Genomic DNA, 238,476 nt, shown 5'->3' with positions numbered 1-238,476 from the left:
CCGTTCCCCCCCCGACCTCGCTAGGGACACCTCTTACCCCTTCATCCCATAGCCATCAGCTTCGCACACACCCATGTTGCTGATGGCATGATGTTCTCTTTCCCAGGGTGGAACAAACTCTCACCCACCCCTCCTCACCTACTCCCAGTGCCCTGCCTGTCCCACAGGGCAATCTGAAGCCTGGCCAAAACCAGCATGGCCCCTCACATCCCCAAAGTCGTGCTGACTTGCCTGGGCCTCCAGCCCATTACTCTTGTCCCATCCTCTATGCTCTGGCATCACTACTGTCACCTCTTTCTTCTTCCTCCTCAGGAGGCACTACACTGCTTTGCACGGCCACGGTCCCCTTTCCAACTCATTACATTCAGCAGCACCACGCTTGCACACACACCCCCCGACAACCCAGCGAAAATAGGTGGAAGGCCACCACTGCTGCTGACAACCCTGCACCTTCCCTGAGGCCTGAACACATCCCTCTGCAAGTCACCACAGATCATACCACATCAATGGCCAAAATAGTGATGTCACTTGGCACCAAATCCCAAAAATACTGACAAGGCACTAAGCTCACTCAAAGAACAGGCATGCCACCAACCACTTGGGTTTAGACCTGACCTACTTCCACCCAGCTCTCACAGAGGACTTGCACATCCTGCACCAGTCACCTACCGGAGGCACCAGCTGGACAGACCAGTCTAGTGGGGAGCAGGGTGGGGGCTGAGGGCTGCTGGTACCAGTTCTGGGTAGGTGACACTCCTGATGCGTTCCTTGCTGCACTTCACTGGTTGCCCAGGCAGCAACCCTGTCCCTTCACTCCCCCTCCCGCCCCCGAATCACTCACACCATAGTACCCGAGGCTACGGGGGCAGCTACAGACCTGGCACACCTTGTCACACCTCACGTGGGCGTCTGTGTTGCACTCACCAAGCACTGGAGGCTCAGGCCATTTCTGAGCCACTTCTCTGGGCACAGAGCAGGGAGCGGCAGTTTCTCACCCCAGCACTGGCTCTCCATCATCTCACCTACTCCTACAGAGGACTCCCTGTGGCTCACTTATGGTCCAGAACAAGCACTCATCCTCTGTCCAGCCTGCAAAGCACCTCAGGGAAAGGGATGGAGCCAGTGAAGGGGGGGGAACACGACAAAACAAACAAAAAAAAACCCCACCCAACCAAAACATACCATCTACACACATACATAAGTGTCAAACGCCCTTTAGTGGTAGACAGAGGTGCTGCTGGCCGAGCAGCCCGGCCCCACGTACAGAGTCGCACTGTGCTGTTGCCCAGAGTACCTGGCCCTTCACCGGATATGCACCATCTCCTCCAGGAAGGGGGTTTTCATGCAGCCTGTGCAGAGCTGATCCATCCAGAGCGGAGCCTCATGCTGCAGAGGGGTGCGCCGGGGGTAGAAAGTGAAATTCACGTCATAGTTCAGCAGGCAGCTGATAGAGGCCATGTAGATATCAGAGAACCGCACTAGGCGGCGAGAAAAGTACGTGGGGTTGTGGAAGGTGCGGAAGATGCTTCCAAACTGGGGATTGAACAGGTTCTTCGTCAGTGACCTGAGAGGAAAGAGATGGTGCTCTAGATAAGAGGCCAGGGTCCCACATTCCTTCTCCAATCCCTTAGCCCTGCGCCATCCCACTCCCAAAAGACATTCTACGATCACCTCGAGTACCTTCCCACTTAGGCTGCGATACAGACCAGCCCCTATGCAGTGAAAGTGTGATGAATATTCACCGCACTCTTACTCTTCCTTGTCACCATACCTGTAATGGGCAGGGAGTCATCCCCAGTGCCAGGAGCTGCAGTGACCCCCCCCCCAGCACAGGGTCACACACACACACACCCCCCCCCCCACCCCCTTCCAGCTTCAAACCCACCCAACCTCCCAAGCCGCAGGGCTGCACTGCTGCATCTCCTCCCAGATGAGGGGCACCAGGGACAACGACAGGCCAACAACTGCAGCACCACTGTCCTGAAACCAGGTTACAAAACAGACCCAATGTAGGCCTGGAAGCCCCCAAGAGACTTCACGGGTGAGGAGGCCAATGCTCACCTGATCTCCTGCCGCTCTTTCATCCACTCCAGCAATACTTGCTTCGATTCTGCATCCTGATACATCTGCAAAGCCAACAGCAGCAAGCACCACATTGCATCAGTCCTGTAGTCCACACCTCAGCTCCCCCCCACTTTCCACTGTAACTCACAAATCCACGAGTCCACCACACCAGGACAATGAGATATTTTTGAGAACGTAAGCAAAATGGTACGTCCCCCAATTCCCACACTAAGCCCAAAACGCAGACACCGAAGGCAGCGTATTACCCTTCCTGCTCAGACAGGCGCTGTTTACCTGCATTCTCTCTAGCAGCCCTGTCAGAGCCTGCTGCCAGGTCAGGGAGTGCATGTACTGCTCTGTGTTTATGATCCGAATCTCCGTCTCCAGTTCAGGAACAATGGCTCCAGTCCTCCAGCCGTGACGCAGCATGAGGTCCTAGAGGTCGGGGTGAAAAAAACCAACCAAGAATTCAACATAAAGACTGAAAGCCAAACACAACCCTGTTTCCTAGAAGAGTGGTCTGTTCCCATTACAGGTTCTCAGGGGACCTTGGATGCCTGTCTCCTGGCCCCCAGCTGTGTGAAGCACCTGGAAACATTGACTTCACACAAACTGCGCTCAGGTTCACAGACCAGCAGAGGAGCCCTTTCTCCACTGCGTGATTCTGCCTGACAGCAGAGTGGGGGACGCTTATGTGTCCTATGTGTGCCCCGAAAGCTGCAGCCTGCAGAGCACCCAGCGCAGCATACCAGAAACCTGAGCTCCCCAAGCAGGGCCTTGCCTTATGCTCTAACACAGCTGCAACCACAACAGTCAGACAGACTTGCTCCCACCTCACTGGAGAGCAAAGACCTTTTCACTCACCGCAAGATCGCTGTACAGATGGTCGCCAAAGTAGAGCACTTTGGACCCACGCCAGCCTGTCAGCCTCAGAAAATCAAAGAGATTACCCTGCAGAGCAGAGAGAGAAACATGGTTACAGGCCAAATGCCTCCATCCTCACCACATGCAGATGTGAGCACTCTCACGAGATGTCGACCTGCTCGCTCCCCCACCATCCAAATCCAGAGGTTTTTGTCCTTCCCCATTTTATTTCACTTTCTTCCCACATGATAGCCCCCCCTGTACACCCTTCAGCTTTTCTTAGGCTACCAAAAGAGGCAGAAACTCTTCCAAACTCAATAGATAATTCAGGGGAAGTTCTGTGGTCTAGGGCATAGCAAGTCAAGAGGACTACACAGACTAAAAAAGGCAACAAAAAGAGGCAGTTTAGAGGGCAAAAGTGAAAGACACCTAAATTAGAAAAGCCTGAGCGATGGACAGAAAGAACCCCAGGTGTTCTTGGTTTAGAAGTTGTTGGGCTCGGGTGATAATGATTTTGCCTCACAGAGTGCATCAGAGGTGAGGTGAGCACCATCATGCAAGGCTTTTGGAGTCAGGAGCACTTGAGGCTGTTCTCACATCACTGACCACCATCCCAACCCAAAAAAAAAGATTAACACCACCCACGCGTTCACAGAAATTGCTTAACCAAGCCAAAAAGCCAGGCAGCTTGGGCAGATTCACAGCTAAGTAAAACAAACCAAACCCCAAAGCACCAGCTAAAGCACAGCACAGAGCAGCTTTCAAGTCTTTCCAAACATCTGTCTGCACACAGAGGAGACTTCAGGGACCTCCCTGCCATCTCCATGCAAGTTTTCCACATGAGTCACAATGGAAACAAAACCCACTTGGAAAGGAAAAGGCCCCATCAACACCAGCAGACCAGACCGTGCCAGCACAAGCCATCAATGCAAACCTGCACTCGGCAGCGATCTCTCCAGCCAGTCTCCAGTGCCAGGAAAGAGCTAGCATGCCTACCCAACAGCACCGGCCCGGGCAGAAAACCCCCAAACACAAGCCAGCTCCCACAAAAGCCTGCAGCCTGTGTGTGGCCACTGGCAGCATGCTGTATGCACTGAAAAGGATGCCCAGAACCAGGGTGCCAGCCCTCCCATTGCTACAGTATCACCAGAGCTGTGCAGACTTCCCTCAACTGCATGGAAACATGGCCAGGAGGCCTCTGCATTTCTTGGACATGACATTGCTGCTGCTTGCTTGAGGGTGGCTGAGGAAGCCACTGGCAGAACAGGAAAATGGAACACAGCCTTGGGAAGAGGATGATCCTTTTGCTGTGCTCTGGTCACCTCAAAAAGCAGTGGACCTGACAACCAGGAAACTTGTGCTTGGACTTCCACTGAGCCACAGACCTGTTATGTGGCCTCCAGGAGCCAGGTGTCCCCCTCCTCGCCCCCTGAGATCACAGACTAGGGGAGGAATGGGAGTACATACATGACACAAACAGAAAACACCACATCTATCAGAAAGGAGGGACTAGAGAGCCATCACTTGAACGTCCCCGTCCTCAGTGCAATACATGGACCCCTGAGGTCCCATTTGTAGGAGATACCCACAGCACAACCACCATACAGCTGTGCTTCAGGAGGCAGCAACAAGTCAGCTCAGAGGCCTCTAGCGATGTCACCAGCACAGCAAGGTCCACGGCCACTACCACTTGCCAGAAAAAAGCATATTGTGGCACCCCAAGAAACCAAAAATTATGGGGACAAGGTGGACTACAACCAGGATACACACTCTGTCACATCCCAAGAACCACAGTTAGGCAACAACCTTGATGCAGTCGGATGAACATCCTGGTGGGGGAGGACTGGAAAGGACCCCAAAATCCCACCCATCCCTCCTTCCTCCCTCAGCTTTTCCATTCCCCAGTGCACTATTCATTTAGGTGAGCAACCTGTGGCCACAGGAGGTGGATGGTCAAGAGCAGGGTTTAATTCAGCAATAAACCCTGTGCCTGAGGTGCATCTTTTCTTCTGAGGGAGCTGCTAACCCACGGGGAGAGAGACTCTGCATGAGCTCTACTTGTGTGTTCCCAACCCCTAGCTCTTGGCAGGGGATGGGGACACTTTTGACAGACCCACCGGCCAGGCCAGAGGCTTCCCAACAGCAATACTCAAGGACATGACCTACTTTTCTATCACAGGTCAGGTCCCAGCTACTTGACCGCAATCTCACTAACAGCTTCTTCCCGTGGGATTGGACAGCTCACATAATCAAGAACAAACTGTCCTAAAGCTAGAGGCAACTTGTTCTCAGGGGACAGACCAGCTGCAAGGAGAACACCCCAAGGCAGCAAGTTCACCAGAGTAACAGCCTGGTCAGATATGCTTCTCCTTCAGGAAGGGGAGAGAGACGGAAGCCAGGCTTTGTACCCTATCTGATCACCCTTGTTTCTCTATTCCCTCCTCCACAAGTCCACTTTTTCCAACCTTATGGAGGATGATTTGGAGCGAGTTGTGGAAGATCTCTGCATACACATCAGATTGCAGAGAGCTCTGCCTTCTTACCCTGAACTACCACACTCTTGGGACCCCGTCCAGGACAAGAGTTTCAGGACCAGGACATCAGAAGACGTGTAAATTGTATGAGGTTCAACAAGGCTCAGTGCCGGGTCCTGCACTTGGGTCACAACAACAACCCCAGGCAACACTACAGGCTTGGGGCAGAGTGGCTGGAAAGCTGCCCAGTGGAAAAGGACCTGGGGGCGTTATTGACAGCTGGCTGAACATGAGCCAGCAGTGTGCCCAGGTGGCCAAGAAGGCCAACAGCATCCTGGCTTGTATCAGAAATAGTGTGACCAGCAGGACTCGGGCAGTGATTGTCCCCCTGTACTCAGCACTGGTGAGGCCGCACCTCAAGTACCGAGTTCAGTTTTGGGCCCCTCACTACAAGAAAGACATTGAGGTGCTGTAGTGTGTCCAAAGAACGGCAACGAAGCTGGTGAAGGGTGTAGAGCACAAGTCTGATGAGGAGCAGCTGAGGGAACTGGGGTTGTTTAGCCTGGAGAAAAGGAGGCTGAGGGGAAACCTTATCATTCTCTACAGCTACCTGAAAGGAGGTTGTAGCCAGTGAGTGTGGGTCTCTTCTCCCAATTAACAAGCGGTAGGACAAGAGGAAATGGCCTGAAGTTGCACCAGGGGGGGTTTAGATTGGATATTAGGAAAAAATTCTTCACCAAAAGGGTTGCCAAGCACTGGAATGGGCTCCCCAGGGAAGTGGTCGAGTCACCCTCCCTGGAGGTATTTACAACACGCATAGATGTAGTGCTAGTATGGTTTAGTGGTGGATTTGGCAGTGCTAGGTTAACAGTTGGACTCAATGATCTTAAAGGTCTTTTCCAACCAAAATGATTCTATGATTCTAAGAGCCAGGGAAAAACTGCATTATCGGCCACACTGGACAATGTCAGAACAGAGCTCCTAGGGTGAAGGTTTCATTGTACACTGGGGCAGGGGGCATTCACTGACCCCTGCTACACGTGAAGAGGATGTTTCCCTACTACCCCTCCTCACACAAACAGGGCAGCAACAGGGAAAAACATCCTGGCAGAGATAACCCAGCACAGGCCCTCCTGGGCAGAAAGGCAAGCACCCAAAACCTTAACTTAACTGGCCCTGCTCTGCCTTTTCTCCCCTTGTCTCTGTCCCTCCATCTCTAATGCAAAGCCCCGTTGAGCTGGGTGGCATACATCACTCCTGTCACACACCTTTCTGCAGCGTGACCTACACGAAGCTGGGTAAGAAACTGTTTCAGAGCTGCAGACAAAAAGTTTTCCTACCAGGCAGCTCTGTTATACCTTATTTCAGCTCTGCCTCCTGCAACTGCAAAAAGCTGTGATTGCCAGGAGAGTAGTCTTTTCTACATCTGGCTCAAAGCGTCTCTCACCATTCTCAGAGGTCAGTTTATCGCATGCTGACAGGCAACACAGGCCTTGGCAGGGCTTTCTGACAGAGGAAAAAACCCTTTATTCAAATGCTTACATCCCAGCAGAAGCTGAAAGACTTTTCAGAGGCATGCAAATCGCAAGGCTACTGCTCCACAACATGCTGAAAGCATTCAGAGAGGGGGCCTGTGTCCTGCTGGGCTAGCAAGAGCTGTCTGCATGTGGGCAGAGGGCATGTCTTGCTGCCACCAGCCAGCGCAGCCACAGAGCCTAGAGTGTGTCTTCTTACAACTGCCCTCTATCTATCAGGCGTTTTTTTCAAGGACTTCCATTTTTTACTTTTCAAACATCCACAAGTGACCTATAGAAGAACCCATCATTTTCCCCGACCCTGACTAAGCAGATTTTCCTGTTTTCCAGTGACTTCCAGAACTGCAGGTGTCTTACAAGTCCCCACCATTTCAGACTCTGGCTTCATGCCCCTTATGCACCTGTTCACTTTACCTCTTTGTAGATCTTTCCTTTCTCCAGCTGGTTTATTTTGTCCCACTGCAGTGAGCCTTTATCATCCAGTTTTCGAAAAGGTCTGGAAAAAAAGGGGGGAAACGTCAACTTCTTTTGATTTTTGGCGATTGTTACCCAGCAACCACAACATTTGAATCAGAAAACCTGTTTACCTATGTAACAACTAATAAAAGCTCTACGTGAGAAGTGACCTTCTGGGCCTTCTGCTTTATTTTCTCAGGGGAAGAAAAAGTGCAAGAGGGAAATATCTTTTCAAAACGCTTCCATTGACTGTAACCATTTCATGCCAATACCCCTAACAACTCTTCTTGCTTTTCAGATACAGAGAAGAGGGAAAAAAAATAAAGACTCCCTCTGGAATGCTAAGGCCAAGAATGCTTTGCCATGAAACACTTTGTGTCCTGTTCGAGTCTGGCTATGCCCCAGCCCAACAGAGACCATGGAATGTCTTAATAGGATAAAACAGTCTGCAGAGTGGATGGAAAGCAGTCTCCGTGTTGATCTCGGCAGCTGACCCGAGCTGGCTCCTGTTCCTGAGGGTTTGCCTGGTTACCTTCCACTTGGACAGAAGAAGCAAAACAAGGCTTAAATTACTTGACTCCCATGAACATTCATGCTCGATGGGAACATTGCTCCCTCTTGGGACAGGAGCTGCAAACTGTGAACTCTGGGATCAAAAGCCCTGGTGCAAACAGAGCACAATCTCATCCAGAAGTACTGTCTGATCCTGAGCTGCCACAGGGCAGAAGGAATCCAGCCTCCTACCATGAACTCTACAGCCCACCTGGGCAAGGGGCTCCTCAACCATGAATGGTCTCCAGCGCACACCTGCATTTTCCCTCAGAGAAAACACTCCACAGTTCTCTACAGCTCACTATCAGGAGGTTCCCCTTATAAAGCCATTTTGTAGGCTTACTTCTGTTTATGCTAGTGGCCTGGGAAATGGGGGAAGAAAATACTTAAAGAGGAAAGAACAGACCTCTCCCTCAAGGGCAGTCATTCCTGGTCAGTCGTAAGTTGAGGCAACAAAGCAGACACAAGTTCCCAAAGCAAATAATCCAAAGAGCAAAGTGAGGACAGCAGCTTGCCTATCAACTAGTCCCTTGGCAGCTCCTAAACGACCACAAAACCCAGCCGCCACGTACAAAGGCTTCCAGAGCTGCCAATTACCAAACAGCATGTATCCAGTAACTAAAGGGGGAAAAAAAACAAAACCAAAACCAAAACAAACAAAAAAACCCCCAAACCACACAGATATTTGCTGTGGGGAACAGGAAAAGGAAAGATTTTGGCACACACTCAAGTCCTGGAGCCAAGAAATGGCCAGTTCTCATACACACCATTCTCCTCTTTTCTTTCTAAATATTTAAGTACATTATTACCACTAAAAATCTAAGTTAAGTCCAGACCATGACAAAACTAATGTGGCTTAATGCAGCCAATTTAGAAAAATGCTTTCTGCTTGGCACTACCCATTCTATCCACTTATTCCCAGACAGGTCAGTTTTCATCTCCTCAGAGAATACGTGAGAGGGCAGCAGCAGGCTGGATGCCTACTGGACCTAGATTATGCTTAGAAAACCACTACTCTTTTGGCAGGTAAAAGGAGCCATTTACGCCAGGGAAGGGGGCCCAAAACCTGAGGCCCACAGGCAGCAGTGCAGTATTGCCCCAGGACACGTACTTCCGCCGATCAGTGAAGAAATTTGGCTTGCCGGCTTGCACAATGACCAAGTCGAATAAGTCCCGCCAGTTCTTGCCAACCATGTGTTTCATTCCTTTGTCCCTAAGGGCAAAGGAACAGAAAAGTTAACAGATCCAGTATTCTTTTTCACCCAACACTGCATTTTTACAACAGTCTGTCCTAAATTTACTCTCAGTAACAGAGAAGAAAGCCCCAAGGCTGTCTCATTGCATGAAGTATTGATGTAGCACTTTGACTGTTTCAAGCTGTCTCAACCTTTCTCCTGTATCGTGGAAAGTCCAGAGAAGTCTGTGATGCGGCAAAAGCTGCTAGAGGTAATCTGAAGTGGCCACTCTGTAACGCTGTGGCCAGCCACAGCATCATATCTTCTTCAAAAAGTGAGAGTCAATGATGTAGAGAGCTGTGGGGTGCAACATTCACCACAACTGGTTCCCAGAGAGCAGTCTCATGACTATTGCCACAAAAGCCTCTAGCATACAACTTTCAGATGCTCACAGGAGAGACCACACTGCACAGCTTTTGCTGTGCCATGGTGACCCATCGATGTGCAATAACGGTACTCACACAAAGCTAAAGGGACTGTTTGTAATGAGGAAGAGTTTCTTCTTGTGGTTCACCAGTCGGTTTAGCACAGCATAGATTTCATCCCCGTGCAGAATATACTGTTCTATATCGGAATAAAACAGACATCATCAATCAAAAATTTTGGCATAAGTCATGACCACATTTCTTTATAAACAAAACCAAACCTAGTCCCTAGACCATGGGGTTGCAAAAGGCCAGAATTAGATCCACCTCAGGCAGGCAGGCAGTGAACCACCATGGCAACAAAACGGCCTTCCTCATCCTCATCCATCTCATCTAAAGGGAAGAGAAAGACTGAGGAACTGAAAAGGCTGGCGAAAAAGAGGGTTGATACCAAACTGTCACAATGGACAGGCACAGCCACTCCAGGCCATGTTGCTACCAGGACCTTTCTTTCCCCAGAATGACCAGGAAGCCCTTCCAGGTGGTGCCTTTGCATGTTCACATCATGCCAAGGCCCATCAGCTCTCGCTTACAAGCTGAAGGAAAACAGAAACACGAGCAATGAGGTAGCTGTTTCCTCCATTAAAACAGATCCTCCACCTGACCCTAAATACCACTTGGTTTTTAATGCCACTCTACCCCTCAGCTGCCTTTAGGCATGCCACAATCATTTCATTAAGTTCTTTGTCCTCCTCACTCCTGTGACAGCATGTAGGGCCTACACAGTCATCACAGAACATGACACATCAAAATGGATTTGGCACCAGAGCTCCATTTAACTCACCCAGATCTTTTTCAATCCATTCGTACATCACTCCTTTCACATGTACATCTCTAATAGCATCCTAAAGAAAAGGACAGGGAGAAAAGGTTCAGTTTTACATATGGCATTCCCATTTCCCAGCGAGCAAACCTACTGCCACCACTGAGGACCAATACAGTAATGACACATCCTCTCTTCTTGCTGAATGAACAAAAGCTACATTAATGCTAAGCAGATGACCTTGTACAGCCAGGCTCACCAACATACCAAGAAGAACACCATGGTGGCTAGGTCAACTGATGCACAATAAGGCGAAGAACCTCAAAAACGCCCCATGAAAGCACAACTTCCTTCCTGCTCCTGGAAACTAGCATATGTTAACACACTTTTACCCAAGGCAATCAAAACCATTTACTGCCCCAAAACTGCCACTAGCTGGCTTTTCTTCCTCCCTGTGTCTGTAGAAGCTCTGCCAAACATGACTCAAAGGATGGGAGCGTGGCCGAGGTGAACAGCAGCAGAGGTGAACATCTGTGATTCCAAAATGCTCCTCACAAGCCAAGGAGGGCTACAGCTCCTAGCCCTGGATGGCCAGTGGGCACAGGCAGAGCAGAAGCTTCCACTGGGAGGGTAAGGGATTTTTGCCAAAATAGAGCTGCCCGGGATGCAAGTTAAAAGAGTTATTGTGAAGGGCATCCAAATATCCTCTATTTTCCAGGCCAGAGGCCAAGATGCAAGACATTTTTCGACACACCCAACTGAGATTCTTCCCAAGTCTCCATCCAGTGAGATATGCCAGATACACAAAACCATTTCCAGAGGAGCAACACATTTTGCAGTGTATGCACATGCAAATGCTTGTTTTAATGGTACTGCTTTCATCCCTGACAGTTTAGAGAGGTAAACATGCCTTTCCCCAGGATCCTCAAATCCCTGTGACACTTCGTGAGCTCCTTCGGGAGTTGCCCTTTCACACTGGATTCCCACTCTCGCCACTGACATTGCTCCAGTGACACTTGCACACAACACCACACAGTCACCTGGTCTCACGGCAGTGCTGGCGAAACCAGCTCATCACCCCAAAAATCATTTCCTTCCAAGCGGAGAGAGAACCAGAATTTACAACTTAGGTGGGAGACAATGAAGGCGGCGGCTTTACCTCTTCAAAACAGAGTTTCAGGGGTCTCTTTCTACCATGTGGATTTGAACGGTAAAAAGGCAGAGGTCACATCTCATTCACCAAGAGACTGCCTTATTGGAAAGAAACGGATCAAAAAGCAAGAGGACTAACAAGAAAACAACTTTCTCTTGACCAGCACTGGCACTAAAAGCAGGCAACACTTTGGATTTGTGTCAAAATTACCTTTGCACAGCAGAAAGAGATTCCAGTGTGCTCCTTCCTTAAAACCCTGCCCCCCAAAAAGAAAAAAAAATAGAAGAAAAAAAAAAAAAGAAGAACTATAAGGTTCCTGCAGGTAAAATCTTGGTAGCCTGGGAAGGTGTCAAACAGGGCTCAGAAACTCCTCCAAAGGAAAGCAGGGTAAACTGTAGTTCTTACTCTCAAATACAAAGCCACCAAACTGGTGTGATGGGACTACTCGATTTACATGTCAGCTTCAACCCTTATCATTGCCTCAGGGTCTGCCCTTTTGACTCAGTGCACTGTCTCTAGCACTCAACCTGCTTCCAAACAGACAGATTACCGCTAAGAATTACAGAAGAGTGTCAGGTTTAGACATGTCTTAACTCACTGTGAGCCTGCATTGTAATAACAGTTGGGGCTATGCGAGTCCTCTCGGACACCTGTCTGTGTAGGCACAGAAGGATCTCTGGGCTCACGTCCACAAACCATTGCTTTACACTTGCACTCCGATACTGCAAAGCGATAACTTTTGCTAAAAAATTTGTTTATCCTCATTGTACAGCAAAAAGCAAGAATTCTTCTGGTGACAGCACAGGACAGTCCCCAACTTTTCAGTATAGATTTCAGGCATTGGCACAGATTTTCTGTTGGAGGTCTCTTCTCTGCCTACCTCTGTCACTCCTCAGGAATGACCACATCCCTCAGCAAAGGATGCAAAGACAAATGCCAGGATGAGCACTCAAGAGTTTTGGGCCTTGAGCACACCATTTGCCCTGTATTGAGTAGGTATTAGGCTGTGGCAACCACCCACCTGCTCTCAAGATTTCAATTAGGAACGCATCCATTTTGACCTCAAAAGAAGGTTCAGAAGACACTCTTGACAAAGGCCTCGGGAGTCAAGTGTATCCCCTTTTTCCCACCCCAAGAGCGAAAACAACTACAACAACTAACACTCTAGAAATATGTTAAGGTTTGTGGGAAACTGGCTGGTAAGCTCTTATCGAGCACTAACAGAAGGTCAGAACGTAAGCTGTAATCCTTGGCTGCAGCAAAGCTGACAGCATGGATCCTTATCACAAAAGCAGCACCACAGATGCAGAGCTCCATTTCGCTGACAAGAAGACTGAACAGCGTATGTATGGGCTGCTAGCAGTGGATGAGCATAAGATTCCCACAAGGTACAAATCAAAAACCCCTCTCCATGGAAAAAGGCATGTGATAAGGCTTGGCTATCAAGGAAGATGGATCATCTGTCAACACAAGTCACCAAGAGCAGCAATCTCAAGCACTTACATCTTGCCTACAACATTAACTAAGAAGTCAAACAGTACCCCCTAACAACGCTGATGATCCAATGCAGCCTTTTCAAATGTCAGGAGTGAAGCTGGAGGGCACAGTTAGCACCTTGGAGTAACTGGCTCTTGAATGTTAGTCACCCACTGGAAAGCACCCCGAAAGGATCAGACTACTCTGTAGCTGCAAAGGGAAGGGGTGGACTCTCAGAGCAGGCAAGGGCAGGTGTTTCACAACAATCGTTCTATAAGGCAAACTGTTTGGTACACCGTCAGACCGAGCCTCTTTGAAAAATGAAATATTAACAAGAAAACAGAGCTTAAAAGTCTGCAGAACCAGAAAACATTTACACAAGCTTTGTGACATATTTCCCATGGAAGGGCCTTCAACCTAACCAGCCTGGGCACTTCTGCAAGAGATAACGTACAGCAACACCAACTCTGTAGTACAGACGGAAACCTAACATGTTCTGAAAAACACAGCTTTGAATATTCCCTAGTGATGCTTTAACCTAAAGGGGCGACAACACTGTCATATTAGGCTACTCACTGACAGCCCCTTAAGTTTGGGTAGTGCAGAAGTCACTGGTGCTAACAAGCCTAAGAGCTCACAATTCTGATGTGGTATGAGCTATGGGGCAGTTGACATTTTACTTACGGATATATCCTTGTAAAGATGCACCTGGTCAAACTCAATACCATGAGTTATGAAGTAGTCAATGACTGAAGAGAGCAGCGTCATTTCAGGAAGAGAAAAAATGTCCATAAACTGCTTAAGTGATGGACCCTGGAAAGCAAATAATGAAAGAGACACATTAAACAAAAAATACTTGGGGGGGGGGGGGGGGGGGGGGGGGGGGGGAATTAAAGCCAACAAACAAACTCATATGACCCAGTACTATCTGGAATACATTTCAGGCTAACAAAAAGAAAGGCTAATGTGGAAAGTCCCAGCCACTCAGCAAGTAGCCCTCTCTTTTCAATCAAACCACTAACGTAATGCATTAACACTTGACAAGAGAGAGGTTTCTCCTTCACAGAAATCATTAAACAAAGCCAGCATCATTAACACCATGGGGTGAAGGTGGAGGAAGTGGGGAGTCATTCCTAGACACTAACTTTTATTTCAACCCCATGCCCTCTGCTTCCCACCCGGCCTCTTGGCATTACCACAGGTGCCAAGAGACAACGATGGCCCTTGCTGGAGGTGCCCCATTGCTCGTCTAAACCAGGCTGTGACATTGGACACATGGGTACCACAGCAGCTCTAACCACATCGCAGAGAGGTTTCACACAGCAATGCAAGAATCACTCCAACAAGCAGTTTGTCAATGCCTGCCTGTCCTTGACTTGCTACAGAAAACCCAGAGTGGGCACAAAGAAGAAGAAAAATACCTTTGGCCCACCCAGCAGTCAAGTGAAAAGGGACAATTAAATTCTGCCCAAGGAATAACTCAGCTTGCATTAGGCAAGGTTGCAATTCTTCCTTACATTTGCTATTTTTGTTGCCGATCAATCACAAACCTATCAGCAGGTCGACAGCCAACTTTGGCTCCAGAGAGGCCTTCCAATAAAATAAAGCTTGTTTATTCAGTATGTACCACCTGTGCAGAGGACTATGGTGAGTCTCACTAGCAAGCTGAACCTGAAATCAGTTTTTCCATCTTTCATCGCTGAAGTGTCAGATCAGCCAAGGGAACCATTACTAAGGTCTTGTACACGAAAAGCAATTTGGGACGTACACGGACCTCTCCACGAACCCAGTCACCAGAGATGTCCTGGCAATCCAGTCGCATCATGCCTGTGCATGTGAGCTTTGAGCAATCCATGACTGACCATTGCAAAGTTGCAACTCCCTAGGGTAATACTGGTCCACATCAGAAGGCATTTATTATAGCTATGTGACAGACAGACATGAAAGCAGCATCTTAAAGATCACAGAAGTTACACATGGTGGAAGCTGACAGAGGGCACGTGCGGCCTAATGGCAAACGTGTCCCACTGTCACATCAAGATGTAACAACAGTAATATCTCCAATACCTCCCATTTAGTCTGGTCTTATAAGAGTAGAACAAGAGACTAGCACTGTGTTTGCAGCACTATCTAAAGGCAATATTGGGACAACACAAATTAGGGTCAAGAAAGAAGACCCAAAAGGGCAAAGGAATATCAAACAGCATTTTGCCTGAGGTCTGTTACCAAAAAATGCTTGTGATTAAAAGCTATGTTGGTATGCTGAGGGTTATACAATTTCTATCCATCCAGCACAGGACAATTTGACCTACAGCAGAACAGAACACAAATAACACCCTCTGGTTTGGGCCATAAAACGTATGTGGTGGTGCTGCTTAGCGATACTTGCTGAATCCTTTCAATAGACTTTTGTCCATTTTGATGTGTGGTTGCTAAGGGAACTTTTCTCCCAGTAGCAAACCCAAAATTTCCTGAAAATATCTCCCACCTTTTGTTCCTGTTCAGGGCTTCTGGGAAAGAAGCAAGAGGGACACAGACAGGCAGTTCCCACTGAAATCACTAGCTATGGGATTTAGCAGAGGGTGGCAGAACAATGACCTGTCCCATCAAGACCTTAAACATAGAGGAGACAGTTAAATGTTCAATGTTAAGAGCAAAGACTTATCTTGTAGGTAGTCAACTTGATTTTATTTTTGTGCCTTATGCCATCATCCTACAAGACAAGTCCAGCCTCCCCTCCTCCCTAGTAGCCTCAACCTCATATTCACAAAAGTCAGGATGAAGACTGGAGCACAGTTTTACAAAGAATGCTACATATGCTTTTTCTACAACACGCATAAGTTCCCCACCTTCAGTAAAGGCCAGCACTAGTCCTGCCAGCAAAAGCCACACTAGTTGCATTGTCTAACCTTGGGCAAGATCTGTGCCTACCTACTGCAGGTGTTGGGATGCCAGTAGCTGTCCACACACTCTTGCCAACAGAGGATCAAGAAAACCCTTAAGAGACAGTATTTACACACTTCACCTACATCAGTCTCATTTGTCTTATGCCTTGTTGCCTGGAATCACTGACCTGGCAGACTTGCCTATTACCCATACAGGTAGCAACATCAGCACGGCAGACTAAGGAATACAAGATCAAAGATCCCTGCTAAAGCCACACTCCACACCAATTGCACTGCACCTCCTCACACCAGCAGTCATCTTAACCCAGATGCCTTCCCACTAACGTGTTCGTGGCACAGGCTGAGCAGACATTGCTGGGTGCAAATGTAATTAGTTGTATATACTTTTGTTCTCTTTGGAATCCATCTATTAGTTTATGGATTTCATTACATTATTAGGAGAGGAGATTCACCTCTTCGGAAAGAATAAGCTGCTATCCCTACCTCTGTGGTCAATGTTATACCAAGTTTTTCAACACTAACTACAGGAAAGAAGACAACCCCTGGTACGTACAAAGCAGCACAGAAAGGCACCTTGGCATGAGCACCTGGTCCTACAAAAACCCACAGCTCGAAACAGATTTCATGTTTACAATTATTTAAAAAGAAAGGTGAAATCATCTCAAGCTTGCCTGGAGTGAGGAGAGTTGCACAGCAAGAGGCTAATCGAGTGCAGTTTATAGACAGATATCAAATTCTAAACAGAAACATCCTATTTCAAAGCTGGAAACAAGACTGAGCCATAAACAGAGCAATACTTATCCAGAAAGCAACCACTCAGATTAATTGTTCCCAAGAGAGAGAAAGAAATTAAAAAACAACCATGCTGGAGACTTCACACAGCAGATTCAGAGAGGTATTACCAGAGGAAGCCTGCCCTTCTCCTTCCAGCTTCCCCTAAGGCAAGTGAACTAATAAAAGGCAAGAAACAAAGTAGTTCTGGGTGAAAGGGATGTGAACTGCCCCGCTTGTCCACTGCACCACACTAGACACTGGAGGAAGAAAAATCTCTCCTTTCTCTAGTTCAGGCAACCAAAGGATTTCTACAGCTCCTATGGATGGAATTTCAGTACTTTACCGTAACAGTAAGCTTTTCTGCCTAAGAAACACCCCCAACACTCATGGATGGCAGTCCTAAGAATAGCATCCACCGAGTAGGTCTGAAGAGGTGTGGAGGGGGGATCCCATTCATTAAGAAAAAAACTCCTACCCAAAACCAAAGAGAGAAAGGGATTGCAAGCACCCTGCTGCTGCTACACACACATACCCCCTCCCACACAACTCACTGCAAACACCGTCACTGCAGGCTACCCTGGTAGCTTGGGAGCTACATTTGGCCAAGGAACAAGCAGGAAACATCTCCCTATCAGTCTCCAGAGCCATTCAGCTCCAGGCCAATAGCCCTGGTGTTTAGGAATTCTTCGCAAATGGCTTTCACATGCTAAACTGCTAAATAACCTCTGGGGCAAATTCCCACTAGAACAAAAACACACACTGCAGCTCACTAGGGATTGAGCCTTTTGGAGTCCAAGGGAGGCTGGAGTCATTTACGTGCTCATACAATTCACTCTCTTTTCCTAGCTGTTCAAAGAGCTGCTGCATCATAGCAGTAAAGGGCTTACAGTACCTTGCCATAGAAGTCACTCATCTGGTACAGGGGGATGTGCTGCGTACCACCGTAGAGTTCGATTACCTCTTCGTCAGGCACTGGTTTGAGCCCTCTAGACACAAAATAACAGAAATAGTTTGTCAATAATCACTAGTCTGCACAGAGTTACAAACTGCAGAGAAAGAGAAGGTGGGACAAACAGGTTCCTTTCGAAAACTCACAAATTTCTCTTGCACAAAAGAGCTAGCCAGAGAGACTGACAGCTCCATGGTTTCTTAAGATTCACATAAAATCTTTCAGGAGACATTCTTCAGATACCTTGTTTGCTCCTTCAAGTTAATTGAGGGGCTTTATCCACATTCCAGCAGAGAGTTCAGAGGCTTCTCTCTCTATGCTGTCAATCTGCTGATGGGACTGCTGGAGTAAACCGGCCCCTCGACCTGACTTTGGCAGCACTGGGTAACTGTAGGTTTGAAGAGGTTGTTTCTACGAGGTGTATCACCATTAAATGCAAAGGTGTAAGAAAAGAGCTTTCTGAAAATGGGATTTCCTTCCTATTCAGTTTACCTAAGCAAAACAAGTTCTTCACTAAGACCATTCAATAGAGATAGCTGTTTGTCCCCAAAACATCATAATCACAGGTGAGCTGTACCTTTAGTGAACATGAGGTTATCTGACTGCTGCCTCTTGCACAATTTTTGATGGCTGTTAACTCAAGCAGTCAGCAACTTTCCCTTTCTCCTTTCCTATTCAATCATGGAACAGCCTCTGAGAAGTCAAAAGTTGTTGCAGTTGTGCTCAAAAGCAAAGGACAGTTTAGGAAAAGGACACTTAAAGAAGCATAGTTACAAATGGATAATAGGGAAAAAAGTTTAAATGTGTTTTAGCTAAAAATCTCTTGAGGAAGCTGAAGTGAAATACAGGGTAGTACCAACCCCTCCTTCCCAATCCCCCAAAAGCTAGCATTCAAAGAAGCCAATTCTCTCTGATTATGAAACTCCCTTCTTAATATTCTTAGAGTGTTTACTGTAACTGAAGCTTAACAGCAAAAGGGCAGAGTTCAAGAAAAGAAAACATTGGTTTCCATGCTCAGGAAATACAACACAGATTTACAGGAGTTTTGCTACCAATATCTATGAATTACTACTTCTTACACATCAAGCCCACTCCACTTTGGGGCAAGTCTCCAGTCTCACAACTTTTTGGAGAAAAGTTTGCTCTGCACTGTTTCAGCCACTTATTCCAAAGCACACTCAGCTCTCCTTGGAAAACAAGAGAAGAGAAGGAAAAATAGAACAACCTTGGCCTTAAGGCCCTGATTCTGATGCATCATTTCTTTATTGACGTCTGTACTGCTTTAAGATTTTATTTGCACATCCAAACCACTCTCCTCTTAGCTTTGTGACAAGGCACAGCAGACCACTGCTGGGATATACAGGCCTGTCTTCTCCAGGCAAGAGCGTATGTGGGCCACACACAGAGGAGTCCTTTCCTAGTTGCACTGTTTGCTCACTGACATTAGCCCAGATATGCTGTAGCTGCAACTCAGACATCGTGCAGGGTACGTGACCAGATGCATCATTAACCATTACACAAAGCTCCAGGTCTTTCCACCCACACTTGGCTTGAAATGCTTGAGAAAAATAACTCCCTGCAATTATATGCCAGGTAAGCCCTCGAAGCAAGTGCAAACAGGATAAGCCAGATGCGACTGTGCTCTGCTCAGAAAAAAAAAAAAAAAACCCAACAAAAAACCCAAACCAAAAACCACCCAATATGCCATGAACATATAGTCAGGTTTAGTAATCCACCTTTGCATATATGGGCATTTAGAAAATAATTTTCAGAACTGACTGACCTATATGCCGTCCCCAGCTGGACATAATGGAAAGCATCGATCTTCATCAGAAGACTCTGTGATAAGGGATAAATATTTACTGTTAGAATTGGGTAGGTTTGCACTGAAACCTTATTTAAGTTTCAATTTCCACAGAAATTATATTTAGAAAATAAAATTCAATATAAACATCCCACATCTACGTATTTTAGGCTGCACTTATTCCCCAGGCACTTTTAAACACACTTATTCATACAGTGACTTTTTATCGGCCTCTATGGCAAAAAGATCATCTTTCTATGAGCTGAAACACCACTGTCTGTTATGCTCCAGAGTTTGTGGACAGGGATGCAGTTGAAAAACAAAGAGAACAATGTTTCTGTGCCTCAGTCAGTCTCTTCTTATCTCCCTTCCAAAAGCACACACATTCCAAAGGAGCTTTGTGTGCACAAGAGATCTCTTTCTCCTCACGTTTATCTTAAGCAGAACTAAGTGGGCAAGTTTTGGTTTAGAGCGCAGCTTTGCTCAGTTGTTTTCTCTACACAAGAGCTCTCCCCTCCACCACTTCTCCCTCTCCCCAACAGACATATAAGCAAAGATGTTCACAAGCACACCAGACTGGTAACATCAGAGCTTTCTTTGCATTTTTTTGTACCAGACTCCTCTATTCATGCGTCATCCCTTCTCCTCCATCCATCATTCTGAAGCCATAACACAAGTTCTCAGGGCATGGAAAGTAGCCTCACACTAAACCTGCATTGCTTTGCAACTTGAGTGAGGACACAGCATCAAATTATTTGTGCTGTTTCTACCACAGTGCAAGGTAATTGATTCCTTGAGCATTCACAACCTTCAGGTACCTTCTTTTATCAGGATACCATATCAGTGCAGCTTGTTACACTGTGGGCAGACTTCCCACTAATTTGTGAGGAGTGTAGACAAACATGCTGAAAGACTTAGACAGGCACTACCCAGTTTTTCATGTGTTTTGCAAACTCTGATCCTGAGAAAAGAGAGTTCTCACCTTCTACTCAAAGGGCGCTTCACTTGGCTAGGCTAGTCACTTCTGTGTTGCTCTGATGTATCAGCCAGAGATTTAAACAGAGAAAGAAACTTCAGTTTCTCACAGATCTACTTCCTACTTTGTAAAGTCAGAGGCATGAGTGGTCTGCTGCCATGCTGTCACGGCAGTTAGGACAAAAGACACAGGAAAACTCTATATTGTTTTTTCCTCATTCTCTTTTGTTGACACTGATGGAGAACAGCACACACACTCCAGCCTGTACTGCCTGCTTCCCTGAATTTGCTCAAAGCTCAACATAAGAAAAGCTACTACAGTGAAGCAACTTTCTCTGCTGTGCTTCCACCTGACTGCCCGGCTGCATCACAGCAGCATTACACCACTGGGCATCAGGCTTTCAGGGAATCCTTCCAAAATACTGAAAAGGGTTAAAGCTAATGCTTGCACTTTGCTTGCCTGTGCTTCTAAGAAGCATGCATCTCAAGTAGCTTGGATCTTTTTCCAAGCAGTCCTATTATTCGGGGTGGGGGGCGGGGAAGGCTTCCTAAAGCATTCTCTGACAAGTCATTTCTATTATTAGAGTAAGACATAATGCCTCTGCTCCTGGCAAGTACTTGTAGATGCAAGATTGAGGTTTGTTTAAATTTCCTGAAAGACAGAAACGATCATGCAAACAAGACGAGTTTTCTATTAATTAGCTTGTCAAATTAATTGACTTTTAAATTGACAAGGCTGTTTACCAGAGGTCTTTGCTAGAATGTCCCATTCTGCTAGAGGCTATGTGAACACAAAAGACATCTTTCCCTTGGAAAGTTTATAAGCAGGAAGAACCCAGGCAGTGAAAAGCACAGCCACCCGGACTATGTATTTCACTGATCGTTTGGTGATCGATGTTATTGTAAGCAATGACAAAGTATTTCCACTAAAAACAGAATGGAAGAGAAGACAGAGCCCAGGAGACTGAACTTTGTACAGCTTACCTTTTGTACATCATAGTGAAGTCCACGTATGGCAAACCCTGGAATGTAGTCATACTTCGCAAGCCCTTCTGGATACTGGGAAGACAGACAGTGACATGGTTAGAGGCATAAGCATTGGGTTATCAACAAAATTATTTCACCTGTTGAGCTGGCTTAGCCCTGCCTGTGTCTCACCCCAGGCATAAACTGACCAAGGAACAGGTGCACTTAATTTTGCCCCTTCAACAAAGAAAGCAGATGAATGGAGAAAGACATAAATGATCAGGATCCCCAAAATTAGTTTCTCTCATGTAAAGGACATTAGTGAAAATGTAACAGATTCACTCAGGCAGTGAGGACACTTCTAGTAAGCTCCATTCAATCCATGTATTTGGTACAGCAATGGCACTGCAGAGCCCCTCTAAAAAGAGAGACATGACAAGAAGAAAATGCACAGGCTAGTCACCTATTGCAAACAGGGTGTCTGTTACTGGACACACTATACAGCCTCATCCACACTGACTTGCACATGTCAAGTCCTGTACAGCTTCAGTGGTGGCTCACGGTTCGTGTTTATCCACCATGTGTACCTCGAACCAGCAATTCTGTAGGCATTATTTCCATGGTTATGTAAAACAGACCAGACCTTTCTAGACTAAGGTTCCTCTTCCATATTTATAAAACTTCAGGAATGTAGAGCATGGTAAATTGTCTCAAAGGGAATTAATTCCACACAGATACAAAACTTTCTGCAATCAACGATTGTGAAACATGAAATTTATCTCAATAAAACAAGTAAATGACACATGCACACAATGAGGCATTTTGCAAGCAAGTCTGGGGCGTTGCAAAGACAGCAGTAAGCTTAGTTGAGTGGAAATTCTTAGCACATCATTACCTTGAATTGTTCTATTAGGATGTCTCTGGCAGTGTTGAAAATCATAGAGTGTAGTAAATTCGAATACTGAGCTAATGTGTAATCATAGTCAAAGCCATATATCTCAACATCTCCCAGGCTGATCTCGTTGTTAGCGTAGATAGCGGCTGGGTTGAGGAGATTGCAGACTCCTGGTGGGAGGAGATCTAAGAGAAGGGAAAGGGGAGAGGTTAGAGAAACTGAGAGGATCACCGAAATTTCAACTTTTCATTGTGGACCTGACAGCAGCTGGAAGTACCACACAGCAGCAGCAGAGGAGCGCAGTGCTGCTGTCAAAAGCTGCTGCCGTTAACCCACTTAAATAATCCTCCCCATGAAAAAACACACTGCGAAACCTCTGGCTGTGTTTGGTGATGGTGCTAACCACTTTCAGAATAAGACTGACCTTTTGTGTCAGTACACAGGTCTCTGGCCTACATAAAGCAAAGCAGACCAGAGATTTTGAAGTGTCAAATTTCTAGCTCACAGCAGCTGCATTTTCAGTAGGCTCACCAATGTGAAAGGTAGCTGTAATGTATCATCAGAAAAACATGCACCCCTCACTTAAAACTTGAGCAAGACAAACAGGCTAAGTCTCCTCTTTGAGAAACTTCAAAGATTACCTCAAATTAGAAATTTTGAGGTTTGCCTTTTGGCATTTTTTGTTTCTCACAGAAGCAGCCAGACTTCACAGAACAATCCTGCAGGTACCAATAGGGCTTATTATTATTATTACTAATCAGCAGGATAAAACAAGGTTTTGTACAAACACCAGCAAAATGTAAAAAAAAAAAACCCAACACATTAAGCTCTGCTCTTGGCACAAGTAATGCAGATAGCAACTAGTTATCTGCTTTCCTCTGATAAACAGCTGTGGAAACAGCTCAGTCCTTGAGTGTGGGTTGTCACTTCAAAACGGTCACTGTTCAAGATTATTGTGAATAACACTTGGCTCCCCAGACCACTGGGAAAACGGGGGTTAAGTGACCTAGCAGCTGAACTACCTGTATATCCTTTTTCAGAGCTAGTCTAGAGAGCCTTAGCTGCACTACAATGGGAGAGACAGGAACAGACCCTCCCCGGGCTTCCCGCTCCAGAGAGCTGTCCATTGCAAGATGAGAAAGAGCAGTAAAAATAGTTCCCCGTAGTAGGTTGCCTAGTCACATCCACACTGGGGGACAGAGAGGGGAAGGAGACATTTCCTCCCCCCTCAAAGACGGGTAATTTTCTCTTTGAATGATAGGAAAAGTGCAGACATTTTCCAGATCCTACACAGCATCAGTGGGTAGGATTTTTTTTGTCCCTTCCTACCTTTACTTTTGGCTTTTAGCAAGAACCCCTGTGCCGGTTCTTTAGTGCTTCCTTGCTATAAAACCAAGTTTCATTTGAATCTAGAACAAAAAAAATATTATTAGAAAGAGATACCAGCCAATAAAGACTTTATTTGGAATGATTACACAATTTAGGTAAAAGTCCGAAGCACATTTGCGAGCAGTAATCCAAAGAGGTGACCAAAGAAATAGAGGTGTCAGATATATCATAATACTTGTATTTCAGGGGACAGAAGCATTACAAAACATACCAACCCCCTCTCTGAGCTCACTTTCCTTTGGCCTTCAAATGCAATTCACCAGATCAACTAGAAAAGAAAGCAGTATTTTAAGGCAGGAGGGCTGACTTACTGGCTACACAGCAAGAACAAGAGCCTTCTTTCAGTGACTGCTGGTGGCAAAGTTCCTGGAAGATGCTGATGAGAGTGGACACAATCAGAGTACTTTCCACTGGGATTTTAAGAGATGGGAAATGTAAATAGGATTCAGATGATCATAACTTTCATCCTCTCATCATAAATGCTCTCTGCACCATAAACAAACAGAGCTCCGCTTCCTGTCCTCACCTCCAGATAACTTGTGGGAAGATCTTCTTCTAAGCATACACTGGGATTTGCAGGGTGTTATGTTTCTTCCTCACCAGGAAAATGACACAACTCTAATCACATCACAGTGCAAATATGCAGTGCTTTCCTCTCCTAATGAAAGCACTTTTTTTAGGGCAAATGCACCCCACTTGTTGCTACCATATCCCTACAGAGAGGTCACTCTTCCAACATTCACCATTTGCTAACAGATTTTTCACAACACATTTTGATAGTCTGAGAGCAGCACAAAATACCATTGCCCAAACTCCGTCTCTCCTTTCACAGAAGACACGAGACCCATCTAGATTCAACGACATACTGCAAAAATACAATAGGAAAAGCTAAGGGAGCGGTATGATTCTGTAAAAGGGTAGTCTGAGATTCGCCAAGCGCATGAAGCAAGTCTTATCTGTGATCAGAAGCATGAGGAGTAACTGTGCCACAGTATATGAAGTATATTTAGACTGAATGAAGTCATACTCCTCTGTGCCAGCCTCAAATGTGCAGAGCCTCTCTGCTCTTCTCTGACAGCCTCCTGCCGAGCTCATTTTACCCCACTCAGACATTTTGTCACTAACACAGCATGTTCTCTCTTACCTCATAAAGACTGAAGAAATATGCATATGCTAGCCAAAATGCTTTGTCACCATTGCCTTACACATCACGTGTTTCCTACGCACACTTTTTGGAGCACCGCAAATCTCCTTGCTGTCTTTCCTATCACACGTCATCATCACCAAACCAAACTTGCAGCAGCTTGTTGACAGCTTGCTTCTTCCACGCTGTCATCCTCGATCTTAAATTTACAGTGTTTTTAAAGTCACTGATCTTCTAGAGAGAAGGAAAAAGCTCTGGGTTTCAGTCCAGAGACTCATGCTGCACGTTTGGTCAGTGTAAATGTCCATTTGCAGCATCCTCCTCAACAGAGCGGTCGGTGTCAGTCTCCTTTTTATGCTCACAGCCCCATCACAGGTTCAAACTGCATCAGGAAAGACAAGTTGGGAGCACACGCAAGATCGGTTTAAATACAAGAGCCCAAACATGCCTGGCTTACTGAGCCAGCTTTCAAGAAGTTTGGGGTTTGGGTTGGTTGGTTTGCTTTGCTTTTTTGTGGGTTTTTTTGTTTTGTTTTCAGGGTGGTTTTTTTTTTTTTTTTTTTTTAAGATAACACCTGGGTGGCTACAAATTGTGAGTGCTTAATTAAATCCTGAGCTGCAGACTTGGGCACTGCTGCTCTGCTGACATTCAGCACGTAATCTGCCAGGGCTCTTTCCCTCAGTTTGCATGGCAATCATGGAGTCAAAACAGACAACACCACCCTCTAGAAGCCCATGAAGATGCCATTTTTCAAGAATGATAGCTTTTGCTTGTCCCCTGTCAAGACACTGAAACAGATTGCTAGACAGATATGATAAATTACAGCAAGAAAAAAAAAAAACCACCAAAAACCACAAAACCCCACCCAAACCAAAATGAAAACCAGTTTTGGTTATTTTAAAAGAATGATAGTCCCAACTACTCTTTCCATCTGGGTCCTAACTGGAAAGGGAGACAATATCACAGTTAGTCACTGTCTACTCAGCGCTTCACCCAGGAAGTATGATCTAAGGGAGATCTGGTGTGCGTACATCTGAGGACAGTGAGGGAAAAACAGCTCTTGCAATAGATACAAACCCCTGGAATCTGCACACTTGCACAATTTGCTCCGGTTTGCAACTCTGACAGTTTTAAGGGAAGTGTCTGCATATCCACGATACATGATGAAACTCAGACAAAGACAGACCACAAGAAAGCATGTTTGATTTTATGCATTTTTTACACTTGGGTGTAAATGCAAGGTAAACACACAACATCTTAATTTTACTACTATGAGGCCCTGAACAGCTGCTTAAATTGGAATGTCTTCATGACAGTACAAGTGCCTCTTCCCAGGCAATAGCCCACATTGTTAGAAAGCAATAACACTCAATCCCCAGCAGGACAGCAGAGATGGAAACAAAAGCAGGTAATTAACTGTGAGCAATGGTTAGAGATGCCAAGACACCATATGGCCCCTTCTGATGTGAAAAACGCTCTGGTCAGGAGGTGCCAAGTACATCCCGTGCTGCTCTGAGCTCCCGGGGGTACCAACAGCATCATGCAGGAAACACTCCTTTTCTCTCAGCCTCAGATCCAGCATGTTAGTGAAGAATAATACATAAAAAGGCAACTCACACCCCTCTCTCACACGCTTTGTACTCCCAGAGGTCCAACACAGCAGACATCTGCACTAATTTCTTTGTAATATTAGCGAGGAAAAGAACGATATTGATATGCCAATGCAATCATGACACAGGGGTGTTGTCTTCTCTCCCATTTCCAAATACAATGGGCACATGTTGCTGACTGTAGCTTGCATTATTTAGAGGCAAAGGTATCTCCTGATCCACACAAACTAAAAAGAGCAAGGACTACCTCTGAGCTACACCCTCAGTGTTATCAATGCCTAACCAAGTTCTTGCTATCTGCAAACTTGTCCCTATTCTCAGTAGTTCTCACATTTAACCACACTCAAGCTTGTCAAGCAGAGGCACGAAGTTAACAGTTATTCTAAAGCTTCCTTAGGAAAGCTGAGTTACTGTAGCCACGATTACAAGTTTGAAAGACCTAGGAAAAAACACACTTGCTTACAGCCAAATCCTCACTCACTTGGCCAGTTCCATTGAGTTTCAGGATTGGATGTTTCCTAGAGTGCAAGACCTCAGACATTCCTTACTGAGAGACTGTATCAGCTTTCCTTGACACTTCAGATGCCAGCAAACCAGAATGCAGCAAGTCTTGCTCAACACCACCCCTCTGACAAATGCAATTATACTTTTCCTTTTCGCAGCGAAAAAAACAACACAGAAAATGGAAGCAGTGTTCTCAAATTCTTACAGGTAATGAAATTCGGTCCCAAGAGTCAAAAGTTCCAAAAGGTAGGAGAGAATAATGAAGAGAATGGCTTCTCTTGAGCTAACTCTAAGGGGAGATTTTACCTCAGAAGCACCTTTTGTGTAGCTATGTTGTGCTGTCATTTGTATCACCACACTCAAGCCTGGCAGAATACAGATGTGTGTTGTTTCTACAAAGTTGAGAACCTCCAATGCCTGGGTTCTGACCACCAAGCCCATACCACCACTGATCTTTACTGCATACAAGCTGTCATCCTGCACATCCTGCCCTGTCCAACTCAGCATGTATCACTGGAATCCCCTCTGTGCAAAACTGCGACATCGCTCCATAAATCAGGTCCTAAGCAAGAGCTGGTTTGAAAACACATAATTCTCCTGGCAAAACAAAAACCTGTTTTCAAAACCAATAGCAACAACTGACAATATAGAACAAAGAACTTCACAAAGGTGGAGTTTCAGAGAAGGAAGGAGAAGGTGGCACAACAGGAGTCTTCTCAAACTCAATGCCAATGAGTACTGAGACATGACAATGTTTTCAAATCCATAACCCAACCAGAGACATTCACTTTTACATTAGAGTTAGAAATCAAGAACAAAGGAACAAACTGATGCCACATTTTGCACGACTCAGTTTAGTCGTCAAAGCAACAATTAAAACCAATTGGAATCCTCTCTATTTATGTCTCTTCTTGACAAGACTTGAGTAACAACACAGTCTTGAAATTTTGGTCTGGGGAGCTATTCTTTAAACAAATGGGGGCCACCTTATTTAACATGTCTAATAGCTTTGTAAAGAGTCTGCTCTGTAACACATGGGCTACTTCACCCAACTTCGTTTTGCATTTAGTCCTGCTGATTAGTTCTCCACCTCAAGTGATAACTGTATCTCTTGCATCCCAACAAAGTGTAACTACATGAATACAAACTTCACAATCTATCACATAGTAAAGTGTGCATTTTCCCAAGGGACCACGACATAGCCATTAACACATCTGCATTCACGGTTTCAATACCACTATGGAAAAGAAAAAAAAAAGTCTTTGAGGATATTAAGGTCCAAACACCATTACAAGTCTTGCGAGCTGGAATTTCTTTCAAGCAGTGGGGCTAAAACCACAAGTCACTCCTAGAGCAGAAACTTAACATGAAGCTACCGTCCTCTATCAGCACCTTGTACTACCTTCAGCAGCTCAGGCAAAGGAGCTCACATCCTGCAAAAGCTGGGATGCAGCAGGCTGAGCACCCAACGGATCAGCGGCCAACTCCTTTACATTTGCGCATCACAAAGGATGTTAGATTTTATGTCAAATCTCATATACTGGAAGGTGGGCGAGGAAGGAATGACAGAAATTGCCAATCTCAGAACAGTAAGACGGTTCTTCCAGGTGGCTGGCTGCCTTCCTTCTCCGAGCCCTTAGTTAAACGAAAGCAAACGGAGAGCTATTTAACAGCAGACACAAAGTCACACTTCCTAGTGCAAGCACTCTACAGTGCCTACCTTCAACATTCCAAGAATCAAGAAACCAGCAAGAAAAACCTCCCGGGCCTTATGCCACAAAAGGTATTCTTTCACACTTTTAGGAAAGTTTAATACAGTGGAGATCTGCTGCTGCCAAAAAGACCACAATCCTGTTTTACGCATGGACAGATTTGGTGAACGGTGTGAGTTTTCTCCTCCCTTAGCAAGATGTCAATGTACCTGACAGAGCCAGGTAACTTCTTGGCCAGAGGAGCAAAACCACGCACGCACACACCCACGAGTAAAAGGTGTTTCGCATCTGTAACACAAACTAAGCTCAAGATCAGGAGACATCCTAGTAGCTTTAACATCAGTCTTCTCCACGCTCACCCTTGTGCCAACAGCGAGTTACAAGTTGGAGCTGGGACTCCTCACCACTTCAGTCAACATCGTTGTCTATTTGTCCTAGTTTAACCACACTTCCATATGCCAACCAGTGGCAAGTTAGAGAAAAATGCAACAAGCCCATCATTTAGACCATTCACCACAACGATATCCATGTTAGGGAGGCCAGTTGTGAAGAACCGGACACGTTCTATGTGTCCTGAAATGCTGAGACCAGCCGAGGGATGTTCACAGAAGGAAGCCCACGATGAGGAGAGGAAGATGAAGGACAGATTTCAATAGAAATAAAACCGTCCCAGAGAGCCCCAGGGCGATGGAGACGTGCAGATGGCATCGTCGGGGAGAAGGCTTCTAACCCCGGCAGCTGCAGAGCAATGGGCACATCCCCAGTTCTGCAGCACTGCGAAAGGCACCAAGATGCAAAGAGAGGAAAAAAAGGAGAAAAAAAAATGAAAAAGAAAAAGCCCAATCCCGGCAGGACGTGGCAGTCCCAGCGCCCGGAGGCGGCCCTTACCGTAGACCAGCTTTTTCATCTCGTGGTACCTGGCCCACAAATAGGTCTTGGTGTCGGCTCCCTCGGCCGGGAGCGGCTGGCTGCTCGCGGCGGGGCCGGGATCGGCTCCGCGCCGGGCTCTGCCGGGGGCCGCCGGGTGGTGGTCCCTGGGCTGCCCGTGGCCGCCGTCCCCGGGGCACTGGCTGGCTTTGGGGCGGCAGCTCTGGCAGGAGACGGCCACGGCGAGGAGCCGGGGGGCCGCGCCGCTGCCCCTCCTCAGCACCGACATGCCCAGCGCCGCCATCGTCCGGCCGGACGCTGCAGCCTCGGGGCAGCCCGCACACGGCCGGGACTGGCTCCGCTCCGCTCCCGGTCGCCCCGGCCCGCGGCGGCACCCGCCGGGCGACCAATCCCCGCCGCGCGGTGCGAGGGGGGCCGGGCCGCGCCGAGCCGCCGCCACGCCTCGCCCCGAGGGGGCCGGCGCTCAGCGGCCGCCGCAGAGAAGCGCTGAGGGCGGCGGGGGCCCGGGCGGGCTCTGCTTGCCGCGCTCCGGCCCCTGAGGCGGGGACAGCGGCGGGGGGGGGAGGGCAGTGGGGGAAGGGGGGGGTGGCCGTCCCTCACCTCAGCCCCGCCTTCGCTCCCGCCTTCGGCCCCGCCCCGCCCAATCAGACGAGGCGAACCGCCCGGGGCCGGGGTCACGTGGGTGTGGACCACGTCCTTCCGTTCGGCCGCTTCCAGGGCCCGGGAGCCTGCGTTGGAGGTGAGGGGCGCGCGGCACGCGGTCGTGCGCCAGGCGCCGCGCTGATTGGCTGCGCGCGCCCGCCGGGCTGGGGAGGGGGCGGAGGAGGGGGCCGAGGGACCGCCATGGCCGCTGAGGGGAGGCTGGGCCCAGGCTTGGGCCCGGGCCGCTCGCTGCTCGCCCCTCCGCCAGCCAAACCGGGGAGGTGGGGGACTGCGGCCCCGCGCCTGGGTCTCTCCCACGGCGGGCGTGGAGGGCTTAGCCTCCCGGCGGCAGCCCCGCGTAGGCGGTGGGGGGCCGTTGTACGCCTCGTTCCGCCTCTCACACGCCTCCCCCCCGTTTTCTTCTTTATACGTGAACTGCTGCAGGCGCCCATCCCGCCCCGGCCATGCTGGTGAGCAAGAGGATGAAGCGCCTCTTGCAGCTGGTGCCTGGGAAGCAGCGCTTCGGCGTTTACAGGTTCCTGCCCTTCTTCTTCCTCCTCGGGGGAGCGATGGAGTGGTTCATGATTAACGTCCGCATTGGCAAGGAGACCTTTTGTAAGTGGGGGCCGCGCCGCAGCGGCTGATCCCCGGCGGGGGGGGACGCAGCCCCCGCTGAGTCACCGCTGCCCCCCCCAGCACCCCAGCGGCCCCGGAGCAGCCCCCGCTCCGGCCCGGTACCGTGTGCCACGGCACCTGCTGGTGGTGAACACAAGGGAGGCGGTTCCCCCTAACGAGAAGTTGGCAGGGTCTGATGGTGCGGTGCGCGCCCGGAGAGCGTTAAAGATCATCAGCGAGGCAAGCGCTGCTCTCCTTAGTGCAGGATGTGGCGCTCCAGATTCTGCCTCCCTAGCAGAAGACACTGGGCAAAACAGCCCCCCCCCCCCCCCCCCAAAGGCTTTAGAATATTAATTAGATTTTTTTACATTGAAAAAGATCACCGCGGTTTTCAGAATTTAGGTGTGGGTTCATCTGAAATGTGACTTTTTTGATTGAAAAAATATGAAAATGAGCCATGAGAACTTAACTAATGGCACTTAATTTCTAGAAGTTAAAGCATTTAGTTTTAATGTGGCATTCTTCTGTTTAAGAAACCTTGCTAGAAAATTTTGTGTACTTCAGAAAAAGGATCAGCTCTAATATATATGAACATTTCATTTTCATGGGAAATCGAGTTGAGTCTCCTGCAGAATAAAACAGCTTGATACAATTTCCATAGTTGACAAACTCACTGCAAACAAAATTGCTTCTTTGCTCACTTCTGAAGGACTGGGTTTGTGGTGATTTTTCAGTTTAATATTTCTGAGGCATACCTATATAGTAATAAAGTCAGGTTAGAAACTAAAGCACAACATCTGTATAGCAGCTGTTATTTCAGTTTCAGCCTTGTTTTCCTGAAACAAAAAAGCTACACCTAAATGATACTTCAGTAATAATAATTGTGCAGTTTAGCCTTATTACTGCTCCATAATCCGTGCAAAGTGACAATACACAAGATGGATAACCTCTCTTTTTTTTTGTCAGTGAGAGATTTTATTTGGTGATGGATATTTAGGGGTGATCAGGGTGAGGGGAGGCAGGAAGAATGACTAGGAAGACTATGAAGGTGGGTATATTCCTGTGGCTTTTTTAGTTTAGAAAAAAACAACCAACCCTAAAAATACTGAAGCCATGCTGGCAGTTCTCAAGCATTGACTTTGTGCCCATAATTTCATTTCCCTTTGGCTTCAGCTAGTTTGGGCATTTGTATTTTTAATTACCCTCATGGGAAAGTAGACGAGAAATGACTGTATCACACTGGAAATTTAGTTTTCCTATAAAAACACTTCATCAGGACTGATGGGAATAACTTTAGCTTGGATGGGAGGGAGAACATGAGCTATTTTTAAGTGGTAATAACAATTTGTGTTGGCTTGAATTTTCAGTTGCCTGTTAGTCAGTGTCTGCAAGAAAAAATTGAGATGACAGGCTTCATAGGTTTAATACTATCTTGCACTTGGAAGGCGCTAATATAAAAAATTTTTTTCTGGCAGATGACGTTTACCGTAGGAAACGATCTGAAAGACAGTACGAGGCAAGGATGGAAAAAAATTAATTTTAGCTGAAACGTTTCAAGGGGAAGGTCCTGAATGCTTCGACTGTATTAATACCAAAGAAGCATTACTGCCACGTTGATGGTAGGGGAAGATTTTGTCTCTGTAAGATGAACTGTAATCCACAAGTTTGTGTAGTACACTCTCAGATGGTTTTGGCGGTTTTATTTTTCTTCCATTTACTTCATATCTTTAATATTTTGTATTTGAGCCAAATACAATAGTGAAAAGTTCATTGTGTTTAGGCCTCTGCCACTTATTTAATGTTTTAGTACTTTTAAATAAACTAAACTGAGTACACAGATTCTGGCTGCAGCTTTTCTTTGCTTGATGGGACACTGTTCTTGTGACAAGACCAACAAAAGTGATACATATTGTATACATAATATCTCAGCACAATGGAAATAATTTTTAGTTAGTTTCCTTTGCACCGATAGAAACTGCTCTGGCATCTGATTTGTTTTCTTTCCAATGCGGCATAACTTTAACTAGATAAAAAGAGGACAGACTTACTGCTCAGTGTTTACTCAGCTCACACTGTTTGGAAAGTCATCCGTGCATTCAGGCTCCACTGCCTACTTGTGCTGTAATACCCGTTGTTGCTACTTTACAATGAATTGAGCTGAGGGATTTGTGGGAAAAGTCTGATGCATTTACCTGGTAACAGGCACAAGTTGAGAGGAATGTGCAATAGCAGACCCTATGCAGTGGGGTAACTGGTGTGGTACTATCAGTGAGGACTGGATATTAATGTCATTGTTTTGTTGGTATGTGTATATGCTGAGGGTTCCACAAAGGAGCCAATTCTTCCACAGAAGTAACTTTTCACCAACTAAAAAGAGACACTGGCTGTTTTGAAGGCGTTGCAGTGCAGGTACTCGACTTGCAAGCAGAGGGTAACAGCTGTACTCTGTGTTGTGTCTTCCAAGAACTTGATCTGGAGGACGAGTTGTGTTTTCAGGAATAAAAAAAATCAACAGAGAATTAAAGATGTGACCATGCCATTGCCTGTTTTGACTGGACAGCAAATGAATTATGTGGGGAAAACCTTTATTTCAGAAGTAATAAGAACCTAGATTTTGACTTTGGTTCCAAGGCAGAGCCCAAGTTCCAAAACTCATGCAGAAGCTTCTTTTTGCAGTCATAGATCATTGTGTTGAAGTACATCCTGACTGTAGCAATACGTTAAAAAATACAGCATTAATAAAAAGCCAGATTTTGAAAACTGGCAAGCTTTAGCTCCATCTGCCTTTACTTGTTGAGCCTTTTGGAACTCTCTCCTGCCAATGCTTGTTGAAGTTTGAATTAAGTTTTTCAATATTTTTATTTTTTTAAGAAGGAGCCCTGTGCCCTAGTTATTTCTCAGTACTTGGGAGCCTGATGTGAAAACTTCCTGTGGCTTCCCTTAGCACTCCTAGAATAGTAGCAGAGTGTTTCACAGACATCAGTGAGTCAAGGTCCGATTTTTCACTTCAGAGCTCTTATTTTGCATTACTGTTACCCATTTGCAGCTGAGAGCACCAGGCATGTCTGGAAGGTAATTTAGGTGTCGCCAGCTAGGTCAACAGAAAGTGAGACAGGCTGCAGTCACTCAGAAGCTTGGTGTCAGGGAGTTCTGCATCTCTGGTCTTTGTGACCAGTGCAGGAATTAAATCCTTCTCTGAGTTGGCATCATGCTATTTCAGGCAACACAAATCTGTTACAACAGAAGACAAAGCTTGGCGTTTAGAAATCTGAACTGAATTCTTGATTCCGCAACATGTTTGTTAGTGCTGATCCTTCTGCATTCTTCGATTGTGCCAGTCTCTCACTAGCGCTGGAAGTAAGAGTTGCTGGAAGGCCCCAGTGCCCAGCCCCTTCCAGCACCAGGCACACTTGGAGATTTAGCATCAATTTTACTGTACACCCAGTCTTCAACAGCCAAGGTCTTCATTTGGTTTCTCAGCTTTAACCCTGCTGACTCCCAGTTCTATGATTTCTGCCTTCCCCAGCAATCTCCCATCTTCCTTCTGGCTCGCATCTCCCCATTTCCTTCCTGTCCTCCAGCTTCCCTCCCACCCATCTGCTGTGGCAGTGCGCAACAGGGAGGAAGCGAGAACTCTCCTTGGGCTTGGAGCTCATGCCAGCACTGGGAATGCACCGCTGCTTCTGTTACGCACTGCGGGAACAAGCCAGGAACACAGCTTTCAGTTTAAGTGCTGCTGAGCCCCTGCCAGTTCTGGGGTTGAGTGTGTCCATTCTTTCTTCAGGGAGGTCAGCTGGTGTCAGCCCAGAATGCAGTTCAGCATCTAAGAACAGCGGCCTCGTGCGTTCACTTTGCAGCAGCCACAGCAGGAGAATTAGCAATGCATTTCTGCTGAAAGCGTTCCAAATTATAGAAGTCAGGTCAATATAGAGATCAAGCATGGGCAAAGCTGCAGCACTAAATAGTCACCTGCAAACAAACGGTGATACTTAGGTATGAGCAATGCTGCTCACCACCCCACTATTAGAGAGGGGACAGTTTCACCACTGATTCAGAATGATTTTGTACAAAGAACGGGATCGTTTCCCTGCTCTTGTGCACCCAAGGGTGCTGCCTGCTGAAAGACCTGTGGCAAGCCAGGGAAGTACTGAAGAGACATTCTGGTGAAGGAAGCGTGTGTGTATGCCCAGCCTGTACTCCTTCCTTGCACAGGGGTTTAGCAGAGTTTTGTCCCAGCTTTTCAAGGGCAGGAAAAGGAAAAAAATAGTTACCTGTTATGTACTGGTGAACTCTTACCTCAAGCAAAACTTTTACTATCTTCAGTGGAGTCGAGCTTTCACTTTGGACTTCATACAGAGATACCAAACTGTACCTGCGCTCTGGTTACAGCCAGCCTCAGATACTTCCAAGAAAGGTGCTAAAACTTACAACAGGCACCAGTGGGATGATTGGTCCCAAGGAATTTCCTGAAGTTGTCACTGGATGTTGGTGCTTGGCACAAAGCGTGAAGATTAATTACAGTCCTCCCCAAAAATCATCCAATGGAAACTGAATTTGGACACTCCCTGCAGAGCACAGCTACACAGACTTCATGAAGGACCGACCATCCTTCACCATTCTTGTCTGAGGCTGAGCCACACCAGTTACTTGTGCTGCCATGTAATTCAGTGCGTTCTCCTCCGCTGCTTTTCCCATCTCTCCTGCTGCCTCCTTTAACAGATGACAATCTGCACGGCCAGACTTCTGCACTGGATTTCTGATCCCTCTTGGCACAGGAAGGACCAACCGTAGGAGACCACCGTGTCTCCGAGGCCTGACCGAGACTGGGAATCTCTTTATCCAGGATCACCAGATCCTACTGCACTGCAGCAGCTGTTGTGTCGTTTCTTTGTAGGATGGACGAAATAGACTTGCTAGAAAATGCAGTCAGCAAAAGGAATATGAGGTTTATTTTATTAATCAGAAAATTTCACATATATCAACGAATCAGATCCCATTTCTTGATGTTCAGAGTACCCAGCCATTTTGAAGCACCGCTCCAAATTGGCTCTCATTTGCAGCCGAGAGGGGGCTACGTACATCTATGGATGATCTTCAGTATCTCCAACTGAGCAAACACAATGTGGAGGATGATTAGAATTAGTCTCCTCTGCGCAACTGCATCATCAGATTTTAGAAAGGTGGAAGTTCTGTAAAGCTGGCCGCCTGCATGAGAGGCAGCGTTTATCTCCTGGATTGGAGACACGAATGCATGTTAATTAAATATAATGCTATCTGTTCTGGTGGTTTAAATAGCTTTTTGTAAATTTTACGTCAGAGGCACCTTGAGACTTGGGAGGTTGCCATCACTTAATTTTACTTGCAGTTTGTGGTATTAAAGAAAATTTCTGTTCTGGTTTCTAACTTTATTGTTTAAAAGAGGCTTTTTCCATATTACTGTTCTAATTTCCTTTATTACACAGCTACATAAAAGAGTCCTGAACCAGGTTAGCTTCCAGTAGGAAATTAAGGCTTGCTGTTTATTTTCAAGGCAATTAATGTGGGGGCATCTGGGACTGACTGAATCTTATCATCCCCACTCAGCTTGCTCCGAATGTGTCACGTTTTTCAAGGTTTACTGTTCATGCTCCTTTTCAAGCTCAATTTTCAACCACATTTTTCAGCATCACTGTTCTTATCACCTACCAGGCATGTCTTGCAATACACAGGACAATATAAAAAGGATTCTTTACCCACACACAAGTGCGCACGTACCAAGGACTTGATAAAATCCAGATCAGCAACAGCCAAAATTACTTGAAATAAAATCCTATCAAAATTCTTGATGGGACACTCAAACCTGGTTAATCCAAAACACTTTGCAAACTATTTTTATTCAAATTAAAAAGACTCAGGTAAACAAAGTGATGGTACATACATGTTATACACCTGGTTAGCAGCTTAACCTTCAGGAGTACAAGATCTAATGAAAAGCCAAGCATGGATTAACCAGGTCCAAAAACATATGCTGAAGAAAAGTCACCAACATCAACGCTTTGAATTTTTACACAAACAGTAAATTTTCTCATGGAAGGGAAAGACTAAGGAAGAGAACAAATAATTATTAGTCATCTCCAAGTGGTTTATGAAAATACCGGTCCTACATTAATCTATTTTCCACTCTCACAGAAGCCAACCATTTCCCATACATACTTTTATTTTAATATGAAAGTTTTGTTTATGCCAGTACAATGAATGGCAGTGGAAAACAAATGAGGGGTTCAAACACCCACAAAGAGAGAGAAAAAGAGACAGACAGACATGTCTTTTTTTTTTTTTTTTTTTAACCAGAATCAGAAAACAGTTTCTTTTGCTGGTTTTGAATTCTAGACCGTAGCCATTATATCCTAAATTTTACTGCGATTGACTGAAATGCCTCCAATATAGAGAGACATGATTTTGAAATAAATAAACAAAGCTTAAAATAATTGATCAGGGCCAGCCCAGTGGCTTAGCGGTAGTGCTCTGCACTGCCTTGCGGGAGGACCCAGGTTATGTTTGCACTTCCAATCTCTTGCTCCTGGGCCGGAAAGAGCAGTGAAAGTAGGGCTTCAGCTGCTCGGGCAGGAGAGAGCCAGTGCTGCAAGTCTGCTCATCTCTGACCTTCAGATAAATTAAACATCTGAGTTATACAGGCTCCAAAGGGAGTCCCATCCAGTCCTCAAAAGAAAATAAATAAAACAATAACTTAACTAAAATCCATCCCAGGTTCTTTGGTGTAATTTTTGTTAATGCTGAGAAGTAGGAGAATCTGGTGGTCTATTAGTACAATCCATGATAGTTCCAAATACTCAAAAATGAGGATTTGCTGCCTGATTCGCTTCAACGTCCCATCTTTGTGGCTAAAAATTGCAAAGCCTATGGTAATTTAAACACATTTCAAGATGATACTGTATATATGGGGGGTGGTACAAGACTATTCAGTTTCTACTTTGTTAAATAAACTTGGTCATTTACAAAGGCCAGTAGAGAATTTCCGTACCATGGGTATGCTACTTGTAGAGTTCAAAATTGTAATTTTCTTATGTTGCTTAGCTCCATTTTCTTCACGCCCATTGCACATCTGACCTAAACTGTCCTTAAGTGCCTATTTGTAAGTACATGGTTTTCTGTGCAATGACTGGAGGATTGCAACAGGAGAGGGAGAGTAATTAGCCAGTAAAATTAAGTAACAGTTTATACTTGCACATGTCGCTTTCCCTCATCAATATTAATTACATCAGCGAAACAGAACCCAAGATATCCAGTACTTGAAGAAAAGTATTTAACCTTCTGCCAAATGTACTCAAATAAAAATGTTCTGTACGATTAGACTTTAAAAAACATTTCCACATGATGAATGTCTCCACTAGTAAGATGAAAGTGTATCAGTAAATCAGTTATTTTGGACTGAGCTGCAGTGACCATGTTCCTGCCAACATTTTTTTCAAATTAATATTGTTTTCCCAGTTACTTAATGCAATCCAGAAGTATTAATTCTTTTTCTAAAATTAAGTACACGGAAGGATTTACCTTTAAACAAATAGTTTTGCAGTCCAAAAGGTTGGTTAGTTACAAAGACAGGTAAGTCTTTAGCAGAAGGAAGTCACAACCTTGAAATTTGGCAAGAGTCTATACCTACCTTACTTAGCTAACAAAAAAACCAAAACAACAAAAAAAACCCCAAACCCTCTGAAGACTGCAATGCAAGAACTCTATCTCTCCAACGTACTAGGTATGCTGAACTTAGACACATCATACAGTAGTATTTTACTTTAAAGTGTCAAATTTCTCAAATTTTGCATTGCAAAACTTTCTTTAAGGTGAATCAATACACTTAAAGAAAGCATACAAAAATGCCTTACAATGCCCAGTCATTAACAGAATATGTGCGAATTTGAAAACATCACGGTACTTCGCTACCAAAACAACTCAACTTTCCATTTCCTCTAACTTACCTTCCGAGACCTCAACTGGTTCCAAGTTCTGCGCACCTTCCTCACATGCAGATGGAATTGCTTAGGGAGGAAGCTTCCCCTTCCCACTCCTCGGTGTTAGGGACATCACAGAACCCCCAAAGCAGGTCATGGTAGATGAAACATTTCACCTTCTAAGGGCATGCCAGCACGCGTATTCTGTTACTGATTTAGGATCACAATGGCCTTGGCTACACAGTTAAGTAGCTGGACAGGACTGGACAACATTAGTGGTCAAGACAGCCTTGTCCTGTCCGCACTAGCGCTTCCATGATTGCTGTGGCCCACTCAGCTGCCTTGGTATTGACTTGAAATGTCATTTTTCCCTAGCATCAATGCACATCTTACCTTCAGCTTCTGTTAAGAGATCCTCCCTGTTCACATCCAAGCGAGATTTCTGCTGGAAGTGGCTAGCACACACAAGCACATGTACACACATTCTTCTAAGATGTAAACTATGACTAATTTCACATTCCATTGTACCAATCTGTAAATACTTTGTTTTCTTTTTTCTTCTTTTATATAAAAACAATGGCATCAGATTCTCAGCAATAAAGTATAAGAAAGATGAATCCTTGACTACACTTAACCAATTATGAAATCGCCTTTCAAACAAAGGAAACATATGCAAAAATCCGTGTATTTGATAAAGTCAACTTAATATAACAAAAAGTGAAATATGCTTATTAAAAGTGTCCTTATATAAAAATGGTCTTGCAATGTACAGTAAAATGCAATACAAATTATTGTTGGTTATCTCTCCCCACCCAGTAACTAAAACAGCTATTGTTCCACAAAACTCCTTATATGCCGGTATCAAAGAAAGAAGCAATTATGTGACTAAACATTTTCTATGTTGTATGCCTGACGGATATTAAGGGTGTCTCGTAGCATCAAGTCTCGCAGACGCCATAATGCATCAGCCATTGTGGTATGAGCCCCTTTACTTTTCAACCAGTGTGAAGGGAGTCGACTCTCTTGTTCTTTTGATAGGTGGACATCTCGTCTTCGTGCTGGAAGGTCAAGAAACGGTCCAATTACCTACTGGCTTTGATATTCACCACAATTTTTCCAGAAAAAGGCAAATATAATTCTATAGTATAACTTTTACCCCTAATTCGTGAGCCCATGCAATTGATTCTTAGATTTATACATCAATGGAATTAACCTGCTGATAACACATATATTCCCAGTCTGTTGATTTGTTTTTAACAATTACTTGTGTGCGTGCATACATTTTATTAAGTAAGCAGCAGATTTATTTAGAATTATCCCTAAAAGCAAAAAATATTAATGGTTACAAAGAAGTGGGTTCTGTCTGGAAACATCCCACTCTGTATCAAAAGCCTTACCTGCAAGAGTCTGGTCCCACTTGCTGATACTATTTGATTCAGCACTAAGCCCCTCAATATATTTCAGATAGGCTTCAGAATGAAGAAGCCTCTGTGTCTTTGGTGGAGGGGAGACGAACATGGGAGTTGTGGGCTGCTGCATAACTGGCTGACTCGCTGGGCTCTGGCCGGGATACGGAGGGGGTGCCTGCTGTCCTGGCGGGCCAAGGATTCCTATCTGCAATGACAAAGCAATGGAGAGATCACATCTGGGGGAACTGCAGGGAAGCCGTTTCATATCTGTGCATCAGGTCACCCTCATACAATGGAGCTTCCTAACAGGTTATCAGCAAACACATAAGGAAATTTCACGGTAAGACACCCACTTCAGTCAGGGCTATCTGTTGGGGTCACCAAGATGTGAGGAAGTACAAACAAACCATATTCATGTTTAACAGACAACATTGCTCATATTTCTCATCTATGTAAACATATTCTGATTACTATCGCCATTTTTCCTCTCTCCTAGTAGCCTTAATTACTCCTTTTGTCTCCTTTTTATTTCATGTTTTCTCTTATTTGATCATAAACTATGTGGTCTGTGAAGTGCAGACTTTTATCTCTAAAACATCTAATCTAAACTGACACTGATCCTTGGGTGACTGGGATACTTCCACAGAATAAATGCTAATTGCAGGCACACAAAACAAAAAAATAGTAATAAAAAAATAAAAAAAATCACAGTTGCACAGAGGAATTCCTACCGTCATGATTAAGTAGCAGTACTGAGAACTCCTAGCACAGATATCCTGTGGTCTAGAATAACTCAAATGTCATGACGTATACACTTCACTACTTCCTCATTCAAATTCTGTTTTTCTTTACACTCTCTAGCCAAAATCACATTTCTCTTTATGATGCAAAAATAAATTTAGACAATAAAACTGGAAATATGCTGAACACTTCATCTGAGTGTTGGAACTCAGTCTCATCACTGAGAAGGAACATCTGATCATCGCTGTTACCCAGACTCACAAATTCTGAACTGCCAGTGAACATCTGCTTCGTCTGTTTGTGAAATACGGGAGCAAACAAAAGAGTTTTTGTCCACTCATCAACCGCTGAGAAAGTGGACAGCATCCTCTCTGCATCATCAAAGCATGCAAAACCTAAATTATCAGCAGTTTAACACTGTGTTGAAATGACTCGTCTTAGTTTAGTAGCAGAAAACCAAAACAAAACACTGTCTTGCTTACGCTGCAAAAGTTCTCCCACTGGGCAGAACCTAATTAGTCTAATAACAATTCAACCATGAAATACAGACATACACGCTGAGCGTAAGATACTAACTGGTTCTAAATACATCAGTGTACATTTGGTTTATGTTCTCCCTGGCAAAGGTGAAGTGCATCCCTACCTGTCTTAACTGAGATGTTCTTTAAATGCTAATTTAAATGCTAATTCAGAACCTTAGAGCCTCATAAATAATACAAAAAATGACTCACCTGCTGTCCAAAAGGACTTGCTCCGGGTGCTGGAGTGCCTACCATGGGGGTCACATTTTGGCCTATAACACCTATATTCCAAAATATAAAAGAATTAGTCTTATTTCAGAGCAGTGACAAATACCTTTTTGGTCTTCTATAGTAAAAATTTATACTTTGATATCATTGCTTGCAGTTATTTTAAGCAGATGTATGACATTCAAATATCCCCTTCTCCCCCAATAAAAAAAACCAAACACTTTAGAAGTTTCTGAATGAAAAAAAAAAAAAAAAAAAAAGCGCCATCATGACAACTACCAAACATTGATATGTAGCCTGTTAATTTAATTAAAGAAATGCAAAGTGAATAATTTTTGGTTTCCAGGTTTTTTTCATGTGGCGTAGTGACTGCCTGACTAAATCTTTCCATTTATAATATACACCTTTGGCTTGACAGGATCTTCCTGGAATCATTTAAGAAAGGAAATGCTGATTTGCTTTAGCAACACTGAACATTTCCTCGTGTTCAGTTTTATAAAATACATTCACAGCAGGAGGAAATCCAAGCCATTGCACAAATTATGTTAGATCTCACTAATATAAAACCCAACTTGCAGGTTAACCTTAAATAGTCTTATATATGAGACCCATGAACATTTGAAGCAAATTTAAAAAAAAATAAAAAGAAAGACTGCTAGTTTTTCTCAAACATATTAAGAGGCTTTTCCCTATTGCACAGAGTGCAGTATGTAACACCCGTGTCAGTCTTACATACAAAAATTTACAAATCTAAATGAGAGTCATGCAGTTCCTGATATTTTACATACAGATGCTTCAGTCTGAAAAAATGAGTTACACATGCTGCTGCTTTTCTTTCTGTTTACGCCACTTCTTGTATTCATTTATTGGAAAAGCTGCAACCTAACTACACTACTCCTGAGGGTTTAATTTGCATGCAGATTTCTCTATCAGTGATGAAAAGATGTGTGTCTGCATTTTGCACACTAAAGCATATTTCAAAGGCATTTTCCATTTGATGACAGCCCTCATTATAAAGGCATCTGTACTAACAGCAAGTCAGGAGTTGGGAAAAACATTGATAATCCAAGTTGTGGAATATGGCATGGATTTTTTTTTTTTTTTTTTTTTGTACAAAGCGAAGAGGTCTGGAGGAGGGCACCCTCACCTTTCCAGCACTAGAGCATGGCTTCACCCTCAGCCCACCCAGCCCAATTTAGCACCACTTTACCTGTGGTCCTCCATTCCCAGGTGTTTTTTTTTTTCCCCTAATCCATATCCTCTCAGTTTTCAACACCATACACACAGCCCACTTCTCCAGTGGGAAAATTCTTCAAATAAATGCATTGTCCTGGATTCACCTCCAAAACATTTGTACGTTGCTGATGTGTGCTAAATGTCACCGCCTTGGTGAGTTGGGGACAGGCTCACACACACACACACAGCTGTTTTCCTACTCCCTCTACGTGACATTATGGTGAATCTTACACATCAGTGAAGCTGCAAGCTGCACACCTAATACTGATGGATTTTTAAAAAACCCAAGCAAACACCACCAAAAAACCCCAAAACCCAACCCAAAACAATTTAGATACAGATAAAAGTCTTAAAAGAGCTTCTGATAAACACAGTTGCAAGTGCGGTAGGGGGAAGCAAATGAGACCACTGTTGTCCACAGCTTGTTTAACTGCTGAACATATGGGATGCACATCTTTTAAATAGGCACATGAGTTATCTGAGGTAAAAATTGAAAGAATCAGCAGAAAACAGGATGAGACAGCAGATGAACATTTTTCCCCATAACAGGGACATGGTAATGGCATTAACACTGGAAAAACATTTATGATTCATTCAGCCTCACTTTTCATCAAAAGTGTGGCAAAATTAGCAAACATGTAGTAGATATGCTCTCAAATTTGGCCACAATTCAAAATTTGGCCACAATAGTATACCAAGTTCACCTTATCCCCAAACGTTTCCAGTTACTGTTCTATCAATAAAGTTTAATTTGAACACTGTTTTACAATAACACGTCAGTGCCCCAGTGGCCATGGGGTCTTCCGTGACCAGGTTCATTTCAGTGCAGTCTATTTATAAACATTAACATAGCAAAAAAAAGTTTGGTAAAGAATGAGAGCAATAAATTTCATTTATATGCCCACTTTACATAAGGAAAGGAGGAGTGGAAGAATGCTGTTGAAATGCCGTAAGGATATAATAGGCTGATTTCAGCTTTCCAGACCTCTGATAAAGTCAAGCACATCTGTCAAGGTCTCTTGGCTGGAGCAAAGCTACTGCTGGAGCAGCATCACGTTTCTCCAGGAACCCTTCCCTGATGGTTTACTGAACGTGCTGTTCTGCAAACATTTTGCATCTACCTGGTATATTCAGCAGTGCATTGTGTGCGCTGCAGCTAAACAAACCTGCAATGTTCAGAAACAAAAGCTATGACCAAAACAAGCTGCAGGTAATTCCTTTAACAACTGGTTAAACAGCAAGTACATGAAAATGAAATAAGGAGCGAATGAGGATGACATTCTTACCGGGTGGTGGGATGCCTGGGATGCCTGGCATACCTGGCGGAAGTTGGTGGGGTGGGGGCACCCCTGGGTGAAGTGGCTGCATGCTGCCCATGCTAACAATGCCATCAACTGGGCCCTGCAAAGGTGGCAGCACCGCTGGATAGCCACTTATCATGCCTTGAAGGACACAACAAATTTCAAACATGCATCAATAACATGCAATATGATCTACACAGTAAGACATGCACTATCCACAGACAAATAAAAAAAAGAAAAAAGCACCTTTAGTACAGCAAGACGATACTACAATTAGTATCTTGCAAAAATGAACAAAACTTAAAAATAAAAAAAGTTATAAATATGAATCACTATACTTTTGATGAATTAGTATTTAGTGTATTCGTATGTTTCTCATGGGGCAATAAATGCTGAATATTCAGGTATGTTAACACAAGGAATAAATTCAGCCACAATTAAATGTTACTAACACAAGCAATTTTAACACAGCTTAAAGCTCTGCCATCTGCATACAGATTACAAACACTAACTACACAAGCTCCACGTACAGCCCTGCTATGGGGGCTAGCTTGGACATCAAACCCAATATACATTTTTCTGCAGTTCATATGCAAAATTAACACACAAAAGCTCTAGAACATTAGCATACTTTAATGGCAGTGACAGGGGTGACTTTATTAAACCATCTCCAGTATAAACTAAGGAAGTAATTCAAATTTTAAACTTGACAGCACTGAATGTGCTGAGCTGCAGTGACTTACACTCACGGCACTAGACTGAAGTAAAAGGACGTACAAGGAGCACTTGCAGTCCCTCACAGAATTTCACTATCAATGTTTTTAAGGTGTCTTTATAGAAAAATCAATGATACCACGAAGATGGTATCAAGCTGCTGCTCATAACTTTCATTTTCTGCATGTGAGGGAAGATAATTTAGAGTTTTTTCTGGTTTTAGCTCAGCTTTGTTGCTATCCATGAGGTGAACCTACACAATATAACTGCACTGTGTTTATTAGGTCCTGGAACATAACTTGCTTGTCCCTCACCTGCTTTCTAGTTTATTTTAATTTAAATGGATGCGTTGTCAGGTAACCAAGGAAAGGCGTTGGAAAGACAATGAAAAGATGACAGAGGACAGAAGCAGGTCTGGAGAGATGAGGTAAATTAGAAACCCCAGCAATTTTGCATTTCTAATAGTCTGCTCCAAGAAACCACCACCTGAGTCTTTGCCACCCTCCCAGTAACTCATAGAAGAAATTTTCATAGAACAGTTACTTCTAGAGTAAGACTGGCCAAAACCTCACAGCAGCTCTGGCTGAGAACAAAGCTGTCATGAGCTCAGGATTGAAAGACTGAGTAGCTCCAAAATACAAGCTAAATTTGTTGCTTCCTCAGGAAGAGTTACAAAGGTGAGAAACCTGTAATTCCAAAAGCTTTCCATGGAGCAAACAACGACAAAATAAAGAACTGATCTCCCTCAAACCTTTGCTGTCCACAGGACACCTAGATTGGCAGTTATAGAAGTTGTTTTAGGTACCTATTTCAAATATCTGGAAGCTCATCTGCACCTCTTTATTAACATAGTGAAATCCATATTTCTAATGGTAAAAGAAGAAAACCAACAAAAACATCCCTAGAATAAAAGGTTTTCACTGTAGCAACTGACTGGTACTTCCAGTGCACCCTGAGCTGCAATCACATCCTCAATGCATTTACATACACTTCTGAAGCTTTAAAACAAACAAAAGAAAACAAAAAAAACCTCCAATGAAACAAACCCACATTTATCAATCATGAAAGCTCATTTATCAATCATGAAAGCTCATTTCTACATTTCCATCACCAAACAACTGGCTGGATTAATAAAGTTGTTGTCAAATCTCCATGAGAAATCAGTTCTTGTAGCTCATCACAAGGATCTAAGTGCAGCCACTTTCATAGCCTATGTATGAGTTAGCACTTTGATTTTAAACCAGTAAACATGGGCAAACTATTTCCAGCTCCCACAGATGTAATTTATGAGGTCTTTCAAATTACTTGTTCTCTCAATTTTTACTGTAACAATGTAAGATTAAATAAACTTTCATAATGCCTAAATTTACAAGAAACTACAGCACTACCCACTAAGAGAAATGCATCTCAGAAGGTATCCAGACTTCTTGGACCCGTGGGCCATAAAGAAGTTCTCTGAACTTCTGTGATGGAGAAGTCCTCTGAACTAGAGAAAAGCAATCAAATGATGGAGGAGGATGTGAAAGAGGTCTTAACAGAATAAGATACTTCTAAGCAAGACTCGTGGAAACAAAAAGATGAAAGACTGTGTTTTTCAAATGGGCCACAAAAATAGGAAGATTTTAAAAAGATCCACTTGAACATTCACTCTAAGGAAGTATTTCACAATACCAAAGTGAAGAGACTTGAATGTCTAACTGCTTGAATAAGATGATGGTCTTAAATACAGCTTTGCTTTTGAGGAGGCTGCCGCAGGAAGTTAGCGTGTGTAGTTTGCAGAATGCACATTTTTGGAAGTCTTAAGAAAGTGTTAGTAATAAGTATTACTGCCCATCAACACCTACCTCCAAAAATTGGAAAGGTGACTCAATGCCAAAAAACCAAGAACCAAACCAAGAAAACACAACCACAAGAGGATGATGTTTCTACATATACTAGATTGAAGTAGGCTACTCACAAAAAAGATCAGCACTGGAGAACTTGGGGTTTGTTTTTTCTTACTATATGCACAGATATGTGTACACACAAACAGGCACCAACTGCAAATAGTTCAGAGGAAAATTATCCAGAACAAAGTGGGGAAAAAACAAACAAGCAAAAAAAAGCAACTCAGCGTAAACAAATGCTTTGTATCTAGAGATCATGAACCAAATAAGGAATGTGCCTTCAGTTTAAACATTCATGCAACCTATTTACTGAAAAGGGATTTCAAGACCATGATGAAAAACACTTCAGGCTGTCAGCTGTAAATATTGCCAGAGCCTGAGAGACGGGAAAGAAAAAGAAAAATGGCAAAAGAATAAATGGAATAATTGGAATGCATTAAGGGAAAGTTAAAAAAACCCACCAAACAACCCCAAAACAAAAATCCTCCAAATACTCATTTTTACCTACTTGACACTATTTTGACCTTGACTGAAGTAACCTAATTATTTTAATTAGAAATGGGGGAAGGAAAACAACCTATCAGGTCATTCCTAATTAATTTTCTCACCGATGTATGGCTGACTCCCATACAAGAATCTCCAGTAGACTACATTGTCTTCAGATCTGATCCTGAAAATACTCCGAGCATACTCCCTATGAACTCAAGTCAGATTACAACTGATAAAGAGCACAACACCCAGCAACAGAGACCTTGTGGAAGAGTTCTCCAAGCTCAGTTCTATTCTGAAAATCACCTGATAAAACCGGCAATGTTGGCATTTTGTATTTGTTTCTGCAATGGCTCTAGATCCTAGTCTGCTCCGCTTACTAGCATCTAATCAGCAATTCTGTAACACTTTTGCATGGATTTAAAATCTGGATTCTGTTTGCCTCTCACCTTCCTGACAATAAACAAAAATAATTAATTAGCCTCCTACTTTACCATTTCCACTGACGCTGCATGCACTAGGAGAGTATTTAGCTCACTCCCCTCCTGCCGTAGCAGGCTAAACACGAACTCTGCAAAGTAGAGTGAATAAACACGACTGCACACAAACAGAACAGGACTACTGCACAAGGAGAACCCTTCTTCCCTGCATTTGCAACAGGCTACTCACTACTGGAGCAAGTAATGTGGGACTATCAGGCTACCGCTGCACTTACGTATACTCATTATGAAGAAAGACTGAAGAGGTTGAGCTTTTTCTTCCGTAAGAACAAAGTGACCCAAGAGAGTGTTCAGAGTTATGAAGGGGGTTGATATAGTGGATGAGGAAAAAATGGTCATAGCTCCTACGTTTTACCTGCAACGGGTGTCAACTGCTGATTGAGCATTCCCATTGGTGTTGGTGGCGGCACCACCCCCATAAGAGCCCCGACAGGAGTGCCTGCCCGGGGGGAGGAATTCTGCTGCTGTGCTGCTCGCTCTCTCTCCTGCTGCTCAGCAACTTTAGCTGCCCGCTCTGTAAAAGTATTTTAGATTTTCAGTTCTGTTTTGTAACCCAGAATTTCAAAATATTATCTGTTCATTAAAAAGGACTAGTCAAACACTGGCATAGTTTAGTCAAATATAAAGTAGAACAGATGAATCTTTTTATACAGCATATGATTTGATTTCATGTGGCTGCAGCTAAGACTTTTAGAGAACCTTTCATGAAAAATATTCCACAAAGTTTTATCTTTTTTCTAAAAAAAAATAAATTAAAATAAATAATAAAATAAAAATTTAAAAAGTCAGAGAACAAATTTGATAATAACACCAGTGTTACCAACATGAAGCAGCAGTCCAACACTAGGCTCGGTCCGCACTAGGAAAACATGGCAAAATGTTCCCTCTTTTGACACCACTGGCTCAGTTAAACCAGTTATAGCCAAGGCCAGCAGCTCTCACACAGACCCGCTACCAGCTGCGGCGGGGATTTTTAAGCACCATGTCTATCAGACGTGCCCTGAAGTAAGATGCAAACAGCACACCGCAGTGCCAGCCGGTGGCCCGGTTATTCTTGGGCTCCCCATATGTTTTACTACTGATGCAGCTGAAAAGCGGTGGCAAAGTTGGGAGCATTTGCAAAGTTTCCCTAGTGTAGATAGGTCCTTAGTGTTTGGAACATAACAAGCAGCAGTTCGATGAACCAAAAATATTTTTCTGCCTCTTTCTGTTGTTTTCCCCATTTTAGTCCCGTTTGAGCTTTTTTTTTTTTTTTTTTTGCTGAAGATGTCTAACTCACATTGTGCTGCTCACTGGAGGTCATGTGTGTCCTTTGTACGATGAATCTGGTCATTATCTCAACCAAGTGTCTCACTGTGACTGCAAGAACAAAAGATCTACTGCAGGGGAATCTGACCAGAGGACAATTTTATATTAAGGGCAAAGGGTCATGGGAAGAAGAAAGAAAGAAAAAAAAAAACCAAAAAAAAACCAAACCAAAACCCAAAATCCAAGCAAACAAAAAGAGGAGATATACCGAATGCCCACTCAAGGTGCTTTGGGGGCATGCAAGTTGCTCATTTGTTTACTCTGAACATTGTATCTGACTGACGCAATGAGGAACAACAAAGAATAAATGAATGCAGCATACATCTCCAGCAAATTTTAATAACTGAATGCAGAGCTAGAAGTTCTCTTGCAGTGGTGAAAGATGAAAACTGCTGCTAAAACAGCAATCAAGGTCCTCTGCCAAACAAAGGCTAAGAAGTTGTTCATCAAGGAGATTAAGTTAGGATCCTGCCAACGTTACTCGTTTTCTCTAGTATATGACTTCAAATGTCTATCATTCATCTCTGTAGGACCTATTTGTTGAGCTTCTAGCACTACTTCCGTACACTGAAAGACCAGTTTCATTTCCAGAGACATTTCCTTGCTTCTTTTCACTTCTCTCATTTCAGGAAGCGATGATGACACACAGAAATGCCTATATTTACTACAGGCAACTCATATGTGATTGAGCACAAAATACACAAGACATTTAAAGGTAGATCTTGAAGCAGAAAAATGAGAGAATCCTCTTCAGAGGACAGCAAGCATTTGGGGAAAAGATGAAGCAGCTGTTCTAACTCACCTACTTTGGGTCAGCTAAAAAAACCAAAAGGTCAGACAAAAACAAAGTTCTGGAGACACTCTGATGAATGAGGAATTACTGTTAAGTGTTCAGTTTTACCAGACTTCGGAGTGCGGAGAAGGACCTGATGTAGGACAGTACTGGAATTTTACCTAGTCTCTATCCATGTCGTGACTGCCATGGAACAGATGAAACAACACTGCCAAAGGGAACCGCAGCGGGTATCTAAAAGTTCAGCCTTGAGCATTCACCTTAATACTCAATACTAAACCCAAATTGGTTAGGCCAGGACTTGAGATCATTCTAACATCATTTCCAACACATCTCAAGAGACAGGAAAGAGATCTTCTGCTTTGAACAGAGCTTTTCCTTACAACAGGCCTTTGCCTCAATCCCGTGCACTATTTTATTTTATTTTGAGGAGTTTTCACAGTGCAGTTAGCCATGCAGGCACTTCCCATGCAGCCTATTCTTGTGCTCAACTATTGCTAAAAAACCAACTATTACCCTGCACATATACCAAATGACATTTTTGGTGGATCAAAATGGATCTAAAATGCAAACTACTTTTCACCAGAACACGGAAAGGCACTTTTTTCACTGAGCTGTCAAACCATGCCTGTTCCCTGGTGCACGTCCACACTAGACAGCATGTGAATGTCACAGTGGAAGGTGAGGAGTTTCTCTCCTTTCACACATGGTAAGTAACCACAGTTTGGATGCTTTGAGACCCCATCCCAACACCTCAAAACCAAACAAATGTAAGTCTAGTTCTGGGCAGCCACCAAGCCCAAGTTCACAAAAGCTTTGGAAAATTTTGAGTGAGAAAGAGGATTAAAATGGAAGCACTTAGGCAATCATTAACACAGTGGACAGACACTGTTGCTACTGTTACGTTACTGCTACGCCTTCCTGCAGAAGTGCAAGACGTCAAACTACTCTAAGATAGGAAGCAATGACATGCTAGCCATCCTGCTGCTTAACAATTAGGCTGTAAGGAGGGACCTGTCAATAAAAAGATACCATGCACACTTAGAAGGGTGTAAAAAGAAACTACAACAGGAAAAAAGTAAGGCCATAGTACTTTCACAAAGAGCAAGCATTACCATTTCCCCTCACAGCATTCGCAAAGAAAACTTGCACATAGGCGAGTGGTGCTATATTACTCTCCAGAATTGCAAAGAGGTACTACTGCAAATTTGGAAAAGACTGAGACAGCTCAGGGTGGAAAGTGATAGCATGCAAACTTATAGTTTGAACATCAAAGCTGCCTCTGAGTTATGAGTATGCAGAAAACCTACCAAATCTCATTTTTAAAAAGGCAAAGTTAACACTTAATTGGACAGTAACTTTCTAGGGTGTTGAAACTTTCCTATTCAAAGTAGCATGTTCTTCCAATAAAATTGCAACAGTTGCTTAAAAAAAAAGGGTTTTAAATCGGAAGTGTTGACACATTATTAACTAGAGTAGTAACTATGGATGTTAAGCCAATGTATTTGGCTTGGGTAAGGGCCTGCTGTTAAGGATCAATTGTATTTTATTTCAATCAAATAAAGTTGAAACACAATGACCAATATCAGTAGCAAAGAAAGAAAGAAAGAAAGAAAGAAAAAGAGAAAGGTCTAAAGTATCTCATGCCTATGAAATATTCCTAGGCTTACTTCAGGACATGAGATTTCTCAACAAAATCAGTTACAACAGTTGATTAATACAGAGACTGAACAATAGGTCATATTTACAGTATCATAACAGATTCTGTAACCTTGATTTTATTCTACCAAAGCTTTTTAGGACTCCAAGTACTGTTGGTCAAAGAACTTTTTCCCGCTCCACTGTAAGCCTTCTTACCTGCCGCTACAGCTCTGAAGAGCTTCTTGTCCAAAATTACCCCCAGTCCTCCTTTAAGGAAACTTTCACAAACCATTTTTCCAACTGACTTCCAGCCCAGGGACTTCATGCCCCTTTACTTCTAATTTGTCCCCATTTTCTTGGTCTTTGTTCATTTGGTTATTTGTGGCAAAGACATTTAAATTATCAGTTGTACACTACATAACTTAAACATGCTCTTTGCTCCTCTTCAGTCATCTCTCAATATGAGCTTCTCTTTAAGGTACGTCCAGAACACAAACATAAATATCTTCTTTTATTAAACCTGTCATCTGAATAACAGCAATGAACATGTTGAGAAAGAAAAAAAAGCAGAAAAGAGTTTAGCATCTTAGTTTTTATTTACCTTCATACTCTGCTTTCTTTGTTGCTTCCAAGTTCCTCCATTCAGTTCCTACAAGCCTGCTGAGCTCTCCAAAGGAGTAGTCTGGGTGCTGAGCTTTAATCACAGCTCTCATCTCGCTGCTAAATAAGATGTACCCACTCATGTTGATCTTCCTTTTTGATCCCTCCTTCTTGGTGCTGCCCTTAACAGACTTGGGAGTGGACTGTGAGAAAAAGCAGTTATGACCACAAGTGTACAAAAGAGAAGCTTCTTGACATACAAAATTCAAAGCTGTAAGAAATAGTATTTTTAAAATATTCCCGCATTTCTCTTGAATATATCTGCACAAGGACCATCCAACCTTACAGCCCCTAAAGAGAGACCGCATCCACTGATGCATGACAAGAGCATACACACGCACTTATGAAAGGTACACAGGAAAAAAAAAAAATTAAAAAAATTTCAATGTTCTGATGCCTTTCAACCCTTCCACACCTTTATAACTGAGGCTTCAAAAAATTCTCAGTAAGACAACACAGAATGCTTACTATTAGTTAAAATCATTCCAAACTGAACGAGAGGACTAAGAAAGGCTGAGTAGCAAATAAGTGACTATTTGGAAGGCCAGAAGAGGATTAAAGTAATTGTCTTATGTCACAGATTTCATCCATTATGCTGTTCAGAAATATTGCCAAGACAAGTTGAGTAAAGCATTTTATTTGCCATTGTGCATTTTAGGGAAATGCTTCCCCATTTCTTCCTGGGCCTTTGCAACCCCTACCCTCCCTGGCTCCATCTTCCACTCTTCTCATCCCTAAGTGCTTTCTATTTTGCCCGCCAGACTTCCCCTTCTCTCTAGTGTTCACCTCTCATTGCATAAAGTAGCCATTTCTCCCTGAAAAACCCAAAACCCAGTTTTGCTGATCACTATTTACCTGCATAACAGGTTCACATCTCATTCTCTATGTTGATGGGTAACAAAAATTCTGCTCCTTTGCTTTTCCTACCATGAATGCTCCTTGATGTTTCCAGTCATCAAAAAGTTTGACCTAGTCTGACAACCACTGAGATACCACAGCTGGAACCCCCTTTTTGAAGGCTCCTTCCACCTATATTTGTCACAGGAGACCATAATTCACCCATACTCTGATCAGTAAGGCCCACAAATGTATCATCACACCAAAATCCTCAAAAGGCCCTTCTCATATCCCAAACATTACAAAGTTCTCACATCTTGAAAAGTGTAATTGTTTCCAAATTCCTGGCAGGGGAAAAAAGGAAAGAAAAACATATGCAACTGTTGTCTTCCTGTCCTGAAATTCTGGCCACGTTACTAACTCCTTCTACTTGCCACTTCGACCCCACGGTTCAACACTCTTCTCTCAGCTAAAAACAAAGTTTCAGCAATACCAAGATGCTTAAAAAGTCTTGCTCATCAATTTAAGGCAGGCACTGGGTAAAACTGAGTCATACTGTGTGTTATTCCAAACTTCACCGTATTAATCTTCAGATGGCAATCCACCCTTAGTGTTTTCATTATGAACCTAAAGACATCGCTTGTCTTTTTCAGAGGAAGTCTTCTAGATTTGTCTCTAAGATGGAAGAATTGAAGAAAACTCTGTACAGGTTCTGGGATGACACACAGGGCACGTACAGCTCATCCTGACTTCTCAAGCAAGCCCACACTGGCAGATGGAGAGTTCTTAACTCAGAAACAGGAAAAATCTAATGATATATTTGGCGTCTCATACATCCGCACTTAGCTACAAGTTTATCAGGTGGTTTTACCTTTATAGTGCTTGCAACAGTTTCGGTAACAGTGATCTACTGTAAAAGCCTACCCATCAGTTTGGAAGGGCAAATAGGACTTTGAGAAACTGTAAAAATTCTGAATTCAGTTCTTTTACATCCCAATACAACCATTTCTAAATGAACAGATTCTTTTCCAGTGGAGTCAGTAACTGTATATTCAGTTTTATACATGCTAAGAGAAGAAATAAACCAGAACCCCCTTTTACGCCTTTTCTCAGCCATATTGCTCAAGCAAAAAATGAAGTTGCACATCTTTTTCTTTTTTAGGTTTGACTTGATTCACAGCAAACTGCAGCAGGAGAGCATCATCCACCTATTTGTCAAGCCCCACAATACCACCTATTCGCTTGTCTTGACTCCTTTTATCCTAAGGTGTAGTAAAAGCTTCTTTGTTATCAGGAGAAAAAAAAGTTTAAAAGTTCTGGGGTTTAATAGCTGTTAAATAAAATTCCATACGTTTAAGAGAACATGAAGCAAAACACATGCCTTTTACCTGGGAACTCTGTTTAAAAAGACACTTTTCACCAGGGACATAAATAGAACAGATTATTTGAAGAAGGTGGTTTATTTCTGTGCTGTATGTTAGTTATCTCTCCATCAGTTACATTGTGTTCTGAATGCCAGCTCAGGCACAACATGCTTTTTCTTTCCAAATCAGCAGTGTGAGGAATCTGCCAGGGCACTTGTATATCACCATTCACTTCTTAGCATGCACTGCTATTGATCCTTTTCAGTTTTCTTTATTTGGTTGGGGGGTTTGCGGGGTTTGGTGGGGGTTTTTTGTCTTTGTTACTTCAATTTCTAGACTTCAGTGTTCCCATCTGTCTAAAGGTATATACGCATGTGTTGGATATATCCACTGAGCCTGACTTCCCACCAGTTATCCTGAAAGCTCTGCAAGACTGTCCTGTTACAATTAAAAAAATAATACAACCTGGCTTTTAAAAGAGGTATTATATATTAGTATTTAAATAAAACTTCTCAAGGGAATCTGAGCATAACACAGCTATGTAGAAAGACAGAAAGCAAGAGAGATCAAAAGACAGTGAATGCTGCAGAGGGCAGTTTGAGGACATCTCTAACGACCAATGATCCCTATTGAAACTGCTTTCGGCAGCTGCCATGCTTAACAATGGTAATATTTTCATCTATAAAAAAGTTACTTTCCCCTTCCTGAAGTGTTACATTAGATGGTTAATGCTGGTAATAAGCTTTCTATTTGTAATACTCTGCAAAAGTTGTCATGCTAATCATGAAATTCAGCATGTTAAAACAAGAGCAGCAAGTCAACTTTGCGCAGGAAAATGCACGTGGTGGTCTGCCCACATGGCAGGAATCACAATCAAACCAAGCTAAAGCTTTCAATTTCATCAACTCTTTTTCATGACATCAAAGACAATTATTTCTATCCAGAGGTCACATCCATTCTTCAACTACCAACAAGGTTAGTCACTTCACCATCAATGTAGTGCAGCAGAAATCCCTATTGCTGGTTACAAAAGTGTCCGAAACTCCCTCCTGTTCCCAGCAGGTCATTCCCATTGCCTCTTTAATGCTGGCATTAGCTTGGATGAGGCAACGTGATGAGACAGATAAAGGGTTTAAACCAGTTACAAACTTTTTTGGTTAGGTTCATTTCCAGTGAAAGTAGTTCCTCACCCTGCTTCAATACTGAATTACATAAATACCAGGGCTTGAATAAGAAGCACAGCAAGAGGGGGAAGGGGATGAGAATTGCCCCATTTCAGCAGCAGCAATGACTCATGCCGCATTGAAGCGGTGTATAACCACCCACGATTCCTCATTTACTTCCCATCCATTTATCAGCAAATTAATACTAAAGCTTCCAGGACATCCAGGTCTTCTAACTCTTTTTAACAAGTTCTTATTTCCAAATAAGAATGGTAAGTCAGTATTAAAAAAGTTATTATTTTTTTCCTTTGAGGATGATACACAGTATTTTCTAAAAATGTAGCAAAACTGTAACATCCAAAATGCTAGATTTTTTTTTCAAAATTTAAGGAAAATCTTAAAAATGGACATTAGGTAAATTGAGAATTACAGTTAAACCTTTATACCCCAACTTTATATTTAATATAAGGACCTGATATTTCTGAATAAGTATTATAGAAAACCTACTAATTAGAAATAACAGTAACATATCGTACAAAAATGTACCCCAAATTTTCCTCAACTGAAGTATTTCCTTTAAAAATATTTTCATGGATTTAAATATTATTGCCTGGATATCACACTGGATATGCCAAAACTGTTCCACGTAATTTATTACACAGACTTGTAAACTGAAGTATAAATTTCTTCTGTGTGTACAATAAAATGTTACTGTTTGTTTATTTGGGTTGTGGAAAGAATGTGGAATATAAAGGTTTAAAGGTTTCTCAAGGAGGATCCTTACCTGTGGTGGAGTATAAGGCATTATATCCAATTCACTAGCTAACGGGGTCTGAAGCTGAGGCATAGAAGGTGTTTCAGTCATATCACCTTCCTCTTCTCCCATCTCTTCCATGTCCTCATCACCTCCTTCCAACTCAGCAAATTTCGCTTCCAGCTGCTGAATCTTCTTTTCCAGTAGCGGAGATGGTTCCTTCTGAGGAACGATGGGTTTTCTGAAAGGTGGAGGAGGAAGACAAAAAGCAGATAAGAATACACTCGTACTTTACATGAGATTGCATATATTTTTGAAGAGAAACCCAACTTTTCTTCCTTTATCATTGAACAACATGGAAACAATGGTGACTCAGGATGTGCCTGTGCTTCCTTTCAGAACACTGAGCAGAAATCATTCACTGTCTATGGCCAGTGTTTCATTTCAGTCACTTGAAGGATTTTTGGTTCTTAGTTTTTTATTTTTATGAGTTAGAAGGGGATTTCAAATCAGCAAATACTTCATTTCTGCAACAGAAGCAGTTACCAACACATCTTCCTTAGATTTTACATTTTACTTAAGTTAGAACTTCATATTTTTATTAATATCCATGTTCACCAACTGGAAAGCTATTTGTTACCCATAATGAGGACTTAAGTATTTTAATGACATCCAAGAGAATTTACCAATCTGATAATGTGATGACTTTTACTGAAGTAAGGAGAAGAAAAAGAAAACATCCACTGGTATTAAGATCATGAAAAGACTAATGTTATCTGGACTTCTTTTCAAAAGCATGATTAGTCGAAGTTCATCTTCTACAACTATGACTTTTATGTATGTACTGGGTCTGGCTGGGATGGAGTTAGCTTTCTGCATAGTAGCCTATACGGTGCTGTGATTTGGATTTGTGACCACAACAGTGTTAACAACACACCAATGTTGTAGTTAGTGCTGAACAGTGTTGGCACATTGTCAAGGCCTTTTCTTTTTCCCCACTCTGCCCCCCCAGCAAGGAGGCTGGGGTGGGCAAGAAGCTGACCCAAAATGACCAAAGGGATATTCCATATCATATGACACTGTGCTCAGCAGTAAAAGCTGGGGGAAAGGAGGAGGAAGTGGGGACGTTCAGGGTTATGGTGTTTGTCTTTCCAAGTAACCATTATGCATGCTGAGGCCCTGCTTTCCTGGAAATGGCTAAACATCTGCCTGCCGATGGAAAGCAGTGATTTAATGCCTTCTTTTGCTTTGTTTGCATGTGCAGCTTTGTTTCACTTATTAAACTGTTTTTATCTTGACTCGGGAGGTTTTTTTTCCTTTTGCTCTTTCAATTCTCTCCCCCATCCCACTGCGGGGAATGAGTGGCTGAGGGGGGCACTTAGCTGCCAAGCTGGCTCAGTCCACCACAACACAGAAGAGTGCTCACGTGACCCCCACATTCCCATCACATTTTTACCTAAAATAATATATTTCATCATCTACAACTTTTGCAGAGAGTGAAAACCTCTTCAGCCCTTTAAATTTCTTCATTTGTTTGTCACTTTCATTGTAGCGGCTCTCACAAAGAAAAACATCGTTTTCAGAGATTTCTGTTGGTCTGCAGGAGAGGGAAGTCTTTGAAGGACAGAACCGCACACTTTCCTGTGGGAAATGAAAGAACTGGGGAAGGCGGCAGCCACGCTTGCAGACACTTTACAAAAGCGTGGAAACTCAAGTTTTTGCCATTCTCATAAGTCTGTAAGATTCCTGGTATTTGGCACAAATATGGAAAATACACCAATTGATATCCCCATTAAATAACGCCACTCATGAGAAACCTATGCAAACTAAAAAAAAAAAACCAAACAAAAACAAAAAACCAAAAGCTGCATTAAAAGAACAAGAAAAACCTGCAAATAACAACACTCCAAGATCACTAGTCAGTTAACTATATTTAGAACAGCATCATAACTACAAAACAAAGTACATAGTCATCATCTTATGCAACAAACCAAATTTCAATCTCCTTCTGGACCAACTTTCCAGGTAACACATACTGGAATAATTACATTAATAAGCAAGAATAAAGGAGTTTTCTGTTCTCTGACTGCAGACAATGTTCACTTTGATATCAGACATGTAATCCTCTCATTGTAAGAAAGCTTTCTTATAGTGAAAATTCTCACTACAGGTCCCAAAGACAGGAATGCATATAGAAATGGGCTGAATAATCTCTCCTCCCCAACTCAATAAAAAAACAAACAAACAAAACCATTTGAAATCAAGCCTACACACAGCTATAAATCACTTTAGATTGTATAGGAAAAGAAAGAGAGTATCTATTGGATTTAAAGTTGTTAATAATTACCCAAAATGCAAGTCATTGGACAGGTCTCCTCCAAGTTACTCAAAAACACTTCCTTCTTGTAGAACATTTTAGTTGGTTCATGTTCAGTTTCTTCAGGATGTATAAAGATTGGACCAAAGAAATATGCAGCTCCATCTCGCACCCACATCTTTTCAATTCTGGAAAGAAAACCAAACCACCGACATAAATGAAAGGCCATCCCTCTTAAATGAGACAGCTGGATGCACTAGGCTGTTCAGGAAGACTGTCAGTAAAAAATGAGTACAGAAGAACAGACTGTTTTCAGCTGTACAACTGTATCACCTTTTATTAGTGGTTAAACTTCTACCTCAATCTATTAAGAGCTTGTAACATTTAGCTTGCTTCAGAAGATTTTCTTCTTCTCCATCCTCTTTTATACTTTTTGCAACAAGCCCATCTTTTATCCAACTTATTTTTAAAGACACAAACTGCAAATACAGAAGTTGCACCTACCTTCCAACCCGAGGTCGCACCAGCCCATGGGATTTTATAAAGACACAGTCCCCAACCTTAAGCCACATATCATTGTAGCAGAGCTGTTCGAAGTAATGGCAACCAGGTTCTCCATTAGACATTTCTACTGGAACATCTTCTTTGTCCTGCAGAAAAATATGCATTTAGAAACTTGTGGAAGAAGGAAGATCAAACACATAAATAAAAAGATGTCACGTGCAAGTAAAAGACTTTGCTCTATCCTTACGTTACCAACAGTAGGTAAACACTAAACAGACCTGTACATGGGAGTGAGAGGTCTTGAAATTTAAAAATGAAATAGCAAAGCCCAAGATACCCTCCATCTAGGCTGCAAGCCTTCCTCTTTCACAAAGCTGTAATTTTGCCAGAACAGTAATTTATAGCTGCTTTTTTATTCTACTGCTTCAAAGTTAGCTGGCCAAGCCAAGTCTTGTCAGCTTATTTTGATGGTTTGTTTTAAAGCACAGTAACATGTTGAAGAGGCAAGAATTGCATCTATGGGCCAAGTTAACATACATAGAAATGTAATGTTTCAACTCTCATACACAATAATATGAACACTCCACATATTACTTTCAAAGTCATACCATTTGCCCTATTTAATTTCTTACTGTTTAGTCAAAACTCACATTGTGCCTCATTTGACCTTGGATTTCAGAAAGCTAATGAAAACATAGGCTATCTGCCCAAGGTGTGGAAGGAAAAGACCGTACAAGTTTTCATTCTCTTGGTAGAAATAATTCCTTCTTTTGTCATGATGTGAATAAATACAACAATACACACTAAGTGTCTAATTAAAGCTGACAATGAGCGTGCTGGGTATTCTGTTCTGAGGTTCTGTTAGAGAACTCAAAGTAAAGTGCATTTATTTTATGACTCTAAGTTTATTTTTTTATGTCTCTAAGTTTATTTTAGATAAATTAAATGCAATTTATTTGAATACATTCATTTAAATTTATTTCTTTTACGACCCTGAATACAAATAAACCATTTTACCCAGTATGTTGGACAGAAATATTCTTAAGCATTTCAACAATAAACCACTCAGTTATCCACCATAAACAGGTCAGAAACAACATTATGTATTGCTTACTGCTGCCTAGCTACTGACTATTACACTGAAATACTACACAATAAAGCATTTCAGCATTGCCAGGAACTAAAATTAGACTTTTAGTTCTACTGATTCTTTAGGCTTAATGCAAGCTTTACAGTAAAAGTGTAATTTTCTTTTTTGAAGTGGTACAAAAAAACCCAACAAAACACCCAACCCCTTCACATGATCGCAAGAAAGCATTTGTAGAATAATCTAGCAAATATGTACACGGTTTATTTTCTGTTTAGTCTATTTCTATTATTTTTGTATTTATTTACAAATGTGTATAACATAATTTAAACCAAAGACTATATTTATTTATATTTTATTGTGTCTGGATGTTGTGAGACCAAATTCACAAGGGCTCACATTTTCATTCTTTATCTGTCAAACATAATTGATGTTCCACTTGTTATCTTACATACCTTTTCAAGATGAAGGATGCTTTCTCCCGCCTTACTGTCCTCCAATGTTTCTGTGTGTTTCTCCTCATCTACTTTGTCTGTATTAGCAAATACAGAAGCAACACGGACCACAGGCAGGGGTACATCTCGTGGGACAAATCTTACAGAGCTTACAGGCATAGTCCACAGTTTAATCTTTTTAAAAGATTTTGTCTTTGCTGAATAACGTGACTCACAGACATAGACATCCTCATCTCTGAAGTTTTCAGGACACAATTTAAAATATTCCTGCAGATTGAAGAAAAAAAGAGATTAAATATTTCAGCAACACACACACATGCCTCACAAACACACAATGAGCTCCCTCTCACGCTTCCTAGTTTTTTCTACATTTCTATCAGAAACACTTTTAGACTAATAAAGTCTTTCCGCTGAGTTCTTTTATGCCAGTTTGGCATCCAAGTTATATTAAAAATCAAAAGCAAACAAGTGGGGGGGCAGGAAATGTAAGCTCCATGCTCATTGCTATGTGACTGTGATACCCATTCACGTAGTCAGCAGCCATAGCACTTTGCTCCTTACAAACATGCTACCTTCAAAAAACTGGCTGAGATAGATATGCTGCAAACAAGACAAAAATCCTCAGCATGAGGATGACATGGAATCAAACTTGAGACAGAGATGAAAGGCTTCATCCTCTTACCAAGCCATTCAAGTCTCCCTTTCTACCAAACCTAAATCAACATACTTTGATAACTCCTCTAAGGAGTTATCTGCAATTTCTCTATTACATGGTCTGAAAAATCAGTTAGCTAATCATCTAATAAGCATATGATTCTACAAACCAACCAGCATTGGGAAACACACCGCTTGGATGAACTATGTATCTCTTGAAGCAAATGAAGAATACAAAGAGTACACAGGAGCAAGTCCTATTTTATTTAAGTATTAGTAGAATGTCTCTATGTTAGAATGCCTACAGCTCTTCAAGAAAATAGCAGAGAACATATTATTTGCTTAACGAATTAGTCTGAATAGCCCCTCACCTTGACAAACATGACCACACATTTGCCTAAAATTTTGCTAACAGGAACTTTATTGTAATAGTCACTTTTAAAAACTTCTTTCTCCAAGAATTTTCGTGTTGCAAGATGAAATGTTTCATTTGGGCGATAAAACCAACAGCCGTAGAGCCATTTCTCTCCTTTAAGGGGAAAAAAAAAGGAGAAAGAAAGAGAAAAAGATGTAAAATGGCATATTCTCTAGTAAGCAAGAAAAAACAACTGGATTGATTAATCAAGTAGCCATGTAGTCATTTATACTGAGAGTAAACTGTTTTAAAACAGGACAAGATTCCTGAACTGTTTCAGGTAGGGAAAACTATGTTGCTTAAAAAGCCTGCCAATTGTTTTTTCCCCAGTAAAACCTGGACTCAAAGTAAAGAAAGAATCTGTTCTTATTCATAAATCTTGACTTTCAGGCCTTGAAATGGCTTCAAAGTCTATACAACAATCACCTGATTATTTGAAGAACCTTGGACAACTGGTTTCAAGTTTTTTAAGAACTATTTCTTCCATGTCACGCTGTGGCAAATTCAAATGGTTAACAATGATTTATAAAGAAGTTACAAATATGTACTATTTTTCTAAATCAAACAAAATCTGTAATCTGCAGACTGAACCAGAATAAAAAGTGTTATTCACTTTCTTCATCACAGACAAACGAACATAAGAAAGGTACAACTGGCCAATGGTCCATCTACCCAGATACAATGCAAAGCTCTCTACCCCCTGTATTAAAAAGACAAACACTGTCACATGCTTTAATTTAATTTATTAGTGTCAATAAGTGCCCTCTAACTGTAGTACTGCTGGATTTGTTGAATAGTATTTCTGCATTCACCTTATCTACCCACTTCATGATTATGCAAACCTTAATTATATCCTGCCTTACATTTCTCCACTCCAAATTCAAGAGTCACAGTCCTTTTAATCTTTGTAACACATCCATTCCATCCCTTTAAAAAAAAGTGCAACCAAAATGGTTAATCCCACTATACCCCACTGTAGTTCTCAGCAACTGTAGTCTGCAGGATTGCTGAGAGTGCACCATGCTTGTCTGATACTCTTGTCATATCTCTAGCCTTCCTTACACTTAAGAGAAGTACCTGCTGCAAACAGAGGGCATCACTGATGATAAAAAACAAAATAGTACTTGTTATGGCTTGATTTGGCCTAGGAAATGCAAGATTCAGCTCAATTCTGAAATTTAACAAATGCAAGTTTTGAAATTGAGTTGTGAGTAGCATTTGCAGTTAAATGTGTCTGACTTTGGTTCAGATTTCTCAGCACAGAAAAACCCCATGTCTTCTCCTGCATCTAAATTACAAGGAGCCCATCCCATTTAGGAGAGCCTGTTCTCTGGGATGCTTACAATTTGAAGGTATACAGGCAGAAATGAAGAACAAAAAAGTGTGTGCTGATCCAAAAACTTTATATTTGTAATACTCTTTGGAACAAAGCAACTCAGAAACAAGAAAAATATTCAGCAGTCCACACATACTTCTGGAAACAAAATAAATAACGTACACACAGAAAAAGCTCAAATTTGAAGTTTTAAATAGTAGTAAGAAGTTTCACCATATTGTTTTCCTATAGCAAATACATTCTTACCAGCTGAATCTTCCCACAGCCTCTCAATGCAGACTATGTGAGGTTGCAAGTTGGCTTCAGCAGGCTCCACATACACATAATCTCCTACGTGGTACATGCTGTTCTTGAAGCTGCAATCCTGGCTGTAGGTCCGATGCAAGCTCGACAGCCCAGCTGATCCAGAAGAATCTTCACTCTTTTCAGCTTCTTATTTCAAGAAGGGAAAACCAGACGTTAGCAATGCCACATTTCCATGTTAGCAGAGATTCCTGATGTGAATGCCGTCACCCTTTGCTGAGTGCAGAAGTGCCACATGATATCTGATGCATCCCTCTGTCACTGGCTTCCAGCGTGAAGGAAGGGTTTAAGCGTGTTTTGTGCTGCTAGCCTTTCTGCTGCTGGTGCTGCTGAAGGTTGGGTTTCCCTTCTTCAGCTGAATTTTACTGAGTACTCCCAGTGAGTGAAAAGGAACTCAGTGACAGCACTGAGCTCAGAAGCCTTCAGAAAGGCATGTTTTGCTTTCTTTGGGGTTCTTTAGCTCTCAAAGGGAGATAGAAAAAGGGCATTACAGCTGTTGTCCCCTTATAATACTGAGTAGGCTTTACTCTGCTGACATTAGTGCTATGTGGGAAGATGAACCATGTTAGAAAGACAATTCAAGGACAAAGAGCTAACAGCTCTGCTCCCATCTGTGGGCAGGAGCAGTTAGAAAGCTTTACTCATTCATTCCTCTAGACATGCTCCACAAAAATTATATGGACAGTAACAGCCAGGAACTGTGAAACACAGCACACCTTCACAGTAGGTTTCTTGCCCTACAAAACAGTGCATTCTTCTTCACACTCACAGTTGCCAAGTAAGAAATGCAAAAGGCCTACTTAAATACCACTTCTTTAGCAATGTTAAAAGCATGATCATAGACAACACCACCAGCACACCAAGAAACCATTATTTGTCAAAAAGGAAATGACTAAAAAGCAATGACTGTTCCAATTGACCAAGTTTATTATCAGCAGAAAGCTATAGTAAAAAACTATTGTTTTCTTTTCTAATATCCTTGAAATAAGACTACTGGTACCCCAATGTGTTCCAATTAAAAAGAGTTTACATAAGGTTAGTATCTACCTACATCTCTTTCTTACAGCCATCTGGCATGGCTGATAAGCATCAAAATAAAATAAGTCTCTCATAACTTGAAAATACAAGACTCTTGGTAGACAACCAGACTATTAAGGTGCCTTCAGTAGGTGAAGCTGCAGCAACAGCAGAGCATATATCATATGCATAGGTATGTTTTTCAATTAATACATTTAAAATTTATGAAAAAAAGTAGCTACCTCTCTTCTCCTCCTCTCTTTTGAGCTTATCCTCCTCTATTTCTTTGGGCAGCTTTTCCTTCTTTTCCTTTTCTACATCATTGTGAAGATGCTTGGTGGTATAGCTGAGAGCAGGTGACAAAAGAATCTCTCCATTCTTACAAAGCTCATCTCGAATTTTAATAAAGAACTGCTGAAGTTCAACCGCATCCTCGTAAATCTCTGAATCAGTCCTGTACAAAAATACATACAACAGGGCAGAAACATAGTTTGTACAGAGTCAAACAGGGTCCTCAATACATACTCATCAATCGACACAACGATAAAACTAAAGCTTCACTCTACCAACAGATTTCTGTGCTCACTCACAACAAGCAGCAGCAGACACTGGCCAAGTCATGCTCCACCTGCTACTCTGCTGTCAGTTTTTATTATAGTTTACCTAAAACAGTATTTTTGCGTACACCAGTCCTGATAAATCAAAGCCCAGAAAAATCAAAGGTAACTGGTTGTGACCAAAACTACTTGCCACTGGACTTCCACAATCTATTAACTTCTGAAAACTTAAGTAATAACACTATTATTAACAAAACTGACTTAATTACCCATACTGCTGTTAGTAGATGTTTTAATATCATTTTTATGTCCTCTCCTTCGCAGTCAAGATCTCACTTGTATATACCAAGTACTCTACCTAATTCAAGTAAAACTCTGCAAAAAGTTGCAAGTGTTCATAGTTTTTGCATAATATTACCATAACTCATATAACTGTGATTGCTCCAAAAAAGTAATCCACTAGTCAAGCAGTTAATGAACAGCTCCTCCACTTCATTTTTTGAATTTGAAAATTAGCACAAACTTGGCTTCGCTTACCTGTTCATTCTCCTTGCCCTCTCCAGTACCTCAAACATATTCTCCTGAAACAAGTCCAATCTTCTATAGCGATTATTTTCAACGTTTTTTCGGATAATATCAAAAGTCAGAGGAGGTTTATTTGGGAAATTGGGATCAACAGCAGGAATCTCGGCTAAGGAGTCACTGTAGCATCTGCCCTCATCATCCTGGTGGCTCATAACAGATACAAAAAGGTTATGGATAAGTTCCTGAATTAGCAAGGTGACATTGGGCACATGAGAATCCTCATCTCCTTCTATTTCTCTCCGAGTTTCAAGCAAAACTTTATGCAGGACCAGGGCATCTTTATAAATCAAAGATTCTGGCTCGTTATATGTGCAAGCATTATTGAACATCATGACAAAGTCCTCTACCATGGAATCAATATCCTGGTATTTATTTGCCATCATATGACTTCTGATCTTTTCCATGTCAACGGGCTTTTTAATGGTAACATAATAGTCAGGAAGTTCAGACCGAGATGGCAGCCTCAAGAAGATGGCGCTCAGTCGCCTGCCTCGTTTATCCGTGTAATTCTTAACTGCTTCATACACCTCATTCAACTTCTGTTGCATTGGAGTCATGTATTTCGATTTTTTAGGAGAAATGCCACTTTTTCTACCTAAGCAGACAAAAAAAAAAAAGAGTCATTACAAAAACAGAGCTTGCACACCTCTTTGTCCATCTGCTTTCCATCAGAGAATTGCTTATTGAAGAACCACTTTATGGTATGAGCAGAAGACTCACAACAAGGAGCCCATTCCAAGTTGCAGCTTCTTTTATTTTTCATAATTGTATGAATTTATTTATTTTTTATGTTATTTTTGGCAAACACAGAATCATATGTTTCTGAGTGGTCGGGCTGGTGGAGGTCTCTTCCGACTTAGGTATGGAAAACATATTTTCCTACCTAATGTTATTAATAACTCTTCTAAACTCAGTTTGGTCTTTACTAGCCCTACATGAATTTCTCTCTACAGCCGTTAAAAATCCAGTCATCACAGGGTTTTTGCTATCACTAAAATTAAGCATACTAAATATTATTAGATTCCTTTGTGACAGGTTTATGCCAAATTACAGAGGATTATTACACGTAAAATGTAAAATAAGGCCTCCCATGGGACGATCAATCAGATCAGCTTTTTGATTAATTCAGGATCTCTGTTACTGTACTGCATAGTCTCTGCTTGTGAATTCTCTACCACCTGTACCGTACCTAAGAGCTGCACATTTTTATTTTCAAGAGGGTTGTGCGCAGTTATTTTCTTTAAGCCTTTTCTGTGCAAATTTATGCTTCTCAGTTTGCTAAGTTCTGAACACGTATTCAGGGGACATAAGATTTGAGTAGTAGCAAATCTAGTTTGTACAGGCAACAGCTCTAGGAACAGACATTGTTGGAAATTTCACTTCTGTGGTTTTCATGGCTTTCAAAAATTTTCCAAATAAAGCTCACATTTATCATTCTGTGGAAATCCCACACATTTGACCAGGGAAATTAAGAGCTTTACTCAGTTTGAGAAGCACCTTACTTGTAAGCAATCCCACTAGCACACATTAAGCGTGTTAATGAAGTGGTACTGAGCACAGAATGCAGCATCTAACATTTGGATAACACCACATGACTTAATGCCAGTCATTCCAACCATTCCCAAGTTTTGTTTCTTCATTCTAAGTTACTTTTCTTAGAAAATGCTATATGCAACAACTGAATTTTATTATATGCACATATCAACACATCATTGCTTCGTGAATTATATTTTCGAAATCTACTTTGCATGTCAGTGTAAACTTGCAGATCATGTCTCTATTCTAAAAGAAAGACCTGTTAATCTGTAGTGTCGAAACCAGGCATAGCAATGTACAAGGTTGCCTTACTTAGCTTTAGTTTAGGGGATGCAACATCATCATCTTCAGCTAGAGGTCCCAGTTCTTTCCTTTTTTCTTTAAGGATCTTTTCCAGCATATGGGCATCATTGTATACCTATTAATCAGTAAAGTAATTTAAAAAAACCAACCAAAACCACACTAGGTTTACTGTGTTTAGACTAGTTTAGAACTAGCCCCCAAGAAACATTTAAATGTTAGTTTGAAAAAGCCGAATGCAAAACCAAGTACTTGATTAAAAAGAAGGGCTTATTTCTCAAATCTACACCTTCAATAGACATACAGGTAAGCAGAACTGATGAACACTATCTCAATCAGAGAGAAATAAATCTTGAATAAATTATCCAATTAAGCTGCATTTCTATTCCAAAGACTGCAAAACAGTAAAGTGTAGTTTCATCAACTTCCTCATCAAACCTCATCTGCTAAGCAATGAAAGATCTCTTGAACTATTATGGTTCCATCAAGGCACACAGGACTACAACAGTCTTCCTGAGTCTTTAAATTCAACACCAGTGAACGCAACTTCATCATAAAGTCCTGTACAGTAGCTGATAAAGTTCCTCATTAGAAACAGCTGTAGGTTTCTTACCACCACTCTGTTCCACAACATCACGCTTGCACAATATAGCAACACCCTATAATGTATTTGTAAGGGAAAAGCATAATCCTTTCAGACTCCTTTTGTTCGATTAAACAAGTCAGGTCGTCTAGTCTGATCTCCCACACTCTCCACTTCCATGAAAACAAAGCTGGTTTCTCTCCAACTAAGACATCCCTTCTCAGAGGATAAGAGCTCCAAATCATGTGCTGATGATCGTTCACTGTGCAAATACCTTTATGTGATTAACTGAGGATGAATAATGAGAATTTAGTAACCAGCTGATTTTTTTTTTTTAAACATACTAGGAAATATTCCGCTGACATTCTTTGTAGTGGAGTAACAAGTTTAGCTAACAAGAAATAAGTCTAACCTTTGCAAAGGAGTGTGATGCATTTCATGTTTATACAACTACAGATGAAGACAGAATTTAAAACACCAGCAGATAGAAAAAGTCATATTTCCATTTTAGATCAATAAACAATTATCACAAACGATGTGAGTAACAGTCAAAGCTAAATCATCCTAACATAACTTATAAGTCTGCAAAGAAGCAGAGACGTAAGTGTGACTGCATAATCAAAACAATACCTGGGAGCCTTCCTCATTATAATGCCTTGCATTTCGGAACATGAGCTTCATGTCTTCAATCATAGCTTCTTCCCCTGCGTACTTATCATTGCGGATGTTGTGTTCTATCATTTTCAAGTCCATGGGCTCCAAGATAATTTTATAATAGTCTGGATAGTCCTTTTTGGATGGCTTAACCATAAACAGATCACAGAGCCGTCTGCCTGTGCCCGGTTCTCGAGCTTCCAGAACTGCATTGTATAAGATCTTCATTCGTTGCTTTCGTATATTCTTTTTACTGTTAGTTTAAGCAGAAGAACAAAAGAATAAATGTTAGGGGCTCTTTTCCTCACTTCCAACACTAATATTAAAATTACATTATCTTCTACCATGAGAAAACAACCACAACCACCTAAGCACACACACAAGTTCAACATTAAGGCACTAGAAACACAGGTCCATTTGCAAATAGTGACATCACATAACCAGCAGTCTGCTAAATAAACAAGAAACCAACTTTAAGATACGATTTTTCTCTCATTCACCTTGAGTTTAAGTGTTCTACAGAATAAAACAAAAAACTACTTTTCAAAAGTACAAAGGTCAAAAGGACCTCTAAGCACCTTCCAGCTGCAGAGAAAACAGATCAGTCAGGACTAAGCATCCGAATCCAAGATCTCCACATCTAGTGCAAACAGGGAAATACCCCTCAGCCAGTATGTTCACAACTACCTCTGCCAAATACAGAATATCAAAGACTTGAGTTGTTTATCTCAGTAATTCTGTATCTTCTTCAGTACCAGATACAAGAAAAATAAGGACATGAAGAATGTAGTAGAAAGAAGGGTCTGAATTGCTTAAGTATCTGTCAACCACACTCAAATGAAGTTACAAGTCAATAAAGCTCACCAAACCTGCAAACCCACGTACATGCTATCACCACATCCTACGTGTAGCTACTATGGTTGTCTCATCTGACAGCACAACCAAGACACAGCTTATTAGGAAAACAGTTATGCGTGGCTCCCTGTAAGCTACATGATCTACAAGCAAATCAAATAAGGGAGAGGAAAGCTTATGTTAATAATGTATAATCTCAGCTCAGATACTGTGGCACTCTTAGAAATGCACTCGATACAAAGCGCTTTTAAAACAGCTTCCAAATTGCAATCTCTGTAAGACTTATTCAGGTAGCTATAACTTTGACTGTATTATCTGTAAAGACAACAAAAACAACAAAAACTATCTTCATTTGCAGAATGTGCAAAACATCACTAGAAACCAAACTGCATCACAGATTTCCTCATCATCTGGATCTTTTCCTCCTACATTTAAAGTATACCTAATTCAGCATAGCCTCGTGCCTCAGATACCTTTTGCTCCTTGGTGAGATCAGCAAAATAATTAATGGAAATTGATGTCACAACAATATGTGAGAAAATTCAAAATGTATGTTCTATAGGTTACAAACTTTTTTCTGCATTATCTTCACTGCTGAAAACTGTTAGTGGTTCACATTAGCAGATGAGCAATGCCAGAACAGACAAACGCTTCCAAATTCCACATTTTAACATGTTTCCAAGTTTTAACATTTGGTTCAATGGAAGCAGGTAAAGCAAAACCAAAGCTGAAATAGTAGAAGGCCGGCCAACACTCAAGATTCAGGTCATGCATCTGATACATAAAAGGGGACATTCAAACAACTTTCTTCTGTGTCACTATTATTTTCCCAATGGGATGAATTTTGCCTGGGTTTTTAGTTTCTTTTTTCAGCACCATTTTGGAATTCCTCTCAGTGCTTCACTTCTATCAGCAGCATTTACAATCTTCTTGTACTTCCTATCATTCAGCAAATGAAACTGATAACAAGTATTGAACTGACAACATCAAAAGCCTTTTCAGATTATCTTCAGGCATGAAGAAAATAAAATCATTTTGATTTCCCTTACCTATGAACACAACATTTTCTATTTTACTGTTCTTGGGCAACAAGGCCTGGCAGATTTTTTCTTTTAAGCATTTCAGGTGATCAAAAGCAACATAAGGTTAAAAGGACACTGATGACAGTTTGACTTGCTTGATTAGGTTAGTAGTTCTCTCTGAATCTGAAGATCAAAAAAACAGCAATTTGCTCCTTCCTGATAATCATTTGGTACTGTGGTCTGTCTTACCATTGCGCTACTTTTCTTCTTCTTAGCATCTCTGCACTGTACCACCTCCTAAATCCATGTTAACGTTTTCTCTCTGCAGATTTTTTTATGAGTGTACATTGTTGCGCTTAATTCATTGCTCTTAAGTGACTCTTTGCTGATGCTCTATTTCATTCCCTTCCTCCCCCCACAACTGCTGTCACTTTGACAAAACAAAGAACTAAAAGAACAGGAAGCTGAAGGTCATAAGCAACACTAAAGAAAGATGCTGAATTACAGTTTTACACTGGCAGTTACTGCTATTGCAGGAATGTTATCAGAAGCTGGAACTTATTTCAAATGACACCATGAGGCAGACTAGAGAAACTATCACTTGGAGTGAAATATTTCACTAGTATTAATTACACAACAGCTATCGCTGAAGACTGCAAATTCAGAAGGGAAAGAGAAGTAGTCCTCTAACATTAATGATGAAAACTCCTCAAGCAGAGTTCAGGTCATGGAAAATGAAAATATTTATGCCAGGGGACTTCACCAAATAAAAATATTTGTAGAGTAATACTATAAACTTCCAAAAAAATAATTCAACTACAATTCAATTAAAAAAATAATTCAAGTGTTAGCTTCAATTATATTCTGAAATTGCTACCCAAACTACATAAATAGTCATATATTGGAGAAGTAGTAGAAAAGAAGCAGTAATTGCTAACAACCTGTGAAGGTAGGCAACACAGCAGGCTAAAAAAACAAATAAAAATCCAGAAATGAAAGAATTACCTAATTCAGTGCAACTACAGTTTCTATGCCACTTACTGAAGTTATGTTGACAACTGCCAACTAATAGTCCAAAAAAGGAAAATTAAATCAGCAAATAGTTTTGAATTAATTAAAGCCAACACTTAATAAAGTTTCAGAACTACAAATCCTTACACAAATGCTAAAAAACGTGCCTTAATTTTCTCATAAACAAATAAAAGATGTAGCAATGTCATGATGTGCAGGAACTACAGAAGTGCATACCTTTTCCTTTTTGAGCTTCCAGTATCAGATGTAGCAGAAGAAATCATACTGTCCCCATCCTCAATGTCATCTCTCCTAGCAAGCTCCTTCTTCTTTGCCTGAAAAAAGAATAAATCCCTGAAGCCAAACTCACTGCTGGACATTTCCAGAGCAATATTAAACATCAGAACAAATCAGATGCATGAAGAAAGATGCAACTACAGGTTTTGAGACTAAACCACCATCAAAATATTTCCTGTGATTTATTTAATTCAAGTTGGCTGACATAAAGTAGCAGTATAATTCTTTTTAACTGTCAGGAAAATTTTTGAGGAATGTATTTGGAAACAACATCATTTCAGCCTGCAGCAATTAGCTGGAACACTTCATGAAATTTGAAGTGTTTTAGCTCCCTCCAATTACCTGCAAACCCTAAAAAAAACCACCACAGCATCTATTTTCTCACAACTCAATTGGGTTAAGAGTCATAGTAAGGAACAAAACTGACCAAAAGAAATCATAGAAGGCAGTAGGTGTGCTGAAGAAAAATCACCCTATGGTTCCCTTCATTCCCATACTTCCCCATAAGCAAGAAAATACTACTGCCAACACAGGTCTAGTTAAAAATTATTTTGGAAAAAAGTATTCATTATGGAAATAAATTAACATGTGAAGTTATAGCCTTTTGATTGTTCTACTCCACATACCTGCATGACCTGCTGCATTTTCAGTACTCTCTTATAGATGGCAGAATTGGGAACGTTGTAGCGCTTGGCATTTTCAAACATCAAGTTCAGATCGGCCTCCAACTGATCCAAAGTTTCATACTCATGGTTCTTCAGTTTGGTTCTGCAAAAAAGTGGGGTATCTGATTGGTATTTCTCAAGTTACATGTTGCAAAACAGTTAACATCGTAATTCCCACGATAAATCAATATCCAAAGAGCTTTAATTACAGGAACACGTTTCCTTTTTCTGATGCCTACGTAGCAACTTCCAATTGTAATTATATTATGCAAACATATCTCCTCTTAAAGAATTATTTTAATAATTCTGAAAGCTGCCCTCTTGAAAGTTGTGCAGACTGAAGTCCTGTTTTCATACTCAGGTGAGATGTGGCACAAATGAGGCACAACCTGCTGAGACTACTCCAGGATGTCACAGCGGTGACCTGTAGGGCCTGGGTATGATGTCAATGCAACAGATTAGCTCTGCGCAGCCCTGAACACTGCCTTCCCTATACAACATCAATTCCACTCATCTTCATTGAGAACCGAAAGTGCCCAACACCCCTCATACTAATCCCCTCCATTTTTTTTACCTTCTCTTAAGACCACCTGGTATTTGATTGGTGCTACCCATAGTAGTGCACTTCACATGAAAACAGTTAGAAAAGGACTTAAAAAAAACAAAGGTCATTCTTCATATGCTAAACAGATGAATCAGTGCACTAGGTTTGCCAATAACTTAATGTGTTTTCTCATATTTCCTCATACAAGTGGTGAAAGTTCTAGCCAACTTTTTTAAACCTTCCAACACCTCATTAAATACAACAGAAAATAGTAATTTGCAGCAAAAACCAAACACAAACCCCATCACAATTTCAAAATGCAGTCATCCTCCTTCACACCTCCTTCCTGACCTGCTTGCCTGTCTCGTCTACCAGTAACACACCACCTTTTAACCTGCTCACCACCTTTAAGCCTAATCTGGTTTCCAGCACCTAGCCTGAACGTGAACTTGCCTAATGGAGCATAAGCACTACCAGAATACACCACAAAATAAATATAACATACCATAATATACTAACATCCTTTAGTCTCAAACCTTACCTGCCAATGTGACTTTACAGCTGAACCAGCAAACAAAAAGAAACAACGTTCAACTTGCAATAAGTAAGACTCTTCACTGGTCAGGCAAGGATGAGGAAGCCATGGTTGGATTAAACCTGGCACAGAGCCGCAACTGCTATAAAAACTACTCAGAAGTGCACATGTGTCTATAAAGCTGTCATGATGGAAACATATTTTGCAGGAAACATCCAACTAACTGCATGTTGCCAGGATGGCAGCTGCATGTGCCTTACTGAAATGTAGAGTATTTCTTTTTCATTTATTTCAGATCTGAAGAACTAGTATATCCTCAATGACTATGAGAAAAGCAAGATGTTTCGGACAAAAATCCTAAATGTAAGATGGGGAGAAAATTACTTGTTGCAGTTCTCATTTAAAACAAACCATTTTAGGTTCATGTGTCTTTTTAAAGATATCAGTATTTTGCAAACCTTTACGCATTATTTTTTAGATTATTTTTAATGTTTCCAACTGAAGCAACAGATAATAAAAAGTTTTTCTGTCAGCTTCACTCACTCTGCCATTCAAAAACAAAAAAAAGCCAGGTTACCAATATAATTTTCATTAGATTAGCAAAAAATACAAATAATAATAAGAAAAAACCAAACATACACTCCAAAAGCAAAAGAGTTTGGGCACCAATTAAATTGCCACAAAGAAAAGGCAAAGTCAGCCTCCATTTCTACCTTGTAAAACCCCAGTAACTATTATTTGTAAATATGTTAAAGAATACGTGACTGGTATTAAAAAAGTCAGAACCAAAATAAAAAGCCCACTAAATTCAGGATTATTTTGCCCTAAACCACTAGCATATGATGCATAGGCTCATAAATACTGAGGATGTAAACAATGAGTCTATTTGATGCTCTTGGTAACAAACAACACAGGCCACCTTACATCTTCACCAGCTAATCTGCACACTCTGGTACAGAAAGCAAAATCCATAAAGTAAAATGTATGTAATTAATTCTCGTAGTTCAACAACAACATTGCCAAGCCATTACAGGACTTCAGCACACAAACACTTGTTGGTGTTAGAAAAGCTAATAAGTCATTAGGAGAATACTGAAGAAAACATAGAACAGAAAGGCTTAAAAAACTTGCATCAAACAAAAACCAACTAATAAGCCCATATTTATCAAAAACATCAAAAGTGAGTTTTAATTTTTTCAAAACAGAATTATTTAAGAACATTCTAATTTGTCAAGGCACATAGGGTAATTAAGTATGTAAGCAAGCAGTAATTTCCTTGTTTACTGATACTATGTAGATGTTTATAAAATAGATTCAAACTTTCAAAGGATTAATAGAAAACAAAAATAATGTCTAAAGAAAATTTTGAATCTTAGAAAAAAGTACCCGAGTCAGCTAAACTACTTTAGAGATTAAGAACATAAAGAAATTTTAAAAGCAAGTCCTGTGTAGAAATCAATTAAGGAGCAGTACTGGAGAGAAATGCTGACCAACAGACTTTTTTCTCCCCTTGGATGTAGATGGCATCAGCATAATTTGTTTCCAAGTGACAACTCATATCAACAAATTTGCAGAATTAGGCTCCAACTAAGGATCTAATAAAGTGAAGACTACAACAGCTGCGTTAGATTAGAATATTAAATACTTAAGACAAATGTCTAAAATGTCTCAATGCTTTTTACTGATAAATGCAACTGCTAGAGGACAAGGAATCATGCTTCAGAAATTATAACCACCAAACTGGGATAAACTCCTTTCAAGATCTGCTCTGCAGTTCATCCGCTTGCAAGTAAGGAAGTCTGCATGCAACATTCCTGCTTTTCAACTCTTGGCTCAAACTTTGCTGAATATTAGTAGCATGTAGTTTATAAACATTCCTGTGCAACTCTGGCATGTTTGCTTTCTTCCAGAGAACTAACACAAGCTTTGAGAGACTGGGCAACAGGAAGAATAAAAACTGTAAAAGTTTCTAGTCTTCCAATTAATTTAATAAATTAGAAGTACAGAATTGCAAGTTTGTATTTTGATCACTGCTGCATGAGGTTTGGGTTCAGCTTTCTGAAAGAGTAACCCAAAGGACAACATCTAAACTGAAGTACCACTTCTTCAATTCAAATTTCTTCTCCTCACTATCATTTTGTACTACTCCTCTTTACTTGGAGATAGTCTGTACCCAACTTAAAACCACATTAATGTGAGTGTATATGGAGACAAGAAAAAATGAAAGCAATGCCCTGAAAGAATCACTGAAGGTCTAGGATTACACTGACTAAAAAACTCAACATCAACGACCATCCTCCTGAGATATTAAAGCCATTAGACAACTCTACATCCTTATCCCATGTAAGTTCAGAATCTATTAAATAACACTGTCAACATGATACTATAAATCAAATTTACCTATTAGTAACATATCTTGATCCTGCTCAATCAAATTCTGTATGTTTAGGCACCAGTTTTATCAAAAGGAAAAAGGGGGCATATGTCGTATCCTCTGAAGCAGAACAAATTCAAAGTAAGCTGCAGGCAGAACAAGCAAGGCAATAGTGTTTCCTAGGGAATAGATCCTGCCTGTGACAATTTTCTTTTTACAAAAAGAGAATTCTGAATTGGTCCTGTATGATTTCATGACATGGTAAAAGAAACTCATGACTCTTCATATCATCAGATCCCAAGCCACTTGACACTAACAAATTCAAGATTTGCTTTACCCTTCCTCCCAGAGACAAAGAGGTAGCTCACGCAGACCCCAGAACACCACTAATCACAGGCTTCATCTAAAGATATACCACTTATTCTGCATAGCCTTGGTATCCCACACTAGCTTCATCTGTGTGTACTTAGGCAGTGACCTACACACATTACAATGCAGCGGTCTAACCCTGAAGCACCAAAAAGCAGAAAGAACACATGAAGTTGCCAGTAGTCTTAAATACACCATTCTATATGCGCTGATTCTCTGCTCTCTCGTGACCCTGTAGAAACAAAATCTTTAAGCTGATGGAGAAGGTGAGGACCCCAGTAGCTCACAAATGAGGAAAAGCAGCTTAATTACATCTTATTCCTTTAAATCTTAACCTAGAGCCAGAAGACAAAAGGAGTCACTGTTCCTTTGTCTGGATCCGTTGTTTGGATGAGCTATCATCCAAATTACCTTAACAGAAAATAAAATCTTGCTTCTATCAGCATTTGTTTATCCAAAACAAAATAAGCAAGGTAATCAGTCCATCCGATTTTAAGAAAACATCCTACATTCACAGTTGAATTCATGAAAGGCCTGACAACAAAAGTAAAAATCAAGACTTAGCCCATATGGTTTGGAAAGATGGACAACTTCCAATCACACATACGAAGAATGAAAAATGCACAGGCATAAAAGTGATCCTTGTCTAGTCTGCAGATAACCTCCTACCTCTAGAAGGCACTTGTCAGCAAACAATAGGATAATTAAGTAAGAAGGTTATTCACAGAAGTACTTTGAACAGATTTAATTATACTCAAACTCAGCAGAACTCAAGTATTGTGCCATTTCTGGATTAATAGTATGAAATGCAGTTTCACAATAATTTTTTTTTTAAAAACCATCTCACCAATCTTGGAAGGAAAGAAATTTATAAACATCAATTTATTTTGTAAAGCAAGGCTAAAACTAATGAAATCTATGGCTCTATTCAACAGCAAGTCACTGCCAACATACTACCAACTAAACTTTATACACCAGAAACCAAGAGAAATTTCTATGAAGTGATTGGTGGTGATACAGTTGTACCCAAAAGCATGAGTAAAACTTAGAAGAATATCCTTTTAAACATAATGACCTTTGCAAAATGAGGAAAAATAGTTTAAAAGGTAGGTTACAGTTTCATAAGGCCACTAAGCCCAAAACAACACTGGCATGACATTTAATTTGGTCAAAATCAGAGTAGTAATTAAAAACCCATACAGTAAGCTGGCACTCAACTCCCTAAAAGGTCTTCTGGAAACTCATCGGCCCTTCTGAAAGAACTGAAGAACAGCGAGATACTCTCTCCATATAATCAAAAGATCCATCTTATTACTCACACACTATGCCTAAAAAATTCCAAGGAAAAAAAAAAATAAATTCAAACACATAGCTAAAACAGTTATCATTTAACTTCTTTTCTCTGGTTCTGAGATTGTGAAGTCCAGAGGCTAATTCAGCCTCTTTGGGGAAAAAACACTGAAAGCATGCAATAATGGCATTTGACAAATGCCCTATTGAGGAATGAAATAATTTTTTTTTATAAAGTACATCCAGAACCTTTTTTACTTGAACCTGTGATTTTTATAAAGGCCATACACACAATACACACCGAACGTACTTGCTAAGGTAGGAAAATTGGTTCTACCTACAGAACATTTTAAAACTGTACAACATTCAACAAGTATTAAATTATATTAAGTGAAAAAAGGAATGAAAGAACTGCTAAATCCCAGATAAAGTGAAAATTTACAAGGTATTCTAGATATGACAGAGACATTAATTTTCTCTGCAGAGAATATTTTCCCAATTGGCTTATTCACAAATGAAGCAAACTGTAATATAGTGACATATTATCTTTCCAAAGTAAATGTAATAATAAAATATTAATGTAAATTTTATTATTTTTTTAATTAAGAACTTAAATTTTTATTGGGCTTAAGCTGTTATTTAAAAAAAAAAAAAAATCTCTTAAACTATTCAGGCTTTAACCCAGACAGCAGTCTCCATTATTTCAAGATAAGGTCCACTCCTTTATTTGCCATGTTACTACAAGTAGTTAAATTATAAGGCAAAATATGCTTGACCAGATCATATTTACTGTAAGTTCAACTCAAATAATAATTAATCCAAAAGCAACAAGAGCCACTACAAATTTCATGGTTTCAGGAGAACCTCGACATATCCCAGTGCGGTGAAATGTAACATTTAGACTCCTGTGTTGCAGACAATAGTTCATAAGAAAAATGCATTTCAAATCCTCAAAATAGCAGACATCACACCAAGCCAACTGTGTTTTACAATAGATCTATGTACTTTTTTGAACTCAACTACAACCCCAGCTTCCTGGGGCACAAGACACTGGGACATGCCAATGAAAATACCTATTTCATTGCCTGTGCACCCACACCGCTCTCACCTGTGTATTAGGAGAGAACTGCTGCCAGGGAACTCCCTGGAGCACTCTGCAGAAAAGCTTGACCCACTTAACTTAGGGATCATACTTACTAACGCTGTAAAATTTAATAAGGAACACTTATAAGCATGCCAGGATCTAGCACTTACATACTGGGTAACTGAACACATTCTCCTGCGTTATTTCCCAACTATTCCTCTGGTCGATTTTAATTACAGAATGACTTTTCACCAGCAATGTTAAATTTGCAAAATAACCTCCACAGCATGCACTTTTACCACACCTGAAAGTCACAGCCTTCACAATGTCATGCCTTTCTTTTTAAATAGGGTGTTCTTGTTCTACAGCTCTGAGCTTTGTCCTGTTTGAGGTCCTGTCTCAACGTATGAATGCCTGGTGGGAGTGAATGAGGAGGGAGCCAGACTCATCTCAGCTGTGCCTACTGACTGGGCAAGAGGCAACGGGAACAAATTGAAACACATGAAATTTCATCTGAACACAAGAAAAAGAAAAGAAAAAAAAATTTATTTTTTTTTATTTTAAACTATGAGAGTGGTCAAACACCAGCACTGGTTACCCAGGGAGGTTGTGGAGTCTATTCAAAATGCAACTGGATACAGTCCTGGGCAACTGGCTCCGGGTGACCCTGCTATAGTCAGGCGTTGGACTGGTCTCCCTTCCAACCTCAGATATTCTGTGATTCTGTAAAGACCAAGGCAGAAGGAAACTAGCAGAAAACTAAAGCCATCAGAAGGATTACTTCTGACATCCAGGAACAGCTCGGGATCAGCACTCAGCTCAAATGGCTGAGGTTCATAATGCTCATAAACTGACTAAGATGCTGGAATAAGTATAACGTGCATCTCATTAAGACAAAACATACCCATACTCTCCCTCTAGAAATCGTACATTATTTTGTAAAGGATTTTCTTGCATTTAACACATGCAAACTCTTGAAACATATGACTAGCTGTAAAATCTGCAACGGCCACACATTTCACAGCTCACTCTGGCAGGATAGCCTAGGTACCCAGACACTGAAGCAAAACAGAGGAGATTGGAATGCCAGGCTTTACTCCAACACCTTCAACTTTTCACTAGGACAATTAACTTTTCTGTCCCCGTCTGTGAAAAGAAGATATGGTCTTTGTAGGTACATCTCAAAAAATACAAAACAAAATCAAAAAACCACGAAAAACCTCAACAACTTAAAAAAAACCCCAAACAACCAAGAACAACCACAAAACCCCCTCCACTCTTAATAAGCAGCAGTTTGGAATACCTAAAGACATATTTGCAGTATCAGTAAAACCATGCCAGCTTCAGTTTTCTCTAAAGCACATATGCATGACTTCAAGGTTTTTTCAGGTATAGTAAAAAGTGAAGATTATGTGGTAAGAACATTGAATTTCAGAATTTGCTAAAAGAAGTTGGACTATTATAAATACTGTACTTTAACTTGTGAGCTACAAACACTATTTCTAAAAAAGACTGTCTGTCCCTTTTTATTCTCTAAGCTCTCAGGCAATAAGTAATTGCTCATCATACATTTGCACATGATTTCTGTACTGCTCACATAGCCAGATGCAACCTGCCTACACTGTAAGGAAAGCAAAAAGTGCAGCTGCCTCTCTATCACAAATTATTTGTCCTATAACTGATATCATGTATATTTTCATTGGAAGGTGTCTCCCAATTAAATCTGTATATATGTAATTTGAGCCGATACTCTTTGGTACATTCAGACAAAAAGCTCCCTGACAACTGTCGACGATTTTTCTAAATTTCATCTTTTTTTTTTCTCCACATCAAGTACATTTTGTGCTTTATTTAAGACAAGACAGTTCCTTTGCCAAGCCAACAGCTGTACTAAGACATAAGAAAAAATGTTTTAAAGCCACTGATGGACAGATAACCAGGGTGTCAGCTCTGTACTTGTTCCACAGCACAGGCAAAACACCCTGACAGGTAAAGAAGAAAAAAAAAAAAAAAAAAGCAGCAGCTTTGTTACTTTCTGATTTAACAAAGACGTTGTTTATTCAATGATTATACCAAGTCTAAGAGATCATATTATGGTATAATGAAAATTTACAGAGCTATGTCTTAGAGCAGATGACAAAGACATGAACAGTGTTCAGGTCCAGTCCTCACTCACTCAAGCTGGAGGACCAGCACTCCTGCAGCGTAGCTCAGGCAGGGATTGGAGCCCCAAGGGCCACTGGGCAGGTGGCAAGGGCCACCCAAGGCTCGTCAGTGCCATTTAGGTCTATCAATGCACTCAGGACTCTGACACATATCCATCGTATTAGCTTATCTTGGACCGCTAAAGAAAGCTATTGCTCACTTCTTTTTACTCAGGTTTTTAATCCAACAACTGTGCTCTGCCAGCTGATACATCTTTCATGGCTCACAGATTTCTAAATGGCATACTGCTTTGGTACTTCAGTCCAGGCTAGCTACATCACGAATGAAAATAATTATTCTCCACAGTTATACTGTGACCTAGACAAAAGGAATGTAATTGCAATTATCTTTCTACAATTCACGTTACTGAAGATTATTAATTTAAAAAACATGGCAGTAAGAGATAACCAAGTCATCAGGGTCAAAGAAAGAGAATAATGGGGGGTTCTGAAAAAGCTTTCATCTCTGCTGCCCACTTGGCCTTCAGAATTATTGATGTGGTAACCCTTCAGGCAGATTACAAATGAAACTCCATGGAAAATAAACCCAATGGCGGTCATCTATAAAAGACAATCAAAAGACTGATGCAGACTGACTCGAAACAAGAAGCAACCAAATATAGAGGTAAGATGTATCAACAACTTGACCACAAGATAGGAGTCTGGAAATAAAAGAAACCCTTGAATAGTTTCCTGCCAGATGTAGTTTGCATTTTGTTTTCTTACCTGATCTGCTGCAATGAAATAGGTGCTTTAATTTGCTGATAATAATCAGGATACTTTTTCTTGGATGGCAAGTGGAAGAAGGGTTCAGATATGAGCTGGCCCTGATTATTTCGGCAACTTCTAACTGTGTCATAAAGCTGATAAAAAGGATTAGAAGTGTCCATGAAAGAAGTAATGCTCTCGGCTTCAGATTCTCCTTCTTCATAACGAGCAGCAGCTGCACAGAGAGAAAGGAAAAATGGGAAACTCAGCAGGACAACTCAGAGTGGGTTTTTTTGGTTGGCTTTTCAAATGGATAAAGATCTAAATCAGAAGAAAAGGCAGAATACTCAGTTGAGGGCGTTCAGCCCTGGCTGGCAGTCAGATTCATACCTCAGAAAAGAACATCACAAATATATCTTATGAGCCTCAAGCTGACCAAAAAAGCATGTTATCTACAGTATCGTAATCTCTTATCAGATGAGATTTAAGTTCTGTCATAGGTAATACTGCCTTGCCACCTACAAGGGCCAAGAAGTGTCCATATAGGAGACTACATAACAGGACTATTCAACCACACACTACCTATAAAACAGCTACATCCTCATTTACCCATCAAACTATTAATATGAGTACTTGTGATCAAAAAGGTGACTTCAAAACTTCTATAATCCTTTAGACCATATTACTCACAGCTCAATTAAAAAACTGTGATGTTTAGCAAAAAAAACCCTGACACTACAGCCTGAAGGTGCACCTCCAATGTATGCCGCAAAATGAAGGAAAAATAAGTATTTTAGAATTATTATATAATTAGCAAAAACATTTTATAATAAGTATTCACAAATTTTATGGCAAGCTTTCCTAGTTATATGAAGCATGTATTGTGCTTCAGGATTAGGATGAACGAAAGAAATGCTATGAAGAACTAACATTTACTGCAGATAAAATTAGGAGAAACATTACATGAGCAACAGAAACACAAAGGAATGAAAAAACTCTGGTAGTGGAAATATGGGATGAGAAGCAATAAATGGCCAACCTTTCCACATTTCTCAGTAACACAAACGGTATAATTTGTACCTTGCAGACAGGCATAACAGAAAATCTACGTGGTTTTGCACATATTAGAGTTAAATTATTCACCCTTTCCCCCCCTCTTATGAGTTACAGTTTGAAGGAAAGTTTGGCAGATGACACACTGGGTAATTCAGTTACACAAAAGACAGCTGTCTAACACTCACGCCAAGTTTCCAGCTGGCATTTTCATTATTGCTCGGTGGCGGCTGGCAATGTCTCAAGCTTTTTATCCAAGTTCAGTAAAGACATATTGAAATGATGACAACGTCAGGGGACACTCTGACTGCATAACAACACAGTACTATCATTCTACCTCTGCAGTGTGACATTGCGGATCTATATGAGTGTATGACGTATGAGATCTACCAGACAGGTTAGATGCAAGCTCAAACAAAAGCAGACCTCAGCAGATGTGCAAACACATTATGAAGACGTTCATTACTGACTCAGGGAAGTTACTCAAAATTATCCTATTTATGTATCTCTATGCCAATCAGCATCGCTTAATGGCCTAGCATCTACTACATAGTAACCGTCAAAGCAGGAGCTGGACAGAGTAACTCAGATCAAAACAAAAACTGGAGGTAGCACTGTGTTTTCCTGTACCTAACATATCAACCTGAACATGGAGATAAATGCTAACAGCTAAGAGAATGCTATCAGGTAAAGCGAGTTTCCAAAACAGATTACGCAGCAAAATACTGTCTTTGGTTTTGTTTACTGAACCAGTTCAGTTCTGAGTGCTCCATCAAAAAAAGTAAGAAACAGAACAGAAAAAACTGAAGAATGTGTTTTTATAAAAGAGAAAAAAAAAGAAACTATTCAGGTATATTGCTGTTCTCTGACATGTGGCAGCCAGCAACAAGCAGTTCAATACCCTAAATAAGAAATGTACTTTCTTTGTATTAAAAGTAGAACACAAGGCATTCCCTAAAATAAAAATCTAAGTAAATTAAACAGGCACTAAAAGGAAAGTGTTTACATAATATTGTAATACAGCTATAAACATTTTCATTGTGATGTGTACGTTCCTTAAAAGTGATGTGTCAAACATTATATATTCTTATGTATTCAGAAAATTATAGTGTTCTCCTAATACAAAACCCAATATCTTAAGAACTGAAGAAGAACGTATTATTCAGATCAGAAGATAGAAAAATCCCTATTTTGCTATACAACAAACAATCTAATGCAGCACTGTAGATTCTTTAATATGCAGTAGCACCAGGTCCCCTATCTCCACCAAGCACACACTGGCAGTGGAAGGTAACAGGCAGTTATTCCTCTTTCATGCAGCTGTTAGCACTACTACTGTTAGCAGATACGGGGGGGTGGGACGGATGGACATGACCTAATGTGGTAAACAATAACCACAAACTATATGCCATTTAACAGTCCCAAACAAAATGTATTTCCTGCTCTTTATTCTATACCACAGTGACCGTTTCCTAATGAAGGGACAGCTTCATAATGGAGTGATGTTAAATTGACTTCACTGCAAAAGGAGGAAGCCATCTAAGTTACAATGGGAACTGAGCTTTATTCTCAGATATAAATGCACGTATCAATACGTGTACTCTTACTCCAGAGAGAGGAGAGTATTTGAATGTATATGAAAAAAAATTAGTCTTTACTCAGTAAGTGATTTGCTTTAAACAAGCGTGGTCCCAAAGCACCTAGACAAGAATGAATGCTCAAAGTCTAACTGAAAACAGATGCTAGTAAAACCAAAAGGAACATCCACTCTTAAAACATTTAAAAATGTAATAATAATAAAATAGCTTTGTTTACAAAATTAAATACTTATAAGTAATACATAATGACCATCTATGCCTGCCTTTACAGATATAGAGCGAGGAGCAAGGGAACCACAGAAGCTGCTCATGTTCTAGTACATCTGAGCTGGAAATCTACAAGTTCCATCACACCATGACACCCTCTGAAACTGTGAGGATAAATTCCAAGTTGGAAACAGTTATTGTTCACTGCTTAGTCAACTGCTACAGTCAAAGAAACATACAAAGATTTTGTTCTCTTTATCAAGAAGGAGAAAGTTCTCTTCATGTTCAGTCATGCAGTCTAGTTCTCATTTATTTTAATGAGGGTTAGAGGAAGGAAAAAAGATGAGATACCAGAGCAACCAATAAAAACACCATCTGGTTTAAATGAAAATCCTTTTCATCCAGAGACAGAAAATCTTAAGGTGACAGAGGTCTGCCAAAAAAAGTGACATTGCCTCTTAGGTGAAGGCAGTAAAGGTAGGAGAGCTTCAACAGCAGTAAGGCAAAAATCTCAGATGTATACGAAAGGTGCCATGAAGGTAACAATAATATCCATAGTAAAGGTGGCACCTGAAAGTTGTTAAATCACTTCAAGAATTTAAATCATATAAAGATGTAAAAAGCTATGCATTTTTACAGAATTACAATTTGCAAAAACAGCAGCTAACAATACACTGAACCAAGCTAATAAATACTCCTCACACCTCCCAGAAAACAGCTGCTCTGAAGCAATAACTGAACTCCAGGCTAAACAGGAATAAAAATGGTTTTGCCTGCAGCAAGATCTAAAATGATCCAAAAATTCTACAGCACAGCCATCCACTGGAAAACAGTGGTGAGTGTAATTCAGTTACCAGGTGTGAAATGAATGCCTGAAAAATATATATTGAAGAGGATGCATCATTTCACATCAACACAGAAATAGTGTAAACAAAAAAGAAAACAATGGTATTTGTGCAAAAACATTTTGGAAGCCTGCTCCAAGATGAACGTAAGGAAGTTACTGAGAATGTAACTATCAAGACAGGCTTACTTAAAAGACAATCTATAACAATACTGAAATATCTGATATAATCCATGTATTACAGCATATATGCTTATAGTATAATGCTAAAGCATGCTTATTATGAAACTAAGGATGTTGTATGAAGGCATGCCTTTTTATGTGTTTTTGGTTTAACCTTCATGCAAAATTTCATGACTGCTAGGCTAGACTCCATGTTCCTAATTCAAATTCTAACATTTATCCATCCTTATACCTCATATAGATTATCTTTACCTTATAAAATAAAACCTGACAAGTACTTAGAAGACCAATGGCACAAAAGAGCAAGAGAGAACAAGCGAGTGTGAGACTTCACTTAAACAATTGCAGCACTGTAAATCTCTTTTACTGTAAGGAGCACCCAATGTATTCTCCAGTGTCTCCTCTTCTGTTTCATATTAGAAGGAATGAAAACAAGCAACAGTTTCCTAAAGCTAGGATAAGTACAGTTGTGTTGTGGTTGAACCCGGCAGGCAACTAAGACAACCACACAGCCATCCACTCACTATTTCCCCCTCCAGTGGGATGAGGGAGAGAATCAAAAAGAAAAAGGCTTGAGATAAAGACAGTTTAATAGGACAGAAAAGGAAGATAATAATAATAACAATGATAAGAGAATATACAAAACAAGTGATGTACAGCACAATTGCTCACTACCCAGAACCAACGCTCAGCTAGTTCCTGAGCCACGCTGTCTCCCGGTCAACTGCCCTGGTTATTTATATACTGAGTATGACGCGATACGGTATGGAATATCCCTTTGGCCAGTTTGGGTCAGCTGTCCTGGCCGTGTCCCCTCCCAGCTTCTTGGATGCCCCCCATCTTCTTGCTGGTAGGTTGCTATGAGAAGCTGAAAAGTCCTTGACTGCTTGGCAACAATTAAAACAGTGTGTTATCAACATTATTCTGGTCCTAAATCCAAAACACACACTACACCACCTGCTAGGAAGAAAATTAACTCTATCTCAGCCAAAACCAGGATGACTAGGAAATACACACACTAAATTCAAAATGTGCAAGCAAGTTTGGCCTACCCTATCTTACCAGCTGTACTTTTATAAATTTGTACTTAGAGGAAACAGGGATTGGATTTAACAGAATTCCATGCTGAGTTTGGAAACACTGCAGAATATTTTTGAAACAAACATATTTGAATCCATCAGGAGCTCTATGATTTTGCTTATTCCAAACATTTTAATTGAAGAAAATAAATAGAGAAAATGCATTTCAGTTCCTACCAGCCAAAGCTGCATCCTCATCACTTTCTGATCCATACTGTAATGCCATGGTTATTGCTGATAAACGATCCCCTTGGGCTGATCTTTTGTTGCTATAAAAGAGAAAAAGAAAAAAAATGTGCCAAATTTAAGAAAAAAAAAAAAGGGTTGTCATGTTAACCATTAACAGTCACCCATAGCGTGTATGTAAACAAGTGAAGCTCATGACAGTCACCAACATTATCAGGAATACGGACATGACTATGCAAGAAAAGACCGGAGTCCTTAACAAGAGAAACTGTTAACGATCCATGAGTCTGCCTCTATTTTAAGAGGTGGTCCCTCAAACTGAAAAACTGAACACACAGTCAGAAATCTAGAGCTCAAGCTATCTATCTTCTGTCCTATTTTGAATACTCGAGTATTTGAATTAGTGGGAGGAAAAGGGGATTATAACAAGTCCCTCTCAATTAATAACTTTGTTATTTGACACTTTTTATAGGGATTTGTCTACATGCAGGAATTCAGCACGCTGTAAGCTGTATATACTATCTTCTCTCATTCCCACGTTCAGCATTTTCAGCACAGAGTGCCTGTATTTGAAGCAGCTTCCTCTGCTTTCCAGGTGGAATAAATCAGTGTCCGCACTGGCTATGGTCTTACAAAGACTTCTCCAGCATCCCTCTCTTCCTCCCTATTGTCCCAAACCTGGGGCACAACATTCCATACCTACACTGTAGGCTACACCTGACAATCTCCGCTTTTCTACTACATCAGCTCTTTAAGCACCTCCAGCAATGGGCTCAGCCTTGCCCTGTGGGAGCAAAGTGAAGACTAGGAAAAAGCAGATGGGTTGCTTGAAATGACAGCAACTCTGTACAATTGCTCAATCCCTTAAAGACCCTTGCAGCTGGGTGTTAAACCAGGGTTTCAGAGTACACATACAGGGAATTAGCCAGGAGTAAGTACTGTTTCAAGACAGTAAGCCACAGACTGTAGACACGAGATCTGTGCTAGGTACCAAAATTCTCAACTGATGACTGAAAGAACAAACCAGAAAGCCTCCAGTAATCCAGTCTACTCTGCAAATTTGCTGTACATGCATCCCAGATGCAGTACTTTCTGTTTACAGGCTTCATTGGTTTCCACCATCCACCTCTTAATTATTTAGTCCTACTTATTATTTCTTTTCAGTCTCCAAGTATAATTTTTCTAGGTTTACAACACATTTTCATGTTATTTTTCACCTGCCTTATCTTGCAATGAAGCTTAACATATTGTTCTTCAGAACATTTCTAAGGAAATAATTGCATACAGAGTATTTCACAACAGGTGTTTTGAAGTGTTAAATATAAAATCAAACATGGAAGAGTGATTATGGCAAAGTAACTTATTAAATCAGACTTAATAGACATTTGATGGAAATATATTTGCATCTCAAAAGTATTTGCTAATGGTTTGGGTGGGTTTTGTTTGGGGTTTTATTTATTAGTTGAGAATACTCTTCAATATTGAATCATAGAATGGTTCTATGATTCAATATTGAAGAGTAATTTCAACTAAAAAAAACCCCACCCCACTAAAATTTTAAATTTTAGTATTTCCATATGATGAGGACCCAGCTTTTCCTCCAAGTCTATAATTTACTTACCGATAATATTTGTTAGAAGAATTTCTCTCATCACCAACACTGCCTTTACCTTGTGAGGAAGGACCTGTCAGCTTGGAAGTAGTCAAATTTGATGGAGTCCTTAAGGCAGAAGAGACAAGCCAAGAAAAGGGGAAAAAAAGAGGCCCACCTTAGACCCAAGAAAAGATGCAGCAAGGATAAAGCTTTTTACAGAATTACTTTGACAGATCAGCCAAAAAGTTCAGAGACAGGTATAAAATGTTTTAAAGCTATAGGTAATACTAAGATTAATTTAGTGGCCCAGCATTAATATATTTTTTTTTAATAAATTCAGAGGAAGGTAACATTTAGATTGAGGATTAATAGCTACACACGCAGCTCAGCCTACAATAGCAGTGAAAGCAGCCAACAAAATGTTCCTTAGCATCCAGATAAAGCTAATCATACAGATCCAATCGTGTTTTATCAGTACTTCACAAAATCACTGTCAAGTTGCTTAACAGTGCACATTGTCAAGCAACTTTATTTTGTCACTTTATTTGAGGGAGGACAGTTAAATGCACCAACAAAGAGCAATTTAATATGACAAAGGATACAATGAACTCTGCAATAGAAAAGCATGATTTTTGACACAGAGGCAACACGTCTGTAGAGCTTAGGTTAGTAGTGCTATGATGTATTTGAGCCTGATCCATCAATGACAAAGAAAACCACATGTAAATTCAGAAGAAAAATATAGTAAATTAAGTGAACTTATAGGGGGTATTTTACCAAAATTAGCAACAGGTACAGGAGACCCCCCTTTGAGACAAATAAGCAGTTAGGAATTTAAATTAAAAAAAAAATATGATTCTGTGATGCAGATTCAACAAAAAGAAACAAAAAAAGAATAATGGTTTGATAAAAAAAAGCAACCAGTGAAATGCAGAACAGCAGGTGTAAGGTTTGTTTTTCACGGTACTTCTCTCTCACTCTGATTTTTTTTTTTTTTTTTGCATTAAGCAAATTCATTATTGTAGCCTGCTTCAGGCATTATAATTTTTTTTTTTTTTTTTTTTACAAGTTAGAGAAACAAAGAAGGGAGCTGACATTCTGACATTCAGCTTACTTCAGGACTTGCAGGTCTATTGAGAACACAGTACATATGACAACATCTAGAATAAGGTGGTGAGAAGTGGAAATGGGTTGGCAGTGCAAGAGAGGAATTCAACTAACAAATATCAGTGTGATTTATCTGTCATCCCTTCTTATGCAAACATCTTTATTTTGAAGAAAAACAGTTAAGCCTCAAAATTAAACGTGACACACACTTGTGATATCCCAAGCTTCATCAATGGCCAACACAGTGAGAAAAAGAAAATAAAAATCACAATTTAAATAGAAAACCTCTATGCCTATACGTAATTCCGGTTACTGCAAAGCAAACACGTGTACATTCATTGCCTGCAGAATCAAGGTCTCCTTGCACTACACATACATTCAAGAAGGAAAATTATTAAAATATGTATCGGGAATTACTCCCTAACACTATTTCTGCTTTTATATTTTTATATGCTCCAACAATGATTCATCCAAACATGGGAAGTATGCTAACACTGAACAAATGAACCAGAAAAAACTCTACATAGGTTGAACGTCTCAAAGCCCCAAATAGTAAAAATCAATCCGGTAACTTCAATTTCTTTCCCATACAATAATCCTAGGCAATACTTTTAATACTGACACCATTTACACATTTTTCAGACAACAAGAAAATTTAAACTGCCTTTCAGTAAAGTAAGGGAGTGCCAGTGTTCTCAGTTGTACCATACAAACCTTTGCAGGGAACGACAGCAGTTATTTTCCAGTATCAAATACCAGTAAACAGCTCAAATACATAAGAGAGTCCACCTTGTTTGCTAACTCCTTGGATGACTTACAAGTTATTTTTTTAGATAAATGACATGGCTCATACTGGAAAATAATATCTAAACCTACTTTTGAGTGTTACTTACAAGTAAAAAGTTTATACAAGAATAAATCTAATTGCATTTCAGATAAGAAAATCTAAAATGACGGCATCACTTGTCTGTACACCATGGATTTTCAGAGGAAGAAAATGCTGCTTCCTAAATAAAATCACTCCATGAAACAGAGCTACCAACGATGTTTTATATCTTCCTATTCAAGACCAAATCTATGCTTTGCTAAATAATAGGTACAGATCTTCAGCTTCCTGTACCTCTTTTCATAGCTAGAAATTGGTTTTCATAAAGCAAAGCACAACACAGCACCTTATTGCTCACTATTCCTTTTGTTATTAACTTATAAATACATATGGTGGAAGTTGGCCATAGCTTAAGTTATAAAAGATCCACTGACGCTGTTTTTCATAATCAAGTACATCACAGAAATATTTCACCACAGAAGTATTCCAATAAATAGTTTCCTTCCAAAAACTATTTTACGATTCCTAACTTTTAAAACAACAATAAAGTGAGTTTTCAAGCAATTATTTCCCACTACATTCGCCACAGCAAAATTAAGGGAATGTCTATAGAGATTTGTATATAAGATTACAAAGAGAACTCTGTTTGCAGTACCTGATTCGGAGACTTGACTTGGCCAACTCACTGTGTTCAATTTCAGCTTTTTTCATATTAAATATTTTTTTAATCGCATTTGCATCCTGTCAATTAAAAGAATTTTTTTGTTTAATGTTGAAAGTGAAGAATGTTATATTCAGGTATATCCATCTATCTAAAAATCTAAAACAAAAATGAAGGGGTTTTTACATTTAGATAGAAAACAATTTTGCATCAGAAATGAAGCATAGAACAAAGTTTGCCTGAAATACACCCACAGTGTCCTGCAAAAACTGAATAGATTTTCTGTCATATCCTTTAAAAAAAAAAAAAAAATTAAGAAATCTACAATTTGCAAATATACAGGAATACCACTTTGAACTAAACAGGCAAATGAGTTTCTGTGACTTTGCAATCAAAAAGCTACTACCGTTACCGAGCTTTACAATGCTTGCTCTCTCTCTCATTCTACACCCGTGGACTCAATGCTCAGAGTAACAGTTCACAAAATAGAGATTACAAGTTTTGAGTAAGGGTACAAGTGTGAGTAATGTCGGTAAGAACTGAAACTACAATCCAAATAGAAGTGCAATTGGCAAAGTCCATGAACCACGTAATACCACTATACGTATACAAGGTGTCTCACTACAAAGCCCTTAAAAACCGAGCACGCAGAAGAATAATTTACCACTGAAATTCTCTTAGTTCCAGAATACATGGAAACAGCAATGTGATAATTTATACACAAAATGCTGGTCAACTAAGTATGAAAAAAATAGGAGGTGCATGGTCAGAAAAAATATGGCTAAATAGAAGAGGATCTTCAAAAACTATACAAAGGAGGCACGACTCCAGTTTTCAAGCTTCTGATGAAAACCATAAACAGTTCTGCAGTCTGGAAAGAGATAACAGCTGAGTACTACCACTATAACTTTAACCTGTAGTTTCAGTCATTTCAACTTCAATTACAACTACAGGGATCCTCCATTCCTCCAAGCAAGTTGTGTAACTCAGATCCTGAGATAAAATTTAATTGGAAAAAATCATATGCCTCAAGAAAAAAACCCAACACATTATGTACACTCCAATTATACTAAAAGCAATATAAAAAAGGAAAAGCCACTAATAGCTATTTTTTAAAAACAAACAAACAAACAATCTTTAGAGTCTTATGGAAAAAAATTCATTTAAGGATCAATCAGCACAGAAAGTAGCAAAGAGTATCCGAACTGAAATCAAACTATGAACAACTGAAACTAACCTTGAATACTTGTGATCCAGGCTCATTGTAGGTTTTGGCATTCTTTGCCAGAAGATCTATATCCTTGGCCATTGCATGAATGCTTTTATAGGTTCCATTCTATACAACAAAAACCAGAACTGGTTAAAGTGGCAATCTTCAGACAGCATAAGAGCTAAGTCAATAGTGAAAAGCAAAGGGAATTCATATAGAATAAATGGAACACTTATAGAAAAACAAGCACACAGTTATAAAGAGAACAGATAAGTATCTGAAAAAAAAAAGTCATCAAAACAGAAAGTAATAAACATAAGCGCTACATCATAGAATCATGGAATGGTTTGGGTTGGAAGGGACCTCAAAGATCATCTAGTTCCAACCCCCCTGCTGCGGGCAGGGGCACCCTCCACTAGACCATGTTGCCCAAAGCCTCATCCAACCTGGTCTTGAACACTTCCAGGGATGGGGCATCCACAGCCTCTCTGGGCAACCTGTTCCAGTACCTCATCACTCTTAACAGTAAAGAATTCTTTCTAACATCTAATCTAAATTGACCCTCCTTCAGCTTAAACCCATTACCCCTTGTCCTGTCACTACACTCCCTGATAAACAGTCCCTCACCATCTTTCCTGTAGGCTCCCTTCAGATACTGGTAAGCCGCAATTAGATCTTCCCGGAGCCGCCTTTTCTCCAGGCTGAACAATCCCAACTCTCTCAGCCTGTCCTCACAGGAGAGGTGCTCCAGCCCTCCGATCAGTTTACGTGGCCCTCCTCTGAACTCGCTCCAACAGCTCCATGTCTCTCCTGTACTGGGGCCCCCAGAGCTGGACGCAGTACCCCAGGTGGGGTCTCACAAGAGCGGAGTAGAGGGGCAGGATCAGCTCCCTCAACCTGCTGGTCGCACCTTTTTTGATGCAGCCCAGGACACAGTTGGCTTTCTGGGCTGCAAGCGCACACTGCCGGCTCATGTTGAGCTTCTCATCAATCAATACCCCCAAGTCCTTCTCCTCAGGGCTGCTTTCAATCCATTCCTCACCCAGCCTGTAGTCGTGCTTGGGATTGCGCTGACCCACGTGCAGGACCTTGCGCTTGGCCTTGCTGAACTTCGTGTGGTTCACATGGGCCCACCTCTCCAGCCTGTCAAGGTCCCTCCGGATGGCAATATCCTTATAGTGCTTACGAATGCTAACTAATGATGATACAAATGCTAATAATCATTATCTAGATTATCTTAATGTTGAAGGGTTCTGACAAAATGTTATTTTACCTTTATCCTCTAGTTCAATTAGTCTAGGTACTATCCCTCACTATTACACAAAATGCTAGAATAACAGAACAGTATTTCAAATTACTGGAGAAGTAAGATGAAAAATGCATCAGTACAAAACATCTATTTATAGCAACAGAACAGAAGTAGGTGATGATAATGCACGACCAAGCTGCAATACCTCAATGTTTTACATTAGCAGTACTTGCCAAGGAACTACTTTAAACCATTAAACATCAAGGAACCCAAGATATTCAGGCTCCATGCCAGCACACTACAGTTCACAATGCTTGATCTTCAACAAAGCTACTTCTGCAACATTAACCCGGGACAGAACATTAAATCAGTACAGCATTCAGATTTTTAAGTACCAAGGGGAAAACACATTGCCCTTCCTACCCCCATAAACTTTGACTTCTAACAATTCTAGAATGCTTACTGTTAAACAAGTATATACTATGACACATTAATATGCTCATACTGTACCTGTATCCTTTGGGCAATAGTTTTAAGATCTATAGGCTCCTTTATTATTGCATAATAATCTGGATATTGCTGGGAAACAAAAATAATTTACATATTACTATAAACAGTCACAAAGCTATTGTTCTAGTAGCTCATAAAATGAGCTATTAGATTAATTGCAGATAAGAACAGTGTAAGCTTCATAAACACAGCACTACGCTTCAATTTGGGCAAGCCAGATCATAAGGCAGATACAAGGAATTATAATTCCTCAATAAACTGACATAAAGGAACAGTTCTGTCTGAAAGCAAAACACATGGTGATGGTCTTCAGAGTATTTATTTTGCTGGTTAAACTTGTTACACCACACCCTTAAAGAGAACAGTGAAATCAGACATATTTAAAAAGATTAAAAACTCTGCACCAAAAAACCTCAAATAACTGAACTGGCAGAACAGGGCAAACCCCAATCTGAAATGAAGGGCTGGGAATGAGTGGGTAGGAGCAAAGAAGGGAGAGAAGCTCTAAAAGCAGCTGGAGCTTACCACTGATCAGAATGTAACAAAGAACTGCATCCTGAGCGTGCCCATCATAGTGTGTATCACCAGTTATACAAACATCCAGGTTTCCAACTTAGAACACAACCAATATTATTAAAATACCCACCACTTTAGAAGGAAGCTTCTGAAACAGTTCACTTATGAGGTGTCCTGACGGGTTTGTAGCAACAACTACAGCTTCAAGAAGCTGTTCAAGAATTTCCTTCAGGTAACCTGGAGATGACTAATATAAGAAATGAAATCACAAGAAGTTTTAATAGCTGCCATAGTGGAGTGCTTCAAGTTGCACGGAAATATATGAATTTACTTTTCAAAGAAAAAAAATCAGCTATTAAACAGGGATGCAACTTTTGAAAACAACACTGTTTATGCATTTAGGTAAAGCACACGCGAAAACTTTAATTTCACATTTACACTGTAGACTGTCAGACATACATTGCATATTGTTAGAATAGACTTGGTTGTCAACGTTAATGACAACATGCATCTCAACACCACGAAAACCAGACAAGCTCAAACTTCCTATCATCGTATCTGGCTTATAAAACACTCCAGGAACAGCTGCACTAACTGAATGGGACACACACTGGAAAATGATGTCATTAGACATGAAGCTTGCTTGCATCAAACCTCAATGTTGGCATGATATCAAGCACACATCATATTAGTTTCAACTAAACCAGAGCCACGTTTTACCTATATCAGAAAACCTCATAACTTTTTTTTTTTTGCTAGGCAAAAGTGAAACACACATATAATGCTGTGAAATTACTAACTAATAAACTTGTATAAGAAATACCTTTTGGGGCATAATTTAACTATGAAAAGACAATGCTTTTTCACATATGGAGGCCAATCTCCCTCAGTCAGCTGACACATACAGCCATGGCCTCATCCAGCTGCAGCTGTCATGCCCACACTTACTAATTCAGAATTTGCGCCTTGATTGTCATGTCCTTCCTCATCTTCATCTTCCTCCTCAGCATCACCTTTTTGAACAAATTCATTTTTTGTGCGCAAATACAACTCCCATAATTTGCAGGCAGCTTTATATTCAGGAGAATCGGGCTGCAAAAACAAATCCAACATTTTACTCAAAATTCAGATCCTTCTTATCAGTAAGAAATTTATAAATTATTAGTTGAAAGGTATTTAATGCATTAAATAAGTAATAGAAAACCTGGGAAATTCCCGATTCAGTCTTTTTTCAACAGAAATGTTAAGAATCACAATAAGCACTAGAAAAATATAACCTCTATCACTCCAAAGCATCTAAGTTTTTCGCAAAACTTAGCAATAAAATTACTTGGGTTGAGGCTTGGAAAAGCCTATTAGATGAATCTGGAGAAATCATTAAGTTTTGTTGCAGCATAACACTACTGACATTTAAAACAGACTAAATATCAGTATGCCAGAAATGTGATTTAAGCCAATACTGCTGCCACTGTGTGGCACTTGAAAATTAATTTCTACACAAGAAGAATGCCAATAAGTGTGCCAGTATCTCTGAAAGCACTGCAATGATTTACACTCTTCCATAACTCAGCATTAACTGTGAAATTCCAAAGAACTTGACAACATGCTACCACCTGAGTACATATCTAGGTATATTTTCTGGAAGAGACAGAAGCATTAGTCAGCAAATTAGGTTTTGTAAATACAGAGTTGGCAGACAAGCATGTGCCTATTAACATTACTACTTAAGAGCATCACCCAGAAAAAAGACTGCTTTTCCACTCTTACATGTTTTTCTTTCCCTTTCCTCTGTCACTTAACCTCTATTTCATGTATTCCTGCAGATGTCACCTTATTACTGCTGATTATACTCTTCTTACTCTCTCAACCTCTGACAGCTTGTAATTCAAATGAGAAACCCAAGAACTATTCTTAAGCTTAACTTATTAGGTTTAAATATTCTTAAGATGTGATACCAGGTGTTCATTATGAGGAACAGATTGAAAGGATGTTCTGCTCCACTAGTCTGCTTCCTTCTATATTATCGCAAGATGCTCAAAAATGTAAGACTCTAACAGAAATATTAAAAACCCAAAGGTTTCCATTCTAATCTAGCATTACCAATAAAACACCTGCTGCAATAAAGACCTCGACAATGAATCAGCTGTCCCTGTTTTACATGCGTCACTGGAAATGTGTGGGAAAGGTAAAAGATGAAAAAAGAAGAGGTTATGTTTGCATGCCATACCTCCAGCTCACAACTCCATATTTCTCTGGAATTGTCAACATTCTTTCATCCTAGAAAAATGGCTACCTATTTCTATTCTACATGCAAGGTTTTTACAATACAGCCATAATTTTGATCCACTGTTCTGTAGGCAAAGGCAGCACACGTTTCACAAAACTCCAATCATTCTTTCCTGCTATCAAGTCCGTCTCCCTCATGTAGAAACCATGAAAAAGCCAACATAAATGGGCGAGTGCCTTGCAAAGCTTCAGGAGTACACAATGAATGAGGAAATCTTTGTACTTCTTCTACTGTAACCAGAATGTGCAAATGCAATAACCCATATATCTGATTGTTTTTCAAAAAGCTACACACACTCACAAATGTAAACAAAATAAACATTGCTTTTCTGAATGTCATCTGGTTACATTGGTTGGGTTATTCAGAAAGCAGCCATTTGGATCATCAAAGATATACGAAAGGTACTATTAGCAGGGTTAGATTTGCTGTATCATCTCAGCCACTTCATACAATTTCACTGTTTTATATATTTAACATAGCCTTCCATTAAACAAAATTAAACCAGGTTTTTTCCCCACTTTACTTAGGGCAACTGCAATGAAAACCATTAACATCTAAAATAAAACACATACCCAGTTTGGGGGAATGGACATGGGGCTACATCATTGCACACACTCACAATCTATCATCATTGACCATGATAATCCATGTGCCTCCTTTTCATATTATTAAGTAGCCAATGGAAGAGAAAGATTCAACAATCCTGTTATTTATAAACTCTTCCTTTTGGGAATAAAAAACCAAAACCTTTTTCTGTTTCAAAATGTCACACAGAATGTGTTATAAAATGGGAAGGCTTTGACAGAAGAATAATTTTCTCAGTTTACATCTCTATTTTTGCTTTCTATCTCTTTTGGAAAACTACATGAAGACCCTTCCAATATTATTTTATAGTTTTCCACAGGAAAAATCGCTATAGTAGGACATCTTACAAAGATACGGTCAGCCTTACAGAAATATATGCAAATAACTGAAATGTGTGCGGTTCCCTTACCAATAATAAAGGCTAAATTGAAAAGATTTTTGGCCAAACCAAGGAAGAATTTGAACATCTCTACCACTTTTACAATGAATTTGAGTCTTTATATGCATTTTCCCCACCTTATAGTAAGCCTTCGCGTTGTTGAAGAGAAGCTGAAAATCAGCAGTCAGCACATTCACATCATCGTATTCCTCCATCTTTAGCTTTTGTTGGATTTTCATTAAATCGATTGGCTGAGAAACCACTTCATAATAATCTGGCTGATTTCTGTTGCAATGACAAAAACAGGTATTAGATTCCAAGCAGTAAAACCAAAACCACAGCACTAAAGTTTGTACATGTCTATGACTAAATAAAACAAAGAAACTTACAATGCATTTTTGTTACAGCTAAAAGATCTGGACAGTGGTCTATTAGTAGGCTTACTTTATTGCATGTTCTGTTATCCTCAGTTTTCTGAGTTTAAGATAAAATTCAGTCTCTTTATCTACTGCATTTTCAAGGGTCACTTCTATTAATCTTCCCAAGATATGCCCTTAATATTACGTTCCACCACTTATGCGGTACGTTTTATAGTCAAAGACATAGATGTTTTATGCAGGTGTCACAAGAAACATTTTAACTTAATTCAGCATATCCTTTTTTGACTGAAAAAGGGCATCAATGTTAGCACGTCCCATTGAATAATTACATCAAATACTCAGATCACACACTGGTGTGAAACTATGACAAATTTAGCTTAATTTTTTCACAGCTATTAATGCTGGAGTACTCCTCAATGTCCACTTACTCCCTGATTAAATCTCAGGTTCAAGGCTTAACAAGAACCATGGTCTTACCTTCGCTTCGGTGCCCTAATGAAAAGCTCACAAAGGAGCCTGCCCTGTTCATCTTTGTAATCTCTGATGGTGTTGTAAAGTTCATGGCATACAGCAATCTAAAATGCAAGAACAATAAAGTAATGAAAAAGGAGAAAAATTTAAGAAGGTAACAAATCAAAGCCTGCTTACAATGGAAAAGACAAGCTGCCAATCCACAGCGTGATCTAAAGCAGAAGTGTGAAGAAATTGGTGCATCTCATACGTTAGTATGACACCTGACAAGTATGCCAGGTAGTGCAGAATTTATTTTTTTTTAATTTAGATTAGCACTGAAAGAAAGCTCCCTAAGTAAAACACCCAAAATGTAAATTAATTCAGTACAATCCACTCCAAGCTATAGACCTCCAAAACAACAACAGGGGTTCTTCTGCCCTGTAATTAATTAAAATTAGACTACTAACTCAAAGGCATAACAGAGACATTACACACTTCAGCAATCACTGCCTGTGGTGTTCCCCACTTATATCTCTCTGCATTTGATATTCAGACACAGGTCTCAACTTCTTCACATTATGATTTCAGCTTCTTCTCCAACATCCTTCCATCTGCTAAAATCATCAGCAAAAAAAGAAAAGCAGCAAAAGGAAAATGGGAAAGAAAAAGATGAAACTGAGAGACAAGAACAAGCCATAGCTGAATGACATCCTAAACAAAGCTTAGCCAAGGCAGCAACAGATTCAGGGCCAGCGTATATGTGCTACGTATGATCATGCATTTTACAATCCAGCATTTCCCAGAGAGGGATACAGTACTGCCAAGAAAATAAGTTCTGCATAAGAAGGTACTAACAGGATCTACAGTTGGGAGATTGGAAAGTCTCCTCCTCTTTCTGCTTGGGCCTGGTATATTCGTGGAGTGGTGGCCGTCATCAAAGTCTCCTCCACTGACGCTGCTGGATGGAGAGGTAGCTCTTCGCCTCTTGGAACCCATGGAATCCAACTTCTTCTATAATGAAGAGACATGTTCTTAAACTCATGGCATAGCATCCAAACTCTCTGGTGAGAGCTAACTATGAAGCTAGCAATGCTTTAGGATGAGTCACATAGGTTTGTTATATAGTACAGTTCAGTTAAGCCATATATCTCATCAGCTTTGTGATAACTGGCAGGAATAAAGGGAAATCAAAATGGTTGTACAGTTTCATAGTCACTGATGACAGCAATGTCAGAAAGCCTAGGGCTCACAGGGATAAAGATGAATTTAGCAGCTCTTACTAGGATACATTCTTCAACTATCTACATTTTGATACCTCATCCCATTCATGATAACAAAGCCAGAACTGCCGTTTTAAAGACAAGAGCTGTACAGAGACAAGCACTCAATTCTGCTGTAAAAGTACATCATTCCATGTCAAATGAAAAAAAAAAACAAAAAACAAAAACCACACAACAAACAAAACAAAAACCCAAACAAACAAAACAACTCCGCAAAAAAAATCAAATTACAAACTAAAATTCAAATGGCTACTAAATACCTTGTCTTAGATTCAAGCCAAAAAAGGTCTGGACCATCATGCAACCTACCACTCCCACTTTATGTGTAGGATGAATGCCTCAATCATCAAGAAGCAGAAAAAGCTACCTCCTTTTTTGGCCATAGTTTTCCATTTATCAACACAAGCAGTGAGAAATGAATAACCACCATCCAACAACTGTGGTGATTTACGGAACAAGTTGTTGGCTCTTTCCCAACCTCCAGTGACAGCATCATAAAAATATCTTTATTTGTAGTTGTCTCGGAGGCTGAAGACAGAATAGATCCATCTATCCCAGCCTATACCCATTTTCCAAGCAAACCAAGGAATTTCTTCTAGGAAGCACTCAGTTGATTTACAAGGTATGGCAGCACAACATAACCGCATTAGAGCATTTATGTTAGAGACAGAATGAATTTCAAGCACACAAATGAGATGAATAAGGCAGGAATAATTAACAGGATAAAGAAAAGCAAAAGCCTAAGGCAGAGGAATGGAGAGAATGTTGCACATACAATCAATAATTTACCAGATTTACCAGAGTACAACCAGCACCTCGAAAAGCCAGTCTCCTCATAGTGTCTGATGGCCAAGTACAGATACTGGGAGAAGGTAACACTCTAAGAGTAGCAAATCAGCAATGGTGTTAGTACAGTGAAAGCTGGAAGACAAGAAAAAGGAAAGAGAGAGAGGAGAAAATTGAGGATAGATAATTAAAGAATAAAATCAAAGAATAAACTGAATAATTACAGTGACAGAGAAAAAAGCAAGAAACAGAAGGTAACTTTTTTTAGCCTAGAAGAAACTCTGCAAAGTAATTTTGTACACAGAATGCTAGACATTTCTGTCATTTTTACAGTAAAAACACATTTCCCTACGTTCCTGAATACATATTACAGATTTCACAGCCACTTGCAAGAGAATGATTCATCAAGCAGAGCAGGGAGTAAACATAAGCGGTATCTGACCTGAGAGTGAAAACCGGAAAGCAATAAAACTTACAAATGTGAAGTAATACAGTGCTTATAACAATAAGGAAATAATTTTTCAGGTCAAGAAACATTATTAATAGACTCACTAGAGATGATGTACCTCCATCAGTCTTCAGAGTGGATTTTTATCCTTGTAAGTAAGCAGCACTAAGTATCCACCCATACAGGTTCACCAAAGATATACCTGTTTCAATTTCTAAGCAGTCTCCAAGTCTGAGTTTTTCCAGAAATTCCATGCGAAATGTACAGAATAATTTTATGGTAAAATGATTGTTTCTACTTAATTCATACAAGTACTGTCTTCAATCAAACCCCAGAGAAATTGTTTGCCTGTTCAATATTCTGGACATTTTCACAACAAGCACATACAGAGAAACTCTGTGCTTTATTAGCAGGTAATTCTTCTCAGGAATGGACAACCAGCCTGTCACTTTTGGCACTGCCTCCAACTTTTATTTGAGAGCTACAGTATCAAACGGCTAACACCAGGCATGTGCCGATGTGGAGACTGCCAGAAAACACAAGTTCTTGGTTGTGAAAGAAAGGCAGGAGGGACTACTGCAATCAATAATTCTGGTTCATCTAGGAACCCAAAAGTAGACTCAGTCCAATCCTATTCTGACATAAAGATTTGGGGACCCCCAACCAGCACCTGCCTGCAAACTGCCTATAGGCTTCTCCACATCTGTTATCTGAGGCGCGTACGCTGAGGCTCTCCGTCATACGCAGATGCTGGTGTACACTTGTACGATCAAGACACCTGGCCGTTCTGTATGCAGCCTCCAAAAACACTTTTCTCCTCTAATAACCGAGAAAGGTGCAAAACACGTATCAGTCTGAACAACATCATGAACACTCAGAAAATCGCTTACGTAAAACTCCTACCAAATGTCAGGCTCCAAAACGCAAACTTCCCTCTAGATCCCCATGCTCATAAACACAGATAATCCCACCACGTGCAGAAATGTATTCTGTTTTACTTCAGAACACATCTCCTAGACTATCTTCTGCAACATAACTGCTAGCTCACAAGTCTCTCAACACCGCTACAAGCGAGCCATCTCCTGTGCAACAGGAGCTTGGGCATTATCTTAATAACTACTCACACCACCCATAAAAATGTCACATAACCATAGGAATCTCTATAAGAAACACTTTGGCCATTACTAATAGACATGTATACTAATATATATACACAACGGGTGGAAGACTGCCTCTCCTGAAAGCTGTACTAGACCGATGACCACCAGTATTGCTCAGCCTAACCTCATTAAATGAACAGGTTTTGGGTGCATTTGAGATACACGCGTAAAACAAGTCAATGAGGTTCTAGCACACATTTCATTTTCCACATCCAAGTAGAAAAAAGCTGAAAGCCGATAGATACCACTGAAAGTATTTTGCTGTTATCAGGATCTCCCACGTTTCAACAGAAATACTCACTAAATCATGGTAAATTTAGCAAACGGAACAAGGAGGGAAACACAGCCAGAATTTCCCCCGATCACCGATCACATTGAAACCAGCTACAACATAGGAAAAGGGGAACGGCAGCAACCAGACACGATAAAAGGACAGAGTTAGTGAAGAAGCAAGAGATGCAGCACATCGATCGCTTTATCGACACTGGGACAAGAAACAAAGGGGCAAAACACCTAGTGTCCCCAAGCCGTCCCGCAGGCGAGCCCCTGCCCGCACCCGGCTCGCACCCTGCCCGGTTTTGGAGCTGTTATTGTTGGCAGGAGAAGAAGGAGACAAAGAAAAACCACCTTTTCGGGCAACGGGTCAGGCCTGACAGGCCGATGTCCCCTCCCCGACCCGCACTGCCACCCACACCGGCCAGGACACGCTCCGGTCCGCGGGCCTCGCTTCGGAGGCCCCGGGAGCGGCCGCGCCGCCGCCGCCGGCCCCCGGCCACCCTCCCGCCGCTGTCACCGCTGTGAGCTCGGCCCGGTGACGGGACGGGGAGCCGGGGGCGGCGGGTGGGGACGGCACAGCGGGGAGGATACCGCGGAGAGGGCTGAGGGAGTCGGGACGCCGGTGAGGGACAGCGACACCGGGGGGGGGCCGCGGTAGGGCGGCCCGCGCCCAGGGCCAGGGCCGCCGCGGGAGGCGGGGACGGGGGAGGTGACAGGAGGAGGCGGAGGGGTTCGGCGTCCCCCGGGCCCGGCGCGGGGCCCGTCGTGGCGGAGCTGCTGCGCGGCCGGGCGGCGCTGCCTCCCCGCGGCGGCCACACAAAGGGAGACAGCGGCCTCCTGGCTTCGGCCCGCCGCCCCGCCTGCGCGACCCCGGCGCCGCGCCGCTCACCCAGCCGGCTCCGCTCCGCCTCCGACAGCCGCGGCCGAACTCGTCCGCCGCCGCCGCCCGCCCCGCCACCGCTGCTGCCGCCGTCGGTGCCGCCGCCGCTCCGTACCGCCGAGCCCGCCGCTGCCGCAAAGCCCGCCCGGCCGCCAAACGCGCCGAGCCCGCGCGACACCTCCGGCGAGGAAGGGCCGCTTCGCTTTACGGCAGCGCCCGCCGGCGGGAGGAGGAAGGAGCGCGGCCATCCGCCATCCACGTGGGGCCGCGGCCGAGCGCGGCCCGGCGGCGCCATGAAGCGGCCCAGTGAGCGGCGGGAGCGGGGACACCGGTGGCCGCGGGTGGGGGCGGGCCTCGGGCAATATCGCCGTCGAGCGCTTTGAGGCGAGGGAATGGCGGGGGCGGGCGGCGGCCCGGGACCGGGGGAATGGCGGCAGGCTGGGGCGGCGGGGGGGGGGGGGGGGGGGAAGGGTAGCGGCCGCCCGTGGCCGAGCGAACGGCGGCGGCCCGAGGCGGGGGAAACGGACACCCAGACTCGAGGGAACGGCGGCGGCGGGTGGCGATGGGAGCTGGGCCGCTTCCCCGGGCGCCCGTGGTCGGCGGGGCTGTCCCCGGGAGGCGGGTGAGCTGACGGCGCGGTGCCTTGCAGAGCTGAGGAAAGCCAGCAAGAGGCTGACCTGCCACAAGCGCTACAAGATCCAGAAGAAGGTGAGTGCCGGCCCCCGGCTGCCCCGCTTCTAATTAAAGCTCCACGCTAACTAGTTTAATACTAAAGGCGTTTTCGCTATATCATTACCGAAACACGTTGTACGTGTGAACGTGCGCAATAAGGACGTGACACTGGACGTTAAAGGAGTCTGGACTGTAGTGCGGAACTTGCTTTCCAGTTACCATTGGCCAAAGGATGATGTAGAAAGGAGCGGAGGTTTTTTACATCATTGCATTTTGCGTTGTTTTGGGCTGGTACGTTCAAGCGTACCTTTATCATGAGACATTATGCAATTGAAACACTTCAGTCTAAAGTCAGAAACGTACCAGTTTTTACTCTGTGTCTGCAAATAGGAGGGATGCATCCTTTTTTTTTTTTTGCCTTAGACTGAGAACACATTCTTGTTCCTGTTTTCAGATCAGAGAACACCACCGAAAAGTCAGGAAGGAGGCCAAAAAACGTGGACGCAAAAAGCCCAAGAAAGATCCTGGTGTTCCCAGTGCTGCCCCATTTAAGGAAGAGCTGCTGCGGGAAGCAGAGCAAAGAAAGCAGAGGGTAAATATGGTTTGTGGTAAAAAGGACAAGAACTGAGACCATTCCTATCTTCAAGGAAGCTGTGTGTGCACATGTCTGTGTCCTGAGGGGCAATCATGGTAGAATGCTGAAAGTTAAATCTTGGCATTATGTGATTATACAGGAAATAAGGATCCACTGTCTACAGCGTGGCATAATGGGACATGAGAGCAGCACCCTTATCAGCTGTAATGTGGATGCTGGACGGCCGTTATTTTGGGGTCTAGCTAATGGATGTATTGCCTCTGGTTTTGAGGCAATTGAAGGCACCAGTTTTATTTTCAGGGTAGGATGCAAAAAAAGTTCCCAATGGCAATTAGACAGCCATGACTTCTAACTAAGCTGTTTCAGGAACTTTGGTCAGAAATAAGTAAATGGGGTGAAAGAGTAGTCTTCCCTACCACCTTCAAATGTGTTTTATCTGGCTTGGGTTTTTGTTTGCCATCAGCTTGAAGAACTAAAACAAAAGCAGAAGCTCAACAGACAGAAAGAACATGAAAAGAAAAGGAAGCTTGAAGCTAAAAAGAATGCAGCCAAAATCAAGGAAAAAGCAGAAGGACAGGTAGGTGTCTGGTATGATTAGGATTCTTTTAGCCTATAGAAGCAATAAAAGTCATCCTGAAACTACATCTTAAGCCGTATGTTACGTTTTACATTTTCATACTGTATATGCACACAAGTATAATTCTCAGTTAAATCATTCCTTTTCATTTTTATTTGTATTCAGGAGTCCGCTGGCAAATCTAAAGCAAAGACTAACAAATTGCTGCATAAAAATTCAAAGAAATCATTCTGCAGGGAGCTAAAGAAGGTGAGATGCCTTGACTATTTTTATATAATTTGATGAGAGTCAGCAATGAGACCACTTGTTATTTACCTTTTTTTTGCATTACTGTGCAGCTGCTAGAGAGTATAAATGTTGTTTGTGATAAACTTCGACACTGAAGTAAGGGATTTTATGACAGAAACTGAGGGTTTCAGTCTTGTCTGGTGTGAGCTACCAGCACCTTGAGGCATTAGACATCTTGGGCCAATGTCAGTACATACCAAGCGATCAAAGAGCTCTTGTCATAATGAGGTACTAGAGTCTAAGGATTTCTTACCTTTGGAGGAAGAAGATGAAAATCACTTCAGTTTTCTGGTTTGCAGTTCAGAAGAAAGGGGCTCAGACAAGAACAGTTGTATGAAACCTCACCAATCGTTCTGTGAAATAGCCACAGCTATTCCAGAGTTGTCATCTGTCAAATGGTCTGTCATGTCTTATTTGAGAGTCTTCTCTCTTTTTTCTAACCTAGGTGATAGAGGCCTCAGATGTGGTTCTAGAGGTTTTAGATGCAAGAGATCCAATGGGCTGCCGGTGTCCTCAACTGGAGCAAGCTGTAACTTGCTCTGGAGGAGACAAAAAGCTACTGTTGGTTCTGAACAAAATTGGTAAGAAGCACAGGTTTTCTTGAAGCATTACTTGGCCACTGTGTGGTTCTGTGGTAGGTGAGCTATGAAGAAAATTTTAAAGGAATCTGAGATTCCATTGAAGACATAAGATCCAACTCTGAGCTCGCTGCCCTACTGAAGGGATCCCATTTCCTCCACCTTTTAGTCTAGTTTGCTAACACCACAGCCAGGTAAATGCACATTAGCTTCCTTTTCAGTAGCTTCTAAAGGCATTGGCCGGTTTCAGCCAAATTTGACGGAAGTTAAAGATCTTACCATTTTTAACATTTTTGTGAACATAGGTGAGTAGGCAGAGGCCACCATGCTGGTCCCCACTGAGGCAATGGTGAGTTAAGGATCAGCAAATCAATGCAATAGTTGGATTTGAAGTTTGGCTTTGGGAAGTATTTTCTCCCTTCCGTTGCTGCATGAAAGAATCCACACAAAAGCAGGTGAAACCAGCTAAAAAGGCTGGAAATGACTGAGTTACCAGCAGCGAAGTAAGAAGAAAATACCAAAAGCGACAGCAAGAGCAAAGGGAACTTGGTATTAGAGTAGCCTTTGCAGGGATGATGGGATAATCCTTCACAGAACATCACTCTAACCATACAGTCTCCTAGCAAGACCCCAGCATTAAAAAACCTGATTCAGGGACCAAAAAACGTAACTCTGGTATGCTCTGCTTGAGGCAGAAAATAAAGACTAAAGCTTGCAACACTGGGTGCCTTTGGGGAACATACCTGGTACTTTACTATTCAGCCAAACATTATTTATCATAAACATACTAAATGGACAAAATACAGCCTGGTTCCTGATTCCACATTAGATTTCCTCCACACAGTGACATTTAACATTCACAGGAGTGAAAGGACTGTGCTCTTTTTTCCAGATTTAGTGCCAAAGGATAACTTAGAGAAATGGTTGAATTATTTGAAGAAGGAGTTTCCAACGGTTGCTTTTAAATCAGCAACACTGATGAAGGACAGGACCATGGTAAGAGTACTGAAGGCCGTCTCATGACTAAGTCTTATGTGTTTGCAATCCTAGATGTTGAAACGTTGAGAAACAGGAACTCTAGTTCTTTAAAATTCCTTTTCCCCTTGTTTGATGATACTGCTGTGACTGATGGATGTGCCTTTGCACTTTGACTAAGCTTTGTAGTACAGTGGGGAAATTCTTGCTGTTGAAATACGTGTTGTTACTTGTGGCCAGGATGCTGGACTAGAGTAAAAGCAGGTCTTCACTCTAAGGACAGTGAGGGGAGGAAGATGAGGAATTGTTCCTCTTCTACATAGGATGGTTGCACCAGTTATACCTCAGGCGTTTTGTAGGTAAAGTGGTGCAGGCTGTACTATGCCATTCCTCCCGTGGCCATCAGTAAAGGTAGCACCTGACATGATTTCATGAAGCATATAAGGGGGTTAGCTCCCTGTGCCCTAGTCTCGACTCTTTGAAGATGCTCATTTGAGTTGTATTAATACATCATTAATACATAATGCTTCGCATGTCTTAACCCTGATAACAGCATAGTGAAATGGACCCTCCTGCGAAATGGTGCAGAAACTGCAACGCAGAGAGTAGGTTTTGAAATCCTTCAAAAAATTGAAGTCTCTTGAGTGAACTTGTGGATTTAAGGATTCTACCATCTGAACATAAATGGTTATTTTATGGTCGCACAACAAACCTGCAATACAGTCTGAACTGAAATCACAAGCCCTATACGTCAGTTCACATTCCTTTTTCTCTTAGTAGTTGATGGCCACCTTTTTTTACTGTCACTTAACTGATTAGCCAATTTCTTACTAAAACTAATTCCTTCTGTTCAGAAGAACACAGTAACATCATCTAATAGAGGACAGGAGTTGGCAACATTACAGTAGATAAATAAATCTAAGCATATGTATTTATCTTCCTAAATAGCTCCTGACCATGGGATTTCTTTATCTTTGAATCTTGTAGCAGGAACAGTTCACCAAAAGACGTGCACGTGTTGATTTATCAAGAACCACTGAATGTTTTGGAAGCAAATGCCTTTTGAAACTTCTTCAAGAGCACGGAAAGACTCTAAGCAAAGCCATTCAGGTTGGGGTAGTAGGTAAGTGTCAACTAACGTGACTTGCTAATGGGCTTTCTAGTCATTGTTCCTACTTTCACCTAAGACTCGCTATTGTAGTACTTTAGTTGACAGCGATGTGTGTTGCACTTACATGCACGTAGTGTACGTGATCTGTGGAAGGCACATTGTGTGATGCCTTAGCTGATTCACAAGCTTAGGAAACGAGAAGCAGGTTACGTACCATGTAGCTTGCACTGTCTTCCTCCTGCCTGGTAAGATTTGTGGTGTTACATTCACCATTTTTATTATCGGCGTGAGAAATGAGGATACAAACTTTGTCTTACTTCTGTAGTGAAGACTTCAGATCCAACTCTGATCTCACGCTGAAGAGGTACTTTACCAAAGGCACCTGGAAGAAGCAGTTTTGATGTGTTACATAAGCTGAGTTTTATTAGTTAACTTACAAGGATTTATGTGGCTTTCTTCAGGTTTCCCTAATGTGGGAAAGAGCAGCATAATCAACAGTCTTAAAGGAGTTCGTGCTTGCAATGTGGGCCTAGCAAGAGGCGTTACCAAGTAAGCTGAGTCTGATAACAGCTGTTCATTTCCCTGTTTGTTGTTGGGTTCTGGTTACCTTGTGTTTGTTGTTTGTGTACAATTTCCATCCATTAGGGGCAAAGTATGTCCCTGTGTGCAGTTTTAAATGTGCATTTCAATTTGCCAGGATGAAAGATGCTCATCTGTGTGATACAAGCTGTCATGAGGAAATACAGCGTCTAAGCATTCTTTTTGTACTTTTAGATTTCTGTCCTATGCAAAGCATATGATGAGACAGCAAAGCATATGATGAGAAAGCACTGAAAATGACTCTGTATGAAGCGTGTTCAGTCCAACGCTGAGCTTTGTGTCTTGCATCCCTCCTCATCTCCAGTCCTTTGCTAGTTGATTTATCTTTACCTACTTACAGTGCATCTCTCTCTGAATAGGTCCATGCAAATTGTGCACATTGATAAACAGACAAAGATGTTAGACAGTCCAAGTATAATTGCAGATCCTTCCAACAATGTCCTGGCTCTGGCCTTGAGAAGTATCATAGATACCGAAGAATCAGATTCAGCAGATGTGCTTGAAGGAGTAGATGCCATTCTAAATCACTGCAGTAAACAGCAGGTGAGGTCCATCTTTTTCCACATCTCTCACTGCATTTGACTTCTCTGTAGGTTTCTTAGGCCAATAACCAAAGTTCATTTCTCTTCAACTAGTTCTGGTGGCTTTTGCACTGCTTTCCCCATACGGAGTGGCAAACTTTGGCTGGTGTATCCAATGCTAAGTGTGATCTTTCATCCTGATAAATGGAAGGCAGAAAGAGCGTGCCAGGATCCTGTCAGCAAGAGTCTGTTTTCCGAATAACTAACTTGATTTTTTAAAAAACCCTCCTTTTAAGATCTTATCACAGTATCACAGAGTGAAAAATGAAGATATTCTGACTGCTTCCTATTATTACTGTGAAGACCTCAGATCCAACTCTGATTTCACTCTAGTTTCACATAGATTAACCTAAGCCTAATTCCCTATTCAGTTCTGCAATAACCTTTTTTTCACAAATGGGTGTGCTGTCTCTACACACCCACTAGTATGGGTGAATGGCAGATGAATTTGTTGATGAAGTAGGCATTTTGCTTTGTAATGTTTACTCCCACATGCAAGAGAAAAAATGGCTCTTTGCATACTTGTTCGTCCTCATTGTAACTCAATTTGATTTGCTTTTTTATTCCTAAAACTAAGAGAAAAGGTTATCTCTGAAAGCGCCATTTTCTTTTCCACTAGGTAATGATGCACTACAGCATCCCAGATTTCAGGAACACTGAAGAGTTTTTAAGTTTACTTGCTCAGAAAAGGGGTATGCTGAAAAAGGGAGGTGTTCCTGACATAGAGAATATAGCTAAATTACTACTTTGTGACTGGACAGGGTATGTATGCTATAAATTTTGCTTTATGTTGCTCACCTTTTTCACATTGTTAATCCAGCACAGCAGAAGCTCTGAGTCCTGAGAAGTACTTAGAGAAGAGAGGCTGCTTTTCCCTACCCCCTCACATTTTACGTGGATAAAGAGAGCTGGATTGGCTAACAGATTTAGAGAATGCCATCTATGGATAATTTTCTGAATTAGTGAAGGATACATGGAAGGAGTCAAAGCATGTTGCGCTTTACTCCATAGCTAGTTTTCTGACTTCTGGTCTAAGTCTGGTAGGGGAATTTGTCTTCCTCTCAAATACTGAGTGCATGTAGTCCTCTTCCACAGACAGGAAAGGATATGGCATATTTTCTGTGGGAATTTATAATGGTTCCTATATTCTGAGAGTGGGAATAAATATAATTTTGAATCAGTAATTGAGTGACTATTTCCCTTGCTCAAGTGGTTCAGCTGCTTTTACAGCTCATGATTTTACAGGCAGATGATTTGTGGTGACAAAGTATGCCATTTCTTTTGCCTCTCAGGAGTGGGCTATCCACTTAATACTGTTACAGACAACTTGAGTCAAATTTAAATAGCTATTTAACTGTTATTAAACAGCTTATAATAAATGAGTAGCTAGGTTGAGGAGTGTGAAGTGTTTGTGCTCTGGATTTTATTTTTAAATACAGTGATTTAACTGTGTTATTTTTGGTTGTTTTTTAATACTGATATTTTATTTTCCCAGAGCTAAAATAAGCTACCACTCACAACCTCCAGGATCTCAGAGACCGCCACCATATCTCACAGAAGACAAAATAGCTGAAATGCAGCAGTGCTTTAATTTAAAGAACCTAGAAGAAGAAAACAACAACACTCTTCAAGGTAGGACTGTTACTGTAAAGCACTGCTACCATTAAGAGTGGTAGTAGTAGGTTTAATGGGAGATTTTTGAACAGCAGTCCTCTTGGGGTTTATACGATAGCTTTGCCAATATGCCGTGAATATGAACCTTTTAAGAAAGAAATGGATTCTGATGCAACAGAACAGTGCCTCTGCGTGCTGTCTTAACACAAATTACCCCTGCTAGTCTTGTGGAAGGGAGGGGGCAGGACTGTCTTTTTCTAGCCCTGACCTAAAATGGCTGTCCTCTCAGGGAGCAGGCATTACATCTGGTACTGTCTAATAGTGTCTTAACAGACGACTTATGTTTTTCCCAGCTTTAAAATACCCCAGTCCAGCAAGCAGCATCATTTTCCAGTCAGCTGGTATGGCAAATGGGACAATAGAGGAAAATAAAGTGATAGAGGAAGCATCAGAGTGGGAAAACTTGGAAACAAGCAAGGAGGAGGAGGAAGAAGAGGAGGACGATTTCACAGAAAGTGATGATGATGATGAAGACGATGTAGAAGAAGAAGAAATGGATGTCAGAGAGGTAAATCGGGGTTTCATTAGGTTTCTTCTACCTGTTTAGGTCCTGGCACCAAGTACCCAGTCAGTATCTTGCTGTAAACTGAGAATGGCACTGTGGAGCCACCAGGAATAATCAAAGTGTTTCTCCTGGAGCTAAGGGTTGGGCTTTTTTGCTTAATTAAGGAAAGAAAATTGTTCAAAGTCAGTTTTAAGGCAGTGTGTTCCTGACCAACTATACAAGGGGACATTCACACTATCATCAGTCTCTGTTAGGTTTCATTTGCATGGGAGACTTCATTAGCGATGTCTGAATAAACATGTATGTCTGACCTCTCTCACTTGTAGGAAAGCAAAGTTCAGGTCACCAGGAAAGCAAAGCTTGGAAAACAACAAACAAGTGCTACAAATTCAGAAAAGCAGGTACCAGGTCTGTATTAAAACCCCTGGCTTGTGTTAGAGTACTAGAGACTCTCTCTCTTGTATTGGTTTCACTAACACATGATTTTTTTTTTTCCTAAGAAAACGAACATTCCAATGCACTATCATTCAGCTTGGATAAGACAGCAGATGAAGATGATGCCTATGATTTTAATACAGACTATGTGTAATGAGTGATGTCTGAAGACATGGTTTGGAGACTCACTACTGGCTTTCAGGACAGTCAGGAAGACTTGTGTTGCGGCAGAAGTTGGAGGAATGCTGCAAAGCAGAGCTGCTGCAAAGATTCACAATTATCGCTGTGTCAAATAATGTATATAATAGTGTATCTCCCTTGATCATTACAGACTTTATACAAATCTAAGAAGCCAACTGTATTCAGCTTTAAGTCTTAAACTTTATTTCCTGTATTAAAAGAAGTCTATTTTTAAAATTTCTTAATAGACTGAGTTAGACTGTTGACTTTGCCTTATAAAAAGATGTTTCAAAATGAAACCCTTTGTCTTTTTCTTTGAGAAAAATGGTAAATGTTTAATTCTAGTGATGTTCAAGCAATTAAATTCCAAGGTAAGTTTTCATCTTCCCTTCATAAAATTTAATTTAAATTTAATATAATCCTAGAGGATTACAGAGACTGTACCTCTAGAGCATGTCAGTAAGTTTTCAGTATTACTTTTGCAAAACTTGTAGTACTTTGATATATAAAGGTTGGCTAGAAAATGCTACTTATTTCAGCTAGACATAAAGTATTTTATCTAAGCACTACTTCAGAAGCTTCACTGCAAAAGGTACCAGATTATGATATTCGTAATCTGTCTTCACTGGGGAACAAGCTTCTTGTTCTTACAGCGCTCTTGAACAAAAGACCTATTTCCTGATGACATTTCCTATTGTACATGGCAACAACTGGTAACTGTAAAGCAGAACATTGCCCTGTGCAGTAAGAACCTGTTACTGCGCTCAGCCTATAGCAGAACTGGGGTGGCAAAAGAATTACCAAAAGGCCCTGCAGCTGCTCAATGAATTAAGCATTTAGAATAAACATCTGACACTTCGTCCCTATGCATTTGTTTTAACATTAACTTAAAGGTCTGGTTTCTGTGTTCCTTAATAGATAGTTTTATTTTCCCTAGATGTATGTTGAGCCATAGTCCTCCTATGCAGCTTAAAGAAATGCAGACACAGATGCATGCAGTTTATTTAAGCCTGCTAAAACACAGCCTGGTCATCAGAATTAAGTTGGTATCAGCTGATCTAGTACAATCTGAACTTAGTTCATTACTCCGAACCACTTCAAGGACAAGAAAAGGATAGATGACAAACTACAGATCAGCATCCATGACAAACAGAACAACAGACAGTGACTGCAATGAGTCAAGTAATTGGAAATCCCTTTTAAATTACAAAGCAGTACTAAAACAATATTCACACACACACGAACAAGCCCTTTAGCCCTCTGCTGCCCTGTATCTCAGACCACACACTACTGAGCCCATCACTGCATTAACACAAAGCCTTTTGGCTAAACATCTTGCACTGAGGACTGTTCACAAACAGTATTACTGAATAAAAAAAACAACTTGAGTTCAAACCTATATTAAATGGAATAATTGGCACAATAGCTGCTGGGATATAGCAGCTAATAGTAATCTCTACTCAATACTAGAACTATAAAAAAAAACCCAACAACTTACCTATAGAAAAAAGGTGATGGGCAGCCGGCTGCAAAAGGACACAGGAATCTCGCTGAGTTTAAAGGGCCAGACTGGGAAAGGCACAGCAGGAAAATCTTCTACAGCAGAGCTGCGCTCACTTGAGAGAACTATGAGGAACTTAGTAACAAAATTAATCTGTAATTCATACAGCTTGATCCCCAAAATAAACAGCTTGCACAATTTTAGAATGAGATTGCTTTTACAAAGATGAGATCAATTTTTGAGTTTCAATTACTTGCTACTGTATTTAAGTATAAAGGAAACACACTTTGTACATCAGATCAAGACTTGAATCATACTGTCATTTACCCAAGGCTTAAATCAACATGTTAAAATTAGCTTTTATTTTTGAATGGTTTTCTCACTTTACAAAAAAAATGTTTTAGTGTTCACTGGCAGTTAAAACCTTTTTGCATAGTGAAATAATACTTGAAAAGAATAATCTTTCAAAAAAACAAGATTAAATTTTGCAGAATTCTGCAAGAAAGACTTACACAGAAATGGTTGGGAGATTTCATGCAAGAAAGGGTTGTTGATGAAGCGATTTCACAGGATAAGAAAACAAAACAAAACCCAAGCAGCTCTTCATTACAGTACATTGCTGTGCAAGACTTGCATGGTGCAAGCACCAGCCAAAGTTGTATCTTGTTCTTAGAAATTCTTTCTGTAGCTGACAAAATGATCCTCCTCCAGAAGACTTGTAGCAAAGAGCAGAAGACGACATGACAGACAGACATGAACTAACCAAAGTGCTACTAGTTTGTGGAGATCCTCCCTTGCTTTCTATAGTGCTGGAGTAGCATCTTCCATCACACAAGTGAAGTGTCTCTGTTGCAGCTGTGCCTTTCAGAACTGCACCTGAATAAGTGCATCACCTTGTGCTCCAGAAGGCAAGGACTGCTCTCTAATACAAGTTGGCTAAAAATAATTCTGTTTGGCTCCGGAAGTTTCCTGAGAAAATGCCATCAGTTGTTAAGCTTGACTCTACTTTGCTTCATAAGCTTCTGAATGTCTGCGGATCAGGCTGAACTTGCCTGTAGGGTCAGGGACATACCACTTCTCCCAGACTTCGGCATATGAAGCTGTTCTTCCCCATGGTTTGAAATGTCCATTCCAATGAAGCAGCTTGGCAGCTTTCACAAACTGAGGAGAGTACCTTTTTCCAGCACTGGACCCTGTTATCGAAAAAGAAGCATTAGTGCCTGAAATAAGGGCAGCAGAAACACCAACATGCAATATTTTAACTTCAAAACAAGGGATTTTAACGAAAAGCAAATCTTATCATTTAGGGAGAAAGGAGAGGATATGGGAGGCAGAAAATCAGGGCAAAGGGAGAAACGCAATGCCACTTTGATCTGTCTCAGAATCTGTTTTAATGTACTGCCTTAACTTCCAAGTTCTTTAAAAGCCCCTTAATACCCAGATATATTCAGTAGCCTATGTATTGTTCATTGGAAACAAAACTTAAGAAAGCTCTCCCAGTACTGGCATTTTATCAGTAGCAGAACAGACAGAAATGTCTGTTCCTCTCAACAATCTTGGAGGAAATGCCTAGGATCACTTCAGATAAAATATATATGTTGAAAAAGAAAAGGAAAATGCTAAGTAATTTGAGAGTAAGTCAGTTCAAGAACTATCCCCCAGCAGTTCAAAAAAGAACATGAAGGATCAGGCCCACAAGCCCCAAGATGGTATTGCAAAGCAGTGTTTCTTAAAGAACAAGGTATAAAATAGGGGAAGAAAAGATCCATTTGCTGCATCACCAATTATGCGTCCAGCTACAGATCTGGAAAACACACTGGAGGAGCAGTGTAACAAATGTTTCATACGTACCAAGATGCCGGACATTCCACATGGGATCAATACTGGAATGTTGTTTGTAAAATACAATTAGCAGTGGAGGTGTCGTAATGCTGCCAGCCAAAGTCCTACTGTAAAGTTCTTCTCTGGAAGATGAAAAGAAGTTGGGAAAGGATGCTTGTGTGGCCCTAAATCAGTTTATTTTCACTTGCAGTTGCATGACAGGAATCCACAGATACATACACAGCCCTTCATTTAACAGCTAAATGCCATGACCATAACCCAATCCCTGACCTGCTGACCCCCCCAGCTTGGGTGTACTTACGCTACATTAAGTGCCATCCACTTCTCCAATTGCTTTGTGATGTTCTGTAATTTCCATTCTGTCAAATTGGCAACAAAAACGCCTGGATTGAAAGAGCAGGTGCTGGCTTTCATGGCAAGCTTTCGGATGGTTTCTTTTTTGTAATCTAGAAACCCAATGTAATTATACTGGAAAAAAAGGAGAGTAGAAATTAGCTTAAAATATGGTCAAATTAGTACTTAAAGAAAAATTTTGCACGACTCCCAACAGACAAGCATAACTTGAAGTTGTTAAAGCAAATACCCCTTCCTTTAAAATGAGAGAAAGAAAGCATAAGGGGTCTAACATTTTTAAAAATGTGATTATATAAACTACATACTTTAAGGAATGCTGCATGGTCTTAATAATACCATATTATTAATATGGTACCACTCCCAGAAAAAGTACTTTTTATACACTCACAAATGAAAAATTCTCCCTCTGATTAAGACTTCCTGCTGTTCCACACTGGGAATTGCTCTCATTGTAAAGCACAGCAAAAATTCAAACTGCTTTTACTGTGGCCAAACAGAAACTGCAGGCGTCGTTTGTAACACAAACATCAGAGTAAATTGATTTGGGTAGGGACAGTCACACCTTTAGGTTCGCTGTATTTGGAAGTCAACCTGCAAGAACATTAAAACTGAGTGCCTGCTTTCAAAGGCTGGGATTTACAGTTATTGTTACAACTGAAACAGAATAAAACTAACCTGATTGCCTGCTCCACGGACAGCAACTTTATTAGTGGTCGAGTCACAATCATCTGAAAATGCAGCTGCATGTCCAGGTTTCAATGGAGTGTTGTAAAGCTCAAGAATATCATCTGGAAAATGGAAGCAAGTACAGAAAAATTAAAAGCAATCCTGATTAAGTGCTGAGTGGCTTTCTGTTCAGTCCGTTGTTCCAGCAGATAAAACCACTCAGTTTAATCCAACTCATTCATAATTACAAAGTTTTTACATCTTTCCTTGAAGAAGCGTTTGGTTACTGTGAGAGACGGCATGCTGAGCTCAGCATAACGCCAGTGGCAAAGGGCTAAGAAAAGGTCCCATACCTTGCACTATTATGTCATCATCCACATAGATGGCCTTCTCTGCATGAGGTACCAAACTGGGCAAGTAGAATCTTGCAAAGGTTAACTGTGAAAACAAGAAAATAAGACAAGTGAAGAATTAAATGAAAAATTGTCCAAATAAATGTGAAACTGACTGATACTCCTGGCACTTATTTGTGGCACTAATGTCCCAGACAACTTCTATCAAGGAAGTAAAATAGGCAGCAATATCCTAGAAGTTATTTAAAATAAACAGGTTCTATCAATTCCTCATTTTCCATGACTTTGTGCATTGATTTAAAACTAGTCTATATTAGAATTTCTCGTTTCTCCACATATATCTGTAGTATCTCTGAGGTGCTGGCATGCTTGACATGCAAGCTGCTGTGTTTCACTGTAGCTAGCAGCAAAAAATGATAGTAGGCATGCATATGTAGATATTCAAATCCATCTCTCACTATCTGGAAATTTATTCTTACTGAAATTTAGGTATTTGATTATGAAAGATTGCTTCTAGGCTAACAGATTCGGTTTCGATCTCCAGTAGTGTTCAAAAGCCAGCATCAAAATATATTGTTACTAACTAATAATTGCAAAAAGTAATCAACATCATCCTCACTGGTTTTAAGGTGTCTGCCTTTTGAGGATCCACTTGTACTTTCCCTTCTAAGACACGGGGGTCAAAATCCAAAATTCGGTATCTCAAATTTTTCAGAGCAGTGTTACTTAGCCACAGCCTGCAAACAGGAGAAAGGCACAGATTTTGGTAAATGACACAAAAAAATCAAATGACAAGCAAGAGATCCGATTGACAGTGACACAGATCTTGATCTGGCCACTTGCTTCCCTATCCAACAAACATACATATAGAATGTAATCTATGGCTGATGCCAGTGGTGTCCTGTATGATTGCAGAGGCATGCCCACTATCAGCATACTGCACAGCTGTGACATAGGACAGGTACGAGGTTGCTTCTTATTTTATTAGAAATATATGGTCTTGTTATCACAGGTCCTTCGGTGTGAACAGATGTGGGTAAAAATAAAAGGATTAAAGACCCATCTAGAAAAATGGAGAAACTTCATTTCCAGCATCTGAATTGCTTGGATTAAATGTAGGAAGTAACTTCTAAATCCCTCCACCAACAAACTCCAACCCCACTGGCTGGATACAATCCCACCGGAAAAGATGGCTCTTTTCCATCACTGAAACATTACCAGAAGGAATGACCATAGGACTCCCCACTGCAGCCTTGTCAAAAAGCTGCAATAAGCAGCAGCAGCTAGGACTGCGATTTAGAGGAGTGCAGTTCCAGAGAAAGTCAGCTCTTCCTCTTCTCAGAGTTACTAAAGTTTTACAGTATTGTAGGAATCTAATGAAAAGATCATTACCTCAAGTGATCCACAGTATCATTCAAAGTAACAATATGGAAAACCACGTTGGATCTGGTGTGACGGTAAATACTGTTCATGGCTGCAATTGCACCCCCAAGCCTCTCATCTGATGCTGCAATGACCACAGAAATCTCCTTATCATTCCTTTCATCTGCCAGCCTCTGGGGAACCGCAGGTATGAAATCTATAGGCTGAAGTCCTAATGGATTTGAATCTGTGGAGTACAAATGGCATCACATACTTGTTTTATGCAAATGAAACACAGACATTATTACCACACTAAATTGCTTTTGTTTCCAAAATTGTTGCTAAATTCCAATTGTTTCTACTATGCAAGCACTTGGATGCCTCAGCTGAGGTGTGGATTACAGTGTGCCAGTATCAAACACTTTAAATATAGCACCTGCTCTTGAGAATCCAAGCTGTTTGAATAGAAAAACATCACACTTACAAAGAAACTACATACATTTAACCGTACATATTCACACAAAGCACACACAGCACAAGGTACTAAAACAAGGCTTAAACTACAGCAGGCTGCACTTACCTTTGGTCCTCTCTGCCACATCTATAATCTCACTGACTTCCCCCTCCCATTTGCCCTAACCACGTTCTAGTCTTCTCCACATCACCCTGCCCTCTTTTTCTTCTACTTTCTTTTCCTCTTAGGTAGGAGGAAATAAGGAAAACAGAAATTCTAAATTAAAGTCACTGTTGCAAATTTTTCCCCACTGAAGATCAAGGCATTAAGTACAGTCCATGTTTATTCCAGGGATCATAGATCACTCTACATTATCTAAGCTGAAACCACAAGAATTTATACTCAGTGTGCAGATAGGAAAATGGGAGATCAGTGTTGAAATTCATTACCAGACCGCATCACCTGTAAAAGCTGGCACATTGCCCACTACCCACACTTGTTATAACCACACTGGTACCTTTCAGATGATCTAGACTATTACATACTGGGCAATTTGAGGCACATAGCAAACAGGGACTTGGCAGCTTGTGGGCAGTAGTTAGCTGTTCACAAAGCTAAGCTTCTGCTTGCCATTTCCTGATGACAGAGCTCAACAGCTTTGACTTCACCTGATTCCTGGTCAAGGCCTCCCAGGCTCCTATTGAACTGCTGTTGGGAAGCACCTGTACAACTGCTACCCAGAAGCAACAGCTCCCAAGGAGTGGCAAAGTGGGACTTGGCAGTTAATGGAGACATGGAGAGGCTCTGTAGGACGACATGCAGTTCTTAAAAGGGGACTCCTGGAAATGAAAAGGCTTTGCTAAGCAAACTGAAACGTATCTTCGTGACTTTCAAAGCCAGAAGGAACCCTTACTGCTATCTCGCCTGGCTTCCTGACCGAGAAAAGTCACAGGACAGCAAGGAAAGCAAGAACAGACAAGCCCACGAAGCTGAAGTTTCTTGGGTATGAGAACAGGAAAAGATACACTCATAAAAGAGTGCAAAAATTCTATCTTGTTATGTAAATGATTCATCATTATCATACACATTATTTCAGCAACCTGGTGGTTTCTGTCTGGCCAGAGCATGTGCTTTCCCACCAATCATAAAAAAAATAAAACTCAACATACCTGACAATTCCCGTTTCAAGAAGTCACTGAGGCCTAGGAAGTTATGATGAAGAACTAGCAAAAATATGACAACAGCCACTATAAGGATGGAGATGTTCACTGAAAATTTAGAAGAAAAAAGTTTATCAATATAATCACAGAAAAACTGGGAAACTCAGAACAGTACAAAAGAGATTTTAAAAAAGAGACACACATATACACATACCTTTCCTTAATGTCATTTTTCTCTTGTTATTTTATTTATTAGTATAAGGTTCCTGTAAACCTGCAAGAAAAAAAAATACAGCAGTCACTTCCTACTTCCAGTGCATGCCTAGACAGGGCATAGCACACTATCACTAGAGTGTCAAAATAGTTTCTGAATGCAGCGAATGTTTCCTTAGAAGGTAAAACTGTATGTCACATTTTAATAACCGAGTGTGGCATCTCAGTAAGTATGTAGCTACAATGGTGTATCTACAGAAGACCTCAGAGATAAAAAGAGAGACAGATCTTACTTACTAAAAGATGTATCTACAGAAGAACTCAGAGATAAAAAGAAAGACAGATCTTACTTACTCCACTGACAGAAAGAAAAGGAAAAAAAGAAAAAAAAACAACTCCTGCTAGTCAGAAGTGATCCGAGAAGAATCGGGAAAATTACTTATGGATTCTTTACTGTTGAACCAATTTATTTAACTATATCTGAACTGGAAGCATCCCAGCAATAAGGCAAATTATTACACATTTCTTTCCATACTTAACTAACTGCAAGATTTTGGTAGGACACGGTGCATATACACTTATTATATACTTATTACACACTTTCAAAACCATGAAATTCTTCACATAAAATATAACAGAATATCAGCTGAAGTGTCATCACACAAAAAAGACCACAAAGTGTGAAAGAAGGTACTACCATCAAGTTATAGAAGGGGATAAAACCACAATGCAATGATGCGCTTTGGTACGCAATTCAAACGTACTTATTCATTATTTAACGGTAAATCTGATTGTGAAATCGGAACAAGAACTACACATCCGAGAGTGTGAAGTAGCTCTCAAGTAACACACAGAAAGCACTCACAGCATAACAACATGCAGAATTCAAGAAACAGCGACAGTTCTAGGTTAAAACCCTTGCAAAACTCCAAATACCGCAAACCGTGCTGTGACTGTTACGAGGGTCAGACACAACCATCTTCTTTCCACCGCTGCATTTCTCCCGTGGGGACGATACATTTATCGAGCACAACAAGTAAATGCCATAAGCCATGTCTACAGCACTACTGAACTGGGTCAGGGCACGTAGCCTTACTTTAGGGTACGACGCAACGCCTGTCTTTAAAATGACGTCGCCCCGCTCCTCAGCCCCTGCGGCAGCGACGCTGAGGGCGCGCGCAGGTGTGTACAACTCCTGCCCTTCAGTGACAGGGCAGCTGGCCGTGCTGAAAGCGTTGACGGATTGACTTTTCCAGAAGTTATTGTCACTGCAAACACAACCCCACGCTAAAATACTCAAACACCTGCTCGTCGCTACGCTGCCGCAACCGCGGCCACTGCCGTGGCGGTTTGCACACACTAAGCTGGGAACGCGACTGATCCCCCCCGCCCCCCCTCGCCGTGTCACCGCGTCGCCCCAGCAGCGCAAACCGCGCTCCCTCGGGCCGCCGCCTCGGCGGGGCTCCTCCCCCCAGCCCCGGAGCCCCGCTCTCCGCCACCGAGACCGCCCCTACTGCCCTCACCGCGCGCCCGCGCCGCCGCCAACTGCCACCTCGACAGCGCGCCGCCCCCGCGGCCGCCACCACCCACCAGCAGCCCAACGGGCCGCAGGTGTCCGCCGCGATGCCCGACGGCCACCAAGGGCGAAGGCCGCGCCGCGCCCGTCCTGCTGAACTAGCGGGGCTGGCGGCAGCCGGCGACGACTTGGGGAGGAGAGATCAAGCCTTGGGCGGGAAGGGCCGCCCGCACGCTGCCAAGTCAGCGGCGATTCCGGACAGGCGACCTCGCAGGCGCCTCGCACCTGTCGGCTGAAGGCCCCTCAGTCAGGGGTCCTGAGGCTCGAAGCCGCCGTTGCCGGGGAGACAGCGTCCCCCGCCGCGTCGCGCCGGCCGTTGCCGATGGAGGCGCAGGGCGACGACGGCGCAGGGGAGGCTGAGGCCCAGGCCCAGGCCCAGGCCGAGGCCCAGGGCAGCGGCGGCGGCGTCGGCGCGGAGCCGACGGCTGAGGCAGCAGCCTGCCACCTCAGGCTGACGGACGGGGCGGAGCGAAAGGGGCGTGTTTCCGGCCAGCTCAGCAGTCGCTTTCCGGTCTTGCTACACCGAGAGGGGCGTCGCGCTGAGCACCGGTACCCGCCGAGCCAGCCCGCTGCCCCCGCCTCGCAGGGCGACGCGGACAGCCGGGAGCCGCCGCAGGGCCCTGACGAGGAAGACAGAGACGACTACGACGAGGAGCAGGACGAGGACTGTGAGGCGCTGCTCGCCGCCGCCATGCTGAACATCTTCCGCTCCATCCCCACGGAGATGGTAGGGGAGCCGCCCCAGGATCCCAGAATCACAGGGACACACATATCGTATCTTCTCAAGCATATGCTCTCTTTTGTGGTGTTAGGGCTTTTACATAGTGATATTAAGCTAACTACAACGATATTTCGAACTTGCGTTACTTACCCTGAACAGACACGGCTTGCTTTTATTTTTAGATGATGTGGTCAAGACTGTAGGGGAGGTGTTAAGTGAATGAAAAGCCGAATTCTTTTACATTTGAAATCCAGACACTGTAAGAAAAATAATTCCCGTTTAGTTTGAAAGTTGAACCAAACAGCTGAGAAGCTGTGGTCTGGCTGACTCTAGGCTCTAACCTGAAAGAGTTTAACTGGTACCCAGTAACTGACCAAAAAAAAATATCTCTTTCCACAGGACTACAAGGGCCAAAAATTAGCAGAACAGATTTTTCAAGGAATCATTCTTGTCTCTGCAGTAAGTATACTAGAACTATGGGTGATAATTAAAGGATTTTATTTTGTTTTCTGATCTTACAAACAAGGTTTTTTTCCTGATGTTTTGGCTTAACCGGGTCACTAAAAGCTATAGACAAATTCAGAGGGGCTGTTGTGGATTAAGACTTCTCTTCTTTCAATCTTTTACGTTCATTATTGGCCTACAATTTTGAAGACAAGGTTAGAAAGATGTATGGACTGTGCTCGTGAAAGCCCTGTATTTTTCTACTTAACTTCTCCCCAACTTAATCACGGCATGGGAAATGGTTTTGTTTGTTTTAAAGTTTGATTATTTTTTTCCTCCAGATAATTGGTTTCATCTATGGATACATCACTGAACAGTTTGGATGGACTGTCTACATAGTTATGGCTGGAATTGCTTTATCATGTTTGGTAAGATTTTTTTTTCCCCGCACACCAGAAAATACATTATTTAACCTGAAATAATCATTAAATTAAGGGGCTGTCTGCACAGACAAACTATGTAGCTATGTAATTCAGATTGTTCATACATATCTGTACTTTCTTTGATGTGCAGAAAGTGCTGTACAAGCCAGTAAGCACCTTTTCTCAAATGCCAGTAAGACTTGAGAGAACACTGCAATTTAATACTGCTTTTGAATTAGTTTTTCATTTCAATTAAATGTTACCTTTAGGTCAAGCTGATAGCATTGATAACAGAAAGGACAGCAAGGCTTTCTGTGGCATAGTAGCTTGTCACAAAAATATTACAGCTGGCCTGCGCTAGGATGCAAAGTATAGAGTTAAGAATAATTCTTTATTCACACACACGAGGTGTCCCGTTCCAGTCGGGGCACACCGAATGCAGTTTTACACATGGTTCTTATACCTTTCAAGCGTTCAGCTACAACATGATTTGACCAATCACTACTTAATGCACACATACTACTGTTTTGAAAAGCCACTATCATTCTATGGCATGATCATCCATCCATCTGCTGCTTTCTTGAGCTAAACGTCCCTGGAGTCGGTCTTGCTACAGGTACTTATCTGGGATGCCAGAGAGCAGGAGGGTTTCACAGAGGTGTCAGAGGGGCTGGGGTGCTGGCGCTAGTAGTCCAGGGCTATCCTTTTTTCTTCAGGGTGGGTGCTGTCGTCATCCTCCTTGCAATGAGCTGGGGTCCTTTAGTCATGACTATGCAGTATACAATATGGACTACAAATATATATATATCTTTACAGTATGAAATTGTATGAACTTTCTTAAGACTAACTGGTACAATAGTTAGGGAATGAGATTTTCCTAGCAAGCTGTACAAAACACTTATCTCGCATCTTGATTTATATGTTCTGACTTCATTCCTTTTCTCTAAGCTAACGCTCCCTCCATGGCCTATGTACCGCCGCAATCCTCTGAGGTGGTTGCCTGTCCAAGAGTCGGGAACAGAAGAAAAGAAGCCAGCAGACAGAAAGCCAAAGAGACATGCTAAAAGCTAAAAAATGCAGTTCTTCATGCTGTTACTCTGTTAAAGTTTGTTAAATGCATTTCCACTGGGAGATACTTCTTGGCTTAGTGTTTTGTTTTTTTTTTTCTTACTACTTTGTATACTACCATGAGTACACCAAGATCTACAGAGAGCATAAAGGTGATCTGAATTTTGGCTAGAGTTTCAATGAAGTTGCTGGGAAGGCAGGTGTGCGGGGATTCACTTCTTTAGAAGGCTACTGGAGGTCACATCTCAAGTATTTTAGTACAAAGGAACGCAGCAAATCAAATCAAGTCTAGTTAGGCTGTTGCTGTAGCCTAAAAGATAACACACAGCTGGACTTCTACTAAAATATTTCTAACAGTGTGTAAAACAAGCTATCAGTAGTGTCAGGTTGTAACAAATACTGTAAAACAGTACATACCCCACAGTTCTGAAAAATGCTAAGACTTGGAAAGTGTTCTAGGATAGGAGATTGCAGAGTGGCATTTTTTGTTTAAAACAAATTTCCTTGGGTAGAGAAAGTAACATCTTGACTCTGCATAATACAGTAGCTCTTGAAACCTTCTAACTTGAGCATCCCGTATGTGAGAGGCAGCAGGATCCAGAGATATTACACTTTTTTTACTACTGCCATGTTTGTCTCCCTCATAGGTGCTGGAGGTTACAATATTTAAGCTACAGGCAGGGAAAGAGACAGGTTATGCATTTAAAATTTTATTTTACAAATTCAATTCCCTTTTGACAACTTTATCCTTTGGGGAAAAAAAAAAAAAACCCAGATGCTTTTTCTGTAGTGATGGTACATGACAATGCCTGGACATGTGTAACAACACAATCTAGATGCAAAGAAAGGGAAAAGCTGAGATGCCTATTTCTCTACGTTACCCTGGTCTTGGGCACTTTCATTCCTAACAGGAATTAGTATTTGTAAGGCAAAGGGATTTCTCCAGCTGGGACCATGGTAACCATGGCTGTGTTGCTTTCAGACATTTTCAGACTTACTTTATCCAGTTACCAAATACTTTCTACCACCTTGGTGATTGCCTTAGCAATAAGACAAAGGCAAAGGTTCTGCTTAAAAACAGTACAGCCACCCCCTTTAGCACTTCAACTTGGCAATTTACACAACCTGGAGGGCCTCTGGTGCTACAAAAATCAGTAATTGTTTCTGCCTGCTACATTTTTTACAACTATTTAATGTAATAGCTTATAACCTATCACACCATAGCCTTGGCATAGATTTTGTTACTGTATTTAGTGTATGACCATACAAAAAAACCTTTTGCTATGACAAATCCAAAATCAAAACTTTTTTTTTTACATTCCTTTGTATACAAAACTTGGTATTCATCCCTCTCTGCATCTATAAAAGGCAACTTTAAAAAGTTTCATTAAGAGAATAAAAACTAAACTAAACAGTTTCTCTTCTGAGAAAGTGATAGCCTGGTTCACATTTTAACATGAAAAATATTACTATGAACTGTAACGTTTTTTGCAAGTTCACCTCCTTACTCCAGCAAAAGAGGTCAATGGATAAATGTGCTTTGGAAGCTGGTCCAATTTATCAAATGAGCTATAAAACAGTCCTTTTCTCTAAGGAAAAAGTTCTGGTCAGAACTTCACATTTTCTTCAAGAAATTTCAGATGGCGTGCCTTCGCACTGTAACTTGCATACTTGTCTCCCATATGGTCCCGCAACTGCAGCTATTTAGAACACACAAGAAAACCCCACAAAGTTTATTGACATTGAAAAAAGCAGGAACTAACAAAATATTAGCAAAAAAAACCCAAAAAACCAAAGCACTCAACTGAAAGCAGCATATGAAGTTAGATGGGAGGGAATAATAATGGAAGAGTCTGAGGGGAAGAGAGTTCCAAATCCCACCCGACATTTTAAAATATAAATCAGATCTTCACAGGTTATACTTACCTACACAGCATTTTATTTGTAACCAAGTTTTGAATCAAATGAGCTGGCGGTATTGCTCACTCACCTCTATTAGGAACAGACATTAAATTGTTTCTCACATTGGACATAAGGGGCATTGGACTAAGTAATGTGAAGGCAAAAAATTATGTATCAAAAGAAATTATTACTGGAGAAATACTACAGAGTAAAATTACTGTCATCCATGGCACCTTCCACTAACTCAGGGACCATGGTACAATTCTAGAGCTCCTATGCTTTCTGAGGAATTTGTGATTGAACACAGTACACATTCAGAATCAAACTTTTTAAGACTGAAAATGACAATATACTCAGGCCCTTGCCTGCCAATGACTACAGAAAAACACTTCTTGAAATCAAGGTTTCCACTACTCTATCAATATCTAAAAAGGGTGGGGAAGTAAAGACCTTGCTCATTTATCTAGGTTTACAAAGAAATTAAACAAATTACTATGAAAGACATTCACCTCTCTTTTCACTTCATCATCTTCTTCCATGATGCTGTACACCTTCTCAAGAAGTTTCACTCCCAATCCTTGGATCACATCAGATCTCAGGATTTCAACCATTCTCCTAATCTTGTCAGGAACTGATAACCTATCTATAAAAAAAAATAATAAAATATGTATCAATGCAGTAACAATTACTTTCAGTATAGTGAATTTTCATACTCTATGCAGAAGAACAACATGGGACAACATTGTAAGTGTTGCCAAAGAATTGCAGCTGATCATTTGCATGAAGTAACTGTTTATCTGAACTGGCTAGCTAGAATGATCAACAAGCACAGTGAATTAGAAGCCCTCGGACACTAACTCTTATGACACTAGTACAAAGTCAGTGCAGACACAGTTTGCTCAATTAGGTCCCTGTAACTTCATTTCAGGTGGTTCCTGTATACTATATTACAAATACTATTTGAACAAAAAGTACTATTCTCTAATACTACACTACCACCCACATATTTTAATAATTCAATCACTCGTGCTTACAGCAAATGTAACAAAAAGTTTCATCACTGTAAAACACTAATGGAATAATTTTTGCAATCTGCCTTTTTGTCTCAGCAGCCTTTCAAGCTTTTGCTCCTTGGCTGAAGCTGCCAACAAGAAATAGTCATTTTCTAAGGGGAGGCCTCCATTAGGAACTGAACTGAGAGCACTAGTTTGCTCTTTTCATCACTGAAATCACCAACACTCCTTTCACAGGATGGATCACCTTCTGAAAATAAAACATCTGATCTAATTGAAATAAGTTTCAGCTTAGAAATGCAGTAGCCCTGTCATCCCAAATGGTAGCACATAAACATTCTTAAGAGTGAGAAAAATGGACAGAAAAAAAAACCCACTGAAATTTGTACCTTCAACATTCCATCATACCTGTTTAGAGACAAACTCTTTCAGTGTATTTTATTTTAGCTATGCAGAATCAACTTACCAGAGTAAAATCCAGTGTTGTCCCATTGCTTTGCCTGTCACCAGGCTAGTTACAGTCCTTTACCATTTAAAACCATAAGCACAAGAAGGTCTGAGACTTCAGAATCCTGCCCTCAGCTTTTTCACTTGTTCTTGTTGCACAGTAAGTGCAGTCATAGTAAATATAATTTTTTCTTACTTTTTGGAATAAACATACATACTTAAGGTCTAAACCATACCTTAAATATGAAAAGTGATTTGATTCTTGCACCTGTATCTGTAGGAAAAATAAGCTTGCCCAAATTCTGCAATGAGGATGATCTTCTATACTTGTACAACCCTCCACGGCATTTAATGCTTTGTGTACAATTTCAGCTTTATCCGTAATTCACAAAGCTTCACAGCTATAAAATCTTACTTCAAAATACTCAACTCCAACTGTTCATTTTGGAAGCTTTCAAGTCACATGGGGAAAAAAATCATATTGCAGACCAGCTTTCTCCATTAATAATTACACAGATTGATCACACATTCCTTTCATTGCCAAGTAAACCACAACTAGAGCAGTTTTGCTCTAAAATTATTTATAAAGATGTTTACTTCTATAAGTATTGTTGAAACTTGAGAGGAAGTAAGAGTGGATTGTCTTCTCTTGTCCACTAGCAGGTTTTCTTTCGTTATTAGCAGTTGACAACCATTCATTTAAAGCAATAACAGAGTGACAGACCTGAAGGAACCTCTCCAAATTTTAATTCCTCCAATTCATCAGGTGATTTTCCATGCAAAATCAAAGTGTCTCGATATTTTCTATGAAGTTTAAACTCTGGGGCTGGAGTCGAGGTTACACAGTATTCAGAGTTCTCCTTAGAGTCCATTTTCAGTGTCTGTGTCATTAGCTGCACCAAGTCATTCATTTCATTCATATTGCTTTTTCTAGTAGAGGAGAAATAAGATGTAATTCAGTCACCATTCACAATGCAACTTCCACCTTGCAGTCAGAGGACTTTCAGTAAGTTAATCAGGTCCTGCTAAGTATTGCATGTCAAATTACTTCTTGTGGTGCAGTTTTATCAATAGCAACATTAGCAGAATTTCATATAAAAAAGGCTCAGAGCCTGTTCACGTAGCAACAATTCACAATACTATTGGCTACTGCTACCTGTGTAGCTGTACCTGTGGTAATGCAACAAAGAATATTTTTTGAAAAGCTGCTTACACTGACAAAATCAGAAATAAATACATCCTCATTCGCAGCAGAAAGGAAACACATAGGCACCTTTGAACTCATGCTTTTAATGCATCCTGACAGTATATGTCCTTTGATGCTGGAACACTGGTTTTCTGGGAAGCTACAGTTGACAAAAAACAGTCCGCAATCACATGTCCCAGAAAGTTCAGCACGGAAAGTTTATAGTCGCAGAGAGACAACAATTAAATGGAGTTTGTTTTCTTTATGCATCACATACTTCAATAACTCACTATGTGGAGATAAAGTGTGAAAGCAATTCCTGCCATTTTTTTTCCCCCCACTCCAAGTCTAGGTCCAATACAGCAGTGAAAACTCTTGCACGGTATTGAACAAAATACCTACTTCTCCCTGGAATCTCCATCAGACTTATCTGTAGAGCTTGTGGAAGAGCTTAACTCATCATCAGACAGGCAATGGGTTTCTCTCTTTCTCTAAGTGAAGAGAAAATAAATGAAAAAAGTTCTAATAGCCAAAAATAATTTACAACATGGCATGAATTATTTTTCTTACATGAAAAACACCCTTTCAACAAGCATATTTTTACAGACTCAGCTTGATAATATTTCAAAGGTGTAACCTTCGGTTTTAGAAACAAGCTAATACACAGAATATCGTCAACATACTTTATGAAATGCATACTTGACTAGCATTACATCTCAGTCGTGCAGTTTCAACCACTACAAATGCTTCACCAAGTGCCTTTTAAAACAATTAAATCGTGTACATCCATCAGTTCTCAGCCAACTATATTATAAAGTCATTACCCTTAGCCTGTCTATTGGTCTTTAAATACATATTTAAAAATAGTATTTAAATACATTTTTATCACTTCAGTAAGTTCCCAGCATTCACTAAAATATAGAGAGATTTTAACCACTTGTCTCTACAGTCTTGTGCTCGCTGCATAGCATAATATGCAAAAATATCACTAGCATATGCACATACAACTAATGTGTACTAACCTTACGTAATCTCAGTTCGTGAATGCAGATGAAGTTTTTGCATTTAGCTACCAGTTATAAGCATGCACATGTAGGTAAAACATGCAAAATACCTTCCATGCAAGTGCTGGGCTGAGGAAAATAGAGCCTACACTTTGAAATTTCAGACTAAAATTTCTTCGTTGTTAGTCTTCTGCATTTATTGGTATTAATAATGTTCCTGATGTTGCAGAAGATTGTCAAATGTACATTTAAGACCTTAAAAAGGACTTTCTAATTAGACAAAAAAGATAACATTAACAGAAACTTCACTTTTCACCTAGCAACTATTCCTTTTTGCCAGCACACAGATGTATGCACTTAACATGACTACAGATTAAAAAAATAATAAAAAAAAATGTTCAAACACCACTATCAAAGCAAAATTAGATGTACCAGGCTAAAGGTAGGGTGTTCTTAATGGAAATTTAAAGCAGACTATAGATCTGTAACTAAAGTATAGTTCAGGATAAACTTTTTCCCTTCCAAAATAAAATAAACACTGCAATTTAGAGATCCCACAACAATCAGTAAGAGATCCCTAGTTTTCATCTCTGACAAGTGGAGAGAAAAAGGACAGTGAGCCTGGAATTTTAAACTGATCTAGCCAAACAAAAAGGTAGATTAGAAATAGGTGCTGTACTCTATCCCATGACTTATAAAGCAGTATTTACAGAGAACTGTGCACTCTTATTGACTGAGTTTCTTCCACACACAGAATTTTTTAAAATATCACTTTCTTCCCAAATTGTGCCTGCATTTAAATATTTCAAAAGCAGATGACCCCAGTTTACCTGAGAAATACTGGGATCTGATGAGGACTGAGCACCTTTAACATGATTTTCCGTATGTGATTTTGCTTCAACTACTGCACTATTTGATGTTCGTCTTGCTGGAATCACTGGAAGGATAACATTTTTACAATATTTATAACTTAGCTGCATGTGTTTTGAACTAGTTTCATGCTCATGCAAGAAGTCGTCTATCACCTGGCAGAAGACAGGCAGGTAGGTATTCTGCTAAGAGAAAACACTGAAGCTTCTATCTGAAAGGTGTATATTCTGTGCTTCATGTACATTTCAAAGACAAGTTGTCACCACTAAACACAACTGAACTGAATAAGAAGCAGAAAAATAAAAATTTCTGTTAAGATGTGTGTATTTCACTAGACCCTTAGTGCATCTTTCTGAAGGTGTTAGTAAAGAAGACAGAAAGTTAGAATTTCTTCACAGAGAAGTTATCAGCCTACTTACACATAGAATGTTAACATGCAGACATAAAAATTACCAGAGGGAAACATCTCCTCCTGAGACTGTTTTAGCCTCCTTCGTTCTCTTGCTGACAAGGGCCGCTCCTTCAAAAGAAGTTAATTTGATATTAGTTAGCAATTGTCACAACAGCTTTTGTTATCTAATCACCTATAAAGCAAAAAATCCTTTTCAACTGACATGGAAAAGAGAGCTATTAGACCGTTTGATCATCTAACAAGTGCTTATTATTTATTACAAATATTATTTATTACAAAATAATAAAGTCTTGGTCAATGAGACTTGGTCAATAAGACTAACATGCACTCTGGAAAAGGAGATTCTGACCTCCCTGGTTCAGCAAGGCAGCTTTTCATCTGATTGACCAGGTGCTTGACAAGACTTCCATTAGGTAGGAAGCTACTATGCATTTCTTTACTGTGCGTAACATTCAGAGAACAAAGTGCCAGAAGGAACAAGAGACAAAAATAAGGTAACATAGTATTCAGCACTAACCTTTGAAACGGCAACTTGACTTGTTTTGGTACTATTTACTGATTCAGAGGCTTCAGCACCATGCTGCTCTGCACACCTCTGTGCTGTCTTTGTGTTCACATCAGAAAGAAAAGGTAAAGGCCGAGGAGCAACTGCTCTGAACTTGAAAGAGAAGTGAGCAAGAATTTACACCTTTTTTCATCAAAAGTTAAAAGTACTTTGCAATCTAGAAGACATTCTTGCATAGTAAGTCTGGATGCCAGAGGTTTTGGATCCTACTGTAACCTCTTCACATCTCCCAACTTCATCCCTCTCTCTCTACACCTCTGCTTGCATCCACTTCCCTTCTCTCCATCCCTACATCTTGTCCCCCTCCTCCTAGACTATTTTTCAGCCAATGCCTTTGCAACAACTGTCCCCACCCTCAAACAGAAAAACCCACAAGTAAAACAGGATATCATACTGAAAACCAATCACCCTCTTCTCTATTCTAGTATGGCTGGTGCCTTTCCCTAAAGGAATCTCTGCTCAGTGTGGAAGCACTGACAGAAGCCCTATCTTATGTGCATGCATAAGGGCCAAGATTTTCTTCCTAGAGTTTGTACTCATCAGAACAGAGACACATGTAACGGCTGCCCTGAGCTTAAGTACTAGTCATCTACTACCCATTACAAACAGCGTTATCCACAACAGTCAGGAAAAGTACTGCTGTATATTTTGTACTCACAAACAGTGAGAAGTCCTGATGGAAATTGCTAGAAAGACTGTAGCACAGCAAAGGCAAAGCCCACAGTTCCCTCTGTTTCCTTGTGCCCATCTGGCACACCCACCTCACACTTGTGAGGGTTATTGAGATTTTCAAAGATTTACACAGACTGCTTCTGAAGGCTATCTTGAGTGTTCTGCATTTTGTTACCAATGAAGTTATACAGATACACATGAAACAAGAACAGTATAAAAACCCCCTACCCTTTTTTAAAAAAAAGGTCCCATTTTTTAAGAGTAAAAAATGCGGGAGTCAAAGGAAAGAGGAGAATTATTTTACAAGTATCTGCACCTTCTCTGAAGAGACTTCAGCCAGTTCTCTTTTCTTCTGCCGTCGCTGCCGTGAAAGAGAGGGTTCACTGACAGAACTATGAGGCTGCAAGTGGGAGGTAATTTTTTCCTGAGCATCTCCTGAAGCTCCATGACAGACATCATCCTAATAAGTAAAAATATTTTTTAAAAATGTAGACTGTAGATTTACACACATACACACTTTTAAAAAAAAAAATCAAAACACAGGCCACTTCACTATTTGGACTACATCCACCTTAACATATCACAGTTACAACTACAATAAACTCTTACTTGATAGACAGAAAAAATACCTGCTGTACCAGAGTTTTTAAGCTACTAAACCTTCAAAGAAGGACACTTACTTGAATTACAACAGGAACAAATGGAGCTAGCAGCTTTTCAGTAGAATCCAAGCTCTACAATAGATAATGATTTCTCATCAGAAAAGTGTATATGAAAATCTCATAGCGGACCAAAATGCAATGAAAAGACAATCATCACCTATTAGCCCCTCATCTAAATCAGGACCAACTTGACATTAGCCAGGCCTATTTAAAACATAGAACAAAAGTTCCAAAACTATTCTTACCATCGCTCTTATCAACTGGGAAAGAAAATTGTTGTTCCCAGTAAAAACAGAATTTCCATCAACTAGATGCAAACCTAAAACTACTTTACAACATTGCCTTTGCAAATCTGAAGCCAAGGCTCCTAACCACTTAAGCATCTCAGTAAGTGCATTAGCAGCATCCTACTTTGACAGAAAAACATGTGCAGCAGCTCTCTAAATTTTAAGAGCTGGCCATTAGTAAGATCTATTTCAAAGTCTGTTTCAAGTAAGCATAAACGCATTACCAGGTCAGTTTGCTTTTGGTCTTTTGATACAGGCTGCAGGAGTTTCAAAGTGTCACCATCTTCTTCTACAGCATCAAGAGAAGACTGCTTAGACTCAACATTTTCAGCTTTAAAAGCTTGCTTTGCTCTTTGCTGCAGTCCATCTTCCTTAATTGGTGGGCTACTGGATGTTACTTTAGAATTCCCTGGAACATTTAAATACTTTGCTTTATTATTCTCTGGAATATGCTCACTGCCACACTTCTCACTTCCATACTTCATCCTTTCAGATGGTAAGATATCAATATTCACTCCACTAACTGTAGCTAAGGAGTCTCCCAGGTTGTTCAAATCATTACTGCTTCGTTTTCTTTCCAACTCAACAGATGGTTTCTCTGAGGGACAAAATTTGGTGGCTTTGTATTTGAGGACACAATCTTCTTCAGTCTAGAATTAAAAGGAACATGAAAAAATTAATTACCTTTTGGGTATTATGCACATATGAAAGAATACTCTAAGCACCTAAGGAAAATCATTAACATACCAGACTACATAAATTGCAATGAAATTATGATCAATTACAGATTAAGAGCCTCAAAAAAGCCACAACCCACGTTTGTAAAGAGATTCAGACTGTATTTGCAAATGACATATTTCAGGTATTGCTTTATACACACGTAGCACACCTACTTTTCACCAGGACCATGAAAGAAAAGTTGTACTCCCTTGGCTCTTCCTTTCGGGAGGAGGCAAAAAGCACCAACAGTTTTTAAGATGTACTACACCATATACACACAGTATTTCAGCACTGAAAGCTTAAACCCACAATAGCAGATTCATTACAGAATATAAAAAACATGCACAAGATTAACCATTACAAAAGATTTTTCTAAACACTAGAAAGAATTCCAACAATGAACAATTTCTTTGTAATTATAATTAGTCTTTCCAGTCAAAAATATGTATTTCAAAATGATTACCACTTGTCATCAAATATTTGATATTTGACCTCAAATACTCCATGAGTAATTGACCTAGTGACAGCTATTTAGTTCCACTCTTGCCTAAACACAATTCCTTCCTTAATATGAATTTTACACATTGCTAGGAGTCAGATCTATGTTGTCATGAATGCTCAAGGCATTTCTTATAAAACGCTGTTTTTTTGTCTAGAAAACGTGCATTATTTAAAAAAAAAAAAAATACATATATATATCTATCTCTCTCACAACTTTATATTTCCTGGCTTGATCAAAGGAGTGGTTTTGGTGCCTAACATTCCTGCTATGAGATTCATTCTTCACTGGGACCAAAGAACAAGGCTCTTTAGGTTTAGAATTCACTGTTTTCTTATGACTTCTGGCCGCTTTCCTGTAAAGAAAATAGAAGTTGCTCATTCAGTCACCAGCAAGAAGACCTTAAGATATTTCTTCATATTATACTAATTAAAAAAATCCACTCCACTAAACAGCTTAAATACAGAGAGTATAAGATACTGGGCTTTTTCAACAGACTGTGCACAACATACTCATTTTCATCTCTACACAAGGAGCTTAAACACACCCTTCAGACTCTGTCGGCAATGTACACTTGTTCAGCATAGTACCAAGGATCAGCCCTATATGGAAGCAGTAAAATAACTAAGCTTGACAAAGAAAAATAGTTATATGAGTGAATATCAAAAAGAATTTGGTTTTATAACTCTTAGCTGATAAATGGCCTCAAAGAACCATATGGAAAGATGTATATTTCGTATCACTTCCTTGAAAATAGTGGTGCTACTTTTTTTTTTTAAACTCTCTGAATAAGCTGTGCAATTCTAACCATTGCACAGTTTTAGTCTGCATTTGCCCAAAAAACTAGTTTCCATTCTAATTCCCTCCTACTATATTTCTCAAAGAATCTAAAGCAACTCATATGTTCATATGCTTTGGAACTGCACACCACAGAACTAATTTTATCCTGCTATAAAAAACAGGAAAAGCTGTAAAACAGATACCAGAGTAATGTGAATATTTTGCATAGAATCACTCAAATGAAAGTATCTTACGCCTTCGTGGCTTCCAAAAACAACGAAATTTGGTGCTTGATATATGGCTGTCGTAGTATGCTCTTCACACTAGGTCTTTCCTCAGGTTTTTTGCTGAGCATAGTTCGTATTATTTCTACCAATTGTGGGCTGTAATCCTTTGGCATGGGTGGCAGCTGTAAAACAAAAGGGAAGTCTGATATTATTCAACATATTTGTCAATATGGGCTACTGCCAGATTATTATATTCAGCTAGGTACTTTGCATAAAAAATAGCCCCATCGTTCATATTCTGAAAGTTACCCAAGTGCTTAACAACCCATGAAAGAGAAATACAGAAATTCTAAGTGTTTTGTCTAAGAATTTCTCCTATTTTTTATTAATATCAGCAGTTAAAGTTCAATGTATAGGCATAAATACTTACATAAAATAAATCCATGTTAACTTCATTATATGCCAAAACAAGTAAGACACTTAAATAAGCTAGTCTTACCTAACAGGAAAGTGGCATCACATGAATAGTGATTTATTTCTTTGCACAATTTTTAAACCAGAAGCAAAGTAAGAAAGCTATCTCAGAACTTTGAAAATTAATCATTATACTAGTTACACAAAAAAAAGTAAAAAGAAGCTCTAGCAACATCTACAAATTAGTAACTTCCTGGGTCTGATATTATATCATATACTGCCATGAAATACCAGTCATAACCTGCAAAATATTTTTAAGTCCATGCAATATTTCTGTTTGGAAAAGGTTATCTCAAGTTCTAGACAGAAAATCCAAGCACAGATAAAATAAATCTTAGAAGTTTTACCTTTCCTTCTATAATTCGGTAAACCAAAGAGTTCATGTCTTTAGCATTAAAGGCATGTTTCAGTGTAGCCATTTCATAAACACAACAGCCTAATGCCCAAATATCAGACTGAAAAAAAGGAAAAAAAGAAAAAAGTTTTGGGAACTTTGTATTAATTGTAGAAATTTTATCTCCGAACTTAGTTACCTGTTTTCAGAGGCCTTCAATGACAGTCAACTAATTATTAGATCAAACTCCATTGCAAACTTTTGGCTTCAGTCTCACTCTTTTGTTTTTAATTTTGATCAACTAAATTATTTTTTCCAAATACCACTAGGTTTTTAAGAAAAGTGTAAAAAGTTGCCATTTGTAGGGGGTTTTATTTGTTTTCTTTTCAAGTACAACATTGGATCTAACTGGCAAATGAAAATCTTTTCATTTTTCATTGGAAGAACAGTTTCCCCTCAGCTCTTGCTCACTGTAGACACTCCTATTTATGGTGCGTGTGGCTTGCAGCAAGAGTATGTTTGCTTTATTTTATTATAGTTTAAATTCACAGCAACACTGCTTCTCTCTCTACTTAAAATTTCTTTTTTTAATGCTGCTCTTATGTCTAATACAGACTCTTAAGTGTAAAGTTTCCTACCTGTTACATAATAAATTTAGAAAATGCAGCTAACATAGACTGATATTTTTGTTTACATTGGCATGCTGCAATAGATACAGGCAGCCAGCTGAACACCTCAGCTGTGATAACTCATCACACGCTGTGAATTCCCACCTACTGCAGCAAATACAGTTCCAGAAACAAAGGTCCCTGCAAATCTCTCTCCCTTTTTTTTTTTGTTTGGTCTTTGGGGACATTAAAAAGAGTTGGAAGCGATAAGAAATTAAAAACAATAGATAAGACTGTAAAGTTCTCAGACAAACAAAATAAGTTGCCTAACAAAGTAGAAACAACATTTGCATTAACATACTCTACCTTGTAGTTATAGGGTTTGTTAGAAAAAAGTTCAGGGCTCATGTAGTACGGTGTGCCTATGAGAGTGCTGGCCATGTCGTATTGGTTTTCCAACACTCTGGCTATTCCCAGGTCACCCACTTTGATTATATTTGTTCGTGTCAGAAAAACATTTTGAGTTTTAAGATCTCTGTGCAGAATGTGCTTTTCATGTAAATACTGGGGGAAAAGAACATATAAATAGAGTTAAGTAACTCTTCATTGGTTCTTCTACTCTGAAAAATAAAATCATATTACACAAGTCAAAGAGGGAAAATACAAACACAGAAAAGACACATACATCACTATGAAAATCAGGAGTGCCCCTGCTGAAGACAGTATTAGTGAATTAACATTAAGAATGACTGATATAGGCACAGACCCAAAACTTGGCTCAGCTTTACTGAAATCTCCCTGTGTGGCTCTAAGAAGCCAGCAGAAAAAAGGAAATAAAAATCTAAAGTTAAGACTCAGACTTTAACTCGCTTTCTGCTGCCTCCGTTTCTTGACAATCATTTCTTAGTCTTAAGTAGAAAATTTCAGTGGAAAATACAGCATGGCTTTGTATGAAGAGGGAAGAAAATTAGTCTTATAATAAACAAGAACAAGCAGTACTGTAGACTTGCCTATATCTGATCACAACAGGCAACTTTAAGATAGATAGAATTTTCTGTCCAATTTCTTCTTTCTTAGTCTTAACATTTATATCTGGTCTTTATTACTATAACAATTGTCTTTAAAGTTTGATAACCTCCAATTACTAAATTTCAACAGAGTGAGATAAGATTTAATAGAAATTATGAATCAGTAGTCTAAGTGTACCATTAAAAACACCAGCAGAACCATAGAACACAAAATGCTTCTAAAATAATCTGCTTTTTTTTTAAACTACATTTTGTAAATTTAATCTAAACTTTCAAACCAGAGAAGCATTTCAAACTAGAATTGCCAACACCCTGGAGGTTACCACTGTCTACTGTGATACAGAGGCGTAGACATAAAATAGCAATTTCTTACCTAAAATAGTTAATTTGACTGTAATGACCTGTGAACATTTTTAACGTAGTAATAACCACTGTATTTAGATGCTAATCCAGCCAAACTGGAATTCAGACTGCAGTGTAACTGTAGAAATTTTGAACGCAGGAAGAGCCAAAATTCAATTTATATCTGAAGGTGACAAAGTTATACTATATTTTACCTGCAGTGCCATGGCAATCTGGACAAACCACTCCACCACCTGATGCTCAGGCAAAAGTTTGCCCTTTTGCTCTTTAAGTTTGTGATACAGATCTCCTCCCTCGCAGAAGCCCATAACAATATATAATAGGCCATCTTCCCCCTGCCAGGATTCTCTGTAGGTGACTATGTTCGGGTGTTTCAACTGGGATAACAACTGTGCCTCTTGTTCTGCTGCTTTTCTCTCTCGGTTGGAAGCATTTTTAAGATTTAACTTTTTGATGACATACTGTAAAAGAAATTGCAAGGTATATCATGAGAGATGAAAGTAACTATGCAGAAGCCCTAGGGAATTCCCCAAATCTAAAGGAAATACAGTATTTGAAATCTCCACACATTGTTCTATATGGAAACTTCAATTTGTCTAGCAGTCATACATAATTTCTACCATTACACCATAAAAATGGAACAGGTGTGGTTATTTATTCATCTACCTGAATAAAAGTCTGCACAGGAATTTTGTAGCGTTTTGCTTTCTCTTGACTAATGTTCAGATTTATCTTCCCTTCCTACCCCCCTCTCATTTTAAACATGTGTCTATCATTCATCTCTTAAGCCTGAAATACCAGTTTGTGCATCACAGTTACTCTCAAAACAGGCCATTTCAATAGAAACTTTAAAAATATAATAACATTAAGGAGAGTATGCAGTCATAGGCAAAAAATGACAATGGATGTCTAGGATAAAAGTCATCTAGCTAGAATTATTTTGCTCTCTCTGCTAGAAAACCAAATCCAACTCCTTTCATTTTATATTAAGGAAAAGTAGACTTTTCCTTTCATTTCTTCAGAAATGAAACATATGTTCTTTTTTAATAGAGAGAAACTCAAGAAATAACAGCACAACTTTGGTGAACATAGATCCTAGATTTGAAGACCAAAAATGCTGTTAAAATCTCAGTTTCAAGACTTAGATTACAAAATCCCCACTGTTATACTCACAAGAAATACCTAACAGAGCTGAATTTCTGAACGCAGGAAGTAATGCTGCTGAGCTTTTCAGGCCTGCTCACTGTTTTCTTAAAAAACTTGTTACTGGCAGAAGACCCCCAAGGCAGAAATGACTTCGGACTGTTTTGTACAAAAAGTCTACAAAACAGCGAAGCATGAGAGAATAAGAAAAAAGCTTCTATCAGAAAAAGAAATATAGTAGTTTTCCAATGTGCATCTCTACTTGCTTTCTCAAAAACCTGAAAACAGATGTAATTCACTTTTCTTAAAACTATCTGTTGCATTTATGAGCTTCTGCATATGCAGGCTTAAACTTATTCAAGAAGAAATGAACACAGGGAAGTAGAGAATCTTGGTCATACTGAAAGAACCAAAAAGTCTTACGCTGATTCCTAAATTTCTTTTATTCTGTATTAAGATGGGCTTAGAATCTTTTAAAACTACGTATGAAAGCTGTTATTTACTTCCCTAATATGTACTATGTCAAATGTACTTCTAAGGAATTTCAGGTTTTAGCAAAAATACAACTGAAGCTGAACATGAGGCAATAAAATCCATAGCATGCATTCATCATACATAGCACCAATATTTAGTTCTGACCTGGCCCCCTTCCTGGTGTAAATTTTGTGCTAATCACTTTTAGGGCATCAGCTTTCCATGGAACAATCATGCCACAGTATACACCTGACCCACTCTTACCTGAGAGCTTTTAAACCGAAACATCTAAAAAAAAATTTTACTTACTCGTATTTCAGTGTCCTTGGCAATTGCTTAGGGTGTCTAATTCCCAGGCTGGCCCTATTAATTTAGTCCAGCACATTTAATTAGTGTTGAGGAAGACTGCCCGCTGTATATCAAGGGAACCAATTATGCAGAAATCAGCATTACCTCGTGATTTTGTGTTTCAGAAGTCTGCTGGATATTAGACAAGCGCCTCAATTCTTATAACCTGTGACGATGCTCCCAAGAAGAATATAAAAACCCTAATTCTGTACATCATCATCAAAGTTTAAAATAAAATAGAAATGCTGTGAGTACTGTGTTCTATTTGACAAGTCAACTACAACTGTGCCTTTGGGTGTAGAAACCAAAAGCTTTTAGCTTTATATCAGCATCTGTCTTTAGATGATATACTACCGAAGTACAAAAAGCATGCATATAGCCTAACTTTAAACCTCGCATTGGTTATATTTGGTTTAATGAGCATGTTATCCTGGCTAGATTCCCATGAAGTCTATTGCAATGCTCTTCTGCCTTATTTGATACCAAGTTGTGTACAAATTGGACTTTTTTTTTCTTAAACATTTGAAGCCACTTGACCTTCTCCACAAAAAAAACCCAGCATACAGTTAACAGCAAATACACTTACATAAAATATAATTTCTTTCACAGGACATGTAGCACTACGCCAAAGCCACAACAAAAAATCCCAATCATCCTGCTACAGAAGAAAGTCTATAAAAGTTGGCAAAAGATAAGAGACAGTAAAATGTATTAAATATTTAAGATAAAATAACAACGATAAGGAAGCAAGGCTCTTGCCAATGTTAATGATCAGCAGCACGACAAAGAGCTGAAATCCAAGGACCCACATACAGTTGAAAGTCACCTCAATGCACTGTTTACTTTTAGGACCACGAGGTTAGCAACTCTTTGCGGACATTGGACTATGCACCAGAGTGGCCTGGAGGGAACAAGCGCTGCCAGTGCTGCTACCCAACCCAGGGATTCACCTTTGGATTACAGCCTCTTTCAGGCCTTCATCCGGAAAGGATGCACCCTCTGATCACCACTGGGCACAAACGCTTCTCCCATCATCTCTAGTCAAATCCTGGGCATAAGGCTCACCCCTAAGGTTTCTGCAGTACGGCTCTGTGGATGTTCTCCATCCCCATTTCTTTATCCTCTTGCATTTCCTATCAAACACATCTGCTTTGGCCAGGCAAGACAGATTATTTCAATTTTCCAACAAAAAGGCAAAGAAAAAACTGCTTGCACTTCAACTCTGACAATACCAAAACTTTGCCAGGCTCTGCCACAGTCGATATAGCAAACACAAAGCCCGTCTTCTTCCAGCAGAGTTGATGCCAGTGAAAGCCAACGCCAAAGGCCATTTTTTCCATCCTTGCTATCATTGTTATCTCCACCACTCGTGCATGTATCTCAGAGAGACTACACAAGCAGTAACAAGCCAAGAGCAGCCTTTTCTGCTTCACACTAGAAGGAGTGGGCTGTATTTTCCTGTCACCCAAAGGACTACCAAAGCTAGGTTTTCCTCCCCAAAACAAGGCAGTATACATTTTTAAAAAACAATAAGCATTTTTATTTAAATGGAGGAAAAAGAAAAAGCAAAAAAGTGACGATTTGGGAAGGGGGGGGTTAGTGGGGGTTGAGATTAAAAGCGGGGGGGGGGGGGGAGAAGAGTCTTCTCCACATCTTTAATAAAACTCTTCATACACAAAGGAGAAAAACAGGAATATCTCGACAGGCAAGCCCAGCTCATGTGGTGGCAGTCACACCTCAACAGCAGGTCATGGCCACAGCTGCACCCCGACACCAGGCCAGAGCCCTGGTCGTGCCCAGGGCTGTCAGGGCCACAGGCCAAGGGGTGGCCACAGGCAGCACTCCCAAGCAGGCCACGGCCCCAGCGGCACCCCCACAGCAGGCCCCGGCCATTCCCCTCACGCCAGCCCCGGCCGCAGCCGTGCCCCGCTGCGACCAGCCCCTCGCTACCTGCTTGCTGTCCTCCTGGTGCCGCACCAGGCTCACCTCCCCGTAGCTGCCCTTCCCCACAGCTCGGAGGAAGCAGTAGGCAGCCAGGGGCATCCTCCCGCCGCCCGGGCCCGGTCAGTGCCTGGCGGCCGGCGCCCCCGGGACTCCCCTGCCCTGCAGCGCGGCCGCCGCTGCCATAGAGATCAGCGCGGCCGCCGCTGCCATAGAGTACGCCGTAGCGGCGTGCAGAGCGGACCGCCGTACGTCTCTATGGTGCGAGCGCTTCGCGGCGCTGTGGCGGCCATTTTGGAAGCGGGTGAGGCGGCCATGTTAAGAGTGGGCAGGGAGGCTGAGGGAGGTGTGAAGCGGCGACAAGCAGTCTAGCGAGGCTGGCTTCCCCTCTTGTTACGGCCCGACAAACAAAGCCGTCCCCTCAAAAACAGCGTGTGGCGAGGGTCCTTGGCGTGGTGCTCCATGAGACCCGTGTGCTGAGACCCAGGGAAGGGAAGGGAAGGGAAGGGAGAGGGACGCGGTGCAGCCAAACGGGCAGATGTGCCGCAATACCCCAGAGCACCCCAACAAGGCCCACCACCCTGCATGCGCCATGGGTCGTGAGGTGGCTGGGGAGGCCTGGCAGAGCACAGCTGCTCTACGCAGCCATCCTGCCACCTTTGGATGGGGCAGAAAATTAGTTTAAAAGCTCCAGACTGGTTGAAAAGGAGCTCCTGGACCTATCCTGTGTCCCTCTCATGGCTGCGTGCCTCAGAGAGCTGACTGCAGGAAAAAAAATACCCTAAATTCTGTAAACTTGAGTATTTTATTACCACTCAGCATTTAACTCCCAGTTCTCAAAGTTTGTGTTTCATGCAACGGAGGAGATGAAAGCAGTTAAAAAGATAGAGAATTAATGCTGTCAAGATAACAAATAAAGAAAGTGGGCCTTGCAGCAGCAGGCTGAATGGGTATTGATTGTGCAACATGCAAGACCCTGGGAGCTTGGGTCTGGGTTTCAGCTATGAAGATGGACAGGAAAGCATGTAACAGGAAGTTTCTGTACCAGTCAGGACATGTGTCAGATAATGATACCTAAATTGGGTATCTGAGTGATATGCAGGATTACAGGAGGTTGTTTTTGAAGAGGAGAATAAATGGGTTTAAGAGACTAAAAGCTCTGTTATGGCTGCAATAAATTTGAGCCAGGGACAGCCTTAAGAAGGTATCAGAAAGGGGATGGTTTTCGTTTGGAAAAGAGGTGAGTCTGGAGCTCACTCTCAGTTGCCTGTACAGAAATGGCTGTTGAGTTTCTGCCTGGAGATACTACATAGAAGAGACATTGCTGAAATATTCTGTACATTTTGTAACAGTATTTTGTAACAATATTCTGCAGATTATGCAAATTCAAAATTCAGTATTTGATTTTTCCCAAATGCCTAATGTTTAATCCCACTTTTCACGCTGGGTTATTTATTAACACTCAGTAAACAAAGCATTATATATTTATGCATATCGTTCAGGTTGGAACCTTACTTTTTTCCAAAATGGAAAACCATCTATTGCTTTGTATTTTATTGTTGATTCCTGCCTTTGCATCATCAGACTTTTTGGTAACCCATATCCGAAACGTCAAGGTAAGTAATCAGCCATGTATCGTGCTCCCATTATTTATAGATGAACCTCCTGCCATTTATCAGCATTTATCAGAGAGTTCATACAGCGCTGGCACCAGGAGCTTTGTGTTCTCTACTACCAGTGAACACAAGATCAGACTTGGGACTCAGACTAGTTTAGCTCTAATCAGCCTCAGTTTTGTATCAGGTCTGACGAAGCTCCCCTATCTCTCTTTTTAAAAGCACCACTTTCCTCTGTTTTTCCTGTCATCACCACATAATGCTAAAATGTTTTAGTGGTCTTATATTTAAATGTGTAAAACAATCAGTGCTGACAGGGAACTGATTTTATCATCTGTAAAGCAATGCAAAATATCAATCAAAAGACGCCTTGAGGAAGCAGAAAAAAGAGATGTAACATGGCATCCAGATAAATATGTCCACTATCAAAGTGGCATAGTAGGATTTTTCCTCAAAAGATGTGCATGTTAGCATAGCATGAAATATATTTCTGTCCCTCAAAGGCGCCATTCTGTTTTAGACTAGATCTCTAAGACAGTGCTTCCTTATGTTCTGCCTAATTTTCTTGAGTTAAGTTGCCGGCTACTACTCCTCACTTGAATACATTATTTTCCTCTCTCTCAGTGGTTACATGCTATGAAAAGTTACAGAGGACAAATCTCTTTAGGGAGCATTGGAGGTTAGTGGGTAGAACAGGACAAAGCAATTTACAGTCAATTTCTGTTGATTAGGTTCTAGCCTTTACCAAGACTTTTTCTTTGAAAGTCAGGATAATAAGAGATCTAACTTTTACAAATCAGCTTGAGATTTATTGCTGCAAATTGGAGATGCCATGGATTCTTATTATTTAACCATTATGTAGTCCAGATATAATGTAGCTTTTTCCTCCTGATTACCGTACTGCCTGTTGTTCTCTGTATGTCTTGCAATGCTAAAGCCTTTCTAAATGGAAAAAAGCCAAAGCTCTTTGCAATGCTCCATCCGAACACACAGAACACTAAAGAAAAGTCAGTTGATTCTCCCAGTTTTGTTATATACTTTATGCAAATGTAATTTTATTGAAATGGAGTAGATTGCTATCCTGTGTGAAGGTCTGAGTCCCCATCCATGTCTTAGCTCCTTTGAGCAAGAAGTATGCCAGTGAGGAGTGATGAAGCATGGCTGGAAGTCTGTGTGGCTGATGACCTTCAAGCTCTCAAAGCTGCTTTTAAAGCCATAGTCAGATAAACACAATTGGCAGACCTAATTCTGCTGAAAATTGAATAAAAATCCGAATCAGAGATTGTGCACTTGTACACTTTGTTCCTATGCATGCAGCTACTAATGGTGGGAAAGTTTTTCTAGATTAAAAATTACCCATAGAACTACATATTGAAAGCACTCAAAGCACAAGTAGCAATGATACGGCCTTCCTTTTATGGCCCTCTCATTTTGGCAGCAGTGAGACTCCTACATAGCTCATAAGGAAGTTTAGTTTTCATAGTTTAGCTGCATTATGGTCTCTTCTCAGGGATATTGAATTAGCATCACTTGGGATGATGAAATCTTTAATGTTGCTGTAAATTTGGAAATAAGTTTCATGCCTTATTTTCGCTATGTAATACTTAGGGATGTATGCAAATATCTCATTCAGTAGTATGGGCTCCCAGAGGTCACTTCAGGTTAACTGTACAGTCTTTGCTGAATCTTTTAGTCATGCTGTGTTTTAGTTTCCCAAGCTGTAAAATCAGGGTGTCTTTCAGGAAGTAGTGTCATGGGAGCCTTCTTTTCCCTCCCTGTTTTCTTAGGAGTTCAAATTTCTTTTCCCCTCTGCTCTTCCTCTCCAATTTCTATAGATTTTTGCACCTGTATTCTTTGCTGTTGCCACAGCAAAACAGCATTAAACAAAGCAGAATTTGTTACTGTTGCACAACTGAAAAAAATTCTAATAATTGGTGCAACTGGTAAATATGTGGAAATACTATAGAAACATTTGATCAAGTAACTGTAATTACACAAGGTAGAGGATATTAAAATCTCAGCTTGGTCTAGAATTGCATAACACATTTTTTAATGGGACACTATCACTTTCTACCCACTAGCTTAAAGTGACCTTGGATGTTAGTGAGGTCTCTAGCTACATCCAAGTGAATCATTAAGAATAAAAAAAAAATCACAAAATCACAGAGTTACCTAATCCACTTCCGTGTGCAAATCGGGGTCAGCTGGACCAGGTAGCTCAGGACAATGTCCAACTGGGTTTGAATATCTCCATTGAAGATCAGCTGAAGTACAAAGTGACTAATACCTTTCACTGAGAAATTTTTCTGTATTTTCCTTTTCAATGACGCTAGCAGAGTATGCCTCAAAATAATTATAGAATCAGAAGTCTTTCAAAACTACTGTAGAACTCATAATTCTGATAAAGAAAGTACGCAACAGCAATTCTGTAAAAATTAAATGCAGGTAAAGTATCTTTAAATTTACGAGGCAGTAGTCAGAACTGCAGAATTTGTAACTAAAGAATGCATTTTTTGTAGTTTTTTTGTATTCTTAAACTGTTAGGTAATTCCAATACAAGGAAAAGTTTGTGCCAAACAAAATGACATTTCAGTGATTTCCAGCTTTTCATTTCCCAGGGTCCGTACCTCCGTTGTTTGTGTTTTGTAAAGCGAAATGATTAGCCATAATAACAGTATAGAAATAGAAAAGATAATTTCAGTTTTGGAAAGGACAGATTTGAATTGGTGCATACTTTACACAGGCATTAAAAAAAGTCCACATAGGTTTATGAAACAGGAGAGGCATACACACAGAAATCACCTGTATGGCAATAACAGTTTGAGAGATGAACCTTGAGAAATGTACACAGACTTTTTGGCCAGAGTCTTACAGAAGTTGAGAAACCTCCCCACCAAAAACCTTGCATTACCATAGATTTAATATAGTGTCTTGAAAAATACTCCAAAATAAACAAAAAGTAAGTCTCTGTGCCTCAGTTTCTAATCTGTAAAAATCCTAACTGTGAAAGGTAACAAAAGCCTTAAATGTACCTGTATCTGATTTGTATCGGACTTGATACTTTATTGTGTCTTTACTCCTCTATTTGGAGGAGCAGGTGAACGTGCTTGCACAAAATGTGACCCATGAGGCTGTTGGAGCCAAAAGAGATAAGGTATTTGCAGCTGAGCTTACGGGAATTGAGTTATACAAGCTGTTATTTTAACGTGATTCAGTAAGCATGTTTGAAGCATGTTCTCTCTTTCAGAAGAGAGTACATGGTATTTTTGTAGAGGTTCTAATATTTGCACCTACTGTGGGAGCAAATATGGCAAAAAAAGTGTTCTAACAGCTTTTTTTTATTTCCATGCAGCCTTTCATGGTGACTGCCTCTCCTCTTTGTAAGCCTGCTGAATTACCATCTTACCTATTTATGTTAGAAGGAGAGACTATTGGGGTGAAACAGGAAAAATTTAGGAGTAAGTCTGAAAGAGTGTAAGGATGGGTCTGTCTGATAGTTTGGATGTGTATGTGACTGGAAAAAAAAAGTGCAGACTGGTTTTTTGTGCTTTCATAGAAACCCTTTTTTTTTTTTTTTTCCTAAGGAAAATTAGTTTGAAAAGACAAAATATATACCACAGGACCCAGAACCAGGAATTCCCAAGAAAAAGATGTCACTCTCAGGACAAGATACTCTGTTTTTACTTTGATGTCACCACACAGCCAACCTATACTCAAGGAAGCCATATTAAGCAGATTTTAATGTATTCTTTAGTCTCAATGACATTTAAATATAAATGGCACTAAGCATTCGAACCTCTTTTCCTCTCACTCTCCCCTCATCTCTCAGGTGATCCATTATTGTTTTTCAGCTAAAAGAAGATAACAACTTCTTGTGTCACTTGAGCAAAATACAAAATCAGCAACATTCAAAGTCTAACTTATCTTTCAAACCCACGGTATCTAAGGTGCACTAACATCAAATGAAAACCAAAAGATTCACCAGAACTGGGAATGCTGTAAACAAATTAATTATACCTGCCTCAGATGCCTTAATTGCTCTTCCCTCAAATTTACTTCAGTTTACTAAGGAGGACCTTTCTCAAACCTTCCTTATCCTGGACAACTTCTTTTGACTTGGAAGCAGAAGAGAACTACATAGGTGCTGAGTGATTTATTTCTAAATGCAGCTTTTCTACCTTAGTAATGTTTTTTTCCCCTGTTTTTCTCTTTACAGAAGCGAAATGCTGATAATGACTTGGTGAGTAAGGCTTGGTTTTGTCCAGGCTAGTGAGAAAGATTTATAGTGACAAGAATATTCTTACAGCATGTTTCTGTGAGTTGAGACAGAGCGAATGATATTTTTAAATGTGTTTGACGAGGGGAGTAGCCCAGAGTTGCTTGTTTTTGGCAGTTCCTTTCCAAGGTCTGATGGAAACTCCTGGAGAAGGAAAGAGAATGAACAAATTATTTTTAACTTTGTTGTATTTGAATAAATAGCAAAGTTGTTTAAAGTCACCTCTGTATCTCTAACAGACATCCATTCTCTGCTGGTTTTATTTTATGTTGTAGTTACTTTTAAGGAAGGCGAGAGACCTCATCTCTGGGGCTGATTCCACTTGGCACCTGGACTTCACTTCAGCAATGCTTAAATGCTTTGATTGGGGACCTTCTTAATCAACCAGCCAGAGATCAGGCCCACCATAAAAACTCCAAAGTTCTTTTCCGTGCTGGTTTTGCTGCAAGATGCAGACCTTGTTGTTACTGAGTTGCCTAAGGCATCACATCTGTTGTTACCTATGCTTTCATATAGCAACCTTATACCTGAGCACTCAAAGAAAATAAGTATTGCCCAGTTGTGAGGAAATGGAGAATAACATAAAATGGAATATGGAGCCATCTGGAATTGTCTAGGTCTATTTTTAAACAAGATGTCTACTTATATCCCTGCTGTAGGAGTCATCCACTCAGCTGATAATTAGTCACTAATAGAGAGAGGCAGCACTAAGTTGTGCTCTTTGACTAACCATAAACAAAAGTCACAGTCTCAGTAGTGAAAAAAGCTCCAATTCTTATAATGGCAATGTCTTTGCTGTGGTGGTATTTTGTTAAAGAGGCTATAGTTATAATGCATGGAATAACATGGTGATGGCAGTGTGATAGCTATCCAAGGAAACGCAGCTGTGCTCCAGTTCTTGTAATAAGGTCATTCCTGGTTTGCTTTGGAGTGATAGAATGTCCTGCCACGATTTCTTTTTAAAAATACGATTATGGCTGATTAACACAGACATCAATGTAACAGCTAGCTCTTTTTTTAATTTTATTTTATTTTTCAATCTACAGGTTGTCAATGGGATAGAAATCTCCAGCATGAAAATTGATAGTAAAATAACTTCCCGATTTGCCCACAATGTCATCACCAGTCAAGCTGTCAATCGTGGAAATGTGCACAAAGAAGTCTTCTTTGATGTTGAACTCCCTAAGACAGCCTTCATTACCAACTTCAGCATGTGTGTAATCTTTACAATATTGTGAGAGAAGACTGAAAACCTGTGTAAATGCAACTGGGAGAAACCGAACACAAATATTCATTTTTACTTTGCCATTTGATAGATTTCTAAATGCCTCCTGGGTAATTTTCTGGTACTGTTAACTTAACATGCAAGATACTTGGAGAAAGGCAAACATTGGTACATCTATAGAAACGATGACTAATTTTCAATTATTTCTATTCATCTTCATGGACCTTAGGGAACAGGGAGTCTTCTCTGGAGATCCATTCACCTTTTCAGAAATACTACTTACTCTGGTGTTATCAAACCAGAAAAGTTCCATTATTTAATTTCCCTCATGGCATTATAGCTTAATTTATCTCTTCATTTTAAAATCGTATTTGAATGAAAGGCAGGAAATAGAATTTTTCCTTTACATTTGTATCTTTTGTTGCAATAATATGCAATTCTCACACCATTATGAGGTTTAATTCAGTTTAAGCACATCTGTCTGTGCTAATCACACTATGCCTGTTTTATTGTCAGTTAAAAGAAACAGTAGCTTTTAGGGCAAAACTATTCTTAATGCATGCTAGACCTTTTATTATAGGATGAGATGAATCTCGTATGAGAAATATCTGTTTAATGGTGTAAGGAGTCTAAGGATGAAATGTTCAGCTGTAGACTGCTACATTTGGACAGAGAGTCGGCTTGCCATTAGATGAGATGAGATGAGATGGTCAAGCTGCTGAAGTGTAGGAATATGGCAGGCGTAAGTAGTGTTGCTATCAGCCCAATTTTGATCTAATTCATTTTCAGAGCAAAAATTGGTTTAGATTCTCTTAAGATATGAAGTACAGAACTCTTCATTCTAGCTAAATTCACTGAGAAGACTAACTTCAGTGAAAGTGCTCAAATCTTGGCAATATCAGATTCCTGAAAGTGCTTTTTAGCAAACCAATCAATGAACATAGAATTGCCTATAGTAACTTTTCATGTATCGGTGCAAACCATTCAGCTAAACTAAGACTTTTTCATCCGCAGGACAATTGATGGTGTCACTTATCCTGGAACTATAAAGGAAAAAGAAGTTGCAAAAAAGCAATATGAGAAGGCTGTTTCAAAGGGACAGACTGCTGGTCTTGTCAAGTAAGAATGATGTCTTGTGTGGCTTCCACACCATCATCCTGTAGCAAATTGTGAGATTGGAAATACCTTGGTCTGGCATATTTCTGAAGTTTGTTTTTTACAGGACCAAAGAACAATCATTAAGTTAGAATTCTTGTAGTGTAAATTATAAAAAGAAAATACAACTTCTGACTACACAGGCAATATCTGCAATTGTGGAAAGACTGTTTGTGCAACTTTTATTGCCTTTGTATGACCTGTTCCTGGAATTAAGCTCACTAGGAAACTCGAATAAATTCTACAGTTTGAGTATAATTTTAGCAATAGATCAAAATTCCCATCTTTGTTTTACTCCTTTTTGAAAGTCATACTCCACCAACCCAAACAATAAATATTGTGAAAGAGGATAAAGATATTCTTTTTCTTACCCACTTAAATACAGAGCTTCAGGAAGAAAAACAGAAAAATTCACTGTCTCAGTGAACATTGAAGCAGCCAGTAAAGTCACCTTTGAACTCACATATGAGGAACTGCTGAAGCGACAGTTTGGAAAATACGAGATGTTCATCAAAGTAAAACCGAAGCAGCTTGTCAAAGATTTTGAGGTAAATGGCAAACTATCAAATTGGATACTGTAACTTAAGAGATGATGAAATTCTGTACATTTGTTGAAAGTGGAGTACCATGGTTATTCCCATTGGTTCATAGGTGTGCTAAAGGCCCATGATAACATTTCTAATGAATCACGTGGGTAATCCAGTGTGCTTTAGTGCAGATTTTTATTTGTAAGCCTGACAAATTGGCTCAGCTACTAACCCTCCAGAAGAAATTATATATGGAAACCTTGAAAAGCCATTATGATGCCTTGGGGTAAAACAGAAGACTAATAGCTTTTATGAATGTCTTTATAGCATAAACTACACCTTTCTCACACCACCATGAAACTATATCGTCTTAAATTACAGTGATATATATATCACATTCTAGAATACTGTGGCTTTTGTGTGCCAAAACTTATCTTTGGTCACTCCTAACTGCCTTGCTAATACCAGCTCTAAGGCAAAATATTTCTCCTTTGTGTGCCCAGAAAATGCTGTGTAAAAGTCATTACAAAACTTGGCATGTATAAGAGTTTATGCAGCATTATTTTAAACACACTACGATAGAAGGCATGCTGAAATATAGGTCAAAGTTGGGCACAACTCACAGCTAATGGCTGGGTTATATTTTTGAAGGACTTGACTATTTATTAACATTTTACAAAGTTCCAATATCTAGCTTTCAAACAAGTTACATTTCTATTAAGGTTTATTTGTTTCTAGCTTTATTTTTAAATTCTATGTACAAAAAGGCCTGTTTCACTGATGGTGTGTTCACAGAAGTGTGAATTTGGACTGCTATTATGAATTACAAAAGTAAATTTCTTTTGCTTTTACAAAAAATCCCTCTTTTACATCCATAGTTGCCTGCTGATCCTCTTGTAAATGGCTGAGTTGATGTGTTGTGGGGTAATCAATGACAATGAATTTTCAATTAATATTTCAGATTGAAGTAAATATCTTTGAGCCCCAGGGTATCACTGAGCTGGAAGCAGAAGGAACATTCATCACCAATGATCTACAAAATATCATTCAAAAAACTTTCACAGATAAAAAGGTACAATGACTACTGCATTCCATAATTTATTTATTATGGTTATAATTCTGAAATGATAACATCAGTGCTAGCAATGGAGGTGAGAGGGAGAAAAAAATAGAGAAAAATGCAGTGAAGGCTTGTCTGTGCAAATGAGCTCTGAATTCCAAGCTAGCAAGTTGAAGACCACCTCCACACAGTTCAGAAGCCACGTAGCTGTTAGCAGGGTACTGTACCCAAACTAGTAGGCCTTGTCCCACAGCAGTAGTTGGAAACCTGCGTACCAGTAAGACTTTTTCTTACAGAAGAACTGAGTCAGTAACAGTTTTCTCATGTATGGAGGTGGTAGAATTCCTAAGACGTAGACTGCCCAACAGCCTGATCAAAGGTCCCATTCAGAGCAGAGGGCTGAACCAAGGAAGGTGGGGAAGTAAACATATGAAGCAAGTTCTAGATAGCAGCCTTCGCATATCAGTTATCCATCAATAAATATATAAATACATATGGATACAAACTAATACCTAACATGGTAAAACAGGTTATTCTCATGTCTGTGTATATAAATATACTAGTTTTACAAAAATGCAAACTTTATGTTCTGTAGAAAATTTTCAGCTATTAAGGCTCTAATGAAGGCTTTTCTTTTCAGGGACTTATCTCTTTCAAGCCCACTCTTGATCAGCAGCGAACCTGTGCAACCTGCTCACAGTCTGTCTTGGATGGGGATTTTACTGTAAGGTATGATGTGAAGAGAACAACTCCAGATAATTTGCAGGTAAATCTGACAGCTGGAAATTTTGAACTGTTGAACAGCTTAGCTTGCATGGTAAAGGTGCAGTGAGGGCCAGCTACTCCCTAAAGGACAGGGAGCTGAGTGCGATGGCACAGGGCCTTCCCCAGCCACGAGCCCACTCCCTACAGTACCTGAGCATGGCAGACCCAGAGATTGTAGTCAGAGTCAGCTGAGAGTCCAGGTCATCAGGCAAGTTTGTGGTGATGAGGCAGCCCAAGGTCAAGGTGGGAAATCAGTCTGCAGGGTGGGATCCAGATCAGTGGAGTCCGTGGACAGGAGCAGGTATGGCTGTGACACAGCTGGAGACAGGTATTCTTACAGTGTAGCTCGAGCAGGGATTAAAAGCTCAGCCTTGTGCTTAAATGAAGCTCTTAGGCTCATGAGCAGAGCTGAGACTGGTTGGGGCCATTAAAGTCTATTAGTTCACTCAGAGGCTAGAGACTAAACAAAAGTAATTTCTTTTTTATCCATTTTATCTTTATAATATACAAAAGCTTTTTTTTTTTTTAACCTTTTATTTTTCAGATTGTCAATGGCTACTTTGTACACTTCTTTGCACCAACAAATCTTCCAAAGTTGCCCAAGAATGTTATTTTTGTAATAGATATTAGTGGCTCAATGTCTGGAAGAGAAATAGAACAGGTAATTTATTACATTTACTATAGCGTCCCAATGGAAAAGCCTCTTATGATGGAAGGGACATGCTGGCTTATAGTACATATGTGCTGCTTAAGCTATACCAAGTAGTTTTATGCTCAGTACTATAAGTATTAATTTTAGGCAATACTGTAGAATAAAATTCTATACATTCAGGCTATACTTACTACTTATAAATGTTATCATTTGAAAACTCTCAATATCAACATTTCCAGAGAGTTCTGTCACATATACTGGACAGTTTCAAAAGTAAAATGCGCATACAGTATTATGTGCATTATCTATGTTGTTCATTCTGTCTCCTCGGGGAAGGGGCAGGTCTTTATTAGTTGGGACAGCTCATTTTAAGCTAATGCTCAGAATTTTAAGGTTTTGGTGCTGCATCAAAATAGCCACGCTTGCTTCCATATGAGCTTCTCCACCAACCTGTAGCTACCCATTTCCCATCACTTTCAATTTGCCATGCCAGCTTACCTCAGTGTAAGCTACGATGCATGACGTGAGACCTGATTTTCCTCTCAGTTACAAAGAGTCACTAGATGTAATTGCAACTGGCTGACTTCACTAGAGTTGCTCTGAAATAGACGCAGGGACTGGCAAGGGCAGAACAAGCTCAGAATTTTTGCGTGACATACTGTGTAAAAGGTAAAAATACCCAAATGCTGAGAGATTAATCCTGTAAAAACTGTAAGTACCTGTTTTCTTAAATATTGAACCATGCATTTAAATTTCTTTGTCTTACAGACGAGACAGGCACTTCTAAAAATCTTAGATGACATTAAAGATGATGACTTCTTCAATTTCATCCTGTTTGGTAGTGAAGTACACACCTGGAAAGAAACATTAATCAAGGCCACTCCTGAGAATTTGGATGAAGCAAGGAAGTTTGTTCGGAGCATTGACACTGCAGGCAGTTAAGTACTTTACTGGACTTACCAATAGGTCGTTGCGTAAGTTAATTTATCAATTCAGTCTGTGAACACAATGCCACAGCTTTTTTTTTTTTCTAATTACTGCTGAGAGACTCCCAAAGTTGAAATTTATTCAGCATGACATCTATTTTTCCTTATGTTTCCAAAGTCCAGATACTTTTCTGTCTAAACATCCCCCTGCTTGCAAACCCAAATATTTCATTTTCATACTGTAATGAGCTCTTGACAGATTCCAGTGAAAAACGGGCCTTTATTTTGACTGTGCTGAAATCAAACTTCTGTCTCTACCTTGCAGTGACAAATTTACATGGTGGTGTAATGAGGGGAATTGATATGCTGAATGCTGCTCATGAAGGAAACCTTGTGCCCAAGAGAAGCGCTTCTATAATTATCATGTTAACAGATGGCCAACCAAATGTAGGTAAGTTTGTGTTGGATGGAATAATAGAGTGAATTAACTAACAAAAAAATGCTCAGTTAAAATTGGCCTCCATCTTTGACTTCTGGATGTTTTCATGATTTAAATGCTACTATACCAGCATCATACTAGTAAAGCAAGTTTTTGATAATGCCTCCTAAGAAATCCAACCATAACTAGGCACATTTCATTTTGTGATAATTTTACTGATTTATGAAGAAAACGCAACGTTTTTCTGGTTTGATGCAGGCATATCAAATACTCAGGACATTCAGGAGCATGTAAAAAAAGCCATTGAAGGAAAATATCCCTTATACAATCTGGGTTTTGGCTATGGTGTTGACTACAGCTTCTTGGAGAAGATGGCGCTGGAGAATAAAGGATTGGCACGTCGGATTTATCCTGACTCTGATGCAGCTTTACAGCTTCAGGTACAGTAATCACCACTTAAATGATACATGAATTCAGATGACTATACAGACATTCTTATTTTGAAGTAATCAAAATCCCAAAGTGTGGTCTTGTACTGAGATACTAAAGAGTCTGCTGTAATCAGAATATTAGTTGCATTTAATTTTCCCCTTCCCTTACATAAGCAGGAAGTGGAAGGACAGTAAAAGGGAGATACTGCGGGCTACAGAAGAGGGTTCAAAACTTGGCATAGGGTGACACAAGTCATGGTTCTGAAGGACACTTCGGTGTGCAGCAAAATTGCTGCAGTCGTTATATCTCCCATACCTCACAGATCATGTAGTTAATGTCATGTCAAGGGAAGAGAAGGATGACAGAGCATAAAGGCTCTAGATATTCTGTCTTTAAGAGCTTACTGCAAGCAGGAGTATCGTACCGTACTTCTGAAGCGTTTTGTAGTCATATAAGGCATGAGAACAGGTATAGGCAGTGCAGAGCTGCTCTTTTTTTACTTCTTGCATTCCAATAGCAGCCATTTGAAAAATTCACCAAAGAATTTAAATACTAGATTTCATTGCAAGCTCTGCCAAAATCAAATTCCTAGTCTCCTTTGGCTTATGTTGTCATTTCAGTCTCTGCAGGGAATAGATCTAGAAACTCATTTCTGTCAAATGGGGGGAAGCTTGGGATCCCTCTTGATGAACATTGATGGAACTCATCATCCACAGCATGTTGTTCTCAGATATTTTTCTGCTCTCTTAGTGAGACTGAGGAGTGTGTATGTCCTTTCTCATTTCCATTATTTGTAGATTTTTAGGCCTTGTACTCTGAGATTATACTGAATATTTAAATATTTCTGCTAAAATACACTTTTAGTTTTCATTGCTGAAATAGGAGGATGTTTCTGGGTACAGGTCTTCCTATGAATTAAAGAAACAATGATAGTTAAATGTTTTCCTTTTTTTTTTTTTTTTTTTTTAAATCCTGTAGGGGTTTTATGGTGAGGTGTCAAATCCCATGCTCACGGATGTGGAGTTAAACTACCCAGAAAATGAAATATCAGACCTAACTAAAAACAGTTTTAAGCATTTCTATGATGGGTCAGAGATTGTGGTGGCTGGGCGCTTTATAGACAACAACCAAAACAGTTTGACTGTAGATGTGAGAGGTGAAGGCGTAAGTATGGATTTCTTTGACTGAAGTAAGGCATGCAAAATGTCTGAATGTTCAAAGCTGGCAATACTTAAAATATTTACTGGTGTTTCTTTACCTCAGCGACAGGATGTGTTACTGCATATGTAAGAAACTAAATGCGCCAAAGTCATTGCTTTTAAAACTGAAAGTTACTTGTGTAACTCAGTCAGGTATACTGGGGTCAACAGCTTTGTGCAGTGTGACTGCATTAGCTTTGCTAACAAATAAATTTATTTTATTTTATTTTTTTAGTTGAGTCTGTAAATATCCTACCTGGTTCTTTCAGGAGCCAAATGTTCGGTGTTCAAAGACACTATAGTCTTCACTGGGTGAAGAAAACTGATAGATAAGCCAGCTGAATATTTGAAACATCGTCCTCTTAAAATAGAAGTCTAATATGAACCAAATGATCTAGATTCTGTAAAATTGTTTGCCCCTAATATTGAATAAACACCACACAAACATATTATAGATCATGTTACCATAAATACTGTGAACTGCATATATGCCACATGCACTGTGGTGTATTAAATATATTATATACAATTAGGTATATTTCAAATACAAATAATGTATTATTAGTAAGTTATCCAGCAGATCTGCTTCAGCATGTTCCTATATGAAATTGGTGTCATAGTCAAAGTTCTTTAAATCCTGAGTAGCCAAATTCTAATGAACAAAAATGCCATGTGAATTTGGAAACTGTGTTATGTCCTATAGCGTACACTACTGACCTTCAGAGAAGCAATGGAACAAAGATCCTCATACAACACTGACAATTTCCTGGACAAGTTCTCTGTAGGACCAGACTGCTTTTCAATTTAATAAGATTTTCAGATGTGAAGGTCTTGATTTTGGGAGGTTCTGGAAGTCCCTGGCTGCATATGATACAGAGAATTTTCCTTATTCCTAACAGGCTAAGGATGCTTTGTCATATACTACACAACAAGATGCTGAGCAAACAGCTGAAGCTTTGCAAGAACAAGAATACATATTTGGAGATTACATTGAAAGGCTCTGGGCTTACCTCACTATTGAACAACTTCTGGAAAAACGGTAATTATATCTAGAATAACATCTTCCATGAACCTGTTAAGCCATCTGACGGGTGCTGAAATTCACATCACACTGAGGTGGCAATGGGAAAGCATTAAGAACAGTAAGGAAAATCCCCCAACCTATTCTCCTCCTCAACCTCAGTATTCCTGTTTCAGGTTACAAATTAAACAATTTTAAATTATTGCACATACAAAGCACAGTTGTGCCTTTTTCTTGGATATCCAGTGGAATCGGAAGTGCTCTTAGACTGTAACAAATATTCCTTATTCATAAATTAGCTGCAGAGAAATTACTTCATTTTAAAGAAAAATATTTAATCCTGAGTTTGGTGAATAATTTAGCAATCATTGATGCTAGGAGTTTCTACCTGTATTCAGCATTGCAGCTACAGGAGAAGAAAAGGAGAATCTTACAGCCGAAGCTCTGGATCTCTCACTAAAATACAAGTTTGTAACACCACTGACATCCATGGTGGTAACAAAGCCAGAAAACTATGACAATCAAGATGGGATTGCTGATAAACCCATTGAAGGTATAGACATTTTCACAATTTTACTGTATTTGAGAAGCCAAGTGTTACTTTGATGTTGCCCTAAAGAAAGGCTTTCGTGTGGGCACAGTTTTAATCATGTATCTGAAAAATCTGCTTTCTAAGCTTTGCACATATATGGTTTATGCAAAATTACTTTTCATTGTAAAGCTCATTTCCATCAAACCATCCTTCATTACTAAATCATACAAGCAAAATACTATAAATTCAAAATGAGTGTATTTTAAGCTAAATATATAAAATATTACGTTGAAAAACCCCAAACCAAGAAGCAGTTCTAATCTAATAATCCAGCTATATTCAGTTTCGTTCACATCGCTTTCTCCTTTATTTTTCTATGTACTTCAGCTTAGGGATAGATGTGGTAACATCTTTCTACATAGAAAGGGAAAATTTGCATGAGATCTTTCTCATGCAGGATACACCTGGTTGTTAAAAGATGGAGATTATGTCTGTAAAACACAGTATTCATATATATTGCAGAAAGAGAAGCGATTATATTGAAAGTGCACAATTTGTTCTCAACTCCTCTGATACTTTGGCTAATCATTAACTTGGTGCTCGGTAACACACTGTACTTTCCTAGAGTTCAGCCTCTTTGTTTAACCTGTGCGAAACAAACTGACTCTGTTCCTCTTTAGCAAAGTAAGACAAATGTTATCCGCTCAGTGCACCCCAAAGCCACGCTGTCCTCATCTCTGTGCTGTTCGGGCCATCCTCATCTCTGCCACATTCAATAGGTCTGACAAATCTCTTGTGAGGCTTTTCAGTCTCTTCGATTTGCATCCATTATTTTTTCCCAAAACTTTTGCTTAGTGCCCCAAAAAGTTCCTCCCAGGCTCTGTGTGGGCTCTCTGCTGGCTTCCAGATGAAAAACTCTCTCAGCTCCTGAATTTGGCATGGTAACTTAAGGCAATTTAGCATAACAGAGACACTTACTGGAGGTTAGCGGGCTTTCCTTTCAACTGGAGTAAGTCCTGAAAACAATGAATTGCTAAGTGCCCTTCAATTCTAAATAATTCGTCAGGCATTCTGCTGATAAAGTTTTTGCATTATTTTTCTTACCTATCATAATGGGATACCGACATAAGAACACTTCATGTTTAATTTAACATTCAAGTCATTATACAGCTGTAAACTTTAAAGTCGCTATGCTGGACTCCGTAAGATGGAAAAACTTACCCAAACATCTGACAGAAGTGGCATCCACTCAGAGTGATCTTCAGCTCTTTGCTTTGCCTTTCCAGGTACTTGTAGTACAAAGGCCCTTTTCTGAACCTCTTCCCAAGTAAATCTGCTTTGCATATAGAAAGTATAGAGCAGTAATAGGAGAAAATACTCAAAACACCGCTGCTGTATAAGAAAAGAAAATAATTTGCACACACCCTAGAATCTAGATTCACAAATCGGATTACTGAATCATTCAGTCAGTATTAACAGAATCATGCAAACGCCTTGAAAACCACAAAAGAGTAAAACCAATAAGGAACGTTTTGCAATGTGAAAGTTGCATAACAGTAAAACAATTACTAATAGTGCTCTTGCCATATACATAACTAATTGCAGTTTTGCTGCCGCATATAACAGCTTTTTACTTTCAGTGTATTTCTGTTTGATCTACAGATACTGAGTTGTATCATTGGGAAGAAATGGAATTGTAAAATACTGAAGATACCTGGTTCAATTGTCAAAGAGTTTTAATTTTTTTTTTCTTAGAATATGTTTTAACAGGGTCAGAATCCTTCCTGTTTAGTCATACAACTGAAACTGTAAATCTCTCTTTTTTCTTCCTTTTACTTCTTACCTGCCTGTGGTAACAGCTGAAGGTATGTACATTTCTTATTAAATTTACTTAATATTTTTGTTACAGATGGATTTCCTGCATCACTCGATCTAGGATGGAATATTTTCATAAAATTCTTGGTGAATAAATCAAAACTGTATTATAAATAGATTAAAAACTTCTCAGCTGGAATAGTTTGTAAATACCATTTTCAGTGTGGTTCCTCCTATCTCTGATAATTGCAGCATCCCACCATCACAACATTCAGGCCCAGTACAACTAAGTTGCTTTCCACTGTTGACTCCCAGATACCTGTGCGTAGCAGTCTCTCATACAGAGATGTCTTTGCTGATTCTGTGACTGCTGCTTCTTCAGCACAAAGCCCTGTCTTCAGCCACCCCTCCATAGCTTCAGATGTGAAAAGAGTAAAGACTAGAAAAATGTGGAGGCAGGTGGGTAAATCTTACTGACCTCCCAGCAGTACAATTTAGAACAAGATGGCACAGAGGAATCTGATACGAACAGGTTGTCCCGACCCCTTACAGAGCAAACCTCATGCCTTTGGAGAAGTAACATTTTTGCTGAAAAGGCTGTCTGTTCTCAACATTTGTTTTGTTGTAATACTGAATAGTCTGTTTTGACTCAGTTTTTTAAATATTTAGACATGTATACATAATTACAAAATTTTGGAGTCGGTTTTGGTGGAAGTGGGAGAGATTGTTTTTTTTATTCTTTCTAGCCTCTGAAATAACATTTCATTTCATTCACAGCACAAGCTGTCACAGCTGTTAAGCTGGGTAAGTCATGAGTTTAAGTTTCTGAATGAAACAGCATCTATCAAAGGAAATTGACTCAGACAACTGAAATTACCAGAGAGATAAAAACTGCCTTTTCTGGGTTTACAATTGTATTTTAACAATACTGCCAAATTCTGCTCACTGCTAAAAACACACTTAAAGATTGAACAATACGAGATAAAGAAGTTTCGGCTAAATAGCTTTTAAGGAGTAAATGCCAGTTCATTAAACCACCATTTTTTCCTGAAAGCTGTTTTCCAAATACAGAGGATGGACCTGAATTTGCATCTCTGTTGGAATTATATAAAGCAAGGGACTATAATGTCAGCATCTCTGGCTAAATTAATATGTTCAGTTACTTATACAAAAAGAAACTGTTTTATTCAGGAGAGAGCCGGACAGCAACTGACCCTTCAAATTGCTGGGTGGGCAGTCTTGGAAATGGGAGAGTTAAATTTAAGTTTTTGCTCTGGAGATTAGTCTCAGTCTATCTCAATCTCTGTCTCTATAGTTTTCTCACGTCTTCATTGAAAAGAGTTAAATTCATTCTGGAAAAAAACCCAAATGTCAAAATCTCAAAAGTTTTCAATGGATGATGTTGCATTTACTTGCTGATAGACAGCTTAATCCTTAAGTCTGAGACGTTTGTGTCCTACAGATACGTTACTTGGGCCTTGTGGAAACCCTCAAAGCAATTTAGGCTACAAGAGAAATCTGTCTTTATCCTGAAGCTTTGCTTGATTCAAAAGGGGCACAAACTGTCATTCTATGGACTATATGCTTTAAAAACTAGGATGGAATTAGCAATTTACCTAGCATATTAATTTCCTGACATCTCACATCTGCAGTGCAGATAGTGTGTAAATATTCCATTTTAATGTGAATTTTTCTCATTTTTTTTTCTCTCTGTTTACTCTCTGCAGCTCCACAACTACATTACTTACTCACAGCACAACCCACGTGGCATACTCTTGGTGAGTAATTTGAGTAGAGTCTGCTTAGGAGAACAGAAGAGAGTATTTAAGACCAAATCGCACAATTCTTATGACTCTCTTAGATAATGCCCTTCCACAAAAGCAGTGATTTTTTATTTCCAAGGGGCTAGCATTTTAATTGACTTTAAAAATCTCTAAATATTTTTTTTAAAAGATTAAGTCACTGAGATTGTATATGGTCATTTTCTTAGTCCTCCTTCCCACTGTCAGGCTTTGTGCTGGTAGCTGCCCGTTCTCTATTCAAGCGAGCTTCCTGCCCTCACTAGTACGTTCATGGCCCTCAGAGATAAGCACTTAGAAGTGGCCATCCTGAACCTACAATCGATGTGCCACATTTTGCAGTGCTCAAAAGAGACACAGGATATATGCCACGTACCTGGGAAATATGATGGGAAAAGCAACTTAGTTCACTTTGGGGAGATGGTAGCAGCTTCCTTGGGACTCCGCCACTCCTTTGGAGGATGGGTGGGACTAAGCTGGCCATATAGCTGGGCTGGGACCGGTTCCTGCTGGTCCCCAGCATCAGCAGTTCCACTGCCATAGCATTAAACATTCATGCAGCACTTTGAACCTGTGTATCACTGTACAAATACTAGTGATTTGCCTTTGCAGTTGATGGAGATCCACACTTCATTATATCAGTGCCACAAAAAGATGATGCTATTTGTTTCAATATCAATGAAAACCCAGGTGCTGTGTTAAATTTAATAAATGACCCAGTTACAGGTGAGCTTTTAATTTTTTAAAATACAGTAAATCAGGATACTTAAAATGCCTTATGTTTAAAGACTATTTCTCTCTTTAATACTGTGTAAGCTTTTTTTCCCAGCAGAGTTGTTAGGATTTACTGTTGCTGTGATAGGGTACCATTACTGTGACTGTGTTTTCACTTCTCGGAGCAAAATGAACTTTTCAACTTTGTTTGAAAACCACTGTGAGAGTTGAGAGACATAATTTGTCTCAGTGAGTAGTAGTACAGCAATAAAAGAATCCTTAGGTTGCCGTTTCATGGAAAACCTGGTAAAGAGAGACCGATGTCACGCAGGCTATGTGCGCCCATCACAGACTCTTTGTGCTCTAGGAAGTATTAAACTTTTCTCAAGAAAGTGATTGTTGTCTCTGTGGAAATCCACAGAACAGCCCCCAGAGCTTTATTCTACTTTGGCAGAAACGTGCACAAGTAATTCTGATCTATTTTTCAACTCATATTTGTTTTCTTGAGTTGTTGTTAAATTTCTGTGACAGTCCTTGACATCAGTTGATCAGGTCCTATCTATAAAACAATACTTGATGTTTCCTTTTTATGTTAGGCATCACAGTCAACGGAGAACTCATTGGTGATAAGAGAGCAAATAGTGATGCAAAGATCCAAAACACGTATTTTGGAAAACTTGGCATTGCGAATAAGCATCTGGATTTAAAACTGACAGTAACTCCTGAGAGGATCACAATTCAGAATGGCAATGAAAAAACAGGTTTGACCTGGCTTGATACAGTCACCTTGCAACAAGAAGGGTAAGGCTCACAGAAATAATATCAGGCTCCTGTATTACTTTCTACACTTTTTTAGTGCTGATCAATAATATACTTTTAAGATTTGTTGTCTGAATATACAAAAGAAACTGATTCAAGTCCTGCTGGATTCTGCAGGATTTTGTCATGTAACTGCTGAATGATTATTCATAAATACCTCTGCTTGGAATAAGTAAGTGAAGAATTTTCTGTTTTGTGAAGGATTTTCTATTACTGTGACTAAGGTAGAACTAGATTTAGTGTTGTGCTTAATGCAACAGTGTCTTGCAAATACTTAAAGAGTAACTTTAGACATAGTGTGTAATCCTTCAAACAAAGACATAATAATGTGCTGTAAACAATCTCCATTTAAAAAAAATGGAAATTGGGATACTTATAGAATAGGTATATTTTGCCCTGTCAGCAGGTATCTTTTTTTGTGAGATTTATCTATTACAGAATCATTTGTACCTGTGCAAAGGGAAGTTTAAGAAAAAGAATGGGCAGCAGCTCCTCCTCCTCATTTACATTTTCATTGTGTGCCTGGAACAAAATGGCTACCTTCTCAAAGCATGGCACTGCAACAGAAAGAGCACCAGAGCAAAACCATTATTCATACAACATACTAATTTTTTTTTTTATTATGACAACCACATTGATGATATCACTAACACAATCAGAAGTAAATCTTCTTTATCCTAGCCCTGACCTAGACAGTTCAGGACTTGTCTTTTCTAAAAAACAAAAGGGAAAGGTGCCAGGTAGCATCCAGGCAAAGGAAGCGATGGTTTTATCAATAACATTTTTATTACCAAGCGTGAGGTGCTCTATCTACATATCTACTAAGCCATCTGTGACTAATTGTGCTGTTAGAGGACAAGGTTTGGTAGAAACGTCTTGCTGAAAAGTTTAAAGGCTAGGTAGCCTTTTACTGTGTGATTTAGTGAGTCTTGGACTGTCAGTGAACACACAGATTCTCACGGACCAAAGTAGGCAGGAAAACTGCTATTTTAAAAAACACTGAGCAATTTATAAAGCCATGTTTGTTCGTTTGTTAAACATATTTCTTCTTCTCAAGTTTCTTCTCATTGCTATTAAGTCTGGGAAGCACAATGTCCTAAGTCAAGTTTTTCTTTCTTCCTCAGTTTAACTTTGATAATTAACAGGAAAAAAAATCTAGTGCTCAAAATGAGCAGTGGTACTTCATTTGTTATTGTTTTGCACCAAGTATGGAAGAAACATCCTCTCCACCAAGATTTCCTAGGACTGTATACATTGGAAAGTGATAAACTGTCTGAACAGACCCATGGATTATTAGGTATGACTTCATTTAGTGTTTTCATGCTTGTCTTTCCTTGAGGCTATATAATTTGTAGACCCAATCTTGTACTCGGCCTTTCTGAACTGAGATAGTGGAAGAAACTGAAGTGACATTGATTTGCTGTAATAAGATTTCTGAGAAAATATTCTGGGCTCAGACTTTATGCATTATCTTTTCTTAAATTCCTCTGCTGCTGCTGAAATCACTACCATCCATTGTGCTCACTGGCATCTTTAAACCTCTTTATCTTCCTAAATCCCACTACAGATTTTTTGTTTTTCTTGCTCCACTTTTCCTTCATCCTCTTGGATAGTTTGATCTCTCTTTTCATCTTCATCACCTTTCTCCTAATTACAAGCACTCTGGGAAAATACATGTATTTGCTCAGTCAAAATTTGCCAAACCTCAGTTAAGGCATCCTTGTAAGAAAAGAAGTTTTTAAGGTATATAAGATGTATCTTGATTTTTCTAGCATATATTAAAATCACAGAATGCCTTGTATCATCTAAGATTTTCCTCATGTTACCTAACATTCTTTGTTCTAGTAAAAAGCGAAGTTGGTAATTCAGGGATCAAAATTCTGACCCCATTGAATCTTGTTTTCTGCCAGTGTAGTGAGTTTGGTGGTGTGCATTCTCTGTTGGAAAATACAGATATTGCAGCCGTTTTCCCTTGCCTTCCAGTTTTCATTTACAAAATCAGATAAGGGCAGCAAACATTCATTTTGGGTCAGTAAGTTTACTCATTGTGGAAAATAATGAACTTAGTCTTCTCAGTCTTGGTACACACTTTGAGGCCTGAGGAGAGTGAGCCAAGGTATCAGTGGTAGCACACGTTAGGTCCATACATCATGGGAAATGCTGTAATAAAACAGAAAAAGAGCAGAATAAGGATGGAATGTTATTTATGCTTTCCTGCTCCAGTCTCCTCAGGCTAAAGGACTTCTCTACACAGAAGTTATTCTGCTATGGTATGAATTGTAAGTAGGAAGAAAATTGCAAAAGCCCAGGTGACGTGTGGGTACGCCATATTACAAGTTCACTGACTTACGCATTGCTATTTTCATCATCTTTGACTTTGCCTCTGTACTTCACTAAATAGTCTAAAATCTGTGCTCATGAGAGCACTCAAAGCACCAGCCCAGACAGGGCAAAAGCGTGTGAAAGCTAATCCTGGCAGGAGTGCGAAAATTCCTTAGATGTCAGCCTTGTTCTGAGCATAGTCACATCCAAAAATTGCAGAGCACAACACATGCATTATGTGATTAAAAAAAAAAGCTAAAGACTTGGAGACGATGTAATAAATACAACTGAATAGACAAGACACAAAGCAAGGATAACTTGAAGATATCTAGAAAAGACTCATTTTACTGTGCATTCAGAAGTTGGAACTTACATGCAGATGATATGCAGAGAATTCTGGTTTATAAAAAGTAAATAATACCATAGACGTATGTTCAGCCTTGCACGAAATTTGGTGTTTGCTTATCCATTGAAAGCCCTGAGAGGACGTGGAAAACAGCATGGGAATGTAGAAGCTCTGGGGTTTCTGTTTGGTTTGTTTCTGGTTTAATATGTGCAACGTGCCTGAAATGGTTATTTTTGCTTCAATTTTTAGGGCAGTTTTTCCACACCATTGACTTCACCATACTTGAAATTCATCCTGGGTCTGATCCCAAGAAACCGGATGCCACGATGATTGTTAAAAACAACGAGCTTAGAGTAACAAGGTACAAAATAATTAAGTCTTTACCAAAGACTTAGGAAAGATTACCTCGTCAAAGTGCAGTTTCTGCTTTGATACTTCCATGCCTGTGTTTTCCCTTTCAGGGGCTGGCAGAAGGATTACAGAAGGGATCCTAAGCACGGCGTTGACATTCCTTGCTGGTTTGTTCATAACAATGGAGCTGGGCTGATAGATGGTGTTCATACGGACTATATTGTTTCCAGTCTGTTTTAAACAACTACAACTTCCTCCAAATTCATGGGTATACAGAATATTTGTCTGAAAGAATAGTATTTTTCAGTGTTTAAGTGTTAAAAATACATAAGCTTACAGTGTTTGGCAAAGCCAAGATGTGATGGATTCTCAGAGTTTTACTACATATTTGATCAAATCTTAAGTGCTAAACAGCTGTTCTGCTTGTGTGCACGGATTACCGCTCATCCCCCAAAATATCCTCATTTTACTGACTTAATTTACTAGTTTTCAAATTCTGACTTAAAATGTTACTTTGTAAAACATAACAGAAACATTCTATCCAATTTTAAATCAATAAAAGCATCAATACTTAATAGCTTGTTCTGTTATTCCAACAGCTAGCAATGTTTCATTCCGGTTTCCCAAACCCAGGATGCCAGATGCATTTTGAAGTTCAGCGTGAGAGGCCAGCTGATGGAGCAGCACGTAGTTCAGGATAATTCAGTAGCACTTCTAACCATCCGACACCTTGTCTGTAGAGTGCCGAGGGCTGGTGCAGTGCTATCGCTCGAGGTGACTGTTAACATCCAGGACTTCTTCATTTTCATATTCTAATTTGAACTTAACTTTTGCATCTCCATATCTTTATAAATTAATGAAATACCACAGTTCCAAACAGCACTCAGATTTAAGTAACAGTAGCAATCTTTTGGACAGTATCTTTTTTGTGTAAGAGCCTTACCATCTTCCAGTAAAATTCCTTCCTCTGTTCCCATAACAGAATTTATGTACGTACTTCAGGGAAAGAAGTGTCCCATTTATTTATATATTCATTTTGTACTGGAAGAAATTGTAAGCTATTAGTTCCAAAGCAAAAAATAAGTAGATTTCTTATTTACTTCAAGTTTTCTTTTAATCAGATCAGCCATAGCAAAGCACTTGTGGTCTCACATGGCAAAGTAGAAAATCTCCCTACTGTTACACGACAAGGAGAGAAAGTCAGCATGTGGGGAACTAGAATGCACGCACAGCTGAGGGAAAAGGAGTGTCATGGGAAAAACAGAGATGACTTAAGATGTGATGGATTAAATTGAAAGAACAAAGGTAGAGGTGAACAAAAATACACCAGAAAAAAGATCAAAAGAGGAAAAAAAATAGCGGAAAAATACATTTACTGTTATATTTATGGGAGAGACAGGCCTTCTCCAGGAATGAAATCCTTTACTAAAAGCAGAAGTTCTGTAGAATAAAAAACACCAATTCTTGGTGTGTCACAGTAGCTAGTTATCTCTGCCTGCTTAATTCAGACAAAAACAATGAAATAAAACAGTAGTTTCTACAAAAGGTAATAAGTTAGTGAAAAACAAGGAAGGGAGGGAGGGAAACAGGAGGGAGCGAGAGAAGACCAGAAAATTGAAACTAGTAAGGTTAATTTACATAGTTCTGAATTTTATTGGAAGATAATGAATGAGATGGAATGAAATAAAGGAAAGCAATGATCCATTTTGGATCCTGAAACAGGAGCTGTGGGAGTGCCCGTCAGGGCCAGTCCCATACTCACTTGCTCCATTCAAACGAAAACCCGCAGCAGTGGATGGCAGATCTCGACCTACCTGGCTGGCAAAGTTTAGGCAGCAGGCAATGCTGGGCAGAGCTCAGCCAGAGCGTTCCCATTTGATTTGTGGGATGAGGCAAATCTCCGGAGGTGGCAGGAGTCTCATCAGAAGTTGACCTCAGGGGCTCTAGTCTGCTTTGGTGTGGCTTCTGTGGCAGCCTGAGAAACTCCCTCTTACGCTGGTGGAGACGGAAGAAAAATCCCCTTTTTAATATGCAGTTCTTCCAAGATTCCTGCAGCAGAGGAGAAAACTGCAAACGTAGCTAAAGGTGACAGTAGGGGGAGAGAGAAGTGGCAGACAGATGCTTACCATTAGATAAAAATTTTACTCCTACCACCAACTGGTACAATGCTGGTTAAAAGAGAAGCGCGTGAGATACACAGTGTATTCTGCATTGGAATTAGAAATTACAGAATTCATTGCTGTGTCTGCCTTCACCTTCTTGAGCAATGGAAGGGAGCGCAGGAAATCAGAAGCCCATCAGAACCCACTTAGGGGCTTGGAAAGGCCAGGAAGGAGAAGAGTGGCTCAACAACAAATAAAGACACAATTCAAGTGAGAAAGAGCGAAATGGAACATACTTACGGAGTGGAAAGCACATGTGCAGAGGGGAAGCAGCACCGCGGGAAGGATTTGGGAGTCATCGTAACTGCAGCGACGTAGGGCTGCTGCAGAACAGACAGACGTCCCTGTGGGCACAGCAGTTCTTTGCAGACCTGAGAGGCTGCATCAGCCGGGGGTGGCCGCAGGTGTAGTCGGTCCCCTGGCAGCTCTGGGCACAGCATCTCAACGCAGCATAAGCAAATTGGATGCAGTCCAGAGGATAGGAACAGCTTTGCAGAGAAGTGGTAGGAAGCGGGGAGGGAATGACACCCAACTGTATAAAAAGTTACTGTGAGGAAGGCCAACATCTGGGGGTTTTTTTTCCCATCTATCGAGGTTTGCAGGATCTGCTCCTTTGCAGCAAGGAAGAATTGCATTAAAAGGGCATCAGGCTGCCTTGGGGCGTTTGGGGAACCACCAGCACTGCAGGTTTCAGCAGATGGGTTAGAAGAGTGGCTCTCAATGGTCTGCACACGCTTGAGCCTCACTTAGAGCAGAGGGCATGGGGTGAGAGCTACTCACCAGCCGTGCCTGGCTGCTCCCCCTTTTGGAGCTATTTGCTGTTCCCGCAGGTAGCAGGCAGGTGCAAGAGGCCACGCGTAGACACTCCATAACTCAAAGCAGGGAATTTTTAACTTGCATAAGTCTGCTGATAAAACCTGGCGTCACCAGCATGTAAGTCAAACACCAAGTTCATTTATAATGGAAATAATCTCCTGCTTTTCAAGTGGGTAAGCCTGTTTATGATGTGGTGAAGCAAGCAAGATGGTGTGTCCAGTTTCCAAATTACACATTGTCTGTCATGTAATTTGTCCAGCCAAATCCGCATCTTAGAAGTACAAGCAATTCACACAAACGTGTCTTGGTATCGTGTCTACACAGTTCTTTTAAAAAACAGGCTTCTGATTACATAATTTGCTTTATCTTACTGACTTAGGCAAGAAATTGCTTCTCTTTCAGTACATTGTTTTAAAATAATAAGATTTTCCCAGTTATATATTACTAGCAGGATAGAAAGCAACTTTTGTTAAATCTTCTACAATGCTGGCATATTTTTAGCTTCAAAGATACACAGGAACTGAAATTCTAAAAGACAAAATAACTTTGGAATTAAAATTTGTGAAAAAAACCTGAAGACCAAAACTATGACTTCCATTCCAGGGGCAGAGGCTTCTGTGCATACGATTCCTCTGAAGTGTCACCTCCATGCACCACATGTTGTTTTGAGTTCTTCCTTATTTGTAAAACATCTGCCAATGTTTACAAAATGTTGTATGAAATGGTGCCAAAAAAACCTGCTAAATTTCAGGGTTGCAGTGCTGTCTTTTGCAGGAAGTCAATGCCTGTTTTGCAGATGTTTTAAGAGCAGAGCCTCGGAAACTTTGCAACAAGGAACAGGACTGCAGCCAGCGGGGGCTGCCACTTCCACTCATGGTCCTACTGCCCATTTCATCAGCTATGGGCGTTGTTACAGAACCATTTCCAAAGAACCCTAATTCAGCAAGGCTGCTTTTTTCCATAAAATAAAAAATGAGAGAAACGGTAAACTAATACTGCTTTCAACTTCATACTCTTTTTACAAAACATACACTTCAAGAACACCATCATTTGTAACTGGGTAGAGAGCGTATATTGTAGAAATCTATTACTGTGCGCACAAGATGTTTGTTGGACTGGGTGATGCCAATATTTATTTTTATTCGGAGACCAAAGCTTGTGTGTCCATATCAAACTGTGAGCTGTTAAGGCCAATTTTATTTAGTTCATTCACATAAATCTTCAACAACATAACCACACTGAGTATTAGCAACCATTTTAAAAAAACAAACAACAAGCAAGCACATTCTCATCTTGAAAGTGTAATTATTTTGAGGTAAAGTATTTGTGACATTTAGATACAGTAGCAGATAAAGCTTTAACTGTCTGGTTTTCTTGATGAAAGTATCAAAACTATTTGGAAGAGCATCGTTTGCATAGTTTTCTTTCCCAGAATACTCTTTTCTAGGGAGTTACATCTATTGACCAGCAGGAAACAGGATCACTGGTTGACTCAAGCCTGTAATCTTTCTTGTATTGCCTGAAACAAAACCAAAACAACAAAAATATGCATGATAGAAGAACCAAGGGGCAGGCCCAGGATTGACCTTATATTTGGTACCAGGAGTCAGAGGGACTGCGCGTGGGCAGAGCTGGCACCTCTCTACTCCCAGAGCTGGAGGCAGCGGCCATGGGGACACACCGGGACAGTGAGCAGAAGCCGCACACCCACAGCAGTTCTGCCACATCACAAACACTTACTAAAAGCAACTGAAGTTGAATATTTCTTGTGGTAAATCCAACTGAGGAAACCCCTCCCTTATCCATGCAGAACCTTACTTTATTTGGCATTTTTATGCAAACCGTAGCCCCAGGGTACGAGTTCCCCTCCCAACAAAATAGAAGCCCTGAGCCCTGTAGGATCACTTGACAAGCAACAAATTCAGGCTCTTAGGGAAAAATTCAAGCACAGGTTCCTATTATTTACACCAAAGAGGTGTATTCTTACAGACAAACACTCCCTTAGTTTAATTTCTGTTGATCTCTGATATTAGCTGACAAAATACTTCTCAAAGCTTGTACATCACACCCCCTTATCCCATATCTGTTACCTGGTAACTTTGTGCTCAGATCCTGACACGCTTAGGAGTCTTTCGTCACCTCTCTGATTGATGTTGGAATTATTCTCAAATTGTGCTTGTGAATAAAATTGACCTAAGCAACAGACACACAAATGATTCAAAAATGCAAACCATCGGAGTTTGTTGTTCACTTAACCCAAACAGCAGCTCTAACACCAGGAAAGCAGCCACCTGCCTCAGAAAGCAAGCAAGCAAACAAGCACATTTGGAAGCTCCCTTAGTAAGTGAAGAGAATTCCATGTTTCAGCTGTGATCTCCTGTTATCCCTCGTGCTCCTCCAGTGTGAGTCTTGCTCTGATGGGTTTTCGCTTTTTTGTTTGTTTTTCACGGTTTTAGAATATGCAGCATCTTTCTTTGCAAAGTTTTCGAAACAACTTCAACTTTAGTCCCATCAGGATTTTTGGAGCTGAGATGTTCAGGACCAGCTGGTTTTCATTTTGTAACCCTGATTGTTTACAATTTTATGTCCATTATTTATAGTCCATTATTTGCCATCAAATGAATTTGCTGCATAAATCATGTCATTCCACAGCACTGTTGAGGTTAAGCCCAACTATTATTTTAGTCTCATTTTAACATTTTCTAAACCCATAATAGTCTATTTAGCATTATACCACTGGTGAGTGGAAGAGCATTATGTTCCATTTCCAGGGTAAGACCTCCCCTCTTCATGCAGTAGGGGCTGGATTGCTGTGCAGTAAAAGGTGATGTTAGATGGCTGGAAATAAGAAATTAAGTGTAAAGTTTCTCCAGAACCCTCTGAATTATAGCATTCCTGCTGCCGTGCCTGCCCAGTGACTCTCATGAGAGCTTGTCAGGACCCAAGGAAATAAAATCTGAATTGAGCGTTTATGATGCGGCTGAAAAAACCCTCCACCATATTCTCCCTGCAGGAGCTTAGTTCCAAGATCACCCTTCTTTGCTGCATACATCCGTAATGATACATACCCAGAATTCCACTGACTTTGTCAGAGAAACGGTCGGTGTTCAAGAAATACAGCCCAAGGAAACCATCTGGAAACTTTACAAAGGAAACTTTTACAGTGACTGTATCAGACAACGATGCTGTAACACTCCTTTCCTTTTCAACTGAGACTCTCAGCCTAGGAAGTAAATTATGATGTTATTTCCAAGAAGAATATGAAGACAGAATATTTATTTAACTACCTGACATATTAATTGATGAAAAGAATTTAATTTTTGCCTTTTATCTCTTTGCAATTGCATTTTTCATGATCTGTTGGTGGTTATTTTTAAGGTAGAAAATATCAAGCAGCTTATCTTTTCTCTCTACGCTACACATCAGATATTTCCCTTATCAGATTACATGCAAATACACCAACAGAGAACAACTTTTTTCTGATGAAAACATCTTATTATCCATAATGACAAGAAATGATTGGATGGGTAAAAAAGAATATTTTTTTGCCATTTTAATGACAAAAAAGATAGATGAGATAAAATAATTCAATCTATTTTATGAACAAGTCAAATACTTTTTTTGTGGATATTTCACAAGTTTTTTCAAACCATGCCTTTCTTCTAACCCATTAATTTTATTTCGGGCCCAGGTGTGGGCTTGCAGAACACAAACATCCAGTGTCATTTTTCTCCCTTGCAGATGAGGTTTGACAAACACACACCCACATGCACTGGTGTACAATGTGCCGCGGCTGCAAGGGCTCAGGGGCTAGTTTGAAGCGGGAGGATCATTCCACTTGGCAGATGATGAATTACAGAGGGGCATAAATCCAGCACGTTCTCGGCTCTGTTTGGATTACAAAACTAATTGAAAGCAGTTGGTTTAGAACTTCTGTTATTGTGTAGAGTTGCCTATAAGGGAGGGAGTGCTGTGTGTCCTTTCCGCCCCAGACCAACAGCAGGCCCTCGCGGAGGTTTATTCCAGCTACATTCAGCTCTTTCTTGGGGTAGGGGGGCATCCTGCTCTAATTAGTCCGACAAATGAAGTCTACATTTACGGTACTCTTTCTCCAACAGCAGGCATTTAGTTACAGACAGCTATTCAAACACTTTATGCCTTCCCATAAAAAATGGCAGCTGCCTAGAAGTGAGTTATTGCTAAAACTGAGGAGAAAGAGAACTTCAGCCTGTGTGGAGCCAACGGATGTATAAAAGAGACAGTAAATGTCAAAGCCATCACTTCGCAGTACTCGCTCTGCGGTTAGAGAACACAAAGTGCCTGGTGGCAGCCAGCATGGTGGTGGCACAGGGGCTGCCACGTGCCGCAGCGGGTCCTTTTCTTTGGAAGATAAACGTTCTGCCTCTGATGCCGAAGCAGAAAGGCAGGCTGGTGGTGCAGTTGTTTGATTCTCTTACACAGGCATGGAGAATGAAAATCAAACCGTTTTTCTCTCTGTATTTGAAATGGGGGATTGTGAAGGTACCCTGCTTCTGCTCACATTGTTACTCACCAGATAAGGACACTTGGAAGCATTTACTTGAAGCAAATGTGAAAGTGGAGGCCTGGATGCAAAAAGCTCTGACTCACATTTTCAAGTTTGGGAAAGAACAGGGAGACGTTTCTTACCCCTGGATGGTGGAGGTGGCTGACTTCGTCCACGGCAGCTGAGAGCTCTCGTTATTGTGGCTTAGGACAATCTCACCCGTGGAGACGTGGATTCGTGCAGGGGGATTCACATAGGTAATTTCAAACTGCACAAAGTGATTTATTCTGTCCCCGAGCTTCCCCATCACGGTGAGTCCTTTAATAACATTGACACCAATTTGTAAAGCGACGTGCTTTTAAGGTACAAGTGATCTTAATACAACTGCTTCAGCTTTGGTGCTGAAACAACTTAGACCAAAGTGACTCTCCTTGTGCTTGGTATCAGGGGTAACTGGGCTCACTCACCTTGCTCTGGATCTGACAGCAGGTGGACAGAAGGCTGTGCTTTTCCATCAGTATTTAAACAGATTATTTCATTTTGTTTGGGTAATTGCAAGAGGAGCTGTGGATATTCGTTGGCTGAAAAGCCAAAAGAACAATGTTAGCATGCAAAGAAAAAAACCTAGCCTGTGCTCTGTGGATAGGCACAGCAAAATTACTTAATTTATACCTAAAATATTAGGTTTAGCTTTTATAGATTAGAATGATTAAAATCAACACAGTAATAATTATTGAAAAGTACACCCAGACATAGCATTTTGATACAAATGAAAACAACAGATTTTTAAACTTAGAGTCTATTAAGGACAATGAGTTCTTAAAAAAGCTGAGGCTGAAGATCTGTTATACTACTTTTCTGCTGGTGGTTATATCCTCAAGCCAGAGAGGCTTTCTCATGGGATACAGGGATATTTTTCACTTGTGTGGAAAGAACCTGCTAAGGTTTGCAAGAAGAGGTAAAGGGTTTCCTTAGACCAATTGATACAGTCAGAAAAAATATCGTGTGAAAAACTGTACATTATAGTTACATTAATTATTAAAATGGGACTAGTATATTACTTACCAAGAGGTTGAGCTCTTATTTTGTCTCTTAGCCTGACAACTGAAATACTTCAAATTAGTAAGAAGAGTTTAAAGAAACATTTTCTCTAAGTCAGCTAATTAACCAGGAAGAATACTGTGACAAAAGCCTTTTTAGCAGAGTTCTTCACTGGCTTCTATGGAGAGCTTTGCTTAAAACAAGATGTCCCAATGGGGAAGCAAAGCACAATGCCCAGTGCCTATTTCTCTTAGGACTGACCGTGCCACCACGGCATGCTCAACCTGTGCTGCGGGAGGGCTTAGAGCTGCATTTTCAACAGCAACTATGCAGCACCAAACCCCGCATGCCCACCCCAGCTCCTCTCGCACGCGACCGTGAATAACTACCTACTGACGACAGCTTCTTGTTGCTGCCAGACTGGGGCTCAGAGCGCCATCGACCTGAAAGAAAAGGTTTTTCCAATGTTTTGTTGGTTTGAGGTCATGCCTTGCATCTCCCTCCCCAGCATTTAAAACAGGGAATCCCTCTCGCTTATGGCCCACTGACTTTTTTGGATACATCCACGAGCGCACATGTGCGGATCCTGTGCAGGCAGCAGCCAGTGCCTCCTCTGCTCTGCTCTAGGGGAGCTGGTGGTGATGCTGAGCTCTGCTGCTGCAGCGCCCTGGGATGTCCTCCATGCAGGACAGGTGTTGTCATCGTGCAGATAGCTGTGCCCCACATAGGCTTCACACAGCAAACCCCAGGACTGGTAAATTTTTTTAATTTGTTTTTACATCCATTTCCTTCAGCTTACTAATATATGCTTTTCCAGATCTTTCATGTTTATTTTCAGGAGGTATAATACTTTTTTTATTTCTGAAAAGGGACCAAGATTGTTTTCAAAAGTTTATACTTCATTATAAAATATCTGTGGACTGAAATACATATAATAAGAACTAAATTGTTTATCAAGTGAGCATCCACAATCAAAATGTATTTATTAAAGTAATGTTGCTACGAACCTACTTATGAAGTGAACTTTATAAAATTATTCTGAATAAAAACAAAGGAGGAGCACTTACCAGGAGGTGATCCACTCCTCAGTCTGTAAGCATCTGGAGAAAGAAAAGAGAGTATCTATTTTAGTCATGATTGTATCGTGGCTCTTCACCTATAAAAGCATTGCTATCATAGCTGAGATTATCAGATTAATAATGCTGGAAGTTTAAAATTAATATTCAAACAGATCTATTATTTTCAGAAAGAGAGAAAAAAATACTTAAATCATCCTCAGAAGTCATTCCAAAATATCTTGAGCTTAATTTTTTGGCAGATGCTTCGCACATGGTAGGAAGAAGCAGAAAACATCATTAGCACCATTCACTTGAACAACTGTTCCTCACGAGTAAAGACAACTTTGGCCTTGAAGACTTTCTGAACGGAAGATTTTCTCCCTTTGACCATGTTATCCACCCAAACCCTACACAGACCTTGGCAGTCATTGCTTATGTTTTGCTTCACATATTTTTCCAAATCTCAGATACTTCCCTCTCTAGAACAACGATCATGAGGGGGTTTTTTGCCCCCTCCCCCCCTCAGAAATTATTATGGAAATATGCATCTGAAAAAGAAGAAAACATTTACCTCCTGTTGGAAAACTGCTGAGCTTCTCATTATCTAACACAAGAAAGAAGGACAGATTAGTGTCATGCAGTTGACACTAAATGACTTTACCCATGTGCAGACCAGAAAACTGGGACAAGTGAGTGTTGGACATCAGGTGATGAGCTTTTTTGTCTTAAAGGATAGGTAGATAGAGCACATGCAAGACTCCTAGCGATGGCGTGCTTCCCTCCCCTGCATTTATTTTTCCACTTCAGTGCTACAAAGTGCAGAATCCCTTTGCAATGGCAAGAATGCTGAGTAACAATTGTGAACTTACTTTTAGTTAATAATTAAACAAATTATTTTCCATTTCAATAGTAGTGCCCATTTCACCACTTCACCTTTTAAAAAAAATCCTGTATGTTTTATTTGGAAAGGAAGCTAATCCCTGAGCTCCTGCCTCCGATGTGGCTTATTCCCATGTCACATCACTATAAAATCAGCCTATACTGGAGGTCGTCAACAAATTATCAATAACAGCAGCATATTTCGGGGGGGGGGGGTTGTTCAATGCCCCTTTTACCAGCTTCGGTGGGTTTGTTCGCCAGTTCCGTCTGCTGCTGGCCAGCGGGTTTGGTGACCACCATTGAGGTGAGGGGCGTAACGAAGCTGAACCGCAGAGACAGCTCTAAGGCTTGCGCCTCCAGGGTTTTCTGCTCCTCTTCTTGTGCTGAAATACTAAAGTCTGTGTTAATGATGAAGAAATGAAGTGTAGAGACTATGAGCAGGTGGTCTTCAGATTCTTTTTCATATTAGCTGTGTCGTAACAGATATTTTTTATTATTGAAGGGTGAGTAGTCTTATTAGGATAACTCAGCTGTTCACATGCTTGAAATTATGGAGAAGTTTCATTATTTGCAACACTGCAGTTTACGTATGGTTCAAACAGATAAAAATAATAGATATATGAACCATGAAATGTCTTATGGACATATTGTTCTCTTTACTAGCTATTGCCATTCACTTATCTACAGACAATAGTTCTAGATGTGTAACAGCAGCTCAACACAATCCATTGCAACTAAAATCTATTTCATAGTAATGTCATGAAGAATATTTTATATTATGTTTTCATATGTGTGTATACATATATACACACACACTTAATGATACAGTGCTATCATAAACTGAAAGGCACCTCATGTTCCTCATACAGTAATCTAGTATTCTTCCAGTATACTATGTCTTTAATACTATCTGAAGAAATATTTCTGTTTCTTTGTGTTTTCCCATCATATGATTTGTGAATAAGGAATTTGTGTTTGAAGAATTTAGAAATTTGTAATATGAAACATTAAAATAGCTTACGATTTTTCCAGAAGCTGTTGAATGGTTAAGTAAGCCCACAGTCTCTCTATGAAATTTCCAAAGATGTAACTTTGATTTTGAAATACTTGCTCCTTCTCTTTGACATTTGCTTCTTCTTTAAGAGTCAAGTCACTAGCATGCTGAAGTGGGAGAAAACTGACAATCAAAAGAACAATTCCAGATTTCTTTTATAGTCACACTATTATGAACATCTTTCAGTATCAAAGTGCCCTTTTTGTGATTCAATTTTGTCCTTTCCCGTTGGAAAAAACTACCAAAGCAGCATGTATTTTGAATATATATTTCTGGACTTGAAACAATGTTGAAAAAAGGAAGTAATGAAACTGTTCTATTTCAACATTTTTGAGACAACTAATTCAGATTTCCGTCTTCATTCTAAAAATACAAACTAGTTTCCTAAAGATGCTTGAAAGACCAAAATATTATGGTCTTGAAAGGATTAAAATTGCTGTTTGCTTATTTGTGGATATACTTCAAGGTTTTTCTTTTGTGGCAAATTCAGGGGAGGAAAATTATTTGAATTCTCAAATATTTTTCTAAAACGGGAACACAGCTGTATGCCCAAATGTAGAGAACATATATGGCACACAAAAGACTTCCTAAAGTCTCCTATTGCACCATAAAAGACAGAAGGGAGATATGTTTTTCACAGTTAGAAAACTAAACACTTACTGACTGAGCTTTAATTTCTACTGGCAAAAGATCAAGCTCATTGCTAATTTTTCCAGATACTATAATTTCAGATCCTTCAAAAAACAGCCTGAAATTGTTCTTGGTTAATCCCTCAACGGCATTTTCTGGATACTGCATTTCAATTTTCATTAATATTGGGGTAGCCACCTCTTGATAAAAGCCCTAAAGAAAAGAGAGAGAGCGTGCACAAGTGACTGCAAAATAATTCAAAGCAATACATTGAATGTCTAAAAACCCCCTTAAAAAGAAAGAAGCAAAGCTTTTTCTTCAGCAATGTAAGATTGCTGCAAACCTAGGAAAAAAAAATAAAATAAAATGTTTCCTCCCAGGGTTCAGCACATCTTCTCCAGCCAGGCTGGCGATGCCATATAAACTGTATTTCCCAGGGTAATTCAAGTACCCAAGCAGCATCCCCATTATCACCATCCCACCCAGTTAGGTGTTTAGCTTTAGACACTTTTCATATATAATTTTTTTAAACTCGACTAATCCTAAGGATTAATCTTTCTTTTTCTGAACTGAAGCAAATCCAGTCTCTGCACATCGCCAAAACAGGTTGAAGTGGCTTCCCAAAAACCAGAATGTCCCAAAAGTTATAACCCCTCTGCAGACGGACAGGAAAGACCCAGGCTGGTGGTACTGCAGAGCCAGTTTGCCTGTAAGTGCCTCAAACTACCTGCTGATTTTTAGGGAAACCATAACAGACAGCTTCCAATGGTGGTACTGCAAGCCGTTTGAAATCATACCCAAGAACAGAAGTTTTCCCACCATCACCTCCCCTGGACAATTTGTCTTTCTGCAGAGGCACAGAAATATGTGAGTTTCCAGGTTTGTCCAAATGCAGCTGGTTTGAGGACTTCAGCTTTGAGTCATGGTTAGGGTACAACCCCTGAGATACCTCAAAATTGCCTTCCTCCCTCCCCAAAATTAACAGATAAACTCAAACCCAACTCTTCATCTCAGAAAATCTGTGGGTTTGCTGCTAAGACTAGACATAAACTGTAGCTGAGAGATGGCTTCTCTGGCACATTCTTTAGTCCTGACCTGGAGCTGCAAGGCTGCATCCGCATTTTCATATATACGACGTGCTATTCCCCCATTGCTTAGGGCCATTTTCTCCAGGAACTTATAACTGACATCAAACCCGAAGCCAAGGCAGAAAAGAGCATATTTGCCATTGACTGCTTTCTGAATGTTTTCTTGAATTACTTCCACGTTACTCTCACCTGTAATTGAAACAAAAACACTCTTGTTTGTTTTTTTTAAGGTACAAAAAGACAGCAGCAGGTATAATGGAAAATTCTGCCTAAAGTATTTTAAAAATAAGCCAGAATAAAATATTAAAAATATATGGGACAGAATTCTGTTAATTGAGTTGCAGATGAAAGCACCACTCTGCTTATGGAGTACCAGAACCTCCGCCTTAATGACCTTTATTAACATCTACTCATGTCCTCATGGCTGCAAAATATTTTACAAGGTGACGGGGGGCCAGAGGAGGTTTTTAGGACAAAGGGGACACACACTGCAAGTTAACAGCGCAAGGGATTGAAACACTAGATCAAGGTTGGGAAGATAAGTACCATCCATAAAAATTATGTGTGTGAATTCAGAGAAGAATAGATTGGTTAATGGTGTAATTCAGACAAGCTGCAAATTAACTCAGCCATGCTCCTCTCTCAGCCCCTGGGGAAAAGATTTTCACACCATCATCTTATCCCATTTGAAGAGCTGCTGATGGCTCTGTATGGAGAGCTTCTCTATCAGCATTTCCAGGCAGGACCTGTCACTGCCTGTAGCAATATCATGGGAGCAGCTCAGATTTTTCCCTTTCAGCCTGCTTTGCCAAGGAAGGCATTGTATGCAATAACACCACGTGTATTTGCCTGGCACTCCACTCTGGCCTGATTTCTAGCCCACTTGTGAATGTACAATGTGCTCGGGGATGCCGGAGACTCACTGTGGCTGTGCTGAGCAGGCAGCACCGTGAGCTGAATTTTATTAAAAAACCCAAACAAATAAACCAACCCCAGAGCAGTATGGCTGACATGATCTGAAAGACATGATCTGAAAGACAGACTGATCTTATTAGAGGGCACACATCTGAATTAATACTGCTGGCCTCAGAGAGATGCTGGTGCCACACAAAACTTAGATGAACTCCTGTTCAGAACAAGTGATGTTTGTGGCATTGCATTGGGAGTTACTGTTTATTTAACACAATATTTCTAGCTCAATCCTCTGGTTTGTGCTATCACCGCTGAGTACTAGTTAAGATCTAGACATGGAAAAGAACACAAAACAGGAGGCACCTTGAAAATATCTCAAGTTTGGGGCAAGGAGGGTGAAGAAATGTAAACAATACCTCTCAAATGGGACTGTACAGAATATATGCAAAATGTCTGTATTTTGGCTCTAAGTATTTTATTTTCACGTTTCAGCTGTGCCTGGAGTATCCCCAACAATAAACTGGGAAGCCAATGGTATTTAGCAAAACAGTTCCCAGCTAAAGGATGCGTAGCTATGGGCAGGCAGGCTCTGCCATCACTTCTTACAGCCCTTGCCAGAGCACTCTCATAATCGTCCTCTCTCTGAGGCAGACCTGAATCCAGCAATACCCCAGTCTGCTTACACCAAAGCTCTCCTGAAACACAGACTATGTCTATCAACATCTGGGGTGCAAGTGTAAAATATTAAAAAAAAAAATAAAAATCAAGGAAATAGAGGACCTATTTACTCACCAGAAGTGGGCTGGCCATCTGTCAGCAAAATAATCATGGAGACGCTCCGTTCTGGCAGCCTCTCGGATTTATCCAGTACGCTTACGGCAGTCAGCAGGGCACGATTGATGTCTGTGCCTATAATGAGAAAGCAGGGATCGCTCACCTAAACAGAGTAATCATCTGAAGAAATCGGTGCACTTCATCTGCAGAGGCCCTGCAGAGTTGTTTAAAGTTTTCTACAGGAGGTAATCCTTCAGAGAGATGAGGATTTAGGGGTTTAGCCTACCGGGCTTAATTATTGTGTATTATATTGTAATGGCAATGCTGGAATATTCTTTTGGGAGCATTTTCCACACACGTCATGGGAAATACAAACATGTCTAAAGCCATTAAAAAGGGCTTAAATAAACACACTGTCATCTGTTAGCCTATGTTTAAGAAATAGCTCCTTATTTGAAATAGCCTTATTTGAGAAGTCAAAGAGAAGAGCTGGGCACTGGTGGGCTTTATTGGTGTTAGCGCCTGGGATAAGAAAACCTACGTTAACACTAACAGCATAACATTAGGAGGAGATGTAGCCTTTTAGACATGCTTATAACTAAATAATAAAGCACACTGAACGATGTAACAATTGAAATGCTTCATGCTTATTTTGACTATTTTATTTCTGCAGCGTGGCTTACACAGGAGTATAACTTTGGATGCATTTTATTTTACAAGGGGACCCTTGATATTAAAAAACAAACAAACAAAAAACCAACTGGCAAATTGCAGTCAAATGTTGAGTGAATTGCCTTTTTTCTTTAGAAAAAAATGTACTATTGTGAAATCTTCCAGCCATCTCCATTATAAAAATCTGAAACAAAACTTTGTGACTTGTATGGTTCATAGGTGTGACGTAACCATCTCTCTATATCCATATCATAATATAGTCACCAATCTGTCCACTCCCAGAACCAGCCTTTCTATCCCACCCATCACTCTTAAGTATTAAAAACTTACTTGCTTTGTGAGCGCTGATTTCTGTGGCAATATATGACTAATAAAAATAATGATTTTTTTTCTAAGCAATATAATATATTTGGTGCATGTTTGTGCTTAAAAACATCCAGGTGGTGCCTTTTACCTCCACTAGCAGAAAGAGTTTGCACGAATCCTGCAGCACTCGCTACGTTCTCTGCAGTGGCTTGCAGCAAAGAGCTCTTCCACTCTGCCACTTTGTTGTTAAAGGTGATAAAGCTGAAATGATCTTCTGGCCGGAGGTCTTGCAAAACCTTCAACAGGGCATCCCTCGTCTATTCCAAGGAGAAAACAATCACTTTGAGTATTTCTGCTTCTCTGCCAGAAATGGGATTGGAATTGCAGTGTTGTAACTGGGTTTCTCTACAGCACTATTCAAGATGTAGCCAGATGCCCTTAGTTAGTCCTAATGACATTTTTCAGGTTGAGAATGTCAGAAATGTCCGATTCACTTACAGGGACAAAAAAACCACCTATGAAGGCTGTAGCGGACTTGTCTGCTCTCTAGCAAAGCTACACACGCAGTCATCAATAAAGGTAAAACAGACAAATTACTTCATTAAAGAAAAAAATTAGAAGCAAAATATTATGCAAAGAAAGAGACAGAAAAAGTGCTCTTTGCCTTAATGTTCGATACCTGCGAGAATAGCCATATCAGAAAAATGTTGCTTTTTAATAGTTTAAATCTGTGCATATGTATTTTCAAGCATTTCTATATGTCTGAAAAATTTGCTGCATACAAAACCAGCATGTGTTTCGAAAGTGAAATTCAGAGTGACTTCCTTGAAAGGCTGGTGTGCGTGACTGATGCAAGCAGCAGCCAGTACTTTGAGGTAAGTTACCTGTTCAATTTTTCTGCCTGCCATGGAGCCACTTCGATCTATAACAAAGATGACATTTTTGGGAAACACTGGCATTTCATGGGGTGCAAAGTAATGCACAAAATATCCATTGACAATCTGAAATACAGAATGTGAAATCATGTATAAAGTTACATCTAAATAAATATTGCATTTTAACATTGTGGCATAGGAAGAAGGAGGGGTGCATACTCAGCATTCTGTTCTTCTAGATAAACCCAAATCAAAGAACTATTAACATGTATTTCCTAGCTGGAAGCGAGACTATCTATAGAAAGCAAATTACATAAGAACAGCATATATGTATTTCCTATATGTTTTTAAATAAATAAATATATTACATGCCTCAGTGCCACATGCATAATATATCTGTATTATCACTGTATATTATATTACCTCTTTATTATTGCCTACAAGCACATCTTTGCTCATTGACTGTGACTGCCATCTTTTAGCACATCCATGTATACTTCATTGGTGAAATGGTATGGAAAACAATGTACTTTATTCCCTAGGATATGCATTATTCCATCAATATTTTTAAGTTCCTGCTCTCTTTAGTTATGCCTCAGTTGTCACAAAAAATTAAAAAGAAAACCAAGCAGTAATTTTAATAGTTATATAAATCACATTCCTTTAAGCTTCATTTACAAGAAGCTGCAAACACATCTAAGATCAGCCAAAATAATAATAAAAACAGATTATAAAAAGATGTCTACAAAGTGGCAATAGAGATTTGGTATTGAAACAAAATTTGAAAGACTGATTGTTTTTCATGCATGATCCATTCTTGCAATGTGTCTGGTGTCTCTGGGGATTTACTGAACATCGCCGTAAGTTCCTGCTGACCTTGGATTAATGGAAATAGCTTTTCCTGTCACTCTTGGTCTTTCAAAGTAAATGTTGCTGTTTTGCTGATTGCATTTCATATTCAGATGTATCTATGATCTGAAAGTATTTTTATTTCTATTTCTTTTTTACCTGTATATCACCTGCAGTGACATCTCTCTTAACATCATAACGCACAACAAAATCGCCGTTGAGGAGGGTTTCATCGAGTTCAGGATTTATCTTCTGTTGATCTACAGTTGGCTTAAATAAAATATGAGCCTGCAAAGCAATCAGAAGAAAAGATTTAAAGCAACATAACTTAAAGCTGCCACTGGCAGGAACATCTGGCAGCTGCTGCTTTACCTTGGTCTCATTCTGCACTTTTGTGAGCCCCTCAGTTAACTCGTTTGTCATGAACGTGCTGTCTGTCTCCAAGAAGCGTATGCCTTGAGGCTCAAAGATGTGCACATCAATCTGACAGCAGAGAAGAAGTCGGTGTCAGCATCTTGGAGGAAACACAGCCGTGCCTGAAAGATGCCGCGGTGCTCCCTGCCCAGCCCTCGCCAGGGCAGCTCACCTGGAAGTGCTTAACAAGCTGCTTCGGTCGGACCTTGATCAGCAGCTCGAACTTCCCCAGCTGACGCTTCAGCAGCTCCTCGTACATCAGCTCAAAAGTGACTTTGCTGGCGGCTGCAATGCTGACGGAAACGTGAAACTGCTCCAGTTTTCTGCCTGTGATTCTTGCGGGGGAGAACAGAGATTTACCTCCTGTGGGGAAGGTTTGTGTGTGGTGGCCAAAGTTTATGAATTGTGCTAAACAATGGCCAAGGAGCCACATGGAATAAATAAAAAATAAATAGTAGTAGTAAATCTTATTAAAGAGAAGATTTCTTTTAACATTGTGGGTGACATATTATATGTGTGCCGTGGGTGCTCCACATGCAAGCTGAGAAATGGAGCAGAAACCTCTGCATGCCTCGGACTGGGATCAAGCAGAACTGGGACTGAATACATGGGAAGCCCAGATTAAATATACCCCAAAAGCATGACGTCTGCTCAAGTGCCACAGTCCTGCGTGCTTGCAGGGAAGCAGACTCAACAACTAAGCATCATCCCAGCCCAGCAATGTGCTCCCATGTGACAGCAAGTCCCAGGCAACACTGAACAGTGACACCTCCCACTGAAGCCCATTGCAGGACCAGATATGAATCATATATGTATGTGAATATATATATATACACACACCTCCCCCATACCTCCCATCAGGAGCTCAAGGCTGCTTTTCACATTTATCCCCACTGAGAGGTGGCTGGCTCCAGGGTTTAACCCACCCCCAGCCAAAGAAGCAGCTGAGGAAGAGACTTGGAGCAGCCTTACTCAGAATGGCAACGTACTTGACGAGGCCGGCGCTCTGCCCATGTGAGACGGCAGTGTCATATTCCTTTTGAGCAGAAGCTTTCTCCTTTATTATTCCTGGGTATACTTTACCATCGATGGACCTGTTTGATTTCCATAAAAATTAATTAATATTAGAAGGAAAGCACTAGGGAAAGAAACAAAAGAAATGCTGTACTTTGTGGCCTCGAGGCATGAGCAGGGGATGCTGTTTGCCTCCCACATCCCTCCCTGTCCAGGAGGGTGCCAGGACCCACCACAACACAGCCCTCTCTCCTTGCAGGGTCCCAGGGAGGCTGGGGCAGGAGAAACACCACCACCAAGTATGTTTGCCACCCACCCTATACAGCAGGCAGCTTCGCACTGGCCACCTTCTTTCTATTTGGCTGCCTACTACTTTGCCCCACAGAGCATTTTGTACAGGACCCTCCAGAGCTCGGCTCTTTGTGCTTTTTGCTTAGCACCCTCTGAGAAGAAAGATAAATACACACACACACACACACACACACCCCCCCCCGCAGAGCTGCCTCCTTCACACCACAGGTAAGGACTGGTCCTACATGGAGAAGTTGGTGATGAAGGCCGTCTTGGGTAACTCCACTTCAAAGGTGGCCTCTCTGGACTCATTAGCTCGGTTGACAATTTTGCTGGTGATAACAGTGTGAGCAAATCGTGATGTGACCTTGCAGTCCACGTGGAGACTGTAGATTTCAATAGCATGCTGGAAAAAACAAACAAACAGGCTGAAACAGAAACACTCCGTTGTTGCTCCTGAGCAGTCCTTACCTGGGTGATGTTATTGGAAAAGTTTGGTGAAGGAATGAACTGTTAGAAGGTCTGGCCGGAACTGGGGAGGGAGAATTGTTCATGACCAGACTGGCTGGCTGCTTATTCACATCTCTGCAGCTGCTATTACAGCCTCACGCAAAATCTGCAGCTACATGCATGTTGTCGTTCCACAGAAGGCTTCTGCTGAGCTTTTTTCTGTGGTCTTCTCTCACCATGGTACTCTGAAGCAGCTGCTGTGTCACCCCAATACATCGCCCAAGATTAACCTCAGAAAAATCAGATGCCTCTCTAAGCGCTCGATTCATGGAAAGAGACCTGCTAGCTTTTTGCATGACTTTTTATTTGCTCTCCCAGCTGTTGACTTTTCTGCATGTTTTTCAGCTTGGTGTCTTGTGCCACATACGATGTTTAGCAAGTTTGAAACCCCGCATGGGCCTCCAACCCCTCTCTGGTTGCACAAGCAGGGATGCCCTTTGAGCACTTGTGTTTCTCCTGGTCTGGTGCTTCCAGGGCCCCCAATGCTCGAGGGAGGAGAGCACCCACCCGGGAACACCCCACAGGGTGACTGGACTAGGAATTGCCTGGAGAACCTGCCTCTGTAAACACCCTCCTTTTGCATTTGGGATGTCTGTTTTAAAGGCCCTACCATTTCATCAGTGACACTAAGAAGGGTTGATCTGGACATGAGCAGCCTCGCAATAGTTTATTAAAATAAAAAAGCTCAGTATCAAAGTAGATCACTTTTCCAGCCTCACATATCTTTTGAATGGTTAATTGATCTTCAGTTACTTTGATAATTCATCTCTTGTACTTTGCTCACTAATTAATAACATCCACTGGCCTCTTCTCAGTTAGGTTCACTGGCTGAAATTCATCATGTTAAATGTGGCCATTCAATACAAAGCTATGCCCACAGCTTTGTGCTCCGGCATCAGTGCAAGAGGTGCCACAGCCATGTGAGTAACGGGTCACTGTTTCTTTTTTTCATTGTACATTGCCAGAGCCGGCTCCATCTCCTGATGCCTACTGACGATCCAGGACAACAGGATAAAACCCAAAAACATTCATTGAGAGAACAGTTTCCTGATCCTGGCAGTTCGGGTGCCTCTCCCTGCCCATGCCTCCCTGCAGCCCTCGCTGCCCAGGCTGGGACTGTCCCTCCTGGGGGCACCTCTTCGCAAAGGCTTTCCAAGTATCCCCGAGCACCTCCGCTCACATTCACTGTTCTGCCATGCTCAAACCTGCTCGTGGCATGTTCAGAGGGGAGGTTTTGCCACGACTGAGGAGCCCCAAGCCGTGGCTCACTGGGGCAGTGCAGACACATGATGGCCATCACTGCCCATGGAGCATCCTTCTGGCACAGGAGGAGCTTGCCCCATGCAAAACTTACCCCTGTGCAGAGCCCTCAGCCGCCCCTGCAGTGGCCACAAGTCCCATCCCTGCTTCCCAGGAACCCACCTGCATTTCGGTCACATTTCACATTTTTCTGAGTAGGCATGATAAAAATAAACACCTTCAAACATAAAGCTTTCTCCATTCCTCTAATATTGATATTTTTAAAATAAGACATGCACCCTGATGATACAAACCACAGTTTGCTCCTCCAGATGGTACAAATAACTCCCTAGTCCCTTCTTTTCTGTTCCATATATATTATTAAACGCCTGTCAGAAACCTCCTGGCACTGCAATGGTCCTAGTTTGATCCTGCTGTAACGGCACAGCATCAAGATCCAAACCTCATGTGGTGGCTGAAGGAGACCCATCGATCCCTCAAATTTGATATTTTACATCTCTGGGGAAGAGCACAATCACACATCTGCAAATGTTCTCCTGCCACGTTTATGCTATAACAGCCCACACAAACAAACAAGGAGGCCTTAAAATGACCCAAAGCTGGGAAATCACAGCATAATACACCTGAGGCTCCACAGGTGGTGGTTACCAGAGGAGTTACCTGGCCAGCTACCGCAATACCACCAGCTCACCAAATGAGAAAACAAGATATTGTTAGAAAAAAAATAGACCAAATACCTTTTGAGCAATAGTTTCTGCTAATATTACAAGTGAGGAAAAGACCATCAAAGCGAGAAACGTTCTCTCCTCCATTTTGGAAAGACCAGATTTGCAAATGAAAACTCAGTTTATCTTAATCAGTTAATGAGTAACTTGTACTTGGGGATAGTATGTAGACTTTGAAGAGACCCAGAAACTTAATATTTACATGTTAAACATAGGTAAAACTTGTACTTGGTTAAAGTTTATTTTTCCAGCAGATCTTTGCTGTTAAACATTAGAATTGTAATGTTTCATAAAGCATAAAGTTAAGAAATCTTTAGGTTTTCTTTTTAAACACTGATCTCGCTGCATTTTCGGATGCCTGAATGTCTACCATATCCAACAGTAATAATTTGAAAGGGCACATCCTTAATGTTATCTCGAGCACGTCAAAGATTTGGAGATTGCCAAGACATGCAACATCCGTGTGAGATTTTTCAGCTTGTGACTTCTTCAAACCTTGTGCCTCCCTGCCCAGCTGGCCCATGAGAGGTGTGGAGTTGGCCTCTTGAAACGTCCCTTTCTGCTTCCTCTGCCAAGCCATAACCCTCATTTGTCAGATAGCAAAGTCAGTTGTGGCTTGTTTAGCTAAACAGTAAAAACAAAGTAATCAGACCTTGCCTGGACTTCCTAGGGAGAGAGAGGTGCTAAGTCAGTGCCCATATGTACGCATATGTAACTGTACGAAGAAGGCACAAACCACCCAAAAACCAGCACAACAACAGCCGTGCACGGGAGCACATCTGGCCTTGTCCAGCCCTAGCACAGCTGTGACACATCCAGCTGGGGATTCTGCAAAGCTGAGCTGCCTTTAAGTCACGCGCTCAGCAGGGCTGTTTGCAAAAAAAGGTTAGTGCTGGAAGAGCTCTGCAGCTGAATTTACCTGGAGACTGAGTGGGATGACTCTTTTCACCTCCTATTCTGTCATAAAATCTTCATCCAACAGGGACTTCGAGCAGTTCTTGTGAAGTTTTTGTTGGTCAAGTGTTGGCTTGTAGCCCTGGAGAAAGAAATTCGCTTACAAGTCCAGTTTTATACACAAATAATTATGGACAGTGTTATACTAACATAATTCCTAAAAAACATGCTCACTCATGTGTTTACGTAGCCTCCGAACACAAGACAGATGGCATAACTATTTACAAGATATTTCTCCATCTAAGTAGTTGTAGCTTCTGCTTCTTTGACAAAGCATTTTAAACACATTGTGGGGAAATAATTGGGTTTTATGCATTGGGGTAAACAGACCCTGGGCAGAACTCGTTTCAAAAGTTTGCCTCCTGAGCTCTATATCTGGGGAAATCAAGGTGAGAAACAGGGGTGGGGGAGCGAATTGTCACGAGCCATTGCTGTGCTGCATGTCCAGGGTGCCCCTCCAAGGCTTGCTTGGTTTACTGGAAAGCTTTCAGAAGGATTCATTTGTTCATTCATTCCCAGTGCAAAAAAAATTAAAACATTTGAGACCTTGAAAATATCGACAGGAAAAATAACATCCCCTGAGGCTGCAGTTCGGAAGATCTCTTAGGCATATGCAGCTGTTGCATCAGCCCCTGGTTCCTGTGTGTATTTATATGAACATACGTGTACCAGTATGTTAACATGCAAGCTACTGCTGCTGTGAAGAGATGCGGTCTGGGAAGACTCCTCTCCCGTCAGCCGTGGGCAAGTGAAGGCCAATTCCTGCCCTCGCCACCATGATTTCACTGCCTGTCTGCGCTGCTGGCTCTGGGATAGCAGACAGCCTCAACTAAACCTGCAGTCTGCCCATGCAAAACCACTTTTTGATGTTGCTTTTTAACAGCATTTTCCCCCTTAGAACTCCATGGTAGGTGATGCCATTAATTGTTCTAAATTAACACAAAGAACCTGTGGAAATACATGCATCTGTGTTTGCTTCATTGCTATTTTAGAAAGCGTTCAGGTGGAGAGAGGTGCTTCCAGTGGTCTCGGATTTGCAAGGAGACACGACTGCATGGCTCAATAATTTATTACTTTAACAGACAAGCTCACTATAGAGAGTCCCTTGAGCACAGCCTGGTCTTACAAGGTTTGTGCTTTAAGTAACTTTTTAAAAAATAAACTTTACTACTTCCACAAAGATTGTTTATATTATTTGCAAACACTGTAGCACTTATAGCAGGACATATAAATACATATGTTTTAAGAGAGAAAAACTACAATTTCTATACATTTGATTAACTTCTACAACTCGTGTAATGCTTTCATTCCTTAATATGCACAGAATTATACACTTAGTGGCCTAAGATTCCCAAGAGCGAAAGCTTTAGCTTTAATTAAGTGGATCTGCCATCGGTTTTGTAATACCTACATGTAAAATTGCATGGATGTTAACCAACTGCTTTAACAGCGCAGATTTAGGCTGTGTGGTTGGCTCTGCCCCACTCCTGGGTGCACGGAGCTGGCCAGCACCCAGGGAAGCCAGGAAATCCCTCCCACATCTCTTTGTGGCTTGCTGAGGCAGCTACAGGAAAAATCTCATGCTCAGCCTTGTCCCCGGCCTCAAGCACCCTGCCCCGTTTCTGTACAAACCAGCAAGGCCAGCCATCCCTGCTGATGTCCAGTGCCCACTGCTGCTGGTGCGCTGGGCGCCGCTCCTGCAGCACCCAGTGCTTCTTGCTCTGAGGAACCAACATGCTGCAAAATGACTTCAGATCACCTTGGAGGAAGGATCTAAATCCACCAGCGCAACAAGAGATACTTTTGAGTGCAAAAGGACCTGAAAACCTCAAACTCAGGGCCTCTTCAGACACTGTCACCACTTCTCAGTATGAAAATGGTGGGGGGAAGGAAGAAAGCACATTTTCCATGATTTGACTTACTAGATTCACAAGGATGAAGAAAAACATAACAAAAATTTATCCAGGCAGCTTTGTGTTTCTTCTTCTCACCCATAAATATCTCCTGCCCTGCAGCAGCAGCTAGTAACTTTTCCAGCACAGCAGCAAGGCTGGGGACAGGGAAGGATTCCTGCAATTCGTACAGGAGAGCACAGACCTTGCTGTTACAAATGGGGAGCGACTTAGTCCCAGGGATGCGCTTTCACCTCCACTACGTATTTTTTTAGATGAGGTCCAAATTAAAAGACAGAAAGAGATCCCGGGTCCTGAGCACTTACTGTCATACTGAGAAGCATCACAAATAATTGAACCTGAGGACAACCTGGAAATAAAGCCGTTAGCAAAATCACAAGTTTCTGGCAGATAACTTACCTTGCTTCCCTGTCACATCCACGCTGCAAGCCTGTGGGACACAGAGGCTTCTGTGCTTTGCTAAAACGGCACCAACATACCCAAAGGCAGGTCTGAAATAGCACCCCCACCTCCTGCTACCCAGTCTAGCAAGTTTTCAATACTCAGTCACTGGTATTGTACAAAAGAAAGGGATAACATCATTGTGCCCCAATTTTCCCTCTTCATAATTTTTCTAATTAATAAACAACTTCCTGCCAACTTCTCATCACAGATTAAGGAAGGTTTGTAAAACCTGATACAGGGACAGCTGTTATCAGGGTGGGAACTTTTTTCCACTGTGTTTTATCTTTGAAGCTCTGGAAGGGGTCTTTCTCAGAGGAAAAAGCTGTGCCGAGCTACCTGCGAGGAGTCCGGGCTCCATGGAGATACAGCGCCCAGCAGACAGAGGAGGCAGCATCTTGGCCGCAAATAATAATCTTTGAAAGTGAAAAAAATGGGGCAGGGCAATGCACCAGTGATATCTTTAATTCTTTTAAGGAAACCTCCCCCTTAAACCCAGAGGATTTCCTGCTGCCTTATGCACATCCCCCCTCCACGGCCTCTCTGGGAGCTTTGTGGATGTTGGCATGTTTTATCTGTCAAGTGTTTGGGAAACAAAAGGCAAAGTGCACAGAGACCTTCGATACCACTTTCACTCTTAATCAGGTCTAGTCTGTGCAAAATAAAAGCAATTCCTCAAATAAAAGTGGTACCTACCTTACTGTCTCCAGAGGTGCTGCCAGGGATTCGGGGTGTGGGAGCACAGCAGCTGCCAACAATGCAGAGGATGATCCATGTTTGAGCACAAAGATCCCACTGAGGGGAAATACCCCAATTTATAATGGTGGGGGAAAACCAGATTTGACATTTAATGCAGCAAATCAAGATGTAAACAGAGTTGCAAACAAAACTCCTTCCACTCAGAGTGGGTTTGCTGTTGTGCAGAGACACTCAGTGGGTTGTTCAGCTCTTCAGTCAGGAGGGACATGGCGCCCATGCTGCTTGTCTGTCACCCCACTGCTCGCCGGATCCAACAGAACCTCCGGGACGTGAGGAAAAAGCCCTTGGGGAATGGGCAGCAAGCCCTCCCTCGGCGCTGGGGCACGCTGACAGCCCACCAGCTCACCTCCCTGCAGAGCTGCCTGTGGGCAAACCACGGCCCTGCTGCCCTGAGGGCTCTGAGGGGGTGTTGTGAGGGGGCTCTGAGGGGGGGTTGTGAGGGGAGGCCCCGCCCTGTGGCACACCTCAGACCCGAGGGGCCTCGCTGGGCCCCAGCCATGGTCAGCACAGATTTGGGTGAAATCTCCAGGTTTCTGTGATGCCCCTTCGACCAGCTCCTCCTCAGCTCCCTCCTGGCAAGGGCACAACATGAAGAAATGGCGCTGACGCTACAACCGTGTCATGTGGATGTTTATTCTTTGTGTTCGATGGTTAGACTAGATCATAGCTTGTAATGCCAAAGTGTCCACAGAATTAATCTAAGCCTAAATTGAAATTAGTCACCACAGTGTGCCAAGCTGTTTCCAACCACCTTTTTTATTAAACCATTATAGCAAACACCATTCACCACGTAGAAAGAAAGCACATAATAAAAATTAACATAGAAGTTGTACCCTCTGACATGAGTCTATTCCCTACTTAATGACTTACAGTAGAAATTAGCTATTTAGGTCTACAGTGAGTTTAGTGTAAGGGGCAGCTATCTGGGAAAACATTACAACAATCATCTGGGCGAGACACATCCAGCTCCGTCGTCAGCCAAAGACACTCTTGGCCGGCTGCTCTTTAGGTTTCTCAAAGACCGTTTCAGCCCCCGTCCGATCCCGGCTGAATATGGAGGGTGCTGCAGAGCCCATTTGTTCTTGGGAAAGAAAACCAGGAGAGGCAATCAGTGAAGTAGCACACCAAGTTCGGGGAGTAAAACTAGTGCTGCTGAAATATATATAGGCATATTTGATAAGTATTTCATCTGTCCATCAACTTCCCAAACCTTAAAGCACAGCGCTCTCATCCCAAGCACAGGGAAGCTGCCAGCACCTTAGGTGGTCACTGCCATTGACTGGCCCGGGATCCCTGCAGGCACTTTAGAAACTTGGAAACTACTGTGGTGAAAAGGGGTTAAAATTAGTCATTTTTCCTTGGATTCTCCCACTGGTAGTGGAAAAGCAACACAAAGCCAGAGCACTGGGGTGTTCAGTGCAAGCAGCCGCTCTCTTCTCTGTCACGTTCTGTCCTTTATCCCCCCCCCCCCCCCCCCAGTTTCTATTTCATCTCAAACACATCAAATTCATCCACTTGAGAGGCCAGAAATCCCCTAATCTATGACCAAGCCTCCCATCTTCAACTTGGGCAGTCATTGGCATTGACTAAGGGCCCAGGGGTTGGTTTGAGCCCTGGTTCAGGACTCTCCTTCCTGCTTTGTCCAGGCAGGGAAAATGATCACTCCAAGCAGAGCCCCGTTGGCACCTCCTGGTGCCATTAAGATGATGGATGCAAAGTCCCTGCACAGCCAGGCCAGGGTCAGTGAGCACGCTGCTGGCTGCTGCTTCAGAGGTGCACCCTTTCACTTGAACAGAGCAATTAAGTCGATGTTTTACTTTGGAAGACTGCTTAATTGTTTCCATCAAGGAGACTTACCACACTGCTTCATCACTTGGTAGGTTTTGGATTTAATTTCCTGGTTTTTGGAAAGGTTTCCTCTGGCTCCTTTGAGATCTTCTTCCTTCACTGGAGGACGCTTCTTTTTCACTGGGGCTGGCTAAGAAACAGAGGTATTGCTCACACATCAGCATTTCATGTTTAGAACCATAGGGAACAAAATGGCCTTAACCCAAAGGCTACAACACACAGAGTTGCTAATACAATATTCCACCTATTTCAATTCTGAGACTGTACACTCAGCTACTCCAGACCTTTGCACTACTGGGATTTCACTGCTCTTTCCAAAATCTGTTGCCCCAATACTGTTCTGAAATTGTCTTTTGATTGTGCAGCCTTTGAAAGAGACAGTGGATTGCTTAATTTTTTTTAAAAAATTATTGTAAAATTGTCTCTGTCCAGCCCTGCCTGATCATTCTTCAAGTACAGATTGGTAATTCAAGAATCTGTCCAATATTTGGGAAGGAAAAAACCCTTCATTACTAAATTTTGCTTGTGCCTCAGTCTACTCACTATTTCTTTGGGAAACTGGTCAGAGAGATTCTGAAATCTCTTTTGTTTTAGCTGGAATAAACTTAACACTTGATCCATAGTTATTGATCTTAAATTTAGGAAACAAAAGTATCTGAGCACTCAGCAGGGCTGTCTATGAGCATGTACTGAACACATCTGAAACACTGGACTCGGAGCCCAAAGAAGGAGAAGGAAAACTAATATAGAAATAAATGCATCATCAGGTGGCGCACTGCAACATCCAAGTACTAATCTGTTTACAGTTATCTTGCTAGAATAAAATCAGAACATCGGTTCGTATCAGCCTATCCCTACCTTTAAATTAGCACTTCAGAGCTGGACACAACATCAATCAGCAGCAGTCAGCATCGTGAACAATTCCCTCTTCAGTTTACTATGTAAAGGACAGATTGCCAAGGTCCCACACCAGGCACACCTTGCAGCAGGGTGCAGGGGCACAGGAGATGCGATTAAGAAGAACGCGAGACCCCCCACACTCCAGCTTTAATGCATTTGCACACCAAACCATCGAGAAACTTCTCTGACCGTCGCTACGTACAGAGGGCTTCTGATATTTGGGTTCTGGCAGTGCTGGAGCCCACTCATATGTTTCCAGGCACCGCCTGTAAAGCTAAAAACAGTTGGGGAGGGAAACAAAACATCAAGGCCTGCAACTGGCTGGAGCAGCAAGTGCCAGGGAGCTTGCAGAGACAGTGCCGGCATGTCTGGCTCTGGGCAGGGGCAGGCTGCCTGCACTAGACCCTCCGGCATGTTTCCTGCCCGCTGTAAATTCCCGGGAACGCTCAGAATAGCTCACTGTCAATCCCAACAATCTGTGTTGTGGGAAACAAAACATTCACAAGACCTCTGGGGAAAACACTTCATGAGTAACCAAAGCTAGCAAGGGGAAAGGGTGGTAGCAAACCCTTCAAAATTCACAACGGCTTTTGGTCAGTTAGCTGGTGAACCAAACAACCCTACAGCCAAGGTTTCATTTGTCTGTCTGTAATGAAAATTGGCATGGGATTGGAATGGTTCCCCACGTCCATGGCACCATCCACAGGCAGCCAGTACAGACCTGGGTTGGCTCCAACACAGAAAGGGGAAAAAACCCCCCCTTGTTTTGCTAACAGGAATAACAAAACCTGCTTAGGTCCTTCACCCATTGTTGGCAAGAGACAATTGTGAGGCTTCTCTCCACAGAGACAAGGAACTTCTTGGGGATGGGGTAAGGAAAGGAGGTACTCGAGATGCACCAAGACACAGCCAGGCTGAGCAGAACTGCTGAATTTCAACCAATTATTATAAAATAAAACCCCTCATGCTTTAATTACAGGTGGATTTTCCAGCAGGACAGCTGCTGTGGATTAGCTGGCCCCCAGCTAAAAGGCAAAAAAGCTGCTCAGAAAGGTTGCTGTGAGCCCCAGAGGCAAGCCCTGGACCCACCAGCAGGTCCCAGTGTCGCAGCCGCACGACTGCTAATTGCTCCCAACGCAAGTGCATTTGTAAGCAGGGTTTGGCAGGAGCCATTCTCAGCTGGCAGAGCAGTGCAGCCGCTGCTTTATCTCCTCCTGTCACAAGTCAAAAAGTGTTGGTTTACAAGACATATGACTGGGTTTTTTTAAGTCTCTTTTTCTTTGGAGTAAAGAAAATAAGCTGAACGAAGTTACACTATGTGGTTGAAGGATTGTGTCCTGTGTCCCTACTCTCCGTTCCACCCACCACATAAAATTCTCATGCTGGGAGAACTCTGCCAGGCACACGTAGCTTGTCTTGAAAACATAATGCTTATGCGAAAACCTAAACATTTCCAAGCTAATTTTAAGATCACTTTGAAACACAGATTATAGGGGAGCACAGCAAAAACAAGCCATTAGTTACAAAATGAACGTAAATGTGTGTAATACAAAATTTCAGTCTCAAATATTGTATCCTAACAGTTACAATTTTCAGTCACGCTCTCTCTTTTCCTGCATGTTAATACACTAGGCATTACACAGCAGCACACTTCAGTATAGCCACGTCCTTTCACACCTACTGCCAAAGTTTCAAATCATTGTCTGAGAAAGCGCATTGGAAAAGCAGAAATCACTCCTTCTGTGAAACATCCCAATCCAGAGCAGTGGAAATGGTTTTTCCCTTCCTACAGAAATATTTATGGTAAACCAGAACATTTTAAAACTAAATTAATAAACCACGTAGAGGGCAGCTGCTTTCCTTCTTCATCAAATAATCCCTCCTAACAATTTACTTGTTAAAATATATAAACAGACTGTTCAAATACTTCAACGTAATCAGACAAGTCACATAGAGCAGAAAAGCCAAATTCCCCGGTGAATGAAAGTAACTTGCTAATAAGCTATTCCAGGCAAACTGTCTAAACAGCAACAGCTTTGCTGGGCACCCCACTCTAACAAAAGCCAGGCTCATACAAAGCTCCCCGTACCTGTGACATAACTGCAGTGCTCACTCGACCGTAATCCCTCCCGAGGTCGTTTCCCGGCTTCGATTAAATCCAGCCTGCGAGCTCTGCGAATGTCTGTTTTTTTCCTTGACTTATATAGAGCACCTACCATGAAGTCATTAGCTGGGTCATTTTCCCAAACCAGAACCTCGGACAATTCAGGTCGAGAGAGGCTGTTGTTGTCGAAAGGTTTATTCTTAGCGATGACTAGGGTTTGCAGTATTCACTGGGGACTGACGAGAACAGACAGCTGTGGCAGGGGACCGCGGGGAAGCCCGATCCATACAAACCCACTTCCCTGGGAGTCCGCTGGGGCTCTATTTATAACTTTAAAAGGCAAAACTTTGGTACAGACACAAAAGTGACTCTGAATCCTCTTGGGGGGGTGGGGGTGGGGGAGGGAAATAGCACTTGTGTTTTTCTCCTTGCGTAACAAAACATGCGTTCTGTAAGATTACGTAAAACTAACATCTGAAGCACAACACCGTGCCCTAAACTGCTTTTGCACAGGGATCTTTGACAGAAGAGTATTTTGTGTGTCTTGGAGAGTTTATAAAACAGGATACCGTTTTACCCTTACAGTTCTATTACTGAGCTTGCTCTGATGCCAGCTCTTACACAACCGAGGGAGTAAAATAATTTTCTACTTACAGCAGCATTAGTACGTTTAATTATTTCACCTGTCATCTGTATAGGAACAGCACACTCAGACATGAATAAATTCAGTGTTCCCCACTGTACATGCTGACAGTAGTAAAATCCTTTCCAGAACTTTTAACATTTACCCTCTAAACAGTTTTTTAATTAAATAGAAAAAACTCCCAACAAAACTCTAAGCATGAATTCTATTTTTCAATACCAGGAGAGAGTTGAGTGGGGAGTTGTTTCCCTTTTATTTTTATATTTTTTTACATTAATTCTTTGCATCATGCAAAGAAATCAGCTTCTGGGACTACACTCAACACCTAAGTTGAGCCAAGACTCCAGCCAGGTATGTTAACATGAGAAAGGCAGACGTGGCAGACCTCCAAACATCTTTTACGAGAAACATCAACCATTGTAGTGATAGAAATCTGCCCTGGCCTTTTCCCCAGCCCCACCTGTGTTTTGTTTAAGCTACAGGAAGAAGCACAGGAGGTAAAATAAAATTGGTATTTTTCATCATGAGGACATTACATCAGTACCACAGCACCAGCGCCATACAGCCAGGACTATGGGATTTGCTGGTTGTCAACCATCCCCCAGGCCTCCGGGTGCCCATTTTGCCTTTAAGCTGAACTCTTTCCAGGCCCAAGAAGATGCTTTCCTTTATGTGACTACTGGGGGAATTATTTGTAGGTTAAGAAGCAGTTTGGATGCGTCCTGGTTTTGGCTGGTTTTTATGCTCTCATGGCAGTTTAATTTATACAAAGAAAACCATTATAGCAACAAAATTAAAACACCTTCAGCTTGCACACCATTTGGGGTAGGCGATGAGGTGCCTACAGAGGTAGGCAGCATACTCTGAAGCTTCCAAGCCATCCCCCACAGCCTGGACAATTCTGTTCTCTTTGATGATACATTTCCTAAACCAATGCTGAACAACAAGCACAGCCATTTCCTCTTACAGATCATGGGCTAATTTTTCCTTACAAAAACCCCACCTAAGTCTACAGTTACTTACATTTCAGAGTAGGAATCCTGTTCACCTGGTTGAGGTCCCGAAATCTGTTAAATGGGACATGAATAACAATAAAACAAGATGTGCTCATTTATTTGTGGCTATTAAAAACACAAGTTCACCTTCTTTCATTTTCCACTGTGAAGTGTGGAAAACTCCTTTGCTGAGAAACAGTTGCAGCTAAAATACAGCAATGACCATGGAGAACTTAGTGAAGGTACACACATCTGGCCACTGCGATCTCCAGGAAACACACATCTTACAGATTTGTCTTCTCCAGGAAACTGCTAACAGCCCTCAGTGGGCTGACAGGCTTGATAGGTTGATTATTCTCTGAATTCCCTTTGAGGACACAGTGGATATGGGGCTGCTTGTGTGTAGTAGGTGGGAAGTAATGAAAGTAATGGGCAAACATCACAGAGGAGTTACAGAGGTAGTCATGGACCAATACTGTGCGGGTCCAGCCCAGCAGAATACACTGAACTGCTCCCACAAAGACAGGAAGTGAGCTGCAATTGCTGTCACCCCTAAGAACAGGATTTCTGCTCTATTCTGGTATAAAAGTATCAACCTCTTCCCATTTGCAGCCTAAAAACCAACCCAAACACCACCCCTACCTCCCCCCCCAAAAAAAAAAAAAAAAAAAATCTATCACCTGTACATGGTCACGTTACAGCTTCACAGTGAGCCAGCTCTCATCCTACATGGTCCTCCTCATTCCTCCAGCGCTCTGGAAAATTGATGGTAGATTCCTTGGCATACCTCCAGGGAATCTGGAGAGTAAGACAGCATCTTTCTGCCCAACAAAACAGAAAAAACCCACACTGGGCTACACTCATTTTGTTGGGATTAAGGGAAGTCCAGCTGCTTGCTGCAGGCACTTTGGTAATCAATGCAGCTGCTTTTCCCTGGAACTCGAGAGACAACTCTGCACAGCATAGATAGCACATAGGAGTTATGTCTTTGCCAGACAGAAAAGAATCGGCACTGCTTCCCCCTTCCCCTTTTGCATGGTTTTGGGAAGTAGCAGAGATTAAAGCAAGGAAGACATTGGTCATCTGCAGCATGTTGCCCTCTGGAGAGAGGGGACAGAGAGGCTACTTGGTCCTAGAACTTGACATGCCCACCTGGCCCTTTTCTGTCTCCGAGGAGGTTCTGTGATACAGTTCTTGTTGCCAACAACCAAAAGGTCTGGCTTTGCTTGAGATGCTGAAAGCAGGCTGTGATAATCAGCTGTGTGGTTGACAACATCCTACATTCCAGAAGGCCTCAGGTAAATGTTCTGCAATGTCAGGAGTTCTTAGGTTGCACATCAAAGGTTTTATTTTCAATATGAAAACACAGATGGTTATTGTCCATGTGTGAACACGCAGAGGGCAAAAACCCTCCTCAGGGAACAGATCTGAGAAGAGGTTGCAAGGACTCTTATAGTCGTAAACAAAATTTGCTACTTAAGAACAGTGGTCCCTCCAACCGAAATGGCACTTGCTATTAGGGCAAATGAATATATTGAAATTAATACCAACACAAGTGTGCAAAAAAATTAGACCTGCAGTTCTGAAGTTAAACTCCAGCAGAAAAACCTGCTTCCCACAACGGCACATTATAAACATTGCAACACAAGCACTTTTAAACAGAACAAGTATAAAACAAGTGTACAAATCTGTAGTAAGTCAAACTTTATTGTAAACCATTATACAACGTAATTACATCAGATACCCTTAAAAGTTTAAGGTAACATCACTGATGAAACAATATGGTCCAAACAGAGGGCAGCAGAATACAGCTGTTGGTTTTGCTCACATAGGCTATACTCTGAATTTACTTACTAACAAACCCAACGTTCAGTTTGAGACGGATACCCACGCAAGACAAAAACGCCTACAAAAGAGTCCCTTTTTTAAAGATACTGCAGTTTTATTTTGTAAAACCATAGTAGTAATTTTCAGTAATTGAACTGGAAACTTTACCTAAAAAAGTTTGCATGCCTATGCTGTAGATCTACTCTGACTGGAAGCAGCTGAATTTACTCTCTTTCATTAGTGATTTCTCCTGTAAAAAAGCACAGCAAAGTTGCAAACACAGGTTAGTCAAGCACAGTGGCAGAAATTCCTCGTGATGCTCAGCTCCCAGCGGAAGGGGAGAGCCCACGCCTCCCTCCCCAGGCACAGCTGGAATGGAAGCAGACACCTGCCAGAGGGGATCACTTTGCATTGCTCTCATTTGCAACTCAATTTCTGAGTTTTCCCTGAAGAAAAGCTATAGTACATTTTAGTTAGCAACTTTAACATACAGCATTTAGCTACTTAAAGTAAGACAAGGGGACCTGAACACATTAAAGCCAGAACTTGAAAACCACATATTAGACAACACCAGTGTTTTAAATTTATGCAGATGTGTCACAGGTCAGATACTAGAAACAGTTAATACATTTAGGTTGACCATTTGTGGTAAATTTGATCTCCACCAATATTTCTGTGTCTCTTCTGTAAGTTACAATTCCTTTCTCTTCCTTTGGCTTATACTACATAGCTTATTTTCATTAAGAGAATCACATTTTTTAAAGCACAGCCCAAATTAAACCTTTGCTGTGAGTTGTCCTGAAGTATGTTTACCAGGCATCGATTTAGATCTCCAATTTGAGGACAATGCAAACTTCATCATGTTGTAATATTATTACTGAATCAACTCTTCATGAAAAATTTATTTCAGACTGTACTGCATATACATTTCAACGAACAGTAAGACATAGTGAAGCACTAGGCACATACTTCCTTCTTGCACACACAAACTCTTCAGACAAGAGCACTTGTCCTACTTGTACCTACTGCAAAAATTCCAATTTTTATCTTACAAAGAGGAAAACTGCCAATTTTACATTTTCCATCTCTTTCACATGATAACAAAGAATGAATAGAAAAAACCCTCAGGTTTTGTTATTTGGCTAAGGTCATGAATAAAATTTATATCTTAGTAGAGAAAGTTAGAGCTGTTTTACCCTCTGAAGACGCACTCCTGTTACTACTGTGGTATTTAAAATACTTCTGTCTCTTTGGCTCATAGTGCTTTACTACATCATCTTGCTAGACATATCAAAATCTCAAACCAAGTGACATTTAAGCTTATGACTTAAGACATGAAAAATTAGGCATTCATATACCTTTGCTATAACCACCTTCAAGAAACTGCTCCATAGTGCTTTACACTGTTTTGTACTTGGTCAATAAGTTTGAGGTCTGCTCAAAACACGTATTTTTACATCATTAAGGCCATAATTTTATACTGACACTTCACAGACTAAACATGATACCAGAAATAGAAATAATTTTGATAATTTAAGTAACTGGAGAAAAGGAGGGAAAAGGAAGATAAAATGAAAGCTCATACAGTTAAATTTGTGTGCGCTACTCAGTTATCTCTGACGGTTGACGAGGACAGCGATGGCTGTGCCATGGTATGTAGCACATGTTGAATAGCTTTATTTCACTACCTGAAATAGAACAAATCCTATGCTAAAAAAATAAATGCTGACATTTGTGACAAGAGCCAGTCCTAGCTCTTAAATCCCTTTGGAAAAGTGAGCTGTATGAGACTATTCTGTTGATGAAAATGAATTCCTTGAAGTACTGTGCTTTTGAAGATATGTGCCCGCCCGATGGTAAATAGAAGATGCAAGTCACACAATCAATGAAAAAAACCCAACACACCTAAACCAGAGGCAACACTGATAAGGGACATTTCCCCATCCCCCTACCCCCCATTTCAGAATAATTCAATCTTCTGTTGTCATTAGTTTCTAGATTTACTCTAAGAGAAACACTAGTACTTAAACTTATTGCAGTTACTACGTTCCAGTGCACAGTAACAAAGGTCAGTGGCTCAACTCACAAACGTTAAGGTTTGGTAAAATGTCCCTTCTAGCTGGCTGGACACGCCAAGGTGTACCTGAAGTCTCAGAACACTGTGTTCACCTCGGCAGCCATGCAGCAAAAAGGAAAGCTGAAATAGTGAAAATAAGTATGGGAGCGCACAGTTCAGTATTTACTAAGGCCCATTTAAGTGGTCTGGATAATAAATCACATTAAGACCTAGTAAATCTATAAAAAATGTAAAAAATCTTAAAAAGTTCTGAGCAGTTTTCTGATGAAACTGTTTGGTTTAAGGCTTGGAACATTTCCGATGTCCAGATACTACAACAGATTTGCAATTAAGGTCTGTTGTCACCTCTTTGACACATCGCCTTGTCCTGCAGAAGGTTCAACTAAGCAAGGAAAGCTGTCAGAATTGTTTAGAAAATATGCAAAGCAAAAGGATGTCACTGAAAACATGTCTGCTAGGTTTCAGATCAGGACGTGTTGTCAATTATCAGAAGACAGATACTGAAAATCACAAAAATTCTGTAGTAACAACTGTATTATACCTCTCGGGTTTTGGGGGTTTTTACTACTAAAGGACAATTGGCCTTTATGGAAATTAAACAGGAGAAATCTTTTTTTAAAAAAAAAAAACAAACAAAAAACCAACCACCCCACATTAAATAGAAGATTGCTTTTCCAACAAAAACCAAGGGACAGAATTATTTGCAATATTGTAGCACAGCTGCTTCAATCGGATCATGGTCCTGTACTGCAGGCGCTATATAAAGGAAAAGTGTAAGAAATGTTCCATCTCTTTTGGGTCATTTGAGAGGTATGCACAAGAGACTTGCAAAACCAGAAATAATTAGAGTCATCCATAGATATTCATTTCACAAATAACCTATCACAACAGATTTTTGTTATACACTAAAGTGCACGTTTGTCAAATATGCAAACACCACCTCCTATTAAAAAAGGTATTTTCAAATTACGTGGTCAAAAGCACACTTAGGACTGCATTTTTAGTGATATTTGGTGACTTCAGCAGAGACAGAGGGCTTTTCCCTTTGCAATCCCCTTTGTCTTAAACCAGGACACAAAGATAAATAAGATTTTCACTACAAATCTTTTGACCTGTTCTGCACAAAAAAGGGAACTACACCCTTTTCTCTGACAAAGAGAATCTTTAAATACAACTGTATGAAAATATAACTTAAATATAAAATAGTCAAATAGATTTGAGGAGACTTGGAAAAAAATCTTTGTTCCACAGGTACCCGGTAGCAAGAAAACATTTGTACTTAAAAAAATAACGTTAAGTTACAGCTTGTAACCATAAACTATTCTGTTCTAGGAATTATGCTGCAAAAGCCAGTTTTAGTAATAAAACACACACCTTTAACTTAGTTGATTCTGATGCCTTTTTGAGAACATCTTAAACTGTATCATCAGTAACCATAAGTAAAAGATTGCTGTATCTGTTTTCTATGATCTTCTCCGAAATGTCAGATACAAATCCCCTTAGTGACCAGTCCTTAACAACGCTGTGTTTTTTCACACATGATGAAAAGACATTCTTGCATAATTGGTCAGTGTGTCTGTAGTGCAACTGAACTGGAAGTCTTCCAACTGTTTGCATTCTGTTGGTAGACCTTGCTTTTAAGTCAGTTTGTATGAAAAGGGAGATGCAATTGCAACATTAAAACCCACTGACTGAAGTTTTTGTCACAAAACCTGCAAATACACAGGTTGGGGAATGTGTCATACAGGCAGACCAAAACAATGTTTCTTTTTCTTAATGGGCTTTAAGTTTGTCAGTCTACGGAGGTCCTCTTCAGCGTCTGATTCCTCCATCTCATCGTCTGCTGAAATAAGGATCTAAAAACAAATTATAGCTTCTGAGTAACATGGATCAAAGCCATGCTCTTTCTTCATTTTACTTTTAACCTTTTACTTTTTTTTATGCTTGAAAAGCACCTTATTATTTGCTCAAGAAAGAGCTTACAGAACACAATTTGGATTTACTGCCAGTACTACCAAACCACATCACACATCCTATCTAGAACCCCCAGTAAATTTTGAAGAAGGATGCATGTGTATTAATCTCAACTACAATCACTGACTACAACCACCCAAAGAAGTGACTCCAGCTCCTCCAGAGCAGTGGGGTGGCTCACTGTTAAAGTGAGACACAGCATACAAGCTCTCTAGTCACACTGGTAATATAGCAGTCAGTTTATTAATGAAAACCCCATATAAATAGTACTGTCTATAATGCAGAAAAGTTACATTAAAAGTAAGTTGTTTTAGCTTTAGTTGGTTAAAGATATCACTCATCCTTCAGCTGAACTGAAAACTGCCCATTCAATTTAACTGAGCTACAGCAACGATGTAAATACTTCTCCAAAATCAGGCCTGTTGCCTCCAACAGCTTCCTCCCACTTTAAGCTATTAACCTCTCTTTGAATTAGAATTGTCTATTAGTTTGGTATTCTGTTTGGTTTTTTTAAGAAGCACTTGTAATACAGTTCACCTGTGATATTTAAATATATTATTATGTCTTCCTGCCAATCTGGAAGGAAATTACCTACCTTGAGTGGTGCAACAATGCTGTTTTTCTTAACTGGTTTTCAACTGCAAATGCTAGGAATTACTGATAGAGGTACATGCAAAGAAAATCAAAACTACGTTGACAGTGTTACAATGAAATCAATGGCATGAGGGATGAACTGGATTGATATTGCATTAATTGCAATAATTAACTCTACATACTTCTGACTCTGACTCTGACTCTTCATGTGATGCTGCTCTCCTGTATCGGACTTTACTTCCATTTCTTGAATCTTGTCCCGCTTCCTTTTCTTCAAGTTTAGCTTTTGTCTTCCCTTTCTTCATAAGAAAATTATCTACTACCCAGAACATTAATGCCTGTTAAAGAGAGGGAGAGTTCAGTTTTCCATAGAGTAGCATATGTTCTCTTAGTCAGTATTTCGACAGAATTAGGAAAACTTGACAATAATTCTGAATTGGCCAAACAGGTAAAATCTTGTACGGGCATACAGTCACATGGCTTATTACACATTGCATGAATGCTCTAGAACACAGCTACTTTCTTCCTTTGTAGAAGAGAAGAAAATAAGTAGCTCCTGTTCACAGTGATCATATATTAATTCTTCATGTAGAAATGTGAACGGTTTAGGCAGACATCTTAGTGCAACAGACTTTTGGTTCTCAAAGGATAAAATCCATGCTTGAACAAATTAATGAAAGAAAAAAAAAAATCACCAGCAGTTATTAAATGCAAGGACACCCACCATCTCTGGCTCCAGTCCCTAAATCCCAGATTGCTGAAGGAGTATACTTTGGGAAGGATGATTGCGCACTTGCCCTTTTCCTCTGCTCCATGATAGGCCAGCCACTATTAGCTATGGTCAGACACAGGATACTTCACAGTACTGCTATCCTTAGACCAACTGTTTCCTAAAGCAAATTTCATTGTAATTTTATAATCTCTATGTCTGTATTTCAGTATTATGTTCCATCTACTGAAGTCATCAGGCCAAAGAGGTCTACGAGGTATTTCTGCACCTCCCCTCAGCCTGGTTACTTAGCTCAATATGGATTTCAGCTTTGTAAAATCTACATATCCAGACATTTCATCCATTCTTTAACACCCTTCCTCTTTAAAAAAAATAATTTAAGCACCAAGATACACTGTGCTTTAAGGACTAACATTAATTAACACATGGCAGGAAGATACCCAAGTAAACATCTCACAGAAGCATGCAAGTTGTACTAACATTAACAAAGAAGGGAACTATCAGCATGACGATAGCCAGCTCCAACTGGGGGTTCTCTATATGATTCAATAAAGCTACCTGTGAAAAGAAAAGAATTAAGTTCAGATCATGGCAGCATGTGCACATAACTGGATTATTAAGTGCAATTGTTCATGTACTAGCTAACGCTACAGAAATAATTCATATGAACCAAAAAAGGACAGCTCTGTAGAAAAGGAAAGTACTGAGGACAGCTTATAAATTACCACAGATAAGTGGGGCTGGCAAGAAACTTATCTCTGTCATTTTTGTTTACAGAAGTCTGAAGAGCTGCGTTAGAATCATCTTGAACATTTTAGAGCTGCATGCTCCCCAGGAACATGCTTAAAGTTCCATCTTTAGGAAATTTAAATAGAGCAGAGTTTTACAAAATACACAGTAAAGAGAAGACAGTTCCCAAAGTAGTCCAGAGCATACAACAGGGACAAACTGGTTTTAATGGGCTATGACATCACACACCATTACTTTGAACATTATGTTGCACAGATTCTATCAAAGTAAATATTTAGCCAGTCATCAGAAATGGCTTCACTAATCCATCGCCAAATTTCTAAAAATTCTACAGTTTACATCTATCAGCAAGGTCAGGCAAAGAAAATTCTTTAAAATACTACAAGAAGCAATACAAAATAGCTTAAATAAGAATTAAAGAATTAAGAAAAGGAAGAACCACTTAGTAGCTTCAAGAGCACTCAGACAAGGGGATAGAATAAAATTTTATATATTGCAATATATAAAAATAAATCTCCAAAATATGACAGGGTATTCCTGGCAATGGATGCCAGAAAGCCAAATTAGCAGTATCCTAATCAAACTGGAAGAACATACCACTATCACAGAGTTAAACGGCATGCAGACTGTTATGATGCTTGAGCCAAACCAATAAACACTATGAGAAATCTACTGCTTTACAGCTTCCATCTGAAATTCATTTGTCTAAAATGCTGTAAAAATACCAACCTCTTTCCACTGAGGTATAAGAAGCACTATAATGATGATGGTTTTCTCAGATCCCATAATCATTATGTACAGGACACACTGGCCCACCCAAGCACTCCACTGCACTGGGTCACCTGCAAGAAAGGAGAAAGGTTCAACATATGCATAGGGTTGATTTTACTTCACAGTAAACATTTTAGAAAAGCAGTATTAGAAGAGGCAGGGCAGCTATATCCTCTTAAAGGGCCTTCTCCTATTTCTTTAGTGCTGCTCCTTCCCCTCCCTCAGCCTCACCCCAACTTTCAAAAAGTATCAGTTCGAAACTGATTATAACAACAGGACTTTATCTGATTCAGCAGTACCTGGTTATACACTCACTGATTTACATAATCTGATGAAAGCAAGACAGATATAGTTGCATTACATTTGTTTCTCATCCAATTATTATTTCTGACCTTCTGTCATGAAGTATTAAGCTTCTTAAAAGGGAAATCTTAAGGGAAACATAGCTGGGGAAAAAACCTATTTCCCTTCAGTCTAAGTAGAAATGTGATTTCTGTCATTCTCCCTAGGCTACCTTAAACATATTTTTCTTGTCTACAAAATTAGTTACCATAACTAACCAATCACAATTGAAGCAACAGGTGCAAGCGCTGCTATGAAAAATGTAATTGAACAAAAAATTAAGATCACATTTTAGTTTCAGTCTGAAAGAGTTTGAAATTCTGCTGCACCCTACTGTGGCAGAGTGAAAACCTGAGTGCATTAAGTTATCTGCCAGGACAGAATGAAGACCACAAATATTTGTACATGAGAACTTATATAGACTATTATACTCTATGAAAGCAAGGAGAGAAAGGGAAAAAAGAGGACCGGTAAGCCTAACAGCTTTGCAGGTGAGCTTAAAGCAGCACTTCACTGGAAACCAAAAGGAAGCTTTGGAGGGGGATGTTGGCTCTTCAGTCTTCACAATACCCTCTGCAACATCTTCAGAGGCAGCTTAAAACTTTTAGCCTGGGGATGAATAGTGGGCAATGGAAATTCAGATGCCTTTATGTATTTGTAATGCATAATGGATAGTTGCCACTTCCTTTTCTGGAACATTTCTGAAAGGCTTTCAGTATTAATACTTGGTAGCAGTCTCGAGACTTACTGTTTGCTGCTTAAATGCTACAAAGAGAAACATCAATCAGACTGCAGTCCAAAACAAAGATAACTTCCTAAACAAGTTTTACAGTAAGAGCTAGTGATCAACACTTAATAGTTCAAGAGGAAAATGGTTAAAATGCTCAAGTTTTACAATTATATACTGCAGTTTATGGCTTCTCTTATTAAAAAAAAAAAGTTAGAAAATTTGAAAGGGGAAACATCAGTAATTCAAAGTTGAGCAACTGTGATTCTTCTGAAGATACAAGGCCAGAATTAGATTTGTGACAAATTTTTGCAATTAATTTCTATACTCCACATTTTTATTAGCATTCTCTAGTTTTCTTAACTAGCGAATATGAAAAAAAAAAAAAAAAAAATCTATCTGTAGCTACAGACCTACCACTGAAGCTTTGCCAGTTTATTCTAGCTCTTTTCCAATCTGTATTTAGTTCCTAAAAGCAAAGACAGCTATAGCAATTTTGCATCTATTCCAACTCCGTCACATGAGATTTTGTATGTCCAAAAATTGTGAAACTCTTGTATTGAGAATGTTGTGCACTATCACCAATTAATGTTTTGTTCCATAATGTTTGGGGGCAGGGAGAGGCAGGGGGCGGCACTGGCTTTTGCGTTTGGGGTTTTTTTTCGGTACATGACTGAAGTTAGAAGTTGTGTATATTCAATTCTACTTGAGGATTTTTGTGTGTGCAGAGAGAACAGGGATGCTCTCTGCTTTGACTTTACCAACACTTTTGACAGTCTCCCAATAGCATCCTTGTAGTAAAGTTGAGGAGATACAGACTGGATGGGTGGACGTACAGTTCTGACATAAAACAAAAAAGCTTTCACAATGAGAGCGGTTAAGCACTGCAGTAGGTTGTTCAAAGGGGCTCTTAAATCTCAAACCATGGATAAATTAAAAACTGGACTGGACCACACACTGAACAAGCTGCTTTAGCTTTGAAGTTAACCCTGCTTTGAGTAAGAGGTTGGATTATGTGACCTCTGGAGATGCTTTCCAAACACATTTTTTTCTATGATTTTATAAACTATACAATTCAAGGGAAAAAGTAGAAGTTAATACCATCACCGCATCCAGGAGTTATCGCCAAGAGTATTCAGGACATTTGTACATTCAAAGACTCAGTACACAAACTCAAATTAGAACTTTGAAGTTACTTGCAGTATCAAGCAAAGAGATCACAGCACGATTTAGTCGCCAACAGAGTTCATTGTCACCAAGAGCAACTTAGTCACCTGTTTTCTACTCGCAGCAGCTAAAGTAGCCTAAGACAAGAAGGGAAGGAGAACGCAGGGAACATTCTTTTCAGTACAGATCATGACTGCTTTTCTCCTCTTTACATACTCAGATGTATTAACTGATTCTGCACTTCTATTAAAATCCAGCTGCTGATGTAATGAATCTGAAAATACAAAACTGGAAATATGAAGACAAATCTAATAAACTTAAAAATGCTGACATAAAAAAGCCCTTGAGGGAGCTCATGCTATTTTGTTTGTAAATCAATGTGCAGTCCTGTTTTGCTGTACACACAGTGACCATTTATGAATACTGATATTTTGCTATCCATTCTTTCCTTGAGGCATTTATGCTTAAAAACTATCCTCCATATAAAGAAGATGCTTTTAAAACCAGCAGGACACTGCTATTTTTGTGACAGCTTCAAGTAATGAATCACCAGGGATCAAGTAATAGAGCTAAGAAGGGAAATGAGCTCACAGTGAGAATTAACTTGAGACAAATGATTATTTAGGCTTTAGAAGCACAAACAACATTGCTCAATCACAAGAAGCGAGTTGGGTTTTTTTTTGCAGGGGGCTCTTGTTTGTTTTCCCACACTTGCAAACAAAGTGAAATCACACCGATCTCCAAGCTGAGGACTTGACTTTACTACACCAGATAAAATGCCACGGGTCTCTGATACCTTTCAATAAGCAGACACCTCACCATCCATCTATGCTAAACACCCATATTTAACTTCAAAATATTAAGTCTAAACACACCTGTAAGCCCACAGGACTGCATTTTAGTCCCCTCTTCCACCCTACTTAGTTTAATTATTTTAAAGAATCTTATGAAAAATAAGACGAGATTTCTTGGGGCCAAAGTGAAAACTTTTAAATAAAAGGGTAATACAGGGGTTTTTCACTTCAGAAGCCGCAGTAGTACTTAACAGAAGAGGGCAGCAAGCAATCCAGTGCAACTTGTCATTTTAGACACATTTCTTCCATAGGGTCTAACCTTACTGCACAGCCACTACTAACAACTTTCCATCTGCTATCTAGTTCTCTTTATAACAGAAGCTTCTCCCACATAATTAATGGAAACACAGATTTACAATATGTTTTTTAATAGTCCTTATGATAACTTGATTAAAAAACCCAACACACTAAGGTCAGGACAGTACATTAGTGAAGATACAGAAATGAAAATTAGTCACTAATAAAATAATCTGGTATTGAAAAGAACAACTAAAGTGGAATTATATAATTTCATATACCGCTTATATACACACAGAGAAGAAATACTTGATGAACAAGTTTAGGCATTTCAGATGTCCTAACTCAAAATGACAATAATAGATCAGTCTCAGCCCACCTCTGCAGCAGAACACAAGTAACAAGTTCATTTGTTGATTTTAAGAGCTTAGCTACTGCAGTCACAGATGCCTCATAACTAACTACAATAAAACCATGTTCATTTTAGAAGCCAGTAAGAGAGACAGACAAATTTCAGGAGAGTGAACATACTCCCCACATCTTCCCATCCACACAGACTGCTTATTGTTACAATGACATTAAAGTGGGAGAGGAGAACAAATTACACAAGAAAACCCAGCATGCTATTAGGAAGAAATAAAGTCTAGTATTTGAGATGATTACAAGTACCTACCTGTAACAGAGCAAAAAACTTTGGTGTATCTGAGTGGAAAGCCAATTTTATATGAGCTGAAAGCTGTTCAAACATCTTTAAATGGCTTCAAGCCAAATCGACAATCAGAAAAAGGGACTTTGGGCAATAAGTCTCAAAGCTCAGTCAGAAGGTGTAGCTTGGCAATGTCTCAGCTCTTTCCTTGCCTTTTTTCCTTCCCTGGGCATTGGTGCTTACCTAATCCCTTAGAGACCCAAGTCTGGGGTCTGATCTGGAGAAATTATTTACTTTTCTACATATGGTGATTTTTCTGATGGTTTAGCTCTCTGAATCAGTTCCCTGAAGAGTCAGATGTGCACCAGTCCAAGGAAAAGAGTGGAAATACTGGACCATGGGATATGGGGGGAAAAAGCAGATAAACAGGGTTGTGGCAGTGCTGTTTTAAACAGCTTAAATGGTCATAAACTGTACCCTAAAATATACACATTAAATTTACATACATCTAAAAAAGTGCCCTAATGGTACAGGCAGTTATTTCTCTTAAGATAGATGCTTGTCATCATCTCAATTTTAATCCTCTGACATTAAAGCAAATAAATTAATGCTATTTGACTTAATTGTAAACTTCCCAAGCTTTTAAAGTACTTCATCTTTGCAAGGCCTTTATTTATTTATTTATTTATTCTTACTTCTGTCAGCCACTTAGGGTCATTAAAAACCAAGAAATCTACAAAACAAAAAACCTACCAATAGTAATTATGAAACTGCTATGAAAGCTTTTACTTTCCTAGGCAAACATTATTTTAAGGGTTTTTTCCCCCCAAACCATAGGGGGTTTTTTTCTGATGAAGAGCCACAGCTCTCTTATACGGCAACTTCTTGAGTGCAATTTCTTATCTCAAGGAGCTTCAGATGTAATTTTTAGCATCTGTACAGAACTTCCATTCCCAACCAGCCAGACTAAACAATCTGAAAGTAGTAGGTTGAACAGAATTAAATGCTGATGTTGAGTACGTATGATACTCAACTGTATCTGCAAATCCACAATTTCTGCAGATGAGTGGACTTCTGTGGCTAACGTAATGGAAGATAAACCCCACAACTTCACGCAAAAGTGATTTCACTAGTCTATCCCTCAACCCGTAAGAGACGTATGCATTTTTCATCAATGATACAAGCTCTACATTCAGGAGTTTGAGTGATCATTTCTTGAGGACAAGCACAGGCCATCTTGCCATTCTCTTCACTGAAGGTATGTGGTTGTTTACTTTAAAGAGGGCTGGCAGAACTCTTAGCCCATATCTTCAGACAATGGCATGTGGTTCAGTGAAAGCTTTAATAGGAAATGACCTTCCAGCTATCATTTATTTAAAAGTGCTTCAGAGTAAATTTATCATGCTGTTATTTTTTCCATGAGATTAGCCAGTATTGTAATTTGTTCAATCACTCCTAAAAAATAAATATTCAAGCAGTTGTTCCAAACTCACTAAATGCTTAGAGACTTGTTAAGCTTTTTAACATAGAAGGTGCATGCCAAGATACAGAGCTTAGAAGAACCCTTGTGACAAGTGAAATATTAAAATGACCACTATAATCATTGTATAATGATTTTAAGATCAGTCAACCACTAGCTGAAATATTCTGAGATTCTACCCTGAAAATAATTTCAGTGCAAGAACAGAAACATTTACCATATTCACCAAAGCGAAGGGTCTCCCACTGCTGCCATTCCACAATGCTGCTGACTGCACGTATACCAACATAGATTAACAGCATTCCTAATGTGGCATCTAACAAGAAGTTGATAAGGTACCTGAAAGGAAAAACGTAAAAGAAAACAAGGAGCAAGGGTCCATTTTCTACAAGTTCACAGTATTTTAACACCATGATTGATAAAAGATCTGTATCTATGTTGAGAAGCCAGAGTGTTGAGAATAATCATTTACCCATTTCTGTAATTACATAGTTAACCTAAAATGTAAATAGTTTTAGAAAAGTCTCAATGCTTTGTTTCTGTCCTTAAAGTTAAGCTCCAACTTCCATTTTCATTAACTCCGGTGTGTGTATGCGCATATTCTATATAAACTCCAACATTCATTTTACTCCTTTAAAACAAACCCAGATTTCCTTTTTACCATCACTCGTTCATTCTGCATTGAAAGCTGGTATTTGAATAAGACCAAGGGAGGAAAAGGAAAAGGAATAAGAAGAGAAGTTACCTTAAAGACACCTCAAGGAATTTGAAGGTAAAATATCCAACCCAAACCACTTTCATTCTGAGGGGAAAAGACACCACAGCTAGACAGTTTTTCTTGCTCAAGGGAGCCCCCTCCTAGCCTCAACAAGGAGCAATGAGCAGTGGAATACCATGCCCAGGGCATACAGTCAGTATCTAGGCCAAATTTCTGCTTGGTGTTAGGAAAAAAAAAAAAAAAGAAAAAAGATTCACTTTCTTGCACTTCAGTTCTTGTCCAATAAACATTTGAAATAATCAGGAACAACCCTTCCCAGAAAAACAAAACCAAAAAACTAACAACCAAACCAGCCCTCAATAGACACACAACTGCTGCACTACTAATTTTATTGCTTCAAGAGCAGCTTCTGGGATCTGCTGGCTATGGAGACAAATCCATGTGGAAAAAATAGTATCAGAAAGTGGAAGGCAAAGACAGAATATGTGCATTCAAAACAGTAAAGGAGGAGCTGTTCTGACCCTCAAAATCCCATTCAAGAGCAGACATGCCTTGCTTCAGCCAAGACTTACCCATAAACTTTCTAAAAAATAGTTATTTTCTAATAATTGTGTGTCAAATCAGAGTTTTAATGAACTTCATATCAGACAAACATTAACATCAAGGTTTAGTGTTTGGCAGAGGAAACTCAGCAATTTCAAGTGTACACAAGTCGTTCTAAGGCCACAAGGGGCTGCTCTAAGTCTATAGCAGGCAGGCAGCCGTCAGGAGCAGGGAGAAGAGATGTGCCAACACCTATTTCACAAATTACAGCTCACAGCGCAGGCCAAGCATGCCTGATATTCCCAAGCACATCAGGCTCACTACGTATAGGCAACACGCTCATTCTGCAATGCATTGCGTTAACCTTGCTCGCATGTAACCGATGCACCGGCACGAAACCAAAACAAGTTGCTGCTACTATCAGATAAATGCACTTGGCTGAGAGTTCAGACTAAAAGCACCGACTTCCCAGTGTACCGCACACAGCCAGCCGAGTACCCTGCACTACAGAAAAGCATCGTTTGCTTTTTCTATTTAAAATTCTTCAAACAGCAACCCATCTGTCGAGGTGTTTTAACAGATGTTTTATCAGCTTTGATATTATCACACACCTGCCTGAATTACAGCACTACATTCCCAAATTAACAAATGGCAACTTCCAATTGTAGTTATTTCCAAGCTTTGAACCACAATATTTTCTCAAACTACATTCTCTGGTTTTGTTCTGAAAATAACTCACAAGCTACAAAACAGGAAAGCGCAGAAAACCATCCATGTTTGAATTCGCTGAGTAAAATTATTATTAAAGTCACAGCCAGAAACGTTGCTTTTACTCACTAATTTTGACCCACTCGCACGCTTAAGATACATTTTTCCCAAGAAAGCACAAGCGGCTTTGGTTAATACTACATGCTAGCTCCATGTTGTAATTTTTGTTATCCTGAGAACAGTGAATAACAGTTCTCACTCTCTTACTTGTTTTGTGTCATGTTACATGAAAAGTGGTATTTGAAAATGAAGTTATGCAGACTACATTAAAACATGTCAGTAAAGCTTTTATTTTGAAAACTCAGTACACAGCACAGTTATTTTAAATTTTAAAATATTGTAATAAACTATTGAGCTTTAGCTTTAAACGCTGACAATTTTAGACATGTTTTGGTTAGCTTACTTGAATTTATACTTTAATATATAAAAGTGGAATGAAGGCAATTTGCACCTGCCAGTTTTTACATCTATCAGGAAATTCTTAAATGGGTAAACAAGGAAAATCCTACAATGATGCCTGGTATTATTGAAACTGTCATAACTATAACCTAAAGTTTACAGTTACAGTGTGTTAAAATACATTTATTTTCCCTACCAAAACACTTTGTGGTGGGAAGAGAGAAACAGTGTTTTAGTACACATTTATAGCATGTAGGAACACAAAAGAAGCTGAAGAGGAATAAGGGAAATAAAACAGGCTTGTGAAGCAACACAAGCATATTCCTTGAGCTGTGTAGCTCCTTTGTTTACCAAAGGACAACAGTGAGCAGATGCCATCGAAGGAACTGGATTGGTTTTAAAGGGCAAATTACTAGGCTTTTAAAAGTAATTTCACAGCTTCTATTACCAGGAATCTGTAAGCTTCTTTGAGCATGAGCCCTATCAAGAACAAACCCAAACAATTACCATTTGCTTCAGAAGCTCCTGTAAAGAGCCTGACAGGCTCCTAGTCATAAAATCTTCAGGTTTAATATACTACAGTGAAATGCTTATCTACTTAGTCACACTGCTCCAAGCGTGACATTGCAAAATTAATTTTTGTACTAACTGCCTGGGTACCGAGCAAGATTTCCTGCTTTTAACAAAATGAAAATAATACTGCAGTAGTTAATGTAGGTTTTAGAAGAAAGTACAAGCCTGAATGATTTTTGCTAAATACTCCTGAAACCAAACTGACTTTATATTAAAGCCTTGCTGCAGTGAACAGTGCAGTTGGAGGTCAGCATACACAAATTTATATTGATTTCCTTTGGTCCCTAGCACCTCCTTCGGTAAACAGCCTCATATTACAATGTGCATCCTAAGTCCTCATTCATTAAGAAGTAGTAAGAGTTTACCCTTGGTCTAAAACATCTATATACAGCCCAGAAAAAAAAAAAAAAACCCAAACACTTTCCCAGGTCCTGCCAGCCATGAATTAAAGAGCAGAACTCTGATCCTTGATTAACTAAACTTAAATCACAGGTTTTTGAAAGTGACTGATTTTTACCATGAAAACTGGTTTCTCAGCCTTATTTTGCATTATTGTCCATGTACACCACCCAACTCAACTGAGAACTTCCATAAAGATCAATTATTCTGAAATTAAACACTCACAGTGAACAAGGGTCTTCTTCTGTAAGGCTTGATAAATAGACATTTACGAAGTGGATGAACAACATCCCTATGGCTTGCTTGGAAGTATCTAAAAACCTGTATGGGGTAAAAACAGTTTTTAAGACACACAAAACTGTTTACACCACAGTCAGACATTGCAAATTTATTTTAATTAAAATTCCATCTCAATTAATCATTTTTTCTTCAAGTGAGAACAGCAGAATGATAAAGTGTCATGGTATTTAGCTTATTTAACAATGTTCCATTTTAAATTCTGCCCCTTTTTTTTTCTTGAATATTGCTAACAATAAACCAAATCATACTAACCTGAAATCTTACCACTGTAAATTTAAAGTCTAGGGATATCCTCTTGGTATCATTTGCATTATCCAAGAGCTAATCCTCACTAAACCTAGCTAAGTCTTTAATAACCTCCTGTAAACAATGAGTATCCCAGCCTCGCTAGATATTTCACTCCTTTTATGTTTATGCAGTTTTAGCAAGTTTATGGCACAGACAAAAATAAAATCCTCATTGTGTGCTTGTTGGTGAACAATTTAATAACTGGCTAATGAGTCCTTTATCTATAGTATTGTGCTAAAAAGCCAACATATTTTTCACCTGAAAGCATAAAGTGCTCTCACTGAATTTTATCTGTAGTACAGCTTAGACCACACTGCAAGAGAATTACAACCTTGAAAGCATTGTGTCCAAAGCAGGTGACGGAGAGAAAATAGTTTGTTACTTACAGGAAAAATATAAAAACACTACTTTGGTACAGTATTGACTCCAGCCCTTACCATTATTTTATCATCCTTTGCACAAAACCAAATCTTCCAGTGGATGTTTTATTAATTGTTAAATAGAGGAATTGTGTCAAAAGAATTCTGTAGGCAAGAGTTTGTTCTTTATACAGACCACCACCCATTTAGCCTGTTCATTCTACGTCTAAAAAGATCCAAACACCATTACTGATCCAAACTGCATTTTATGCCTGACTTCATCTCCCCTCTCTGACAAGTCTGTCTTAAACTTCATTCTCTTGCATTCATTGCATGACATAGAACACAGTGTTAGTGATGAGGCAGGAAGCCAGTAAGTTATTTATCTAATCAGTACACCATACTATAAATAACAATACTCAAGTCCCAGAACAAGTTTCTTTGCTTAAAAATTAAGTGCTATCACTGCACTACTCAGAATTTCAGGCTGAGGTAGGCTGTAGTACACAAAGATTTTGTATTTATTTTTTCAATAAAATAAAGGTCAGATTTAGTTTTGAAAAACAGCATTGTACGAGATGAATTTAAACCACTGAAGTTTTCAACAACTAGAACGGCAGCTCAACATTTACAGTAGCCTCAAAACTAGTATATGGTATGTTGGCATTGCTACAATCCAACAACTTTTAAAAAGTAATAAAAATATATTTTTTTACACATTGTATTCTTTTATGGCTTATGTATTTATCTTTTACCATACTGTTTTCTATCTTATATGTAGTAGGATAGCTACAGAACACGGAATTTTATTTAAGCCCAGCTGAGAGCTTCTTGTAAGCTTATGTAAGTTTGTAGATGTTCAGATGCATCTTAGGACAATTGTAAGTTCCCATCTTCAGGAGGAAGCACAACCAGAAGCTTTATGTCTAAATGCACATCTTTGTAGAGATTCCTGGAAGCATTTAGTAGGAAGGACTAGCAGGGAAACACACAGCAGATAACTTTTCATTGACTCATATATTTTGGTAACTTTTTTTGTTCCTCATTGTCAGTCACCAATTTCTTGTCATCACTTTTCTTTTTTTTCCAATCAACATATGCAAACAATAATTCCTTCAATTTCTAATACACACAAGAAAAAAAAATTAAGAATAAAGCATACAGAAACATACCATATCCTCCAGGGACGTCTTTCATGCTTTGGTTCTCTGAAGCGTTTTACTAAGAAGGAAAAAAAAATTGAAGACAATTAGCAACTCCCAGAGCAACAAAAATATAGAAAAGTGAAAGCAAATAATCTTGCAGAAACATTTCATTCTTTGATAAATTAGATCTTACGCAACTGCATTTCACTTTATCAGTCGCCAAGGATATATTTTTAAAGAAATTGGCTCCCTTCTGTCACCTTCAAGTTCCTGCAGATCCATCGTCTGACTGCTAATATACCTCACGTGAAAAAATAATCTATTACCGACCACCATTTCATTGGCATTAGCTTTTATGACCGCCCATCCAGAAAATCTAATTTCCGATAGGAAAGCAGGTATTAGAAAAAGCCGTTTCTTTTGCTCACTGGAGACCAGAAGTCAAATTGGAAAGTATTCTTGCAATATAGGGGCAATCTATAATATCAGAAATAAATCAAGTGAATTAGTAACAGGACAAATATATTCTCTGACACAGTATATTTATTTTATGGATGACAAATAAGACTTTTGTGGGCAAAATTAATTGCAAAAGGAAAACAGGACAGATTTTTTAATCAAATAAACCCTTCACAAAAAAGGTTGATACTTGTTAACATATTAAAAACTCAAAAAAATCCAGTATTAAAATTAATGCCAACTACACAAAGGCAAAAAAAAAAAAGATAAAAATTTGACTATTTCAACCTTGATACAGTTTATAATACAAATTGTTTGAGTATCTGATAAAAAGCTCCTCTGCACCCCCACGAAGGAGGGGAAGCCCAAATCACCCCCTGCCTGGCTACTCCCAGGTCCAGCCCAGGAGCCCTCAGCCCATCTCAGGTCCATCCCCACCAGCCCAGAGGGGCAGAAGCCCAAAGGCGGATGGGGCAACACAAATACTGGACCAGGAGGAAGGGACGGCTGTCCCAGGAGAGCCTCAGCCCCACTGGCCAGGGGTGACACCCATCCTGGGGAGCCAGTGCCAGAGCACCTTTGGCAGGGAGCGTATGGGACAGGTATGGGATGCGACGGAAGAGCGTTTTGGCATGGCACAAGACTTTCTATGGGTTGTTTACGGGAGGAACCAAAGGCAGGGCAAGGGAAGGATCTAGATGACTCATGGAGGAACAAGTGCGGGAAAATAGAGAGGTAAGGGGATACAAGTAGTCGTTCATACATAAACAGTGGCTGGTCCATATACTTGGATTGTCTGATCTGTGGTTTGTCCTATCTGATTAGGAAATTCCATTTCTAACTCCTTCTGGGAAAAAAAAACCCTTTTTCCCTCCTGGGAACACAGGCTCAGCCCTGCCACGGGTCAGACCTGGGGCAGGGAGTCGCGGCAGCCTTGCCTCTGCCAGCCCCAGCCTAATGCCGTGACACAGATTTATTTTCTGTTACAGCTGCAAGACAGACCAAAGATAACAGGGCAATGGAAAACCTCTCCCCTGAGGATGGGTTTTATATACAGGTTTTACTTCCTTCTTCTGTCCAAGGTTCAGTGTCACTCACCAGATCCTTCAACATAAGTCTTGAAAAAATAATTCTTTAGGCTCTTATTTCAGAAATTATCTCTTAAAAAATTAAAAATAATTAAACCCCAATTCCCCTCCTCCCCTCAACTAGCAGAGATTCTTTCTTAAAAGGCACAAACTATAGCAGGTATAAGTCAGGCAAAACAATACATCAATAGGTATTTTAACCTGCTTCTCCAGGTATTAGCAATGAATTTAAGTTTCAAATAGGATGCTGTATGTAAGTTATATTTACCTAGCTTACAAGCCTTTAAAACACATTTTTATTTACGAACCAATCACAACTTTTTCCCAAGTAAGGTGATTTTCCCAAAAGCCCACTGTCCTCATACAATACGGCGTTAATATAATTACCTGAATGCCTTTAAATAAATAAATATAAACCCCCCTTCACCTCCAAGGTGGAGGGGCAGCATTTCCAGGGAGCACCAACCTGACAGCTTGCCATTTTACTGCTTCTGACAGCAGAGAGAGAAACTGTGTTTCACCCCCATATAATACGACCATTAGAAATTAAAAAGTGACAAGAGGAAAAGATCGTACATTTACACCAAAGATACAGTTGTAACAGCAACATTTGCCAGCAGTTTTCTCTGTGAACAGCATGCCATAAATATAAAACTTCTGTTAAAAATGAGCAACACCCAGCTAAGTTAGCCAGTTTGCTGTTTATGACAAGTCCTCCCCAGTCACACTATGGATTACTTTAATTAGTGCCATTTTTGCACAAGAGGAAGCCACAAAGCATCACAAAATAAATGCAAGAAACAGAAGTTTCAACTTAATGTGGAGTTTATGCAAGACATTTTTCTGCAGACCAAACTGAAATTAAACTGATAAGCTTTATGCACTTTGTGGGGGAGGAAATTCCAAGCTTAGGCTTTTGTCTGTTATTACTATGAGAAGTTGTATAAGCCTGTGGATTTATTTCTTTCTCTGAAAGTATTTGCAAAATATCGTTTTGGACGAGGATATTCAAAACCAATTCAACTAACACCATTTCAAATTTTATCTAAACTGAGAAAAAGACTTCAGAAGGTCCGTGTTTCTCTGGCCGATTCTGAAAACAATACTTTTCATTTGAGTTAACATTAAACAGGAGAGTTAACTTTGAAAGCCTCTACAGATGTCTTTTGGGAATGCATTACATGGCTGATCACACCACGAACTTCTATCTACGCCCCCAAATGAAATGAGACAATCTGTTGAAAAGCTTTAGGAGTTGCTACCTGATGAATATGTACCTGTACACTTGAAAGCCCAGTAGATCCATATGAAACAGGGTTGTTTTCTCAGCCTAGTTTCTTGCAGCTCTGTGAACATCAGGTATTTCTGACATACACTGATATTGCCAGGTATTTTCCTACTCCTGAAGCAGGCAAGTTACACTGCCTCCCCAGCACAATATACTATCACATCAGAGTGGTTCAAGTCAAGAGTAATTTAACTTCTCCCTCAGCAAGGGAGCGTGTTTTCTGTATGGCTGTATACAGCTGGGGAAGAGTAGAATGAGCAAAAAAGCAACAGGCTGCAAATAACCACACTTGTAAGCTCAGGGTTCAGAGCGTGTGCTGTTAATAAACTAATTTTGCAACCAAAAGTCAGCACACATTTTCAAATAAAGATTCTGTAAATTTTTTAAGCATCTACTGAGTTGGGGAGGAGACAGCAATTCTTCCACTAGCCCTCCCGAGAAATATATCATGATTGTAGATGCTCTCAGCTCCACTCGCAGTTTCTCTTGGCAGTCTGCATTGCCTCAGCGTAAACTCAGAGACGTGCACTGGTGCGTGTGTCAGCTGACAGATGGATCTCAATCTGCCAACTTCTCACTGTGAGGAGGTGGTACCACTCCATATGCTTCAATTCAGAATATTATACTTGCACTAGCAAGAATTCACTGTATTTAATATTAATTAACTAATAATGTTCAGAATTTCATGCTGAATTATAAATGAAAAAAGTACTGCTTGTTTATACATTCAATGCCAGAATTTTTCAGGAAAGGAAATAAAAGCACTTCTGCCAACAAGTATGTGAGCTGCCAGATGGACAGATAATAGATAAGCATATAAGGCAGGGTATCGCTAATGCAAAATTCAAGTTCATTAAATTGTCTTCCCATTTCATTGAAATTCTAGGAATAATTAATGCCAGAGTACTGTGGAAGGGTTTCTAACAGTTAGTTTAAACACAGGAGTTTTGCCATCAGTATACCAGTAAACTGAAGACTCACAGGGAAGGATAAAGGCCATATATAAGAACAGAGACAAGAAATGAAGTAAAACCTCTCCAAACTGTCAAGATGAAAAGCAACACTTGAATCTGTACTTGGAATTCAGCCTTTCCATCTGTCCCTCCTCAAAAAGTCCCATGGGAAGTATTTTGCTGATGTGAAGTAACTTTAATACAGATTGAAGAACTCCAAGTTTCCGGCTGACTGCTCTTGTAGCAGCACAAAACTGCCCCAACTCAAACATTTGAAATGTTTTTATGTATCATGTATTACTGCATTTCTTAGACATGCATTCTGGCAGTTCACAATAAGAATCTTTCTGATCCCTGTTAGGACTTAAGAAGATTTCTCTAGATCATTAATTTGAAATTAAAAAAAAAAAAAAAAAAGGAAAATAAGCTAAAGGATAGTCAACACGTTCGATGTCCTCTGCAGCTGTACTACAATAATGCTGCTCTTCTGAGGAGAGAATGGGGAATTTCACCTGTATTTCCAGTACTTCTCAAAACTTTTTCAAAAATAGGTCAAAGACAAAGCATATGACAAAATATTTCATTTCATAAACCTCCTACACATTCCTGTCATCAGACCTCAGCAAAGCGACAGCTGAGCTAGCCAAATAGAAGAAAACCAAAAGGAGGAAAGGTTAGTGAGGATAAGATCGTATTTGCACATTACACATGCAAACCTGCTCATGTGTGTGGGAGTGAAGTTTCAGTGAAGACAGAATCAGACCCTTCTTGCACAGGCAATGGGCCAGAGGAAAAAGCCACAAGTTGCAGCCAGGGAAATTCCAGCATGACAAAAGTAAAAAATTTCCAATGAGAGCAATTAAACTCTGCAACAAGATGCCCAGAGAAGGTGCAGTGACTTCAATCACACAGACCTTGAGAATTCACCTGGATGATGCTCTGAGCAAGGGGACACAGGTTGGCCCTGCTCTGAGCAGGAGGTGGGGGTAGGTGACATTTGGGGTCCCTTCCAACAAAAATTGGTCTGTAAGTCTAAAAATCATCTTTCTGTGATATGATGCTTAAAAGCTCTGAGCTGATTACCAAAGGACCAAAGTATGGCTAACTAAAAACCATACACATACGCGTATATATATATATATGTACGCACAGAATTCAAGAGTGAGAAATCTGCTGCAGTTTGAGCTTCCGTACAGTGTTATATCATGAGAACATTGAGTCTCCTCCAGCCCGTTGGCTTTGCTGGGCTTCCTGAATAACTTGTTGCAACCAGATGGATCCTCCAACACAGCCTTATCATAGAATCATGGAATGGTTTGGGTTGGAAGGGACCTCAAAGATCTAGTTCCAACCCCCCTGCCATGGGCAGGGACACCCTCCACTAGACCACGTTGCCCAAAGCCTCATCCAACCTGGTCTTAAACGCTTCCAGGGATGGGGCATCCACAGCCCCTCCAGGCAACCTGTGCCAGTGCCTCACCACTTCATAGTGTAAGACTGTTGTAATTTGAAGGGTTACTTTGATATTAACTCACATCATTTCCGACATTCAAGACAAGTAGTAAAGTTGCCGGTAGAATGTTGTTTTACTGACTACATGTGGAGTAACAGCTGAAGAGTTAAACCAAGCATTAGCATACAAACTCGGAATCTGACGCAGAATTTCACATGGCTACTCTCATACAACTGAACTATTTTCAGAACATTTGGTTATTAGGAGAACGTATGCATCATAAATGTGATCCTGCAATTTCTAACCCTGTAAAAACTTTGCAAAAATCAACTACATATGCAGGCCAGATTTCAATTTTTTAAAATTCTATTTAGGAAGATCATCAAAAATGCTGTTCTGCTTGCTAATATCAATGCTTTTCCCACAACAGTGGAAACCATGTCTGTTATGAATACGGACATGTATGCTAATAATTCCTGAAAATTCAAACCACCATGGAATGACAACTACTGGTGAATTTTGTTACCTGTCATTACCTCCCTTTCCCACTAAGCAAAGTTTTTAAGAGGCTTGTCTTGCAAATTCACTTTATCCCTCCATTATTTTCTCGGTAGCAGCAAAGAGGGAGTAAGAAATTATAGACATCCCCAAAAAAGAATTTTTCTTTCTTAAAATAGCTTTATAAGAAACATGCCTAATGAGAATGGGCTAAAACAATGCCTTACAAAAAGGTATCCAAGTGTATAAGCCACATGTATCACTCAATTGCCAAAAGCTTTTGTGACACTTAAGCTCAGCACCTCCCTATGTACATAGTTTAATAAAAAATAGAAACGTGGCATGGTGTGAGGTGTTTGTTTTAAGAGAGAGATAATAAATGGGATTGCAAAAAAGACTAAAAGAATCAGTGTTTTTGGCTTGCTGCTCATTTCTCCAGATAAAAAAAAGAAAATGCACTATGTTCTTGGTAATTCCATTTTTGCCCTACTGCAATTCTTCCTTCTGTTCCTATGTCCCATTAACTACAACTGAGATGCTCAGATACAGGATACCCTGAAAGCCTGCTGCTTATTTCCCTACATAAGAACCCCAAAATTATTCATTATATTTTTCCTTAATGACCTAGACTTGTCAGCACTCTCAGACACCAATTATACTACAGCAGAAATGATACTAGAGCAACTGATCTGCAGCTACATCCAGTGATACAGCTGTCTTGGAGAAAGATACCAAGAATCCATGGTTTCTTCATGATGAAAAAAGTTATTCCATAACTCACTCAAAGGAAAATTTTGTTCTAGTCCATTTTAAAGACTGACGTACTATATGAAGTGTATGAGCTCACCGACTTTGCTCCCCTGCAAAAAGGATTTTTAAAACTTCTGTAAAAGACAGAAAACAGTATTAGCCATGCAAGTATCCAACCTCTTCATTCCCTTGTGTCCTTGGTCTCAATGGTTCTGTAGAGATACGTGTGTAATTAAGAACTTGTCCATTAAAGATGGTCACCCAGAGAGAAACTTTATAGAAACGCTGGACACAAAGTCTAATGACCCAGCTAGTTAGTTTTTCAGGGACATCGTAAGACTAATGATTCAGTGTCTGGACAGTCATGCGGTACCTGCAAAACTGCAGATTTTATCCCAGTCTCTTCGTTCCAATGGCAGCAGTTAAAGTAATGTTGTGGCTACAGGTTTGAGGCAGCAAAAACTTTGTGATAGTTAAATGGTTCTGACTGGCACTCTTAGAGAACAAGGGACTCTGTTACTGCAAAGTTAACTACACTAGTGCCAAGCATCAGCCAAGCTCAGCTATCTCATGACCAGGGCTCTTTTGTCTCAGCACAGATGACATAAGATGATGGAAAATGATGTGCCAACACTGAATTTCACCTAATTTATCAAATGGGCAGCAGTGCTTGCTGGACAAATACTGGAGAATTACAGTTACTGGAAGTTACCCCTGTAAAAACACTTCCCACCCACTTCCAAACCCAGCTAAAAGCCTATCTGTTAATTTTTTCCCTACAAAGGTTTTGTGATAGCTAAGGGAACTGCTATCACCAAGTGAAGCTCCCATTCACAGTGCAGGGGAGGAGAGGACAAATCATTATCAGAAAAAAAAAAAATACTGCTACCTGAGCTTTGGAATAAAACAGACTATGTTCCTTCTTCAGGAAGGGCAGTCAAATGCATTACCTGGGATTGGTGAGCTTTTTATTCCTAACACGTACATATTTTAAGCTCAAAAACTTTTTTCCAAAGCTTAGCTTGTAAGGACTGGGTGGGGGACACACAAATAAGTCAGACTGAGTTGTATGCGACAGGTAATATAAGACAATTTCACCAAGGCTGATCTCATGCATCCTGGTAGCACATGATAGTGTGGTTCTGACAGAAGCATTAACTTGGCTGTCAATAAAAGAAACAAATGTGTCTTAGTAGAGCATGCAGCCCAGATATACTACATCAATAGCTATTGTAATCAAGATTTTTTCCTTTTTTTTCTTTAAAGGTAAAGCTTACTTTTAAAATAGCTAAACTAACTTAGCAGACAGAGAATTAGACACAAGTTCTCACTCTCATCTGCTAACCTATTTGCTATCTTCCCAGAGAGAGCAGCACTTCAGAAGTCAGAAAATGCATGTAACGTGCACTATGTAAACAGAAGCATTTAGCCCTTTACTTCGTGAAAGATATGCCAATGCTATAGCAATACTAAAAATAAAGGGTTGCAAGTAACTGCTTTAAGAACTCCAAGGCAAATAGCACAAGTAGCTTAGGAAATATTTATCCAAATATTAAAGTTTTAAGACAAGATTTGACCTTAGTTATCTTGTTATCTTTGTATTTAGCATACATAGCACTGTTCAGTCAAGGTGCATTCTATTTGAAAGGTCATAATAAATCACAGTTTCCCAACACTTTCAGAAACGGAAGCATATGCTATTGTTTCCTCAACAGGTATGAGACAGCTGAAGCAAAGCAAATCTAACCCTCCAGTACTAAAGATGCCTGTAAGATTAGCGTTAGAAGTTTAATACACAACCCTCTTGCAAAAAAAAAAAAAAAAAAAAAAAAAAAAAAAAAAAGGTAGGTTGCTAGAGAAACAGACAGCCCACTCCTACCACGCGATACGTACATCTAGTGAGAATGCTGAAAAATACAGTCTACTGCATTCAAGTGGATTTTTTTTTCTATTAAAAATAAGAACCATTTGGGAAACATGAATTATTTACTACAAAACAAACAGAATCAATCCATATTAATGCGCACTAAGCAGCAATTTACGATTCACAACACCATTTTCACGTACAGCTTTCACAAGATGACTCAATAATACATGAAGCTTTCCTAATGTTATTAGTATGACAACAGATATCAATGAACTTTAAGTCATTCAAGCTGGTTGTTTTAAACCAGCTCTTGGGAACTGACAGAACTGCCAATGCACAGCTACAAACTCACTCATCATTCATTAAAATATTAAGCCAGTAACTGTAGGAGTTTTAAAAGAAGAAAGTGAATCCAAAATGTAAGTTCAGACACACCCAACAAAGAATGTAAAAGAAAAACTCTGTTTCCATTTGTAGAAAATGATAAACAGCAAATCTATTAAATCAAGGAGGCCAAAGGCAGACATACACTATATGTCTAGAGTCTGTTTAAATTCTGAATAGCTTTGCTTACCAGATTCATTCTTCCTAGGCTGCTGAAACTATCAAAGCATAGAATTGCAAGCAAGACATATTTCACATAACACCAACTGCTTTAAAAAGAACAAAAGACAGACAACCTACTTTCATACATTCTCTTTACACATGATCAAATCTCATGAAATGAGAGTCAGCAGCCAATTACGTAGACTTCTTTGATCTAATGTATCTAACAACTAGGTATTTACTGTATAAATTAAATTTCTGAATCAGGATGAAAACATGTAATAATTTCCACATGCATGAGCATTCTTAATGATAAAGCTTTGTACTTCTTAACATTTGTGTAAGTTTCATAAAAGTTTCACAACACCAAATCTAGCACTAAATGCCAGCACTAAAACATATTGCCATAAGAAAGCTCCAATTTTTAAGATCAGATGGAGGAGGGTGGTTTCTTTTTCCCTCACTGTCTAATTTTAAAGCTCCTTAGACTATTTCATCTTCTAACAATTCATCTTCTTACAATTACCTTGCAATGAAAGCATTAAAACCCTACACATATAAACTAAAAAATGCTGCTAGTCACACCATCAGCCTCAAAACAAGAAAGGTATGCTGGAAGAAGTTGCATAGCAGCTACTATTTTCCAGCACAAGTAAAAAAATAAGATTAATTATTCTAAAAAGGAATTAAAATTTTAGAGAAAAACATCCTCAGAAAATTATTAGAGGCAGAGGACATATATTATTAGTTGTGAATAGATGTTCATAATTCTAAAGTAATTTTTAAAGTAATGGAAAAAAATCTGTAGTTTTGACAAATGGAAAAAGAAAATAACTAGAGCAGAACAACAACAAAAAGCAAGCAAAGGTTGTTTCTGTAAATATTCATTCAAGGGGACTGGCTAGCCTGTCCAAAATTGACAAGATCTACCTTATAAAACAATATTTGGCCAGGTTCTAAACACTGAAGCCCTGGACAATGATTTCTTAAGTTTTACCAGTTACCAGACTGATGTCAGTCCTGTAAAACTGTTAAATTTGAAAAGCTTAAAAATTCAGAAACTCCTCTCTCTAGCTCACCTCTCACCAACAATTTCTAGTTACTTCCATTGGTTCATCTCTTTTAACAGTGTCAGGGGAACACAGCAATGGAGAGACCTCTCAAACAGAAGTAGTATACAAATAAACTTCTTGTCACAAATCTTTGTGTTCTGAGCACCTTGCAGCTTACAGGCCAGCTGCTTCCAAGTCCTCCTGAGCTCTATTTAATGCCTGGCAACGAGATAAAACAAGGAAACATAGTACTGTGTTCCTCTTCTATCAGGTAAGCCAACACACATTAATCTCTACAAGAGGAAGAATGGTTGGTCTTAGAATCTGGGGTAGCCATAAATGTGACAGAAGTTAAAACCACCAAAGTTAAAACATTTCAAAGTACAAAACCATGTGGTTTTAAAAAAAAAAAAAAAAAAAAAAAAAAAAAAATTAGCAACCTCTAGAGAAAAAAAACCATCATGAATAAAATAGAAAAAACAAGTTTAGTACCTTCCTTGGATGACCTTTCCCTACTCTAGCTCAGTGTTCCTGTGAACATGCACCTGGAACTATGAACCTGAACCATGACTGTGAGCTATGAGGAACTTGTTTCATTCTTAACATTCATTACATATGACAACTTATGTATGAGGTAATGACAACAAATATATATAACACACGTGATTCAGGGTCAGTGGTAGAAAAACAGGTCTTCAGTATCCTAAGCAACAGTACAAATAAGTTTAATTATTCCTGATCAAACCCTAAAACCTCATCCCTATGCCACACCACCTGCAAAGGCAGTCTCATGAAAGCTCCAAGCTTATATTCAGTCTGCCAGTGAGATTTAACATGCTAAGATTTATAGGGAATACATTTTGCTGTGATCAAGAAGTCTTTGAGAATGAGAAGCATTTCCCACCAGCAGGCATGAGAAAGCATGATTTTTCATTTCATCAACAAAACCCACACAGATAAGACCTTGTTAAATACCAGTTTAAGAATGCAAACTTCATTAACCATGAAATTAATATCACTGCAGAATGCAAAAATGCGCACTGTGTATTTGTACAAATCGGCTCCTTACGAATTTAATTATAAAACACTAGTCAAGAACACATTCATTATGCAGTTTACAGTTAAACAACAGCCTAGCTAACAGGCCAGAAGTTAGTTCTAATTAAACACAGCTTCAGAGTTTCTGGATAATTTATCATTTTAATAGTCTCCAAATGTCAACATAACTTATCCCTTTTCCTAAACATTTCATAATGTGAATGACATGCATAATTATACTTAGAACAATCTTATTATCTGGAGCACAATTATATCCAGCGATCAGCTGAGTAATAAGAAAATGTAATACATTCCGAGCCAACAAGACAAAGAAGGGTATCAGACAACTGTTAATGAGAAGTGCAACTTACTTGCAGACTACAGATTATTTGTCTAAACTGATACCTTTTTTTTGTCTTAGCTTTTTTATTGGCATGGCATTTCAAGAATAGTTGCTGCATTTAATGACATTACAATATTAATGGCCTGACACAATCAGGGCATTAGGCCACGCAATAAAGTGCTACTACAATCTATGTCCAGCAAAGAATCGGACATCTTGCAAGCAGTTTTAATCTAAAAACCAAGGAAATGTAGTTCAAGCAGGACTAAACATTATGAGAACATGTTTCTCCTATAGTCAGTAAATGCACACATACTCAACTATGCTACAAAACAAGATTGGTCTTCTGTTTTCAAAATAGGAAACAATTGTCATTCCTAAATTCTTTTCAGGTCATTTGCTTCACTTAAAGGATCAGCTGAGCCATTCCCAACACTATTATTACCTGCATTTATACAGCATGAAGTTTGCCAGCAAGATTTGTCTTTTTCTGCAGTTCGCAATGGACAGAATTTATCCCAACTACGTATTTTATACATTAAACAGTACTACAATATTAGCATGGTAAAAGAAAGCAATTTACTTAGCTAATTTACCCGTGTGGCTGCATTTTTTCCCCTGTGCTACATCTCCTAGTACATCTCTTATTTTTGTCTCAAACACGGATAAGGATGTCACAGAGACACTGAAAGCACTGATGATTTATTTAAAACAAACAAGAAGCAGCCATGTAACATAGATGCGAGCGATACCTCACCATATGGGGACAACACAACACTTGATCATTGTTAGGTATAATTTACTTGGCTGTGACCACAGTGACCTCACGGGGCTTTTCCAAATCCTGCAGCCACAAGCAGCCACTTAACCTGCAGAATAATAGCTGTTCTATAGCATATCCCACTAAGATACTGGTCGTTACTAATTACCATGGATCAGGCCCGCAGGAGCAAGAGGTTTAAACACCTTCCATCACCCCATCCTGTTTCCTCCTTGGCCTCCAGCCAGATGGGAGCGGATTGCATCACCCCTTCGTGTCAGCCAAACCTGCAGACCGACTGTCAAGCACGGCTATCGTTGACCCCGCACCGAGGGAGAGCTCCCGAGGCGCTGCCGCCCAGGGCCGGCCCGGCGGAGCTGTCCAGGGTGCTCCCGGGGGCTCCCTGCGCCCCGGGGCCCTCGCAGCCCGGCCACCCGCTTGCGTTCCATGAAAAGCTCCTGCCACTGCTTCCCTCCCCACACCTCCTCCTTTTTAAAAACTTACTCTTCCTTCACTCCCTCCCCAGATCTTGCCTTTTAACGTAGTTCCATAGCACATCTTACTAGTCTTCCTTTACCCTAGGAGGCATTCATCCCCATTGCTGTGATACCTGAGAGCAGTCCTTAAAGCTGTTTCAGACTGCCTAATACTAGGTAATCCCCTAATACACACTGGAATGCAAGCTCTGCATATATCTGGCAATTCACCAGGAACTCACACTAGTGAAGAGTTCTGGGAAAAAGAATAAAGTGTATTTGACAAAGTGTGATCCACTGCATAAGTACAATACCGTTTGTATTTTCATAAATACGAAATATCCTATTTGCGATTTGAAACTTCTGTACAAGACAAGCTTTCAAATCATTTGCACAAATAACATTTGCCAAGGTGGCCCTCAGCAATTCACGTGAACACGTACTGCATCACTCAGGGTGAATACATACAAGGATGGGATATTATCAAGTCAGGATAATATCAAGTCTTTTAAAATAATGTCTTCATTAATAAAACACCACCTTGCTAGTAGGCCACTGCCCTACATCTCAGGAAATCACCGTGTAGAATAACCTTGTTACTGCTACTCAGAAGCCTGTATTACACTGCTGGTGTTATGGGGCATCAAAGCCAAGTCCCTGCCATTTTCACATTTTTAAAATCTGCTCAAGCAGAAAGAAGATTGCTATATAAATCAACTGAAAACCATGGTTTAGTCTTTTTGTATCTAATCCTTTTAAGTTGATTTTTTTTTTTTTTTGAAAGGCAACTGGAATTACTTTTAATTCCTTCTCAAGTTCCTGCTCCCTAGAACATTATTCCTCATAATACTACTCCCTCACCTTGATGAAAATATTACATTATTCCTCTGAAAAGTATATTTTTGCTAAAGCATTTTGAATTCTACTGAACTACATACTAAGATAACTTGTATGAAGAAGCATTTGTTTTCCTTGCATGGCTTAAGTGGGAAAACCTTGCTGTAAAGTAAACTGATGTTAAGTATGTAGTTTTTAAGGTACTTCCTTTAAGGCACTTTAAGCAAAGAGAGGACCTTAAAAATATATAGTATCTTTTATATGAATTGTTTCTTCTTTTTTTTTTTTTTTTCCTTCCAAACTGTGACCCTCAATGCAAACCCACCTACTTGCTTATTCACCAAACTTGTACTCAATCATTTCACTTCTCTTAACAAAGAAGCTTTTACTCTTCTCAGTGTGAGTACAGACACAAACTGTAATAAAGCCATAAAAAGGTAAGACCCACACACTTTGGTCTCCTTCACAGCATATTTATATTTTCCTCACAGATCGACACAAACCTTTTACCTGCAGAGGACCAACTGACTCTTCTATTTCAATAATTCATCAATATGACTCACATCTAATTTCTCAGCCTTAAGTATCCCAAACCAAACATAGAAACACTGATAAGGCACCAACCTTCTGACAAACAAGCTTAGTATATAAACTACATACATGACTTCAAACAGGGTAAAGGGATAGGCAATGGGTTTGCCTTTCTGCATACCTTTCTACAGGTTTGGCTAATAAAAACTGTGTTATTTACAATTACACCTACATTGTACATGTGTGGGAATACTGAGCTAACACCACTCTCTAATCATTCATTACCAATAAAAGCCTAACCAGAGACCGCTCAGAAGGTGCTTGAGATTACTGACAAAACACATCATATTACACAAAAATATTCAAAACCAGCTTTGTGGCATCAGTTATAAAAAACATATCTATTGCACCAACACCCCCACACACACCTAAGAAGCAAAGCTGTCATTTTAAAATCATGATCCCCATGAAATAAGATACAAGCATTATAATGGGAAACTTTGAAAAAATATTATCTTTGGCTTACTGACCTGAAGCATAAACAAACAAATCTCTTCCATCAAGGGAAACCCATTAAGACCTCCTGTTATGAAGTGGCTTGGTTTATTTAAACTAGTGTAGAAAATAATGCATACTTAGGCATGAGGGACAAGAGCAAAATGAAGCAATAAACTTGAAAAAAGCAGGCTAACAGACTCGAGAGTTAGTGGCCCAGAATCCAAAAGGGCTGCCAGTCCAAGCAGATTTACCAAAAAAGAGGTAGTTGTTAATCAGTTAGTACCCTTTGATTGGGAGTTGGAGCCTATGGTTAGGAGAGAAGCAACAGAAGTTGTCACACTCAACTTCAGTATGACTTTTGACGTACTGGAACATTTGTAGTGTCCAGGTGAAACTGTTTCAACATGTCTTTAGCTTCACAGCAGAGGACTGAACTCTGACCAGTAAAGATGAATTGACTGTGATTAATTAATACTGTGATTAAAAACAACACACCAGTAGCTCCAATAGAATCGAGTATATTCACTACTGATTCAGACATCAGAAAAGGACCTCACTTCTCTAGTGCGCAATGTGTTACATGAAGAGCAGGAGGGTAAGATTTGAAATCAGAGTGATTAAGTGGTGGATTTGGGAGGCCTTAAACAACTTAAAGCAACAAAACCAAATGCAAACTTCTACTCTTTGGTTAAGGGGGTTAGGGAGGCTCCCATATAAAGTCAGGATAGATGATAACTAGCTAAAGCATCTTCTACAAAAGAAACATTAGGGGGTTATAACAGGTTGTATATTGAATCTGAAAATAACAGAAGTCACTCATTTAAAAGGCTACTGTGAGGCAAGAGAGTAAGTTAAACTGTTCTTCGTTCCCTGCATGACAGAACAAGGAGGCAAGAGCTACAAACAAAAAGAAACTTCAGATTTAATTTCAAATTATCATTTCACCAGCTCAAAGTGAGAAATTCTTTATTCTGTCACTTCTTGGTTGTGTCAATTCAGTAGTGAGAACACACACGAGGTAGGCTGATAATGCAATTGGGGTAAAAACCTTTCTTTGAAGTATTAGAAGATAGCCACAGCAATGCAGTTTCCATACTCCCTCTGTCAGAGCATCACCACATCTTCAACAAATTAAAAACCTGACACTTAACCACATTTAGCCCTTAAAATATGAAGTTTGACTGATGTCATTGGCAGGTCAGTTGATGCCATAAGTTTACAGCAATTGTATAGGTGCACTCAGAAGAAGGTGGCAAACAGGAGGGCCAGATCTTAAACAATTTCGCTTTAATCCTTCAGTCATTTGTAGATGAACATCTACCGATGAGGCACAGAAAAGGTCCTCCTCCTCTTACAGCTAGTTACTATGATCAGAAAAAAAAATATTAAAAAATATTCTTTGTTCCATTGAACGCAAGCAGAGTAAAATTTATCCAGAAAAGGGCAAGTCTGGGTCAGCCTTTGATTTAGCCACTTACCAAAAATTCTTATTCTTTACATGTCAAATCAAATATTTTTCAAAGGAAAACACCCTCTGTGCATAAAGAGCAATTGTACAATGTATCTCTGTTGCCATTACTTTAATTTCCTTTTCTACAGAGGGTACAGAGGGTTCTGCACCATTAATCGCAACCAAAGTATTACAGTTTCTCCTTCTAGGGTTCCCTTTCCCTTTACAAGTTAAATTTAAATACCAGCCAGTCACGTGTCTTCAGTTCTCTGACTTTTTGCAGAGGAGAGCTGGAGAAGCGATACGGTCGCATACAGAGAATTAATGCTGTTCAAAAAGGGGACCCACCCCTGACCTGACAGTGGTGCTACTTCTCAAGCAGTCCCTGCCTGCAGCCACTTGTTTCGCCCTCAGCGCTACCCCTTCTGCTGTGCCGGACAGCTAGAGGACCAGAGCAAGGAAATACTCTAGCTTCAAAATAACCACATCTCCCTGTGTATTTTTCTTGCTGTGTCAGTTCTGTGATCCAGCTCCAGAAGTTGTGTCATCCCTTCTGCCACAGCAGTTTGGGGACAGGAACAACTGTGTAGGTGCTGAGGCGAGGCCATGCCCGCCCTCCCATTCTCAGTCATGAGTTCCTGCTTCTCTGTCACATCAGATCTGTCACGTGGATCACAAAAGGTCCTATTTGTTGAGATAACTTTAAAAGGTTTTGGAGCAACATACCAGATGTTTTGCATATGATATGAAAAGGATAAAAAAATTCAGACAAAACTAGAACCACTCCCTCCCAGCACAGCACTTAACCGACAGACAACTGCTCTTTTACCAGTACAACTGGTCCATGCAGCAGGGCCAGCTTCTCCTCCTGCTAGGGGATAGGCCCAATGTAAAGTGGAAGAGAATGTGACTGTCAAAACTGGGACAAACGTACCTATCTTCTGTTCTTAAATGTAAGCACGACAAGTTACAACTTTTTTTCTCTAATCTCCTTTGGAAAGGGATTTCTTTTCTCACTAGTACCACCGCCAGGACTGGCTACCTTCCTTCTGCTCCCTTCTTCCACACCTCACTGATAATCTCCTAATAGTTCCTGGTTTAAAAATATCTAACCAAAGTGCAGCCAACAACTAGGCTTTCGTTTTCCCAGTCCATATTTTTTGTGTTCACTTCTTCTTATCTTCACCAAGTATTCCAGTGTTACTGTAAAATGCATGAAGTGATACTATTTCCAGAAAAAAAGATCCTATCCTGACAAACAACATTTATAGTTCTTCATCTTTTGATGCACAATGCTTGAGAATTATCTGTTTGTATCTCTTAATTCTAAAAACAACAACATGTACACATCAGCTTCTTAAACAGAGATACTTTTGTTTGGAAACTGCTAAAACTCCTAATTACGAGGATGTTCTGACTGACCAAACGTTACACCAGTGACTACTGTTGCCATTCAGTAACATGATGATGACTGCTACATGCATAGCTTTTATAAGAGCAATGCAATTGTTAACTATGACTGAACACCAGAGTACGTAAATATAGTGCGTTAGCAAACTTTTGACTTAACCATAATATTATGATGCTAGCATGAAAGGTTATCAGTTCAACTCTAATGTAAACAGGATCTCATTCTTTAGATCAGTCTAACTGTAAAATATTTGTAACTGATGTTCCCTCTTCCCGCCCTCACACTTTGTTAACAGCAACTTCATGGTCAGCGAGTAATGGCACTGGGCTTGTTTTTCACTCCTTGGCCGAGAGGTCGCTAACTACCGTATGGGATAGTGAGAAAAATCTACCTGTGCTGTTCCACATTGCTGTTATTCCCTTGTAGCAGGCAGGGTTGGGGTCACTACAGCCTCCAGCCTTTCTTGCCTTTCCACCAGACTCGAACGAGGAGTTAACAAGTTACTGCTCATCAGCTGAGCTGCTGTAAACAGCCACAGGAGCTCACCAGCTGCTCCGACTCCAAGGTATAGCACATACTCTAAAGCAGCACACCATGGTGTGTTGTGACTTAAAAAGTGTGTCTCACTTTGGTGTGGATGCTATGATGAGGTACACCTGCAGTAAAACAAATATAGCCTAACCCTTTTCTTTTGTACATTCTAAACCTGAGCGACTCCACACAAACCACCACATCTTGCCGGTTGCATTCAAAGCAGAATACATAAAATTATGTCAGCACAGATGCAGATATTAGGAAGGCAAATTTCAGAAAGTGCATTTGCTTGAAGTACTCGAAACACCGTCTCTCTCTCAGAAACAAGGCTGTCCGCCCCAAACGTCTGCCCCTCAGGCAGCACGGCTGATGCTGACGCCCCGCTCCAGGGGCACAGACCCGGCCAGGGCGGCGCGGCCTCCCCAGGCCGCCTCACCCGACGGCCCCGCTCCCGCTCCCCCGGCACCAACAGAGGCCCGGCGGCGGCTGCACTTCCCTCAGACCGCCGCGGCACTTCACGGCCCGGCTCGGCCGGGAGCCCGGGACAGCACGGCGCTCCTCCGGCGAGGTCGCGGCACCCTAACCAAGCCCGAGCCCCGCGAGGAAGAAGGGACCCGTCCGGCCGCGGCACGCCCCCGTCCGCTTCACCGCCCGGCGCTGCCAGGCCGCGCGGCACCGGCGAGGCCCGGAGGCCGCGGCCCGCCCCCGCCGCCACTCACGCATGAGGATGCTGAAGGCCAAGACGCCCAGGAGCCCCTGCAGGAAGATGCCGAAGCTGTCCATGAGGGCCCCGTTCCCGCAGCCGCGGCCTCCTGGCCCCCGCGGCATTCCCCCGCCCGGCCGCGGGGAGCTGTCGGTGAGGCCGAGGCTGCCGGTGGGCGGCAGCGCCCCCATGGCGAGGCCCGGCCAAGCGCCCGCCTCAGCGGTGCGCGGCGGCGGCGACGTCGCGACCGGCGGGCGAGGCCGCGCCCCCCGCCCCGCTTCCTGCGCCGAGCCGCCCGCCCCGCCGCGTCACCGGCCGCGCCGCTCTCCCCTTGGCCAGGCCCGGCCCCGGGGGAACCTCCCGCCCCGCTCCCCCCGCCCCCCCCAGCCCCGCCGATTCTGCCTGTCCCGGGGCGGCGGCGCCGCGGCCGGCGGCTGCTATGGGCCGGGGACTGACCGGAGGTGCCTGGCCGGCTCCCCCTCAGGGGAAAACCAACACAAAGCCCAAAGCCGGTACGCTGGCCGGCGGTGCCACCGGGGGAGGGGCCCTTCCCTTCCCGTCCCAGGGGAGAGAGGGAGAGCTGGCGCTGTTGGGCTGCAGCATCCAAACGGGTTCCTGAACTGCACGGTAGCCCCAACGGACAAACCCTGGGTCAGCACGGCACCCAGCCCAGGTTTTGCTTCCCCAACAGCTACAGCTGAGACCCACGGGTCATAGAAAGAAAAACTTGTGCCCTGTATTCTTTAGCAAAAATGTTTGTTCTTTTCAAAGGGGAACTAACGGCACAATGGATAAAACACAGCAGGTCAGCACTTTCATTTAGGAAACGTACCTGTGGACCTGTGAGTCTGACCGATCCAATCCCACCGTAACCTCTTAAATCACAAGGCAGAACTGCACCCAAGTCTAGGTCCATATTTTTAGTGCGGGACTGGCCTAGGTAATGTTGCATTGTAGTTTTTTCTTACGCTGTTTCTTGAATTTCTTTAAATAATTAAAATCCCTGTCTAAATATGAATTCACTTATAAGTACGACCCAGAAAGTACATGTATAGTCTATCAGAAAACTAAGCAAAGCACATGAAGCAATACTTGTTCAAATAATGACATTTGTTGCATCCACCTTACCAACCCACCTACGTGACTGTCCTTCCTGGCAGGCGATCCCAAACAGTACTGACTGGCACGCAGCAGTGATTTCTCTGATATTTAGGCTGTGCTGTAGACATCTGGAAGTTGCAGCTACAAAAAGAAATGCTCTCAATTCTCTGACAGAGCACAACGCACTGTCCAGCACCTCTGCACCTCAGGTCAACGCTCCTCTGTTTTGAGCTGCATCGAAAGCAAGAGTTCAGGAACACAAATAGAGTTATCTGAAAAAAAGGGCAAGGACCAGAGTAGGTTGCTTGTTCTCCCCCTTGCACACAGCAATCACAGCCATCAAGCGCCGCACCTCAGACGTGGGCCTGACCTATTTACCTGTGGCCCAGGGGCGGTTTTTAAGCTTTCAGGGCTGCTGCTGAACATTAAGACATTCCACACATGCACCCTGACCTGGACACTTAAAGATTTACCTAATGCTTTTTATACACAAAATTTATGTTTCAGACATGAATCTGGAAACATAACTTGAAGGGCTTATGCCTCATGTTACTTCATATTCCGTGCTTTACACCAGATCATTTCCCCATAAATACCTCTTCAAGGTTTTCAGCTCCTCATGACTCCTACAAGCCCTTCTG

At 40.5% G+C, this 238,476-nt stretch overlaps 11 protein-coding genes, 2 long non-coding RNA genes and 4 other non-coding genes across 25 annotated transcripts; 9 read left to right on the top strand and 8 right to left on the bottom strand.

The window, feature by feature from the left end:
* Positions 1-1,198: 1,198 nt before the first annotated feature.
* On the bottom strand, positions 1,199-29,926 carry NT5DC2 (5'-nucleotidase domain containing 2). Its single transcript, XM_075761890.1, has 14 exons — positions 29,514-29,926; positions 22,267-22,451; positions 21,390-21,464; positions 19,410-19,465; positions 17,570-17,663; positions 13,682-13,810; positions 10,390-10,450; positions 9,642-9,744; positions 9,057-9,158; positions 7,352-7,433; positions 2,929-3,015; positions 2,359-2,499; positions 2,062-2,126; positions 1,199-1,564 (listed from the first exon to the last, which is right to left on the bottom strand). Exons 1-14 carry the CDS (start codon positions 29,794-29,796, stop codon positions 1,303-1,305), a joined length of 1,725 nt encoding a protein of 574 aa, XP_075618005.1. The 5' UTR covers positions 29,797-29,926; the 3' UTR covers positions 1,199-1,302.
* Positions 29,927-30,099: 173 nt separating this feature from the next.
* On the top strand, positions 30,100-32,609 carry UQCC5 (ubiquinol-cytochrome c reductase complex assembly factor 5). The gene is made up of 3 exons (XM_075761896.1): positions 30,100-30,252; positions 30,600-30,770; positions 32,246-32,609. The coding sequence occupies exons 2-3, from the start codon at positions 30,620-30,622 to the stop codon at positions 32,305-32,307; spliced, it is 213 nt and encodes a 70-aa protein (XP_075618011.1). The 5' UTR covers positions 30,100-30,252; positions 30,600-30,619; the 3' UTR covers positions 32,308-32,609.
* Positions 32,610-36,613: 4,004 nt separating this feature from the next.
* Positions 36,614-103,403, bottom strand: PBRM1 (polybromo 1). The gene is given in 32 exon segments (XM_075761883.1): positions 36,614-39,777; positions 40,117-40,333; positions 41,601-41,671; positions 44,141-44,296; positions 48,100-48,258; positions 52,088-52,289; positions 56,295-56,505; positions 57,721-57,872; positions 57,874-57,905; positions 58,612-58,769; positions 59,086-59,231; positions 60,628-60,894; positions 61,653-61,810; positions 63,279-63,464; positions 64,595-64,806; positions 65,447-66,089; positions 67,343-67,448; positions 68,544-68,820; positions 71,693-71,790; positions 72,379-72,520; positions 81,544-81,760; positions 86,667-86,758; positions 88,297-88,395; positions 90,858-90,943; positions 92,101-92,199; positions 93,833-93,901; positions 94,479-94,595; positions 95,297-95,440; positions 97,737-97,884; positions 98,457-98,554; positions 99,288-99,443; positions 103,272-103,403. Coding segments are annotated over 31 exon segments (5,076 nt in total). The 5' UTR covers positions 99,429-99,443; positions 103,272-103,403; the 3' UTR covers positions 36,614-39,604.
* A 30-nt stretch (positions 103,404-103,433) lies between these two features.
* GNL3 (G protein nucleolar 3) lies at positions 103,434-112,332 on the top strand. Its single transcript, XM_075761891.1, has 15 exons — positions 103,434-103,568; positions 103,912-103,970; positions 104,389-104,526; positions 104,993-105,106; positions 105,272-105,355; positions 105,840-105,975; positions 106,865-106,968; positions 107,935-108,070; positions 108,520-108,607; positions 109,018-109,201; positions 109,859-110,001; positions 110,735-110,871; positions 111,207-111,421; positions 111,745-111,826; positions 111,919-112,332. Exons 1-15 carry the CDS (start codon positions 103,556-103,558, stop codon positions 112,005-112,007), a joined length of 1,722 nt encoding a protein of 573 aa, XP_075618006.1. The 5' UTR covers positions 103,434-103,555; the 3' UTR covers positions 112,008-112,332.
* On the top strand, positions 106,035-106,107 carry LOC142603275 (small nucleolar RNA SNORD19). The gene has a single exon (XR_012837165.1). It is a non-coding gene; the product is annotated as a small nucleolar RNA SNORD19 (small nucleolar RNA).
* Positions 108,347-108,420, top strand: LOC142603276 (small nucleolar RNA SNORD19). The gene has a single exon (XR_012837166.1). It is a non-coding gene; the product is annotated as a small nucleolar RNA SNORD19 (small nucleolar RNA).
* Positions 108,862-108,940, top strand: LOC142603278 (small nucleolar RNA SNORD69). The gene has a single exon (XR_012837168.1). It is a non-coding gene; the product is annotated as a small nucleolar RNA SNORD69 (small nucleolar RNA).
* On the top strand, positions 109,499-109,574 carry LOC142603277 (small nucleolar RNA SNORD19). The gene has a single exon (XR_012837167.1). It is a non-coding gene; the product is annotated as a small nucleolar RNA SNORD19 (small nucleolar RNA).
* Positions 112,333-113,868: 1,536 nt separating the features above from the next.
* GLT8D1 (glycosyltransferase 8 domain containing 1) lies at positions 113,869-121,871 on the bottom strand. 3 transcript variants are annotated; one of them, XM_075761893.1, is made up of 10 exons: positions 121,740-121,871; positions 119,940-119,999; positions 119,735-119,833; positions 118,142-118,358; positions 117,369-117,486; positions 116,750-116,834; positions 116,406-116,518; positions 115,678-115,844; positions 115,386-115,498; positions 113,869-114,727 (listed from the first exon to the last, which is right to left on the bottom strand). In XM_075761893.1, exons 2-10 carry the CDS (start codon positions 119,953-119,955, stop codon positions 114,537-114,539), a joined length of 1,119 nt encoding a protein of 372 aa, XP_075618008.1. In that variant the 5' UTR covers positions 119,956-119,999; positions 121,740-121,871; the 3' UTR covers positions 113,869-114,536. The 3 variants fall into 3 exon arrangements, with proteins under 3 accessions (XP_075618008.1, XP_075618010.1, XP_075618007.1); XM_075761895.1 differs by lacking the exon at positions 121,740-121,871 and adding an exon at positions 121,529-121,635; XM_075761892.1 differs by lacking the exon at positions 121,740-121,871 and adding an exon at positions 121,462-121,614.
* On the top strand, positions 121,837-124,236 carry SPCS1 (signal peptidase complex subunit 1). The gene is made up of 4 exons (XM_010305370.2): positions 121,837-122,241; positions 122,635-122,694; positions 123,021-123,107; positions 124,050-124,236. The coding sequence occupies exons 1-4, from the start codon at positions 121,837-121,839 to the stop codon at positions 124,170-124,172; spliced, it is 675 nt and encodes a 224-aa protein (XP_010303672.2). The 3' UTR covers positions 124,173-124,236.
* NEK4 (NIMA related kinase 4) lies at positions 123,670-142,348 on the bottom strand. 6 transcript variants are annotated; one of them, XM_075761886.1, is made up of 16 exons: positions 142,138-142,348; positions 138,417-138,683; positions 137,198-137,395; positions 136,237-136,344; positions 135,443-135,597; positions 134,622-134,763; positions 133,414-133,839; positions 132,921-132,974; positions 132,557-132,700; positions 131,521-131,661; positions 131,045-131,111; positions 130,552-130,658; positions 129,120-129,208; positions 128,256-128,461; positions 126,581-126,714; positions 123,670-123,886 (listed from the first exon to the last, which is right to left on the bottom strand). In XM_075761886.1, the coding sequence occupies exons 1-16, from the start codon at positions 142,228-142,230 to the stop codon at positions 123,800-123,802; spliced, it is 2,418 nt and encodes an 805-aa protein (XP_075618001.1). In that variant the 5' UTR covers positions 142,231-142,348; the 3' UTR covers positions 123,670-123,799. The 6 variants fall into 6 exon arrangements, with proteins under 6 accessions (XP_075618001.1, XP_075618002.1, XP_075617999.1 ...); XM_075761887.1 differs by having other exon boundaries at positions 123,722-123,891; XM_075761884.1 differs by lacking the exon at positions 123,670-123,886 and adding an exon at positions 124,864-125,869.
* A 1,268-nt stretch (positions 142,349-143,616) lies between these two features.
* LOC104636239 (inter-alpha-trypsin inhibitor heavy chain H3) lies at positions 143,617-166,694 on the top strand. Its single transcript, XM_075761878.1, has 21 exons — positions 143,617-143,744; positions 147,961-147,984; positions 149,067-149,233; positions 150,260-150,364; positions 150,786-150,948; positions 151,889-151,999; positions 152,628-152,753; positions 153,297-153,413; positions 154,173-154,341; positions 154,656-154,781; positions 155,028-155,209; positions 156,180-156,365; positions 157,300-157,439; positions 157,820-157,974; positions 160,546-160,572; positions 161,496-161,546; positions 162,180-162,293; positions 162,878-163,082; positions 164,225-164,397; positions 166,018-166,129; positions 166,230-166,694. The coding sequence occupies exons 1-21, from the start codon at positions 143,655-143,657 to the stop codon at positions 166,357-166,359; spliced, it is 2,673 nt and encodes an 890-aa protein (XP_075617993.1). The 5' UTR covers positions 143,617-143,654; the 3' UTR covers positions 166,360-166,694.
* LOC142603121 (uncharacterized) lies at positions 163,555-166,299 on the bottom strand. Its single transcript, XR_012836995.1, has 3 exons — positions 166,174-166,299; positions 165,190-165,260; positions 163,555-163,657 (listed from the first exon to the last, which is right to left on the bottom strand). It is a non-coding gene; the product is annotated as an uncharacterized LOC142603121 (long non-coding RNA).
* A 58-nt stretch (positions 166,695-166,752) lies between the features above and the next one.
* LOC142603122 (uncharacterized) lies at positions 166,753-170,090 on the top strand. The gene is made up of 2 exons (XR_012836996.1): positions 166,753-166,893; positions 169,894-170,090. It is a non-coding gene; the product is annotated as an uncharacterized LOC142603122 (long non-coding RNA).
* A 289-nt stretch (positions 170,091-170,379) lies between these two features.
* LOC104636241 (inter-alpha-trypsin inhibitor heavy chain 4) lies at positions 170,380-188,101 on the bottom strand. The gene is made up of 22 exons (XM_075761879.1): positions 187,987-188,101; positions 185,725-185,885; positions 185,164-185,268; positions 184,347-184,509; positions 184,133-184,243; positions 183,920-184,048; positions 182,921-183,037; positions 182,185-182,353; positions 181,077-181,193; positions 179,380-179,561; positions 178,315-178,497; positions 177,622-177,761; positions 176,837-176,991; positions 176,293-176,325; positions 175,731-175,763; positions 175,053-175,106; positions 174,688-174,726; positions 174,090-174,203; positions 173,766-173,940; positions 172,166-172,320; positions 171,188-171,290; positions 170,380-170,616 (listed from the first exon to the last, which is right to left on the bottom strand). The coding sequence occupies exons 1-22, from the start codon at positions 188,059-188,061 to the stop codon at positions 170,541-170,543; spliced, it is 2,589 nt and encodes an 862-aa protein (XP_075617994.1). The 5' UTR covers positions 188,062-188,101; the 3' UTR covers positions 170,380-170,540.
* Positions 188,102-192,779: 4,678 nt separating this feature from the next.
* Positions 192,780-197,148, bottom strand: MUSTN1 (musculoskeletal, embryonic nuclear protein 1). Its single transcript, XM_010303345.2, has 3 exons — positions 196,879-197,148; positions 193,899-194,019; positions 192,780-193,122 (listed from the first exon to the last, which is right to left on the bottom strand). Exons 1-3 carry the CDS (start codon positions 196,885-196,887, stop codon positions 193,016-193,018), a joined length of 237 nt encoding a protein of 78 aa, XP_010301647.1. The 5' UTR covers positions 196,888-197,148; the 3' UTR covers positions 192,780-193,015.
* Positions 197,149-200,220: 3,072 nt separating this feature from the next.
* Positions 200,221-237,017, bottom strand: STIMATE (STIM activating enhancer). 2 transcript variants are annotated; one of them, XM_075761880.1, is made up of 8 exons: positions 236,751-237,017; positions 218,227-218,275; positions 216,333-216,428; positions 212,925-213,046; positions 207,213-207,325; positions 206,214-206,291; positions 205,186-205,341; positions 200,221-204,291 (listed from the first exon to the last, which is right to left on the bottom strand). In XM_075761880.1, the coding sequence occupies exons 1-8, from the start codon at positions 236,923-236,925 to the stop codon at positions 204,175-204,177; spliced, it is 906 nt and encodes a 301-aa protein (XP_075617995.1). In that variant the 5' UTR covers positions 236,926-237,017; the 3' UTR covers positions 200,221-204,174. The 2 variants fall into 2 exon arrangements, with proteins under 2 accessions (XP_075617995.1, XP_075617996.1); XM_075761881.1 differs by having other exon boundaries at positions 205,193-205,341.
* Between the last annotated feature and the right edge of the window lie 1,459 nt (positions 237,018-238,476).

The sequence above is a fragment of the Balearica regulorum genome, chromosome 10, assembly GCF_011004875.1.
Source record: "Balearica regulorum gibbericeps isolate bBalReg1 chromosome 10, bBalReg1.pri, whole genome shotgun sequence".
Lineage (NCBI taxonomy): Eukaryota > Metazoa > Chordata > Aves > Gruiformes > Gruidae > Balearica > Balearica regulorum.
This window is presented reverse-complemented; position numbering and strand designations above follow the sequence as displayed.

Coding starts and splice junctions, on each gene's coding strand:
- NT5DC2 (XM_075761890.1), bottom strand. CDS start 29,796: ATGGCGGCGCTGGGCATGTCGGTGCTGAGGAGGGGCAGCGGCGCGGCC. Junction 22,452..29,513: donor GATGAAAAAGCTGGTCTACG/GTAAGGGCCGCC, acceptor CCCTTCTCTTAG/ATCTCCTCCCACCAGGAGTC. Junction 3,016..7,351: donor AAGGAAAGATCTACAAAGAG/GTAAAGTGAACA, acceptor TCTGCTCTGCAG/GGTAATCTCTTTGATTTTCT.
- UQCC5 (XM_075761896.1), top strand. CDS start 30,620: ATGCTGGTGAGCAAGAGGATGAAGCGCCTCTTGCAGCTGGTGCCTGGG. Junction 30,771..32,245: donor CATTGGCAAGGAGACCTTTT/GTAAGTGGGGGC, acceptor TTTTTCTGGCAG/ATGACGTTTACCGTAGGAAA.
- GNL3 (XM_075761891.1), top strand. Junction 105,976..106,864: donor GTTGGTTCTGAACAAAATTG/GTAAGAAGCACA, acceptor TCTTTTTTCCAG/ATTTAGTGCCAAAGGATAAC. Junction 108,071..108,519: donor CATTCAGGTTGGGGTAGTAG/GTAAGTGTCAAC, acceptor GGCTTTCTTCAG/GTTTCCCTAATGTGGGAAAG.
- GLT8D1 (XM_075761893.1), bottom strand. Junction 118,359..119,734: donor CTTGAAACGGGAATTGTCAG/GTATGTTGAGTT, acceptor TGTACTCCACAG/ATTCAAATCCATTAGGACTT. Junction 115,499..115,677: donor TGGATGGCACTTAATGTAGC/GTAAGTACACCC, acceptor TTCATCTTCCAG/AGAAGAACTTTACAGTAGGA.
- SPCS1 (XM_010305370.2), top strand. CDS start 121,837: ATGGAGGCGCAGGGCGACGACGGCGCAGGGGAGGCTGAGGCCCAGGCC. Junction 122,695..123,020: donor GAATCATTCTTGTCTCTGCA/GTAAGTATACTA, acceptor TTTTTCCTCCAG/ATAATTGGTTTCATCTATGG. Junction 123,108..124,049: donor GAATTGCTTTATCATGTTTG/GTAAGATTTTTT, acceptor CTTTTCTCTAAG/CTAACGCTCCCTCCATGGCC.
- NEK4 (XM_075761884.1), bottom strand. CDS start 142,230: ATGCCCCTGGCTGCCTACTGCTTCCTCCGAGCTGTGGGGAAGGGCAGC. Junction 135,598..136,236: donor ACCGAATTATAGAAGGAAAG/GTAAAACTTCTA, acceptor TTTGTTTTACAG/CTGCCACCCATGCCAAAGGA. Junction 131,662..132,556: donor CTGAAGTCTCTTCAGAGAAG/GTGCAGATACTT, acceptor TTCTCTTTCAAG/TTCAGAGCAGTTGCTCCTCG.
- LOC104636239 (XM_075761878.1), top strand. CDS start 143,655: ATGGAAAACCATCTATTGCTTTGTATTTTATTGTTGATTCCTGCCTTT. Junction 150,949..151,888: donor AGCTTGTCAAAGATTTTGAG/GTAAATGGCAAA, acceptor TTAATATTTCAG/ATTGAAGTAAATATCTTTGA. Junction 154,342..154,655: donor GAGCATTGACACTGCAGGCA/GTTAAGTACTTT, acceptor TCTACCTTGCAG/TGACAAATTTACATGGTGGT.
- LOC104636241 (XM_075761879.1), bottom strand. CDS start 188,061: ATGGAGGAGAGAACGTTTCTCGCTTTGATGGTCTTTTCCTCACTTGTA. Junction 176,326..176,836: donor GAACAAACCCACCGAAGCTG/GTAAAAGGGGCA, acceptor TTCTTGTGTTAG/ATAATGAGAAGCTCAGCAGT. Junction 171,291..172,165: donor CAAAGTCAGTGGAATTCTGG/GTATGTATCATT, acceptor TCTGTTGCTTAG/GTCAATTTTATTCACAAGCA.
- MUSTN1 (XM_010303345.2), bottom strand. Junction 193,123..193,898: donor CCAAGTGATGAAGCAGTGTG/GTAAGTCTCCTT, acceptor TTCTTTCCCAAG/AACAAATGGGCTCTGCAGCA.
- STIMATE (XM_075761880.1), bottom strand. CDS start 236,925: ATGGGGGCGCTGCCGCCCACCGGCAGCCTCGGCCTCACCGACAGCTCC. Junction 216,429..218,226: donor AGACGTCCCTGGAGGATATG/GTATGTTTCTGT, acceptor TACCCCATACAG/GTTTTTAGATACTTCCAAGC. Junction 213,047..216,332: donor GAAGAAGACCCTTGTTCACT/GTGAGTGTTTAA, acceptor TTTTCCTTTCAG/GTACCTTATCAACTTCTTGT.